This window comes from Macaca nemestrina, unplaced genomic scaffold, assembly GCF_043159975.1.
Source record: "Macaca nemestrina isolate mMacNem1 unplaced genomic scaffold, mMacNem.hap1 Scaffold_106, whole genome shotgun sequence".
NCBI classification, from domain to species: domain Eukaryota; kingdom Metazoa; phylum Chordata; class Mammalia; order Primates; family Cercopithecidae; genus Macaca; species Macaca nemestrina.
The window spans coordinates 1-218,605 of NW_027257589.1; the positions used below are offsets into that span (position 1 = coordinate 1).

The 218,605-nt window shown below is 49.3% G+C and overlaps 1 protein-coding gene and 2 long non-coding RNA genes across 3 annotated transcripts; all 3 read left to right on the forward strand.

Moving 5' to 3' along the window:
• Window positions 1-18,415: 18,415 nt before the first annotated feature.
• On the forward strand, window positions 18,416-184,742 carry LOC139361221 (sterile alpha motif domain-containing protein 1-like; the record flags this gene model as incomplete). The annotated part of the gene is made up of 4 exons (XM_071089746.1): window positions 18,416-18,896; window positions 150,272-150,329; window positions 179,303-179,361; window positions 183,450-184,742. Coding segments are annotated over 4 exons (648 nt in total), but the record flags the coding sequence as incomplete, so codon positions are not given.
• On the forward strand, window positions 72,274-99,136 carry LOC139361220 (uncharacterized). The gene is made up of 3 exons (XR_011618781.1): window positions 72,274-73,174; window positions 95,032-95,980; window positions 98,803-99,136. It is a non-coding gene; the product is annotated as an uncharacterized lncRNA (long non-coding RNA).
• An 833-nt stretch (window positions 184,743-185,575) lies between the features above and the next one.
• On the forward strand, window positions 185,576-191,524 carry LOC139361222 (uncharacterized). The gene is made up of 3 exons (XR_011618782.1): window positions 185,576-186,761; window positions 187,020-187,654; window positions 188,407-191,524. It is a non-coding gene; the product is annotated as an uncharacterized lncRNA (long non-coding RNA).
• Window positions 191,525-218,605: the final 27,081 nt, after the last annotated feature.

Sequence of the window (218,605 nt, forward strand, 5' to 3'; positions counted from 1 at the left end):
TCCCATCGCCGGGGGTGCAGGCACCCCCGGCGATCGGGCTCCCAGCCGCCACCCCCGGCCCGCCCCCCTGGCTTCTGGGAGCCCCATCGCCGGGGGTGCAGGCACCCCCGGCGATCGGGCTCCCAGCCGCCACCCCCGGCCCGCCCCCCTGGCTTCTGGGAGCCCCATCGCCGGGGGTGCAGGCACCCCCGGCGATCGGGCTCCCAGCCGCCACCCCCGGCCCGCCCCCCTGGCTTCTGGGAGCCCCATCGCCGGGGGTGCAGGCACCCCCGGCGATCGGGCTCCCAGCCGCCACCCCCGGCCCGCCCCCCTGGCTTCTGGGAGCCCCATCGCCGGGGGTGCAGGCACCCCCGGCGATCGGGCTCCCAGCCGCCACCCCCGGCCCGCCCCCCTGGCTTCTGGGAGCCCCATCGCCGGGGGTGCAGGCACCCCCGGCGATCGGGCTCCCAGCCGCCACCCCCGGCCCGCCCCCCTGGCTTCTGGGAGCCCCATCGCCGGGGGTGCAGGCACCCCCGGCGATCGGGCTCCCAGCCGCCACCCCCGGCCCGCCCCCCTGGCTTCTGGGAGCCCCATCGCCGGGGGTGCAGGCACCCCCGGCGATCGGGCTCCCAGCCGCCACCCCCGGCCCGCCCCCCTGGCTTCTGGAGCCCCATCGCCGGGGGTGCAGGCACCCCCGGCGATCGGGCTCCCAGCCGCCACCCCCGGCCCGCCCCCCTGGCTTCTGGGAGCCCCATCGCCGGGGGTGCAGGCACCCCCGGCGATCGGGCTCCCAGCCGCCACCCCCGGCCCGCCCCCCTGGCTTCTGGGAGCCCCATCGCCGGGGGTGCAGGCACCCCCGGCGATCGGGCTCCCAGCCGCCACCCCCGGCCCGCCCCCCTGGCTTCTGGGAGCCCCATCGCCGGGGGTGCAGGCACCCCCCGGCGATCGGGCTCCCAGCCGCCACCCCCGGCCCGCCCCCCTGGCTTCTGGGAGCCCCATCGCCGGGGGTGCAGGCACCCCCGGCGATCGGGCTCCCAGCCGCCACCCCCGGCCCGCCCCCCTGGCTTCTGGGAGCCCCATCGCCGGGGGTGCAGGCACCCCCGGCGATCGGGCTCCCAGCCGCCACCCCCGGCCCGCCCCCCTGGCTTCTGGGAGCCCCATCGCCGGGGGTGCAGGCACCCCCGGCGATCGGGCTCCCAGCCGCCACCCCCCGGCCCGCCCCCCTGGCTTCTGGGAGCCCCATCGCCGGGGGTGCAGGCACCCCCGGCGATCGGGCTCCCAGCCGCCACCCCCGGCCCGCCCCCCTGGCTTCTGGGAGCCCCATCGCCGGGGGTGCAGGCACCCCCGGCGATCGGGCTCCCAGCCGCCACCCCCGGCCCGCCCCCCTGGCTTCTGGGAGCCCCATCGCCGGGGGTGCAGGCACCCCCGGCGATCGGGCTCCCAGCCGCCACCCCCGGCCCGCCCCCCTGGCTTCTGGGAGCCCCATCGCCGGGGGTGCAGGCACCCCCGGCGATCGGGCTCCCAGCCGCCACCCCCGGCCCGCCCCCCTGGCTTCTGGGAGCCCCATCGCCGGGGGTGCAGGCACCCCCGGCGATCGGGCTCCCAGCCGCCACCCCCGGCCCGCCCCCCTGGCTTCTGGGAGCCCCATCGCCGGGGGTGCAGGCACCCCCGGCGATCGGGCTCCCAGCCGCCACCCCCGGCCCGCCCCCCTGGCTTCTGGGAGCCCCATCGCCGGGGGTGCAGGCACCCCCGGCGATCGGGCTCCCAGCCGCCACCCCCGGCCCGCCCCCCCTGGCTTCTGGGAGCCCCATCGCCGGGGGTGCAGGCACCCCCGGCGATCGGGCTCCCAGCCGCCACCCCCGGCCCGCCCCCCTGGCTTCTGGGAGCCCCATCGCCGGGGGTGCAGGCACCCCCGGCGATCGGGCTCCCAGCCGCCACCCCCGGCCCGCCCCCCTGGCTTCTGGGAGCCCCATCGCCGGGGGTGCAGGCACCCCCGGCGATCGGGCTCCCAGCCGCCACCCCCGGCCCGCCCCCCTGGCTTCTGGGAGCCCCATCGCCGGGGGTGCAGGCACCCCCGGCGATCGGGCTCCCAGCCGCCACCCCCGGCCCGCCCCCCTGGCTTCTGGGAGCCCCATCGCCGGGGGTGCAGGCACCCCCGGCGATCGGGCTCCCAGCCGCCACCCCCGGCCCGCCCCCCTGGCTTCTGGGAGCCCCATCGCCGGGGGTGCAGGCACCCCCGGCGATCGGGCTCCCAGCCGCCACCCCCGGCCCGCCCCCCTGGCTTCTGGGAGCCCCATCGCCGGGGGTGCAGGCACCCCCCGGCGATCGGGCTCCCAGCCGCCACCCCCCGGCCCGCCCCCCTGGCTTCTGGGAGCCCCATCGCCGGGGGTGCAGGCACCCCCGGCGATCGGGCTCCCAGCCGCCACCCCCGGCCCGCCCCCCTGGCTTCTGGGAGCCCCATCGCCGGGGGTGCAGGCACCCCCGGCGATCGGGCTCCCAGCCGCCACCCCCGGCCCGCCCCCCTGGCTTCTGGGAGCCCCATCGCCGGGGGTGCAGGCACCCCCGGCGATCGGGCTCCCAGCCGCCACCCCCGGCCCGCCCCCCTGGCTTCTGGGAGCCCCATCGCCGGGGGTGCAGGCACCCCCGGCGATCGGGCTCCCAGCCGCCACCCCCGGCCCGCCCCCCTGGCTTCTGGGAGCCCCATCGCCGGGGGTGCAGGCACCCCCGGCGATCGGGCTCCCAGCCGCCACCCCCGGCCCGCCCCCCTGGCTTCTGGGAGCCCCATCGCCGGGGGTGCAGGCACCCCCGGCGATCGGGCTCCCAGCCGCCACCCCCGGCCCGCCCCCCTGGCTTCTGGGAGCCCCATCGCCGGGGGTGCAGGCACCCCCGGCGATCGGGCTCCCAGCCGCCACCCCCGGCCCGCCCCCCCTGGCTTCTGGGAGCCCCATCGCCGGGGGTGCAGGCACCCCCGGCGATCGGGCTCCCAGCCGCCACCCCCGGCCCGCCCCCCTGGCTTCTGGGAGCCCCATCGCCGGGGGTGCAGGCACCCCCGGCGATCGGGCTCCCAGCCGCCACCCCCGGCCCGCCCCCCTGGCTTCTGGGAGCCCCATCGCCGGGGGTGCAGGCACCCCCGGCGATCGGGCTCCCAGCCGCCACCCCCGGCCCGCCCCCCTGGCTTCTGGGAGCCCCATCGCCGGGGGTGCAGGCACCCCCGGCGATCGGGCTCCCAGCCGCCACCCCCCGGCCCGCCCCCCTGGCTTCTGGGAGCCCCATCGCCGGGGGTGCAGGCACCCCCGGCGATCGGGCTCCCAGCCGCCACCCCCGGCCCGCCCCCCTGGCTTCTGGGAGCCCCATCGCCGGGGGTGCAGGCACCCCCGGCGATCGGGCTCCCAGCCGCCACCCCCGGCCCGCCCCCCTGGCTTCTGGGAGCCCCATCGCCGGGGGTGCAGGCACCCCCGGCGATCGGGCTCCCAGCCGCCACCCCCGGCCCGCCCCCCTGGCTTCTGGGAGCCCCATCGCCGGGGGTGCAGGCACCCCCGGCGATCGGGCTCCCAGCCGCCACCCCCGGCCCGCCCCCCTGGCTTCTGGGAGCCCCATCGCCGGGGGTGCAGGCACCCCCGGCGATCGGGCTCCCAGCCGCCACCCCCGGCCCGCCCCCCTGGCTTCTGGGAGCCCCATCGCCGGGGGTGCAGGCACCCCCGGCGATCGGGCTCCCAGCCGCCACCCCCGGCCCGCCCCCCTGGCTTCTGGGAGCCCCATCGCCGGGGGTGCAGGCACCCCCCGCGATCGGGCTCCCAGCCGCCACCCCCGGCCCGCCCCCCTGGCTTCTGGGAGCCCCATCGCCGGGGGTGCAGGCACCCCCCGCGATCGGGCTCCCAGCCGCCACCCCCCGGCCCGCCCCCCTGGCTTCTGGGAGCCAGAATGAGATTTGTAAAAGAGACCCCCTTAAGCTGGCTTGCTCCTTAACCATGGGATGGTGTTGTGAGATGGTTCCTTCGATGAAACAGAAAGCAGCCCTCGCTAGATGCTAAGTCTGCCACTCCATTGACCTTGGACTTGAAGCCTCCAGACTGTGAGAAATCAGTATCCGTTGTTCATAAATCACCCAGTCTAGGCCAGGTGCGGTGGCTCACGCCTGTAATCACAGCACTTTTGAAGGCTAAGCCAAGTGGATCAAGAGGTCAAGAGATCGAGACCACCCTGGCCAACATGATGAAACCAAATGTCTACTAAAAATACAAAAAAAGAGAGAAAATGCCAGGTATGGTTGTGGGCACCTGTAGTCTCAGCTACTCGGGAGGCTGAGGCAGGAAAATCACTGGAACTCGGGAGTTGGAACTTGCAGTGAACTGAGATCACAGCACTGCTCTCCAGCCTGGGCAACAGAGCAAGGCTCCATTTCAAAATAAATAAATAAATTAATAAATAATAAATAAAATAAACCTCCCAGTCTATGGCACTTTGTCATAGCAGCCTGAATGAACTAAGACTGCTCAGTAACGAATCAAACAGAAGGCCAGGTCACAGGAACCAAAAGGAAGTCCTCCTAGAAGCAGAATGACATCAGGGAAGAAGGAACAGTGGCAGGAGGGGCAATGTAGGACCTCAGGGCTGTTCTAGGACACCCAGGTCCCAGGCTGTGAGGCCACCTTTGGAGCTTGGCATCCTGCCAACCCAGATCAATGGCACAGGTGCCTACCGGGAGCTGTGCAGCAGACCCCCTCTTCCTCAAGGAGCCTTCTCGGGACCAGCCTTCTGGACTGGCATTGGACAAGAGCTTCACAAATGTCCTCACAATTGCATCCATGGGCCAGAAATTCCACTTCTAGAATCTTTCTTAAAGAAAAAGCAAAATGTTTAAATAAATAAATAAAACAATAAAATTAGACTCATTCCTGGAATGTTGCCAGGATATAGCTTACAAGATAGGAAAACAAGCTCAAATTATAGGAGTGTATTTAATAAAAGAATAAAAGAAAGAAAAGAATAGAACAGTCAGAAGATGGTCATATTCTAGAAGAGCTGCAGGAATAAGGGAATTAAATACAATATGCTCCAAAACCCTTTAGAGAAGGTACGCTCCGGCTCCAGACATTTGGCCTGGTTTTTTGGACAAAAGTGGTGAATTGGTCCTCTCTCCCTCTCTCTCTCCCTCTCTCTCTTTCTCCCTCTCTATGTCCTTCCCTCCATCCCTCTATCCATCCCTTTCTCTCTCTCTCCCTCTCTCTGTCTCTGCCTCCCTCCCTTTCTCCCTCTCTATCTCCCCCTTTCTCTCTCTCTCTCTCTCCCACTCTCCCCCGCCCCCTGTCTCCCTGCCTGCTTCTCTGTCCCCTCCCTGCATCCCATACACTTCGTGGTAGAAAGGCCCCTTAGGATCATCCCACATCCTCTGTGGCCATCCACACCTGCCAACCTGCCCTCTGATCTGTATACTGTCCTGGTTTATTCTGCCCACCTGAAAAAGCTCGGCCATGCAGGTAGAAGATGCTGCTGTTCTATTTCCATGATGCCAAATGCCTAGAAATTAAGGGGAAAACCCATTCACCAAAAAAATGGGATTTTATGGAGAATCTTAGCATTTACTTCTGTTATCCTCCTTTTTTTTCTTCTGTTTAGGTCTGTGTCCTGGGAAGCTCTGGGATGAACATGACTCCTGAGCACAGACACCGCCCTCACAGAGGTTCGTGTATGCTCGGCTTCATCCTCGGAATGTTACACTCACACTTGACTCGCCCACTTTATGTGTCTTTTTTTTTTTTTTTTTGGCCTGACTTTTAGAAAACCAATCTGAGAATAAAGTTTAAAAAGAGAGTTTCTGAACCCTTAACTGAGGTCAAAATCTTGGAGTGAAAGCCAAAGATGCAGCGTCCAAGGAGTCAGGGGAATGGGGGCATCTTCGAACCCAGAATCAGTCAGCATTGGGGAGAAAACAAGGGCTTCTATGTGCGGCTCCCTGATGAGCACTCGGAAAGCAAATGCGTTTCAGTCCAGAAGAAGGTCAAGTGAGGAAATGACCTAAATGGGGCTTATTCCTTGCCCAGCCCTGAGAATAGGCTGGAGGCCCCAGGCGGGAGAGGGAGGGCCAGGCCCCATAAGCCTCTCACCATGGAAAACGATGATGGGCCAGGAAGCTGCAGAGTGAGTCGACCTTCTTGCCCTCTCTGCAGAGGCCTGGCCCTTGTGAGTGAACCCCCTCACTCCCTCTTATTATTTAGTCTGGCTACTGTTGGCATATTACAGTTGGTGATCATTTGGAACATGAGTGCTAAACTGAATTTTGTTAATTCTAATAATTTATCAGAGCATTTTTATATTTCTAGGAAACAGAATTATACATTATCCTCAGAATTATTTTATCTTTCTCGTTAATAATAACAGCCCTTCAGTCGCCCTGCCTTCCCACTGGGTGTGAGTGCATCTCTGCTAATGTGGGGCATGAGAATGGATGCCAGAGGCAGAGCAAGCAGCTCAGAGGCCATAGCAGCTACTTATTTTTTTGTTTATTTTTTTATTTCTTTTGAGATGGAGTCTCACTCTGTTGCCCAGGCTGAAGTGCAATGGCGTGATCTCAGCTCACTGCAACCTCCACTTCCTGGGTTCAAGCGATTCTCCTGCCTCAGCTTCCAGAGTAGCTGGGATTACAGGCACCCACCACCATGCCAGGCTAATTTTTGGTACTCTTAGTAGAGACGGAGTTTCACCATGTTGGCAAGGTTGGTCTTGAACCCCTGGCCTCGGGTGATTCACCCACCTTGGCCTCCTAAAGTGCTGAGATTACAGGCATGAGCCACCATGCCCGGCCCATTGTGGCATCTTAATCACAGAGTGAAGACGGCCTGGACCCAGCGTGAAGATGATGAAAAGGGGGAAGAGCAGCTCTCTCACCTATAGTGTTGCCAGGCGCTTCCAACTTTCAACATAAGGGACACTAAATAGCTTTCCCAACGAAAACAACTGAGATGTTGGGTAAAACCTACAAAAATGCATCTTTGTAAGTGCATTACTGGGCTGGCATTGAAGGATGGAATCCACAGCAGTCGATAAGGAATTGGCGGGAACCAAAGTGGAATTTATTTTTCTGTTTAGACAGTTGCACAGAGGATGGGGCATCAGAAACAAAACCGGATGTCTCTCCAAAATGAGGTCAGAAATCTGACATCTTAGACTTAAAATAAAAGCCCACCTCAGAGCAGGAGCAGCAAGGAGAGCAGCTGTCCCTGCATTGGTGCTGGGTGGAAGGAAAACCACTGACCCTGAGAACCGATGAGAAACAATCCTCCAGGAGTTCATGCTGGAAGACCTCGAGAGCATGGGTCAAATCGATGTGGCACCAGGCGGCTGCTAACTTCACCTCTACCCCATGTGAGTGAACATCTTTGCTGAAACAATGCAACCCTGTCCTCAAAATATCTCCCCACTTAAAATTCCAAGAAAGATAAGTCCCTGTGCAAAAAGTTACAAAACATAAGTAAACAAAGTACTGTGGATACATCCAATAAATCAAGAAACAAATTGAGCAGAGCCACAAAAATCCAAAATGTGGAAAAGATCAACTGCTGGCAAAGTATCCACTGCTGTTGCTCCCGTTAAGAGACTGTATTTCATAAAAAGCTAGACACGCCCCTCTGTGGCCTCACACTTGCCTTCTCAGGCATGTCTGCCCCAGAAATGCCTTTGCACTGCCTTCTCCAAGAGACACATACGGGGCAAGAATATTTAGGCAGTGATTGTAGACATAGAAAACACTTGAAAGCCACCCAAATACATCTCTATCAAGGAAAAAAGCTGGCATAGTCACATTGTGGAATATGATACAGCTGTGAAAATGAACTGCCGTTAGAAGCATCAGCAATGAAAAATTACAGTGAACAAAGGAAATTACTGAAAAATACACTGCTATTCCATATACAGTTCACAAACTATAACATATGACATGGCTGAATAATATACAGAGAAATGATATAACTTATGAAAAGCAAGGCAAACATTAACACATTAGTCCTATGTCTGGGTGAAGAAGGGAGACCCAGGTGATCAAAGAAGGGCGTATTGTAGCCTTTCAAGACACTCGATGCTCATGCATGATGACATCAGCGCAATTATTAATCTATCAGATTATGCATTCAGTTTTGTTTGTTTGTTTGCTTTTGAGGCGGAGTTTTGCTCATGTAGCCCAGGCTAGAGTGTAATGGCACAATCTCGGCTCGCTGCAACTTCTATCTCCTGGGTTCAAACAACTCTCCCACCTCAGCCTCCCGAGTAGCTGGGATCACAGGTGCCTGCCATGATGCTCAGCTAACTTTTTGTATTTTTTTAGTAGAGACGGGTTTCACCACATTGGCCAGGCTGGTCTTAAACACCTGACCTCAAATGATCCACCCGCCTCAGCCTCCGAAAGTGCTGGGCTTACAGACATGAGCCACCATGCCCAGCCAAATTTTATAGACTCTTAGGTGTCATATATTTCATAATTAAACATAAAAAACTAAATGTTTACTGTAGTTTGTAAATGAAAGAGCAATAAAAAATGTTGCAAACTTTTAAACATCAAACCTGTTGTATAGCTCATAGTGACCCTCCTATTAAGCTGTGGTAAGCTCCAATTGGTATTTCATTGTTATTTTCTAAAAACTAGGTGAACAGATGAAAAACAGAATTCAGTTTTAAAACAAGATATTAAGATAATGTTACTGGTTGAAAGTGTCCAGGTTGTTGGTGCCTTGAACCAAGAATTGGACGCAATGCAAAAATGGAGCAAGGAAAGAATGAAGCAGCAAAGCAGACATTTACAGAAAATGAAAGCACGCTCCACAGGGTGAGAGCGCCTGAGCACAGGGGGCCCGTTACTGAAGTTTCTAGGGCTTAAATCCCCTCTCGAGGTTTCCATTGGTTACTTGGTGTGTACCCTACGTAAATGAAGAGGATGAAGTAAAATTACAAAGTCATGTACTCGGTGTAAGCCCTGTGTAAATGGAGAGGATATTTCTTGTCATACCCCAAGAGTTTCCATTTCATTTCATTCTCGGAAGTCAAGGTGAATCGGCCTTATGTTCCTGCCTCCAGACCCTTTTCTCCTGCCTCCGTGGAATGGATGGCAGGACATGGAAAATGGTTTTGTCCAAATGACATGTCCCAGGGCACTGGCAGCTGAGGACAAGAGGGAACCAGTTGGTGTCACTGAGGAACGCTCACCCGTGTCTCCACACCGCACAGAACAAAGTGAGTGTCCTTGTCCTGAACCCTCTGAAGTGAGTATCTCGCCTCAGGGCTTTCATGAAACCCTTTTTAGGAGAGGCTCCTTCTCTCTCCTTCTGCAGCCACAAGGCAGCAGGGATAGCCCCTCTCTCGCTGAAGTTCTTCTTAAAAAAACAAAGAGAATAAAATACTAGAATTAATGTAATGAATAATAAAATAATGAAAATGAAAGTATGTTTTACAGAAGCAGCTCTGGAATTTCATGTATTGGTGGCATTAAAAGCAGAAAATGGGCCTATAGGCCTGGCGGGATGGCTCATGCCTGTAATCCCAGCACTTTGGGAGGCTGAGGCAGGTGGATCACGAGGTCAGGAGATCGAGACCATCCTGGCTAACACAGTGAAACACCGTCTCTACTAAAAATACAAAAAATTAGCCATGCATGATGACGGGGCCCTGTAGTCCCAGCTACTCGGGAGGCTGAGGCAGGAGAATGGCGTGAACCCGGGAGGCGGAGCTTGTAGTGAGCCAATATCGCTTCACTGCACTCCAGCCTGGGCAACAGAAAAAGACTCTGTCTAAAAAAAAAAAAAGAAAAAAGAAAATGGGCCTATAGAGCTCCATTTAATGGCAAAAAATTAAGGAAAGAATAAAAAGACTCTGCTAATAATGGTGACGTGAGCTGCTCATATTGTCATTTTCTCTGGGACATAATATTGGGGAGGAGGTGGGACCACCTGCCACCAGGTTCCAGGTGATTTTTGGGCTGTTCCCCCAAATCACTGCAGCCTCTTCCCTGCTGGTCCCTTGATCCTGCTGCTGTGCCGGGCGTCCTGAGTGGCAGGAGGCACCTTGGCAGCTTCCAGTGGGATAGGCCTGCGGCATTCTGAGCCTGAATGCCGTGATCACTAGGAAGTAAGGAGACATAAGCAGGAAGGGTTCAGGGATGGAGCAGCCGCTTCTCAGGGATCAGTCTCGGGCCCGAGCTGAGAAGAATCCCCTTTCAGGACGATGGCTCCAGGCTGAGGTCAACGCTGTTTCTGTGCGTTATGATGACTGACCTGCATCCACAGGGAAGCGTATCCGGGCTCCTTGTTCCCAGGCAATGTTGGGAACACCTTGAAATGGGCACTGGTGGATTTCAATTCCAGCCTTCCAGAAGCCACTCCAAATGGAAATGGAGCTAACGGATGCAGGTGGAGTAAGTAAACAACTTTAGGTCCCAAACAACAATTTTCACATACAATATAGTGCACAGGGAAAAATAAAGCCTCGGGACCCCAACTCACAGCCAAAACGGAAAAAAATCATTAAGTTGGAAGCTGAATCATGCAAGAAACTGCATTTCCTTTTGTTCCTAAGCAGATAGCTACAGATAGCTACATCTCCACAGGAAGCTGGTCTATGTTCACCTTATCTTATATAAAGGCTTATGTAGAGGACTGATTTACCGCATGTGAGATGAAGACGTAACTGATCCTTCCCCATCTGCTCTCTTTCTCTTGCAACCTGAGGAAGACCACAGGTTCCCTCTCTCCCCTCCTGCCCACCATTTTCCTCCAGCCCACCCTTCCCCTCCAGCCCACCCTTCCCTCCTGCCCACTCTTGTCCTACAGCCCAGCCTTCCCCTCCAGCCCAGCCTTCTCCTCCAGCCCGCCTGGAAGAGGAAGAGGTCTGCAGCTTACATCAGAATCTCGAAGTTGACACCCAAAAAAGGTAAAAGATCCTGCGGGATGCTGGCTTATACAACTAATGAGATAACGCTCTGGGTGTACATCCTAGCATACAGGAAGAGCATTCTTGTTCATGGCGGTGGTTTCAAATATTTCAGTGAGTTTTCCCTTGAATGCCTCAGTCGGGAGCCACTTCAGTTCAGCGCAGGCAGCAAGGGAGCTTCAAGGACTGGTAGTTATGAATTCAAGCTTATACACAGCGACAGATCACAGGTCTGTGGAAGATACTTGTCAATCAATATTCAGAGGTAGCATTCCATAACTGAAGCATAGGGCGTATCTGACTTCATCTGACAAGGCTAAAATCATGATTGTTTTTCTAACTGGGAAATTTATGTAACTTATTTGCCAATAAACAACCATCTCTCTCTCCCCATTTTCTGACATAACACTAGTCGTTAGAGAAATGTTCCGATGATGTTCATGAAAGAACAAACCAATGTCTTCCGCTTTAATACCACGTATTTCACACATATGACTCTTGCTGCTTCCATGTGACACTAAAAATATCGGGAGTGCCAGGAAGTCTCTTTAATCATCGTTCTCCAATGTGCTCAGGAGATGAAGTCATTCTGTGAAGTGGACTTCAGTTGACACCACTGAGAAAATGTCCTAGAGAAAGTAAAACTTGTAGTGGCCTCATACTTTACAGAAATAATTCAACTTCTTTCTTTCATTTCTTTCCGGTTTTTGGACATTAATTTTAATTGGTTCAGGGCAACCTGTTTCCGCATCAAAGTCTTGGGAAGCTTCCATCTGTTTTTAAACTATACTAATATTATATTATATTATATTATACTATTTATTTATTTAGAAATAGAGTCTCACTGTGTCACTCAGGCCAAAGTGTAGTAGTATGATCACGGCTCACTGCAGTCTCAACCTCCCAGGCTCGAGCCAATCCTCAGGCCTCCACCACCTGAGTAGCTGGGACTACAGGTGTGCCACCATGTCCTGCTAACGTTTTATTTTTATTTTTTGTAGAGACAGGATCTCGTTATGTGGCCAAAGCAGGTCTCAAACTCCTGGTCTCAAGCAATCCTTGTGTCAGCCTCCTAAAGTGCTGAGATTATAGACATGAGCCATGGCACGCAGCTGATTTATTATTTTATTTTCTCAGAACTCTATACAACCTGATTCTTAATACATAAGGAAAGAGAAGCCAGTCAAAAGTGGAAGTAGTTGCACACAATGAAAGTGTCATTTGGCACTTAGACAAGAGAGGCGGATTATAAAAATAAAAGATCTACATATCGCAATTGGCTGTGGCCTTGGACTCCAGCACTTTTTATTTTTATTTTTTTAGGAGATAGTGTCTCACTCTCTTACTCAAGCTGGAGTGCAGTGATATAATCATAGCTCACTGTTATCTCAAACTCCTGAGTTCAAGTGATCCTCCTGCCTCGACCTCCCAAGTACCTGGGACTACAGATGTGCCATCGCTCCAGGCAATTTTTTTTTTTTTGAATTTTTGTAGAGACGAGGTCTCCCTGTGTTGCCCAGGCTAGTCTCAAACATGTGACCTCAAGCAATCGTTCCCCCTTGGCCTCTAAAGCGCTGGGGTTATAGGTGTGAGTCACTGTACCCGGCCAAGAAACCAACCCCACCTGTTTTCTATATAAAGTTTAGCATCTAGATACGAAGCAAAATAAGTTTTCAAGATCAAGGAGTCTGAAGGGAAGCTGCTGGGAGGGGAATGGGCTCAAGGCAGCGTTTTCTGGTCTACAGTTTTGCTTATTCTTGGACTTTCCAAAGTCCTGAAAGAAGCAGAAGGAAAGTGAGAAGAGAGGAAGAGGCAGGAGGAAAGGAGGAGGGCTGCGCCTCTGCGGTTGCAGATTAGCCCAAGCCGGCTCAGTGGCTGGGAAGGAAGGGAGGAAACCCCCAAGGCCGAAGGTGGAGTCAGAGTCCTGGGTCCAGCAGAGACTGGACAGGAGGAGGGTGCCGGGAGCCAAAGACCTTCCTGCTAGCACTGCAACCTCTTAAACTGCTTAGGCTTTTATCTAAATTTGATATGTCTGCATTTTGTAGACCTCCAAACCAAGTCACTCAGGGTAACCTAGACAGGAAGGGGAGGATGATAGGAGAAGGTGCCCCACCTGATGATGCCCTTCTGGCTTTTATCCATTCCTGGGAATGACTCTTTGTCCAACTCGGGGGATGCCCCTATGGGAGAATACAGTGGCGTGGACCAGCAGTGGAGAATTCCAAGTCCAAAAAACGATTGGCATTTTCAAGGAAAGTAAGAAATCATCCTGCATATATGAAATATTGGGAAAAAGGTTGTTACTAATAATTCTCAAGCGACCACTCTGGTGAGACTAGGTTTCTCTGGGAATGTGTGGAGCAGGGTGTATGTACCGAGTGAGCACCTCCCACCCTTCAGACTCCTTCAGCTCCTGTCTACTGTAGCAGTCAGAGGGCAACTCCTGTCCTCATCTCCTGAGCGACCCACTCACTCATTCACTCACTCATTCATTCACTCGTTAACTCATTCACTCACTCACTCATTCACTCACCCTTTTACTCACTTGCTCATTCATTTACTCATTCACTCACTCATTCACTGACCCATTCACTCACTCACTCACTCATTCACTGACCCATTCACTCACTCACTCACTCATTCACTCACCCATTCACTCACTCATTCATTCCCTCATTCACTCACTCAGTCATTCCCTAACTCACCCTTTCACTCACTCACCCATTCACTCATTCACTCACTCATTCACTCACTTATTCACTCACTCATTCATTTCCTCATTCATTCACTCAATCATTCACTCACTCAAATCATTCACTCATTCACTCACTCATTCACCTCTTCACTCACTCATTCACTCATCCTTTACTCACACACTCACTCATTTATTGACTCATTCACTCACTCACTCGTTCATTCACTCACTTCTTCACTCCCTCATTCACTTGTTCGCTCACTGACTCATTCACTCACTCTTTCCCTCACCCATTCACTCACTCACCCACTCATCTGTTCACTCACTCATTCACCCACTCACCCATTCACTAAGTCACTCATTCATTCACTCACTCACTCATTCATTCACTCACTCACTCACTCATCACTCATTTATTCCCTCGGTCACTCACTCATTCACTCACTTATTCACTTGCTTATTCACTCACTCATTCACTAAGACGCTCATTCATTCACTTACTCACTTATTCACTCACCCATTCACTCACTCACTCATTCACTCATTGACTCCCTTGGCAATTCATTCACTCACTCACGGTCACTCATTCAGTCATTTACCCACTCACTCACTCATTTTTCCTTCCCTCATCCACTCACTCACTCATTCACTGACTGACTCACTCACTCACCCATTCACTCATTTACTCACTCATTTACTCCTTCACTCACTCACTCACTCACTCACTCCCTCCTTCATTCATTCATTCAGCAGCACCCATGACAGGTTCACTCTGTCCTGGGCTCTGCTGTTGCCCTGGGACTGCAGCAGGGAATAGTCAAAGATCTCTGAATCCACAGCATTCAGAGTTCAGCCGGGGGAACTTTCGAGAAGCCCAGCAGATAGTTGAAATGCCCCACGTGTGACACTGACGAGGATGTTTTAAGAGCAGCAGGGAGGGAACAGGAGTGTGCATGGAGCCCAAAATTTCTAAGAGGGTGATCTGGGGAGGCCTCACCGTGCAGGAGACCTTGCAGGACAGACCTGTGGAAAGTGGGCAGAGTCGGTAGGGAGAGGAGGGCCTAGGTTGAGGAAAGAGCAGGCTGGGCCTGAGGTTGTCGGGTGCCTGCATGGGCCTCTGGGCAGCACCAGGATCTGAAGGGACCGGAGGACAGGCCAGTGTGGCTTGTGTGGGGTCTGTGACTCCGAGTCAGCAGAGAAGATGCCTGAATTACATCCTGATAGGTGCACCCTGACTTTGAAGCTGAGGACACCCGAGACATGGAGGTGGGGTGGAGGTTGGGGCAGAGCAGGGGATGAGGAGGGAGCCTGTTCCGGTCCAGGTCAAAGGTGGTGGCCTGGCCCCAGTGGCTCCAGATGAAATGAAGAGCCAATAGGGACTTTCCTGAAGGACTTAGATGCCAGGGTGGAAGAGCACTGCAAGGCTTCAGCCTGAGCCCCTGGGAGGATGGAGTCACCAGGAGCTGAGGTGAGGAAGACTGAGCGATGGGGGGTTGTGTGGGGGGTGCAGAGGCCTGAGCTCAGTTTGGCCCCTGCAGATTTGAGATGCCCACTCCATGCACAGGCCGAGACAGCAGAGAAGGGGAAGAAGCTGCAGCTCAGGTAGCCCTGGAATGTGCAGCCCCACATGCTGGGGCACTGGGTCATGGTGTCCTCATGGCTGGGAGCTGCTTCCCTCCTGGGATGCCAGAACTCCTTTAGGGCACATTGGCAACTCCTGTGCTCACCACTGAGGGGAAGTGGGAAGGGCAGCTGTCCCTATGCATGTTCTCCTTCAACTTGTCCTAGGCAGGTCCCAGGCAGCACCACCCTCCCAAGTGGCTCCCCTTGGCCGCTGTCCCTAGTGTTCACAGCCAGACCCTAGAAGAGGGCTGGACTCAGCGGCTCACTTCTGATGAATAGAACCAGGCAAAAGAGATGGCGGTCTCTCCTGAGATTGGATTGGGAGGAGCTGAGGTTCTGTCCACTGGAACTCTCTCCCTGGCTCTTGGTAGGTGCTAGTTCTGGCAAAGCCAGTCACCCGCCCAGGGCAGAGGGCAACCTGAAGCTGATGCCACAGAGAGACTGGGGCCTTCAGTCCAACAGCCTGCAAGCAACAGAATCCTGCTAGCAACACAGAAGTGAGCATGGAAGCAGCTCCTCCCCTGATGAGCCTGAGCCTTCAGAAGACACAGCAGCCCTAGGCAGACACCTACTGCAGCCCTGGAGAGCCCCTGGGGCAGAGGGCCCAGTGAAGCCTGCCTGAACTCCTGGCCCAAGGAGTAATCATTCCTGGGGTATAAGTGTGTGCTGGTGTGGGCCTTTAGAGTAATCTGTCAAGGGACAATAAAGAACAAGCACACGCCTCAGGTCCTACTGGGTGGAAGCTGTACGGTCAGCACGGCATGTAATATCTTCCTCTTGAATTAGAAGATTCATTGCTAAGGCCAAAGTTAAAAAAAAAAAAAAAAAAAAAAAACCTCTAGTTGTAGCAACATTGAAATACATGACTTTCCAAAAAAAAAAAAAAAAAGCCATAGCTATTCTTTTCCATCTTTGCTACAGGTATATATTAATATATGTTAATTCCCTGACTGACTGAGCAATGGGCCAAACTCATAAGAACAGATGTGTGAGGACCGTCAGTGACCACCCTGACCCCAGCCCTTATACACAGACAAACTTTTGAATATAATCCGTAACCTTGGGGGTCTTGACACTCTAAATTTTATTGTTTTTCATTAACTATTTCTATTCCCTAAACAATACCTGTTCATCGCAGAGAAAAATGGCATTGCCTATACTAAGCAAAAGAAAGGAAATAAAATGCTCAGAAACATTTACATATGTATGCAGACTCACACACACACACACACACGCGTACGCACTCACACACAGGCTCGCACTGCTTCTAGGCCTGCCTTTTCACTTATTTGTATGTCCTGAACATATTTCCATGTCAGTAGACACATATCTTTGTAGCGGTAACAGCAACTAAATATTATTGCAGCGCATATTTTTACCATCATTTATTTAACTCATCATGTTTGAACTGTTAGGTTGTATCTATCATTTTCTGTATTACAGACAATTTGATGACAAATGACCAATCCCCTAATGTTCAATATAAAAATATCAATTGTATAAGGAGATAACGGGTATTTGGCTAAAATAAAATTCAGTGTGGCCCACCTTCTCCACATGTAACATGCTCTAAAAAGGCATGAATAATTAAATTAGCCCTTCTATTCTCCAGCACAGATCCTGAGCCCAGCTGTGGGTGCAGGTGCTTAGAGCCTCGGTCTGCTCTTCTGCCCGCCAGAAGGCAAAGGCCACTCAACTGCCACCTTAAGACAGCCAGGATTCTCTTCTCCCTTTTAATTAATAGAATAATGCTCAGGTTCACTGCATGAGAGCAGTGCTCTCTGACTTTGCATTCATCAGGATAACCTAGGTGGTTTGTTTAAAACTACACATTTCCTGGCTGAGCTCCCAGGAACTGGACTTCAGTGGTTTAATGGGGGTGTGCATAGGACAGGTGATTCTGAGGACCACGAGGGGTTAGGAATTTCGCCGTTAATTCTGGCCAAGGGAGAGATTAGACCACCCAGCATTGTCCGCAGCATATATTTTTTTTTCCTCTTTTGCAATGAGTATTTGATGCTCAGCGGGATGAGCCCCAGGATGAGGCACACATCCAAGAAAAATCCATGCCTCTCCATCTTTTCCCCAGGATTGCCCTTTGGTGAGACTCTCCTTTGCGATTGCTTCACTTTCCCGGGTTCATAGAACAAACCTCTTCTTAGTCTCTTTTGTTGTTTCCTATCTGTTCAACAAACACCCACTGCGCAGGACCACCCTCCGGAAAGCCCTCGAGTGGGGCCGTTTGGGAGCCCTTCTTCGTGGGGTGAGCACTGAAGGAACCGGGATCCCATAAGCCCGTGCTTTTGTAGGGGCTGCTCCCTCTCCCATCGCAAGTAACTGGCACCAGGCTGTTAAGCTGTGGATGGGCAACTGGCACAGCGCTTTGGATGTGCGTATTTCAGCACGTGGAGTTGGCCGGTGAAGTCAGCCGAGGTCGGCACAGCGTACAGCAGCGCGCCTGTTCGTAGGGAGGAAGGGTCGTCCCGCCTCCCCGCCAGGTCAGTCCCGTTGCGCCTCCTCCTGTCCCACTCTGACTTTCGCGCGCCCAGGCGTCTCTGAGTGTAGCGCCCCGATACTCTCCCCCACCCCAAGGATTCTTCTCCCAACGGGACGGGCTGGGGGCCCGGGAGCGCCACAGACCCCGTGGACCCGGGAAATCGCAGCTTCGTCATAGCTAAGCTCGCCGCGCTCAGCTTTTCCCACCACCTGGAGGATCCACTCTCCGTGCGTCCTTCCCGACCTCAGGCTGCAGAGAAAACGTGGGGGCGGGGATCGAGGAAGCCGCGCGCAGAGGCTCCTAGCGCAGCCCCAGGAGGAATCCTGCCTCCAACAAGAAGCTGTGCGCGCGGCCGGGCTCGGCGCTGACAACAGCCGGATCTACCGGGCCTGCCGCGAGCCTCCGCGTCCAGGTGGGGTCTCCGCGCCCCAATTCCACCCCGCCCCGCCATCGGCGCTCCCCGCAAGTGCGGGGTTTCCACCGGCCCCGGCGTTCGCGCCCACTCACGGTCTCCCTTGCCCCCCCCCCCCCCGCCCCGGGAGATGCTCCTGGCGTTCTATTCCGCCCTGCCTTGGCCCGCCCAGCGAACGATGTGACCCCGCCCCCCTGCGGTCTCCCCTCCCCCGGTCGCTGCCCCTGCCCCCACCTGTGGCGCTCCGGGCATCTCTAAAGGCCCCAACCAGAGTCCTCCAACCCACCCGCGAGGCTAGCGCACCGGCAACGCGGCCCCACCCCCAGGGACCCCGCCCACTTGTGGTGCTACCCCCGCCTCCGCGACCTCACCCACCGCTAGCGCGGCAGCCACCTACGACGACCCCCGCGTAGGTCCTCCTGCCCACACCCGCCCCCGGCCAGCCCCTGCCCCTTTCTCTGCCCCTTTCCCTGCCCCTGCCCCTGCCCCTGCCCCTAGCCGCGCCCCCACCGCCGCAGCCCCTCCTGTGCGCTTGGGCCCCGCCCGTCAAGGCCCTTTGGCGCTAGGGCCGGGCGGGGGCGCGGGCGGGGCAGCGTTTCGGAGTCGGGCGCGCGCCGGCAGGGTCTCCATTGCCTGCTGCGCACCCGGACTAGCGGCTGCCCTCGGCCTCCTCGCCTTGGACGCGGACGACTCCCGGGCCTCCTTGCGGAAGTTCCTGGAGCACCTCTCCGGGACCGGCAAGGCCATCGGCGTGCTGACCAGCGGGGGACGTGCTCAAGGTGCGTGCCCCCCTCCGGGCGGCGAGGGAGGGACGGACGGAGAAGGGGAGAAGAGGGAGAAGGGGAGAGCACGGCGAAGGGGATGGGGGAACCGGGCAGAAGAGGGGGAAGCGATGGGAGGACCCGGGGAAAGGTGGGGAAGCGATGGGAAGAACTGGGGAGAAGAGCGGGGAAGCGATGGGAAGAACTGGGGAGAAGCCCGTGCCCGGGAGCGGCAGGGGTACCTGCGGGGCGGCGGGAGCCGGCAAGGCAGCCCCGGGGACCTTGCCGGGTGGGGCGGAGGAGGAAGGAACATGGCGGTAGGAACCTCCATTCGGAAAATAGTGAGCTTTCCACCCTCTCCGGTTTATGTTTTAAATTGAGCCTGGTAGAGGGGGTCGCCTGGAGCACCTTCCGGGGTCGTTCTGCCTCTGAGCTGTAGGATGGGGCCGGGCTTCCCCTCCGAATCCTGGGTACAGCGCGATCACTTCTTAAGTTGCCCCCGTACCCCAACTCCGCCCCACGCCACCCCCCAGCATGTCGAGGAAGAAACGGCCGGATCCCGGCGGGCCTCCTGTCGCCTCCGGCCCCCCGCGGCGTGGGCGGGGTCCCGGCTGCTGCAATGCGGGAAACGGCAGGGGTGCTCTGGGTTCCCGCCTAGCGTCTCCGAGGCGGTCCGGCAGCCCCTCGCGTTTCCGCTGGAAGATTTTAAAAAAGGGTTTCCTGCGCTCGCATGTGCTGTCGCCTTCCGGCTCGTGACAAAACCGAAAACTAAAATGGGTCCCAGGCCCTCCCCGCCAGCCTCCGCGGACGGGAAGGACCAGGAAGCGGGGACTCCGGGACGTCAGCGGCGCCGCAGCGCGGGCTCTGGGCTTCCCCTGTCCTGTAATGTGGAAAGGGCTCTCCAGGAGGGGCCCGAGCCTGGGCCCACGACGCAGGCGCGCCGGGAGGACATTTAACATTGAAGAGTGGGAGGTGGTGGAGACTGCGCTCCCCAGGCCCCGGGTGCACGTAGGGGCACTGGTGCCCGGGTTCAGGAGGGTGAGGCCTTCTTGGCCAGGTAGCCTCGTTAAATCTATCTGAAAATCACAGATAACTAAGTATCAAGTCGTCACAGATCATTTTAGTATCCTGAATGAGATGGCTACGGAAAACATGAAAACATCGTTACTGGTTACGTGCATGATGCATCCAAAACATTGTTACCTGCACAGTGGCAGCACTGATATTTGTGGGCTTTTGAACGTGTGGACTGGAGTGTTAAGAGCCCTTCAGAGTTATGACAGTAGTTTGATTTGAATGTTCTTTTCTTGGCGAATAAATGCTGTACATTGAATTTACCCAGGAAACTAGGAAGGTGAACCCACACGAAGGACACAGGCCTGTGGGCTGCTCCAGGCGCCCTTAGGGCGTTGCGGGGCCTGAGCCATGCGGTTCCCGCTCAGCCTCCTGAGAGCCGTGACGGCGTCTCTGTTCTGCCTCACACTGGACCCGCTAGTTTCATATTCTTGTTATGGTTCCGAGGCTACAAGCGGTTGGATTCTGTGAGACACTCTCTGTCTTCCTCCTCCGGCTGCTTTCAAATGGGTCGTCTTTTTTTAGAACTGATTTTTTAAGCAGTGATTGATGGGGTGAGTTGTAGTGCTGTCCTGAACTGCAGAGGGAGCGCATTGAGGAACCTGGGTTTTGATGCTGTGCACATCAGCAGAGTCACCAGCCCAGGGCCCTGTCAGTCCCATTATTAAGCTCATTTCTTGCTCTTGTCATCGTTACTCAGACGCCTTAAAAAAAAAAGCAAACTCCTGCTTGCCATCACTGGCTGAGTTTGGCAAATGGGTGTTTACCCTGGAAAGAGGGGCATTTTGTCCTCTGGAACGTCTAAGGCGCCCTTTGGTGAGGTGGTCTGTTTCTGACCACTCTATCCCGTGGGCGTCCTTCCTGCTTCCACCTTCCCTTTCCGAACGCCTCCGCCTCCAGGGCTTTAACTTTCCTTCTGTGTGTGTGCCACGCAGAGGTTATGACTGTTGTGCCAGTGCCCTGTTTTTTCTCTTTCTTTCTTTCTTTCTTTTTTTTTTTTTTTGCTGAGGGTCCAAAACTTGCTGCATCTCAAAAGAAGCAATTGCATCCATTTGTTCTCGATGAGCATAAACTGCTCTTTAAGGGAGACTAATTGGTAAACCCGGCTGCTGTGGGTAGAAAGACAGAGGTGGCCGCGGAAGGAGTTCTCTGCCTCTTGGAAGCCTGCACAACCGTCCTGCTTTCTTTCTTCAATATCCAGCGGGGGGGGGGGGGTGGTGGTTAATTTTAATAAGCCCTGGAAACCAACAAAGCAGGAAAGTGCTAAGACATTGAGGTGTGAGATTTAAAATGACAACCAGCAGCCTCTCATTCTTCCTTCACTGAGGAAGGAAGGAACCAGTTGCCTCTTCGTTTTGGGGCTGCAGGGTATGTTTGGCAGCGACACTGGCCCTTTGTGCTGTGTGACTCATGAATTGAGATAGTTCTTTACTAAGTGTTTTGTGCAGTAGGTATGAAAATGGGGAAAGAGGGAGCACTGTCCGGGGTGGAGAGGCGTGGAGAGACGCTGTGATACATAGCGAGTCCTTTTCTTCTGGGCTCCTGGTTTTCAATCTTTTTCTTTTTTTTTTCCTAACAGCTTGAAAGATGATTTTTGTGTCTTAATTAAAAGATTGAAGACTGTGGGTCAGACCCAAACTAATTCCATTGGCATCAAAGAGAAGGATTCTTTACATATTTATCTATAGGCATAATTAATTTTTTTATTTTTTGCTGAATTATCTGGTTAGTCAAATCATACATTAGAGAAGTAATATTAAAAATTAAAAAATAAAAAATGTATCTGTAAACATATCCCCCTTCCATTCCAGTCTTTGTCTCTGTGTAATTTTAGAACCTTGGGCCATGATGTACATAGAGTTTATATTCTTTTAATATCTTGCTACTTCATTGTTTTCATGTTTAATCTTTGGGTTGATGTATCACAGGTTACTTGACCGTTTCTTACAGGTGTTTGGTTTAGTTTTTTTTTTTTTCCCTTAACGCTAATGTAAATTTGAGTGTTTGGATGGTAGTTTTAGCAGAATTTAAGGTAGAGTCTCAGTTAGGGTGATGGATCGATTTATAGTCCCTAGTTTGAGGAGGGAGGTGGCAATATGCCCTTTCTTCTAAAATTGATATGTTAAATCACAATGGACATTTACATGATTTTGAGCACTTGGGACTCCCCTGGGGTTCACTGGTATTGCAAGGTCAGGGCTGAGGATCTTCTGCTGGAGAGGCCCCCAGCGTGCCCAGCGCAGGGTCCTGAGTGTGTTGCTGCAGGACAGAAGCTCTGGGCTTTGCTCTGCAGCGGCCGTCGCTCTGGGAAGAGCTGGCTGCTCCAGGAATGAGGCCTATGCTCTGAAGCTCACAGTCAGCAGACCAGCAAAGGTCAGCACAGATGACCTTATATGAATCATTCATTTAACAAGCATTCATGGAATACACATTCCATGCAGTTGGAACTTAGAGTGGAAGACCATCAGTTCACTGTTGTCTCAGCAGAACTTTGTCCCTGGGTCCCTGTTGAACTTAGAGTGGAAGGTCATCTGCTCACTATTGTCTGAGCAGAGCTTGGTCCCTGGGTCCCTGTTGAACTTAGAGTGGAAGGCCATCAACTCACTGTTGTCTGAGCAGAGCTTGGTCCCTGGGTCCCTCTTGAACTTAGAGTGGAAGGCCATCAACTCACTGTTGTCTGAGCAGAGCTTGGTCCCTGGGTCCCTCTTGAACTTAGAGTGGAAGGCCATCAGCTCACTGTTGTCTGAGCAGAGCTTGGTCTCTGGCTCCCTGTTGTAGCCTCCGCTCCTAGGAGGTGCACGGTGAGTGTTGGGGGACCCTCCACAGGCACAATTGCTGAACAAGGACCCCTCCCAAGGGTGTCAGCCCTAGGCCCTGAGCTCTGAAGAGGAGGAAGGCATTCCTGGGGCCATCTTCCCTTCTGGATACTGAGCTCTGCACAGAGAGAAACTCTTCCACATTCACTGCAGTGAAGTTCATACTTTAGAGACTGGGGCCTGCATTCCCCAGAATTTCCATGGCCACAGGTTGTGGCTGCACCATGCGACTGGTGTCTATGTTCCCTGGAATTTCCGTGGCCATAGATGGTGGCTGTACCATGTGACTGGGGTCTGCATTCCCTGGAATTTCTGTGACTGCAGGTGGTGGCTGCACCATGCGACTGGAGTCTGTGTTCCCCAGGATTTCTGTGACCACAGGTGGTAGCTGCACCATGCGACTGGAGTCTGTGTTCCCCAGGATTTCTGTGACCACAGGTGGTAGCTATACCATGTGACTGAGGGTCTGAGTTCCCCTGAATTTCCGTGGCCATAGGTGGTGGCTGTACCATGGGAATGAGGGTCTCTGTTCCCTGGAATTTCCATGGCCATAGGTGGTGGCTGTACCATGCGACTGGGGTCTGCGTTCTCCAGAATTTCTGTGGCTGCAGGCTGTGGCTGCACCATACGACTGGGGTATGCATTCCTCGGAATTTCTGTCGTCATATATGGTGGCTGTACCATGTGACTGAGGGTCTGCATTCCTTGGAATTTCCATGGCCATAGATAGTGGCTGTACCATGTGTCTGAGGGTCTGCATTCTCTGGAATTTCAGTGGCTGCAGATAGTGGCTGTACCATGTGACTGAGGGTCTGCATTCCTGGAGTTTCTGTGGTCGCACATGGTGGCTGTACCATGCAACTGGGGTCTACATTCCCTGGAATTTCCTTGGCCACAGGCGGTGGCTGCACCATGCATCAGGTCCTCTGTCTCAGGAGTTGGTGCCATTGTCTCTGTTACTCCCTCGCCTGACACACAGAGGCAGTTCCTGACTTTATCACTCCCAGGAAACACACAGGCATCTGTTTTGGATCCTTGTTTTATTTCCCCATCACCTTTCTCATCAAAGGGAAATTCACATCCCTCTAAAGCTGAAAATGGTGTGGGGCCCCCTGGTGGTCTTTCCAAGGCATTATCAGCAGGTAAATTAGATCATGTGGGCCAGTGTACCTGAAATGAAAACAGAAAGGTAAGTCGTGTCACTAAGCTTTGGTGGGAGATTCAGGGTCTTTGTTAGTGGCAGAATCATCCAAAGTAAGTTGTTTGTTCACTGCAGATCTAGATGGTTGGCTGTGTCAGGATTAAACTTAGCCAGTGTCGACAGAGTGTCGCTTAATCCTCACGGAAGCGTGTCAAGTACATTGAAGAATAGCTGCCAAGTCTGCTATTGTCGGGAGAGAGGCAGGTACGTCTCTCGCTTAGCCCAGTGCTGCAGGAGGCCAGGCTCACGTCAGGCTGTGCGTGTGAGTGGGTTGGATTTTTAGCACTCTGGGACGGTAAAGCACAAACATCTATTTTTAACTTGTGGGTGACCTTCTTCTGTGCTGCTTGAGTCTCTGTGGGCCTTTCTCTGTTTCCTTCCTGAGGAGTCTGTGCCAGGGTCCCAAGCGTTCTCTGGGCTGCACCTCCGCGCCTGCCCAGTGAGGAGCCTCCTCCTGGTGGCTGTGGGACTGGGCTGGGCCCACACTGTCAGCATCGTCTGGGGTAAGCAAGCCCGTCCTTCCACACCTCAGTGTCCCCAGCTGTTGAACAGGGCTAATCAACTGACCGTCAGGATTAATGGGGATCAGATGCGCTCATCTCATAGCCCTGCTTGGTAAATAACCACTTCCACTCTGTCCTCCAATGTGCTACTCTAGACTTTTTCTTTACCTCCATTTAGCCAGGTGATTCGAGGTGACAGTGTCTATCAAGAGGGATGTACAGAGGAAACCAGTGGAAGAGAGCTCGAGGAGCAGACATGGGCGCAGGGAGCACAGTGCGGGGAGCACGGCTGCAGGGAGCATAGGCATGGGGAGCACAGATAGGTGTAGGGAGCATGGGCGTGGAGAGGATGGGTGCGGGGAGAACGGGTGTGGGGAGCACGGATGCCCGGTGCACAGGTGTGGGGAGCACGGGCGTGTGAAGCATGGGTGCGGGGAGCACGGGTGCTGGGAGCACAGGGCATGGAGAGCATGTGTGTACTTGCTCTGCTCTGACAGATGCTGCCGAGCATGTACTCTGTGCTCAGATGGGTGAGAGCCTCAGTGCCTCTTTTTAAAAAAAAAAAAAAAAATCTTTTTTTAAAGATAGGACTTCTGTCTTCCTGGTGGCGCCTTTTAGTCGATACTCTTTTAAGCCTGCTTTTCCAGAGAAAAGCTAGGAAGGATGGCCTATATAGGTTCCAGTCTGGGCATATCTGGAAGAATGGGTCTTTTTTAGGTTTGAGTCTGGCGTACCTGGGGACATCTTTGAACCTCCACTCAGAGTCCCAGAACCACGTGTAGAGGCTCCCCAAATGTCTGCTGGTACTTTCCCCTCTGCTCGGGGATGATGAAGAGCAGAACCTCACCCTGCCACGACCTCTGGGGTCCTCCTTCCTGGAGGGCAGTGCCTTGGTGACCAGCGTGTGTAGGAGTCTGAGCTGGCACCTTCGGGCTATGCTGTGCAGCGGGGGCTCATGCCATGGGGCATTCTTGTGTTCTGCACCGGGACTGGTGACGTTGGGCATCCTCGTGCACTGTGGACCACATGCGGTGCACATGAGCCAGACAGCTCCTGGAATTCGGATCCTGGCTCTGTCTCAGGCCACCCACCTGTCTGTGGCACTTCTGAGGGATTGTGGGGACCGTATGAGTCTGTGTCCCCACCCTCACTGGCTGGACACCTGTGCCAGGCTGGAGCTTTATGTTTCACCATCCCCTGTTCCGAGTTGTGTGAATATTTATTTTCATTACCTACTCTCATGAGCTTTCCTTTTTAAAAACAAAAAAATCGGAGACAGACTTTGAAGTCCCCTGGCCCCACCGTTCATGGACCTAATGGTATTGCAGAAATTATGACTTCAATTATGTATAATAACTGGGGCTACTTTAAAAGTCATGTAAAGGAACAAGGTGGAGTAGCCATTTTAAGCTGTACATCATGCTGGATTCTTAAGTGAACATTATCAGGCTTTCAACACATTTTCTCTTTTTATTTACTTTGGAGAATATAATGGATGCTCAGAAGCTGTTGGAATTTAGTAAGAGGAAGTTATCCTTAAGAAGCTATTTAAGCAAGGGGACAGCTGGAGTAGACGTAAATTAGGAACACACACCTATTCCAAACCAGAGAAATAAAAGCATCAACTGTACTGGGGTTGAAACTTGGGTGCTAGTGTGTCTTTCCTGCCCACAGTGACTGTGGCAGTGTTGTGGGCAGGAAATTCTGGAAAGACTTGGTGCCAGTGGTAATTTTTGTGACGATTCATTTGCTTTCAGCTCAAGTGACTATAGTCTTACTTGCAAATGGCTAGGTCTCCACCAATGGACCACAACACTGACATAGGACACATGAGAAATGACCCTTGGGTTTTTAACAATTATTATTTTTAATGGACACATTATAGTACATATCCATGGGATACAGTATGATATTTCAATACATGTTTTTCGTGTGTAATTAGCAACTCAGGGTAATTAGCATGTCCATCATCTCAAACATTTGTCATTTCTTAATGCTGGGAATATTTAAAATCCTCTCTTCTAGCTGCTTGAAAATATACAATAAATTGTAAACTATAGTCACCCTACAAGGCTATAGCACACTAACCCTTATTTTTACTATCTAGATGTAATTTTGTATCCATTAGACAACCTCTCCCTTTCTGCCTTCCCGCCGCCCTTTCCTGTCTCTAGAAGCCACTGTTCTACCTTCAGAGGGTAGAATATCGTTTTCCTCATAGAGATCTTTAACCTTCTTGGTTAGATTTCTTCTGAGGTATTTTTATTTTTATTTTATATTTTTGTAATTAAATGGGATTGCTTTCTTGATTTCTTTTTCCACTGGCTCATTGTTGGTCTATAGAAATGCTACTGATTTTTATATGTTGATTTTGTATTCTGTAACTTTACTGAATTTGTTTATCAGTTCAAAGAGATTTTTGCTGGAGTCTTTTTTTTTTTTTTTTTTTTTAATATATAAGAGCACATTGTCTGAAAACAGACAATTAGAGTGCCTCCTTTCCACTTTGGGTGCCCTTGATTTCTTTCTCTTGCCTGACTGCTCTTGACTAGGACATTCAGTGCTGTGTTGAATAGGAGTGGCACAAGTGGGCGTCCTTGTCTTTTACAGATCTCAGAGAAAAAGCTCTTAGTGTTTCCCCATTCCCCATTATGTTAGCTGTGGGTTTGTCACATATGGCCTTTATTGTGTTGAGGTATGTTTCCTTCAGTGCCTCGTTTGTTGAGACTTTCTATCATGAAGCAGCGTTGAATTTTATCAAATGCTTTTTCTGTATCTATCGAAATGATATTATGGTTTTTGTCCTTAATTCTGTTGATGTGATGTAGCATGATTATTGATTTGTGTTTGTTCAGCAATCCTTGCATCCTGGGATAAATCCCACTTGATCATGGCGTATAATCTTTTTGATTTGCTGTTGGATTCAGTTTGTTAGTATTTTGTTGAGGATTTTTGCATCTGTGTTCATCAGGAATATTGACCTATAGTTTTCTCTTTTTATTGTGTCCTTGTCTTATTTTGGTATCAGGGTAATGCTGGTCTTGAAGAATGAACTTGGCAGGATTCCCTCCTCTTCAATACTTTTGGAATAGTTTGAGAAGAATTGAAATAAAAATGTGTAGAATTCAGCTGCGAAGTCACCTAGTTCTGGGGTTTTCTTTGTTGGGAGACTTTTTATTATTACTTAGTCATACATGTTACTCATTATTGGTCTCTTCAGGATTTCCGTTTCTTCTTGGTTCCATCTTGGTAGGTTGTACGTGTCCGGGAATTTATCCATTTCTTCTAGATTTTCCAATCTGTTGACATACAATTGTTCAAAATAGTCTGTAATGATCCCTTGTATTTCTGTAGTATCAACTATCGTTCTCCTTTTCTGTTTCTAATTTTATTTCTTTGGGATTTCTTTTTGTTTGCTTAGTGTAGCTAATGGTTTGTATATTTTATTTATCTTTTCAAAAAACCAACATTTTTTTCTTCATTTTTATATTTGTTAGTTTCAAGTTTATTTAGTTCCTCTTTGATCTTTGTTATTTCTTTTCTTCTACCACTTTTGGATTTGATTTGTTCTTGCTCTTCTAGCTCATTGCAGTTCGTTGTTAGGTTGTTTATTTTAAATCTGTTTTTTAAATGTAGGAGTTCATTGTTATAAACTTTCCTCTTAATACTGCTTTTGCTGTATACCATAAACTTTGATATGTTGTGTTTCTGTTTTCATTTATTTCAAGAAATTTTTAAATTTCCTTCTTCATTTCTTCATTGACCCATTGGCTATTCAAGGGCATATTGTTTAATTTCTATGTATTTATACAGTTTTGAAAGTTCTCCTTGTTGTTGATTTTTTTTTTAAATTAAACTTTGTGTTCTAGGGTACATGTGCACAATGTGCAGGTTTATTACCTGTGTATTCACGTGCCAAGTTGGTATGCTGCACCCATTAACTCATCATTTACATTAGGTATATCTCCTAATGCTATCCCTCCCTCCTCCCGCCTCCCCCCTCCCCACAACAGGCCCCAGTGTGTGATGTTTCCTTTCCTGTGTCCAAGTGATCTCACTGTTCATTTCCCACCTATGAGTGAGAACTTGCGGTGTTTAGTTTTCTGTCCTTGCGATAGTTTGCTGAGAATGATGGTTTCCAGCTGCATCCATGTCCCTACAAAGGACATGAACTCATCCTTTTTTTATGGCTGCATAGTATACCATGGTGTATATGTGCCACATTTTCTTAATCCAGTCTGTCATTGATGGACATTTGGGTTAGTTCCAAGTCTTTGCTGTTGTGAATAGTGCCGCAATAAACGTACATGTGCATGTGTCTTTATAGCAGCATGATTTATAATCCTTTGGGTATATACCCAGTATTGGGATGGCTGAGTCAAATGGTATTTCTAGTACTAGATCCTTGAGGAATGACCTCACTGTTTTCCACGATGGTTGAACTAGTGTACAGTCCCACCAACAGTGTAAAAGTGTTCCTATTTCTCCACATCCTCTCCAGCACTTGTTGTTTCCTGACTTTTTAATGATCGCCATTCTAACTGGTGTGAGATGGTATCTCATTGTGGTTTTGATTTGCATTTCTCTGATGGCGAGTGATTATTGTAGCAGGACTAGCCGCAGACAAAACATGATGGGAGGCTACATGCATCAGCTAACAGAACAAAACGTTTTACAGTGCTTTCTCAAACAATGTCTGGAATTTACATATAACACTAGTAGTTTTGGTCAGGGGTTAATATTATTATTATTATTTTAACTACCAGGGCCAGGTGGTGGTGCCAAGGTCGTCTAGCTATTTATCTTACTTCTGTTTCCTTCCAACTTTTTGTTTTCTTCCCCTTCTCCTGTCTTATAAACTAGGGAAAAGGGGAGACGGGGAAAAGTTGGGAAAGACAACAGGAGAAGTGGTGGTCTCATTCTATATTATGAGCATTTTTTCATGTCTCTATTGGCTGCATAAATGTCTTCTTTTGAGAAGTGTCTGTTCCTTGTTGTTGATTTATAGCTTTATTCTGTTAGAGTCTGAGAATATCCTAGATGTTATTTCAATTTTAGAAAAAATGTATTGAGAATTCTTTTGTAGCCTAGCATGTGGTGGATTCTAGAGAATGTTCCATGTGCTGAGGAGAAGAATGTGCATTTTGTATCTGTTGGATGAAATGTTCTGTAAATGTCTGTTAGGTCCATTTGGTCTACACTGGACTTTAAATTTGATGTTTTGTTGTTATTTTTTGTCTAGATGACCTCCAGTGCTGACAGTGGGATTTTGAAGCTCCTACTATTGTTGTGTTGGTGTCTCCCTGTCTCTCTCTGTCTCTCTCTCTCACTCTCTCTCTCTCTATATATATATATATATACGCACACATATATATATGTGTGTGTGTGTATATATATGTATATATAAATTTATTTGAGACAGAGTTTTGCTGCTGTTGCCTAGGCTGGAGTGCAGAGGTGCAATCTCAACTCATTGCAACCTCCACCTCCTGAGTTCAAGTGATTCTCCTGCCTCAGCCTCCCAATTAGCTGGGATTACAGGCATGTGCCACCATGCTGGGCTAATTTTTTGTATTAGTAGAGACAAGGTTTCACCATGTTGGCCAGGCTGGTCTTAAACTCCTGACCTCAGGTGATCCACCTGCCTCCACATCCCTCCCAAAATGCTGGGATTATAGGTATGAGGCACTGCGCCCGACCTCTCTTTCTATTTAGATCTACTAATATTTGCTTTATATATCTGAGTGCTTTGTTGTTGGGTGCACATATACTCATAATTATTATATCCTTTTGCTATTTTGATCTCTTTATTATATAATTACCTTTTTGTCTCCTTTTTACAGTTTTTGACTTAAATTGTGATTGATCTGAAATAAATATGGCTACTCTTGCTCACTTTTGATTTCCATTAATGTGGAATGTGTTTTTCCATCCCTTCACATTTAGTCTATGTGTGTCTTTGCGGCTGAACTGAGTTTTTTGTAGGCAGCATATAGTCAGTTTTTCTTGTTTTAAATTCATTCAACCCGTCTGTATCTTTTAATTGGGAATCTTGGGATTATTTTGCTATTGATATCACAGTCCAGACATTAAGATTTTCTCACTTAAGTTGCTTTACACAAATTAATATGAAGAGGAAGTAGAGTTTTTCTTTTGTCCTTTTGAAGAGAGTGATGGATTATTATTTTGACTTCATGCAAGTGAGGGACTCACCATGCCTGTTGGGATTTTAGAATTTCTTTCCTGTTATTAGGAAGAGCAATGATCTGTAATGGGTTCCTGGAATCATCCAGTGATGGTCTGAATATCTTAAAAGTTTCCTTTCATGTCTCATTTTCTATTTCTCCCCTAGTAGCCATGCACCCGGGGCAGGACCTGGCCTTACATTTCTTTGGTTTCTTGATGATTTTTTAGGTTTAGTGTTTGACACAGTTAGGAGTCTGGATAAAATCAGCCCTTCTGGGAAGTGTGTAAGTCAAACAAGGACTTTCTGGTGACGTTATACAGGTTTCCCATGCCCCATGAGTACAGGAATAGCTCCCTGGGGAAGGAGAATGGGCACATGATGGCAGGGAGCCATTCTGGGATGGTCCCATCGTTCTGCAGGAATTGTCATGCAGGAAGAAGAAGCACGTGGCGACTGAGCTGGTAGTGATTCTGCTGATAGTTTTGATCGTTATGATTTGCTCCTGAAAGGTGATGTGGGATGAACTGCAATATTTACAATGCTGACATTCCTTGAAACAAAGATATAGAAAAAGGCTTATAATTGCATGATGCCTTGTAGTTTTCAGCTGCTCTCATGTGGATCCTTTTTCGTCCTTCTGAAATGCTTTCCCAGGAGAGAGCGTTATTCTTCGTATATAGATGAGGCGCCTGGGTTTCAAATGGTTAGGAATTCAGCGCATGCATTGGAATGTTTAGTTTCCTGGAACATTTTCTATTCAAGTATAGACCACATGGCCTCTAAAGGCTGGCTCATTCTTAACACCGCGATTGGTTATCCAGCCTCACGTCTGGGGTGGGTGGCAGGAACTCCACAGTCATCCTGGGTGCTCTGGGGTGGGGTGGCTGAGCTGTGGCAGCCCCTCCCAGCTGAGCAGCAAGGCTGGGGAAAGCTCATTCCATTCCCCTTGGTTCTAACCAGGTAGAGGCTTACACTGCACATTTCCTTAGCTGGGAACCTTTAGAACTTTACATTGAAATCTAATCTGTGATCCAGGGGGTAGACACATGGGTATTCACTGTACAATTCCTACATTTTTTGTATATTAAAAAATTTTTTTTATATGTGTCATAGACGACAAAAGAAATGAGACCCCTTTGAGTTAGCTTTTCTGTATAGCATCTTCTAGAATCAGGAGGCTGGACAGGGTTTAGTTTCATCAGAAATCTGAATCTTTCTGGTCAAGAGACGGCACTATTAAGTTCTTGGTTGTGTGGTTTCTGGGAAAGAAATATTCTAAATGAGTTCCAGGAATCACCTCTATGGGATTTCTACAGGAAAAATGACCACTCTTGAAGCTTCGCTGTCACTAACAAGAATAATGGTGACGGTTTCTAAGCTGTCTCCAGCCAATCTTTAGTTCTTTCATGCAGAGTGCTTTTATTCCAAGTGAGGTGCCCTTCTGTTTAATAGTGACCTGCAGTTATTACAGGGATTGCAGCTGCATTTGATGGACGTGAACCTGTTCATCTCTGGCTCCCCAGCTTCGCCTCTGGGGTGCGTGGCAGGCGCTCCACAGCCATCCTGAGTGCTCTGGGGTGGGAAGTCTCTAGGGGGAGTGGACAGTGCATGGCCGGGACGTTCCTGTCCGACGTTCCACACTGGTGTGTGGGCGTCTCTGCCCTGTTTCCTCCGTCCGTGCATCTGTGGCATTTCCTCCGTTCGTGCATCTGTGGCCTGTTTTCTCCGTGTGTGCCTCTGTGGCACGTTTCCTCCATCCATGCGTCTGTGGTGTTTCTTCCGTCCGTGCGTCAGTGGCATTTCTTTCGTCCCTGCGTCTGTGGCACTTTTCCTCCCTCCATGCGTCTGTGGCGCTTTTCTTACCTCCGTGCGTCTGTGGTGTTTCCTCCGTCCGTGCGTCTGTGGTGTTTTCTCCGTCTGTGGATCTGTGGCGTTTCCTCTGTGAGTCTGTGGCCTGTTTTCTCCGTCCACGCTGAAGGCCATCACTTCTCTCTAGTCACCACTTACTGATCGCTCCCTGTGTGCTGAGCCTGTGTCAGGCGTGTGGCGTGTGTCACCTGTGTGGCAGGGGTTTGCGTGGCACACAGGGACACACGCTTGGGGAGCTGCAGTGATGGGGTCATAGCCACGCAGCTCAGCCCTCGGTCTGAGGGTCTTGGTGCCCACCCAGCTCTTCCCGAAGCAGCCTCAGGGCAGATCCCAGCTCTGCTTTCTCTCCTCGAGATACCTCATGAAGTAAACTAAGCAAATCGAAAGTAGGAAACAGTTGTGAAATGAGGCCTGGTTTCAGGTGTGTGTGGTCATTTCTCTTTACATGTTTACTTCACATACCCCAAATGATATACTTTCCAGCTGGTATAACAATTAATTACCAGCCATTACTGGTACAAAATTCCAGGAAGGATATTTGAGGAGGGCATAGTCTAAAAAACATGCTTGATTTTCACAGTTGTGATTTGCATGATAAAGCTGTCAGGACTGTGACCTTCTTTTGTTATCTTATTTTTATTTTTAGACCCTTGGGAGGAAGTTATTTAGTGATTACTTATAATTGTGAAAATAATGTAATGATTACAGAATCTCATTAGAATAAATATTATATTTTCTGTTCCTTATGTCAATGAAATCATCTTAATCCAGGCCGATGTTGGCAGGAATTGTCACGTTTAAAATGGGTAAGATATTTATGTGATGTGACGACCTCCCGTATTGTCTCTGGAACATATCAGAACTTTCATCTCAATTCTCACTTGTTGACACCCTACCCTGTTTTGTAATTATTCTTGTTTGCATCAGAATTTTGAATCCACGTACCTGAGATGATACTTACGTATGCATGTACGCATGCATGTGTGTGCATGTGTGTATGCGTGTGTATGTGCGTGTCCACGTGTCCATGTGCACGTGTATATGCATGTATGTGTGTGCATGTGTACGTGTGTATATGTATGTGTGTATATGAGTGTACGTGTATGTGCATATGCGTGTGTATGCATGTATGTGCGTATGTGTGCATGCATGTGCGCTCATGCACACACGTGTACATGTGCATGCACGTGTGCACGTGCATACACATGTATGTGTGTATGTGTATGCACATATGTACACACGTGTGTACATGTATAGGTACGTGTATGCATGTGTATGCATCTGTGTGCGCACAGATATACCTTTTCCTTTCATACAGGCTGTTTTGAGTATTGCTGTTAGGCAGTGACAATTTTCTGTTTCCTCAGTCAGAAAATGGGTAGCTCATCATTAATAAAGATGAGCATTCAACATCAAGAATAACTAAATACAAATGAAATTGTCATATTAAATAAATAAATTCCAAAACAAAGGCAATGTTCTGTACTATGTGTTCACATTGAACTTTCTTATAAAAATTGGTGTGAATGTTTCCCACTTATTGGAAATCACATGACTAGTTTAAGCCAAAACGTGGAATATTAATTAATTCTGTCTTCAGATCACTTTTGCATATTTATGATTGATCTGTTCTGCTGTTCTGGAAGCTCTGAAAACCACTCTGTCTTACTCTAGCTGGTGCCACGGTTGTGAGAATTCAGGGAAACAAGGTGTTTGCCAGTTTAAGTATTTTAGATCTCAAACTGCCTCTTTTCTGCATCATAAACCAGTCTTAAAGAAAGACATAGTGTGACTTGTAGTGGATTATGTCAGTTTTATTTTCTGTGGCTGAATCATCACTCTACATTGTGAATTAATGTTATTTTTCAGATCGTCTTCATAACACAGGGAGGTTCTCCAGTGTTGAGTGCAGGTTCAGTGAAAGTACTAACACTGTTACTACGGACTTAAACAGACTTGTTTTCTGAGGTGATAACCTTGGAGTCAGGCATTCAGTGTCCGCCCATCTCTTGGTTCCGAGTTCTCGGTCCCCTCCCGCTCTCCTCCCCCTGTACCCTTACTACTGTCTTACCTTCTTTTTGACTCCTAGGCCCTCGGAAGATGGTGTGTTGGGGGCAGGTGCCTGCTGTGAAACTTTGATAACTTTGGGAGAGAACTTTTTCTTTGGAGCAAGACCCCTCTCAGTAAACTTTCAGTAGCCTGAGTATCATCAGTTGTGTGAACTATTTGTGGAAAATGTTTAGCATTTTTCCTTGGATTTTGACTGATCTTTCTCCACCTGCCAGTTTCTTCTCAGTTTGCCATGTCTGTACCCTCACCAACCCGTTCCAGCCCTGGTTACGTGTAAAGTATTTGAAGCAGAGCTCTGCAGATGAGAGAGTGTGTGTCACCCCCCGAGTTCCCTTCCTGGCCTCTGAGTGTCGGTTGTGTTTTGTTCCGAGGGACGACTCTGAGGCTCCTGGCCCCTGTTTTGGAGCACCCCACAGCAAAGTGGGTGTAAAATGAAAAATGGGTTTATGCTGTATTATTATAATTCATAGAGTAGATGATAAAAATGCTTGAATCTGAACAGCAGCTGAAAATGAGGACATGGTACCAGTTTGAATGTTGGACGACTTTCTTGAAAAAAGTTTTCATCAAATTTAGAAACTGTGCGTGTGCTGTTTTCTATTTCATACTTAGAATCTGTATAGTGTGTGTTGTATGAATGTGTTGTATGAGTGTGTTGTGTTGCATGTGAGTTGCATGGGTTGTATGTGTGTTGTATGTGCATATTGTGTTGAGTTGCACTTATTGTATGTTTGAGTGTTGTGTGTTGTATGAGTGTGTTGTGCGTGTATTTGTGAGTTGCATGCTTTGTATGTTGTATGAGTGTTGTGTGTTGTATGTGTGTATGTGTATGTCGTATATGAGGTGCATGTATTGTGTGTGATGTATGAGTGTTGTGTGTTGTATCAGTGTGTTGTACATGTGTTTATGTGTTGCATGTATTGTGTGTTGTATGAGTGTTGTGTGTTGTGAGTGAATTGTACATGTATTTGTGTTGAGTTGTGTGTGTCGTGTGTATGTTGTATGTGTTATATGTTGTATGAGTGTGTTGTACGTGCATGCTGTGTTGTGCGTGAGTTGCATGTGTTGTATGTGTTGTATGAGTGTATTGTATGTGTATGTTGTGTTGTGAGTTGCATGTATTGTGTGTACATTGTATGAGTGTTGTGTTGTACGAGTGTGTTGTACGTGCATGTTGTGTTGAACGTGAGTTGCATGTGTTGTACGTGAGCTGTATGAGTGTGTTGTATGTGTATGTTGTGAGTTGCATGTATTGTATGTATGTTGTATGAGTGTTGTGTGTGCATGTTGTGTTGTGAGTTATGTGTGTTGTGTGTTGTATGAGTGTTGTGTGTTGTATGAGTGTGTTGCATGTGCATGTTGTATGTGAGTTGTGTGTTGTGTGTGCTGTATGAGTGCATTGTTCATGCGTGTTGTGTTGTATGTAACTTACGTGTGCTGTATGTGTGTATGAGTGTGTTGTACGCACATGTTGTGTTGTGAGTTGCATGTATTGGTTATGTGTCGTATGAGTGTGTTATAAATGCACATTGTGTTGTGAGTTGCATGTATTGGGTATGTGTTGTATAGGTTGTGTGTGTTTATGTGCAGTGTGTGTTGTCAGTGTTGTATAAGCACATTGTACATGCGTGTTGTGTTGTGTTGCATGTGAGTTGCATGTTGTCAGTGTGTGCCATGTGAGAGGCGGGGCATCCACATGACTGCTCCTCAGTGAGTCCTGCCTTGCAGCCCCTTTGAGCTTGTATCTTCCCAAGCAGCCTAGAAGAAGCAGCCTGTTTGCCTCTGCCCCTCCCCAGGAGGCCTCAGCCAGGTCCTGTGCTCAGCCCCCCGCTGGGCAGTCTGCCTCTCTTGTCTCTCTCTCTTCTCTCTCGTCGTCCTCCTGTGCCTCCTCCTTCTCGGGACCTGCATCCTTCCTCTGTGCTTCCTGGCAAGCCACACCTGGGACGTTGGAGTTCAGGCTGTCATCGAAACCGTTTGCTCCTCTCTGAAGAGTGCCCCCCTTGACTGGCCGTGAGCAGCTGGAGTGGATTGCAGGGAAGGGAGGTGGGTGTTCCTGTAGAGACGCCAGGGTCTTACCTGGGGAGAAGGGAGCCTGCAGTGGGCAGGCTGCCCTCCTGAGGAAGGGGATGGGGTGGGAGGAGGCTCTCGTGGACAAGGGGCCCACCTCCTGCCCTCCTTCCCTCTATCCCAGTCTGTTGTGAGGGAGGGAGGGACCCTAGGTGATTTCTATGCAGATCTTCAATTATCCACGCTGTGAAACAAATACTTCTGTTTTTAAGATCAGAGGAAATCTCCTTTGTTTGTCTGCCTTTTATTTTATTTTATGTTATTTTTTTTTTGAGAAGGAGTTGCCCAGGCTAGAGTGCGGTGGTATGATCTTGGCTCACTGCAACCTCCACCTCCCAGGTTCAAGCAATTCTCCTGCTTCAGCCTCCTAGGTAGCTGGGATTACAGGTGCCTGCCACCACATCCGGGTAATTTTTGCATTTTTAGTAGAGATGGGGTTTCACCATGTTGACCAGGCTGGTCTCGAACTCGTGACCTCAAGTGATCCACCCGCCTTGGCCTTCCAAGGGGTTGGGATTACAGGCGTGAGCCACCGTGCCCGGTCTGTCTGCCTCTTAGTTAGAACCTGTGTATTTTATGTTTTAAATTTCACTTTTCTGGGTCAGAACAGTAGTGTTTCTTTTTCGTAGTGTTGCTATGAATGTCCTTTACGATTAGGAGACTGGGTTGGCTGCCCACTGGAGAGTGGTATCACTGGGTCAAGGTCACCATCTGCCCCAGCAGCGTCCAGAGTGTTTAGAGTCTTTCCTGGACGTAGACACCCTTTTGTCTGACGTTCAGATAAAACCAATCACCGCATTCAGTTAATCAAAGAGGTCAGAGCTGGGAACCGTTAGTGCACATCCACCTCTCCCGAGGGTGTTCATGCCTCTTCCACGTAGGGCTAGGCTGCTGCTGAGCATGGTTCTGCTGGCTGTGGCTGTGGCCTCTTTCCTCAACCACAGCCATCGCAGGCCTGCCACAGTTTTTATTCTTCTAGAAGAGAATAGGCAACACAAGAGAAGCAAGGTATGTTAGATATGAAACCGTTAAAAATTATTTCCTCAAACATTGTATATATTTTTTGCTCACACCTAATTTGATAGCCATTTTAAAAAGATTAAAATGAAAAAAAAATTCCCCTATATTAAGTCTTTGAAAGGCATCCAACTTAGTTTTCATACAATTATTCACTCTTTGGAGTCATACTTTATTGGTTTCAGTAATGTGTAACAAATGCACCAGCATAAACAGATTTAGGAGCAAACAGCTGCTTCGTAATTATAGTTCAGCTCGTGGGGCCCAGCTGTGGGGGTGCAGCCTGTGCCTGCCTGTGCACCAATAGGGCTGGTCACCTTGAGCATCTGGGAGTGTCTGGGTAAGTGAGGTCTGGGCAAGGCAGCATCCACACACCTGCGTAGTTCTCACTTTGTCCACGTTATCCGACAATGCCACAAAATTATCAAGTAAGTGTTCTCCAAGCGCATATTCAGTTAGTGTTTGGAAAGTGCATAGGTACCTCATACAGCACCTTTAAGAGGAGCTAGGAGCCCAGGAATGAGAGCGGGTGTGAGACCTGTACTCTCTTTGCATAGATAAAATATGCATGTGCATATCTGAGGCCAGAAAGTTAGATTGGGGCCAGAATGTGGAAGTCCTTACCTGTGGGATACTAGGGAACCACTGAGGGTTTCGGAGAGAATCGTGTCTCTGATGTGCGGCATGCCGTGGAGCCGGGGGGTGACAGGGCAGGCTCATGCAGGGCACTCGCCGTGGCCGGAGGAGGAGAGAAGGCAGCCAGTGAGCTGAGCAATTCGGTGTCTGGGTCAGGAGGGAAGAGGGAGTACAGGAAGGCGGATGAAGCTGCGAGTCTGCACCCCGGGGTCGCCGTTGCGCTTTGCCGGAAATCAGGAGAAGCAAGTGTGGACCTGACTCAGAGATACTTAGAGACACCACTGCAAGCTGCAAGTTTGGAAATACAGGAGGAGGCTTGGGGAAAATCTGGAGCAGGGAGCATTTGGGAGCCTCTTAGGTAGAAGTGCAGGTCAAGTAGCCAGAGTGTGAGGCGTGCATGTCTGGAGAGAGGAGGCCAAAGGAAAGCCCACATTTGGAAATGGAGGAAGGGTTGGAAGACCCAGAAAAGGCCCTGCTTAGAGTCCAGAGAAGAGCTGGATGGCGCAGTTCACGAAAGCCCAGAGCCGAGAGTTTCCAGGAGAAAGTCCCAAGTGTTGCTGAAAACCAGGGGGCAGGACTCCAGTTGGAGCCTGTGAGGGGAGCCTGGCGGCCCTGATCCCTGAGAGCAGCCAGAGCCTGGGCGTCATGGTGGAAGTGGGTGGGAAGTGCAGGAAGCAGGTGGAGATGGTCCTTCAAGGCCTGGTGCTTCACACAGGTAGCCAGCTGTGGACCGAGACACAACTGGAGAGGGGCCTGAACCCAGAGCATCTCCAGGTGGAGGAGGGAGCCAGGAAGGGCAAAAGTATCTGGAAGAAAGGGGGCAGGCATGGAACCAGGTCCCCAGGGAGGCTGCAGTCTTCTTTCTCTGTTCATGGACTGGTTGTTGGTTATTTTGAGTCCTCAAAGTCGTCCACTCGGTGTGGTCCAGAGAAAGTTCCCAGGGGTCTCAAGCCAGAGCAGGCCTTGTGCTTTTCCGAACACTGTGCGTGTTGACTCAGGGTTACCGTCAATGGCTAATTCTAGCGTGTCTTTTGTTGAAGTCTGCAGAAGAGCCTCAACCAGCACCGGCTTTTGAAGAACTTAGAAAACTTGTGTTCTTCTGATTCTGGGATTTTTGCCTGAAATGCCTCGTATATTTTTGGCTAGGTGTTGTTAGCACTTGTGTTACAGCATTTGGAGCTCTGTATTTTTGTGATGTGCTAGCTGTGAGGATGTTTAAAATTAGATTCCTAGAAATCAGGTTATAGGAGCTCTCGGCCATGCTTCATGGGTTATGTTTTGACCCCTCATAGTGGACCCCGTTGCAGTGGCTATTCTTAGTATTTGTGGAACACCTGACTGGTGATGCTAGGAGAATGTGATTTGTTTTCTTTGTAAGTCTAAAGTCTAATGACCTTGTAGAGTCTTTATACCCATCTCTTATAAATCAGCTTTAATATACTTGAAAATGTCCTCATTGTGCCCTTGAAAAGCAGGCTCACATTTTAAAAGTCATCCTTTTAAAATCCTTTTCTGCAGCCTGTGCCCTTTGTCTGTTTTGTTACCTTCACTGCAACATCATGAAACAGGGACAAGGGCTAGAATCTGTTTCATACACAGAACTTGAAACAGGGACAAGGACTAGAATCTCTGTTTCATACACAGAGCTGAACTGTGCTGAGCGACCTGCTATGCTGACGTCTGTTTCTGTCATGAGAGGGAACCCAGGCCTCTTGACTTTTCCTTTTGTACATTTTCAAAAAGAATATTTTTTCCTCTCTTGGGTCCATTCCATTGTGGGATTCTCTCCTAAGGCTGTTTCTTTGCGTTCCATTTTGACAAGTATGATTTAGTTTCCGAGATGATGAAAGGGCAGTGAAAAGGCCTGGGAAAGAGAAAGCAGGAAGAGAAGGAATTATCTCATGATTTCAGTCAGAAGGAAATCACTCAGACAGAAACGCTATTCCAAGTGGGTCAGATCCCAGGAAGTGGGATTGAATAAGTGACATGGTATCGCACTACTCTGTTTTACATTCTTGCTGTTGCCAGGGGTAACGAAAAGAACGAGTATATTCATTCCGAGGTCAAATATATATCTTTGCTGACTCTGACTATAATTAGCAGAATTCGTTCAGTTCAAGTTTGAGAATACCTCTACAGAAGAGGGTCTTCGTGCCCATGTGCCTATTTCTATTTATATGTTCACACGTATTGGAGTATAAATGTGTGTGTGCTGTGTGTGAGACCTCATTATTTGAAACAAGAAATGTGCAGTAGAGCTTATTAATTACGGGAAGGTACATTTGGGGGATAAACCACTTTGTTTAGAATTGAATAATGGGGTCTTTGAGGGATGTATATAAGTATGTGTGTTTGCATTTATGTGTATGAAAGTGTATATTGCATGTATATGTGTTGTGCATGTATGTGTGCCTTTGCGTGTAATGTACATGTGCATGCATGTGTATATGTGTGCATGTGTATTTGTGTTGCATGTATGTGTGTGCATGTGTTACATGTTTAGGCACGACTGCACATATGTGCAAGTAGGCATGAATGGATGCTCATGTGTATATAGTTATACATGTATATTTGTGCAAGTTATGTCTACGCATTTACATATGTATGTGTGTCAGAATGTGTACGTATATGCATGTGTGTTTGAGTGTTGTGTGTATGCTTGTTCGTGTGTGTTTGAGTGTTGTATGTTTGTGCGTGTGTGTTTGAGTGTTGTGTGTATGTGTATGCATGTGTTATGTGGTGGTATTATGTGATTATGTGAATGTGTGTGCATGTGTGAATGTATGTATTGCATGTAGGTGTGCGTGTCCATGTGTATGTGTGTGTGTGATATGTGTCTGTGCATGCATGCATGTGCACATTTGATTTGTGAATCCTCTCTGGGAGGGGCATGTTCCTGGAGACAGTGCATGGGATCCTCCGCTGTCCTCTCAGGGAGAGAGACATTGTGAAAGTTCGAGCCATTAGGTAAACATGCCTGATGTTCTATAAAATATATATTTAAATATACCACTGGGGTTAAATATATGTTAAATGGGTGCAAAGCTGTTATATTGCATTAAAAGTCATGTTAGTACTTCCTGGTTAAAGGCTTTGTGAATGATTTCCTGTACATGGGACATAATACACCACACAGAATTACAGCGGGTCAATGGTATTTGCCAGGAGGTCTGGCTTATGATTGGTATTTCTAGTTGCAGACATGCAGGTTGAGCTTTGCTGGACTTAGAGGAGGGTCATTGACTCTGCCCACTGAATGATACCAGCGTCTCTGCTGCTCCCTTTTTCTGCCGGCTTCCCAGAGCTGGGACAGCTGCTCTCAGAAGCATTGTACTTTTCTCTCCATAAAAATCTGCAGCATTTGTTAGCAGTCCAATAGCAGACCGAGTGGCAGGTCCAAGGGCAGGTCCAGCGTCAGGTCCAGCATCAGGTCCAGCGGTAGGTCCAGCATCAGGTCCAGGAAGAGGTCCAGCGGCAGGTCCAGGGGCAGGTCCTGGGGCAGGTCCAGCGGCAGGTCCAGTGTCAGGTCCAGCGGCAGGTTCAGCCAACTTTCCACATGGCCCATGTGAAAAGGTACCCTCTCCCTTCCATTTTTTAAAGCAGTAGTTATTAGTAGAGCCTACTGCCATTTCTCCTTGAGCTCCTCACAGTGGATGGTAAGCATTTGCTTTATTAAAGCAAAGTTCCGTGCTCTTTGTGCTAAGTCTCCTCTGCCTTTCTGTGAGAGGCTAGAATTGGGATCGACCCTCAGCTGTGCCAGAGCCTTGGTACCTGTCTCAGTTCTGGAATCTACTCTGTGCTTGTTGCCTTCCATCCACCGACAGCCGTCTGTCTTCCTGTCCCTCCTTTAACACGGAGTCCAGCAGAGTGCACACAGGTGAGCCTGTGTGAATGCTGGTTTTGTAGGATCTTATCGGGACCTTAGTCATCTTTTCACTAGGAAACCAGACACTGCAAATGACTTAAAGAAAAGCCCAAAGAAGCCGTATCAGTAGAATCATAGAGACAGAATCCTACAACCATAGGAAATGGCATTGATTATCATGAAATGTGCATTTTATGTGAGGCATAGTAAAACATCACATTTCTTACTGGGTAAGAGCTTGGAAAAGAGATTATGAAAGTATAACTGACTGTACTCTTGTATCGTGGAACATGGTAAAATGATGCAAGGTATTGTATAGAATGGAACAAACAGAATAGAATTATATAGAGTAGCGCAGAATAGAACAAATAGCATAATGTTATATAGGGTAGCATAGAATAGAAGAAACAGTGTAACATTATGTAGTATAGTATACAATAGGAAAAATCATATTACATGGTCTAGAATAGAACAAGTGGGATAGTATTGTAGAGTATACAGTTGAACTAATGACGTAGTATTGCATAGCATAATACAATCTAGATTAGAACACACAGCATAGTATTAATATTACGTAGTGTGGTGTGGAATAGTAGAGTCGCATGGCACAGAACAGAGAGGATAGTGTTCTGTAGCACTGATGCAGGAGTTTTGCTCTTTAGCTCAGCTGGGTCCAGGTTCTTGTCTCATGACCAGGAAGAAACAGGCACGGGGACATCGAAGAGTGAGTGCAGTGGAACTCGTTAAGCTAAAAGTTAAGCTCTCAGCAAAAAGAGGGGTCCTGAGAGCAGGTGGCTGGTCGCCCCCTTCCCAGTTGACTACAAGGGCTTTTATATAGAAGCTGATGGGGCTGGGCTCGCTGTCTAAGGAGCAAATATCTGGTGGTTTCACCCCATTCCCTCGTGTGCATGGGGACCCTTAGTCTGCTGTGAGCATGTTTAGGCGAGCCCCCCGTGCAAGTCCCCCTATCTGCACAAAACATGGACTGGAGGCTCTCTGGGACCCTTCCCTTACTGTCTGCCTAAAGCAAGCTGGCTAACTCCTTTCTGTATAGAAGAAAATAGAATAGAATAGAACAGATAGTACAGTATTTTATAGTATGGAATGAAGCTGTAGTATTCTATCATAGAGAATGGAATAGTATAGAATAGAACAAACAGATCGTACTAGTGTAGTATAGAATAGTAGCCTCATGCAGCACGGAGCAGTGTTGTGCTCCCTATGTACAGAGTGTAACCACCAGGAGAGCGTTCTTCAGTGGGGCGTCACTGGCCCTTCATATTTCTTTGGTTCTGCAGAAATGAGGAGAGGGAGTTAAGAGAGGGGGAGGAGGTTGGCTTTCTTACTTTTAAGGCGCTCATTACTTCTTGGGGATCATTTGATGGTCCCCTTTGGTAGTATTCAGTGAAGCAGTCTCTGTACTCTGTGTAGGGTGAAATGTGGGGCAGTCTGTGGACTCTGTGTAGGGTGAAATGTGGAGCAGTCTGTGGACTGTGTAGGGTGAAATGTGGAGCAGTCTGTGGACTCTGTGTAGGGTGAAATGTGGAGCAGTCTGTGGACTCTGTGTAGGGTGAAATGTGGAGCAGTCTGTGGACTGTGTAGGGTGAAATGTGGGGCAGTCTGTGGACTCTGTGTAGGGTGAAATGTGGAGCAGTCTGTGGACTCTGTGTAGGGTGAAACATGAAGCAGTTGAGAAAGGATGAAGTCAGAAGTAGCTCAGCAGAGATGCACCAACTCTTACCTGGGAGACTGTGGAGCAGTCTGTGGACTCTGTGTAGGGTGAAATGAGGTGTTTTATGTAAATTGTTGTCTCATGCCTGGCACATGGCAGAGCCTCCGTGGATCTTGCCGTCATGAACCCTCTGATAACTTCTCTACAGTGCCGTCCACACTATAAATACCACACATTGTGGGAAGTCCAGGCCTTTTCAAAGGCTGGGTTTCATTTTAACAAAATTGGAATGCCCTGCATATTTGGAATGGCCAGATCATCCTGCACTTTTGACTTCACCTGTCCAGCTAGGTACACCTCCCTGCGTGCTGCCAAGGTTTACGGCGGAATTCCCTGACGCCACTACCCTCACTGCCTGCACCTGAATCTGCTGTGGGGTCATTTCCTTATTGGACTTGCCTGGGGACCTCCTGAGGGGTGGATGGGTCAGGACTGGGTTATCTGGGGAAGGTGTTCATGGCATTCCTGTTTGCAGTCTGTGTCTCTGTTGGAAGAGATGCTTTTAGCACATCCGTTAATCCAGACGTGATTAGCAAGGGGTGTCTCTCCCAGGTAAGAGTTGGTGCATCTCTGCTGAGCTACTTCTGACTTCATCCTTTTTCAAGTCTGTTACAAAGAGAACTTTGCTTTCTCAAGGTTTAAGAATTAATGTCAAAGAGCAATTTAGTGTTCTTTTTGAGTCACCAGCCTTGCTGTGGATGATTCATGAGTCCTTGGTGGTTAGGGCCACAGCACAATCGGTGGGCCGTCTGTTCCCCACCCTGGTGGATACTTTCTCACCCAAAGAAATGTATTCTGTTAACATGTCTCAATTAGAATATTTTAGTAGGAGACAGAGTTATGGCTCTTGTTTTAATTTGTAATAGAGGATTACTGTAGCAGGGTCAAGGTTGAGACTTGCAGTGTAGCTCATGGAAAACATTGATTAGAAACACCCAAAATATATCACCAGCTTTGTTGCTGCAGCTCCAAGGGACTAGGAATGCATATATATTTTTTCTTTTGTTATTATTTATTATTTTTATTTTTGAGACAGAGTCTTGCTCTGTCACCCAGGCTGGATTGCAGTGGCATAATCTCAGCTCACTGTAACCTCTGCTTCCAGGGTTCAAGAGAATCTTGTGTCTCAGCCTCCCAAGTAGCTGGGATTACATGTGCTTGCCACCATGCCCAGCTAATTTTTGTATTTTTCGTAGAGACAGGGGTCTCACTGTGTTGGCCAGGCTGGTCTTGAACTCCTGACCTCAAGTGATCTGCCAACCTTGGCCTCCCAAAGTGCTGACATTACACACATGAGCCACTGTGCCTGGCCGCCATGATCATTTTAAATGTGGCACTGAATATCTGCCTTTTTTTTTTTTTTTTTTAAGAAGTGCAAATGTTACCTCTCACACCTCTATTCTTTTGCTGGCCTGGGCTGGCCAGCAGGATTCCCAGGCTCGAGGCCATGTCTGAAGTGTTGTTGGACAGTGTGGATCTGTGACCCCTTGGTCTTTGGGGACGTGGGGCACCCCGAGACACCCACAGTCTTGCGAGGGCTTACAGCTCTGTGTGTGGCTGCTATGAGGCAGCTTTCGGTGGGGAGGAAGGAGAGCAGAGCCCATCTGTCCTGGTGCGGAAAATGCCCAAGAAACTAAAGAAATGGTACAAAAAAACATCATCTGCCCTGGTGCCGTTTCTGTTAAAAAAAAAAAAAAAATTCACTCTGAATGTGGCTCTGTGCTTGAGGAGGATAGAAAATACCTGGAAAGGCGCAGAAAGTGTTCTTATGGGGTCAGCGCCGGGAAGTGGGATGGGAGGCTTGGGAGTGTGTGCAAAGGAGGACGTGGCGTATTTTATTCTAGTTTATTTGGTAGAGCAAGTGATGAAAGTGAAGCTTGAGTGATCAGAGCAGCTCGGGCTGGCCATGCCAGCGTGTCCCGCCTCCCGCCTCCAGCTGCAGCTGTTTCTCAGTCACAGATGAGACAGGTGGCCTGAGGCTGTGGGCCGAGGAGGGGCAGCTCGGTGTCCCGAGCACCTGACTGTGCAGGCTGCTCTTGGGCCAGCCTGAGGGAAGGGGCGGAGGAGAGCTGGGAGGGTGCACAGTGTGTCCTCCTCCCCCGCCCTGGGACTGAGGTAAGCCCAGGCTGCTGTCAGGATGGAGGAAGATGCCCTCAGGATGGAGGAAGAGGCCGGTGGAGTTTGGTCAGCAGCCAGTGTTGTCTTTCCCACAGGGGATACGCAGTGCGCCAACTAGCAGGAAAAAACTCTGCATTAGTTTTTAAATTTTGCTCATTCTGTTTATCGTGCTGGTCATGATAAGATTTGGATATTGTTGGTAGGAATCAGTGTTAATTGCATACAGGTGACTCTTGTCCAACACAAGCTTGAGCTTTGCGGGTCAACTTATAGGTGGATTTTTTCAACCAAACTCAGGGAGAAAATACAGTGTTCTGCCACGTGAAACGCATGTTGGCGGGCTGATTCTTTGTACACGCAGAAAATACAGCGTTCCTGCCATGTGAAACGCGTGTCGGAGGGCCGACTCTTTGTACACGCAGGTTCGGCAGGTCCACCTGTGGGGCTTGAATGTGCCTGGATTTGGTGTCCATGGGGTCCTGGAACCGACTCCCTGAGTCCAGCGAGGCTGGCCCCGGGATCGACTCCTTGAGGACAGCGAGGCTGGCACCGGGACCGGCTCCCTGAGGACAGCGAGGCTGTTTCTAGTAGCAGGTGGTTTATTTTGTGTTTTCCCCCTGGCTCCACACCCCGTTCTCAGAGACACGGCTGTCACAGGGGGACAAGCTGGGGCAGGGGAAGAGTGGAGGGCACCTGGTAGAAGTGGCCGTGGACTCTCTTAGGAACGATAACCGTGACACCTACCGTAGACGAAGATGTTGTTGGTCTGCACTCTTCTCGTGTTGGTCTGGGGCACACAGTGGCCGTGGGCTGGTGTGGTCCACAGCCCCGGGCTCCGTGGTCCCTGACCCTGAAATCCCATCCGGTGCTGTGTCACCTTGGGCCAGCTGTCTCCTGAGGGGAAGGGAACAGGGAACAGCCCTCCCCGCGTGGCCTCCCCAGCACCACCCACCCCCAGGACCTCCAGTGTTGACCCTGCTGGGGGCTCCTCTCTCCTGGGGGGACCTTGTCCCAACAAGAGGACTCCATGGGCTGCAGGAGGTGTCGAGCTATTTTCTCTCCTGGAACTGGGTTGCTGGCAGCTCCCAGATGCAGGAGGAAAGGCTCAGAAGTGCCTTCATAACAAGGAGTTGTTGACGTGAACTTTGGACAGCAAACACTGCTTACATTTCCTTTTCCATTTTGATGCGTTAATGGTGTGCGGCAACACCGTGACACACGGGGATGCAGGTGATGGGTGACCCCCCCGCAAGGGGGCCATGCACCTGTTTGATAAGAAGGCATGCTTCTCTTACTGCAAATAAAAACTTTTAATGGTTTTCTGCCAGAAAGACCCTGTCCTTTATGTAGGATACATAGAGGATCATTTGGCAAGGGATTGGGGATTTGGGGTTAAACTAAAAACAAATTAATTTCATTTTGTAGCACTCTGAACCCATTTGAGTTAATTATTCATTGAGAATTTGAATAGCACACACTGTTCTGACTTCCAATTTCCCCCTAATGAACGGCATTTGCTGTAACATGACAAAACCCTTAGTCTTAGAATTACTGGGTAATGTGGAAAAAGTCAAAGTTGGTTCTCTGTTGTTTTGCTTTAAGGAAATTATATTACTTTGCAGCCACTTAGTTTTCTCCTTTCCAGTAAGAAAAATTGCTTTCTTACTACCTGAAAATTCGTGAAGGTCAAGGGGACACAGGCTGCAGTGCATTAAAAGCCACCATCAAATGTGGACGTGGACCGAGTTTTCCCCTGTTCTCTCCCACCATCAAATGTGGACGTGGACTCAGTTTCCCCCTGGTCTCGCCCATCATCAAATGTGGACGTTGACCCAGTTTCCCCGTGTTCTCGCCCATCATCAAACGTGGACGTGGACCCAGTTTCCCCCGTTCTCTCCCACCATCAAATGTGGACGTGGACCCAGCTTCCCCCTGTTCTTGCTAACCATCAAATGTGGACTTGGACACACTTTCCCTCTGTTCTTGCCCACCATCAAATGTGGGCACGGATTCAGGTTCCCTCTGTTCTTGCCCACCATCAAATATAGATGTGGACCTAGTTACCTTCTGTTCTCACCCACCATCAAATGTGGGTGTGGACCCAATTTCCTTCTGTTCTTGCCCACCATCAAATGTGGACATGGACTCAGTTTCCCTCTGTTCGTGCCTACCTTGCCACCATGGCTCATTTCACAATCACTCAGGAAAGGAAGAAACATTATTTTTAATAGGCATAAAGGCAGTTGTTTTTAACCTAAGGAACAGGACATAATTCCAGCAATGGAAATGACCAGCCGAGTGGGTCTGTGTGAGGTTTGGAAGAAAAAAAGGATTTTAACTTCCCCTCTCTGTGTGTGCCCACCTCCCCCAGTTGAGAGTCACAGATTTGATTACTTTAATTTTGAGCTTAAAATAATTTGACAACCTAACAAAAACTACTACAGTCCTATAAAATTCTACTGTGTGTTTGGTTTTTCAGTTGCTTTTCTGAATATGGTAAATGAATGCATTATGAGTTGTTATTTTAGTAATTGCTGTAAAAATTAATGGATGTTATAACCAAGTGTTATAAAGTTAATTTAGCACCAAAGTAAAGCTAAAGCTGCATTGATTTCCCAGTGTACTTGTGCATAACAACGGCTCCATGAGGCAGGCGCTGTGACCCTGCAGTCTGGTGGGAGCAGGTGCCACCTGGCTGGTGCGTTCGCTGCCCGTCCCCTCTTGCTGCCAGGCAGCTTTGCAGTTTCCAGGCTATGCGGGAGTTGAGGCCGGTGGTCAGTAAGAGACGGTGGGGAGTTGGGTGGTGCAGGTTGACGTGGGGTGGAAGGAGGCGTGGAGAGCCTGGGAAAGGCTGGACAGCAGCTCCGGTACCTGCACAGGGGGGCAGGGTGCAGCGGCACGGGACAGCGAGTAGCTCCTGGAAACAGCCCTTGGGGTTTCTATAGACGAGTCTGTCTTCAGCTCTGCACCCCTTTCCTGCTGAGTCCGGGTGGAGGGTGGAGGCGTCGAGCGCTTGTTTCTCCAGGTGAGGGCCCATCGGACACAGCCAGTGTTTCCTGGAGTCCCCTCACCTGGGAACGTGCCCCTGCTCTTTTCAGAACAAAAGAAATCTTAGTTAAACTTGACACATCACCTTTCCAGAAGGTGTTTAAGTCTGTATGCCTGTTAAGTCACCTAACTTTAAAGAGTAATGATACAATATGCTTCTTTTTAGGGGAGAAAACCTAGCTGATTTAAAAGATAAAATCAGAGGTTGGGGTCGCAGCATTTTGGAGGAGACTTGGTTTATGTCCTAGTGGGCAGCAGTGTTTCCTCAACTATGGTGTTTGCTCTATTATTACATTACAGAGGTGACACTTCAAACATAAGGAAATGGAAGTCAAAACAGCCCCCCCCCCCCATTCAGAGATAAACGTTATCAACATATTCATGCACTTCCTTCTGCTGTTTTTGCTCTTCACTTTTTATTTTAAGGCCACGTTCGTAGGATGGATATATAATTGTTTATAGTGACTTTAAAAGCACCTTTCTTGCTAAAAGGAGTATTTTTTCAGTCTGGAAATTTTAGACAACATGTTTTGTTTAAAAATTAATTATAATGGCCGGGCGCGGTGGCTCAAGCCTGTAATCCCAGCACTTTGGGAGGTCGAGACGGGTGGATCACGAGGTCAGGAGATCGAGACCATCCTGGATAACACGGTGAAACCCCGTCTCTACTAAGAAATACAAAAAACTAGCCGGGCGAGGTGGCGGGCGCCTGTAGTCCCAGCTACTCGGGAGGCTGAGGCCGGAGAATGGCGTGAACCCGGGAGGCGGAGCTTGCAGTGAGCTGAGATCCGGCCACTGCACTCCAGCCTGGGCTACAGAGCGAGACTCCGTCTCAAAAAAAAAAAAAAAAAAAAAATTAATTATAATACCACCGTGAAGTCATCAATGTTTTTATACATTTTCTTGGTCTCTTTATGGACTTAATATATACAATTTAACAAATTGGAAATAACGTAATTTTATGCATAAAATGTTTCTTGGCATTAGAGATGGAGCAGAGAGGAGGCACAGGGCTTCCCGCTGGCTGAGGTCCTCCCAGGGTGTGACCAGCAGCCTCCCAAGTTTAGGGTCTGCACGGAGTAAGATTTCTAAATTGCCTTACACCACAACCCCTGCAGCCATGCATCCCTTTGATAAGGGGGTGTACTCTGATAGATTTTTCAAGACAAGAGTTTGCTGGATCTGAGGCTGTTTCAGCTGCTTCTGGAGACGGCAGCTCTGGGACGTTTGTGCCAGCTCTCCCTCAAGACCCCACGGATGCCACATCCTCATCTTTTGGAACCCAGTGTTGTAGAGGAGAAGTCTGAAGCCAGTTTGATTTTTGCTTCGTGGTAGGAAACTGATGTTTTCAGGCTTTTCCCCTTTATTTCCATAATGAAGATGATGTCCCACCTCATCCAGAGGTGTGTTTGTTACCTTGTCGGGAATGTCCAGCCCTTATGTGCCCCTTCAGGTCCTCGGTCCCTTTCTCAACTTCCTCGCAATCCTCCCCATCTCATCCATCTTCGCTGTATGTAATTCTGTTATTTTTTTCATTTTTGTGCTCACTTTCCCATGCGACTTTTGTTCTTGTTTCACAGATGCCCGTGCCAAACTTTATGTCTGGGGCTCGAGGGCCGTGTTTTATTCTGTCTGCCTCTGCATGTACTTTTGAGAAGTGGGGTTGGAGGTTGCCCCCCAGGTGCTGTTTCAGCTGGACCTGCCCAGACTCTGTGAATTGGGGGCGTTGGGCAAAGCCCATGTGGCTCTATGGTGGGCCGTGTTGCTGAACCGTATATCTGAGGTTTGGGGGCCGTGTTTCATTCTGTCTGCCTCTGCATGTACTTTTGAGAAGTGAGGGTGGGGGTTGCCCCCTGGGTGTTTCAGCTGCACCTGCCCAGACTCCCTGAAGTGGGAACGTCGGGCAGAACCCGTGTGGCTCTACGGTGGGCTCTGGTGCTGACAGAGCAAGAAGCCGCACTCCCAGGACGTGCTTGCAGCTGTGGGCAGGACTGGGATTGTGACAGGATCATTTCCTTCTCTAAAATACATCTCAACTGTTATCCAGAGGGTTGGCTGCAGGCTTTCAACAGCTTCACTCTTCTTAGTGACCAGGAGACAATTCACTAAACAGAGTTGCCGTCAGGGTTTAATTAGGAATTTCTGCGAGTGGCTGGCGGTACAGCTCCCTCTGCAAGCCTCCTGCAGCCTCCCCGTCCCCACTCTTGGGCCCAGCCACCTGCATTGGTCTGTGGAGGCTGCACATTCTCTGTTCTCCTAAGGGGCTCCTGGACTTCGGGACAGCCTTGGTAAGTTGGTGTGTAACTCCCAGTCTCTTCTCTCTTTAAGTAAGTACGTTCATGGAATCCTGATCTTCTAAATTGTTTCATCTTTGTAAAACAGCCACAGTTTCCTAAGCCACCTTGTGTCTGAATGTGAATCACTTGTTATTTTTCACTGCAGAATGAACAGAACTGGAATCATAAGATTTAGAAGGTGATGAAAAGACAGAGGTTAGCATATTCCATTTTCTCACCTTTTCCTTACACTTTTTCCTTAAATGCACCCCTCGTCTGTCTGTGAAGTTCTTCCCAATTCTGTAACGTCACTCCATCCTCAAGTGGAACATTTGTGAACAGTAACAAGTATTGATGTGTACACCTCTGCAACCCAGCTGGAATTAATGCTTTTTATTTATGAATGGATGGTCATCAGATGGCCAGAGGGATTCCCTGTGAATTGCGGGGGTCCTCATGCCTGCTTGTGAGTGACATGCACATGGCGAGGGCTAGGAAATCTCAGTCTCTGTGATTCGAGTATTGACATCATTTACGCAAGGCAGGTGGATGACTCTTTGAGCTTTGCATGCTCCTGGGTGGCACAGCACAGCTGACATGGAGTGGGGCAAGGGCTTGTTCCACGAGTTTCTGTGTTTTTGTTGTTGTTGTTGTTGTTGTTATTTTTTTTGAGATGGAGTCTCTCTCTGTCACCCAGGCTGGAGTGCAGTGGCGCGATCCAGGCTCACTGAAAGCTCCGCCTCCCGTGTTCACACCATTCTCCTGCCTCAGCCTCCCGAGTAGCTGGGACTACAGGTGCCCGCACCACGCCCTGCTAAATTTTTTGTATTTTTAGTAGAGACGGGGTTTCACAGTGTTAAGCAGGATGGTCTCGATCTCCTGACATTGTGATCCACCCGCCTTGGCCTCCTGAAGTGCTGGGATTGCAGGCGTGAGTCACCGTGCCTGGCCTGTTTTTGTTTTTTTGAGACGGAGTCTTGCTCTGTCGTCCAGATTGAAGTGCAGTGTCATGATCTAGGCTCACTGCAACCTCCACTCACTGCAACCTCCGCCTTTCAGTTCGAGCAATTCTCTTGCCTCAGCCCCCCTAGTAGCTGGGATTACAGGCATGTGCCACCATGCCTGGCTGATTTTTGTATTTTTAGTAGAGACAGGATTTTGCCATGTTGGTCGGCTGGTCTTAAACTCTTGGCCCCATGTGATCCGCCCGCCTTGGCCTCCCAAAGTGCTGAGATTACAGGCATGGGCCACTGCACCCGGCCCTGTGTTTGACTCTTAAATCTTCTTTTTCTTTTTAATATTTCTGTTTCTGGATGGCCACTCAGTGGATATGGAGGAAGAGTTCACAGATGTGCGTATTACATTTCTTACTTAAATTAGCCTCCCTTGAACACTGCTATAGGGTACAGATGCATGAAGGGCTGAAAGGGTGGTTGCGTCCCAGTAAGTGTGAGCGTGGAGCTGGTCTGTGAGACCCCGGTGCCAGTGAAGGCACCCGTGTGAGATGGCCTGGGATGGGGGTGTGCAGAGCTCTGACCATAGCACACACCCTTCAGCTTTGATGTTTCAGGCCATTGCTCTGGTCATCAGTGAGCAGAAGGTCTAACAGCAGTGATATTTATCACTAGCTGTGTTGGCCAGTGTGTTAGGAGGGTGAACCTGTTTGACTTAAGCTGTTTGACGGGTTTGCATTTAAATAGACAACCGGTGACCTGGTGCCTGGACGCTTGCTCTGTGACTTGCCCTACGTGGCTTCTCCCTCTGGTATGCATTAGATGAGATGGGCGTGTTTAGGGTGGTGTGGCCCTAGACTAGAAATGCAAACCCTGCCTCACCCCAGATCTGCCCCACCCCAGTGTGACTTTTGGAGGTGGAGGCCCAGCATCCTTCACCTGCCCTCCAGGTGGGCCTGAGGATGCTGAGGTTTCAGAGCGCTGCTTTGCTGGCACTCCAGCAAGTCCTGCTTAAAGAGGCCAGGATCTGAAATGGCAGGTTACCAAATTGTATAGCAGAAAAATAGAAACGTTTCCTTAGAATGGGCGTAGGAAGAAAAATGATTTCCTTCACCATATCTGGAAAAGATTTCAAATTAGCAGGCGCTATTTGGAATTATTAGTGGTCTCCTGTATTTCTTATCTTTTTTTTGTTTTTTGTTTTTTCTTTTTTTTGATACAGGGTCTCACCCTGATGCCCAGGCTGGAGTGCAGTGGTGCAATCTTGGCTCCCTGCAACCTCCGCCTCCTGGACTCAGGTGATCGTCTCACCTCAGCCCCCTGAGTATCTGGGACTACGGGCATGATACCATACCTGGCTAATTTTTTTTTTTTTTTTTTGTAGAGATGGGTCTTGCTATGTTGCCCAGGCTGGTCTCAAATTCAAGCATTTGTCCTGCCTCAGTCTCCCAAAATGCTTCTGTACCCCTGACCCAACAAGGAAGGACAAGAGGTGTGAGCCACACTCCTGGCCTCCTGTCTTTCCTTGTTGGAGCAGGGATGTAGAAGCACTTGCCGCAGCTGACTTGAGTATATCTCGTTTTGCTTTGTTTTCGTCACGGGTAACCTGGCAGTGCTGTGCACCAGTGCTGCTGGCCAGCTGTTTTTTCGATGGACTGGCAGAAAATCAAACTGAGACCCGTGTTCCTTTCTCCCTGGGTACTGACCAGGTGGGAGAGGAAGGACGTTATCTGAGTATCAACTTCATGAGGGCTGGTGGGGAAACGTCAACTTTAAGGTGCCTGGGATCTAAGGCATGGAACCCAGAGTGCAGCGGAACATAGGGGATGTAGCCTTGGGAGCAGAGACGTGCGGGCCAGTGCCCTCGTTCCTGGCGGGTTCTGAGTGCAAGAAAAGGTTAGTGAACCAGCCGAAGTCACGGAGCAACCTGCCAAGACCTGCCTGGATGTACGGCTGGCGTCCGTGCTGGCCCCAAAACTGCCCATTTGGGGATTCCTTGCAGTTTCAGACCCACCTAGGGATCCGGAGAGCGTCCAAACCATGACCTCAAAGAACGAGGTGTTGCCTTGAGATCCTCCAAGGTGAGGGTAGGAATTTTTTTTTTTTTTCAATTAGCAATAATTTGTTGTGAATGATCTTGGACCTATTTTCCACTTCTTTGTATAGGAAGAGAGACAGAATAAAAAGTCTCAATGTGCCAGATGCCATGTAATGAAGTCGTGGGGTTAACATTGTTAATTATTACGTAACATCACGTTAATTGGAACATATTCACACGTGTCCACAGCGTGTGCGTGTGCCCAGTCCGATGAGCACGTTGGGTTGGGGTCGCTGCTGGTTCATGCAGCCCCTCTGGGTGGTGCTTTCTCTGTGACTTGCCCAACACCGTTGCTGCTGCCTCTGTTGGAGTTCAGCCTTGACCGGCCTTGCTGCCACCAGGTTCTCGGGGCCTGTGCACCCTCTTCCCCGCGCGCACCCTCTACCCCGCGTGCACCTTCTTCCTGGGGTACACCCTCGTCTCCGCGAGCACCCTCGTCCTCCGTCCTGCCCACCCGGGGTCTGCTGTGTGTTTCTACTCAGCCCATGCCCGCCTCTTGCTGTGAGCTCAGTTTATTGAAGTGCGGTGAGAAACCAACGGAGGGGAGCAGTGTCCCAGCTTGTCAGGGCAGGAGGGAGCCTTGGGCATCTCTTCCCCAACTCTGGCGACCCACCCTTCGCGATGTAGTGCTGGGGAGAGAGGTGAGTTCTAAAGGTAAGACGGCCGTGATTTCCTGAGTCTTAGTTACCTAACACTGGGTCATCTGCCGTGTCGCCTCATCGAAGGGCACCTCTAGAGACAAAGCAAAGCCTCTGGTGGCCGTGGGCGGGGTGGCCATGCCTGTCTGTGGGTTCTGTAGAACCTACCCAAAGCCCCTCCAGCCATGGGGATGTTCAGGCACTTGCCGCCTGTAGGAAGTGTGCGTTAGCCGCGTGGTAGGTGCGGACGCCTGGAGGGACAGGCACAGGCCCACAGGCGTGGTGAGTGTGGGAGATTTAGCCACGTGGGGACGTGTGGAGGGATAAGCACAGGACCACAGGCGTGGCGGGTGTGGGAGAAAGTGCACAGAGTGCCCAGCAGATGGCGTGTGGTCAGCGGAAGCCGTGAACACAGGCCGGGCTCGGGAGAAACATTTGGAAATACACTTTAAGCAACATCAATCGATAATGCTGCGATTTGTTTTCCTCCCGTGGTCCAAAACACGTTCTAGAGATGCCGCTGCTTTGTGTGTACCTGAGACAAGGGTCTAAATGTATTAGGGCCTTGATGTAATCTGTAAGACAGGTACAAAATGCCTATTTCAACGAGGCACTGAACAAGAAAGCGTGCTCTATTCAGTGCAATGAGAATGCTTCATTGTCATAAGCAAAGTAAAATGCCTCCAAGGCGAGCTTGCCATGTGTTTAGTGACCTTGGACACGAGCCTCCTAAACCTGCCAGAAAGTGCTTCCAGCGTGGCTTCATGCAGTGGTTTCATGCAGTGGCTTCAGTGGAGAATGTGCATATGTGGCTGATACTGAGAGCTGCGCAGCACCCTCCCGACCTGACACATCCCGATGTGTGGGCCATGAGCCAGGCATCCTGACCTGACAGGTCCGCATGTGTGGACCATGAGCCGAGCAGCACCCTCTTGACCTGACGGGTCTCCTTGTGCCCATTGTGGGACCTCCATCAGTCAAACAAGTGACACATGTCAAACTGAATGCCGGGAGGAGGTTCCAGGATTGCACGCAGGCTCCGTGTCTCGTCCTTCTGAGGCCTTCTGGGAAGCCAGGAGGGCAGTGGGGTCTTTTGCGTGTTTCCTCCTGGTGGCTGTGAATTTGTACCAATGGCTTTTTGCAAAAGGGCCCGGAGGCGGAATCAGACCCTGTCTTAGAAAGGATGACGTCTTCACGGGCACCTCTTTCCACCACTCTAGTGCTCCTGTGATTTTTCAATGTGTGCACCCTGCAGACTTCAGCCTGTTGGTGTCTTGGGGGAATAGATACCAGGATTGTTCCAATGTCTGCAAACCTGAAACAGGAATTTTTCTGCGTTAAGTTGGTCACCAAAATGGGAGGTAAAGGGAGAGGGGAAGGAACTTCTTGGCCTCATCAGCCCTTTTCTTGAAACTCACAGTCAAACTTTGTCAAATTCTAGATGATGGTGCTTTAGTCGATGCATTTATGTATGTTATGTCTTGTTTTCTGAGTATGGTGCTTCGAGAATTTAAATATTAAGGTGAAATTGCCATGCACAGTTGAATTGGCACCATAATTTGATTCTCTGTAAAGCCTTTTGGTTTTCCTTTAGAGTGACTTACCATTTTTTGAGTTAACTGAAACAAACTCTGCTGTCAGCACGAAGGAACCACTGTCTAGTTAGGACATCCAATTAAATAGAATTCTCCTAAATAGAGCGTGCTCTTTCCATAAATTTTAAAAATTCATTTATTCATCAAACACATATTGAGTACTTACCCTGGTTGCTAGTCACTGTTCATATATATTTTTAAGGAATTACTTCCACCTAGCTCTGAAATAACATTGCATTTAGAATTTAGCCCAGAGGTGATTAAGCATGAACTTTTCTCAGCAGTCTTGTTTTCATTTTTACTTGAGAGCATGTTCTCAGACTCGGTGCCCAGCTGACATTACCGTGCATTGCCCAAGGCACACACCTGGCGGGGCTGTGTCTCTGGAGTTTTAGAGCAGGAAGGAAGGGCTGCCAGGTGTCTGGCCCTTCCATATTTCCCTGGGGGAAGGATTAGGCCTTGGGCAGGAGTCTTGGCTTGTCTTACTGGATTAGCTGGTGTCATTCAGTCAGCTCTGCCTTGCTGTTAAGCTCTGGACTGACTCTGACCTCTGAGTGGCAGAGGAGAGGATGGTGATTTAGAATCAGTCATGCAGACGGGGGCACCCAGCAGGTCTCGGATAAAAAGTGGTGGCAATTGATCACTTCCCTTTTTGGGAGAACTGTGTGGATTGACCCAGACCTCTTTCTTTTGATTTTATCTTGAGACTTTGCAGAAGCAAAAATGCCTTTAAAAAAAATTAAATGATGGGCTTTTGTAATGTTTGTGTCTCCCCAAGACTCACAAGTTGGAATCCTCACCCGCGAGGAGATAGTGCTAGGAGGGGGAGCTTTGGGCGGTGAGGAGGTCGTGAGGGTCTCATAAATGAGATTTGTGTCCTCAAAAAAGAGACTACAGAGAGCTCCCTCGCTCCTTCCACGGTGTGCGGACCCAGTGAGAAGCGCCGTCTATGAACCAGGAAGCCCTCACCAGGCAAACCTGTCAGGCCTTGACTATGGACTTCCCAGCCTGAGACTGAGACTGAGAGCTGTGAGAAATGAACTTGTGTCATTTGCCAGCCCCTGCCCAGCCTGTGGTGTGTTGTTAGAGCAGCCTGGCTGAACGAAGGCAGGTCGTGAATTTTCTGTCGTACTTTCTGGCTTCAGATACTTGCTAGAGAGATGTCACATCTTACCCAGGTGGGACTGTCTGGAATCAGACGTTCCGTTATGATTTGACCTTGTTCTTGCCCCACGCCTGTGCCGTTCACACCTCCAGGTGTCTCGGCTGCCCGCGGCCCCTCCAGACGTTTCTGATTCGGGGTGTGGTGCTGGTCGCGGCCGTGCCGTCAGTGACCAGGAGTAGGAGCTCGCGCCCCTCGTGAACCAGCCGCCTCACCCGGAAGCTGCCGAGAAGCATTTGACAGAAGGTGATCGCGCCTCGAGACTGAAATTTCCTGTTTACAGGGAATGGAGGTGCATAGTAGGGAATTTCATGATGGCCCTAGAAACAGATGCCTCTGGGGTAGGGGATATTCTGCAGGACAATGGCCCCGGACTCTCGAAAAGTGAAGATCACAGATAAAAGGGGTGCGAGGCTGTCCCTGACTAAGACGGGGAAGGAGAGTCACTCAGCACAGTGTGTGGCCCGGATAGAAAAGACGTTTTCGGAACGATTGTGCTACCTGAACATAACCTGGACAACGATGCTCTGAAATCGTTCTTGTCTGCCGATGATGGTACTGCGGCTGCAGAGGGGCCCTTATTCCTAGGGAATGTGTGCCTGAGGACTCGGTGAGGCAGCAGGAGCCTCTCACCTTCAAGTGGCTCCAGAGGAGAAACAAATCTGTCTCTCTGTCTGATCTACAGAGAGAGTGAGAAAGCAAATCTAACGAAATGTTAGCAGTTGTTGGAGCTCCACGTGGAGAAAACTTGAGCACTCGTTGTACTGTTCTTCCACTTTTTAAATATGTTTGAACATTTTCATAATGAAAATGTGGGAAAGTAAAAATAAATCTGGAAATTAGAACGGAAGTGAGCCCAGCCAAGCGCTCTTGGGTTCAGCCGGGAAGAGCCAACAGTCCTTTGGTGTTCTCTCGACTCGTCGTGGGGATTTCCTCCTCCTGGGTTCACCACCTAGTTTTCCTTGTGATAGTTATTTTATACATAGCTATGAACATAGGTGATACTGAAAACACACGTTTAGTGTGGTTTGTCATTAAGAATTTGGAGAACTGGCTAAATAAACCACTTGTACAGAGTTGAGATGAGCACTACCTGCCTCAGCGTCTGTGGTAACAGCTTCATTTGGGTGCAGAGCTTGGCAGAGGTTTGAGTGACTCTGTCTCGATGGTCCTCTGTCAGAGGACAAGGTTAAGCATCACCACCGAGGGCCCTGTTGAGCCTCCGGGCTGGAAGTAACCTCCCCCTGGCTGGTGAGGCAGCCTCTGAGGGCCTTTCCTGACAAAGCCCTTCACTGAGCTGCAGTTTGGCCATCTCTGCCCTCGCCTCCCCGAATGCAGGGCCTCGAGGTCTCACCACCTCCAGCCTGAGCACCCAGTGCCCAGGGGCAATTTCCCACCTTCCCTGGGGCTCAGGATGCTGGCTCCCGGGGCAGTGCCCGCAACTGGGCCCCTCCTCCTGGGCTGGGGGTAAGGCTGGCCACGGCCTCCTGCTATGTCCCACTGGCCACTTCACCGCAGCTGCAGCCCTCACTGGGTGGCCCCTCCTGCTTCTGTTGGATGAGGAGATGCAGGCCTTCACCGAGGCTTCCTGGCCTCGCCCCTGCTGGCCCCAAGGCTGTGCCGCTTCCCCCTGCCCAGCCCCTGGTCTCTGTACAGTGTCTGTCCAGGATGTCTGTCCATCTGTCCTTGACATTCTGTCCAGAATCAGCCACTGTCATCCTAGTTTGTGAGGGGCGAGCAGAGCCCAGGTGCGGTCGATGTGGAGATGCTGATGCACTTCAGTGTGCAGGGAAGTGAGTTCCTTCATATCTACAGCCTCTGCACAGCCAGCTGGGAGCTCACCCTATTCACAGGTGGATGTGCCTTGTTTTTTGGCCCAATCACCTGCATTAACTCAGAAGAATCACAGTTCCCTGCTTTACTGTCTTTCGTGACCGTCCACCTCCCTCCTCTGCCTGGGGCTGAATGGTGGGGTCTGTCGTGGGTTCGTGGGACCCTCTGTTCTTGTGCGGCCACCAGGAACTGTTATCCGGGCTGATTCCACAGGAGGAGTTTGGGGTGAGCTCCTGAGCGAGAGTTGGGAAGACTGACGTCTGTGTAAACCTTGCTTGTTCATGGTTATTCCTCTCAGTCTTCTTAAATTGTGAAAAATTGGGTGCCAGTTTGAAATAAGGATTTAGGTATGGATTGGTGAGGAGAGAACGTTGATCTAATTGGGTTTATGTTGTGTGCGATAATTTTACGCTATCCTTGGAAAGAACTGAAGATGTTGACAGTGTCGTGAGAATCCTTTCTTTCTTTCTTTCTTTCTTTCTTTCTTTTTTTTTTTTTTTTTTTTTTTTTTTTTTGAGATGGAGTCTCACTCTTGTTGCCCAGGCTGGAGTGCAATGGTGCAATCTCGGCTCACTGCAAACTCTGCCTTCTGGGTTCAAACAATTCTCCTGCCTCAGTCCCCCAGTAGCTGAGATTATAGGCGCTCACCACCACGTCCAGCTAATTTTTTGTATTTTTGGCAGAGATGGGGTTTTGCTCTTAAGGGCATTGTTCATTAAGTATTAATTGGTGGCCTGCCGTTGAACTAATGTTAGTGTAGTGCTGACATCATCAGCCATGGCAGAAACTTACTTGGCATCCCTGGAAAAGAGGGCAGGGAAGCATAGTGCCCTGATACCACCTCATTCTCCAGTGCTACTTCCAACTCTGAGCTGATGGTCATTATGAGTGGATCTGCCCTGGACAATTAGTTTAGTGCAGCTGCCTTGGACAGGCAGGTTAAAAGTAACAAACCGCCACAAAACTGAGCTAATAAAATGTGAGGAGAGACATGGGGCACCAGGAAGGGGTGAGGCCCGTCTCCCTGTGTGCCATCTGTGTGGAGCCTCAGTATCTAGGGGACAGCGTTTACACAGAGCCCCAGGTTTTTATGAGCATTTCCCTGAATAAAATGTCACCGGTGAGCTGCGGACTGGGAGGCTCTTTCTGATGATTAGGTTTCGTAATGTGGGATCATCAGTAGGCAAGGTGGGCCTGAGGGCCATAGGATCTGGAGACTGTCCAGGGCTGCTTTCTGGGGATGACAGGCTTGTCCCTTCAGCAGTCAAGACACCAAAGAGAGTCTTTCTGAGAATAAAAGAGAGAAGCTTTTAAGGAAAAAAGCAGTTTCTCTCTCTGTTTGGGAGTTGAGTGCATTTTCCTACATTTACTCGGAGATGTTCCTTGGTTCCCACCATGTGCCATTGCCCCGCTATGGGGTAGGGTCACCCCACCGCGTACCTAACCCAGGAAAACTCCTCTGCAGTTATTTCAGAGGCTGTGTGCATTTCTCTTGCCTCAACGGGTAGAGTGAGTTTTTCTTCCTACTGTTTTTAGTCAGTTTTCTTAATCTAGCCTGTTACTGGGATAAGTTCCAGAGACGAGCAGTTTTAAAAACAATCTTTGTACGTTGCGTAGAGAGCAGTCCACCTGTAACCAGTTTGTTCCTGGAGGTACCGCAGCGGCCTTGGTTACGCGAGGGCCCCGTGGCTCAGGATGGGCCGAGGAAGGAGTGCGTGAGCAGTGGGCACTGGCCGGAGGCAGGGGAGGCGTGGCCACCTGTGGCTCGAACTCCCCCCATCCACTCTACCGCACCGCTGGGACGTGAACATTCTCGCCCTGGACGTTTTGTCTGAATGTTCAGTGCCCAGGCTCTTGGGTACACAGGCGGCCCCGGGTTTTATTTCAAAAGGGTGTCGCGAACAGTGAAGTAACCCACGTGCCTAAGCTTTGACTGACATGAAGGAATGTAGAGGCTGCTGAAATCCTGGTCATTTTAGAACAAAGTATTTTATTAACAGTTTTCTAAAAGAAAGAAATCATTAAAAAATTGATCCCTGTTGAGGTAGAAGGATCTCGTCCTCATGCTCCTCGGTTCCTTCCAGAATCAGCTTCCAGTTCAGCTGCAGAACAGGTTCTGGTGGTGGCTGGAGCAGCCCAGGCACGTGCCGTCGGGTCTAAGTTCACACTGGTGTCCGTGTGGTCTCCAGTTATGGTGCGGGCCGTGGGGTCTGAGTTCACACCATTGCCCATGTGGTCTCCAGTTACGGTGCTGGCCATGGAGTCTGAGTTCACACTGGTGCCTGCGTGGTCTTCAGTTACAGTGCTGGCCATTTGTGCCTTTCTGGGAAGTTAGAAGGAGGATCATTTCATCACGTCTCTGTCCTCCCACACCTGATCTATGCTGGGCCACCGTGAATTCTTCCTTTTAACTGTTTCTCTCATCACGGGCAACACTGGTGTTCTGTGGTCAATGTTTGCCATTTCTGAAAACGGATTCTGTGTTTCTTTATATAATCACCTGGTCTCTTTTACGAATTTCGCTTTTCTTTAAGAAAATCATCGTGCTTTTATCTCTTCAATGTCAACTCTGTTCCCTGACACAGGCTCTTACCAGCTCGAAAATTAAAAGTAATCTTTGATTATACTTAATACTTTCTAAAGTTTTCAAAAGTTTATCAGCATGTGGGTTACTGAACATTGACTGTTTATTTAATGGAAAATTAGATTCTAAGTAGAGTATTAGAGTGAAAATGATCTTTTGATTTTATTAAAATATTCAGGTAAAAATATTAAAATGCCTTCGCCAAACTTCATGCCTGTGTAGCGTGAAAACATTAAGCTGCTCTCTGCTCCCGGGAATGCATGAGTAGAGTATGTGTTTGAAAGCGTCATTCCAGTCTTAAGTTTTAGGTATTCTTAAAGGGGTTGGCTGGAGAAGTGACATTTAGCATTGAGTGAACGTTTGACAAAGATTTGTCTCGATATAAAAATAGTTAAAAACAATCTTTAGTGTTTCCTGTCAGGGTTCACCCATTAAAGAATGGTCTTGTAAAAAACTCATCGAGAGTGTCGGCGCCCAGAGGTGCTACCTTGCCCACAGTTGTGTCATCTGCTGTCACCAGGCGACACGCCCAGCGTTTAGCTGCACGTCAGATGTGGCCACGGGGCCACAGGACATCCCTGCGGACGGATGTTCTTATGCAGATTAATGAGGATGGAGACCGCTGCAGAACTGTAAGCCCCCCAGGGGCTGACGGAAGCCTGGGAATACCCGAGACACCAGAGTCGCTGCTGCCCTGGGTGGAAGGAAACCTGCCCTGGAAGATGGGAAATGCAATAAGGAGAAAGTACCAAGGTACATGATGCTGTGAAAACGGAGATGTTTTAATTAAATTAACAATTAAAATCATTTTAATTATGTGAATTATTTGAATTCATGTTAGTTCTTTTTAGGAAATTAATACTTAAAGCAAGTTTGTTTTCTGAATTGTTTGATTTAATTGAGTCAGCACAAGGGTTAGCATTGATATCTGACCCTCTTCCAGGGTTGGGGCAGAGGAGATGGGGGCAGAGGAGACAGGCCTCCCACCCGCTTTCCCCTGGAGCTCAGCCAGAATTTCCCATTGAGGAGCCCTCAGCTCCCTGAGAGCCAGGAGCTCTTGCGGAGAAGCCGCTGTCGGCATGCCACCCGCTTTGATGGCCCTGCTCTGCCATCCCTGCGCTCCAAGGGCCGGACCCTGCCGCTGCCTGTGCCAGACGGGTCTCAGGGAGGTGCCAGCCAGGGGTTATGCATGGCGGGGCCTGGGCATCGCTGTCCAGATTCCGTGGCTGCCGGTTTCATTCTCTCGCTGTTTGTCCCCCTAGCAAGACTCATGAGGTTCCTTGAGGACAAGACCCCCTCCTGCCACCTGGTCTGTTTCCTGAACGTTCTCTGCACGAGTACAGCCCCGGGATGCAGCCCTCGGGAATCAGGGTGTCGGCCATAGTAGGGCGGGTCGCTCTGCTGGGCACCATGATGGATGTTAACCGCTGTGCTTCACTTTGGGGACGTGTTTAAGTACAAAAGTAATTTTAAAATTTCACCGTTATTTCAAGACAGCTAAGAGCCTGTTAGCACAGAATCCCTGGTCTGAATGAAATCAAACGGTTCTTATTAATTATTCATGATGCCACGAATATGTAGCCTTATTTTTTATAATTGCCAGTCTGTATAATTAACCTTTCATTTGGTTAAAGTACTTAACACTAAGTAGAGCTGTAATTTCAACTGTTTATAAAGCATATGGAAGAATGTTTAAATGTTTAATTAGAACCACTTTTTTAAGTTTCATAGAGAATTTTTTTTCTTGTCAACAAGGGTCTTTAATTATTTAAACCAAAAGAGAAAAACAGACCAGAAAAGAAAAACAACTAGTAAAGCTCGGAACTGCGAAGGTGGCATCATTCCGTTAGTCTCGGATTTTGCTTCCTGGGTTTGTGACGTGGTCAGAGTCCTTGTCTTTGATTTCCTAACACAAGTTGTTAAAGTTGGAAGTGAGTGTGAAATTGAGTTAGTCTAGCTTTATTCTTTCACGGATGAGAAGTGAATTATCTTCAGCAAGGTGGGTGCAGGCGTGGTCCCCGGGGGTCACTGTGGTGAACAGGCCGCCCTTGTGGGGAGCCAAGTTCGTCATCACTGGGGCAGAGCCCAGGACACTTCCCCAGCTGGCCAGCCTCTTCCTAGAACCTCACACATTGCAAAGGATGGAGTCCAGATCTATACCGTGAAGAAACGAGGGTGGTTACAGAAAGCACCACGATCTCAGCTGAGTGGCTCTGAGCACCCCAACGTTGGGGCACCTCAGCATCCTGTGTGGCTCAGGCTGTGCCCAGCAGGGAGGCCGGCCCGATCGAGCTGCGGTCTCCACCCTGAGAGTGAGGGCTCCTTCCCCCAGCGCGAGTTAAAGCATCATGTGTCCACCTGTGCAGTGGCTGGTCCCAGTGGCCCTGGAGGACTGAAACCCTGGGTCCCGCCACTGGTCCGGGGCATCCGTTTCCCCTTCCTGCAGTTCCTGTGTCTGTGTGTCCAGGGGGCTCCGATCCCTGTCTTAGGACCATGGCTGAGGGGTCAAGTTCACCCGCTTTGGAGCTGGCCCGGATCTTGGTTCTGTGGATCCTCGCTGTGTGGCTCTGGAGCAGTTCTGTCCTCAGGAGATGGATCCTCACAGCCGCCTCTTGGGGCCATGAGGAGAATTAATAGGACGACCCCCGGGTAGCTGCTCAAAGCCCTGTGCGGGGCCAGCCCTGTGTCTCCACCAGTTCCTTTGCTCTGTGCTCCCCCCCACTGTCACATCGCCAGCCTTTATTTCCTTTTCCTTGGACCCAGACAGCGAATGCTCCGCTGGTCTTGGCAGCCCCTTCTCTAGTCTATCCTCAAATCACTTCCTGACGGACAGCCATGACTAGCCATCGGCGTGACCAAAACCCCACAAAATAGAACCCAACTTTCCTATTAAGCTGTACAGAGCTGTCCCAGCCCCACTTCCCACAGGCTGGCCTCATTCACCATGGGATCCGTGGTTCTCACCTGGGGCTGGGGGTGCCCCTGGCATCTGGTGGGGAGTGTCAGGGATGTCCCTCCAGGCCCAGTACAGTCCCCCAGCCAGTGGCCGGCAGACAGCAGCACCCAACCTGATGTCCCTGTGGCTTCTGGTTCCCCGAGGCTGGCTGTGCTTTGCTGCCTCTACATGCTCTCAGACGTGTGCCCTCTCTCCACCTTCACTGGTTAGCAGTGTTCCATCCATTAGAGCTCAAAGCACTGCCTCCCGGCAATGCAGCCCCTTCTCCTGGCCTACCGTCTGCCTGTGCCCCACGGTCTGTACCGTGTCCTCACGGACCGATCAGAGCGAGGCTCCCAGGGATGGAAAGGTTCCTGCTTGTGTCTGCTTGTGTCTCTGTCCCGCCTTCTCTGGACCCGGCACCGTGGCCTTTGCCGACAGAGGTCTTGGGTTGATTGTCAGCGAAGCAGACAATCTATATGGCTCTAAATGGCTGTGAACATGCTTGATTGGGTTATTTTAAAAATAGTTGTATATGTAAACATTTGAGTGTGACACAGGTGGATTTTTGGGCTAATGGTCTTGTTCTTCAGGGAGTAACCACAGGCCCAGGCACAAGGACCATTTCCAGCTGATTTATGGAACGCTGTTCTACCTGGTTAATTTTCAACGTTATCTCAGCCTGAGAGGTAGGTCAGCATGTGACGAAGTTCACTGGTTTGAATCCTAATCTGCTCCTTAGGAGCTGCACCTTCCATGCCTTCGTTTCTTCCTTGGTTAGGTAGGGAAGGTATGAGCTACCTCAGAGTTGTGAGTGAGGCCTGCATCGAGTGACCGCATTAAAGTGACAAGGACTGCACCCGGAGTGTTGATATTTAAAGACCTTTAAACATCGCGATGCTGCATTTTCGTACCCAGGTAAAACAGCAAAGTTCTTTCAGATGCAGACACAGACCCTCGGTGAGGTGGGGGGCTGATGGCAGGAGGTGGACCACCGACCCTGTAACGAGGGCGTGGTCTGTTCGAGGCTGAACGAAGTGCACATCATTGCATGTACCACGGAGGTCCCTCTCGTGAAGTCCTGGAAGGGTACATGTGGCTAAGCCATGTGGTCTGTCCATGACGTCTGGCAGGAGCAGAGCTTTCGGGTGCAGCCTTGCTCTTGTGCGCACAGCCCTCAACGGTCTCAAAAGTCTGAGGCTTAAAGCAGGCTTGGGGTTTCCTTACACCTCCTGGACATCTAATTTGCCTGGCAAACATGTTTTTCTTGGGTGTAAAGGTGAAGGAGTGGGTGATTCTGGTGAAAGTGTACTAATTACTGCACTTCTGGGTCAGTGGCGCTTGGTTGAAGACACTATCTGCCCTGGATGGACATCTCTGGGATGGTGAGAACCGGTGGCTGGATGTCGCGGGGTTGCCAAGAAGATGCCAATTTTTTCCTTTTTCCTGAGTAACAACACCCTACTTTGTTTAGGGAAGCAGCACACCCAGCTGAAAATCCAATTCTCTTGTACGGCGGAGCGGCTGGTGACACAGGTCCAGATGCTGGGATGCTGATGGGGGGTCCTGGAGTGGGAGGTGTCAGGAGGCTTTCCTGACCCACAGCAGCCCTGGGCCCTTGTCCGGCCTTCTTGCCCGGGGCATGACACCTGGAGGGAAAGCAGCTTCGGGGGCCCGAGGGCCAGAAGGCAGAGTCCTGGCGTGTGAGGCAGGCCTGGGCCAGGCTCCTCGGAGGATGTCACAGACCTGCTGCCCATGCAGGGACCACCCACCTCTGAGCCCCACGCAGATTTTCCTCCATAGCCGAGTGAAATCCTGGTACAGCGAGTGAGGCAGTCAGAGGCACCTTTTGTGGAAGGAGGACAAAGCTGGAGAGAAAGAGGTTTTCCTAAAGGCACAAGGCGCTGATTCTGCGTTAGGGATAATTCCTAGGAGTGTGGTTGCTGGTGGGTGGAAAACTGTAGCCAGAGAATAAGTGGGAATGGCACTTGCTGGTATTTAACTGATTCGTTCACGAATGGTCCGAACCGTTCCAGTGAAAAGAACATTTCGGACACAGAAGTTTTCATCCTGCCTGACAATGAGCATGACCGTGGGCTGTTCCATCCTTCCTGGGCGACAGTGAGAGGGTCTCAGGCCCTTCCGGCCCTGTGCTGGCATTTCCCCAGGGTGTGTGCCCCATCCTGAATAGGCTGGAATGCCTCTGGGTGCAGCTGAGCCTCTTGAAAAGGGAAGAGACATGTGATGTGCTCTGGCTGAACAGGAAAACGAGGGAGGATAGGGAGAGGGGCCTGGAGGTGAGGAGGATGGTGAGCAACACTGGGGACAGAGGAAGTAGGGTAACACCAGGGACAGGGGGACGGAGGGTAACGCCGGGGACAGGGGATGGAGGGTAACACCACTTCTCCAGGTGCCTTTGGGGGATGCTGCCGCCTCTCGCACCCCAGAGTGAAGTCAACAGGATTCTGTCCCGAGGAGCCCCAGAGCCTGGCAGCTGGGATTGTCGCAGTATGAACCACTGTTCACTAGCTCTGCACCCTGGGACAGGCTCCCTGGTGTTTCCACCCTGGTTTCCCATCTGGACAGTGGGACCCTGAGTGTCCCCGTCCCAGCTGCGCCCAGAGCCCTGGACTCCAGCGTGTCGTCGGCACTCATTAGCGTTTCTTTTGTTGTGGTCCGTGGACGAAGTGGCTCTCTCTTTGTGTGTTCACAGCCCTCCTGCTCACTTTACCTTCTGGGAACACTTTTTACATAGCTTCGTGTGTGGGGAGGACTCGAGTGATTAATGGAATGTTTCATCAGGTGCAGTTCTTCTGTTTCTCAGTTTTGACACAACATTTGGTGAAATTTCCAGGGACTCCTGTGGTCAGCCTCACGGTTTCACTCTGTCGCTTTCTAATGCAGTATTCTTTGGGAGTCTTTTCAATTAAGCGCCATCATTTAAAAATAAGTTTTATAATATGCAGTTTCAGGTTAATTCTTTACCTTTGTGTCTCAGGCAGTAGCTACCTACCTGTGAGTAGTCACAAAGGTTCATGCAGTTTTCTCTAGCTGTCCCTAGCTCGTAGCTCAGCAGGTCCCTTCAGATGAGTCAGCCAGCTGTGTACCTGCATGTTCAGGATACTTGTCAGGGGCCTTCCTCAGAGCAAGACCGACGCTCACCTCATCCTTGGGACTTTGGAGCCCGCCCTGGAGAGACTCCAGCCACGTCCAAAGGGGCCGTCCGGGTCCCACAGGCTGGTGGGAGTGACTTCTGAGCCACTCCAGACCACACTTTGTGTTCCTACACCCCACAAAGCCACTTAAAGTGCCATGTTCTGGTGCTGTGTGCCTCACCAGTGTGCCATACAAGCCTGCACGGGGATCTGAGAGGGCGCTGCCTTCCTCAGGCTATGCTGGAGTTTTGGGGCAACTGGAGCACTCCTGGCTGTGATTCTCGCCACTCTCTGGGCTTCCCTAGAGGGTCTCACCTGCAGCGTGAGGACCACATCGGCAGCCACTGAGGAGTCGTCAGGTGCAGCGTTGGTCCCACTCAGTCCTTCTTGACTTTGGTGAGAGAGTAGACAGCAAAACTTCAGCTGGGAGCCCCAGGCCTTCTCTGCTTGGGGCCCTGGGACTGACATAGCACAGATCCTGCCATCCACGTGCTGGGGGCCCCGCCGTGCGGCTCCCTCCTCTGGTCAGGGGCTGCACCCTTGGGCTGTGCAGCTCCTGGTTCTCACACTCAGGGGCCCAGGGAGGGTGGTGGATGAAGAGAGAAGGAGAAGGGTGGCAGTTTGAGCCCAATTGTGTTGGCTTCATCTTCCGCCTCTTGTCCCTAAGTACATTGGCAAAGTTTTCCAGGTGAAAACTCAGAAGGGATTTTTAATGACTGGAATCTGTGAATTCCATGGAAGCCAAGTCTGTCCACCTCTTTCACCCACCTCATTTCTCCCCGTTGGGGCTGATTTTGGCAGCGTTCATAGGGGCAGGGACGGAAGGGGTGGGGGCCAGCCGTCGGCCCTGTGTCCCTCCCTTCCTCCCCTCAGCGCCACAGCATTTCGGTGTCATCCCCTTCCGTGCACGCGTCCTCATGAAAACCAAGTGCGGCTGGAGGGAGATGCCTGCGCCCACTCCCGTGACCTTCCCGGCCAGCCTGGCTGCAGCGGCCCCTCGGCAGGCATCTTTCTGGTGCTGCCTCCGTGCCCCTCCCATCACCTGATGCTCGTGTTCCTGAATCTTCACGCGTGTGCTCTGTGCAGCCACCTCACGGGCTCCCTGGGAAGGAAGACAGTGTCTCACGCCGGTCAGAATGCTCTTCTCTGTCCACTGAATAGTCCAACACAGAATCATTCCTCTGTGATTATTTGTGCTTTGTTATGTAGAACTGGAATAAAGAAAAAGTGAATTTAGATATTACAGCCATCAGGTTGAAGCTTAGTAATTGCATTAGGGAATTAAATGGAAACATTTGAGCTTCTCGAGTTCTAATTCCACATCTTCGTATCCCCATCACCCCATACCCAGGGTCTAACAGAGCTCTTCGTCTAGGAGTTTCTTGATAAATGCTTACTGAATTGAACTGGACTGAGCTTAACATTCCCACCCAGAGTTAGAAGCCAGTCCCTGAATAAATTGCATTTAGAATATGAGTTTGATGTTACTGTGGTAAGGGGTATCCTACACGTCATAATTCCTAGTCAATATCGGGTATTTAGTCAAATAGACTCAAGTATAGAGAAGCATAGGCCCATCTGGCAAAAGGGCAAGGCACGCTGCTTTAGGTCCAGGTCCCCAATATCAACTATGAAAATAAAACGTCAACTCCAATGACAGCCCTGTCCTCAGCTGGTCACTGTTTATGCTAACAATTATAAACAGCTTGAACTTGCTGTCCTGAGAGGCAACACACCCTCCATTCTCTCTGCAGTGTAGCTGCCTTGGTGGATGGAACATGCCCCTCCTCCCTCCCTCTCCCCTCCTCTCTCCCTCCTTCCCCCCTCCTTCTTCCTATCTTCTCTCACCTTTCTCCCCCCACCTTCTCTCCTGGACAAGGGGCAGAAGAAAGGAGACCTCCGGAATCTTCTGCTTCATCCAAGCAGCTTGGGGGCAGCATCAACAGCTGCAATTTGGCTGCCCCAGCAGGTGCCTCAGGGCAGCCTTTCTAATGGGAATCCTGGAATCATGTCTTTCCTTAATGTGTCCTAAAGGCTGGAGGACATGAAGTGAAACAATGCTCCATGCTCAGTCCTGTGATTTTGTGTAATTATTGGACTTACTTTGAAATTTAACTAAATGATACCCAAGGTAGAGCATGAAAAAAAAGAAAAAACAGGCTATGGTGTTTGAAAAACAAACAAAACCGTTTGGTTTGTTGGTTTGTTCTTAGACCTTCACAGGCTCCTAGGTCACACGTTTCAGTTTCTTAGCAAGTGGCATTCTCTGCAGAAGCTGTGTCAGTCTGTTTGATGATGTCAGCCACAGCAGAAAGAAGCACTCCGTAGGCCCCGTGCTCAGCACCTTGGCGTGAGCTCCTGCCATCTTCTGTTCATGCTCATCACAGCTCTGTGCAGTGGGCATCCTCCTGATCCCTGTGGGAGGATGGAGGATGGAGGCGGAAGGGTGAGTGACGCCAGGATCACATGAGGGGTCTCTCCCGAGGTAGGGAGGGGAACTGGCCCAGGACCTTAGTGCCCATCGCATCCTTCTTCCTCCTCCTCTGCCTCTCTGTGACTGTTTGACTCAGGCTGCAGGGACAGACATGAGTATGTGCAGAGCCTGTGTGCACCCCTGGGAATGTGTGCTCATATTGGCAGGGAGGGATGTGAGTGTGTACAGAGCGTGTGTGCACACCTTGGCGGTGTATGCCGGCGTTGGCAGGGACAGATGTGAGCGCGTATGGAATGTGTGTGCACACCTTGGGGATGTGTGCTGGCATTGGCAGGGACAGATGTGTACAGAGCGTGTGTGCACACCTCGGGGTGTATGCTGTTGTTGGCATGGACAGACGTGAGCGTGTACAGACCGTGTGTGCACACCTGGGGGTGTGTGCTGGTGTTGATAGGGACAGATGTGTACAGAGCGTGTGTGCACACCTGGGGGTGTGTGCTTATGATGTTTTGTAACCGGCAAATACGTGGCCTGTTGCATCGGGCGGCCCTGCGCCCATGCTGAGCCCGTCAGTGGCCCTCGGGTTGGGGTCTCCATCTGCCCAGACAGCACTCGAGTGGCTTGAGGTTTCAGATTCTTCCTCTACGGATACTTGGGCCTCCTCAGGACCAAACATCAGAACCAGCCAACTGCAAACTACAAGAACGTTCAAATGCATCTTCAGTAGGAAAAACAAAAGCAATTGGAAAAATTTTCCAACGTGACCCCGTGGTTAAGCCGTTAGATACTCCAGCCAACAGATTGAGTCACTTTAAAATTCACACCAATTAAAATGGTTGTGAGAGTTGCAGAGCTTTACCGCTAAACCTTGAAATAATTGAAGCATTCTGCTCCACTTGCTTACAAACTAGAGTTGGGGATACCTTTCAGTCCAAAGTAGTAACCTTCTAAATCCAGCTTAGATGCGAGGCTCCCACTGACACAGGAAGAGACAGTGGCCCTTGATTATTCTCCTGTGTTCAGATACTGTGTCATTTCTTTTTTTCTTTTTCTTTTTTTTTTTTTTTTTGTATCCTGATCATCACTTCTGCTTTTCCAATTCAAACTAAAGGGAGTTTAGTTCTGTTTTGGAGAAGCTGTGGTTAGTGGTTTCTTTTCATGGTTTGCTTAATCTCTTAAGTCTGGTGCTTACATTACCCAAATAGACTTTTCTTTAGTACGACAGTGCCATAACCCAGGGCTTCTCCCTCCATATCTTCTCCCCAGGAGGCTCCCTAGGAATGGGTGCTGGAGATCCAGCCCCTCTCCATGTGCCGTTTTCTTTGAGTCCAAGGTAGCTTTGGCTCAGAGAAGAAAAGAGGCCTCCGGGTTAGGTGCCTCTGACTGCTTGCTTGTGAAATGTTTAATGATAAGGCGACTTCCAAACTAATTTACACATTGATAGTTGTAGCTTGAAGTATCACCGCAGTCAGAAGAACAAGAAACACTCCCATAAAGTAGATAAGCAGAAAAAACCCATAGAAGTTTAATAAAGCGCAAATAAAATGGTGTTGTAAGAATGTCCAGTGGGAAATGCTCTCAGTCCAGCCAGATCCAGCTGTGGCGTCAGTCCAGCTGTGGCGTCCTCCTGTAAAAACATTCAGCCACGTGTGGCCCTGATCGCAATCACTACTCTGAATTGTGATCCAGAATGTTGTTGGGGGCCGATGCCGGGACTGTTCCAGCAGTTGAGTCTGATTGGGCGTCACGGTGGTGATGTGCTTAGCGCGGCCAGCTGGGCTGAGTGGTGGCCACCCGTGCACTCGCCACGTGCAGCCGTTATTCTGGTGATGGGGTTGCATGCAGCGCGGCTTGTCCACCTGGGCAATTAAAGTACTGGGAACCCAACCGCGGGCGGGTGCCTCCCGACATGGGAGCTGTCTTTTTTATCCAGGGCCCTGTGGCGCTGCAGACCCCTGCCGCCAGTCTGAGCTCACAAGGAGGTACCGGAGGGCTCTGCTGGGGCATGGAGGTCCCTGAGCAGGTGGTCACTTATTGCTTGTGGAGTGGTCCATGGCCTGTGAGTTTATTCTCGGGGTTTGTGTGGGCGAGGTTAACCAGTTCACAGCTGGGCACTTACCCCTTACACAGGTGACACTAGTTAAAGTGGAATCTATATTAGCTCACACGGGAGTGTGTGAGGAGCTGGGAGGGTGGGGAGGCTTGGCCCTAGCACTAGATCCCGGTCTCCTGACGTTTCTGCGTCTTCCAGTTGAGGGGCCGTCAGAGCCGCTGTGGGTCCTGAAGACAGGGGGTGCCATATGGACCAGGGGATGCAGAAGCCTCTAGAGGCTGCGGGAGGCAAGGAGACGGTCGCTTCCCCAGAGCCAGCCCTGCCGCCACTTCGACGTTAGATGGTGGGACCTGTTTTGGACTCCAGCTTCCAGAAATGTGAGAAAATAAGTCAGTGTTTAGGGCGCTAAATTTGGGGTGATTTAGTGGAGAAATAGAAAACTAGCCCACAAAGGTGCACGCATTGAAATGTGCTCTGTCCAGGTGTTCACAGTGGTGTGAGGGGGATGGCATCGGGGTTCTGGGAACTCTGCAGTTTTACTGAAGGAAGGGGGCTCGCCACGCCTTTCCTCATATAACTGAAGGTATGTATGCCTGCCACACTGCCCAGGAGACAGGGACTAGAATTCTGACTTTATTTCTTACGGGAACCAAGCCACAGTCAGAACACGGTGAGGGCCGAGACGAGCTTCCTACAGCCTGAACTGGGAAGAGGAATCGCAAGTAGTTTGTGTTTTTCTACACAGACCTGTCCTTTTCAGGTTTTGTTAAGTTTTGGAAAAAGGGAGAAGCCAGGCACATCTCGGCGAGGGACAGTGTTTCTGGAGGTGGTGCGGCTTCAGCCTGAACGTGGCCGTGTGGTTGGGAGGCTCAGAAACTGCCCTCCAAGGGCACTCATCTATTCCTTATTGCAGTAATACCTTGTTTACAGAAATCCACAGAAATTACAGTGCGGGAGGCTTCTGGTCTGGATGGGTTTGGACCGAGGTCACGGGGTGTTGTCCCAAGTGCTAATCCTGATCTGGCAGAGGCTCTGTTCCCAAACAATTATTCCACAGTTTCAGAGCCTATATCTGAGTGATAGTCTTTTAACTTTGTTGCATAAAAGGAAACAAAGTATGTCTTGAGGGTCTAAAAATCCATGTGGTAATCATGGCTGTAAACTCATACCTGGGGCTTTGGGATGGAGTGAAAACCACCGTCACCTGGCGTGGACGCTGCGTGGTATTTTTAGCGTGGCGGCCTGCTCGTGCCTTGAACTCTATCTGCAGTGTGAGCAACAGCTGTGCATTTGAGAAATGTGGACAGGTCAGCTTGCTCCTCCAGGGGCCTGCAGGCATCCGGGTGAGGGGCCTGGGATGAGGCCACATCAGTGGGAAGGAGCTTGGTTGTGTCAGCAGATCTGTCTGTCTCTACAGGCCCGCAAGCCAGCCAGAACCCAGTTTTCCTTTGGTCATCTAATGCCAGAAAAAACCTGTTTCTTAGAGATTCTCATAATTTATATTAATGAACCATTTCACCGTACATAAAATGTTATAAATGCATGAGGCTTTACAACTTGGCAGATGTGTAACTCACATGTCGCTGTATCAAACTGTTGAAGATATTTGTTTCACTTGAAGGTTTTTAACATTTTATGTGCAAAGCAAATGCCAGTAGCATTTTGCAGGAGTATTTTGGAATTTTAAACACAGTGGGATAGTGCTGGGTCTCTGGGATACTGGTGAGGTTGACGTGACCTCAAGCTCTTGTAGCTTGCAAGCAGGATTGCTAAATTGTCACAAGTGCAGTGCTGGAAAGTCAAAGTGGATTTCTGTAAATGAGGTATTAGTGCAATAAGGAACAGATGAGTGCCCGTGGAGGGCGGTTTCTGAGCCTCCCAGACACCCCAGGAGGAAGCGGGGGACGGGGGCAGTTACCCACCAGAACCTGGACGGTGAAGCTGGGTTTGCTGGTGGCCCTGCTTGGCAGGTCATTACGTGCAATAAGAAACAGGTGAGTGCCCTTGAGAGCGGTTTCTCGGCCCCCTTCAGAACCGCAAGTGGAAGACGCTCCAAGGTGGGGGGTGGGGGTTTGGTTAATCCACAGGAGCCTGGATGGTGGAGCTGGGTTTGCTGGTGGTCCTGTGTGGCATGTCATTACATGCACTAAGGAACAGGTGACTGCCCTTGAGGGCGGTTTCTCGGCCTGCTTCGGAACTGCAAGTGGAAGACGCCCCAAAGTGAGGGGGGGCTGGTGGTCGGTTATCTAGTGGGGCCGGATTTGCTGGTGGCCGCTGCGTGGCAGGTCACTGCGTGGAGCGATGGGAGGTGAGTGGAGTGGGAATAGAGGAGGCACCCTCCACAGCTACTGCTGGGAGTTGGCTGTGGTAGCAGAAGGGGCATAGATAGAGGGATTCCCATCAGGGGCAACACGACTGGGGTCCCACGTGTGGTGGATGCCGAGGTGTGGCTATATGTAATCTCAGTCTGCACAGCCGTCCTGGTGAGTGGGTTCAGTTACCTTCCCATCTCACATTTGAGAAATCTCGGGGGCTCACATCACAGCTAGGTGGGTTGGAACTAATGTCTCAGGCAGGACGTTGGCCCCAGAGCCCAGATCTTACCCGCCCCCGCTCTTTTCAGTCCACCAAGCTTGTAGAGAGGGTTGTGTGGTGGTGGGTGGCGGCTGAGAAACCAACACAGTAGAAGGCGGGGAGGAACTAAACCAGGCAGGAGACACAGGCAGTGCTTGGGAGGTCTGCACGGGGTGTGGGTGTGGGAGACACCTCTGGGCCAGTGAACCCCGTTCTGTGCTCCTGGCTTGCCCAACCTTGGCCCTCAGCCACATGCTGCGTGCTTTAGGTGAAATCTCAGTCGCTCGTGTGGTGCGGGCATCTTTTCTCCCTGGCTTTGCCTCTCTTTAAATCACGGAGTCTCAGTGGGGATGACGGGGCGGATGGTTGTCCGTGGAATTTGCCCTCCACCTCCTCATCCTTGTCCTGTCCTGTCTGGCCTGTTACCTGAATCTGTGTCTCTTCAGAGCCTGCAAATGAGTGGAGGCCACGACAGCCTCTCGCTGACCGACCTCTCAAACTTTTATTCATCAGAATAATGTTAAATGCCGATTCCTAGGCACCCCCCTTGGACTCTACGCCTGCCTAGCATGGGTACTTTGGGGAAGGTACAGAGGGCTGCTGAGCTGTTCCAGGGGGGAATTTGCATTGTTGAATGTCTATTGTGTTCCTTCCAGCACTCTACTTTCCACGCACACCTGGCATTAAACCTGGAAGACCTCTGGGTGCTGTGCTGGTGAGGAAGCCCCGGCTGGACGAGGGGCTGCTGGGGCTCGGACTTGATTCCTGGGCTGGGGGCTGGGGGCTGCGGGCTTATTCTCTTCAGTGGGGCTGCTGATGGGATGCCCTGAGAAGTCCTGCTGTGCACTCAGGGGAAGGTGCAGAAACAGGCTCAGAAAAGACAGACCATGGATTTAAAAATTCCTACTGGAAAATCTTTTATGAGCAAAGTAATTTGCATCTAACTGAAGACAATCATTGCTTGAATAATTGGTTTGTTTACAAAGTTGGTCCTATGAACAGATTAAAGTTTTCATTCATGCCTTATCTATAATGTGAATAGGAGCTATTACCGCAACTTAAATTAGCTTTAAATTTCGTATCAGATTGCAGTCCAGATTACAAACGGCTGCTTGATAATCTAATTGATAAAACGGAGGAATTTAGTGCTTGGAACCCAGAGTGAAGGGAACAGAATTGCTTTGGTTTCTCAAAAGGGTGTTGACTGAGTGGTGACCTGGGGTGAAGAGAAGTGGCTAGAGTCATTACACTCGAGGAGATGATCTGCCCCCGCCTTTCTCAGCTGTCTTCTGGACAAAACAAAGGGTGATAAATGGAAAAAATTCAGCACTGAGTTCGTCTATGCCCTGAGCTTCTCATACAGTCATTAATGGGCTGTATCTGTGAAGCCTCCATACAGGCACAAAGGAATTAGGCTAGAGTAAGGCGGCCGGTGACCTCTGGCGTCTGGACCGCGTGTCACTTCCTAAAGCCCTTTTGGGTGAAATGACAGTGGCAATGTCGTTGTTCGGAGGAGTGTAATCTCACGTATGAGATGCAGATTTTAAATGATGCAGATTTTAAACACCAAAGTCAGGAAGCTTGGTGGGAGTGGCTGTCTTCCAAGTGGTTTTCTGTGCTGCCATGGATGAGGCGTGGATGTGTCATCTGTTGGTGAGATCCACTGGTGAAGGGGCTAAGCAAACCATGGAGGTCGGGGGTGTGAAGCTGCATCTCTTCTGGCATCCCAAGTAAATACCTGGGATCCCATCTCCAGCCTTTCAAAGGACACAGACGAATATAAAATGCAGATGGGAGAGTTCATAATTTGGGCATCTCTGTTCTTTTGAAATCAAAGTGCAAAGAAAAAGTTTTGCCTTGAGGTCTTAACCCATACTTGTTTTTCTCCTGAGGTTTTAAGATTTTCTTAACTGCTTTTCTCTCCCCCAATCCTTGAGGAAGTTCTATCTTCATATCTTCTTAAAAGGTATGGTTAAAAGATATGGTTAAATTCACCACTGAAATATAAAAACATGCTTTCATATTTTTCTTGAAACTGATGTATCTGACATTGGTGAAGAACTAACTGGGAGTATTGGTTTATTTTTATTTTTTTGAGACAGTCTTGCTGTGTTGCCCAGGCTGCAATGCAGTGGCACGATCTTGGCTCACTGCAGCCTCACCTCTTGGTTCACGCCATTCTCCTGCCTCAGCCTCCTGAGTAGCTGGGATTATAAGTGCCTGCCACCATGGCTGGTTCATTTTTGTATTAGTAGAGACGGGGTTTCAACATGTTGGCCAGGCTGGTCTTGAACTCCTGACCTCAGGTGATTCGCTCACCTTGGCCTCCCAAAGTGCTGGGATTACAGGCAAGAGCCACCACACTCGGCCTGGGATATTCTTGATTATAATTGTAACATATCCCTTTAATAAAAACAAAACAGAACAACAACAACAAAACAGCTGTCTGAAAAGTCTCGAAATTAAAGAGCTCACTTGGACAGGGATTTGGACACCAGTTGAATGGCCCAGCACACCATAGTTACATGGGCCACTCGGCCTGTTAGGTCCTTAGGGTATTTGAAGTCATATGGATATTTGCATTTCTGCCTCTGGATATCGTGTTAGTATTCGGCTAGTGTTTGAGGGCCAGGCTCAGATCCGGGAAAACAAGAGCCCCTGCCCTCACGGCACTTCTCTTCCATGTGTGTGTGTTAGGAAAATAGAAAGCATAAGATATTTTTTTCAATGAGCTGGGAAGATGGAAAAACAAGCTTAAGATGTTTACTTGTTCAGAAGAAGGGAAGTGCAAGGAACACTCAGCTTTGTTGCTGCTGAAGGAGGCCCCTGGTGGAGGCTGTTTCAGAGGTGGGGTTTCTCTGAGAAAGGTGGTAAGAGCCAAATAGGATGCCCCATCTGGTTTGCCAGAGATGGGGAAAGTTAGTATCCCCAAAACAGCTTCAGCATTCTGGCAAAGCTTTGGAAAACCAGCTACGGTGTAGGACCTTGTTGGCCGCTGGGTAGAAGGAAAACATTGCTGGTCCTGAGGACTGTACTGTTGTTCCACTGCTATAAAGAACTATCTGAGGCTGGGTAATAAGGAAAAAAAATGTTTAATCGGCATACAGTTCTGTGGGTTGTACAGGCTTCTACATCTGGGGAAACTTACAATCAGAGTGGAAGGTGAAGGGGAGGCCGGCATGTCTTCACATGGCTGGAAGGGGAGAGAGAGTGAATGGGAAGGTGCCATGCACCTCCAAACAACCAGATCTCAGGAGAACTATCATGAGGACAGCGCTTGGGGGATTGTGCTAAACCATTAGAAACCACCCCCATGAGTCAATCACCTCCCACCAGGGCTCACCTCCAACATAGGGTTAGAGTTCAGCATGAGATTTGGGTGGGGACACACAGCCACACCATGTCAGGCTTCCCATTCTTCTCCTGCACGTGCTTCGCAAATGGTTCTGTCATTGGTTTTTGTTTCTGTTGATACATAATATACGTACATATTTTCAGAGTGCATGTGATACCTTGATTCACCCCTATATTGATGAAATCTGTGTACTTGGGATGTCTTTCACTTTAAATAGTTTCTTTTCCTTGTGCTGGTTATGTTAAGTTATTCTCTCCTAGCTGTTTTGAAATACACAGTAGATGACCCACTGCCATCCCCCTGCTGATTTATCAATAGTAGGTCTCGTGTTCCCATTAGGCTGTGTGTTTGTGCACATTACCAGCCTCTGCCCATCCTGCTTATGAGTGGGCTCTGCTGGGCCCTGTTGACCACCTACTTTTGGCCTCCATGAGATCTGCTCTCAGCTCCTGCTTATGCGCCGTTTCCTTGCTTGACTCGTTTGCTTAACGTAATGTCCTCCAACTCCATCCATGCTGCCGCGGATGACAGGGCTCTCCGCTGTGTGGTGGAGTATTGCTCCTGTGTGTGTTCGGGCCACGTTCCCTTCATCCCCTGTTGACGGGCACTCAGGTGATTCCAGACTTTGGCTACTGTGGATGGAAGCTGAGAGCAGTCACTGGCTTTATACTCGGGGGACGTGAGCCACTTTGATGTTCTCAAGCAGCCTATCCCCAAAGCCCTCCGTAGAATGCCGCATTCGTTTGTACTCATGGCTTCTTCCACTAGGATGAACAGCTGGGAAGGGGCTTTGAGTGAATGCTTGGGTTTCTGTCTTTAATTGGTACCCAGCTACACTGGCCAAGTAGGGGTCCCAGTGACCCTGGACACTACCTCACATAAGGTCCAAAGATGCAGTTAGGTTCTTTTTTTAACACGCGGTGGCTCACGCCTGTAATCCCAGCACTTTGGGAGGCCGAGGCGGGCGGATCACAAGGTCAGGAGATCGAGACCACGGTGAAACCCTGTCTCTACTAAAAATACAAAAAATTAACCGGGCGCGGTTGTGGGCACCTGTAGTCCCAGCTACTCGGGAGGCTGAGGCAGGAGAATGGCGTGAACCCGGGAGGCGGAGCTTGCAGTGAGCCGAGATCGCGCCACTGCACTCCAGCCTGAGCTGGGCGACAGAGCGAGACTCCGTCTCAAAAAAAAAAAAAAAAAAAAAAAAAAAAAAAAAAAAATGCTTTTGACCTGGGTAAGCTATGGCATTATCAGTTAGAGTTTTTTCATATTGGAAAGGTGTATATTTTATTTTCTAAGAAGGAAAGAAATCCTCTTAAATACTCTAACCACAGATTAAATCATGTCAAGGAAAGAGGTACTACTTTGGGGGAAAATGACCCCTTCATGTCAAAGATCAAGGAGATGACTTACATTGTTTAATTGAGTTAATTATGAAATCTTAAGTGGTTTTAAGAAGATGAGCTGTGGATCCTACAAGACATGAGACTGATACTGATTTAATGTTAGTCAGCCCTGACAGAATGTGGCTAATATTTAAAGCTTGCTCCAGTATTGCTTGATAGATTGTAAGTTAATGTAAAGATCTGTTTGACGCTTTTATTTTACAAAATATTATTGAGAAAAAGTTTGACAGCCAAGGAACGGCCTTCAACCAATTTCTTCCTAATTTCTATCACCAGAAAATTTTGTCCTGTTAATTCCAGAATTTACTTTTGGAAAGTTCCCGTAAGGAGAGCAGAGGTATTGGTGGTTGAATGGTGACTTGAATTTAGGTGAAGATCGTTAAATATTTCATAGTCATGTTTGTCTTGGTGGTTTTAGCAATTTTATATTAAACTTAGAACTGTGAGTCAAACCAAATGTGTTCTTTTGCTTTTGTGATACTCCTTTGTATGACTATACTGGTAAAGAATGATAAAATGTGTATTGGGTATTTTTTCTGTGTAGATATTAGGATTTTTAGGGGAACAAATTAATCATTCTTCTAATATACACTGTGCTGTGTGTTGGGTCCTTTGTATATTAGTTGAATCACTCTAATGAGGACCACTTGAAAGTCTGTTTCTATAGCAGATGTTTTATATGTTGACTTGTGTTATGCAAAATCCTTCATCCTCTAAGAAGACTAAGCAATGGGTTGGAGGAGAGATTTAATCACCCATTAGGTCTATTCCGAATGCTCAGAATTGAATGCAAGTACTAATTATGTTTTTGAAGTGAGGTGTGTGTGTGGTGGACTCCTTTTTAGGTCATGGGAGGGAGGTAAAGCGAAGATGAGATTTGCTGATGAACATTTGTGCATATGCTAGTGGAGAAGTCATATGACTTGACTGCACCTGCGTACTCTGATTTTGGTTTCGTTAGTGTCCGTAGCCACAAGCCTCAACTGCCTCTGGGACCCACCCTGAGGGGCTGTGGTGAGGGTTATTACAGAGTCGTGCGTCTTAGTGAAGGGCACAAACGGCCTTGTGGGCCTACTTTGGCTTTGTTTGAACGTCTAGATTGTTAAACTAAGTTTAACATTTTGAGGATTATAAATTGTGATTCTTGTCTAAGAAGAGGTTTCTGTTGTCTCTGAAGACAGGAGCCCCAATACAGATGGTCCCTGGCTCCCAATTGTTACATATCTGATTTTTTTTTTCAACCTTGTGATGGTGTGAACTAGTCACACTCAGTGCATTGTTTGGCCCAAGATGGGCTGCCTCTGGATGAACCCGTTGTAAGTTGAAACTATGATGTCAAATGCACTTTCTATTTAGGATATTTTCAGCTTACGCTGGGTTTATTGGAACAGTTTCATCCCATGGTAAGTCAGGGAGCATATGTGCTCATAAAAGTGGAGACGATCTCATAGATACCGTGAGATATAATGTCTCTGATGTTATAGAGATACGATGAAAACAATCAAGTGGGACTTGGAAGCCTTGGAGGGACTCACATGGGCGGCTCCTGGAATGCAATCTTGAGCGCCACTGGCTTCTGGATGTGACATCTGTACCTTCTGCTTAGCCCAGTGTGTTATCGGCTGCTCTCGAGGGCAGAGAGGTCCAGCGTTCCTGTGTTTAGGTATTTGAGCTGCCTTAAGAGGCTAGGTCAATTCTCACTGGTGTCTTCAGGGCTTTAGGCCTTCTGAACAAGCAGGAGGAAGCACGACTTTGTAGAGCTTTGGAAATCTCAATGGACTTCAGGGCCATCCCCTTTGGCAGGAGAGAGCCCCACTGGAGGCGAGCAGGGTGCCGTGCGGGCCTCTGCTGGGCCCAGGCATGTACGGACGTTGTGAGGGCCACAGGACACAGATCGGTCTTGGTTCACAACTGGTGTCGATGGCCACGCAGCATTTCTGCCAGGTACATGAGTGCGGGGACTTGGGTTTTGGGGTGTGCGTCCTGGTTGCCTAGTTGCTTGGAAGACCCCCATTCAGACCCCAGCCTGAGTCACCGTGACAGGCCTCCTGCTTCACACGCCACACGGAAGCCGTGGCGTCGGTCACTGACGTCCACCAGCTGTCAGATGTGCGTGTGTATCTTCCTTGGTCTCGGGATGTGTCTTGTTTTGAGGTTATAGTAAACGTTCTTTACAAGGGGTTTTGGATTTTTTATGTTGTTTGCAAGGAGGCAGCAGGGAGTGCTTGAGCAATGAGATCCCCTTTCCAACCAATACAATTTCAGATCCCAGCAGGTAATTAAGGCAGCGGAGCTGTGGGATCACCTTTCCAACCAATGAGAATTCAGATCCCAGGAGGTAATGACGGCAGCGGGGCGGGTGGCAGAACCCTGAACTGTGGCTGTTTCTGGTGTCTTGCCCCGCGGACAGAGCGTGCTGGGGCCTCTGTGGGGTGAGTGGAGCGCATGAGCTGGGTGCTGCTGGGCCCTGGCTGGCTCCCCAGCCCGTGGTTTATGCAGGACTCGTTAGACAACTTGGAACCCAGAAAGCAGCACGAGGAGAACGGGATTGTGCCTTTCTGGATCCTTGGTGCTTCCCAGTCTCAGACACTGAGTAGGCTCTGAGGGGTCTCGCCGGGAAGACTTGCACAGTCGGCCCCCAGGATGGAGTGGGGCTGCAGCGGGTCTTGCAGGAGCTGGAAGTGGGGGTGAGTGTCTCGCAAGCGGGACCTTTCAAGTGGGCCCAGCAGGATGCATCTGTGGAAATGGTGCCACCTAACGCAGGGCTGCGGCCAGCAGGACCTGAAAGGCTACAGCGGGCTGTGTTTCTGCTCTCTCTCTCTCGAGTCTCTGCACGGTTTTCCTTGGTTTTTGTCTGTCTGGAGGACGCTTCCCCCTTTCTTGCGCTTACCTAGCCTTCTGAGCTTCTTTGTTGAGTATGACAAAGCCCTGAGAAGGCATTTTTATCGCATAATTGTGTTATCCTGGTGGCTGGATAAATGACCTGCAAATGTGGGTGACTCAGTAGCTCTGAGGGTGTTCAATATCCAAGACAGAGGTGGGAAGGAAATGTTCAGGCAGGCATCAGAGGATCTGTTCTCTGCTTCACACTGGGGCCCTGGTTTGCTGACAGTCTTCACACTCGATCCAAAATGGGGGATAATGAAGTCTCACGGATTCGGCTTCAGCTGAGAGTTGCCTCCAGCACAGTCTTGTGTGAGTAACAGTTTCTGTGTTTGGTGCGAAGGGCGGGCGTCAGTCAGTTGATCTTATTTGTGGTGGTGCTTATGGTGGGTTTTCCATAAGGAATGTAGACTTTATTAGCTTTGGCAAGGGAATCCTGAGTGATAAACTGGAAGAATGTCTCAGGAAATTCTGGAACCTGCAGTGAATCTGGAATCTGTATGAAATTGAGATTTGGATTCTCACGATTTCCTAATGCTACCGCGAAACCCAGTAGTTGAGACAGTCGTAGAGCTTCAGTTGTGCTGCCCCGGTTCCCCATTTTCAAAGGAACACGTTGCTTTCCTCTAGAATGTTCTGAGCTCTGAGTGCTGCCGGCAGAGTGACCAGCTCTCTGCATCAGAGGGGAAGCCAGGGCTGCGTTCACGGCGTCGCGGCAGCCGGGAGCTGACCCTGGACCTCAGGCACGTGTGATGCTGACCATTTTCTGTAAACTCCAAGGGTGTAGTGGTCCCCTTGGCCGCTTACAGTCTTCTGAAGCTTTTGATGTGTCTGCACTTTGTAGATTTTTCAGAAGTAGACAGCCTTTTCCCACACCCTTGGGCTGAGTTTCCTCAGAGGCTGGTGTGTGGGAAGCACCACACCCACATTCTGACAGGGAAGACTCTGGTGCCCAACTGAGGTCAGAGTGGAAATTTGTTCTTCCTTCCCTCCAGTCTGGTCCAGCTGCTCCCTGCTTGGCCAGAAGAAAATCATGCTTATTCAAGTCGTAGGCAAACCCCCGAAGTCAAACATTTGTCTTTTTTCTTTAATATGCCCATTTAGTTTATATGGAATGATAGCTAGAGAAATGCCTTTTAGGGGAAAATTAATTTCCTTAATTACAGAGAACTTTTTGGATAAAAATCAGGAGGCTATTTTGTCATAAGATCTAGTTAAATACTACAGTGGAAAGCTCCTTATATTTGATCTTACACTTGGGCCCTGTGTGCGTGTCCGCATGCTCGTGCTCATGACGCCAGGCGCAGATGTGAACTACAGGCACAGTACATACTTTCTGGTTGCTTCTTTGAACGTCTTATTGCTTGACCTCTCCGACTCAAATGTTGAGTTATGTTGATTCTCTTCAGAATGTTTATCCCTCTGTCTAGGGTCGAGTCGTCTTTCAGGGAGGAACCGTCTTCCTCATCTCTGTCTCCTACAGTATTGTATATTTAATAGTCAAATATTTATAGGTTACAAGGGTGACTGATCTGTTCATTAGGAGGAAAACAATGCCAATTTTCACATCATTAGAATGGACTTGTTAAATGATTGTTAGTATAATGAAGTTTCCATGGCAAAAGAGGCTTTGCAGATGTGAGTGTAACGGACAGTGAGATGGGGGAGGACCCTGGGTTGTCCAGGTGGGTCCAGTGTCTTCACATGTGCCTTTTGAGAAGGCAGTACGAGGGTCTGCCTCAGAGGAGGAGACCTGAGGACGAGATAGAGGCCAGAGGGCTGTGGGGGTGAGGGCGAGTGTGGGGCAGGGGCAGGGTCCGGAGGGGTGCAGGGCTGAGGCCGGGGCAGTGGTAGGAGGGGTGTGGGGCTGTGAGCCAAGCTGCATGGTGGCTTCTATGAATTGGGAGACTCCAGGCAGGAATACAAGCTACTGACCCCTTGACTTCAGCCCTGGGACTCCTGACTTCCAGGGCTGAGAGGAGGTTTGCATTTGTGGTAGTTTGTTGCAGCAGCAATAGGAAGCTAATGCATTGTATCTGTTCTTCACCTCCAAACCTTTGAAAAGTAACCCTGTTGTATTGGCCTTTTGTGTGCCCTAAATTCTAATGAGATGGTTTGTAGGAAATAATGGACACAAACGATGGCAGAACACAAAGTTGGACAGAAGCAGCGTCTTCTGTGGTTCTGTAGTTTGGGTCTGGGAAGTTAGATTTCGGTCAGAGTGTGTGGTCTTGTTCAGCGTATACCTGGAGTACTTGTTCAGAGCTCCTGGGGGAGTGGTCTTTAACACTGTTAGGATTAAAACTCCAAGCACATCAGGGCCAGAGTTCCTGAGTCAGTGTTAGGCGACCTTTGAATAAGAGTTGGCATGTAGAGTCTGCCCACTTTACTAGTATGAAGCAGCAAAATCTTTTTTTTTTTTTATTTTTTGAGATGGAGTCTCGTTCTGTCACCTAGACTGGAGTACAGTGGCGAGGCCTCGGCTCACTGCAACCTCCGCCGCCTGTGCTCAAGTGAGTCTCCTGCTTCAGCCTCCAAATTGCATGATTTATTTTCCTGTTTTATATACTTAGTATGTGAAAACTCTGCAAACTTTATTAATACAAATGACATGCCAGAACTTAGGAGAATCTGGCATTTTCCCATGCAAATTAGTAGTGATGTGGAATTCCTGGGCTGATTTGGTTTTATAAGACATGGGGCAGATTCTTTGCCTTATTTCTGTGGAACTAACAATTGTTAACCACCCAGCACTCTTACCTCCCCCAACAGCTCAGGTGAGGGGGTGTTACCCCCACTGTCGTGATGAGAGGCAGGAGACTGAGGCTTAGATGAGCAGGTGACACATTACTGTCCAGCCCCACCCACCCTGTAGTTTCCTGCCATGGCTCAGCTGTCTTCCTGCAAGAAAGGACAGACACCCTGGTGCTGGGTAGAATTCCTTGTGACCCCCTTTCCATCCTCCAGGGAGTTCTTGCTTTACAGTGGTGGCTCATGGGGAGTCCTCTGGCCCACTGAGAAAGTGACTCATGTTGTGACATTACTGTCTCTGTCCGGCTGCTGTCGATTGGGTGATTTGTAAAGAGACATTTATTGCTCACAGCTCTGGAAGCTGGAAAGTCCAAGGTCAAGGCAGTCCAAGGTCAAGGCACCTGCACATCTGGTGCCCCAGGGCCTGTGGCTCACAGACGGCAGCATCTCAACAGGTGTTGCGTGGCAGCGGTCGTCTCGTCAGAACTCACGTGGTGGAGGAGCAGGAGGGCTCCTCTAGGCCTCCCAACAAGGACACCAACCCCAGTCCTGAGAGCAGGACTTCCCAAAGGCCCCACCTCTTAATGTATCCCGTCGGAGATGGTTTCAGCATGAGGTTTTGGGGACATTCAGGCCAGAGCCATTGCTCTGCTGTGGTGTTAGGGCTGCATGGCATCATTACTGCAGCAGAGCCACAGCTTCTTATCTGCATTTGCTGCAGGAGGAAGACGCAGGTGCCTGTGCAAGTTGGGGTTCGGTGCAAGAAGTGGAGACTCTGGGAATCTTTGCAGGAGGAACTTAAGGGCTTTGAGAACTGACACCTTAGGACTGTAGTTTTCTTCAGACTGTAAAAACCTTGGTGTGTGACAATACTGAACATTGCCTGAGCCCTGTGATCCTGTAAAACAGTGATTGTTAAGACATTCCCCCTCCCCACAACTGCGCCCCCACTTTTACTGCAAGAAGCCCCTTCCCATGTGGCTTAGGCTGACTGGCGGATGACCATTTACCGAGGACAAGACCAGATACAGGCCTTCAAACCCCACTTCTCAGCCTTATAAGTGATTAGCTAAACTGCCTGTTCCCACTGATCAATCACTTCCCACCTTGAAATGGTTCTTCGTGGTGCAGTTGCGACTAGGGGGGTGGACTTGTCTTTGACTGTCGCCTTCCACGGAGGACAGTTAGGGTGGGCAGGAAAGAATTCTCTGCTACAGGTCTGCATTCCTGGCTGTTTCCAGAAGTGGGATTTCTGGTGCCCTGGAGTGTGGGAATGGATTTCTAGTGTCCCAGCTTCAGGTGGAGTTGAAATTGAGTGAGGCAACCCACCACACCCATCTGGAGCCAGGAACTAGAGCCATTTTTAAAGTGGCAGTTTCTCCATAAGATTACCCAAAAAATGCGCTCAGCACGTTTCTTTCTTTCTCATATGCATTTGGCCATCTAAAATGGGAATGGTGGTTTTTTGAAGCATGGATGTAGTTTTAAATTTTGAGTATTGTAAACCTTAATGTAGCTTCTTAAAATGTTTGCCTGATTATCTGGAGATTTACTAAACCTTTGGAGTGGTAATAATGAGTTGATCTATATGACTTTGCTTTCTATGATGCAATGAAAGTACTCTAATTAAAACCTCTGCAGTTGGGTCAGCAGGCGATTGGCCAAAACAAATTCTGCTTTTTGGGTTTCTTTAACCAAGCAAGGGAGTAGAGTGTAGGCTGAAGTGGCAAATTCATTTCAGAGCACGCCAGAGCCCTCAATGATTCAGCAGCCTTCTCAGGTGAACGTGTAACATGCCGTGAGTCTTGGCAAGCCTGGCTACTGATGTGTGCACGTGACACCACAGAGCCACACCTAGGAAGATGTGGTTTCTGTGACAAGCTTTGGAAAACCAAAGTTCAACTAAATTATCCAACTTTGTTACAGAAAAAGCTTAGACCAGATGGCCAAAGACCTGATTGTTTCATGGTTGAGACATGGTTATAAAATCGCCCTTACTTGGTGCCAATCAGTGTTGGTCCACAGTGATACTCCTCCAACCTCACTGAATAGTTTGGAGACTGATATGAGACTGTGAAAATCTCCTTAAGGTGAAAAGGGCTCTGGGGCACCTGGGAATATCTGCACACCCGTGGCCATTCCCCTGTAAGATGGAAAGGACGGCTGGGTCACGCGGGAGCATCCGCACACCCGTGGCCGTCCTCTTTAAGACAGAAAGGGCTGCTGGGGTGCCCCGCAATATCTGCACACCCGCGGCCATTGTGGCTGTCCCCCTTTCTGCTCAGTCACCTCTGTGTTCCTGCATTCAGGCTTTGGGACACTCATGAACAGCTCGTACCCTGGGCTGGTGAGGAAAGAGTGGGAGGTTGTTCTGAGGCTCTGTCACTGTCTGCCCTGTCATGAGCTGGGCAAGGCAGTGGCAGTGACCCTGGAGGAGTCTGGTCAGTGAGGGCTCCGGCAGGAAATGCTGAGGCTTGAGGTGGCTCTGCCAGTCGTAACCAAATGTCTTCCCTCTTATTTCCATGATTCCTTCTAGTTCTGCACCTTGCACTGCAGCGTCTCTGTGTATCTATAAATACACATGAGTTACGATACAGGTGTCTCTTTCCCCTCTTTCAGGGGCTGGGCCCAGGGAGTGAAGTGCAAGACCCCCTTACTGCTGGATGCCCACCAGCACGAGGCACTGCCTGCCCTGCTGACGAATGCCTACAGTGAGTCCTGGAAGCCTCCTTCTGAGCACCTGGCCTGTTGACGGTGTATACGGGAGACAACGGAGCTCCCCTTGCCCCACCCTGAGCAGAGACTGGGGAGGCGGCGGCAGCACTGCCCCCGTGGTGCATCCTTGGTGCATAGAGGAAAGTCTGTTTAGCCGGGCGAGGTGGCGGGCGCCTGTAGTCCCAGCTACTCGGGAGGCTGAGGCAGGAGAATGGCGTAAGCCCGGGAGGCGGAGCTTGCAGTGACCTGAGATCCGGCCACTGCACTCCAGCCTGGGCGACAGAGTGCGACTCTGTCTCAAGAAAAAAAAAGAAAAAAAAAAACACAGCCCATCCTCTCAAAAGCAGGGTGACAACCACATTTATTTCTGGAATCTTAAAAAAGGGCCCGTCTCTTTGAGAGAAGAACATGGCATATATGTGTGTACCTCCTTTGTTTTTTTTTTTTTTTGAGACAGTTTCCCTCTGTCACCCAGGCTGGAGTGCGGTGGTGAGATCTCAGCTCACTGCAAGCTCTGCCTCCCGGGTTCATGCAATTCTCCAGCCTCAGCCTCCCAAGTAGCTGGGACTACAGGTACCCACCACCACGCCTGGCTAATTGTTTGTATTTTTAGTAGAGAGGGGGTTTCACCGTGTTAGCCAGGATGGTCTCGGTTTCCTGACCTCGTGATCTGTCCACTTCGGCCTCCCAAAGTGCTGGGATCATAGGTGTGAGCCACCGCGCTGGGCCGTATGTGTGTACCTCTTTACAAGTCTTGCCCGATCTTTGCATTGAAAAATTATTGAAAACCTTAAGGATGTAACTGACAAGAACTTTACAGGTTTCTCCAAGTAAAAATTTGGAAAAGTTAAGTGAACCCATAATGTGTTTTATTTCTGAGTCCCACACTTGGATTTTTAAATGTGGGCAAAACATCTGTATGTTCTTCAGCCTGATTTCCGTGGAATCGTGAATGAAACGTGCTGAAGTTGCCGTGCGGATTTTGTTATGTGGCGGTGACAAGTGGGGCTGGTCATTAAACAACTGGAGGGATCCCTGTCCTTTCTGTGCTCCTGTTGGACACTAGGCACGTGCTTGGGTGTTTTCTGTGTGTGTGGACAAGATGAGGACAGAATTTCCAGATTCACACGGTGGTATCTTCTCCCTTTTCTGTTAAAACGTGTCTTCTGCTGCTTCTACATAGACCAAGTGTTTCTTTCTCTTGCCTGTCTACAGAAACGCTGTTTAACAAAAACTGCATTGTAAGCATGTGAAGCTGAATTCCACATGATAAAGCAGATAGAGATGACTGAGTATACTGTTTTGTGGAAGGAAGGTTTAAAATGATTTTTAGCTTTTTCCCTGAAATAGGGAATACTTTTAACTTTTTCCCTGAGATAGGGAATAATGAAATGGGAAAATAATTAAATTTTCCCATATAATTTAGATTATATTTAATTATTAGATTATTCATGTATTGCAAGGGAAAAAGGAACTAGATCACCCCATGTACCCAAATGAAAATTTAAAGGGTATGGGCGAGTTCATTTGAACTCCTTTAATTTGTTTTTGTTTGTTTGTTTTTGACAGTCTCACTCTGTTTCTCAGGCTGGGTGCAGTAGTACAATGACAGCTCACTGTAACCCCAACCTTCTAGGCTCAAGTGATTCTCCTGCCTCAGCCTCCCCAACTGCTGGGATTTACAGGCGTTAACCACCACACACAGCTTATCACCTCTTGGAGACTAGCTATGAGTTTGGGCATTCACTGAACTATATTTTGGTTAATTCTCAAAGTTTGTCACTGTTTATCTTTAATTTGCTAAAAATCTACATGTATTGTAAAATGAGTTACATTTCCTTAGCATTCACGGATTCCCTGTTAGTGGGGCAGAGACGCAGAAGGGCAGAAGGCATTCGGACATCATCAGGTTTGCAGTTGAGTGCTTTCCCTGAACACACTGGAGCTCTGGGCTCTGTGGCCCCACGGGGGTCCTCTGTCCACTGAGGGGGCCAGGTTACCTGGAAGGTCCCTCCAGCCTCTGCAATTTTGCCCTTTTCAGGTTAACATCTCATCGTTGTCCTGGACAGCACTGCCTTTCGTTCACTGACCCACGAGTGAACAGCTGGTCAGTGGCCAGTGCTGCTTCCTTCAGCTGGGAGGTGGTGATGTGATAACACTTCCGTGGAAATTGGTTCTTGGTGTATTAAGGGTTCAGTTGTATGTTTATTTTTAATTTGCACCTCTGAATTGGTCTTTTGATTGCAAAGAGATTGCTTACTGGATTTGTTTCTGAATATTTGGTGGATAACAGGAGAACCCTGCTTATCTGTGTGTTCATTTAATGTGTTTTTGCCAGGCATTTATATGGGTGTGTTAGCCCTTAGCCCACTTTCTCTGTGTGGTGGAGTCATTGAAATCATTTATGTGAAGTCTCTCTTCTATTAAGGCCAGAGGACGTGCGGTGGTGTCTCCCTAAACTAGAGGGAAATGGCATTGTTCTGCCCTCCTCCCTGGGAACGCTGGTGTTTCCAGGTCTCTGAACTTGGCTCCCACACTGGGAGAGTGGCTGTGGCTTCTGGAGCCCGTTTTGGGCGGGACTGACTCCTTCATTTGCTTTATTCCCCACCGTCTTTGCTGCTTTGTGACGCAGGGATGAGGGAGTTGGGCCCGGGGGCCTTGCCTGTGCCTGAAGGGCCCGATGCAGAAAACTCCTGGTGGGAAGGATGTTCCTTGAGGGCAGCTTTTGGAGTCTTTTCCTACTTTTAACTAAGAAGCAGCTATTCACATGGTTCTATTCTGCTGGTGTGTTTCAAAATAATTGGTGTAGAGTTGCGAAGATGTCCGAGACACCAATGATCCACTCCGGGCCAGTGCCGGGCATTGTGCTCAGATGCCTTCAGACCACATTCACATGCCAAAGATTCTTGCTTGGTTATTCTAAAACTTACGAGAATCTAAAACGCGAGCCACGGTATGGATTTTCTCTTGAGCCCCCATGACTTTGCCTTGTATTTTGGGCATGAATGACTTCATCAAGGGGAAAGAATTTGAGGAAGGAGCCTCTGAGGCTAGGAGGGGGTGGGAAGGGGCGGGGGGAAGAGGAGGGAAAAGGAGCTGTAGAGGGAGGAACCAGGCTGGGGCTGGGGCGTCTCCCCATGATGCTCCCCCACCCCTGGCGCGAGGCCCCAGGGACTGACTGATTTTCCCACAGGAAATGTGTATAATTGCGTGTCTGTTTTGTGGGCTGGCCATTTGGATTGAGGGAATGTCTGTGTTGTGATTCCTTATTGATTCGAAGGTTGGAAAGGTTTGTGCTCAATACAGGGTCTCTTGGTGCTATGGGAAATGTGATCGCAGCTGCCTTCTGGGTGGGGAGAGCCCTCGAGGCCATCAGTGGTGGCCGGTGTCGGCCTTCGCTTCCCTGGGTGAGCTGCCCTCAGGGTGGGAAGGGAGGTCCTCGGTGGTGGCCGCTGTTGGCCTTCGCCTCCCTGGGTGAGTGCTGCTCCATCCCCGGCTCTCCGACTCCTTGCCTGCACCTTCCTCATTGGAAGACGTGATCCATCAACTTTGTCCACGCGTGTCCTGCAGACTAGTGCTGACTGCAGGTTCAGGAGTGGTCAGAGGAGGCCAGAGGAGGCCCTCGTGATGCGAAGCTAAACGTTTAATGATGGCGCTGCTGAGTGCATGGGCCACGTCAGCCCAAGAGTCTGAGTAAGAGGAAACCGCGGGGTGGAGGGAAGACTGGACAGATGGGTGCTTTCCTCGGCCCCTGGGAGCACGGCCATGTCCACGCTCAGACCTCCTGGTTTCTCCCATATTTCCATAAACAGCAAGGGAAGGATATGGGGCACCCAGGGACCTCAGGGGTATAAGCTGTGTCCTCGCGTGGCCCCAGCTGTGGCCAGTGACGTTATTCTCTTTAACCTCAGGCTTATTTTCTATAAAAACACAAGGGGACAGAAGTAGTTCAAGGGCCTGTAAAGACTTATGTAATTGTTAATAGGCCTACTTTTATGCTTTCTTATGTATTAAGAGCAAATCATGAAACAAACTCATTTCTGTTTGAAGAAATCTTTACTGCTCTCATTTTTGTGGCAAGCAGCATTGATTCTTTGCTTAGTGAGCGTTAGTGCCCTCCTGCCCAGTGCTGCTGCCTGGCGTGTCCTCGCACACACCTCTGTCCATTGGTCTCCGTTCACCTTTCCGCCTAGAATTGTAGGAGGGGCGCTGGGATCTCAGGGCTAGAAAGAAACCCTGAAGACCACTTTTAGGGGCGACTTTTAGTCAGGGCTTCCAGAGAGACAGCCAGCCAGGTGTGCGTGTGTCTCCAGGGCGAGGCCTGCTGCAGGGGCTACAGAGTCCAAGAAGCCCCAGGACCCACAGCCTGCAAGCTATAGTCCTGAGAGGGTGTGGCTTGAAGACTTGAGAAGCGGAGGGTGCAGATCCCACCGGGGTCTGAGGAGCTGAGACCCAGGAGCACGGGCTGCAGAAGACAGATGTCACTGGCCCATCAGCCAGAGAGGTGGAGTGAACCCAGTTTTCCCCGCCTTGCTGTTTTACTCGGGCCCTTGGTGGATAGGGTGGTGCCCCCCACACCGGCGAGAATGGGTCTCCACTCAGTCCGGAGACAAACATGCATCTCACACAGAAATAATGCAGAACCAGCCATCTGGGCACCCCGGGCACGCTCAGGTTGATGCACAAAACCAATGCCGCGCGTGGCCCTGACATCTGCGTGTTCGCATCACCCCACACACATTGCTCGGTCATCGCCTCGGTGAGTTTGTAAGCTCGTTGTGTGGTTCTGGGGCTCTTTGTCCCTGGTGATGACAGGCTCCCCACTGTCCCAGCTCAGGTATGGAAGGTGATGGCACCAGCGGCTCCTTGTTTCTCAGACACCTGAGTGGGTGCTCTGTGCAGCCAGTTCCACCTGCAGCAGCATCTGTTTCCTATGCCGATTCCATTCGGAGTATGTGCCTCCCTTCTGTTGAGGGTGCAGCCTTCTTGAAGGGAAGAACTGTGTCCTGTTCGCCTATATCTTTTGTGGTGTATCTCATGGCTGAATAAGTAGCTATAGGATACCTCGGTGGCTGAATTATAGGTTCATTGGAAGGAAAATTTTATACTTAGTTTTTCTTTTTGGGATGGAGTTTCACACTCAACGCCCAGGCTGAAGTGCAATGGCACGATCTTGCCTCATTGCAAACTCTCCCTCCCAGGTTCAAGTGATTCTCTTCCCTCAGCCTCCCAAGTAACTGGGGCTACAGGCGTCTGCCACGATGCCTGGCTAATTTTCGTATTTTCGTTAGAGAAGGGATTTCACCATGTTGGCCAGGCTGGTCTTAAACTCTTGACCTCAGGTGATGCACCCACCTCGGCCACCCAAAGTGCTGGGATTACGGCCATGAGCCACCAAACCCAAGAACTTAATACCATTTTTTTTTAAATCATAATGGGCTTGTTAAATGCTTACATTAATGTTTATTTTTAAAAATGTTATCTGTGACCTTTCAGCTTTTCATAGCACTTCTCGTGTGAGTATTTAAAAAAGGCCCTTTAGTCGTGGGGGAGAAGCGGTTATCCCTTTCAGCAGAGGGAGATGGAGGAACAGGCCCTGATGGGTCTGAGCACAGGCAGTCACCCTAACCTTGGTGCTTGCTTAGGTCTATTCTCCGTTCACCGTAGCCGCATCCACTCTCATTGTCAGCTTAAAAATAAGCTTTTTCCTCTTTCTAATCAGAACAGTTAGTTTGTTAACCATCACGTTAAGGTACCGAGAATGATGGCTTTCAGGCCTCAGATATGACACAAGTAATAAATGCAGCTGACCCTGAACAACATAGGTTTTGAGCTTCGAAGGATCACTTATGTTAATTATTTTCCAACCAAACCCTTACTGAAAAATCCTGGCTTTGTGGAGGGCCGACGTTTCCTACATGCGGTTCCATAGGGTGGCCGCGGAGTCCTGTGGATACGTAGATTTGGGTAAACTCGGGGGGTGTTCTGGAATCCATGTCCCTGTGTATACAGAGGGACAACTGCAGCTTTTTAAAAGTTTGTGTCCTGCCTTGTCCTAAAAAGGTTCCAAGGTGGATGCAAAATTATTTCATGTTTTTGGTTTTCTTGGTGGGATATTGATGTTTATTCTTCAGTGTCTAAAACCCTGAGTGAACAGAGTTACCGCTTCAGGAACAAAGCCAGTCTGGAAACACATATTGAGATATCCACCTTTTCTTCATGGTTTCACAAAAGGCCATGATCATATTTTATTCAGTTGAACTGTAGGAAACTGCCGATATTTGCTGTTTTTGGCCTACAAAATGGCAAGTTCGTACGATATTAAAAACAAAGGCTTCCTGGATGGGGAAAATAGGAATCGGTAAGAACCTGAAGTTGTCTGTCATGGCTTCTGAGTCACAGGTAAATAAACCTGCGTGAGGGGAAGTTGGCTGTACAGTATTTTCCTTCTGTTTTGAGACTGTCAGAAAAAGGTCAGTTCCATTGCGTTGGGTCCCTTTGCCTCAGCTTTGCTGCAGAAGGGACTTGCCATTATACCTCTTGTTCCCAGTGCCCAGGAGGCTGATGCCGCATAGAAGACCTGCAGGTCGGTGGATGTGAAACAGGCATCGGACACGCTGTGCACCTTGGGACGCATCTGAGAAGTGCGTGCTTGCGGCAGGTCTGAGGTGAGGGCGTGTTCCATCTCCTCTCCCTTCTCTGGCTTTGCAGGCCTTTGAAGTTGGTCCTGGAAAGTGAAATTAGTTAATGCTGATTTAAGCTCCAGGTCAAAGCCGGGGGGCCGAAGAGACCCGCCCTTCACTAGGGGTGTGAAGCATTGGGTCTTCCCATCAGGAGGCAGCAGGGACTCGAGAAAGTCCCACATGCCCTCCAGTTCCCTTATGTTGAAATTTTTTGTACTCGGCCATACCGGGTCAATTTGGGAGGTAAATGGGGGGTTCACATGGGGGTGTGCAGTATTCTTAGGTGTCAGGTGCGAGAGTTGAATTTGTAGAAGCTGTGCAGATAGGAAAGGGCCTGTCAGGGAGTGCTGTTTACATGGAGCAGATTTAACGCGAGGTCTGTGCTCTGCCTGGGTCCGTGTCTGACCGGTGTCTCCCAGTCTGCAACAGGACGTTCACGTGACTTGGCGCCATCGTCCCACTCTGTAGACGTCTGAGGATCTGTGCGCGGCTGCTCTGTGAGAATGAGTTGTGATAATGAACTGAGAAACAGTGAACAAACCCTGAATTGGTTAGCACTGGTTCCACGGCCACTTCTGCCGTGGTTGGAGTCATTCATAATGAAGTGTGCTGGACTCCTATGCAGAGCTCTGAATTTCAGAGGCCCTTTAACTTGGCAGCTAACCAGTCGCTTCCTTCAGAAGACATTTGAGTCCCCTTTACCTACCAGGGTGACCCTGGGAGTTTGAAGATGAGTGAGACAAGCCCTCCGTGTCTTGTGGATTTTACTGTCCAGAGGGGAGACAGATGTGGATGGTGAAGGAGGCCCTATCAGAGGTCAGTGCACGTCAGTTTTATTTCTTCAGTACTTGCTGTGTTCAGGCGGTGCCCCGGGCCATGTGCAGAGCATCTGGGGACCCTGCCCATGGCATCCCAGGCACAGCTAGCGTCTGCGCCATCTTCATACTTGGCCTGAGTTTTGGGGAAGTACCGAGGATGGCTTCTGCCTTTGCTGGAGAGAGTTGGAAGTCAGGGCAGCCCTCCACAAGGAGATGATCGCCAGCTGATTCCTCAAGAAAGGGAGGTGGTCTCCACATGGGCAGAGCAGGGCAGCATGCACAGACCTGGGTGTGGGGTCTGGGGCATGTGCATCTGAGTGGGGTCTGCTGGGAGACAGCAAGGGTGAGGTGTGAAGGCAGTTGGAATTTACAGGATAAATTATCACTAAGACGATGCTGGGAAAACATAAAATTGGGACTCTCTTGGGTAAACGTGGACTTAAGGTGACCCTGGGCGTGGGTGTTTCAGACTCTGAAGGCAGAGATTTAGGAAATTGGGGCAGAGCTGAGCCCCAGACGAGGATGAAGACCACCCTTGGGATGTTAAATGAGACAGGGGTGGAAACCCAGTGAATGTCCTGGGGTCAGTCCAGCAGGCAGGCAGCAGAGGAGACCGGTGTCCTCAAAGGCCCCTTGGGCCTGCCTCTCAAAGTGCTGGGATGACAGGCATGAGCCACTGCTCCCTGCTGATACTTTTAAAATTTCTAAGCTACTCTCTCTCATACCCACTCCCGTATTTTTTTTTTTTTAGACCAGGTTTATGGGTATATTTTTTCCAAGGGAATCAAAAAGTTACCTGTTTGAAGTACAAATAACACCGTGTTTAACAACCGAAAATGCCAATTTGCATAGAAGTTTCCAAATGCCCAGTTGGTTTGAGCCTTGCGTTGCAGTGTCACTACCTGCTCTTAAATTTCTACACGATGTATAGATAGCGAGGCAGGGACGGCTCGTACATCTTCAGGTTTCGATTCTACTAACTTGGGCTATATTTTCATTTATTTTGGCACACCTGTGGATGTGGCAAGCAATGCCAGGGTATTTATTTTGAAGCTTGTCCAACAACAGTTGGGAAGATTTTCACATTTTTAGAATTTTCATAGTAATAGTTATAATTTACAAAGAATTTAAAATTGTGTAGTCATTATTGTGTTTTTTTTCTAGATGTGCCCCGAAACAGGGTTGCTAACTATCATTCTACATCACAGGATTCAGAACAGCACCCTTTTGGAGCAGATGCCTGTAATCGAGGAATTCCGCCTAGTCAGTTCACTTTAAACGTGTTTAAAAGGTTTTCTTTATCCTAGTTGGCACCTGTGGCTATAGTTTGTTTTCACTGCTGAGGAATATTCCGTGATGGAAAGCGTAATTCATCTGTTTTTCATATCGGTGGACATTTGGATTATTTTGGGAGGGTGTGTATGTCTATTCAGCTTTCATTTTTTTAAGGATTTTTTGTAGAAGATAATGTAACAGTATAACATCCTCTGGTACGGAGCCAACACGAACTCTGATTACAGCCACACAGACTCACACACAGACTCTCAGGCCTTGTTGCCAACGCACAGAACCATTTACTTAAGTTGAAACACAGTAGCAGAACCTGAAATCATGTGAACGGTTCCTCCGATCTTACACTTGGAATTCACCTTTTTATTACTATGTCTGCTAATTAGGAAGCCTATCAGTTATACAGAAAACTGAGAACGTAAAATTATATGTTTATAACAGAAAAAAACCTTATTTAATACCTCAGAACACATGGCTATGTTTTTCCCTCATGCCCCACCACTGTTTTCTTTGCTTGAAATGGGAAATGATACTTGAAAGCGGTTTTCTAGCGACTGTTAGAGTGGCATAGTTCTTCAGAGACAGAGGATGTAAAGCACACGGAGAATTTGTGTCTGTGGAATGTGATTTCCTGGTCACCTCATTCAGGCTGCTGCCGCCTTCCCCTCTGGCTGCCTGCACCGTGGGACGTCTGAGGAGGTCCCTGTTTCATCCTCTGGAAATTCTGAAGAGGAAGGAGAGGAGGGTGTGCAGGGTGTGGTGCATTTGTGTTGGTCCTTCGAGCTTTTATTTGGAGTCTCGGCTGCCTTGGTGTGGTTCCTGCCTTTATGTCCCTAGCTCGTGGCTTCGTCCTTGTGTCTAACTCACAGGCAGACAGATGGAAAGGGAAGTTGTATTCAGCCAACAGCTTGATGTTATTCTCAAGGCTCAAATCGACTGGGTATTTGGAGACTTCTGTGCAAATTGGCATTTTTGGTTTTTAAACACCGTGTCTTATTTGTACTTGAAATGGGTAACTGGTTCTCTGGGGAAAAATTTAGCCATAAAGCTGGTTCTTTAAAAAAAAAAAAAAAATGGGAGTGGGTGTGAGAGAGTGGCTTAGAAATTACACCAGTAATGGTTGGGCGTGGTGGCTTAAGCCTGTAATTCCAGCACTTTGAGAGGAGGAGGCAGGTGGATCCCCTGAGGGTAGGAGTTCCAGACCAGCCTGGTCAACATGGTGAAACCCCGTCTGTACTGAAAATATGAAAATTAGCCGGGTATGGTGACAGGCACCTGTAATCCCAGCTACTTGGGAGGCTGAGGCAGGAGAATCACTTGTACCCGGGAGGCAGAGGTTGCAGTGAGCCAAGATCGCACCACTGCACTCCACCCTGGGCGACAGAGCAGAAACTCCATCTCAAAATAGAAAAAAACCAAAAAACTAAACAAAACAAAAACCCGGTAATGAAAACCTGATTGCATCATCTGTAATGGAGATGGCGGATTATTTCATTTTTAGTGACAGGGATGAATCGGATATGTTTGCAGTATTGATTTGACAAGGGAAATGGTGAGAACCAAATGTGCCGCCCAGCTTGGGCCTCGCCGTTGGCAGAAGACCGTGGCGGGCAACAGACTGGAGACTCGGAGACCGAGGGGAGAATTCTCACGCTGTGACGCTGGTGCAGTGTGTGCTTCTGCACTCCTGCTGGAGGGAGCTGCCCCTTTGCCTTGCAGGCTTTGGTGCAGTGGAGACCTTAGGACCTGCCCCTCCTGGCACACCTGTGGGTGTGGCGAGCAGTGCCAGGGATGAGGCACAGGTGCTGAGCCCAGAATGTGGGACGGCAGAGGCTGCACACGCCGGCAGGCGTCTGCTCCAGCAGCCGGGGGTTTCCGCAAGGGGGCGGGGCGTTGGTTTTCCTCCTTGAATTTGGGTGGGGAGGGTGTCCTGGGGTGCTGTGTCTGCACTTGTGTTGCTCTGAGGTCAAGTTGTGGCCCCGAGTCCCTGTCCCTCTGCCAAAGTGAGGATTTGCCCATTTTCAGGTCAGATTTCACTTGGGTCCGGGTCTCTAGGTGGGGGGGCATTCCAAGGGGGCGTGAGCACGGTGGACGTGCGTGGGCCTCTTCCTCTCCCCTCAGCTCCTGGGTTGTGTGTGAAGAGCTGCCCAGCAGAATCACCCTCCTGCCTGCTGTTTCATTCACCAGGAATCGTTCTCACTGTGGACTCTTGAGTCAAATGTAATCCAGGAATGGAACATGCTGTTGCTAGATGACACACACAGCATCAGGAGCTTAGTTGGGAATTATATGATCTTACCCCACACCTTAAAAGTAAAGACTATGGTTGTCAGGCCTCTGAGCCCAAGCCAACCCATTGCGTCACCTGTGACTTGCACGTATATACTCCCAGATGGCCTGAAGTAACTGAAGAATCACAAAAGTGCAAATGCCCTGCCTGGACTTAACTGATAACATTCTACCAGAAATAAGTGAAAATGGCCGGTCCTTGCTTTAAGCGATTATTATTATTATTTTTTGAAATTCCTTTTCCTGGCTCATCCTGGCTCAAAAAGCTCCCCCACTGAGCACCTTGTGACCCCCACTCCTGTCCGCCAGAGAACAAGCCCTCTTTGACTGTAATTTTCCTTTACCTATCCAAATCCTATAAAACGGCCACACACTTACCTCCCTTCGCTGACTCTTCAGACTCAGCCCGCCTGCACCCAGGTGAAATAAACAGCCATGTTGCGCTCACAAAGTCTGTTTGGTGGTCTCTTCACACGTGCGTGCATGACAATAGTTAAGGGGATACTGAAGTCTTTGGCAGCTCCAAGAGCTTTTTCAGTTTGTGTCAGGACATTTTAGGCAGAAGGAAAAGCTTGCTAAGATAATCTTACAGAAATGTTTGGTGCAGTGCCATTAACTCGTGGAATAAATGTGTAACTTTGCGTGGTGGCCCTCTGGAAAGAGATGCACTTTGAGTGCACCCTGGTCTGCTCGCTACAAGAATCGGCCGTGTCACCCCGCTTTCCGTGGGTCTGCAGGTGTGCGTGGTCCATTGCCCTGCACTGTGGCCATGGAAGGGAAGATGATCTGGAATACTGGCGACAGTTATCGGTGCGTGTTGGTGTGTGCTGCTTTCTACAGGGGAGAACATTTCTGTTTAATAAACATCTCATCTCGATGATGACTGCAAGATATTTGAGTCTCATTCAATAGTGTTTCTTGGTTCCTTCTGTTTTTATCTGCTTTCTAGCACTAGGCAAGTGAAGACATGGAAAGTAAAAACCCATCGAACTTGTAGAGACATGGTGTTGTGTAGGAGCAGACTGTAGCCTCTGGCTCTGTTTAAAGATTGTAGTAAACCTCTTACCTGGCATAGTCAGGGTGTAAATTATCTTGTTTAATCGAAATGTGTATGAGTCAAAGCTGGCGCCTGCATTGTTGATGAAATACCAGATTTTAAGGGAATATGTCAATGTGCTGTAAGATACCAACAAAGTTCCTCACTGAGGTTTGGCGCGGGTTCGGAGGAGCTGGGCCTTAGGTCACCAGGGTCGTCTCTGGGAGCAGATGCTCAGTGTGGGCATTAGTCACTTAGCCTTTCCAGAGCCGAGGAACAGCTCTCTGTGATGGTTTTTGGAACCTGTATTTTGAGTCAGTTTGTCCCACTTGACTCGAAGTTGCCGCGCAATTTCAGACCTTTGCCTCCACCGTGCGCTCGTTTTCTTGTCCCCTGATTACTGCCTCGGCCTGACATTTGAGCCTCGTCGTTCATGGACACAGGCTCCGTGGTGGGCCAAAGGCCGCGACTCCGGCTTGCACAGTTCCGTGCCTCTCACTATGGCTTATCACATCACTCTCGGGATCTCCCGTTTAGAGGAAGAGTGTCCCTTTCCTGCAGGCCTGTGTGGTGTGGAAACCACCCCTACCTACCTTTCTCCTGTTTGAACTGTACCCTGAAGCTATTTCTGTTCTAGTCAACCGTCAGAATTTAAGGAACAGTGATTTATGTAACTTATCACACTCAGAATTTAAGGAACAGTGATTTATGTAACATCACACACTTCTCAGCAGTTCTTTATGAATTTCATTCTGTTGTGAAATTGCAGTTTTCATGGCTATGCTGGTCTCACGTTGTGGCCCTTGAAATGAATTCCCTTCCCCATTGTGTGTTAAGGTTGTGCCTGGGAGCTGTTGAGGCCTCACCTCTGCTTTAGGGCAGTGGCTTTGCTCTCCTGACAACAGGAAGAATCTTATTTAGAGCATTTCTAATGTGGTTTTTGCTTCCAGACAGAATTACTTTTTTCACAGAGACAGCCACTAAAGTCATAAATTATGCTCAGGATGCACACAAGGGTCAGCTGACAGAGTGGAATCCAGAACAGATCCAAAGACGCAAAAGTAGTTCAGTGGAATTTGAGTCTTTTCAACAAATGGTGCTGGAATTATGGGACAGCCGTATGCAAAAGAGTGAAAACAGGGAGAAATTCCTGTATGAAAATTAAGGTGGACCATAGCCCTGAATGTAAAATACCAAACTACAAAATCTGCAGAAGAAAGGGAAATTGTGGAGACCTAGGGTGAGAGCTCTTAGCCATACCATGATCCATAATCAAGGAAGAAAACAAGTAGGTAAGACTCATCAAAGTTAAACTTCTAATATAAAAGACACCCCTAGGGAATTGAAGAGACACATTTTCGATAGATGGGGAGAAGATGTCTACGAACCATGCAGCCGGCAAAGGACTCGTATCCAGAATACACAGGACTCCCACGGCTCATGACAGAGAAGAAACCACCTGACTTAAAAGCGGAAGAGACCTGAACAGATGCTTCGCTGAGAAGGACGGGAGGATGGCCCGAAAGCATCTGAAATGACCTTCAGCATGACTGGTTGCACCGAGATGTGCACCGAAGCCGCAGTGAATTTGTTCACACCCCTGCTGGAGCGCCTGACTAAGGTCTTTCGACAGCCCCAGGTGCTGGTGAGGACAGGCAGTCGGGACTCCTGTGCGATGCTGGGGTTCAGCACAGTGCAGACAGCTTGGCGGTTTCTTACAAAACTGAACTCACACAAACGTGGGTCCCAGTGACCCCAATCCTGGGTATTTACCCTAGAGAAACAGAATCTGATGTTTAAGAAAAACTGTGCCCAGATGTTAATAGCGCTGTCTATGGTTGTCCAAAACAGGTTACAATGTGCCACAGCCATACGTGGAATAATAAATACCCAGCAGCCCCGAGGCCTGGCTGTTGATCACAGGACACCCTGGGTGCACCTCCAAGCACGATGCCCAGGAAATCGTGATTTTGCGAGTGTTTTGCGACAACACTCGCAAAAGACAGACCCGGGGGATGGGAGGACACGGAGAAGGGTGGTTGCTGAGAATGGGAGGGTATGCTTATGAGGCCCCGTGAGTGGGTTTGGGGCTGTTGGACTGTTCTGCTTGTGTGATGACGATTATGGGAATATTTGTGCCGAAATTCACAGAACTGAACACTGTCCACTTTACAGTAATTTTTAAAAAGTGGTAATATGCTCATTTTCGGTACTGTTTTTAATGGAAGATGGAGTTTGCAGATGGTTTGTCAGGGCAAGCCTGTCTCAAGAGTTTGTAGACGATTCGTTAGGGGCCTGTCTCAGGGCCGTTGGGTTGGGTTGGGTTGGGTTGGGTTGGGTTGGGTTGGGTTGGAAAAGCCTTCTCTGTTGTGGGCAGTAGTACGGGGCATGGAAAGGATATTGCCAAGGAAACATGTAGAATCCTTTGAGGAAACGTGTATTTCTAACTTGCTATAAGATAGAATTGGAAATTGTAATGGTTTTGTTTTCTAGAATCTTGGTAGAATAGGGAAGACAGTGTAATAAAAGCTAATTTTGAAATGAAGAATTTTAAAGATTTTCAACAGCAATTGCTCTAGGAAGTCACCCTGGAAATGTTTTTAAAGATGTTCAATAGCAATAGCTCTAGGAAGAGTCACCCTGGAGTTGCTTCTTGAGCATTGGTTTCCTGGCTGTATCTTCCGACTTTCATTTTTAAGTTTTGCTGTGAGTTGGGGATGTGTGGGAATAGCCATCCCGGCCCTGCAGGGGGGTGCATGTGCCCCGAGGCCTGAGGCACTGTTTCAACCTAGCTTGCAACATGGGGACTCTTGTCAGTGGCTGGAGTAAGAGTACCAGCCTGGCAGGCTGGGGGGAGCCCCAGGGTGGTCTGGGCACTGTCCTCCCTGCCTGCAGGATGGCAGCTGGAGGAGCTCGAAGGCTGCCTGCCTCGTGGCTGTCAGCGCAGCAGCCCCTCCTGGCCCTGGAGCAATCTTTGGGTCCATGAGTCTCTGCACCGGGACTTGCCTCCTGGGACCTCCGCCACTGTCCTGAGGGCCCTGGTGCCACTTTCCCGGTGGGACCCAAGCCTCAGGCAGCTGCGACCCCAGATTCGGTTGCTTTCCCTGCCGTCTCATTCCAGCACGAGTGCTCACCTCACTCAATGTAGAGCCTCAGGTTCCTTCAAGATCCCCAGAGATGGAATCTCCCAATTTAACAAGATAGTTGGTGACAAGATTTGAGCGGCACTGATTTAACTCAGCTTCCAGAGTTTACGTTCCCAAGACACAGTCCTGCTCCTTCCCTGGCCTCATCCTGTGTGGCTGGTGTGGATCCGGGGTTTCCAGAGGGTGGGGCTGAGGCAGGTCAGCAGCAGGGGGATGGCTCATTATTGATCGCTTGATGCCTTGAGGATAACTAGGATTAATGACCTTTATAGGGCTATAGTTTTGGAGTATATATATGTGCGTGTGTGTGTATGTGTATATATATATATGTGTGTGTGTGTGTGTGTATATATATTTAAACGAGGTAGACATGGTTATCACTGCATTTTTCTGACATGAAACTTGGAGAGCAGAGGGTCTAGGAAACTCCTGAAGCCACACTGTCAGCGGGACCCAGGCGGTCTGGCCTTAGACCCTGCACTGCTTGCCCCTCACCACGCTGTCAGCAGACCCCGGTGGTCTGGCTTTAGAACTCACGCTGGTCGCCCCTCCCTGCCACATTGTGGGGTTTTTCCTGCTTCTGGGCAGCATTTGATAGCTTGTGAAACAAGACCAAGACTTACTATGAGTGGATATGCCATTATCTGAGATCCAGAACGTTTCCTGGACCTGGCGTTGCCGATGTCATGTAAGGGAAGGTAAAAACATTTTCATTGTGGTCACTGGGGTTCCTGAAATGGTATTTTTCCCAGTGAAAGTTTACTCATAAAAATCTTTTAACTCAATACTATGTGAACAGGAAGAAATGTGTTGGGCTCTAGTTAAATGTCTCAGAGCCGCAGAAGTAAATGAGGGCACCTTCCGAGCACAGCCTCCCGGAGGAGGCCAAGGACGTTTGTCTGGAGGGTTTGCCATGAAGCAGGACTTGGGCAGGGCTGGTCTGCCTAGGGAGGCCTCTGCCATGATGTAGGTTAGTTGAAGTAGTTGACGGGTGGTGGCTTGAGATCGGTGGTCCCCGAGGAAGCCCCTAGCAAGGCCGGTTTCCGTGGGATGGAAAACTGCCGTTCAGTGGCTGTAATCCTGGCTTCACAGGTCTGAGATACAATCCTGCCCTTGGATACTTGGATCCCAGCCAGGTCAGATGGCCCTGAAAGGACATTCGGACTGTGATGGCTGCACCCATTCTCAGCCTCTGTAGGGTCTCCTATGTATGTGTGTGTTTCCATTTTCTTTCAGCACAATTTCTCCCAGTGAAGTCGTGAGAAATAGAAGGAAAGGTGGAATGAAGATGTGATTGAGGAAAGTGTGGTGTGGTCTTCGACCTTATTTTGCCTTGGTTGGTGCTCAAGAACTCCACCTGACCTCAGAGCTGAGCGTTTCTGCCAGGAAGGTCCTGCCTTTTATCCTACCTCGAGGCCTGTTGAGACACTCCAAGAAGCTTCGTTAACAAATTGCCTTTTCCTTTTACAGCAGTTGGATATATTTGCAGCAAAACAAAGGAATAACCCCCCAATATGGTGATGAAATGCATTTAAGTATAGATAGCATTCAGTCTTGAAGGGCCTGGGATTTTAATCATCTTTGGGTCATGTAACAAGTGGTGTTGGTGATTAAAATCTCCTGACAGCTTTGTTCTGCCACGTTCCTCAGTTTTGAATGATGATCTTCCTGGTGTTGTACCTTGGAGGGGCGTTTGTGTCAGTAGAGAGCAGAGTGGTGGTTCCCAGAGGCTGGGAAGGGACAGAGGTGAGGCCCCTGAAGGACAGTGGTCTTCCTGGTTTAGGGGTTTGGGGCTCAGCCACCTTCCTGTGTCCGTGTAAATTATACCCAGGATCATTTTCACTCGCCCCACTGTAGTTGAGTATTGGAGCTTCAGGATATGTGTGTGCCCACGTCACCTGGGCCGTGATCCTGGAGTTGGGTGAGGCTGATTCCCGGGTTTATAGAATTACTCTGGGATTATTGAAAACAGAAGCACTTGAGGCATTCATAATGCTATTTCCTGAACGTAATTTATGTTCAGTTCTTCAGAAACATTTATCTGAGGAAGCATCTATAATTTTTGTTTTCTGCCCCTCAGTGCTAGAAAGAATTGTGCAACACTCAAGTGAGTGGCATTATTCCTCTCCCTCCACCATGCAAGCAAGATTAAAGGTACCTCTGGCTCCCCTCAATCTTCTCATCTGCAGGGTGCCTGGCATGGCAGTGTGCTGCCTTCCGTCTTCTTTTTGGGGAGAATTAGTTGTGTTTGTGTGTACTGCTCAGCTCAGCCTCGTGCAGTTGTGTGGGTGAGGAGCTTGGATGCTAGGTGACCCTCCCAGGCCTGCCTCCCACCTCCCTAGGCCTTGTTCTAAACTGACAGATAAACAGTGTGTTTTGGAAGAGGACAGCAGCAGGGCAGGAGAGAGTTTGTTCAGACTTTCTCCTCGCACTGACGTTTGAGCCTTCATCCAGCCTGGGCACTTCTACAGAGCTGCGTTTGTGTGTTGCAAACCATTCCCTCCCAGTAACCGTGCTTTCAGAGGTTTGGAAATGTGACTTAACTCATCTTCAATTTAAAGCGTACTATTACATTTTAGTGTTGAAACTGATGTATTTTATGGCCTTTATTTGATTTCTCTTGATTTTTTTTTCCCCATATGAGACATGGCATCTTAAGGGAGACAGCCTGGTGTTGGGCCCCCTTTCCTAAGGATGGAAGTGAATTCTGAAAGCCCTTTATGTAGGCAGCGAAATAATCAGGGAACCGTTATTATAGCTATGTCTGTCCATGTAAAGCGAGCACGACTCATAAGCAGAAAAAAGTGCAGCCCGGGGGCAAGGTGAGCCCTAATGCTGCCTGTGCCTCACCTCCCTGCCATGAGGAACGGAAGTGCAAGCGCAGGTGGTTGAGTTAGCCTCCAAGCACAGCCTGCACCCCCCTCACATCCCTCTGCATCTGCAGGGGCACAGGCCGTGCTGCCACCCCTCGCTCAGTGCCAGGGCTGATGCATCAGCAACAGGGGGTACTGTCCGCCCCTTGCTCGGTGCCAGGGATGATCTGTCAGGATCCCTCGTGCTCATCTGGTCCTCATGTCTTCATCACCGGCCTCCTGCTGGTAACGGGCTTGTTATTACCTTGGTATGGGTAATAACATACCCATACCAACGTATATAATAACATACCCATACCAAGGTGTTGTGGGGCGGTGCTCAGTCCTCCGAGGGAATTGGCCCTTAGCCGATTCATATTCAACAGGGCCGGGAAATGGGTTCTTGTTCCATGTCCTGGATCCCAGGAAGCCCTTGCCCTGGACCCTGTAATGCCCGGGGTCTTCCTGAGAAACGCTGGTGCCAATGGAGCACAGCCCAGCCCAGCCCCCTCCAGTTTCTCCGCTTTGTAACTGCACTTGTGTTTAGCAAGTCTTCCAGGACTTAGACGCTGCTTGGTGTGAGCCAGGTTTTGTGTGGAAAGAGGACAGATCCGAGCCGGCAACCAACCAGCCCAGAACCATCTTTTATGCTTCCAGATTCTGTGTCCAAAAACTTACCCGTGGACATTGAGGGTGATGCATTTCTGCTCCAAGACATCTGTGGACTCAGCTGGAGGGATGGAAAGGATGTGGAGCCTCTTCAGTCCTGGCCTGGGCTTGGACCTGCTGTTCAGCCTCTCAGTGGCACCAGGGCCCCCTTGTGTCACAGTGGCCTCGGGTTGGTGGCACTGCCCCAGGATGTCCCAGGCTTCCTGATAGTAGGGCCTGCTTCTGCCATGGCGGCCTCGGGATGGTGGCACTGCCCCAGGGTGTCCCAGGATCCAAGGCCAGTGTTCCTTCCAGCGAAGGGAAGTTGTACTGTAAGGTCTAGTCTCGGAATGAGCCTGGGGTCCTATCCTTCAGAGCGGTCCTGCACTCACCACAAATCAAGCCAGGGGAGGCCCTGCCAGAATTTGCAGCTGTGTTTCAGGTTGTTCCACAAGACCTCTTTTATTTTGGGCTACTCAGGTATATAATTCTTATACTCTGGTTTTTTTGAGACAGGCAAAAAACAAAAACAAAACAAAAAAAAACACCTTTTTGTTGCCCAGGCAGTGGTGTGAGCACAGCTTACTACAGCCTTAACCTCCCAGGCTCACGTGATCCTCCTGCCTCAGTCTCCTGAGTAGCCAGGACCCACAGGCACATGTTCCACGTGTCCCCATGCCTGACTTATTTTTGTATTTTTTGTAGAGATGAAGTTTTGCAATATTGCCCAGGTTGGACTCAAACTCCTGGACTTAAGCGGTCCAGCTGCCTCAGCCTCCCAAAGTACTGAGATCACAGGCATGAGCCACCGTGCCTGGCCAAGTGTGTTTCTAATTTCAAAATTAAGAGGACCCAGAGTCAGTTAATGACGTCTCTGCTGGAACGTGCTGCTTATAGTACATTAGGAAAAAATCATCCAGAACTTGGAAAAGGGGCTGGACAGACACAGCCCTTGGAGGTTGTCCGATGAACCCCTGGGGTCTTTAACCATCTGGAGGGATGTACCATGTCAGACTCACTGTTGTCGACCGGCTGAAGCCCAGGTTTCATGAGGTTATGTGTCAGCTTGTAGTACTTTCTCTGGCAGAGATGCGAGTGACTTCGCTCAATGTGAGGCTCATCTCAGGGACTTCATGGCCTGAGGGACGGCAGCCTGTTTGAGCTGATGGAGCAATCTCGCGCTACCCTTATTTTCTGAAACGCCTATGAGTGACTTCTCACACGGTCTTTGAAGCGGCTTCGTGCCCGCGCTCCTTGGTAATGATCGAATGCTTTTTTTGACCCCTCATCCCTTTCTTTGGGGGTGATCCAGTCTCAGTTCTCATGATGTGTTCTGCTTCTGCAGGAATTTCTGAAGCTGCTGAGTGTAGAAAGCACTGAGGAGGCTGTGCTCCCACCCCTGTGAGCCTTCCAGGCATCACCCTCTCCCCTTGGCGAGGCGGCGTCCATGGCACACCGAGGAGGCTGTGCTCCTGTCCCCCGTGAGCTTTCCAAGTGTCCTCGTCTCCCCTCCAGGGGGACAGGAGGAACCTTTCAAACCCTTCTTAAACTTGTTTTCATGTCTTTGTTTTAACAGTTTTCTTTGCATTGTCTCCCTTATCCAGAAGTGAGGGTGAACGCTGAGTTATTCACGGGAGTCAAGAAACCACACGCAGCCCAAAGTGACGTTTGTTTCCCTGAAATGATTTGTGTGTGTTCACCTTAAAATGCAATCAGTAAAACAGGTGTGTTTTGAGGAATGACTTTAAATTACTCAGGTGAAAATGTGACAGTTAAATTTCATCATCTGTGTGGGTGTCCACAACCCCCTTCTGTGATTGCGTGTGAGTTTGTGACTTGTGGTTATTTTTGAAGAAAGAAAATCTGTTGCTGGGGACTTCAGATGGTGTGCTGGGATTGTGTAGGGTGGACATCGGGGGCTTCAGTGTGTGGCTTCCTTGAAGAGGTTCAAATTAAGGCTGAGAGTCCCTACTCCAAAATGCTACGAAACCTGAAACATTCTGAGCTTCCTCATGACATTCGAAGGAAATGCTCTTCGCAGCACTTTGGATTTCAGGCTGGGGATGGTCAACTGGAAAGTGAAATATTGCAAGACCCTTCTGGCCCCAGGAGCTTGGATAAGGTCATGGAGGGGGCCTGTGCCGGGTGTCCCTGGAGTGTGAGGCAGCCTGGGCTCGCTGAACTGGTTTTTGTAGGAGCCACAGAAGGGAAAGAGGGTCAAAGTGGCCACGTCTGGCTCCTGAGAAGGCTGGACCAGAAGGAGGTGGGCGCAGAGGGCAGCAGTTGAGTCCCCAGCGTCCGGGGCTCTTGTCCCTGGTGGAGTTGAGAGCCTCCTCTAGTTGTGGCCTCTCCCCTGTCAGCAGCCACTGAGGCCTGAAGGGAGAGGGGGCTGAGGAGTAGAGGAAGGATAGGCCTGCTTCTGGAGAGGGCCAGCATCAGCCTGTGCTAGCCTCGTGTGTTACTCCTGCATCCAGGGTGCATGGCCGTGCCTCGTGGTGTAGTGGTTCCCGGGATGCACAGCGCTTGTCTGCAGTAATAGCTTTGTCTCCGACCCTTGGAGGCAAGTTACCTTTTTCCCCAGTGAAAAGAGGTAGAAAATCTTACAGAAATGCATTTGCTCTAATGTCTATTTTCCTATAAGACATGGTCGCTTAGGCTAAATATTTGGGAGGTCAAGGCAGGAGGATCACTTGAGGCCAAGGGGTTGAAGACCAGCCTGGACAACATAGCAAGACCCCATCTGTGTAACAGAAAAGTTAGCTGAGTGTGGTGGTGCGTGCCTGTGGTCCCTGGTACTCTGGAGGCTGAGGTGGGAAGATCACTTAAGGCTACAGTGAGCTGTGATTGCTCCACTGTACTCCAATCTTGGCAGCAGAGCCGAGACCCAGTCTCAGAAAGAAAACTAAAAAAAAAAAAAAAATCCAGAAATGTCATTCTTTTTAAATCATCCCAAAAGAAAAATCGTTTTTTTCTAAGAATGTAAAGGGAAACTGATAAGATTCTTTCCTTGCATTGTTTCTCCTTTTCAAATATGTACAGTAGTCCATCCACATCGTCTCTCATCTCATTACAAAGCAGCAGGTGTCTTTGAGGTTAGTGGTGGTTCTCTGTGTCGCACCTTGGAGAACAGCCAGCATGAAACCTCTTACCACGATTGTGCACATCGTTTGTAGTCCCAATTAAAATCCTCTCCAGAGATGCTTGTGCTGCTTATTATAGCAGAACTTTGGTTGTGCTGAAATGTGCATTCAGCTAATGGTTTTAAGTTCATATCTGAGATGATGCTGTATAATTCCTGAAGCGTATGGGATCAGTAATGATTGAAGATAATTCTGGCTGATGTCATTTGGAGGATATTTTTCACTTCAAGTTAAAGCTTCCTTCGCGATAGTCATTTTGGGATTCATTTAACTATGTGCTTTATTTCATAGCTCAAATTTTCATTAGTCATTTCATACCATAGGATTTTGAAAGCAGATTTGGCAAAATCTTTCTAACAAAATGTTTGCTTATGACGTCCCAAGGAACAGCACTCAGAATTGCTGGTAACTGTGGTACATTTTAAGGCTGATGATAGAAGTCACTTGAACGGTGAGGGCTGCTTTGTGAGGCAGATGGGGTTTGAACCCCGACCCTCCTGATACACCAGTCCTGACCCTGGCCTTCTCTCCTCTCCACTGGGAGATGAGAAGGATGCCAGCATCCACCTCACAGGCTGTCCTGAGAGCCCTGGACTAAGGGCTTGTGTTCCTCTTGCAGGTGGCGCAGATGTGGGGGCTTGACGATATACACACTGCAGGCTGCCAGTGTCGGGGTAATCCAGTGTTATTCATAAAGGGGGGATTTGCTTTGCTCCCCTGTAGACCAGGTGCGGTGCTGCTGTTGTAGCAGGTGTGTGGATCCTCTTGGGTGGTCCTCAGGTGGACAAGGAGTCACCGATTCGGATCCCCAGTGTTAGATGTGAGGGGACCATGGACCCCATGTGTTCAGAGGGGAGGAGTAAAAAGTTTTGCTTGTAATTCCAGGACTGTCTATTCCAGGAATGCCAAACCACTGGCTTTCACCTGACGCTATCGTAGGTGACATTGTCTGGAAATGAGGACTCATGTTCCGCATACCTGAGCCCAGTACCCATCTCCCTCCAGGGCCGTGGCCGAGCCCTCCTCATTTCGCTGGGTTGCCAGCCTGAGGATCTGTAAGCCCAGTGATGTCTCCAGTCTCGGCCTCCCTCCCCGTGGGGACAGGAGGTGGCTTCAGGAGACTGGTGATGAATGCCTGAATGAAGCCGACTTGTGACTGCAGTTCTGTCTAAGGGCCTCCCCGGGTGTTAGATGTCAGTAAACGACACCTGTGTGTGGATCTCATGTGATGAGAGAAACATTGGGGAAACCAAAGCTTGTGGAGTCTGCAGGTTCTCGACTTGGGGGTGTGTGTACCTGTGTACTTGGTGAGGGGTGTGATGTCTGGAATGATTGTGCAGGTGTGTTACGTTTGTGCGTGTGTGGTGAGTGTATTTAGCAGGTGTGCTGCAGTGAGCATATTCATGTGTGTTGCATGTATTTGAGGGTGTGTGTGGAGTGTGTACACACATCATATTTGGTGAGTGTATTTGAGGGTGTGTATGGAGTGCATACATGCGTTTGCGTGTATAGTATTGGGTGAAGGGGTGGCATGTGTGGAGTGAGCATGCACACGTGTATGCTGTGTGGGGGGTTTCTACCTGGTCCTCCCCTGAGCCTGCTCCTGGGCCCTGCTGTCCTGGCAGCTTTACAGTTTGGTGCGTCTTTGATTCCGGAAGATTCTGGAACCAAATTCTGAAGCTGTGATCACAAACTTGCAGTCCTGGAGGACGCTGGCCCGTGGAGCCGGCACGAGGGTCTCTGTGCTGGCCTCTCCCTGGGCTCTGTCCACAGAAGAGCATGTCCGATGATTGAGCTGTGCGGGTCTGTGGCTCCCCAGCCTCGAATCAGCCCTCGGTTCTGTCCCACCTCTGTTTTTCTTGCTGAGGTGCTCCGGGAAGTGGTGCCTGGGATGGCGTTTTCACCCTGGGGTTGCTTCGCCAGCTGCCCAGGTGCTGGCTGCCTGAGCCCTGCTGCCGTCCTGGGTGGACGGGGCTGTCGCGGGGACATCCCTGAGCACCCGCGGGAAGGCAGGTTTAGGAAGTGCCAGAGGTGAGTGGCTTCCTCTCACACTTGATTTTCTGGAAAGTTCTGGGTCTCCTATTTTTCCCTAAGGGAAGTTAGAAACTGAGTTTCTCTTTAGGGGAACGTCTTTGCAGCGTCTGTTGTTTGAATGTTCTCCAGGTGTGGAATACTCGGGGCCATATGTGTTTGGGAGCATCCGTGTCCTGAGCGAATTCAGTAAGGAATGGAGAGAGGCCTCCTGTCAGCTTGGCCTCTGTTTCCAGCTTGTTGATGGTTGAACGCTGCTGGTATCCCAGGGAGAGTTAAACACTGGGTGGTGTAGGAAGGGAACGTTTGCTCTGACAAGGTCAGTGGGAAAGCATCTAAGCAAACGTTGCTGTTCTCTGGGCTCCTCGGGGTTGAGCTAGTTTTGTGGGGTTGAGGGAAAGCTACCCTTGTTCCTGTTCCTCACCATTTGAAAGGTGTCCAGGACACGTTCCTCTGGAGAGGTGATGCGCGTGAGTGGGGGTCAGGTCGTAAGCTCTGAGGTTATTTGGGACCTGTCACCTGATTTCCTGAATACACAGGTGCTTGGTAAAGGTGTTCCTGATTAGCTAAAACATTTCAACAGGATGTGATAGCTGGTGGTTGTTTAAAGGCTATCACAATTTTCCTGTTACTTTTTAAATGCCTGTTGAATAAGGCAGGATTCACATATTTTTCTTTTCCTGTCTGCATACTTGATATTTTGTTTTTTGTTTTTTATGTGGGTGTGCAGCTAATAGGAATTAGACTCAGTCTCAGCCCTGGGGAGACTTCAGGACCGCCTCAGTCAGTGCTGAAGGGAGGCAGGGATTTGGGGGCTACCACCTGCATAGGACGGACACCAAGGGCCAGAGGTCAGCAATCTCAGTGAGGTCACAAAGACGGGCACACCCAGCACCCTGGCCCATGTGCCTCTCCTTCACCTTTGTCTCTGCTCAAAGCTGCTCTCCTGGGTCATCACGGGTGATCTTTAGGCACGTGATTGGTTCTTGCAGAAGTGGTGTCAGGCTGTGGTCAGTGTGGGCCCTCAGGACTTCCATGTTTTTGGCTCACATCAATATTGGGCAGTGGTGTATGTTTGTTTTGGAGTGGTAGATCCGGTGGATTTTGGCTTTGCCAACTCATTTAATACCTGTTCTCCTAGGCGCGGGGACCCTCTCGTAAGCCGCATGTTCTCCTGGGTTCTGGGGCCCTATCATAAGCCGCGTGTTCTCCTAGGCGCTGGGACCCTCTTGTAAGCCGCATGTTCTCCTAGGCACTGGGACCCTATCATAAGCTGTGTGTTCTCCTAGGCGCTGGGACCCTATCGTAAACTGCATGTGAGGGATCTCAGAGGTGCTCCTTATGAGGATCCGCTGCCTGACCTGAGGTGGAACAGTTGCAATCCAAAACCACCCCCCAGAAAAATTGTCTTCCATGAAACCCATCCCTGGTGCCAAAAAGGCTAGGTGACAGCTGGCCTAACAGGTGCTAAGATGTCAGTAGATTTTTGGACTTGGGCCTCAGTTGAAGAGGATTAGATTTTGAAAGGTGGGGTTTGAAGGCTTCTAAAGGGCAGATTTTTATCTCCAGTGGGGCCTGGGCAGAACTGGGTAGAACTGACCCAGAAGCTGACAACTAGTCAGGCTGGCTCACTGCCTGTGTCCTGTGTGTGCAGCCTTGCTGTTCATTCAATTGGTGTTGTGGATTCCATCCACAGCCTCAGAGTAGTGGAACCCATTATTTCAACGCTGACCTTATTTAACTTTATCAAAAAGACATGAAAATCATTTAGTATAAATCTTCCAGATACCTGTATCCTTTCTTTTCCCAGAGGCTTTTAAGTATTGCAACTTAAAAATCTTCAAAAATATCTTTAAAGGAAAACCTCTAAGTACATTTTTGATGAGCACCCTTGACAGCTTTAATATGTGAAGTAAATTCCCTTGACTTTTGTATTCCTAGAAACTCGTTCATGTTTGCGGAAGACTTTGTATTTTCTCACCAGTGGCCACTGTTCAGTGACCATCATACCTGCCGTGTCTCATTTAGAAAGTTGGATGTGGATGTATTAACTTTTCAGACACACTAACACATGGGCTGTTTGTTTTTGGTTTTGATTTTTTCGTTTTTTCCCCCCAGCTGAATTCAAGAAAGGGAAACAAGGAGACAGTAAGTACCCAAAAGCATCTAAGTGGCTGAGTGGGGGATCCTACTATGGTGTTGGATTGTGTTCTGCCAGACATCGCTCCTCGAAAAGCTGACCCTGAAAGGGCTGGCATTGCCCTCACCCTGGGACATTCGTCTGTCTCACCAGAAAATGAAGAATCTGCCAGAGTACTGTGAGTCAAATTCAGTCAGAACTCGCTTAACTAAGAGGGTTTGTCTCAAAGGGCAAAACATGAGGACACATTTTTAATTTTTAAGGAGTGCTTCATTGTGAGTCAGTTCTGATGTGTACTGCATTAGGAAACCTCTGAACTTCCACGGTCAGGCCCAGAACTCTGAGGGAAAGTGGTTGTGCCCTTCCCACTGATTTTTGTCACTAGCTTTATTCATTTCCTTAAAACCCTTTTTGTATGAGTTCTATTATAGTTTGAAAAAAAATTCACTTAGGTAGAACTGGAAGCGTTTCCGCAGTATTAATACTCATGACCTGTTCTCGGTCTCGGCATATGTGTACTCTATAAATGTACACGTGTGTATGTGGTATACGCATACTACGTGTATTTACACTGTGCATGTATTTACAATGTATAGGTATGTACACTACATTTGTGTCCTACACACGTGCATGCTGTAGGCATGCATGTACATGTGTATATGTGTGTATCTATGGTCACTATGATTATATGCACACTACATGGACACCTATCTGTTCTGCATGTGTACGTACATGCATGTATTTAATGCCGTATACATACCTGTGTACGTACACCATGTGGGTATGTGCACATTATTTCTGCAGATGTATATATACATATGTGCACACAAGCATGCATGTACACTATGCACACTGAATAAACTTCTGGATATGTACACAATAATACGTATACATGCTGCATATGTATGTACACTATTGCATATGTGTATACGCTTTATATGTTAGTGTACTGATGTACATTGTATACATGTGCATATGTGTACACTGCACGTATGTATGCATGCTGTAGTGCACCTACGTACATTGGATAAGAGTGTATGCTATACGCATGTGTATACATATAGCAAATAGCATACCTATATACATATGGATGTGCATGTGTATGCCATATGCATGTACATACAGGTTATAGTATACCTGTGTACACTGTATGCATATAGATGGGTGTACATGCTATGCATGCACATACATGTTAGCTTATGTACATTTGCTATATGGATGTGTGTATGCTCTATGCTTTTACACACGTAGTGAACTTGTTTGCACACTATATTTGGATGTGTGTACACTCTATGCATGTACACCACATGGATCTGGATGTGTGTGCACTCTGTACGCATGTAGTGCACTTATGTATACTCTACGTATTCGGATGTGTGTATGCTCTATGCAGGTACACGTGTTACAGTGTACCATATACGTACACTATGTGAATGTAAATGTGTGTGTGCTCTATGGCACCAGGAATAGGGCTCCTGTAGGGATCCGAGAACACACTATCTCGCTGGCACCGGAGAGTGTAGGATGAAAACAGTTGTTTGTTGCAACCTAGTTGAAATTTGGCAGGTTACTATATCCTTTGCAGTGATTTAGGAATAGTCACTTAATTGATGTGTGTGTTCCTGAAATCATAAACAGCTCTGTGAGGTGTGTCTCATCCCAAGACGAGAAAGGGAACCGAAACAACAATGACTCGGTCACTTAAGTGAGGTAGAACTAACACAGCAGCTGTCTAGCTTTCTGTATTATAACTTTGTCAGCAGCTCAATGAGAAATCGGCACTCATCAGGAAATGTGTCCACTTTCTACTGTTCTTTATTCGTGGCGTATTAACTGCCTCGTGTTATTCCTCACGATGTAGCAAAATCCCTCCTAGAGTTGTGAATATAAACAGTTCATGACAAATGTAGTATCTTCTTTGTTAACATTGAAAGCGATATGTAAGTTCATCTTCAGATACTGTTTGGAAGGATGAGAAAGAAGATGTTTAGGATAAAAGAATAGAGAGCTTTCAAGTAAACAGGGAAAATAAGGACTTTGTGCAAAATATTTCCAAATTTGGAATTTGAGAATACTAAATCTCACATCTAAGATCATAGGTAGTTTTTTGGGGGGGTTTTAAAATTAGTACTTGGTTTTCCATGTCTTTGGGAATTTCAGTCCTGATGGAGGATTGCAAGAATAATCTGATTTGTCAGAACAGAAGGACAGTCTATCTCAAAGGTAAATTCCAGGTTCTACCATAGAGAAACAGAAATTGCTGTCAACTTTCTGTAAGGTTCTTCAGTTCTTTCCTCTTCTGTGGTTAAAAAACCATCTCTGGGTTTAGTCTCAGCCAAGTTCCTCTTATGAGGTTGCCTTACATTTCACACAGCTGTTGAGAGTCTTCATCATTCGTAGTTAACTTGTCAAAAGCAAAACCTTGTACTAGTTAGATCTGAGCACCTTGAAGGCAGGGCTTTGTTTTATATTTTTAATAAGCAGCAGGGTGATGGCAGGACTGGGGCCCTTCATCCCATCATGCGTTCCTCAGAGCTTTCAGAGTTCTTACTGCGTGCCGAGTGTGGTGTTGGCTGTGTAGCATTTAAATAGGAATATGAGGCTCTGCGACTTGGGACGCTCTTACTACCTTCATAGAGAGCTTGGTGACAGTTTAGCATGACAGCTTGCACACCTGTTGTGTATACTTTATTACGGCCCCACAGAAAGGGTATTGATTTAAACGTGACTAATTTCTCTTGTTTATTTTTGCCTTTATTCCTAGTTACAGTCCCGATACTTTTTCTTCCTTTAAAATCTTGCTAATCGCTGGGGAATTAGTGATAAACTATATTTATGTGTTCTCTAAATCTAGCGATTTAATTGGAGGTCATTCTTCTTGTACCATGTGTCAGTGCTGTGTCAGGATGGTTCAGTTTTACATTGTCAAAGGATTAACTAGAGCAGGATGCAGTCTTACTGGAACTTGCTCATTTATGGAATATAGGCACTTTATTTTTTGTTATACTCGAGGTGTGCTCAAATGTAAACATTTTGAGCCGTGTTAGAAGGATATACAAGATTGTAATGAAGAAATCAACAACTTGATCAAGTACCAGCTAATGAACTTTATGTTTGAAGTATATGGAACATGGACCTTGGCAATCAGTTTTCATCTTGACCTTTTATTTTTTTACTAGAATCTTGGTCTGTCACCCAGGCTGGAAGTGTGGAGCACAGTAGTACGATGTCCGTTCGCTGCAACCTCTACTTCCCAGGTTCAAGGGATTCTTATGCCTCAGTCTCCCTAGTAGCTGGGGTTACAGGGTGTGTGCCACCATGTCTGGATAATTTATTTTTAGTAGAGATGCGGTTTTGTCATGTTGACCAAGCTGGTCTGCAACTCCTGACCTCAAGTGATCCACCCACCTCAGCTTCCCAAAGTGATGGGATTACAGGTCTGAACCACCATCCCTGGCCTGATCTTCTGTTCTAATATTGGTTATTCAGTCTCAATGATAGCGCCTGGTTGTATTAACTTGTTGTAGAAAGCACAATTGCAATGAATTTGGTTGTGTATGTACGTGCTGACTTAGCGTTCATGGCAGCACTGTGAAGTGGTCATTGTTCCTGAAGGAAGGATGGATGGGCAAGTCGGGGCTTAGATACGGGACTTGTGGGCAGTCACTGTTGTCCCATGGCTGAGATCAGGCCTGTCTGTCGCCTGTACACTGAACTCTTTTTTTTTTTTTTTTTTTTTTTTTTTTTTGAGACGGAGTCTCGCTGTGTCGCCCAGGCTGGAGTGCAGTGGCCGGATCTCAGCTCACTGCAAGCTCCGCCTCCCGGGTTTACGCCATTCTCCTGCCTCAGCCTCCCGAGTAGCTGGGACTACAGGCGCCCGCCAACTCACCCGGCTAGTTTTTTGTATTTTTTAGTAGAGACGGGGTTTCACCTGTGTTAGCCAGGATGGTCTCGATCTCCTGACCTCGTGATCCACCCGTCTCGGCCTCCCAAAGTGCTGAGATTACAGGCTTGAGCCACCGCGCCCGGCTCCCTGAACTCTTAACACACGAACGAGCAACGGTCAAGAGTCGGTGCTCGAGTGTGATGTGGCCTGTGGTGTGTGCCTCTCAGCCTTGCTTTGGCTCGGGGTAGCAGGGCAACAGCTCCGTCCCTCATGCGGCCGCCTGGGAGTCCCAGGAGAACCCACTGATACCGTTTATAAATGCCGGGCATCGAACGTTCTCCTTGGTACCAGCACATCTGGAATCGGACAGTGCAGTTAGATTCTCGGCCAGCAAACCTGTACAGGAGTGTGTGAACTCTGCGTTTGCTTCTCCCGGACAAAGGTGAATTCCCGATCACTAGTGGATGACAACAGGTGTGGCCTCAGGAGCAGCACGGAGACAGGCACCCGGGTGCAGGAAGAGCACCTGCAAGAGGGGTTGGGGAACGTGACAGGCGCACGTGCGAGTTTAGCTGTTACCGTGGCAGGTGGGGGGTGGGTGAGACCAGATTTTCTCATTGTTGCCCCTTTCTGAAAAGGGCCTTGAATTGACTTCTCTGTGGCTCTTCGCGCCTCCTTGTCAGGTTGGAGGAGACTGCTCCCCTGGCTCAGGCCCTGCTTGCGGCGAGACGGAAGCTGCTGTTGCTTGCCCTGCCCTCCCTGTGACGTCCTCTGTGCTGTTGTCCGGGAACAGTTCTGCCGAGCAAGCTTGCACTCTGCTCCCTTCTGCTCTTGGATTTCATGTCTGGAAGGCTTGTGTTCTTTCCTAATTTTTGATAATGCTGAGCTATGTTTTTGCAAGGATCACACGTGCCCATACAGGGAGAAGCTCCTTTGCAACTTTAGCATCTTAACGCTCTCAAGCAGAGCTTGCTATCGAAGTTGACAGCCTCCTGTGTTTTTGTTTTGGCAGAAACTGAACTTCAGTCCTAGGACAGCTTCAGCACACTTGATCCTAGCTCTTCTCTCTCACTGCTCCACTTGTGTGTGACAGAAATCATATGCCCTGAAGTTTACCAGTCCCTTCATTTGAAAATCAGTTAATGTATGCGATCCTCATGAGAATTTTACTTTTTATTAAAGCAATCGCAAAGACTGGGTTTTGTGAAACCAGTGTTTTATGTGTATATTACTTGCACTCACAATAAGCTTTGTCTTCTAAATATTTCATGTTTCAGATTAGCACTGGAATCATGCCCTGGAGTAGTTTTACTTTTCCACTTTTATTTTTGGCTAAGGTAAATTTGAGAACATTGTGATATTAGGTGTAGTGAGCCCTTTTAGCTTCTTCTATGTCTGTTTTCCTTTAAGCCAGAACCAGCAGACGGATACCAGTTTGTGAGCACCTGGCATCTCCCAGGCCTTTCCTGGGTCTTCCCTCAGCTGTCTCGTGGACAGAGCAGTCACTCGTGGAACGTGAACCTGAGAATTTGTGCGTGGAATTAAGTAAATGTCATAGCTCTCTTCTGTGACGAACGGAATCACATTAAGCCCAGTAAATTGTAACAGCAGGTCTTGCACATGCAAAGCATTGAACACCAGGACAGGTAACCAGGCTACGACGCTTCTGGTCCTGCACAAGACCTCCGGTATCACAGCACATTTAACAAATTGGCTGCATTGAGTGTTTGAAAACGTTGGGTATGTACCATGTCCGTGATTTTCGAGGGCCTGGAAAAACACCTCTGTGGTTATAGCAATCTTGATCGTTGGGAGCTTAAGGTTAGTACTGGGGCAGACTGTGTTTTAAAGAATCAAGGTCTCTCGAGTATGTTTCGATTTTCCCATGAAGAAGAAAGATGTTAGCTGTTCTTTCCTGGACTGTGGCTATCAGAGTGCCCCACCATGGTCACTCACACGTTTACTTCATTTTCATTTAACCGGGCTGGGCTTGGGCCAGAGTACTTCGGTTGTCAAATGTCATATGAGGCTGAGGAACTGTCTTCTGCTTCATCGTTGGCATATGGAAATACTGTTTTTCAAAGCATACTCTACTCTCTCATTTGTGTTTATATAAAATAATGGAATGGTTATTTTAACTGTGCAGTTTCCTATGCTTGCTTATTTAATTGAGGAAAGATAATGGTTTTATTTTGCTAAAATCTGTGCTAGGAATTGTGCAAAATCTTTGCGAAATGCCCATTTTACTAGCTTAAGTTATAGATCTTTGTATAGAAAAGAAAAAGCCTATTGCTACAAGGAGCATTGTCTTTACCGATGCAAAAAGCTTTAGGCTTATTGGCCGTGTAGTCAGTAAAATGCATTAGAATGTGGCGAACATTGAGAAAAGCATTGAAGTTTTAAAATCTGCTATGCAGTTTTTTTCAACTCCCTTGCAAGATACTTACTTTGAATAAAAGACAGAATAAAGTGTTCCCATTGAGGAAAGGGGCAAGAGGACTGTTGAGAATGTGTTCTGAACCTGAGCAGTCCTGCCACGCTCATCTGTGATGTGGTGGTGTCCATGGTATCACTTTTACAGAACTTTAAGAATGCTGCTTCTGTGAATAAAATACATTTATTCTTAGCATTTCAGTTTTGAGTTTTGAGAAGTGTAAAAAGTGTTAATGGTTTCTTTCCCTTACAGAATTTGCTTGTTCTTTTTTTTTTTTTTTTTTTTTAATGCCTACAAGACTGTGAAGCACATTAGTCACTTAAAAAGAAAAGAAAAAAAAAAAAAAGGGCCGGGCGTGATGGCTCACGCCTGTAATCCGAGCCCTTTGGGAGGCCGAGGCGGGTGGATTGCTTGAGCCTGGGAGCTTGAGACCCAGGGAACCGGCCTGGGCAACCTGGTGAAATCCCATCTCTACTTAAAACACACAAATTAGTTGGGCGTGATGACTGCACACCTGTAGTCCTGGCTACTCCAGAGGCTGAAGAGAATCGCTTGAGCCTGGGAGGTGGACCTTGCAGTGAGTGGAGATCACGCCCTTGCTGTCAAGCCTTGTTGACAGAATTTGGACCCTGCCTGATAAACAGCAATGTTCATAACGTATGGGTGAACTGCCCGGCTGCTCTGTCTAGAGTAGAATAAATCCAATTACGTTTTTGTCTTTTATTAGTATTGAAATTTTCTTAATCATCCCTTTGTTTTCATTACATTGTAGCAATATATTGCTGCTTAGAGTCTGGAACAAGTAGGCTTCTCTGGATCAGGTTCTTACTGGATTGCTAAAACTTAGAATGATTTTTCCCCTCCTTGGATGTGACTTATAGAACTTTGCCTTTTGAGGTGATGTGTTGCATTTGATAGCGGACACAGGAACGCCCAAAGAATTCACTTACGGGGCTAAAATGTACGTACTTTGTAGTGTTTCCCTCCTAGAATGAAAACGGTACCTCTCATTTGTGGGTCGATGATGCTATTTGCTGAAAACATTTTAAATTTTATTTATTTTAATTTTTTGAGACAGAGTCTTGCTCTGTCACCCAGGCTGGAGTGCAGTGGCACGATTTCGGCTCACTGCAAACTCCACCTCCCAGCTTCACGGCATTCTCCTGCCTCAGCCTCCCGAGTAGCTGGGACTACAGGTGCCCGCTACCATGCCTGGCTAATTTTTTTATTTTTGATAGAGAAGGGGGTTTCACCGTGTTAGCCAGAATGGTCTCGATCTCCTGACCTTGTGATCCACCTGCCTCGTCCTCCCAAAGTGCTGGGATTGCAAGCGTGAGCCGCCGCACCCGGCCGAAAACATGTTTCTTTACTGCCTCAGTCCTCAGTTGGGTAGTCTGTTCTTTGTAAGACATTCAGGGACCGGGGACATCTTGAGTCTTGAAAGGCGCTCTCTGTGAGATGGGAATCTTCCGGCTGCTTATTTAAGGAATCCTGCCGGTTGTCATTTACTGGAGAGCACAGTTTCCTGGCTGCCCTGGTCTTTGAGGGGAGGGAGACTGAGGGGTCATTTTCCCACCTGGACCAATGTGTTTATTAAACCTGGCTTGTGTATCATTTGGATCTTTTTATGAAGGAAAAGCCACATCTGTGACTTTCAGATGAGTGGAAGTCATGTTAAAATATATATATACATATATATATATATATATGGCTACTATGGAGAAGTTTTGTCCTTGTGACCTGTGAATACAGTCACAGGAGAGCAGAATGTTCACGGTGTGGGTGCTTACAGTGTACATCCAGAGTCACATTCTTCACTAGTATTACGTTAAAAAGTGACAAATAAGAGAAAAATATTTTGCTCATTACAACGTCGGTAAGAAGCTGGCAGCACTCTTGTTTTTGGAGGGGTGTGAAGGGAATATTGAGAAAGTGTCATCAACATTAGACTCGCCCACTCTGCAAATCCTGTGCCAGCTGGAGTGAGGACCCCGTGATGGAAAGATGCACCCCTCTTCCCGGAAGGAGTTGAATCTTTGTAGCGCTCAGGACGCATGGTTCATCTCTATATAAAGGCAGAGTGCGAAACGCCGTGGAGGCTGAGAGAAGCGATGTGGTTAGCAAGTATGAGTGAGACGTTTGGGGCTTGTTAGCACCTGGCGTGTGTGCAGCAAGCTTTGCTATCTGCACATGTGTGATCCTTAGAACACTGGCGTCTGGAGCCATGGGGGCTGTCGAGGGCCCCAGCTCCTGGCGGGCTGAGGAGTTCCCTGTTACCACCAGGATAACCGTGATTTTGAAGGCTGTCACTCAATCCCAAGTCCTGGAAGGGGCTCCTTTCAGAGAGGAAAACACCCCTAGAGCCTCAGGCAGAATTCAGTGATTTTTCTTATAATGTTGCTTAGATTTCGCAAACATGAAACCAAGAACATATTTCAGAATGCTTATGGTTCTTCTGTAACCATGGAAACAAAGTAAGTTGCAGTCGATGGACAGTTTGCGGAAGCTGAACTGCCTACATCGTGAGCACGGCGCTCTCCCTACCGCCCTGGGCCTTGCTCCGGTTTGCTGGGGAGGCTTTGCAGGGCCTCTTGTCTGGGATACCTCTCTCATGTCCCATGTTGCTACCCCTGGTCACAGCCATACTGCTGGGCACCTGCGCCGTGAGGACACTGAGTGGACACGGAGCCGCGGGGCAGCAGTTGGTCAGGAGGTGGCATCCACATGGTCCGAAACAGGTTTCTGTTCATTAAGAATGATCATTGCAATAAAAACAGAGTGAAAGAAAACTCTACTGACCTGAGAATGCGTCCGCTGAGTTGCATAGGGAAGTGCAGTGAGGAAGGTGAGGGCTGAAAGGAAATGAGGGAGGGAGAGGAAAGGAGAGAAGGGAAGCGAAAGGGGGGAGGGCGGATGGGAGTGAAGAGGGAGATGGAGGAGGAAGAAGAGAGAGGGCGGTGGGCAGGAGCCTGGGAAATGTGTCCCAGAGCCGGTACCTGACCGTCGTGGGTGCGTCAGAGCTGATATTCCAGGAGAGGTGGCCTGGGAGGGTTGACCCTTAGGAAGTGAGGGCCAGGGGGAGCTGATTTTTTGGCCCTCAGCGGGGCTGTTGTTGACCTGAGATACAGTCGATAGTTTTCCTGAAGAGATCGTCTGCACAGCCACCGTTTGCTGCCAGGTTGGAGACAGAAGTGCTCCTCCCCATGGATTCTTTCTAGTTTGTGGATTTTTCCCAGTTTACCTGAGCAGCCTGTCAGTGGAAATGTCGGGGATTACTAACATGTCTCCATCCTACAGAGCAGTCGACCAGCTTCCGATCCTGTAGTTGTTGGGGGCACCATTCCGGTCCTGTCAGTGCCGGCCCAGCTTGGAAGCCACAGCCCGAGGCGCTGGGAAACCTGCGGGGCTCTCACTGCCAGGGTTCTGATGGGAATCGAGCGCTGGAAGAAAGATGTCCTTAGGGCAGAGCCTGGCGAGGAGGGGGTGCTGCTGTTGCAGCAGTACATGGAATTTCAAATGACAAATGAAACAAGCTTTTAATTATGACCAGAGCCCCATGCTCTGCGTTTCTTCAAATGGAAATGTTGTGCTGAAATGAAATTGCTGTTAATCGGTTGCCTCATGCAAGACGCAAGACGGAGGGCTGGGAGCAAAGTAGAACGTGGACTTATCTACAAAGCTTCCTCCTCTCAGACTATCATCAGTTGGATGGTGCTACACAGGAATATGTGAGAATTCGTGTGAGAAAGGTGATGGGTGCAGACCTGTGTGACCGGCAGGTGTGGGGGAGGTTTGAGAGAAGCTTTTGGCTGAAGTGATGTCAGATGCAGGTGCTGAAGTGTGATGTCTGTCTGGATGGAAGAGCACACACGCCTCTGGGCTGTGGGAAACAGAAAAAGGAGGAGGTGGACAGACGTGAGTCGTGTCTTAGGAATGGTAGCAATTCAGGCAGACCCAGGATCAGGCTCCCACGGGGGAGGAGTGGATATCAGGACCCAGGGAGCGTGGGGCGGGGGTCATGCCCAGGCCTCTGCGGGTCTTGCTCTTGTGTCAGCAGGGCCCTGTGCTTGCCCTCCTTAAAACTTTCCTGATCCATAAAACGGGCACGACAAAATCCACCTTGTGACACTGAAGCTTAAATGAGATGATGTACATGGTGTCTTCCTTCCCTTCCTGACACATCCTAGACTCACAGCTATGGTAGCAGCGACAGACTGGATGGAATGCTGGAGCCGCTTTGCGCCTGGTGAAGCCACATGGATTTGTGCAGTGCTGGCGACTGTCTCTGAAAGCCTTTGGTCATGGCAGTGGCAGCCTGGAGTGGCTCTTGGCATACTTGAGTCTGTGGAGTGCAAGGTTGACTGGAGCTCCGAGGCCGTTGATACTATCCAGGGGTGAGCTGATGAGGCCCTAAAACATGGGGGAAGGCCGAGAGGACTTGGCTGCCAGAAGCATTGTAGATTTCTGGCTTCGAGAACTGGCTGACTTATGGACATAGGAAGGTAAACCCAGATGGCTCCAAAATTGTAAGTCCAGAAGAAAGGTGGGAGGGTACAATTGCTGACTAGGTCATGGTTGCCCTGTCCCTTTGTTTCTGGCCATCGTTTCTCCTCCCTCCCCCTGCCTTTGTGGGCTGGAGGGCCTGAGCCTGCACAGCGGTCTATTTCATGATGACAATGGCCGATTATTACCCTGCAGTAAGAAGTCTCTCCATTTTATTTGGCAGCAGTAGTTAAATAAATTTAAGGAGTGATGGTGTAGTAGTATTTGTTTTATTTGTGCTTTTTTTTTTTTTAAGTGTCATTTAACTGAATGTTATTTCCAATTTCACTGATCACTTTGAGAGGCCAAAACATGCTTTGATTTGTTATTTTGTGTTTGAGCTAGTTTATTGCCTCACAGGAATGCCAAGTATTCTGTTGTCACACATCATTAAGTATCTCAAATTGTGTTACTATAATACTTAGCTGAATTACCTCCCTTATTTTGGCTTTTAAAAATCTAAAATCTGTGTGAAACACAGGATGGTGCATCTCCATTGAGGGTTGTTGAGAAGTGTGACTTTTGCTGGCATGCTTGAGAATCAGTGACATTATTTTATAGAAACACTTTGTAACTGACACCAAAGCTAGAAGCTCCTGTAAAGGGCAGAGTAGGCAACGTGTTATGCTTTGAGGGCCACAGAAGTCTCTGCATATATTTCTTTTGTGAAAACGTCAAAGTGTAAAAATCACTTCTGGTTCCCTGGCCAAGGCTCGGTCGGGGATCGTGGTTTGCAGACCCTTAACAGCAGCTTAGCTGAAAGCTGGTCTCCCATGCGGTGAGCAGGAGCCTACCTCATTGCTTCAGCCAGGAAGATGCTGCCCTGATGCTGGAATTTACTTCAAACAAACTTGAAAGCTCTGGCACCGCTGCTCATTTCCATACTGTTGCAGGCTATCTAAAATACGGAGGATGCCGTGGCGTTTTGATTTTGTTACTCCTCTTGAACCGCTCTGAGATGGCTCATCGCGAGTTAGACATTTGCAGAAATGATCAAGCAGAGCTGCAGTCATCTTGCAGATCAAGTGAAGTTTTTTCTGAAAGCTTGTTACAGGCTTAAATTTCTGATCCCGTTCCATCCACTGATCTTGTATGATTGGTTTTGTTTTGCACCCATTTGGGTCTGTGAAGCGTCTCCCCACCGTGGTAGAACTTTAGCTCTGATTTCATGCATGATTCGATATCCTTCCTCCTCTTCTGTGAGGAGAAAGCGCTGTAGCTCCTGCGTGGTTTCCGGCCGCTCCCTGCACACGGATGGATTGGGAGGTATTTGTGGTGTGTGAACTTGCTACCCCCAAAGGCTCCTTGTTGACTCCCCTGGACCAGACTCTTCCCTACTCCCATGGACTGCACTCCTCCCTCCTGGTTCATTCCCCGGACCACATTCCTCCCTCCTCCTCCCTGGCTCATTCCCCTGGACCACACACGTCCCTCCTGGTTCACTCCCTGGATCACACTCCTCCCTCCTGGTTCACTCCCTGAGCCGAACTCCTGCCTCCTGTTTCACTCGCTGAGCCAAACTCCACCCTCCTCCCTCCTGGTTCACTCTCCTGTGTCCCCACGCCTCTCTCCTGGTTCACTGCCCTGGGCCCCCACGCCTCCCTGCTGGTTCACTGCCCTGGGCCCTCATGCCTCCCTCCTTGTTCACTCCCCTGAGCCCCCACTCCTCCCTCATAGTTCACTCCCCAGGACCCCCACTCCTCCCTACTCCCCTGGGCTACATTCCTCCCTCCTGGTTCACTCCCCTGGGTCCCCACTCCTCCCTCTTGGGGACGTGGTAGTTTCTGCTGTGCTTGTGCCAGCACGATAAGGCTGAGTGGCAGCTCCAGGGCTATGGCTGCTCAAGCAGCTGTGGTGTTAGTGCAGAGAACTGCCGGGATGCAGCTGCCCTTGCTGTGATGCTTCGAGTGTCACAGTCGGTATGGGAAACTAGGTGGGATGTGGATGTCCCAGGAAGGGACAGGAGCCTCCCCTCAGCCTCTGTCAAACAGTTCTCAGCCAGTCATGGTGGCTCATGCCTGTAATCCCAGCCCTTTGGGAGGCCGGGGTGGGTGGATCACCTGAGGTCAGGAGTTGGAGACCAGCTTGACCAATGTGGTAATTTTTGACACGTTAAGGATTAAGGAAAATGACTCTCACTCGTTTGCCTTGCTTTTTAATTGATGATTGGTGTAGCCTAGTAGTCTGAACTTGTTAAGCAACCATTCTTACTGAAAGACTAATGTTTAAAAGTCTCTTCCTCTGGACACGTCTTTGGCTGCTGTAATCAAATGCAATGTAATGAAATGCAATGTAATCAGCACTGGTTAATGGCTTTCCTTGTTTGGCTAACAAATGCTCCTCAGAAACTTTGGTTTCTTGTTATTTTCATTTATAATCATGTTTTAAGCCTTCTAATTTTTCTAGCTTTCCTGCGAGTTGGGAATAATTGTGATGGGTGCTTAGTTTGGGATGTTGACGTATACTCTATGCCCAGCTACTATGCCGTTGTGTGAACACTGATTTCTCACTTTCTCATGAAGACTGATTTCACCTAGTTTGGTAAATTCTATTAATTTTAAGGAAGGGAGTGGAATGCAACTGCTGTTAGGAGGCTTTTTTAAGGATCGGGGAAATGTTGCCATGATTATTACCGTTACAGAAGGAACATAAAAATGCGTGCTGCCTTCAGTCATGATGAATATGTAAGTCCGCGTCTGGGACTGCAGAAAACGGCAGCCCCAAATCTTAAAATCGTGTGGATGCACCAAGCCCATCTGCAGGGCACTGTGGAGCAGCCTGCATTAGCCGAAGTTGGCCCACAAGCCCTGAGGGATTGTGTCTGAGTTTTGATAAGGCTCTGACTTGGGATTTAACAGATCTCCTAATACTGTGATATTCTAAACAAAGACACGATACTGCCCAGGGAGCCCAGTGGGCACCTGTAGGCAGTGTAGGCGAGAAAAGGTTCCAAAGAAGATTCCTGCAGCTCAGCTAGGAGGATTCTGTAAGGCAGTAGACACATCAATGTTCACATGGGAGTGTTGAGCTATATTCATTCCTTTTAGGCAGCCAGGCTTGTGTGTGTGTTTTAGGGGCACTCACATAGTGCCCCTTCCACCCTCACTGCCGGTTGTGCCTGTTTGATGTTGCGGATTTCTGTGTTAAGTGTGTCCACTCTCCAAATGTATCTCTGTCTCTAGAATATTTTAGAGTAGACCATCTATTGTTTAAACGCTTGCTTTTAGTGAGGAAGAAATCTTTAAAACGGGCCATACCGACCCTGCTATAAATGTTGAACAATGGAATGTGTAATGTTTAACACGTAGTGTTTAAAGTAGAAGACAGTTTAATTTAGAAATCCTGTTGGAATGCCAACTTAAATTACCACCATCCGTATGCATATGGAAAAGAATGAGAGAGAATGTACAGAATTGGAATTTTGTCTATTTTGTAGAGAGTCTGTAATGTATCAGGTACAAGCCTCACTTCATGATTTAAATGCATGAAGCTGAAATTACAAAACTTGACAAAAACATGCCTTTGAATAGTGAGCCTTTATCCTCCTTGAAATAGTGATTCATTCACTAAAATGTCCACCTGCAACTTTGTCAAACACATTTGTTGCATTAGTTCTCAAGTGAGCTCAGTTTTCCAGACAGGGAGATTATTATTGCTTAAAGTTTGTCCTGATGATGTTGGTGAACAGGGAAAATCCTATGATGTGGATCCTCTGTATGTGTTAAATATCAGATGCGGCCTGCCCAACCCTCTGCCTGTAACTGGGAAGCTTGACTGTCAGGATCATTGTAGAGAACCTTGAGGAAAGCAAAACAAAAAGCCTCTGGAGTAGCAAAAGATGTAGCTGATTTCATGCAGTAAAACTTACACGTTTTTCTTTAAAATGTATCCTTCGGAACCTCAGTTTGCTGATTATTTTAGAATCACTGTAGTCTGCTGACAGCAGTCGTGGGAACAGGTGCATGGCCCGGCTGGTGCAGGAGGGTCTCAGAGCGGAGCCACACTGCTGACACCGAAGGAGGGGCTGGAGCCATCACGCTCGTGACTAATGCAGATGGCCTTGGCTGACCTCCAGAAGAGAAAACGTCAGTATCCAAGGAGGAAAAAGTCTATTAGTTTCATGAGTGTTTGCCTTTGCAATGGCTACAACCCTGAGTTTGTGGCACCTGCTGTCTCTGGAATGAGGAGTCTTCCCTTCCTGGCAGACAAGCTCTAGATGGGAACAGGAGCTGTGGTTGCTAGATTGAAGAGGTTTCCTTCTTGGGGAGGTGGCCTTCGAGCCTGACATGAAGGAAGCTGTGACTGGCGGGAAAGGGCCTTGGAGACAGTGTATTTACCAGGAGGGTCAGTGACTGAGAACCATCCTGTTCCGAGTGTTGCCATTCTGGTTCTAGAGTAAACTTGGGGAGAAACAACAGCCAAAAGCCTCGAGGAATATTCTGTGATGTTGATCACGTTTGGTAGATTTGTTGCTGAGACTCTGAAATGAGAAGCCCTGGAGGTGCAGGTCTATCAGGCCGTGGGACGTGGGAGAGCTGCTGCTTCAGGGGTTGGAGTCCCCGTGCCAGAGGCTCAGTCCTGCAGAGACTTCTGCACAGTGGGCAACTGATGCCTCCGGTTGATTGTGAGTCCCCCAGATGAATACCCATGAAAGGTACCGTGTCAGCAAAGAGTCAAACCTGTGAAGCATTTGGAGATTTATTCTGAGCCAAATGAGTTACCATGGCCCTTGATACTACCCTCAGGAGATTCTAAGAACGTATTCCCGAGGAGGTCAGAGCCCAGCCTGGTTTTATAGCTTTTAGGGAGACATGAGACAATCGATCAAATAAATGTAAGATGTACATGGGTTTGGTCTGGAACGGTGGGACAACTGGAAGCAGGGGTGTCCAGGTCATAGGTAGATTCGAAAATTTCCTGATTGACAGTTGGTTAAGAAAGTTGTCGGATAAGGGGTTGTGGAGACCAAGGCTGTGTCATGTGGAGGAAATCCTCCAGGTAGCTTCGGAGAGAATAGATTGTAAATGTTTCCCATCAGACTAAATGTCTAAGTTCTGTCTAATTCCAGAAGGGAGGTAGGGTGATGAGGCAAGTCCGACCCCCCAGCGATCATGGCCTGGACTAGTTTTTCAGATTAGCTTTGGAATGCCCTTGTCAAAAGCAGGGGCTGTTCAGATGGCCAAAGTGGCTTCGAATTCTAATGTTTTTACAACCAGAAGGTGATTGTGTTTTTTTCTGTGGATGACAGCCAGTGTGGTAATTAATATTTTGTTAGCAGATTAATTTGGAAGTCAATGTGTTTTCAAGTATGTTAATTATTAAATCATCAACAAACAGAGAAGGGCTTACTTTGAAAGCAGCCTGAGACTCAAGAGGCTCGGCAAAGAAAACGATGGACTTGGGAGAACTGATTCACGTGTTTACTGCACCAAGTTTCAGGCATTATGAGAAGTCTGTGCTGGTACATTGTGACTTGAGAACTTAAATCTTGATGGACTCTTAAGAGTGAGGCTTTTTTCTTTTTCTTTTTCTTTTAAACGGTCAGCGTTTCTGTCTCCTGTGTTTTGTCTTCCAGCTGTGGAGCACTTTAGGTTTGTGTTCACGTGGCGTTGTTCCCTGAACCACCAGGTTTGTGGCTCCGCGGTCCTGCCCGCCTTGATCGTGTCTTCCCCGCCCCGTGGGTTTTATCCTGAGGACTGTTCTCCGCTGTGTGGAGTGGAGGATCAGTGGACACTGGCTTTACCGACTCATTTTCTATGTAGCTCCCAGTTTCTCAAAATCATAATTGTCTTGGATTCCCTGTGAAACTGGGAATCGGGCCTTGGGCACAGTGCTGGGTGGCCTTGGGTGCAGTACTGGGGCAGGAGGGAGAGATGAGAATAGGAAGGACGGGTTTGTCAGGGGGAAGGAACCCTTTGCCGCATTCCTGTGTCTGTTTTAGGTTAAAGATGAATGGCCGGGTGGTGGATGTCTCCCCTGCTGTGGCTGGACCTCGCTGTGCTGAACCCTGAGCAGGGGCCCCAGCAGCTGCCTCCTGCCAGGCCGGGGCCACAGGGCTGGGCTGCTGCCTCTAGGGTGGGTTGCGAGGGCTCGTGCCAAGTTGCAAGGGTCTGCACCGCTCCTGTGTGACCTGAGGGGCATGGGGGAAGCTGGTCTGTGCTCCTTACCTGGGAGAAGTTGAGCTCACCTGGGCCCAGAGCCTCGGGGGAGGTATTAAGGCAGAGGCCTGGAATTCCTGCTTTCCCCAGACAACAAGAAAGCTCAGTGTTGCACCTGCTCTGAGATGCCCTCAGCAGCCATATATAGTTGACTTGAACATGAGGGAAGGTGCCAATTAACCCGGCTCTGTAGAGAGCTTTGAGGAGTCCAGGCCCTGGGCCCCGGGCTTTTTAATATGTTCCTTCCTGAACAAAAAAGAACAAAAGATCCCTGTGGCTGATGCCGACTGCATGGGGTAGGACATGCTGAGCTTGCGTGGGGCTTGCCCCTGAGTTTCCTTGGTGCTCCTCCCAGCCCCCACAGACACCAGCCTTTCCAGGCCGAGGCTTGTCCTGTTTAGACCCTTGTTGGTGGGGTCTGTGGTCCTGGATCGAGGGCCCAAGCACTTCTTTCATGATTATAAATGATTCACCAGAGACGCACGGCTGCCCCCAAACATCTCACGAGCATGAGAGCCAGTGTCGCCACCGCAAGCTCATAATTCTAATGGAAAGAGGAAATTTTACTTTTAATGTGCTCGTGTGACTCAGATGCAAATATTTAATTCCCGTTAAACTTTCAAGAGCTTGAGAACCTCTGAGATTCCTTGAAAGTTGTTCCTTTGCCCCACGACTAACTCTCCTATGGAAGGAGGCTGGGGTGGTCCGCGGGGTCTGGGGTCCTGCTGCGTTCTCCAGGATTCCTTAGGTTTCATCGTTAGTCCCAGCTCTTCAGCAGGTGGAGCTGATTGACTCTGACATTTCCATTATATTGTTCTTGTGTTGCCTCAGTTAGAATAATCAGTATTTACCAGAAATAATTGATGGCGAGATGGGAATTATTGGTGATTCCCTGACATAGGCAGCCTGTATAGATAAGCGTGTTACACGGTGTCTGATTTCTGAGATGTTGGTCCAAATCTCAGCAACACACTTTGAAGGGTAGATTCCTGTGCAGGAGAAGCTGCTTTTCCCCGAGACGCGGTGGCGGCCCCTGCACTGGCATGGCAGGGTGGGCGTGTGACTGGGCAGGGCTGGACCTGCTCCTGTCCGCCCCTGTGCTGGGCGCGTACCTCCGCACCACATGTGTGTGGAGGGTGCCTGCCTTTGTTCCCCCAGCTCGAACTCATAGAATTGTATACCTTCCTGACACATTCCTGCATAGAGATGATTAGATCTGGGGGCTGAATCTCAATCTGACATGCATGTAGGTAAATTATTGACGTGAATGACTTGGGTCCTCCACGTTCAGGGTCAGGAGGCGCGGAGTGGGTTTGGAGACAGCTGCCTGGCCTCAGGAAGTTTCTCTCAGAGCCTGTTTCTTTCTCTAGCAAAGTAAATGATGCCTTCCTCACGGGGCTTGACACACGCTCAGTACTCAGATGCTGTCTGGTCTTTATTATAGTTAGTATTTGGGGAACAGCATGGCTGGTAAGAAAATGCGTTATCTTTACAATTTATAGAATGTCACACAAGGCAAGCGTGAAACTGGGACTCTACCCTAATCTGAAGATGCTGGTGCTTAGTCTTCTGAAGCATTTTGTTGTAATTCTGGCGTGTGTCAGCCAAGTCATATGATGGCACCGCATGTGTGATGCCAGCTCAGTTACCTTGGAACGGGGAGCCTGAGGCTGCCAGGGAGCAACCCTCTTACCTCCAGCCTTCGGCGGTTTCTCTCTCTCCTTCCCTCTGTCCCTCTCTATCCCCCACTCCTCCTTTCCACTCCTGCTCCCCTCCCTACCCCCCTCACTTACTCTACAACAGACACCCAGACTTTGACAAATCCCAGCTGGGCCTATTTATCACTGGGCTGGGAAACCAGAGGGAAAGGGGCCCAGTTACTACAAAAATAGAGAATTGAAATAGAATGTGAACTACTTTTGCGTATTTTTTATTTTAATCTGAATATGAAAGGCAAGTATCAGCATAAAATGGGTGCTAACTGCGCCACACAGCTCCAAGTCTGCCTTGTCGGGGCTCCGTGGGTTCCCACGCCCTGGCCTTCTCTATGAGTGTCTGGACACGCCGTGGCTGCGAAAGGAGCATTCAGTTATGGTCCTTTGAATGTTCCAGAGTCATGTTTAATAAAAATCTTCACGTTTACCCACAGCCAAGTCTTGATTTAATAACAGGTACTGCAGGTCTCTGGGTGGGCCTGAGCCTCTGTTTTAGAAGCAGCCGCACCATCCGAGGGGCAGGTCCGTGTGGGCTGGCAGGCGGCCTGGTCCTTGGAGCACAGGGTGGACCTGACCCAGTCCTGGCACTGGGGGGCCTTGCAATTCTAGAATGTAGTAATGCAACCTGTGGCATAAATAAAAAGCCTCATGTGCCCCCATGAGAAGCTGGGGCTTCCCCTCAGTACTGTGGTGTGCTGTGTTTGTGATCGTGCAGTTGTAAAAGGGTGAGGGAGATGTCTAAAAACCAGGCTCCCAAAGACAGCCCTTCATGTCGGGTGCTTTCATGTGTGTATGTACACCTGTTTGACGAGTGTACACCTTCACGCGTGCACCTGTTTCACGCATGTACACCTGTTTGTGCATGCGCCTGTTTCACACTTGTGCCTGTTTCGCGTGTGTGTGTGCCTGGGCATTCACCTTGTATTGCGTCATACGTTGTATTTTACAGATTTTTTTTTTCAGTTTGTATCGTGAGCTTGTAACGACGTCGTGAAGAAAAGAGGGGATCCTGGCAGCCTTTGGCTCTGAGAAACGTGATGTCACGGGAACAGATGAGACAGCCCGGGTGAGGCCGGCAGAGGCCATCGTGGCCTGGGAGTCCGTGCACATCCACTGTCTGTCGCTGTGTGACAAGTGACCCCAAAACCTAGGGGCTTAAGGCAAAGTACACGTACGACTGTACAGCTTCTTCAGGTTGCAAATTCAGGGCAGCCCTGCTGAGCGGCTCTGGCCCAGTCCCCCGGGTCACCGTGAAGATGCTGTCCAGGGCTGCAGCCATCTGTAGGCTCAGCTGGGCTGGAGGTTCTGCTCCAGGATGCTGTGCTGACGTGTCTGCGGGCAGAGGCCTGGTCCTCCACACCTGGCCCCTCCCTGGGGCTGCCAAGTGCATTCCTGCCCAGGGCCGCTCCTTTCCCCAGAGACGTAGCAGTGCTGGTCTTATGCCCAGCGTCAAGGTGGCCGGGTCAGGAGCAAAGACTTGTTTCCCCTACTCGGCGACTACTCCTGCAGGGCTGGGAGACAGTGGAGGTCGCGCAGGAAGGTGTTCGCTGAAGACCGTGCTCTGTGACTTGACGGGTGTTCCTCCCAGGAGGGTGAAATGGAGACTGGACGCTGGGAGCGGCATCCTGCGTGACGCCACGTGTAGTGGGCTCACAGCAGAGCTAAGTCCTTCCTTTACAGATACTTTTCAGAGTTTGCCCGTCTTTAGATTCTCTGATTAACATGTCTGAGGAGGGTCCCAGGAGTCTGCCACCTGCCAGGCCAAGGAGGTTCCCTACATGTAGCTGGTACCCTGACACCCTGAGAAACGTGACTCGAGAGGATCACCTGAGTTTCCTAAATGAGTCACCTGCCTTCTCTTCCCTTTGCTTTTATGCCTCCCCCAGGGTGGGTCAGTCCTGTCAGCCGCAGCGACACCTGCTTGCTGGGGTTCCAAGGAGATTGGGGGTGTGTCGGGTCCCCCAGGGAGATTCGGTGACTGAGGATGCTGTCATAGCAGCCAACATGTCCCTATCGTTTTCACTTTTAATGAAGTTCAGTTACTAGGTTTTCTGAGGCACAATGATGTCCTTGTGAAAAATTGGTGATCAGGGAAGCAAGCAAGTGTGGGAAAATGATCCTGCCCTTAAATCTAAAAAATGATGAAACAGCAAAGAGCCCTGAAGAGCCCATGAACCTCCTCATGGGGCAGTGAGGAGACACCTCAGTAATGGCTTAAAAAAAAATGAGATCATACTGAAGAAAAAGTACACTAAATTTTGGGTCTCCTATGGGTAAAGAGATTGTGGTTTACATTTTGGAGGCATGCATTTATATACTTATTTTTCTTTGCTGGATTTAGAATTAGTTGAAATAATTGTGTTTTTTAAATTTAAAAAAATGGGGTATACGAAGTCTAATCTCTGTGTGACATTTCTGTACTGTGAGACTCCACATACAAAAGTGAAGCCCAGACTGTCTGTCTCTAATGAACCAGAGAGAGGTGGTCATCTCCTGCAGGCCGGTCTGGTCTCCAGGCATCTGGCCATCCTCCCAGTCTTGGGCACACCTGCATCACTGGTGCTTCCTGCCAGACTGTGACTCTGCCCAGGTTTCAGGAGCACCCGGAACTGTTTTCCTAGGGCCTCCTGCTTTGTCCTGGCTCGTGGAAGCACAGGCTTTTGATGAAGGACTCTCCCCACTGCTAGGTAAATTGGTGATTGCCCCACAGTCTGTGTTTCTTGCATGGGGCGCAGAGAGTCTGGGCGTGGTGTCGTGGCCCTGGAGCCAGCTCTAGGACTGCCCGGCGGCCTTGCCTCCGCCCCTCATCTGGGAACAGGGCGGTGGGGAGGAGAAGGGAAGCAGGGTCTTGCCCCTTCTGCGTCTCGAGAACACGGGAACACATCGTCCCATTGCCTCGCACCATTCACAGCCCAGGCTTGTGTGAAGTATTATTTTATAACCTCCCCTGACAATGATGTATTTTATATAAGCAGCACATAAAGTGGTAATTTAATACCCTATCGAGGAGGATTAAACAATAAGGAGCAGATATCGCTGTAGAAAAGTTACTTTATCCGGGAAACATTTATCTACTGCAGGTGGATGTGAACCATGGCTTCCTCCTCGGTGGCTCCTGACGAGCCTATGAGATTCTGTCCTGTTCGCCACTGTTAGTTATAAGCTACACCTTTCCTTCTATGATGTTAGTTACAAGCTCTACCTTTCCTTCTATGATGTTAGTTATAAGCTCTACTTTTCCTTCTATGATGTTTATTTCTTGTCTGTTCACCACTGTTACAGTTATAAGCTATACTTTTCCTTCTGCGATGTGTATTTCTTGCCTATTCACCACTGTTAGTTACAAGCTATACTTTTTCTTCTGTGCTGTATATTTCTTGAAGGCATGGACTAAATCCTAATTCCACAGTATTTGATGAACACGCTCAAGAGATACTTGTTTGAATGAATGGATTAATGGAAAATAGAAGTGGTGACTTCACTTTTAATTCATTATGTCAAACTTTGTTTACATGGAAAATTTTATGGTCCTTTGGATAAACAGGGCCTCTGTGCAGGGTTGTTAGAGATTGTGAGAGTGCCTCAAATGGCTCTGTGGCTCTAGGCCCACAAAGGTCTTCAGGGACTTGGCGGCACCTGTGTTGAAAACTGAGTTCTGCAAATCCATTCGAGTGACCTGCCAGCACACACAATCCTACTTCCCAATTGATTTCTGCACAGAGGCTTCTCCTGAATGCCCCAGGTGAACGTGGGTTTAGCCAGCACTGCTGGGCTTCCACAGCAAGCCAGGGTGCTGCAGGGATGAGAGAGAAGAGGGGTAGGACCAGGATCTTCCTGGGACCCAGTCCCCGTGTGGGGACGCTGCCTGGCCTGGCTCTTCTGTGGGAGGTCAGGGAAATGATGGCATGGAGGGACTGTTGGCATGAGCTGCTTGCTCAAACATAGATCCCAGTTCTGTGTGAGGCAAAATAGAAATTTATGTGGATATCATCAGTAACATAGCAAATATGGGCTTCTTCCCTAGGGTGGCTGACCCTCTTGCTCATCTGCTGAGCAAAGGCCAGGCCCTGCCTTCTGGGCCTCCACAGTGAGCTTTTCCCAAGCTCTGTCCACTCCGTGGAGATGGCCGCAGCCAGGGCAGACAATGGGGTGTTTGCCACTTTTTGTTTTCTTTTTCGAGACGGAGTCTTGCTCTGTTGCCCAGGCTGGAGTACAGTGGTGTGATCTCGGCTCAGTGCAAGCTCTGCCTCCCGGGTCACGCCATTCTCCTGCCTCACCCTCTCGAGTAGCTGGGACCACAGGTGTCTGCCACCACACCAGGCTAGGTTTTTGCGTTTTTAGTAGAGACGAGGCTTCACCGTTTTAGCCAGGATGGTCTCAATCTCCTGACCTTGTGATCCACCCGCCTCAGCCTGCCAAAGTGCTGGGATTATAGGCATGAGGCACCACACCCGGCCAGGTATTTGTCGGTTTTTGAAAGCTTCATTTAAAGAATGAAATAGACTGAACAGAATTACTTCCTTTTGAATGTTTAATACTTAATCTACCAGAACACTTAAATACAGTTAATGTATTCAAATAATAAGAAAGAACTTTCCCTCCGTTTCCAAAGCAAAAGTATAAACAATCTTTTACTTGGCAGGGATTTCACTATGTTTCTTAAAAGCCAGCAAGCACTTTTCCTGAAATAGACCCGTCTCTTCCTCTGCATAGATCCTATGAACATTTTAGCTACATTTCTGCTATATCTTGATGTGTGATAGATTATAGAAAATTCCTTGCTACTGGAACTTCACGATGCTTTCCTTTTAAACATCAAATAGAAAGTATGGATAGTAAATCTCAGATTAGTTGCCATTCTTGGTCTTGGTAGAGCTGCCACCAACAGCCTCTGTCAATTACAACAGAGTGTGTCTCCCCAGCAACTAGGTTTAGATTGCAGACCAAGCCAGGATCACCCAGGATTCAGTGCAACGTCTTCCAAAGCTGTAGCCACTGCTCCTGGAAAAGATTTGAGAAGCCCTCCCTTTGATGCCTGTGCATGGCTGTTCTCAGATCACAGCAGCTGCAGCAGCATCTCGGGGGATGCCGGCAGGGGTGTCCTGGGTACTGACTCCACGGCAGGGGCCTGCAGTATCTGAATGAAATGGCCGTGACACTGTGCACCCTAGAGGAGTCCACAGCCACGTTTCAAAGGTGCAGTGGCCCGAGGTGAACCCCAGAGCACTGAGGAGCCTGGAGTTGACCTGTCACAACTCCACTGAGAGAACTGACTGAATTCCGTACCTGTGTGGGCAAAAGATGGCTATTTGCGCTTGGCTCCTTCCCAGGACAGGGCAAGGGAGGTTGTCTGTACAGCTAGTGGGAGCTTGACTCTGTTCACACTCGGGGCTGAGTCACTCTCCTTTCTGTGAGCCCAGGGAAGATAGACATGCCTAGCTTTCATGGAAGAGAGCCCTGATGAGTCGAAGCTGAGCTTCAAGATGGTCGGTGTTGTGGTGTGCGTGGCGGGTTCCGAGTCGGTGTGTGCTGAGTGGGGACCCGGCTGCTGCTGTCGCTATTGGGCTCAGCAGACGCTGCGGGGGACGTGGCTCCTGTGGTACTTGGTTTTCTCCTCACAGAGGTGGGTTTCCCTGCAGTGAAGGTGTTGGTGCTGTAACAGGCAGCCTGGCAGGAGGAAAGGTGCTCGTGGGGTTGTGCCCGGAGGCCCCCTTCCTCTTGAGGAGCAGGAAGTGGGTTTGGGACCCAGCTTCCCGCTGCGCTCCCTTGCTAGGTTCTTGGCCTCGGGGGCCAGGAGAAGCTGAGTGCAGGGCTGAAACCTGGACCCCTTCCACAGCCTCCGCGGCACTTGTGGTGGTATGCGGGACATGGCCCTTGGAACTCCAAGCCCTACCCTGGCATGCCCGCCCGTTGGGGCGTCTCGGGCACCTGCTGTGTGCTAGGCTCCGTAGTGGGGTGGGCGGTAGCAAGGGCTGTGGGGTAGAGGGGACACGGTACGCAGATGATGATGAGAAGCATCAGGGAGGCAGTCAAAGCACAGCTGAGACTTGCAAGGAGGGGACTGGCTGTGGGTGTTGGGGCTCAGGGAGCTGCCTCTACCCAGAGCCACAGTGGCCAGTGAGGGCAGAGCAGGGGACCGAGGCCCAGGGAAGCCGTGTGTATGGTTCGCATCAGGTGTGCGGGTCTGCCGGGCTGTGCGGCCCTTCTCAGTCCTGGCTGGGCCTGGGGTCCCAGAGGGAACCGGAGGGTCTTTGCATTTCCCTCCTCTTGCTTCCCTGCTGCTTCCTGGTCAAGGGATGCTTCTTTATTGCAACTCTGGCAGTTATTCTGCATATTAAGAGGAGTTTCACAAAATCATAGGGGGAGAGGCGGACTAGGGATTCATTTTTTTTTTCTCCCCCTGATTTTATACGGAGGCTTCTACTATCCCTTAGTGTGGAGGCAGAGTGCAGATGCTCTACAGTTCTCTGTCCAGGAAGAGAAGAGCTGCTGGGAAGCCACAGAGCTGATCATTGCAATAGCTCTGACATTTTTAAGTGGGAGAATGCTGATGTCTATAATAATCAGAGTAAAACTTCAGTAGCTTCAACATAAAGATGTCGAGATGATCTTAGAGCCATTTCGTCCCTAGATCCTTCTACAGTGTGGAGTGTGACATCTCTACCAGCCGCTGGTCAGTGGCCGCCTGGGGGTAACTGAATGCTTGAAGTGTAAATGAGAACTTCTAATTTTATTTAATTTTAGTCAAATTTAAATAGCTCTATGGGCCGGGCACCGTGGCTCATGCGTGTGTTCCCAGCAGTTTGGGAGGTCGAGGAGGGTGGATCATGTGAGGTCAGGTGTTCAAGACCAGCCTGACCAACAAGGTGAAATCCCATCTGTACTTAAATATATAAAAAATTAGTTGGGCGTGGTAACAGGCGCCTGTAATCCCAGCTACTCGGGAGGCCGAGGCAGAAGAATCACTTGAACTCGAGAGGCAGAGGTTACAGCAAGCCGAGATCGAGCCACTGCACTCCAGCCTGGGTGACAGAGGGAGACTCTGTCTTAAGAAAAAAAAAAGATTTTAAAAAACCCTACATGCCCCTAGTTGCTTCTGTAGGAGACGGCATGGTTCCAGAAGGTAGACTTTGTGTTGAGGACTCTGCAGCGTCAGGCTGGAGACAGTCTCCCTTCCTAGCAGCGTGGGCCGCTGGGCTGCTCTTCTACCAGAAGGGATGGCGGCGTCTCTGGGAGGTATTTGTGGACTCAGATCTGTGTGGATTAGTGACTTGCGTTACTCACAGATACTTAATTTTATGGGTAAATGAATACCTGGACTGGCTGCAACTTCAGGGCGAGATTCGGGAGTAGGGAGTGAAAAGTGACGACGGAACCCTGGGCTTGTCCTGCCATACCCAGGAACCGGTCGGGGCGCCTTCTCGTCTGAAGTCCCAGCACGTGGTCAGGGTACCCCTCCCCTCTGAACCCCCCCGGAAGTGATCGGGGCACCAATCCCCTCTGAAGCCCCAGTACCTGGTCGGGGCACCCCTCCCTTCTGAATCCCCCAGTACCTGGTCGGGGCGCCCCTCCCTTCTAAAGCCCCCAGACCTTCCTGGACTGCGGTGCTGCTTCTCCAAATTCTGCCCTTGGCTGTTTTCTAGGAATCACCTGTACCCGAACAGGCTGCGTGTTTCACTTCTTGTCGGATCTGGGGTGACGGTGAAGCTCATTTATCTTGTCTTCCTCCTCACGTGCCATATCTCACCTGTTGTCTGAGTTTGTGTCAGTGCGTGTTGTGCGTTCTCAGGCTGTGCTTGGTGCTTAGGTGACAAGAACGTCTTAGAGCAAGGGACTGCCTGCTGCAAAGGACGCTGTGAATGAATCGAGACACGGTTTACTTGTGGGGTTTAAATTTCCTGGGTGTTGGAGGCAATTATGGGGAAACAAGGTCTAAAAAAGCCCCTGGGGATGAGGAAGGTAATAATGAAAGAAATTACTCTATACACATTTAGCAGTTGGTTTAATTTGTAGGTGAATTTTGCATTTTGGGAACTACTAAAGCTATTGTTTGTAGGGATTCCTTGATGAGCTTCTTGTTTTCTGTCAAGTAGAAAGTAAAGTGGATCGGTTTTGCCTTTAATTCTGACTGACTAGAATCTACTTCCTTTTTCTCCCCATTCACGTTAGGGTGGGGATTGGATTAGAAGAGCTGTAGGATCTCTTTATTTCTGATCTTAAATGAATTTTTTCTTTAATTAGTTTTTTTGTTTGTTTTGTTTTGTTTTGTTTTTGGTGAGCTATTACTTTTTCCTTCAATGCACTGTTCTTTGGTTTAGAAAATGGGCTCTATTTGTACCGTGCTTTAAATGTACACAATGGTTCTAAATTGCTACTTTTCGTTAAAGTTAGATACAACATCTTAATTGAAATGTCATCCATAATTGAGGCACAGTCTGAGGCCTGGAGACCCCTCTTGTCACTTCCTTCCAGCCGTGTCTCCTTCTCTGGCCACGTTGCCCCTGGCCACATCTCCTCCCCCCACCACGCCGTGTCATCCCCCCACCTCGTCACCTCTGGTCACATCAACTCCCTCCCGGCCACATCCCCTCTGGCCTCACTGCCTGCCTCCCTCTCTCCCTGGTAGCCTCTGTGACTCCTGCTGTCTACCCTCCCGTGGGTCTGTTCAAGGCTCCTTCCCCGTTTTCCACTCCTGAGTGGGTCTCAGGGCCTGGATGTTTCACAGGATGCAAGTTTCTTCCCTTCCAGCCGCGGGTCTCTGAGCGACAAGTCCAGAGAGGGCACTAAGCTCTCCTTACCCACCTCGAGGTCCCGAGCCCTGACCGCCGACCACCAGGGCTTTTCTGCAGGGTGTGGGGCAGACTCATGCGTGAATTGGACAAAAAAGGTGCTTCCAGGAATCCTTGTTTTAAGTGCACTGGAGCAGAGATGGGGAGAGGGGACCACCGGGTTTGCTTAGAATTTGGCCCTGCTCACAGCCAATGAGGCAACATAAGCACCTCCTAAATGAAGCATTCCACACACTGATTTTACACATGACGGTTGAGATGGCTGGAAAAGGCTTCACACAACGAGTGAGTTTGAGCTGCATTTGAAGGAAGAACAGGTCCCTGTAGGTGGAAATGAAAGATAAGGGTGACCCAAGCCATCAGCAGCAGCGGGGGTGGGGTGGTGCAGACTCCCCATGGATGGTGGGCATGGCTGAAATGCAGGAGAGGGCAGGGGTGCGAAGGAACAGCAGGGCGGCAGTAAAATTCCCCTGCAGAGAGGGGACGTGACTGAGATATTACCACATGTATACAACTGAGAGATGATCTGAGGATGATTTCTGGGAGCCTATGGGAAGAGCACGTGGTCATCATCAGTTCTCGGGATCTCTCTTTATGAAGTGAAAACAGTCATGCCTCGGCCTATCTTGTGAGCTGTTAAGATCAAATCAGATAATCTTCAGCGAGCCTTGTAAATGCTAAAGGTTATGACAGACTGTTCCAGCCCGCTTGTCTCCACCCTCCTTTCCTATTCGGTAACGTGAACCCTGCTGGGTACCTCACTATCTGCCTGGCTTTCTCCTCCATAACGTGAGCCTTGAGTACTTGCTGGGTACCTCGCTGTCCACCTTCCTTCCTCAGTAACGTGAGCCCTGAGTATTTGCTGGGTACCTCGCTGCCTGCCATACAGCTGGCTGTAGAATTGTCAAACGCACTTGGCTGGCACATAAACAGAAGTGCTCGCCAGGCCTTGGGAGGGCTTTCTGACATGTGGGTGCCTTCTGTTCCCTGTTAGGCTGGAGCTGCAGGAGCCCTCCTAGACCAGACAGAGGACCAAGGCTGGGGCCTCGGGGTGGGGGCTGGGGGATCTCCCTGGGTGTATTGTGTGGGTGAGAGCAAACTTCAGTCCCGCTGTGGCATTGGGATTCAGGGTTCCTTCTGGAATGTTTTGAGTGAGAAACAGGAAGTGTGCACAGGTGCGTCTTCTGCGGATTTTATGGTTATCTCTTGGGAGAGCACTGGTGCCTCTGAGCTATGAACCTGCAGAACCACTTCTTCCACTAACGGCCGCCTTTATATAAAGAATGACTTACAAAAGATGCCACTTCAGATGGAGGTATTTGCAGGTGTGGCCTGAAAAATGAACAGAATGACTTTCATCTCAAGGAAAGTACCTTACATTTTTCCCAATGATAGACATTTGAGCTTTCCAGCGAGTATTAAAATATAAAAATCTTGTGTCTACCACTTTCTCATGTGATTAATGATATTGATGCTGTTTGGTTTGGTTTGGTTTGGTTTGGTTTTTTACATATAAAGAAATGTGGAAGCTGCTCATAACTCTGAATCAGTGTTATCTACCCAATGTGTGATTACAAAATCGTGTGCCCAATGTGTGATTACAAAAGCCATTCAAGTGCAAGACGGACCAGTCGACTTAGAAGGAATTGGGGCAGAAAGGTCCAACGAGCAGAGCACAGACTGTGTTGCAGACAGCCTGTACGGAAGTGCCACTTGTTACATTTGGCAGCAGAGAATAACTAAAGTGATCTGAAAACACAGTGAAAATACCGCTTCCTAATTGTATATCAGTATGGGGTTGGACTTTCTTCATAAACTTCAGTCACGGTTCTGCAGCCCACTGAACGCAGATGCAGGCATGAGAATCCTGCTGTCTGAGGTGCAGAGATGTTAGGTGTTTCCACAGTAGTACAAACTGTTGCCACGCTGCTGCTTATTTTGGAAAATGGTTTCTTCTTTAAGACTGTGTTAAGATGTAATGACTTTATCCTTGTAAAAGAAACTAAATTATGTTCTTTTTTTTTTTCTTTTTTTTTTTTTTTTTTTGAGACGGAGTCTTGCTCTGCCACGCAGGCCGGAGTGCGGTGGTGTGACCTCAGCTCACTTCAACCTCTGCCTCCTGAGTTCAAGCGATTCTCCTGCCTCAGCCTCCCTAGTAGCTGGTACTACAGGTGTTCGGCACCATGCCAGGCTAATTTTTGTATTTTAGTAGAGACGGGGTTTCACCATGTTGGCCAGGCCGGTCTCGAACTCCTGACCTCAAGTGATCCACCTGCCTCTGCCTCCCAAAGTGCTGAGATTACAGGCATGAGCAGCCACCACTCCCGGCTTGATGAGAAAGCTTTTTTGTGCTCTTTAATAAAGTGCAAAGGGTTCCTGAGACCCAAAAGTTTGAAAACCACTGGCTTAAACCGACAAAATTGTCCACGATTCTTCAGTGTATCTTCTAATCTGTTGATGGAGAAAGGACGGTAAGGGTTGCTGTACTTTTTGCCTTTCACAACCCAGTGGTGCCGGGACAACTTGGGTATCCACATGGAAAAGGATGGACTGGACCCTTCCTCACCGTACAAGCAAAGCTCAACATGAATCCAACGTAAGGAGCTGACTGAGACCCATTCTGTCAGTCTGCTGGGTACCATAACGGACACCACAGACCGTGTGACTTAGACAATAGCATCTTATTTCCTTTTTCCTGGAGACTGGAAGCCTGGGATCAAGGTGCGGGCAGGGTTGGATTCTCTGGGGCCTCACCCCATGCTGTGTAGATGGCGTCTTCTCTGTGTCTTCACAGGTTTCTCTTATGTGCATGGAGCACTAAGGACTGTGTCTAAATTATCTTAAAAGAACACCAGTCATACTGGATCAGGCCCTACTTTTAAGATCTTATGGGACCTAAATTACCAAGCTAAGGCCCTGTATCTAAATACAGTGACATTTTAAGTTTCTGGGGTTGTGACTTTAACATGGGAATCTTGGGGGGCGGGGAATGGGACAGTTCAGCCCATGACACCTTCAGGGGAGAATCCTCGAGAAACTGTTAGGTTGGATTAGGCAATGTTTCCTTGGCTGAGACGTCTAAAGCTGTAACAAGCAACTGAAGGGAAAAAGACGGTATCAAAATTAAAAATGTTCATTTCAGAGGATACTATTAAAGTAAAAAGACAACCCACAGAACAGGATACATTATCACGATAAGGACCTGATATCAAGAATATATTTTAAAGCTCTTAATAAAAATCCAATTTAAAAATGGAAAAAGGATTTGAATAGACATTCTCCAGAGAAAGACATATAAATGCCTTAAAAAGCACATGAGGGCCGGGCGCGGTGGCTCAAGCCTGTAATCCCAGCACTTTGGGATGCCGAGACGGGCGGATCACGAGGTCAGGAGATCGAGACCATCCTGGCTAACCCGGTGAAACCCCGTCTCTAGTAAAAAAAAAAATACAAAAAAATAGCCGGGCGAGGTGGCGAGCGTCTGTAGTCCCAGCTACTCGGGAGGCTGAGGCAGGAGAATGGCGTACACCCGGGAGGCGGAGCTTGCAGTGAGCCGAGATCCGGCCACTGCACTCCAGGCTGGGCGACAGCGCGAGACTCCGTCTCAAAAAAAAAAAAAAAAAAAAAAAAAAAGTTTAGCAGAATTCGTCATCTTAGAAATGGAAATCAAAACCACTGAGATACCACTTCACAACCACTGGATGGGTAAAATCCCAGTATTGGACAGTGACTTGGTGGTGAATTTGGGAAAACTGAAATCTTGATATATTGCTAGTGGGAAGGGAAGTAAAATGGTACAGTTGATTTGGAAAAGTCTGGCAGTTCCTCAGAAAAGTTATGCATGAAATCACCATACGACCCAGGAATTTCACTCCTAGGCATATGCCCAAGAAAATTGAAAACATTTTTACAAAAAAAAAATCTTATGCAAGAATCTTCATAGCAGCATTATTTGTAGTAGTAGAAACAGTCCAGGTGTCTGTCAACAGGTCACTCATTGTGAGATTCCACTCACCTTGGACGTGAAAGATGTCAGCACCGAAGGTCACGCCAAAGGTCATGCACTGTACGATTCTTCTCACAACAGATGTCCAGAATGGGCAAATCCAGAGAAACGGAAGTCGGCTGGCGATTGCCAGGTGCTGGCGGAAGGAAGGAGCAGGTGCTGACTCTTAATGGGTTCAAGGTTTCTTTGGCCCATGGTGAAAAAGTCCCAGAATTACATACTAGTGGTTGATGTGCAGCTTTGAGAATGTGCTAAAAAGACTGAATTGTATCCTTTAATATTGGGGCTTTTATGGTTTGTAAATTCCTTTCAATTTAAAAAGGAACTCAAGAACTTCTTTGGTGTTGATATTTAGATGGTGAAAGAGACAGTATCCAAAACAAGTTACTATGTAACTCACGTCGACAGAGTTAAACTTCATTTTCTGAGGATCTTAAAGGAAGTGTGTGAGCCTAGGAGACACAACGATCCTACACTAGATGTTACACCCCATCTTACTGATTTCTATCTCACAGAACCATATTCAGGGAAAACCGACATGTAAACGTGAGCTGAATGCTATGCAGAGGCACACTCCTCTTACCCGGATGATCTTTAGTGGCACAGTAAGAGATGAGGTCATAGCAACGTTAGTTTAGTTAAATTTCTATGGCAACAGAAATTTGGCACATCTGATGAGTTAGATCTCTCTGCACAGCTCCTAATGGGGTTGCCCATTTCTGTATGGTGTCTGTGTATATTCTCGCTGTGGAAATAAGTGATAGCACCTGCACAAACACTTGTCCGGAAACGTGCACGAAGCTGGTGAAGGCAGAGGACAGGCAACAGGGAAGCATGGCTCAGCCCTGGCAAAGAAGACCGTTATTCCGAACGCAGAAGATTCAGGAACACAGTCGTTGGGAAGATTGGTGATGTCCGTGGATCTCACTGCTGTTGTGTTGTATCTGTGCAGCGAGTTACCGGAGCTGTCAGAACCGCACGTGTTGGTATTGGTATCATCACTCAATGCTTCTGACTTTTCCTGGTGCTGAGGATGACTGCATGTGGCGGAAGCAAAGTACTGACCTAGCACAGATCATCAGATCCCAGTTCTTTTTTATGAAGGGGGGCAGGATTAGAACCACCCCCCCACACTCCCCAATCCTATAAGAACTGGGATCTGATGATCTGTGCTGTTGAGAGAGACAGGGTTAGAACGCCCCACTCCCCAATCCCATTGTTGAAAATAATAATTGGCTTGAGAGGGTTTTTTCTCCTAAGGTTGAAGCTGTGCTCTTCTGGAGCCTGGGCTGTCAGCCATGGTGGCTGGGGAATGCTGGGGCTGCGGTCGTCCGGCCGCTGGTGGGTCCTGCCTCTTTGACACCGTTCATTTCTGAAGCTTGCTTTCCCCGGTGTTGGAAGTAGCAGCACTGGAAGAATGGCCGCCTTCCTACAGTGAAGCTCTGGCAGAAGAGGAGAAGACACGGAGCGTCTGTTCAAGGACGTGATGTTCTGGGCACCGCACCATGCGTTCTGCTTCTCAGCGGTGCCTCTTGGTTGATGTTACCATCACCTGGCATTTCCCAGGAGGTAACTCGCAGATGTCACACTGATGGAAAGCCGCAGCAGCGCGGTTCACGTCCAGGGCCAGCTGGAGCACATCAGCAAGGTCAGGCTGGATACATGTGCTTGCTGACAGGAAAATGACAGGAAATATGTCATTTCAGGGAAATGACAGGAAATGTGCTTGCTGACAGGAAAATGACAGGAAGACGACAGGAAAGAGGCCCATGAGGAGAGGAACCAGTGGATTCAAGGCGGGGAACTGAAGGAGCGAGTCATCACAGGGTGGGAGGCTCAGGAGACAGCAGGCAAGTGGGATGTGGCCTCAGGGTGCTGCTGGGTTGGTGAGGGGCCTTCTGTGACTTTTCTAAGAGTGCAGTCAATTGTAGGGGTGGGTGCCGGCTCCCGGCTCCCGCACATAAGGGCCAAGCGTCTTGCAGGAGACCAACGTGTGCACTGGGAGTTCCTAGTTGCGTGTCCCAGCATGCGGCCCAGAGGCCCCTGACAAAGCTCAGTGCACCAGGGACACAGTGGACTTTTGGTTCCTGACCCAACGAGGAAGTGAGGGAGTGAGTGAGGGCCGAGACACAGATGCAAGGATGCACAGGATGGGGTGCAGTCAGGTGGAGAGTCATGCTGTGGGGTCCGGGAGAGATGGGTTCGAGAATAAGTGGGACAGGGTTGCAGTCAAGTGGAGAGTCATGCTGCTGGGGTCTGGGAAATGTGTTGTGTTTGCTTCTATGTGAACAGCGGGACCTGAGCATGTCTGTGCTTTGACGTTTAATCTGTACACTATCCTTGGCAGGGTGTGTATCTCTGTGGCAGAGGACACCCCGGCCACAGTGGATGTCAGTGGCGGTGGCTGGACTCACGGTCCGTGAATGTTGCATGATCGAACGCGTTTGGTACATTCTCAGCTCCTGCCCAGGTGCCTCCCGAGTATCCGGTGCTGTGGCTCCCCACACCCTTCCCATCTGTGTGTAGCATGACCACCATCTTCCTACCATGTGTTTGTGCTACCACGGCTGCCATGTCTAACGGGCGCTTTGCTTTCCAGCTACTTTCCTATAACCAAACCCTTGAACGACTTTGCCTGCGTTTCAGAGATGATTAGGGTATTAGTCTTTCAATTGCTCTGAGGATTTCCAAAAGCAAATGCAACTTACAGGGTGCAAGATATTGGAAATGACAGTAATTATAGATGAGTTTTCTCAGTGTGTTGATTGCGGTAAAATTACATAGCACTCTATTTTTAAGTGTATGGTTTGGAGGCATTAAGTGTGTTCACACTGTGGTGCCACGATCACCGCCATCCATCTCCAGAACTTCCTGGTCTCCCCACGCTTGAAACTCGGTCTACCCAACACCAGCTCTCCTCCCGCCCCAGCTCTGGGAAGCACTACAGGTTGCTTACAAAATAGGCTTTTTCAGTAAGAGAAGGGGCAAGGAAAAGAGCTCTAAAGACTGTCTTGAGATTTGAGGAAGTGTTTTAGGTTTTGTTGTCTGGTTCCCGGTGTAAAGGAACTATTGAAGACGTGGGAAGGTGAAGGTCTGTGATCTCAGGAAGTGCTGGGCTGGGCAGCTTTCCCACTGTGACGGGGGCACTTGCCCTCAAACCCGCCTGAGATAATCGCGTGAGGATGGTGCTGCATTGTGACAGCTCTGAACTTGATCTCCTTGAACGTTGCCAAGTACATAAGCTTTGGCGGTTACCGTCTAGTGTCTGCGGGAGACCTAGAATTTGAACATTGTTGACTTTAGAACACTCTCATTTTTATAACACTCTACCTGTTCTCAACAATAGGAAATATGCTGTGTCCTTTTTTTTAATGCCTTAATATTCTGTGTTGTGGTGGCAGTAGTTGCAGGGGACGCTACTTCTGGTTCATGGTCATCGCCAAACACAAGCTTCAGGAAACCGTGTGAAAAATAAAGGGGAAAGTGCTTTTCTGCAAAGGGCTTTTTTGAACATCCTGTTTTTTTCTGGAATATCTGTTGTGGTGTAAAACGTTTTCATATTTAGGGGTTTGTAACGTGTTTTATACTGGTTAGCTTTGAAACCCCATGTTTTTGCATGTCATGGGGCTGCTTTATCCTGTTATTCTATGATATAGCAGGTTGGCAAAACTATTGGTTAATTCACTTTAAAAACCAAAGCAGCTTACAGATTGAGTGTGATTCTTGTAAGAATTTAATTGTAAAATTGATTTGTGTTCAACAAGCTTACTGGAATGGCTAGATCCGTGGACAAAAAGATAAGAACATGTCAAGTCTCTGGGCCAGGAAGGACTTCCAAATAATACAAGTGATACACATTAATTTCTTAACAAAAGATTAGATTTAGTACATAACTGTTTAAAACCTCCATATTTTCTATTATAGCCATTCCACAGTGCCCATGGGGGTGGGCTGCAGGACTGCCTATGGAATCCAAGGTCTTTGGGTGTTGAGGTCCCTGCAATAAAATGGCATCGTGTTTGCATATGACATATGCACATCCTCCTGCAGACAGTCATGTCAGGGTTGCTCGTAACAGCTATACCATGGACATACCATGCGAGTAGTTGTTTAATGAATAATAAAGTCTGAATGCTTAGTACAAACACATTAAAAATATGTTGATCTATGGTTGGTTGAATCCACAGGCCTGGAACCCCGGGAGAGAGTACAAACTCTAGAAGCAAAACGAACAAAGCACTTGAGGTCAGCAGTGACGGGTGTGGGATCACACTGAATCTCATGTGTTTTGCTGTCTGTGTCACTGTGTCCCGTGTAAACGGGAATCATTTGTAGCTTAAGGTAAAATAGGTAACAGGAAACACTACAGAGTGGGCACGAAGGCGCGCCCCTCATTACCCCGCGTTACAGCCAAGCGTCTGCCTCCTAGGGAAGGATTTGTTCTGTGGGGAGACTAGATGTTGATGATTTCCGGATGTGTGAAGGGAAACTCCCTCCGAGAAGCGTGGCTTTGGCCGGAGCACATCAGACGAGAGTTAGCGTGGCATGGAGTTTCCACAGTGGCCCTCAGGCCTGCTGCTTCTCTCCTCTCCCCACCCCTGGCCCTGACTCTTACCAAGGGAGGCAAGTTCAGCTCCAGCTGAGCCCCGCACAGGGCTGTGGGTCTCTAGGGCAGGTGCCCACCTTCGCCTGAACAGGCTGTGTCAGAGGAGGGTCTGGCTGTACTTGAGCTGTGAGAGATGCTCTCAGAGATCCAGCATCCTGAAAACCCAGGTGCTGAAGGTTCCTCCTCTTCCACCATCCTGCGGGGAAGGGGGTCTTATCCTGCTTCCCCTCAACCCGAGCTGACTTCTTGTCTGTTCTGTACACCTAGGTTTTCAGAACAGTTATTGTTAATCATCTAGCAGACAAACAACCATAAGGTGACAGCCTGGGAGGGTAGACGGCGCTGGAAGGTAGTTTCCTGAATAACAGCGTTCAGTTTCCTGTTTTGCCATCATTTGACCCAAGGCCCCAAGATAATTGAAATATTGTCAGCCAAACACCGATTTTTTAATCTGAGTTTTTTTTTTCTTTTTAAGTTATGGGTGCAAACTTATAACCAGGGACCTGACAAAAGAGAAGGATTTATTTGCAAAGTGAATGTCGGGGATGGTTGGCATTTGCCAACTCTGACTAGCAGGGACCCAGGCTGCTTCCGTTCTGCCGCCCGACTCCTGATCCTCCAGCTCCTGCCCCTGTTCCCACCAGCAGGAAGAGGAGCGGGAAGGTGCCTTTTCCCCTTTAAGGGGGTGAGGTGAGAGTTGCACCTGCCACTTAGCTAGTCCCTGGGGTGATTCTCCAGCATGGGTGGGAGTTGGGTTTGGAGGCCTGAGCCTCGTGAAGCTGGGGTTGCTGTTCCCTGAGCAGCAGGAAACTGGACTCTGGGAAGTGGGGTCAGAGGGTAGCATCCTCAGGAGGGGCCTCTCGTCCCATTTGACATCTTCACTGCAAAAGGGGGTGTGGGCTTCATGGTCCATTGACAAATAGAACGTTACTTTTTTTTTTTAAGCACATAGAACCCTAATTCCTTGGCTTTTACTAAAGTGGCATTTTGTAATTCCACGTGATTTCATTGATATACTCGCAGGAGAGAATGCTTCCTGTAAACCAGAAGGATCTCTGCGACACTCCTCGGTCCATAGGGTTCATTTTCCCAAGGTTATAGACACAGCCTTAGGAGGGCTTGAGGACACACTGCGGCAGCCTCAGGAGGTCCTGGACATGTGTCCAAGGTGTTTGGGGCACAACTTGGTCTTACACATTTTAGGGAGACGTGAGACATCAATACATGTGAGACGTACGTTGGTTCAGTCTAGGAAGGATGGACGGCTCGAAGCGGGGAGGGATTTCCAGGTCACAGGTAGATCAGACAAATGCATTTCTGGTGCATCTTTCCAGAGGAAGCAGTCAGATCCGCATTTATCTCCGTGTGCAGATGGGGACTTTGAGTTCTGTCCTCTGTCCATGAGGAATTTCCTTGTGGATCGGTTGTGAGGGAGGTACGTGGCTTTTCCCCCCACCCCCAGTAGCTGTCTCTGTTAGGAAGAGCATGGGAGGCAGGTTTGGTCTAAGCTCTTCCTCACCTTGACGTCCCTTTACCTTAGTGATTTTGGGGTCCTGAGATGTATTTTCAACTTCATGTTTCTGAATACACTGGCACTCTAAACAGTGTTGTAGGAGGCATCTAACTTACTTAGAAGAAGAATCTATTTGGAAACACTTGAGCACCTTCGTCCTTGAGAGAACCAAGCCTTTGTTTAGTTTGCTTTGCCCCGAGGCTGTTACGCTGTCCCGGGCTGTGCGGCCTTAGAAAGCTGTGCCCCTGTGAGCTACTGCCTGTGGAATCTGGTGACTTTGAAGTTAATCCAGCAGCTACATATTTTGGAAAGCAGATTCCCTCTTAAAGTGTTGGTGATTATGATTCTAGCACTAGGATTTCAGTGTGTATTTTCCACCTTCTTACTTTGTCTCCTTATACACTGAGATGCTGCTGCATTTGCTCTTAGGCTTCACTGAGGGAGGGTCAGTTCTGAACCTTTCTTAGATATTGACCTTGAACGGACAGAATCGAGATTCAGGAAAACTCGAGCTGTGAGAGTGTGCTGATATCTATGTAAGTGGGGTTCATGTGTCAAACTCAGGTTTAAGAAAAACCAATTCTAGGCTGGGCATAGTGGCTCACACCTGTCATCCCAGCACCTTGGGAGGCTGAGTTGGGCAGTTCACTTTTGAGCCCAGGAATTCAAGACCAGCCTGGGGAACATAGCAAGACCCTGACTCTACAAAAAATTAAATAGGACAGGTGATGTACACCTGTGGTCCCAGCTACTCGGGAAGCTAAGGCTGGAGGATGACCCAAGCCTGGCAGGTTGAGGCTGCAGTGAACCATGATAGCACCACTGTACTTATGGTGCACTGTGTCTGAGTGACAGAAGAACAACCACCCCCCCACACACAAAGTATCAATTCATGCAGTGGCCAGTTCTGCTGGGACCACCTGTTAAGGCTACTCTGGGCCTCACGGTGTGAGAAGGGTCTGTCCAGCGGTGAGAAGGAGTGGCTTGAAGGCCTAAAAGCCAGTTGCTGTGGTTCAGCATGACTGCGGGTGTGGAGTTGGGGGAACGGCTCTCCATGGCATGAGTGGGTAAACGGATGGGCTTCCAGAACGAGCCCCTGTGACTTTGCCTGGTTTGCATCCGTCCAATACAAATCCACAGGCTCTTACTCTAGCAGCTTCTGCCGGGGCTGATGGACTGGCCTGGGGACAGAGGGTGCCCTCAGAGCCTCATGGTGCCGTCTGGTTTAGGAAGAGCACTTAGTCACCTAGATCTAGGATTTATGACACTACAAGGGGACTCCTCACACTCGGAGCAGCATCCATCTGCATTCTAGACTTGGTTCTAGGCAAAGTATTTTGGAGCCTGTTGGTACCCTGTGTTCTGTTTATGTGTAAAACAAGTTAGAGTTATAACTAGTTAAAACCTATTTTTAAAATTTTGCCACAGAATATGGCAATTGTGGTGGAGCCTGGCCAGAGACCCCCACACTTAGACGCTGCCGTGTGCTGGGGCTGCAGGCGTTGACTGCATCGGCTGTCCCTCCCGGCGTGTCTGTGTTCTTGACACGGGCGCCCATCGAGGCTCGGCCTGTGAGAATCGTGCCACCGTTTGTCTCCGTGTTCCTCTGAGGTTCCGCAGACTTCACGGTCCCATGGCAGAGCGTACGGTATCTGCTTGCATCCTGATTTCCCCAAACCCCAGGACAGGCCAATAGTTCGTTACACACAACTGCAGTGGGCCCCGTGGTGTGGATTTGCGGTGACACAGCCTTTCACCAGCTTGGCCTTCGTCTCCAGAGTTGGCTTTAGGGCGATAGAAGCTTCCTTCAGACTGGGGGGCCCTGAAGCTTTGGTGCTAGGAATTCGGTGACCAGCACGGATGATACCCCATTTCTCTGCATTTGTAGCAATAGTTGTTAACATGACCACGAGATGTACAGAGGAAGGAAAAAGGAGGTTTTATTTTCAGAGTAACACTCTGTGCTTTGGGAAATGTGGTCTTGGGGGAGCTGTAAGCACACGCCCCTCAGGAGGAGAGGAGGCCGCGGCGTTACACGTTCCGGGGTTTGTTGGCTGTGTGTGTTCATCGGGCTCAAGGAATGTCTGAACGTTTACAGGGAAAGTGGGGTTTGTTCATCCGGTTCGTGCAATGTCTGAACACTTATAGGGAAAGTCTAGCACACATGCAGTGAGTTAACCTGTAACATCCCTGTTCGCCTTGGGGCGAGCGTAACATTTGAAATGAGGTGGACTGGGCGTGTCATGTACAAAGGTGAGCTGTTGGGCGCAGACGTTTATGCGCAGCCTCAGTCACAGCCAGGACTGGCTCAGGGTCTGCAGCTTGTGGCGGGAAAGGACATTCACGAGGTCATTCTGTCCAGTTGGGGCTGCCGGCAGGGTCCCGGGGGGGGTTGTCTGGTCAGCCAGCGTCTGGAGTCCACCCAGGTCCCGTGGACAGCGTTCCTCTAAACCAGGCTTCTGATTGTGGAGGAGACTTCATGCTGGTTAACACACTGTACAGGAGTAGTGCCGTGGGGCTTTGGGGTTGACCTTCCCTATGATGCCAGTTACATTTCTCTCCAGATCTCATCATAGCCACAGAGATTGTACCTCGTCTGACAGCTGGGGGTGCCATGTTGATATAGTAATTTATTGCATTAAACTTTTTATTACTATTTTAATAACCTTTTTTTTCCTTTTTCAAGAGATATAGGGTATTGCTGTGTTACTCAAGCCAGTCTTGAACTCCTGGCCTCAAGCAATCCTCCCACCTCGGCCTCCCAAAGTGCTGGGCTTATAGACGTGAGCCAGTGCGCCCAGCCTACAGCCATGTTTTTAAAACTCAGCAGTTTAAAAATCCTACTCCTTTCACCCCCTCAAGCAGGCTGGTTGGCCTTGTGCAAACTGGGGTGTCACGATCTTAGCCTCCCCCTTTTATTTTTCGCTTTGGCCTCAAGTTCTGATGAGAACAGCAGTTACAAAATGGGCATTAGGTGATTCTTCTGTTACTAAAGCCAGAATTCTCACCAGTTGGAGATGTTTGTCCCCAGGATCCCAGAAAGCTGCTTTGAATCAAGCCCGTAGTAAATAAGTAAGGAACTAAACTCTTGGTCCTCTGCTTAGTACCAGGGGAATGGGTTAGTTGCTGATACCCTTTGATCTGTGCTCACGTGCTGCATCTCATCACGGGAAGCAGAGTCGCCCTGTGGAATAAAGCCCGGCTCAAGGTGGCGCGTCGAGACGCTTGGGGCTGTCAGTCCCTTATACAGCGGCAGACTTGGAGACTCAGTATCGCGTGCAGAGCCCAGGCAACCGGAGTGCATCCACCTTAGAGACCACATGGACGGTCGGCAAGGTGGATGTCCGGGCATAGGGCCTTGACAGGCCCACTGCGAGGTGAATTAGGAATTCGTTAGCAAAGAAATCAAACTCGCCTTTGGGTCCCAGCTGCTTGGAAGGCTGAGGCGGGAGGATTGCTTGAGCCAGAAGGTCAAGGCCGCGATGAGCCATGATTGTAATACTGCACTCCGGCCTGGGTGACATAGCGAGACTCCAAGTCAAAAAAAAAAAAAACACAAAAAAACCCCTCAAACCTTACTCTTCATAGCAGGAGGGAGAATTTGTCAAAGTAACTGCAACAAAATCTTAGATGATATAATTTCAGTGGCTAAGTGAGCTGTCCAGCCCACGTGGCTGGCTCACAACGCAACAGAGCCAGGTGCTGCTGCAACTGCGCCCCTCCCCACCCGATCGCTTGTGGACCTTTTCTGTTTTCCCATATCTCCCTTTTGGATACGTAGCTCGCAACTTTATAGCTAAGCATCAGTAAAACAGGTTGTCTATTTTGAAAAGTAACTATTTTGTCTTTTAAGGACAGAAAATGAAGCAGGTGACAATAGCATGGCAACCTGGTGAATAGATTTAGAGGAATATTTAATACTTGGCACCACTCTGATCCCTTCTTCTCTCATGCTTAGTTACAGCTACCGCCTTCTATGACAAAACACTTTCAGCTCTGTGAGTAAGAATTAAACATATTCTAAATCAGAAGTTTTAGTTAAGCAGTATTTTACGTGAATGCCCAGATCCTAAGTGTTCACTGTACTGGTGTGTGGTGTTGAAGAAGGAACGAGGGCTTGGGGCTGCGTTTATGGTGCAGCGTCCGGGTTCCCATATGTGAGATGAGGGCCATGAGACACGGCCTGGAAGGTTCAGACTGTGGGATTGAATGGATCTACCCAGTCCTGGAAAGCCTCAAGTCTAACTTGACTTGGGCTGGTTTTAGGGAGATGCTGGCAGTGCTGTCCTCACAGGTTACCGGGAGGGGCTCTGGCACCGTCCCCGTCAGGTGTCTCATGATCAGCCCAGCTTGCTCATCTCAGAAGCTGCTGGTCGTGTTCTCGTTCCTGTTGTTTGTTGCGTGTTATTTAGGGTTCTGTTCATGTGGGGACCTAGGAAGTTCCACAGTGAGAGGAGAGCCGCTGAGCCGCCTTCCTGCCTGGACGCCAGCCCCACGGAGGACCGTAACTGCTTGAGGTTGGCTTCTGCCCCCGGCCCCACCTGTGGAGGCATTGATGCAGTGGTACTTTCTAAGCTCCTGGGGCACACAGTGCTGTTGTGTGGATCCACAGGCCACTGTGGCGTCCAAGCACGTGCTCCCGGAGGAGAGGAGTCTGCGGGCACTGATAGTGGGAGCTGGCTGAGAGTCCAGCAAGTGAGACTCCCTGTGACGTGCACAGCTGCCATCTGCACAGCCCCTCCTGAGGCCAAGATGGTCGTGCGATAAATGCACAAAGCGCGTCTCCAGCAAAAAGCCGCCAAGTGTCCACATCCAGGATATCCACCACGGTGGCTTTTTGGTGTTAATACGATGAATGTGAGCAGCAGGTGGTCTGCGTCGAGTGTGACTGTGCCACTGCAGTTTTGTTCTCATGTCTTGATGAGCATGAACGGTTCCTGACGAGGGTAGGTAAGGATGCTGTGACCTGAGACTCTGCAGTATTGTAGCTTGAGGAACCAAGGAGTTCTTCTCTGTTGCAAAGCCGTCAGGGAGGATGTTCCAGGCTGGTGACTGCTCCATGAGGTATTCAGAGATCTAGGTTTCTTCCCGACCCCTGCTCTGCATTCCCAGGGACATGGCTGTCCTTGCTGTGGTTGGGACTGGGCGATTTCCATGCTGGCAGGGGAGGCTTAAGGTGAGAGTGGCCCTGATTTACCTAATCTACATAATGACAGGGAGCCTGGGAGTAAAGTGTAGCCATGGCCTTGGAGGATGGATGATGGATGTTGGTGAACGACTGGCTGCACTCACTGCAGCTGGCCCAGGAATGGGGAAGGATGGCTGAGTATGCCATTCAGTGGTACCTGGTTCTTTCAGATTTGACTTCCTTATGGATTTTCTGCTGTAAAGAGGAGAGAGCCTGTGGTTCTAGGCCAAGCATCTCACTCATCTCATAACATCTTGTATCCCTCAGCCAACATTTATGTCAAGTTTTAGAAGTCCTATCAAACTGGCAAGCATTTCTCAATTTGGTTTAACCATTGGATTTTATATCTGTGTCTGCATGTCTATTTTACATCTATGTGGTTATTTGACACTCTGTAGTACCTTTGTAATAGGTTCTATTTGGTGGAAGTTACTTTCAACAAACCCTTGCTGCTACTTGAATTTTCAAGGTTGCAAGTAGAAAGGAGAGAATAAAAACCACATCTTCTCTAATTTTAAAATGTGTTGTTTCTCAAATCACACCAGAAGTACAGATATTACAAATTACAAAAGCAGCCAGAATCAAGGTTAAGAGATTTCTGGGCGATTCTGGCTAATCAGCAGTATTTGCTGAGGTGTGTGCAGCAGAGCAACATGCCAAAAAGCCCGGGACGGGGGAGAGATGGGAGGCCAGGCTGTGACTTCGGAGGTGCTGTTGCCTCAGGGAGAGGAGCTAGATGTAGAGAGGATAAATGGACACAGGTGTGACCACCGCCATCCTTGCCGTGGCACGGAGGTCTTTGTACAGGGGCCTTTGTGAGCTGAGTTAAAAATTGAAACAGAGAGTGCAATGCATTCTTAGTTTTTAAAATAAAATGCTAATAGAGAACGTTTTGTTTGTAAGAATGTAAAATGTTACGTCTTTGCTAAAGAATAATAATTTGCTTCTGAGATCTTTGTGACTGAGATTTGAAATCTTAAGTATGGTTTTTTCTTCCATGTTTTATACATATGCACGTATACACATATATGTAAGGTATATAAAAGGAAAATAAGCATATCTGTATTCACATTTATATACACTTCCATAATGTGTATACTTCCAGTCACACATAGTTCTAAGAGACTATGACTTGACTTGATAACCATGAGAGGGTAATTAAATAATTTATCTGCTCTTAGCCTTGCTTTTGTATGTGAGCAGGGACCCTGTGAAACGCGCCTCCCGCGTTCCAGACCTCACACAGCCCGTGCCAGGTTTTGGAAGCAGGAGTTTGTCTGCGGCCACTTCGGGAAACATGTGGTTGCCAGGATTGCCTAGAGCTCCAGGCTGTCTCCAGTCCCAGCCTCCCCGGGGTACAAGCTGCCCTACCAGGGGCCTGGACATGGACGTTAGGGCCTGGAGCCAGGGACCGCTCCTTGAAGCGGGGGGCTCCCCTCACGGTTGGGCATGAGAACCGAGGATAGGAGGCGGAACCAGCCTCGGGCCAGTGCACGGCCTCGCTGAAGTGCTTGCGGGAAGCCCCAGCTGTACTTTGCTGACCCCATAGACAGCACCACACTCTGTGAGATCCCCCTGGCCCACCCCTCAGGTTCCTAAAATGATGAAGGTTTCCTGAGCTGTGAATTTTTAGGTCTAGGCTAAAAAGTCCTGGGACAGGCTCACAGGGTTCTTTATGTAGAAATGATGAGTGTGCTGGTGACTCAGAGCAGGCACTGCACCCTCACTCCAGGGTCCTTCGTGCCAGGTGGAAACGAGCGTGTGGGTCACCCAGAGTCCCTGCATCCTCACTCCAGTCACTGCTCTTTGGTTTCTTAATTAAAAGCCTAAAAGCCTTGATAATGAAAATGCATTCTCCCCAGAGAGTCGAGTTTCCGGTTATGGAGGCTCACCTGTAAATGCCGTGCCAGGTCAAATATGCTGAGATCTGGGCCAGGTCCCGCTTCCTGCTCACGGCCAAAGCAGGTACTTCATTTGGGAGGTGACCCAGGGGGATATGTGAGAGGCCTGCCGGTCCCCGAGGGATGAATCCGCTGGCCTTCACATTCTGCTCCGGCCTCCATCAGCTCCTTCCTACCTGCAAACTGCCGGCTTTGACGTTGCAATCATTGGAGATATGTTAGGGACTTGGTATGGGTTGATGCCCATAGGACCAGCAGATCGTGAAAAGGTGGGAACCATGGCTGGGAGGGTGGTGACCACGGCCAAACTGAGAACCGTGGTGGGCTGGGAGGTCCATCTTCTGTCTAAAGTGTTTTTTGAAATAAAAAACAGTGTCTCAGGAGCATGAGAGGGGAGGCCACAGACGGGGAGAACGCATCTGTAAAAGACTCATCTGAGAAAGGCTGTTATCCAAACCGTGCAAGGAACTCTCAAAACTCAACAAGAAAATGAACAACCTGATTAAAAATGGACCAAAGACCTGGACAGATACCCCAACAAAGAAGATACACAGATGGCAAATCTACACGTGGAAACATGGCCCGCGTCTTATGTCATAGGGCGAGGCGTCACTGTGCACCCATCGGCCTGGCCAAAACCTGAACTCCGACACCACCACGTGCTGGTGGGTGTGTGGGCATCAGGACCCTCACTCATCGCTGGGGGAAGTGGGGCAGCTCCTGTGGGAGGCAGCGTGGCGGTTTTCCGTGGAACTAAGCTCTCCGACCACAGGAGCAATCACAGTCCTGGCCGTTTACTCGGAGGAGCTGAAAGTTACTTCCATGCGGAAATGTGCACACAGACGTTGACAGCAGCTTTATAATTGCCAAAACTAGAAAGCAACCAAGATGCCCTTCAGCAGGTGAATGGATAAACTGTGGTATGTCAGATACTGGGATATTATTCAGCACTAAAAAGAACTGGACCCCTAAGCCATGAAAAGACACAGAAGGATCATAAACGCATGTTGCTAAGTGAGACTCCAATCTGGAAAGGCTGCCTGCTGTCTGAGTCCAACCACAGCACAGTCTGGAAAAGGCAAAGCTGTGGAAACCAAAACAATCAGCGGCTGTCAGGGGTTGGGGAGGGGAGAGATGAATGGGAGGAGCATAGGGGGTGTGTAGGGTGGGGCAGCAACTCCAGGTGGGGCTTTCATGGGGGATCCATGCCGTTCCACGTCTGTGAAACCCACAGTGAGCAGCAGCAGGCCGAGTCCTCGTGTGAGCTGTGAACTGTGGGTGGTGGTGCCGTGTTGATGCGGGTCTGTCGGTCGTAGAGACATGCTGGTCTGGTGAGGGCAGGAGAATGATGGAGGCTGTGCCTGTGCTGGGAAAGGATATGTGAGGACTCTCTGTACTTTCCTCTTGATTTTGCTATGAACCGAAAACTGCTTTTAAAAACGTCTATTGAAAAGGCAAACAAAAAAGTGCTGGCCAGACAACATCAGTGTGAGGGTGTGGCCTGTGTTCTACGTTCAGAATTTCCCTTTTAGAATACACGTAACTAAATTTTTCAAAGTTAAACCTTTGCATTAAGTAACTCACTACCAAGTTACAGTATCAGCTTGAGCGCTGCCAGGATGGCCAGGATCCTGTATCCTGCCCAGCTTCTCCCCTTACAGGTGCAGTTGATGTCCATGGCCACATCCCAGTAAGCGGCAGGGCTGGAATCAGGAGTCAGGCTTTGAGGGACAGAGAGGAAGTGAGATCTTGTAAGCACGTGGCTGAGGGCGGGCAGGGAGGAGCCCGTGGTACAGGGAGCCGGCAGGGATGACTTTTTGACCAGTTTTCCTTATCGCTGAGGCCTTCTTAGACTTGGGGAGTTGGGAGTCCCCACTCGGGTGCCTCAGAAACCAAAGGCTGCTTGTAATGCTCAAGTTCCAGATGCCTCAGGGGAGGTACCTGGGTTGTTGGGTACAGTTCCGTTATTTGCTGCTCGGTGGGATTTGCCCGCAACATTTCTGATTGTTTTTAAGAGCTGATGTTTGAGCTGCTTAAAATCACATATGGATGTCGATTTATCTATAAAAGCTAAGAATGGAATTTGAGTGCAAAGAGTTGTGAAAATGCTCAAGGTTATGTACTAATGTATCCATTACATTTGTGGAAATATTTGAAAGTGCAGGATTTACATTAAACACTTCTCTTGATTTTTGTAATATCTACCTGTCATTTTCCCATTTGATTAATAGATGTCAGAGGGCTTAAATTTTGAGTGCCTGAATTCACTGAAATTAAAACTTCTTACATCAAATGTAATTGAACTGAATGTAGCAACAGTGCATGCTTTTATAAGTACTGATTAAAAAATATATAAAAACACATATCCATGAACATGCAGATGGGGGCAACATATTAAACCATGGAAGTAGAATTAGTATTGTTTTCTGAGAAGACAAATTTTTAAAAAGCTAAGGGGTCTTATAACTTTCTAGTTTCCAACTTATTTACCCTAAAGTGGAAGATTGACAGCAGCAGAAGAGGAGATCCTGGGCCAGTGCAGGCTCTGGGAGCAGCGGGGTGAGTGCTGGAAGGAGCTGGCTGGAGGCAGAACCAGGGAGGTGCTCAGACAGGCCAGGACGGCCTCAGGGCACGCGGCTCAGTGAGTGAGAAAAGGTTCACATTTCTTGGAGAGCCCTTGACTCTGCCCACGGAAAACCCAAACTCCTTCCAACGGGGATGTGCATCTCATGTAAAAGTTGTTACTCCCAGAAAGAAAACCAGTGGATGTAGAAATTTTACGTATGCAGAAATTACTTCAAATTTGTTTCTAACCTTATCCTTTTTTTCTCCCATCTTAATGTGTGGTGCCTTTCTGCAGGTGACGCACACATCTTAGGAGAGCGCTGTATTTCAGTTGCTGTTGGCTCTGATGTGACTTTGTGGTGTCCGATGTTCTTGTTCTGAGGTTCTGCCCAGAACGTGGCTCCTCCCTGCTGAGCGTTGCTTGTTGAAGGCCCGTGTGGAAACTTTCCCTGTAAGCTCGTTGACCGCAGCAGTCTTGGATAAGAAACCTTTGGACCTCCTGAGACTTCACACAGCCTTCTAACCTTTCTAGTGTGTCCTTTTCATTTTACTGTTCCCCATTAACCCAGATGTTTTCCAGAATGTAAGTAATCTGCTGCATGCAGGGTGGGGGGTGCCCTCCGTTGGCTCTGGGGAGAAGCATCGCTGTTTCTCCGGGTGGAGCTTCCCGCCCACCATGGTGTGCTCCAAGACGCAGCAGGGTTCTTTGGCAGAAATAATCGTCGAAGGCCTGCGTCTCCGTGGCAGGGTGGCTGTGGGTATGCGGCCTCGCGGCCATACCGGCCCCTCCCCATCAATGGCACCACGGAGAGGAGCAGGGGGAGGCCTGGGATCTGTCTCCAGAGTCACAGCTGTGCTTCCGAGACTGCGTCGTCCGTTTGTAACTAGACATGCAGAGAAAGTGTTGGAGATCAGCAGGAGATGGTGTCTGTCCCTAATGAGCTCAGGCGTGCCCTTGAGAGGGTCAGGTTTCTGTGCGGCTGATCTGGACTCAGCCTGGCTGTGGCAGTGCAGGTGACTGCTGGGCTTTGGCAAGGCTGCACCCACTATCTGTCTGAAATGGCCCCCTTCCCTGGCTCGCGATGCCAACTGGGCCCCCAGGCCTGAATTCCCGCCAGGACGGAGGCCCTGTGTATGTGTCGGGGAAGGGGGAGGTGGGGGTCCTACTTTATTGCCTATCCAATGCCACGCGGGGTCAGCACTCAGGAAACATGTGCTGTGTGGGTCAGCGATTGAGTTCAGAAACCTGGAAAATTCAGCAGTGTAGGCTTTGGGCATGACCCATCCAGCCTTGGGGCTCTTTCTTTCTCTGAATTTCCTTCCATGGCATCCTCCTCATCCCAGGGGCCCCTGTTCCCATATGGCTGTTGGCAACTTCACAGGTTCCTCTGCCTCCCCTCCCGGGCCCTGGTGTGGCTGGGGCAGCTAGTAGCTGTGTAGACCCCACAGCCAGTAGATCATTGGTGCCAACGCTTGGGCCTGGTTTACTTGAGTCAAGGACTGCAGTACATGGCTGAGCCCACCCCGAATGCCTGGATCGGAAGGCCTTGGGTTGCAGAGGGGTGGGGGTTGGATATTGAAGGACAACCTGCAAAGCAGAAGGGGAAATGGCTGTGCTGATGGGCAGCTAGAAGAGTCTGTGCACAGCCTGGGACCCAGTGCAGACACAGAGCTGACATGGGCAATGCAGTGACACGGCCACCGTGGAATTGGGCAAAGTTACAGGCTTCAGACTGATATGGAGGGGCTGGTCTAAAACGATCCTCATTTTCCTTTAATCCTAACAATTGCTGGCTTACAGGGTGGGGGAGTGAGATCTGTGGTGGCCGCGAGGAGAGACAGGGATTTTAATTAAACCCCTCTTTCTGGGAGAGGGGAGTAGCCGTTTCTGTAGGGCGGTGAGCATCGTCATCTCAGGCAGCTCAGGCTGCTGTAACGAAACACCATTGACTGAGCGGCTTATGAACAACAGGAATTTGTTTCTCACAGTTCTAGAGGCTGGAAGGCAGGATCAGGGTGCCGCACGGGTGAATTCTGGTGTGGGCTCCTTCCTGGTTGGCACACACCTTCTCTCTGGCCCTGACACAATGGGAGGGTGAGGGATTTGCTGGACCCCTTTCTGAGGCACAAATCCCATTCAAGGGTCTCCAGCCTCGGGAACTCATTACCTCCCAAAGGCCACCTGACAGCATCACATTGAGGCTGAGGATTTCAACCTGTGTTTTGAGGGGCAGGCAGGCAGTTTGTAACCTTCACCCTCTTTGTGTATTTCTGACTCAACATTGAGTCTGCCTTTGGCTCTCCAGTGGACAGAGCCTGTGTGGACACTGAGCAAGGTCAGAGCTGCAAGCATGTACACATCGGGGGCAAGGGAGCTGCCAGGGGTGTGAGAAGGGGGTGTCAGCGTCAATCGGAGCTGCTTTCCTGGCAAATGTACTCATAAGCTATCCTGGCAACATTTGCTTTTCACGAAGAGTCGATGAGGCAGTGGGGGCAGCAGGCGGTGTTGCCAGAAGCTTGGAACTGATGAGCAGCAGAGAAGGGGCAGAGGCCACGACCTTGGGGTAGTCAGCAGTGCCAGGTGTCTGCCCTCCAGGCCTCACGTCTGTGACTGTGTAGAGACCGAGCCGATCGGGGCTTGCCGGCCAGTGTGGCTCTCATGCAGGTGATTATCGCGTTGTGCTTTCTATGTAATGTTCCCTCAACCCCATGCCCACCCCACCAATTTCTGTGCCTAGCAGAAATGATGCTGCGTTTCCTTGATGAAGCCTTGAGTTTCCTGTGGAGATGTAGGAATAGCATGATTTGGCTCACGTCAAAATACTTTGCAGTGAAGCTGCAAGGAAGAGGATTCTAGGCTTCCATTTGACGTTTTCAACAATGCCTGAGTGTTACAGGACCGTCTTGCTTGTTAAAAAGCACCAGATGAAAAAGGCTACTGGTTAATAAAGGAGACTTTTTACATTAGCACAGAGAGGGTGGCTTGAGATAAATTCAGCGTAACGTAGGTGTGTTTGTAAGCCGCCAAAAGGACCATCTCTCTGCTGGCGACACATGTTTTCCGGTATTGGTTTTGTTCTGTAAAAGGATGACTGGCATTCGGCAGAGTCATTCCAGAATTCACCTGGAAGGCGTCCACATGGTGCCTTGTTTTCTCCTGACATTCTGGGCACCACGAGGGATCATTCCTGTCTTCAGCACTAGCAGGAGACTTTTCCTGAACACCTGCTCCTCTTTGGCGTTGTGGGTGTGAAGGGGTCAGAGTGACCCTGTCTTCATGGAGTTTTCAGACACCATGGGGATAGTGTGGCTCGAGTGTCGGGCTCGGGTGGGAGGGAGACTTTCCCCAGAAAACAGCTGCCGATTCCAGGACGGCCCTCGACCCCTCCTCCCTCTGTTCCTCTGCGTCATGTTTGAATTAAGGCTGTTCTATCGTAGCGGGGGTGTCATGTTAACTGGAAGTGTGCTTTTTTACTGGGCAGTAAGTAAATTAATGGTACATTTTCCAAGGACAGCGAGGTTTGATTTGATGAATCCAGTGGGGGAAAGGAGAAGGGGCTTGGCTGTGTGGGGATGTGTGTGATGGGAGCAGAATGGAGTAGCCATGCAGGCTTTTGGGATGGAGGGGCCACGCCCACATTTCCATGGGATCCGTCGCTGTTTGTGCCACTAGACCTGAACCTCTGTCTCTACTTCTAACACCCGTATAGTGAGGAAGCCCCTGATGGGCCTGAGTTGTTACTTCCCATGGCCATCGCTGGGAAATGCCCCAGACGCCTCTCCAGGCTGGTGACGGCCCTGGGGCTGGACACTGGCTTTGTCCTGAGTTGTTTCTTCTTGTGGCCATCGCTGGGAAGTGCCCCGGACACCTCTCCTCGCTGGTGACGGCCCCAGGCCTGGACACTGGGTTCGTCCTGAGCTCTGCGAGGGGCTTGGGCTCCACGTGCAGCAGGCATCTGTGCATCCCTTTGGATGTGAGATGTTGGCGCTCGGCTTGGAAGCCAGCGCAATCTGGGTGTGGTCAGGATCCAGTTCATCCTTTGGAGAGAGAGCACCTGCCCGGGGACCCCTCTGAGGTACATAGTCATGCAGTGCCCTCACAGGATGCCCGGTCCCCCGAGAACTTCCCACCATTCCCCTGGACCCTCAGGTATGGGAGTCAAGTGTGGTGTGTGTGTCACAGGCGGGGGTACTGAGGACACCACGTGCCTGCTCGTGCGAAGACCTGAAGTGCTGCGTGAGCTCGTTCCCAAGGGGCCGTTGGCATCTGGGGGCCTGTGGGTGTCTTTCCACTGGCAGGAAATAATGGGTGGCCCATGTTACCTTTTGTGTCTTTTTTTTTTTTTTTTTTTTTCTTTGCCGAAAAGCCCTAATGCCAACGTCGCTGTCCTGCTATTGGAACCGCCCACCTCAGGCTCAGTGGCCCTCCTGTTTCTGGGCTGCTGCAGTGTTGTGTTGGGGTAACTGTATTAACTTCGTTTGAATTTTCTTCCTGTTCTTTTGGAATAAGTGTTGATAGTTTGTGCTGCTTGTTCACCCCAGAGGCGAGGATGTCCTTTAGGCCTGGAAGAGCACAGCCCCTGGAGGGAGGTGCCGGGCCTCTACCTCTCATGTCATCAGCAGCCCTCTCCACACGTCTCCTCTTCGCTCCTCGTGCCCACAGCTGGGGTCACGGGCCGCTCGCTCTGCTGTTTGAGATCCTCGGAAAAGATGTTTGCCCTGAAGAGAGATTAGGGGTGTGTGGTTGATTTTAAATAGGAGGAAATGATTGTAACAGAATGAGCAATGCCTAGCACTTAGTCTCAGGCTTGAGAAATTGTGTTTTAGAAGCAAGGTATCCCCAACTCCGGTTTCCTTCAAATTAAATCTTTTAAAGAGTCCACAAATATAAATAGTTAAAGCCTAAAACTATGCAACAGAGGGCCTAGAGCCCAAGCCCCTGCCACCTCTGACTCCAAGACACCTCAAAAACTTGGCCCTCCTCCTCAGAGAACCCCCCTTCTGCTCCTCCTTCCACACTGCTCCCTCCACAGTGCTCCCTCCACAGTGCTCCCTCCACACTCCTCCCTCCACACTCCTCTTCCGCCCCCTCCCCTTCTTCCTTCCCCTTCCCTTCTTCCTTCCTTCTCCTCCCCTTCTTCCTTCCTTCCTCCCCTTCTTCCTTCCTTCCTCCCCTTCTTCCTTCCTTCCTCCCCTTCTTCCTTCCTTCCTCCCTTTCCTCCTCCCTCCCTTTCCTCCTCCCTCCTCTTCCTCCTCCCTCCTCTTCCTCCTCCCTCCTCTTCCTCCTCTTCCCCCTCTTCCTCCTCTTCCCCCTCTTCCTCCTCTTCCCCCTCTTCCCCCTCCCTGTCCTTGGGCAACCTCCATGGAACTCTGGTTCAAAGTCACTGGTCTGTGGGGCCGCCCATTTGATAGACGAGCACGCTGGGGACCAGACACAAGTGACTGACTCAGACCAGCTCGCATGTCGTCTCCTGCCTCCCGTAACACCGGGTTGTCCCTAATGGAAGAGAATCAATGATGCTGCTTCACTGATCTCCGGGGAAAACAGGTTGATAACAGGTTATAAACATGGGAATGTTTTGGAAAAAGCGTCGTCCACTTGTCAGCTCCATCTCTCCTGCCCGGAAGATGTAGGGGAAACCTGCCTTCAGCCCACCCTCATCCCATAACAGGACAGAGGACAAAGGGGCAGAGACCCAGGTCCTGTCAGTGCCCTCAGGAAACCCCCCATTTCCTCCTCATGGTGGAAGTGGAAACCATCCCACTGGACTAGATGTTCCCGGGAAGCCCCTTCACCCCGAAAGCAAGGAATCTGGTTTGAGCACACACCATTCTCGGTGCCATGACTTTCTGCTGCTGAACCCTGCATACGTGGCCCATTGATCTTGCTAGTCCAGTGTTACTGGGTCCTGGGAGTTTCTGTGGGCTGATGGCAGGTGTTTACCATTGTGTTCAGGGGGGAGAACAGAACTTTATTTGTCGAAATCAGATGATAACCATTGCCATGTGATTCCTTGGGTTGGTTTGGGTGGGGGGTGCTCAATGCTTTTCCTGAGGGCTAAGTTCTAGTTTGAGACCGTCTCTCTTTGTCGCCCAAGCTGGAGTGCAGTGGTGCGATCTTGGCTCACTGCAACCTCCGCCTCCTGGTTTCAAGCAGTTCTCCCTGCCTCAGCCTCCCAAGTAGCTGGGATTATAGGTGTGTGCCACCACGCTTGGCTAATTACAAAAATATTTAATATAGGCTGGGTTTTGCCATATTGGTCAGGCTGGTCTCGAACTCCTTGCCTCAAATGATCGGCCCACCTTGCCCTCCTAAAATACTGGGATTACAGGCTTGAGCCACTGTGCCCGGCCTGATCCTGACATCTTTTAAAGCTGCCTTCATGTACCAAAAGCCAGTCTATGTTTGAAAATCAGTCTTGAAGAGCCTAGGAGGAGAGGGATAAGCTTCAACTAGGTGAATAACTATGCATATGTTAAAAATATGGGCCAAAATCTACCCCAAATGTTAACTCTTCTGCTTTGCGTATTATATCCATTTATAGTTATTTCAGCACTAAGATTTTTAAAGACTCTTTTGATAATTATGGAGAAATTACTATTAAAACTCAGCTGCATTTGTAACACTTCAAAGAACTAATTGGATGACATCATTTTTCCCAGAGGCATTTTGGATTGTTACATAATTAATGTTTATCTCTTTGCCAGAAATCTTTTTTTTTTCTTTTCCAGAACAGATACCTGAAAAGAAAATTTCCTTTGCATTAAGTGTTATTTCACTGTGTGACAATCAATTTTTGAACGTGAGAACAAGATCATCATGTATTTTTGGGATACTTCTTGCTTAATAGTGATAATGCTAAGTGTTAAAATTATGCAACAATTTGTTTCTTTGAAAATTACTATTTGCCTGCTCACCAGGTGGGAGCTGATGAGAACGTGGATGTAAAAATTAAATTGTATTTAGCTTGTATAAAAGAAGTTTAAAAAAAAAAAGCTTGCGTTTTTTGTTTGTTTTGTGGTACTACTGAAGTTGCTTCGTTGTGGAAATGAGGTTATTGCAGGCACCTAGAATTTTATCTCCTTCACTTGTACAATGGGAAGAAATTCTCCAACAAGCACAGGAATCTGACTTTCTGATATTGAGACTCCTAGGCATCAAGCCCCGTGGAAAGGTTGGTGATTACGTGAGCGTTGGCGTTGATGTGGGTACCCTCCAAGCCGGACGCAGGGAGCAGGGAAGGGCAGAACAGGCCCCTCAGGAGCCATGAGAAAATCAAGTGTTGGCAGCAGTGGTGAGGGTTGATGTCAGGGGCCAGGAGGAGGTGGTGAAGGGAGCATGTGCCTCAAGGCAGCCCTGGAACCCGTGGTCCCTGCAGTGAGGTCTGATCTGCAGGGGACGTGGACGGCCACGTGGCAAGGCCCACGGACAGCCTGGACTTGGCTGCCTCAGAACTCTGGTGGACGTTGCAAACGGCCCCACAGGGTTGCAGTGCACATTCCTCGGACAGAGAGAAGACGCTTGTAACTGTTCTGGGCACGAAGCCAGCGCCCTGTGAACAGTGGCCACTGCTGTTGTGACTGAGTGCCGTCCAACTGGAGGCATTTGCTCTGCTCAGTTCACTTAAATGGGCCAGGAATGGGGTTGCCCTGCCTTCAACAAGCTTGACGCATTGAACGAGGACTCAGTAAAGTACTCTGTAAATATGCTCTCCTGGCTAGAGTGAGCAAAGCCCAGGGAGAGAGTGGTTCCTCAGTATTAGACAGGTGTTTGGCGGGGCCAGCTGTGTGGCTGCCAGAGCGAATGTGACCAGGAAGCCTCTGTCCCCCCGGAGGTGGCCAGCGTAACTGTTACACGTGCCGTAGGTAGAAAGTGGGCACTGCTGGGAAACTTGCTCATGTTGCGGTTTCCTGATTGGAAATTCAAGGTTTCTGAGCATCCTACATCGAATTTGTACATTGCTGAGACTGTACACCTTTCAACACTTGTTTTTTCCTGTTTTTCGGATCTATACAACCTGGCATTTGGCCGTGGCTTCCAGAACAGGCTGGATGCAGAGTGAAGTCCTCTCCTCACTGTCAATCTTTGCAGATGTCTTTCTTGAGAGTCTCAATTAGGTTTTTACTTAACTAGACTTTTTAAATTGCCATGCACATAACTCTACCAGTTACAATCGTGAGCTAACGTGGGATTTTGGTTTTACTTTGATGAATGTTTAACATTTGCATGCTGGATGTAGGGGTGGAGGTCATTTATCTGCTTTTCATTTCCTTCTTGGTTATACTTAGTGACTTTCAGGTACGGTGTGGAAAGCCTGGTACAGGGTGAATTGCAGGCTGCAGTGTGGCGCGGTGGACGAGAGGCGTGGGCTGCAGTGTGCACAGTGGATGAGAGTGAAGCTATTTCCATCCTGGAGGGAAACACACAGGAAACAATTTAAAAAACTGATCATCTAGCTTGAATGAGGTCCAACAAATTCAGTTTGCAAAGTTTAACTTCCAAGTTAACTTAGTAACTTTTCCCCTAAGTCATTAATTTAGTAGCTTATGTTTATTGCCTAAAGCATAATAGTCATAAATTCTAAAATGAAGGACTAAACATGTAATAATTTAGGCATACAGCACCTGAAGGGAAAACTGCCAGTATGCTAAAATATTGGATACAGATGCTCAAAAAATATAATGTAGCATTCTTACAATGCATGTGCTTTTAGCATGTAACTTGGTGAGTAGTTTTGAGCTATATTTGTAGGAATGTGTATCTTGAATACTTTAGGACACCACTGGAGATGTGTGCTTGAGAGGTATAAATACTGAATGTTCTTCTCCTTTCCTTTAAATGAAAAACATTAGCTCCCTTGATTTTTATTTTTATTTTTTGAAGTGGACTCTCACTCTTGTTGCCCAGGCTGGAGTGCAGTGACGCAGTCTCGGCCCACTGCAACTTCCGCCTCCAGGGTTGAAGTGCTTCTCCTGCCTCAGCCTCCCCAGTAGTTGGGATTACAGGTACCCACCACCATGCCCCGCTAATTTTTGTATTTTTATTAGAGATGGGGTTTTGCCATAGTGTCCAGGCTGGTCTCAAACTCCTGACCTCAGGTGATCTGCCCACCTCGACCTCCCAAATTGCTGGGATTACAGGCGTGAGCCACTGCGCCTGGCCAGCTCCCTTCTATAATGATTTATACAGTTGTTTTTGCTTTTTGTTTTTTCGAGACGGTGTCTCACTCTGTCGCCCAAGCTGGAGTGCAGTGATGCAAATCTGGGCTGACTGCAGCCTTCACCTCCTGGGCTCAGGTGATCTTCCCACCTCAGCTTCCTGAGTTGCTGTGACTGGACACACATCACCATGCCCAGCTTTATTATTATTATTATTATTGGTATTTTTAGTAGAGACAGGGTTTTGCCATGTTTTCCAGGCTGGTCTCGAGCTCCTGGGCTCAAGCAATCTCCTGGCCTCAACCTCCGAAACTGCTGGGATTACAGGCGTGAGCACCACATTTGGCCCATTTTTTTTTTCTTCCAGCATTAGGAGTCGACTTTCAGAAAATCCTTCAACCTTGCAAGCTTAATTTTCCATAAAAGTATTCCTCTAGGATAAAAACAAGACACAAAGAAGTACGTGTGGACTGCAGTTAAAAATTTTCAACAAAACTTAGCTTAGGAAAGTTGACATTTACAAAGAGCAGGGGGCCCGTTCAGTGCCTTCTAGGCAGTGGGAATGGCGGTCTGTGGGCGACCCTAACATGTGCGGCGTCCTGAGACGTGATCGTGGTGTTCACGCTTTTACCGAGAGCTTCCCGGGAGTACCAGAGGCTGTTCTTCTGCAGTCGGCCAGCCAGGCAGCAGCTGCTGGAGAAGGAACAAATAGCAAAAGACGGATGTACACGGTGTTATTGTGGCAGAGAGGTTAAAACCAGGGTCACTTTGTTCTTGCAGTTTTAAAAAACTAATAATGAAGTCCTTAAATATGTTTAGGATTTCAAAGTAGTTGTGGGTGTGTCTGTGTCTCTAGCTCCCGTTCGGGTGCTTCCTGCGAAGAGAGCTCAGAGACGCCACCTTTCCTTGATGAGGTGACAGGGCCTGGAGAGGTGTGAACCCCGTGGTGGGGGGATGACTGACCTGGGGTGAGGCTGGGTCAGTGTGGGGATCCAACCCCACTCCACATTCCTGTAGGGAATCCACAGTTCTAAGTCTTTATGATAGGGGTAAAAATAACCTGGAAGAGGTGTTATTTTTTAAGAAGTAAGTGCCATGCTCTTTTTTCCTCATACTTTTCCGTGTTTAAGCAGCATTGAAGGATAAGGCACTAGTAGCATGTTGTTTTGGAAACAATGTTGTTGGTTATTTTACGTTGAATATGGTACTAAGGTTGCCTGGTAACAGAAGTTTTCCTTAAACAACATGGGACTCTGTTGAATCTGTTGCCCCATTGGCTGAGCCGTCTGAAATCAGTGCAGTAGCAGCTGAAGAGGCCTCTTCCCCTTGGAGGAAGCCGCTGGATTGGCAGGAGGCACCGGTCTTGATTTGAGGGAGTGAGGCGCCTTTGCAGGGACCCCACGTGGCCCCTGCAGCTCTCTCCTGCCCCCTGCTGGTTGGCCAAGCAGCCTTGCGACAGTGTGCTCAGTGTGAATGTTCACTGGGGCAGGCCGAGGCTTTTGTTCCAGAAACACTGACTTCAGAAACGGCCGGCTGTGTGTGTTGAGCATGGCAAGAAAGACTTACGTGTGTCTTAAACCTCTTGAACAAAGCAAGTTGATGTTTCAAATGCATCTCAAAGGCTAATGACTTTGCTATGATCAATATTCAGGAGAAAAGAGGGTTTGATGAAACAGAAAGACAGGAGTGGCAAGTGACGTGCTTGTGCCCCGTATGACTAAGCGATGTCCTGGCCGTTCCACACCACGGCCTCTGAGCAGCCAGCCTGCAGATACTGGGTCAATTTAGATATCCCTGATCTCTGCAGAGGTTTGATCAGGTAGCCCAAGAGCAGATAAACACAAACGCTGACTGGAAACCCTGGCACACGGAGACACTGGAAACAGCAAGCTGCTATTAACATCATAGTAAGAGACAGTCGCCTGCTCTCAGGGGTGTCAGTTTCTTTTGCTTCTAGACGTTCATCTGCGTTACAATACAGTTTTGCTCAGTTTATCCCCATTACTCCACTGTCTTCGCCGTTAAAGTTCAGCCAGCACTTAGCTCTGACACTGCAGGAGTTTCACTGTGCGGCTGACCAGGCCTACCTGGCTTGGCTGTAAAGCAGGTGAGATTTTCCGGAAGGCAGTGACGAGAACCCGAGGCAGGAAAGAGCATTGCTGGTCTACATACGGCAGTGCACCTGCAGCAGAGCATGTACGTGCACGTTCAGGCTAAACAGGTGTAGGAGAGAAGAAAACCACCTACAATTAGTCACTTAAAATGCCACACACCCAACCCTTGAGACCCTAGCACATAGAGTAGTAGTGGTCTTGGAGATGGCAGGTGTGCTGAAGTCTGATTTTCTCACTTAGCTTTTCCAGCAGCGTTTTCCTCATCTCTAAGCTGGGGCTAACAACTGCCACGCGTAGATTTGTGCATGGAACCGTGCGTGTAAAGTGGGGTAGCCCCCAGGACCTAGGAAGGACTCGTGGTCAGTGTCGGTGGTCATGAGTGCTGTACGGGTCCCCCAGGAAGATGATTGCTACAGATAACTCCCTCCGTTCAATGTCACTGAATGTAGAAGGTGGGACATTGGCTTCTGATGTGTCTGGTTTGCTGCAGGCCACGCTGCACCCCGTGGTTCCTGAGCCCCGAGCTGAAGTACATCCTGCGGCATCGCCTGTGTTGCTTTTGCTGTGTCACTTAGAGCTCCTGCCCTGGGAAACTTCCTCGCACCTGACGAGCACCACAGTTTGCAGCAAGACCTGTCCAAAGCGTGGACTGCGAGAGCCCCGCTGTGGTCCTGTCCTCTCCATGTTGGGAGCGACTTTGTGGGGTTTGTCGGCCCTTCTCTCAGGTGTCCTGTGTCTCATGGATCAGCCGACGAGCCCCGTCTGGAGGAGCACTCTGCAAAACGTTGCCGGCCACCCAGATCTCCTAGCGCAGAGTGAGGCCACATCTGCAGACTTGACCGCACAGAGTCCCGAGGCATTCGGCAAGAAGGGGAGTGGGATGTGTGTGAGATCCCACTGCGGAAGCCGGCTCTGCTCCGTACTCTGCGTGCGGGGTGCCTGATGTTCAGACCTGCTATGTCTATCGGGGGCCATGGCGGGGTGGTGGGAGTGGGGGCAGGGAGCAGCGCGGATGGATCCAGGAAAGGACTTAGTTGAATCCCAGCTGCCCACATACCTGTTGCTGGTCTTGGACAAGGTCCCTAGTTTCTCTGGGCTTTCGGTTTGATTGTAAGACTAGGACGCCGCCCCAGTCTGAAGATGTCGGTGTGTGCGGGAATGTCTGGCGCAGTCACCATGGGTTTTCCTTCAGCCTCCTCCGTGCCCCTCCCTGGGTCAATCAGTATCCATGCGTGCCACAAGTAAATTACAGTCCCTCCGAAAATCCAGTTGACCCGAGTTTTATGGTCGAGCATGGTGAGTGTCCTTGCCAGGAAATGCCACTCGATGTCTTGGGCCTGCTCCTCTACCTCCACAGCAATCCCCGGAACAGGCTGGTTCAGGACGTGGGAGGTGGGAGTCGGTGTTGTACCTAGGACAGGCTGAAGTCAAAGGCTCATTTGCTCTGTGAGGGGTGATCAGGATGACACATCAAGTGGAGCCCCATGGCTGACCCTGGAGGTGGACGGTCGGGTCGGATTGGCTGCCCTCCAGCACGTGTTTCGAGTGATGCCTTCCCTGGGTTACGCAGCCCTGATCTGTAGCGCACAACTTCCCAGCTCCAGCCAGTCTGGTCTTGCCGTCTCCTTCCAAGAAGGTAGGTGCGGCGCAGTTGCCTTTAAGCGGCTCCTTCTGGACACCGCAGGGCAGCAGCAAGCAAGCATGGGCGACTTTTTTCTTACGTTGACCACAATACGCGGGGCCAGCTTTGCACGATCCCATTCAGCATCACACGTGTGCATCGGCCACTCAGCTGTCCATCTGCCACAGACAGGCTTGCACAGGACCATTGAGTGGCCTTTACGGCAAAGAGCCTAAAGGGCTCACAGGAAACCTGGACCCAGCGCAATGGTAACAGCGCAGCAATACCTGTCATTGATCAAGGGGTATTCTGGGCCCGACATGGTGTTAAGTGATCCAGTTCGGTTAGCACTCTTAGAATTAACCCCCTTTTGCCTATCAGGAAATCGAAGACGGAGGGCATTAACGCCAGGGAGCAGGGAGTAAGGGGACACACAGAGGGGCTGAGGGGCTGGGCATTCTGAGCCCACGGATCTGCCCACAGGCCCCGGCTGCACGGGCACCAGGGCTGCTGCTCTGGAGGGGATGAGGAGCTCTGGGGAAAAGATGGAGCCTGACGTGGGTAAGATTTGGATATTTTCAGAAGAGATTTTCAGCCTGGAATGAGGGTGTAAGTGACTGAATCGGAGTGATGAGCCAGATAGCCCGGCTGCGGGAGCTCCCCTGTGGGGTGAGGGAGGAAGGCCTTGGGGGCGCGTGGCTGAGCAGAGGCGCTGGGTCGCCAGGAGCCGCCGCGGGTTTGGAAAGGGGGAGAAACGCAGCGCCCTGCACTGCAAGGGCACCGAGACGTGGTTGTGGTTCTTCCTGACCGTGACAGGCACAAATGGTGCTGATGGTGGAATGCACGGAGTTTGCCTTCAGAGAACTCCTGCTGTATTTTAAAACCTGGGCCTCTCATTTAAACTTGGTGGCCTCAGGTGAATGGTCAGAAACAGTTTCTGATGAGGTTGCAGAGACTGTGCATGGCCTCTGATTGTGCACATCCTGTGATTGTGTATAGTCTCTGATTGTGGCCTCTGGCCTCTTTGTGGCCTCTGATTGTGTGGGTCTCTGTGTGTGGTCTCTGTGCAGCCTCTGATTGTGCTCAGTCTCGGATTGTGCTCAGTCTCGGATTGTGCGCGGCCTCTGATTGTGTGCGGCCTCTGATTGTGGGTGGTGTGAGTTTCCCGGGATTAAGTAGATGAGCCTCGTGCTGGGGCAGGTGTGCCTTGTGTTGGGCATGTGGATAAAGAAGTTTAACCCATCTCCTCTTTGAGAATGGCAGGGCAGTAACAAAGGCGGTTGATTTATACATGGCCATCCTCGTGAGGTGAGGACCTGAAAGGTTTACTGCTTTCCCGGAAAGCTGCTCTGGGCGTCACCATCACTGATCATGGACAGCAGCTCAGAAGCCCCCTTAAGGTGCAGGGAGGGACCGGCGCTGGTCCTGTCTGTGCCCAGGCTGCTGGTCACCCTGACGGCCAGGCGATGGCTGCCTGTGCACGAAGCTGGGGTTAGAGTGAATTTGGGCAGTGTCGGCTTTGATTTAGGTCAAGACTGATCAGTCTTCCTAAAATACTAGCCATGAAAGCTTTCATAGATTGTAGTTCTTTGGGAGATTTATATGTGGTTTTTAAAGCACAGGGCCCATGGCCAGTGTTGAATTACATTTTGTTCAGTGTAACTGACAGGACACTGGACCTGAGTCTCAGGCCTGCCACAGGGTTCAGGGAGCTTCAGAGAGGGCGATGTTTGTGCTCAAGTTTTCGCAGATGGGATGGGACATGGGCATGTGGCTGGAATGCTCTCAACTTCAATCTTCAGTCATCGGTATCACCTGTGCACACGCATATCGTTTTCAAAGATGGACAAGCTTTTGGGAAATATCTGAAGACTTTTCCAGTTTTGAAAGAAGCCGGGATGACACTGGAAACGTCAGGTGTCTTGGCTGCTGATCAGGTCCATCACCACGCACATGGTCCCTAACCTGGCCCACCTCTGATCATGCACAGCGGGTGACGAGGTCCATAACCTCACACTTCTGTGCACAGCAGGTGACCAGGTCCCTAACCTCAAAAGCTTCTGATTGGGTGCAGCTGGTGACCAGGTCTGCAACTTCGCATGGCTCTGATTGTGCAGAGCTGGTGACCAGGTCACTAACCACCCACACCTCTATTCATACCCAGCGGGTGACCGGGTCCATCACCTCACACCACTGATTGTGCATAGCAGGTGACCAGGTCTGGAACCTTGCACACCTCTGATCGTGCACAACGGGCGACTAGGTCCATGACCTCACGCCTCTCTGCACAGTGGGTGACCAGGTCCATAACCTCACACCTCTGATCGTGCACAGCTGGTGGGCGCAGGACCCACTTCAGTGAGGGGCTGACTTCCCAGCTGTGAAGGGGGAATGCTGTGTGGCTCGCTAAGCCCCTCCATGCTTTGGGGGCTCCAGGGTGTGGCCGGCAAGTAGGAAGTTGTCCCAGGAGGCTGCTGTGTGTTGGGGATGGGAGGCAGCTGCAGGGTGGAAGTACGATGTTGTCGTAGGGGGCCACTGTGGGGGGGGTGGGACGGGAGGCAACTGCAAGTTGGAAGTAGGATGTTGTCCCAGGAGGCTGCTGTGTGTGGGGGAGGGAGGAGGCAACTGCAGGGTGGTGTGGTGGTCCCCGTGCCACTGATTTCAGGTTAAAATAGAATGTGGACCTCTTTTTACCATAGTTTTTAATTACTCCGCTAGTTTGTGTTGCTGTCTCTTGCTATGAAGTCCACAGTCTGATGTCTCTGTGGTCCCCATGTTTCCCTTCTGCTTGTGTTACCCGATCCTGTGGGTCAGCTGTGAGGAAACCACTCTCCACTCCTCATCTGGAGTGGTCTCGAGCTGGGTGTGCGGGTCTCCTTGTGGGCTAAAGTGTTCCTCTGTTACTGTTTTCTCTGTTTTTTGACCAAATTTAGCAGACTTGTGTATGATGCAAACACTTCAAAAAATGTCTTTTGCCTTTATGAAAAAAACACTTGCATTGCTTTAAAATGAACCTTTCCTGTGTCTCCATCCTTCCTCACAGATTGCTCTGTGTTAGAAACTCGGTGGTGTGTGTGCTTCATGGCCTCATTCCATCCAGCACTGTAACCTCTGATTGCAAAAGTGACTACACTCAAGGCAAAAAACTCAAGGCAAATGTTGAAAAGAATGAACAAAAACATATTGTTCTCTTGTCATCCTGAAATGGCTACTCTTAATATTTTGATGTAGTTCAAACTACATCAAACTCTCACCTCCTCCTGTGCCAATATTCATCCTTCAGCTCTGCCTCCGTTCTTCCTTTCTTTTTTCATGCTATGGGGTCTGCTTTGGAGATGTTATCTACTTTCATTCTTCCAAAGTCAAGCTTCTAGCTTTGGTTGGAACTGCAGACCCATTTACTCATTCAGCAAATACTTTCTAAGCACATGGATAGTCACTGAGAATACCGTGGTTCACCAACATGACTGTGGCCCCTGCTCACACGAACTTGCGGCCTGATGGGGAGAATGGGCACTAATATGACAATCAGTCTAATGGGTTTCTGATGAAGAATTGAGGAAAGCGCACCAAAGAAAGGGAAGCGGGGTTCTCTAAATTTATGCTGTAAAAGAATCTGGCGTATCTTGGGATGAGAGGTAGAAAACCGATGCATTCTGGAAGGTATGATCCCCTTGCAGTCTGGAGAGAAGTAGAGGTTGCTTGTTGAGGGGGGTGGAGTGTAGGGACACCACTGTCTAAACAGAGATGGGGGTGCGTGCAGAATGCCTCTTGCAGCAGGAAACAGGCACGTGCAAGGAAGTAAACACGGGAGAAAGTGGCACAAGACAAGAATGAAGGCAGGCAGGCAGGGGCTGGGAGATGATGGTAGATGCTTTATTCTCTTAATAACAGCAACAGGATGCTGTTAAAAGCACTTGAGGGAGGTGGGGAAGTGCGTATGACATGTTTTGTGTTTGTAAAATTATCACATTGTCTTACCAAACTATACTCCCTATTTATTTTTAAATTTTACTTTAAGTTCTTAGATACATATGCAGGTGTGTTACATAGGTATACATGTGCCATGGGGGTTTGCTACACCTGTCAACCCATGATCTAGGTTTTAAGCCCTGCATGCATGAAGTATTTGTCCTAATGCTCTCCCTCCTCTTGCCCCCACCCCCCAACAGGCCCCCGTGTGTGTCGTTCCCCTCCCCGTGTCCATGTGATCTCATTGTTCAACTGCCACTTATGAGTGAGAGCATGTGGTGTTTGGTTTTCTGTTCCTCTTTTAGTTTGCTGAGAATGATGGCTTCCAGCTTCATCCATGTCCCTGTAAAGGACAGGAACCCATTCTTTTTTATGGTTGTGTAGTATTCCGTGGTATATACGTGCCACATTTTGTGTATCCAGTGTATCATTGATGGGCACGAGATATCCTCTTAACATGTGCTCCAGCAATTGCACTCTTAGGTATTTATCCAAAGGAGTTGAAAACTTGTGTTCACAGAAAAACCTGCACATGGACATTTATAGAAGCTTTAATCGTAATTGCTAATTTTATTCCAGCTTTATTCATAATTGCTCAAACTTGGAGGCAACGAAGAAACCAAAATGTTCTTCACTAGGTGAGTGGATAAATAACCTGTGATATATCCAAACAATGGAATATTCTTTAGCACTGAAGGGAAGTGAGCTGTCAAGCTATGAAAAGACACGTAGGAACTTTAAACATGCACGGCTACACAAAAGAGGCCCCTCGGAAGAGACTAAATACTAAAGGACATCCCGAAAAAGGCCAGACTGTGGAGTGAAAATGTCCGTGCTTCCCAGGTGTTGGGAAGAGGGAGAGATGATGAGGTGAAACACGGAGATTTTTAGGATTTTAGTGCAACTGCTCTGTACGATGCTATCATGGTGGATACATGTCATGACATATTTGTTCAAACCCATAGAACAAGCACCAAGACGGAGCCCTCATGTAAACTGTGGACTCTGGGTGACAATATGTCAACGTAGGTTCTTCAATTATTACAAATGCTCCTTCTGGGCAGGAGTGTTGTTAGTTGGGGAGGCTGTGCACGTGGGGGAAGGGAAGGCATATAGAAGGTCTCTCTGCACCTTTCCCTCAATTTTTCTGTGAACGTGAAACTGCCTAAAAGATAAAGTGTATTTTTAAAAAATAAAGGAAAAAAAGGAAACAAAAAGTCCTCACAAAAATCAAATGAGAAAATGATCACACTGGGTGCTTCAGGTCAAAATGGAAGAACAAGGCCTGTATTTACCATCCCACCTGATGACTTTTTTCTCACTGCTTTTCAGCATTTTTTTTGGAGTCTAGTCAGTGCAATAAGGCAAGTTAAAACATATAAAATGCACCCTTATTAGAAAATAAGATTTAAAACTATCTGTATCTGCAGGTGACGTGAATCACCCGTGTGGAAAATCTCCTGAAATCACAAAAAGCCACTAAAACTAATAATAATAAATTACTTACTAATAAGTGAGTTTGTGTTTAGCTTGTATCTTGCAAACTTTCCATAAGCAGTATTTATCTCTTTATACACTGGCAAAGAAATAATTGGAAATGGAAATTTACAAAGTAATATTAAGACTAAATCTGACAAAAGATGTGTAAGATCTATGCACTGTAAAGCAGGCAGTGATGCTGAGATAAATTAAAGAACTAAATAAATGAAGTGATATACTGTGTTCATGGATCAGCAGGCTCAATATTGTTAAGATGTCAGTTCTGCCCTTGTGGATCAGAGGTTTAATGCAATTCCAATCAAAATCCCAGCATGATTTTATTTTATTTTTTTTCAGTAGAAATGAACTAGCAGATTCCAAAATGTGTCTGGAAATTTAAAGAACCCAAAAGAGCTAAGACAACTTGGAAAAAAAATGGTGGAGGACTTACCTGAACTATCAAAACTGGGTTAATGAAACCTCCTAGAGGGTCTAGTAATAATCTCACAAACATGTTACCTATACATAGTGGATTTTTGAATCAAGGTTCAAAGACATTAAATTAGAGAAAGGACGATAATGATGATAGAAGGATTAAATACTACAGGCCAAAAAGGGAAAAAAGAGCTCCTGTTAAATATCTTCACATTGTTGGTGTCACTCATGCAATTCAATTCACATTTTGTGTGTCTAAAAGTTGAACAGACCTCTTCATTCTCTTTCCCCAATTCACTCCACAGAGATGCTGATGTCTTTCAGTGGAACTTGGAAGTTTGCTCTTCTTTTTAAAATGACTCTCTTAGATACTGTTTATGCAAGAAGTTGTGGGACTGTAACTTACAAATACTGTTCTAAACCTTGGAATCACACGTTTCCCTTTTTCTCTACTTATCGTTTCTAGTCAGTTTCCCATTTCCTCTTCTTCATATTTACACTGCATTCCTTCTAGTTCAGGCTCTTGTTACCCCACTTGATCTCTTGATGTGGTCACCTGAATGTCCTTCATGTTCCAGCCTCCTGGAATCCTTCCTTCATGACCCTGAAGAACTGCCCTCCAGACCCGCAGGTGTGACCCGGAATCAAGGATCTCAAAGCCGAGTGGGATCTGAGAGGCTATCTAGACCAATCCTCCATTACAGACGTAAACCTTTTGATGACTTCACTTCAGAGCCCAAAATATTTGCACTGCAGGCAGAATCACCTAAATCACTTAATGTGATGTTCAGTCTTCCCGTGGTATTTTCCTTTCTGCATCTCCCTACTTTCGGTCAGCCATTTCTCACTCATGACACCGAACCCTTCATTCACATCACATTATTGTTCTTCTCCACACACACTTGTTTGTTTTCTGCCTGGGTTTTTTCTTACATTCTTCCCTCTACTGGCAATATCATTTTCCAAGATCTGACTACAGAATTTTAACGTATTCCTCAGAATGACTCACATATCACATATTCGACCAAATGGCTGCAGATTCTGTCACTTCCTCTCTTGTCCTATGGCAACCTGGAGAATCTTCTTCTCTTAGCCAATAGGATTTATCATGGTCCTTCTTTATCTTAACAATAGTTTAGCAGGACTGAGAACTGGGAAGTAGATTTTTCTCCCAGGGGTGAGAACTGTCTTAGTTTAGCAGATCTCCCTGGGTCTCCATTCTGGTTGTAGAAAAGCAGCCCATAGGGCATGGTGGGGAGGAGAAGAAGGGGAACTAAGCTGTGTTGCATGAAGATGGACAGTTGTGACCCTTACTCCAGGGTTGGGAGTTGAGGCCCCTAGGAAGGAGAAGCTGTAAGGATGAAGACGAGGCATAAAAAGTGATGCAGGCCGGGTGCGGTGACTCACGCCTGTAATCCTAGCACTTTGGGAAGCCAACGTGGATGGATCACGAAGTCAAGAGTTCAAGACCAGTCTGACCAATATTGTGAACCCCTGTCTCTACCAAAAATACAAAAATTAGCTGGGTGTGGTGGCACATACCTGTAGTCCAGCTACTCGGAAGGCTGAGGCAGGAGAATCACTTGAACCCAGGAGATGGAGGTTGCAGTGAGACAAGATCATGACACTGCACTCCAGCCTGAGTGACAGAGACTTCATCTCAGGAAAAAAAAAAGTGATGCATAGTAACAAGACTGCCCGAGGAGAAGAGGCAATCAGCAACCTTCTCCAGGGTGGGATGGCTGAAGACCCTTTAAGAACAAAGGTGTCTACTTTCCTTCTTTAGGATGCTCTATCGTGATTTAATGAACCCTCCCAATCTACTGTATTCAGTATTTGGCATGAGTCAATTTAGGGGAATTCTAGAAAACATAGCTGGCTGTTATCAGGTTAATGGAGATTGGGAGGTCGGGAAAAACCCCAGGAGACACGTAGGAAGGACAATACGTGAAAACAGAAGAAACTTGGAGTCAGTTCACCCTTCAAACAAAATCTCCAGTTTCCAGAAGACATTGTGAGGGCTGCTGGGTCTTCCTCACCTGCAGATGGGGGATTCCAGATAATTATTATACTTGAATCTCACAAGATGGGGTGATCACCACCTGCTCTCAAATGGGATGAGTTACAATATCTTCTATCGGGAGGCGGTAAATAAGAGGTTAGGTACACGTCTGTAGTCATCACAATTTTGTCAAGATTGCTATTTTTACTTCCATGTCATAGATGGGGAGCCTGATGCTTGTGGAAATGATTTGCTCAGGGTCTCACCATTAAAAGTGGCAGAGGAAAGATTCCATGTTTTAAAAGCTGCAAACTGAGCTTACTCCCATCCATGCTGTCATACCGACTTTGAGATTTCAATCCTCCTGAAGGCAGGAAACTTATTCCATTTGCTTTTATACCCTCCATAACACTAGTGAGCAAGTTTTGCTCAAAGTCACATGGAATATTTTGCTGACTCAAGGGGAAAAAGTAAGAGACTTAAATGACACCATCACAAGTCAACCTTCAAGGAACAGAGACATTTAGCATTAGCTGTCTCAGTCAAATCAACATAGACATGCACGTTTATCCTTTACATGGCAGTAAGACAGCAAACACAATTGAAAAAATGAGCCAAGTGTAAAAAATGTGTCACAAAGGGATGGATTTAGACAGGAGAGCAGTGAAGTAGGTTATAAAATGGTCAGCATAATCCATTTTAATGAATTATTAGCTGAAACATGCAAAGCATTTAGGATTTCTGGGAGAAGTGTACAAACACACCAAATGTTTGTCTGACATTTTCTTCACTGCTGCCGTCTTTCCACAGGGCTGGAGATGATGTTAACCAACGGCCTTGGGAGGAGAGATTGCAGCTGAGCCCACACCCTCTCCAACTCCTTCAGACTGTTTCTGTTTTTGTAGACTTTACCATTAACAACAAATCCTAAGATTTACTCAATCAGTACAGCAGTCATTGGCCCGAGTTCAAATTTCTGATTCGAAGGAATCTGCACTCTGCCTGCCAGGATCGACTATTAATGGCTTCGTCCATAGAGGAGCTGTGTCTTTGCTCACTATGGAACAGTATTGAGGCTTCGAAAGGGGTATTTTGCTGGTCACCTCCTTGGTCATCCTTCTGCTCACCAAGAGCAGATACTGTTCTCAGCCCCTTACATTTACAAGGTCGTTTAATTCTCACATAGCCCTTTCAGATAGATGCGACTATTACCCCCCTTTTACAGAGGAGGAAACCGAGAGGCAGAGGACATAGGTGAATTGTCCCAGATCACAGAGCTGGCTATGGAGCTGGGACTTGCACCCGGCCAGCCTGGCTCCAGAGTTCACTGCCCTCCTCCTGTACAGCACGTGTGACCTGCAGTAATCACCGCCCAAACAGGCAGGCACTGCGGATAGCCAAGCACACCTCTTCCGCCTTCAGCACGGAGGACGGTTCGTTTTCATTCTGGTGTTCAGCTCAGGACTGTTTTTATCACAAGGACGTACCACCCAGAAAGCTCAGTCATGTGCCGTTACCTTCTACGGTCATGGTTTTCTACTTTTTGGCCCCATTTTCCTGAGGACTTGGCCTGCTGGGACGTGAATGATGCGTTACTACTGTATAGGAGGTTCAGGTCTAGTGGCACAAACAGCGACGGACCCCATGGAAATGCGGGCGTGGCCCCTCCATCCCAACAGCCTGCATGGCTGCTCCATTCTGCTCCCATCACACACATCCCCACACAGCCAAGCCCCTTCTCCTTTCCCCCACTGGATTCATCAAATCAAACCTCGCTGTCCTTGGAAAATGTACCATTAATTTACTTACTGCCCAGTAAAAAAGCACACTTCCAGTTAACATGACACCCCCGCTACGATAGAACAGCCTTAATTCAAACATGACGCAGAGGAACAGAGGGAGGAGGGGTCGAGGACCATCCTGGAATCGGCAGCTGTTTTCTGGGGGAAAGCCTCCGTCCCCCCTGAGCCCGACACTTGTGCCACACTATCCCCATGGTGTCTGAAAACTCCATGAAGACAGGCTCACTCTGACCCCTTCACACCCACAACGCCAAAGAGGAGCAGGTGTTCAGGAAAAGTCTCCTGCTAGTGCTGAAGACAGGAATGATTCCCTCGTGCTGCCCAGAATGTCAGGAGAAAAGGCACCATGTGGACGCCTTCCAGGTGAATTCTGGAATGACTCTGCCGAATGCCAGTCATCCTTTTTCAGAACAAAACCAATACCGGAAAACATGTGTCGCCAGCAGACAGATGGTCCTTTTGACGGCTTACAAACACACCTACGTTACGCTGAATTTATCTCAAGCCACCCTCTCTGTGCTAATGTAAAAAGTCTCCTTTATTAACCAGTAGCCTTTTTCATCTGGTGCTTTATTAACAAGCAAGACGGTCCTGTAACACTCAGGCATTGTTGAAAACGTCAAATGGAAGCCTAGAATCCTCTTCCGTGCAGCTTCACTGCAAAGTATTTGGACGTGAGCCAAATCGTGCTATTCCTACATCTCCATGGGAAACTCAAGGCTTCATCAAGGAAACACAGCATCATTTCTGCTAGTTACAGAAATTGGTGGGGGGGGGGATGGGGTTGAGGGAACATTACGTAGAAAGCAACCCCGATAATCACCTGCATGAGAGCCACACTGGCCGGCAAGCCCCGGTCTGCTCAGTCTCTGCACAATCACAGACTTGAGACCTGGAGGGCAGACACCTGGCACTGCTGACCACCCCAAGGTCATGGCCTCTGCCCCTTCTCTGCTGCCCATCAGGTCCAAGCTTCTGGCAACACCGCCTGCTGCCCCCACTGCCTCATCGACTCTTCGTGAAAAGCAAATGTTGCCAGGATAGCTTATGAGTACATTTGCCAGGAAAGCAGCTCCGATTGACGCTGAAACCCCCTTCTCACACCCCTGGCAGCTCCCTTGCCCCCGGTGTGCACATGCTTGCAGCTCTGACCTTGCTCAGTGTCTCCACAGGCTCTGTCCCCTGGAGAGCCAAAGGCAGACTCAATGTTGAGTCAGAAATACACAAAGAGGGTGAAGATTACGAACTGCCTGCCCCTCAAAACACAGGTTGAAATCCTCACCCTCAATGTGATGCTGTCAGGAGGTCTTTGGGAGGTAATGAGTTCCCGAGGCTGGAGACCCTTGAATGGGATTTGTGCCTCAGAAAGGGGCCCAGCAAATCCCTCACCCTCCCATTGTGTCAGGGCCAGAGAGAAGGTGTGTGCCAACCAGGAAGGAGCCCACACCAGAATCCACCCGTGCAGCACCCTGATCCTGCCTTCCAGCCGCTAGAACTGTGAGAAACAAATTCCTGTTTTTCATAAGCCACTCAGTCAATGATGTTTCGTTACAGCAGCCTGAGCTGCCTGAGATGACGATGCTCACTGCCCTACAGAAACGGCTACTCCCCTCTCCCAGAAAGAGGGGTTTAATTAAAATCCCTGTCTCTCCTCGCGGCCACCACAGATCTCACTCCCCCACCCCAAAAGCCAGCAGTTGCTAGGATTAAAGGAAACAGAGGATTGTTTTAGACCAGCCCCTCCGTATCGATCTGAAGCCTATAACTTTGCCCACTTCCACGGTGGCCGTGTCACTGCATTGCCCATGTCAGCTCTGTGTCTGCACTGGGTCCCAGGCTGTGCACAGACTCTTCTAGCTGCCCATCCAGCACAGCCATTTCCCCTTCTGCTTTGGAGGCTGTCCTTCGATATCGAACTCCCACCTTTCTGCAACCCAAGGCCTTCTGATCCAGACATTCGGGGTGAGCTCAGCCATGTACTGGAGTCCTTGACTCAGGTAACCCAGGCCCAAGGCCTTGGCACCAACGATCTACTGGCTGTGGGGTCTGCACAGCCACTAGCTGTCCCAGCCACACCAGGGCCTGGGAGGGGAGGCAGAGGAACCTGTGAAGCTGCCAACAGCCATACGGGGACAGGGGCCCCTGGGATGAGGGGAATGCCATGGAAGGAAATTCAGAGAAAGAAAGAGCCCCAAGGCTGGACGGGTCATGCCCAAAGCCTACGCTGCTGAATTTTCCAGGTTTCTGAACTCAATCGCTGACCCACACAGCACATGTTTCCTGAGTGCTGACCCCGCGTGCCATTGGATACGGCAATAAGGTAGGACCCCCACCCACCCCTTCCCCGACACATACACAGGCCTGGGGACCCAGTTGGCACCGTGAGCCAGGGAAGGGGGCCATTTCAGACGGACAGTGGGTGCAGCCTTGCCAAAGCCCAGCAGTCACCTGCACTGCCACAGCCAGGCTGAGTCCAGATCAGCCGCACAGAAACCTGACCCTCTCAAGGGCACGCCTGAGCTCATTAGGGACAGACACCGTCTCCTGCTGATCTCCAACACTTTCTCTGCATGTCTAGTTACAAACGGACGACGCAGTCTCGGAAGCACAGCTGTGACTCTGGAGACAGATCCCAGGCCTCCCCCTGCTCCTCTCCGTGGTGCCATTGATGGGGAGGGGCCGGTATGGCCGCGAGGCCGCATACCCACAGCCACCATGCCACGGAGACACGGGCCTTCGATGGTTACTTCTGCCAAAGAACCCTGCTGCGTCTTGGAGCACACCATGGTGGGCGGGAAGCTCCACCCGGAGAAACAGCGATGCTTCTCCCCAGAGCCAACGGAGGGCACCCCCCACCCTGCATGCAGCAGATTACTTACATTCTGGAAAACATCTGAGTTAGTGGAGAACAGTAAAATGAAAAGGTCACGCTAGAAAGTTTAGAAGGTTGTGTGGAGTCTCAGGAGGTCTAAAGATTTCTGAACCAAGACTGCTGTGGGCAACAAGCTTACAGGGAAAGTTTCCACACGGGCCTTCAACAAGCAACGCTCAGCAGGGAGGAGCCACGTTCTGGGCAGAACCTCAGAACAAGAACATCGGACACCACAAAGTCACAACAGAGCCAACAGCAACTGAAATACAGCGCTCTCCTAAGATGTGTGCGTCACCTGCAGAAAGTCACCACACATTAAGATGGGGGAAGAAAAGGATAAGGTTAGAAACAAATTTGAAATTATTTCTGCATACATAAAATTTCTACATCCACTGGCTTTCTTTCTGGGAGTAACAACTTTTACATGAGATGCACATCCCCGTTGGAAGGAGTTTGGGTTTTCCGTGGGCAGAGTCAAGGGCTCTCCAAGAAATGTGAACCTTTTCTCACTCACTGAGCCGCGTGCCCTGAGGCCGTCCTGGCCTGTCTGAGCACCTCCCTGGTTCTGCCTCCAGCCAGCTCCTTCCAGCACTCACCCCGCTGCTCCCAGAGCCTGCACTGGCCCAGGATCTCCTCTTCTGCTGCTGTCAATCTTCCACTTTAGGGCAAATAAGTTGGAAACTAGAAAGTTATAAGACCCCTTAGCTTTGTCTTCTCAGAAAACAAAGAATACTAATTCTACTTCCATGGTTTAATATGTTGCCCCCATCTGCATGTTCATGGATATGTGTTTTTATATATTTTTTAATCAGTACTTATAAAAGCATGCACTGTTGGCTACGTTCAGTTCAATTACATTTGATGTAAGAAGTTTTAATTTCAGTGAATTCAGGCACTCAAAATTTAAGCCCTCTGACATCTATTAATCAAATGGAAAAATGACAGGTAGATATCACAAAAATCAAGAGAAGTGTTTAATATAAATCCTGGACTTTTAGATATTTCCACAAATGTAATGTATACATTAGTACACGACCTTGAGCATTTTCACAACTCTTTGAACTAAAATTCTGTTCTTAACTTTTATTGGTAGATCGACATCCACATGTGATTATAAGCAGCTCAAACATCAGCTCTTAAAAACAACCAGAAATGCTGTGGGCAAATCCCACCGAGCAGCAAATAACGGAACTGCACCCAACAACCCAGGCACCTCCCCTGAGGCATCTGGAACTTGAGGATTACGAGCAGCCTTTGGTTTCTGAGGCACCCGAGAGTGGGGACTCCAACTCCCCAAGTCTAGGAAGGCCTCAGCGATAAGGAAAACTGATCAAAAAGTCATCCCTGCCGGCCCCCTGCCATGGGTTCCCCCCTGCCGGCCCTCAGCCACATGCTTACAGATCTCACTTCCTCTCTGTCCCGCAAAGCCTGACTCCTGATTCCAGCCCTGCTGCTTACTGGGATGTGGCCATGGACGTCAACTGCACCTGCAAGGGGAGAAGCCTGTCAGGATACAGGATTCTGGCCATCCTGGCAGCGCTCAAGCTGATACTGTAACTTGGTAGTGAGTTACTTAATGCAAAGGTTTAACTTTGAAAAATTTAGATGTGTGTATTCTAACGGAAATTCTGAATGTAGAACACAGGCCACACCCTCACACAGATGTTGTCTGGCCAGCACTCTTTTGTCTGTCTTTTCAATAGACGTTTTTAAAAGCAGTTTTTGGTTCATAGCAAAATCAAGAGGAAAGTACAGAGAGTCCTCACCTATCTCCTTTCCCAGCACAGGCACAGCCTCCATCATTCTCCTGCCCTCACCAGACCAGCATGTCTCTACGACCGACAGACCCGCATCAACACGGCACCACCACCCACAGTCCACAGCTCACACGAGGACTCGGCCTGCTGCTGCTCACTCTGTGGGTTTCACAGACGTGGAACGGCATGGATCCCCCATGAAAGCCCCACCTGGAGTTGTTTCCCACCTTCCATATCCCCTATGCTCCTCCCATTCATCTCTCCCTTCCCCAGCCCCTGGCAGCCACTGACTGTTTGACTCTCTCCACAGCTTTGCCTTTTCCAGACTGTGCTGTGGTTGGACTCGGACAGCAGGCAGCCTTTCCAGATTGGAGTCTCACTTAGCAACATGCATTTAAGATCCTTCCTTGTCTTCATGGCTTAGGGGTCCAGTTCTTTTTAGTGCTGAATAATATCCCAGTATCTGACATACCACAGTTTATCCATTCACCTGCTGAAGGGCATCTTGGTTGCTTTCTAGTTTTGGCAATTATAAAGCTGCTGTCAACGTCTGTGTGCACATTTCCGCATGGAAGTAAACTTTCAGCTCCTCCGAGTAAACGGCCAGGACTGTGATTGCTCCTGTGGTTGGAGAGCTTAGTTCCACAGAAAACCACCACGCTGCCTCCTACAGCAGCTGCCCCACTTCCCCCAGTGATGAGTGAGGGTCCTGATGCCCACACACCCACCAGCACGCGGCAGTGTCGGAGTTCGGGTTTTGGCCAGGCCGATGGGTGCACAGTGACGCCTCGCCCTATGACATAAGACGCGGGCCATGTTTCCACGTGTAGATTTGCCATCTGTGTATCTTCTTTGTTGGGGTATCTGTCCAGGTCTTTGGTCCATTTTTAATCAGGTTGTTCATTTTCTTGTTGAGTTTTGAGAGTTCCTTGCACGGTTTGGATAACAGCCTTTCTCAGATGAGTCTTTTACAGATGCGTTCTCCCCGTCTGTGGCCTGCCCTCTCATGCTCCTGAGACACTATGTTTTATATTTTGAAAAACACTTTAGACAGAAGATGGACCTCCCAGCCCACCACGGTTCTCAGTTTGGCCGTGGTCACCACCCTCCCAGCCCTGGTTCCCACCTTTCCACGATCTGCTGGTCCTATGGGTGTCAACCCATACTAAGTCCCTAACATATCTCCAATGATGGCAACGTCAAAGCAGGCAGTTGGCAGGTAGAAAGGAGCTGATGGAGGCCGGAGCAGAGTGTGAAGGCCAGCGGATTCATCCCTCGGGGACCGGCAGGCCTCTCAGATATCCCCCTGGGTCACCTCCCAAATGAAGTACCTGCTTTGGCCGTGGGCAGGAAGCAGGACCTGGCCCAGATCTCAGCATATTTGACCTGGCACGGCATTTACAGGTGAGCCTCCATAACCGGAAACTCGACTCTCTGGGGAGAATGCATTTTCATTATCAAGGCTTTTAGGCTTTTAATTAAGAAACCAAAGAGCAGTGACTGGAGTGAGGATGCAGGGACTCTGGGTGACCCACACGCTCGTTTCCACCTGGCACGAAGGACCCTGGAGTGAGGGTGCAGTGCCTGCTCTGAGTCACCAGCACACTCATCATTTCTACATGAAGAACCCTGTGAGCCTGTCCCAGGACTTTTTAGCCTAGACCTAAAAATTCGCAGCTCAGGAAACCTTCATCATTTTAGGAACCTGAGGAGTGGGCCAGGGGGATCTCACAGAGTGAGGTGCTGTCTATGGGGTCAGCAAAGTGCAGCTGGGGCTTCCCGCAAGCACTTCAGCGAGGCCGTGCACTGGCCCGAGGCTGGTTCCGCCTCCTATCCTCGGTTCTCATGCCCAACCGTGAGGGGAGCCCCCCGCTTCAGGAGCGGTCCCTGGCTCCAGGCCCTAACATCCATGTCCAGGCCCCTGGTAGGGCAGCTTCTACCCCAGGGAGGCTGGGACTGGAGACAGCCTGGAGCTCTAGGCAATCCTGGCAACCACATGCTTCCCGAAGTGGCTGCAGACAAACTCCTGCTTCCAAAACCTGGCACGGGCTGTGTGAGGCCTGGAACGCGGGAGGCGCGATTACCCTCTCATGGTTATCAAGTCAAGTCATAGTCTCTTAGACCTATGTGTGACTGGAAGTATACACATTATGGAAGTGTATATAAATGTGAATACAGACACGCTTATTTTCCTTTTATATACCTTACATATATGTGTATACGTGCATATGTATAAAACATGGAAGAGAAAACCATACTTAAGATTTCAAATCTCAGTCACAAAGATCTCAGAAGCAAATTATTATTCTTAAATTCTAAACAAAGATGTAACATTTTACATTCTTACAAACAAAACATTCTCTATTAGCATTTTATTTTAAAAACTAAGAATGCATTGCACTTTCTCAATTTCGATTTTTAACTCAGCTCACAAAGGCCCCTGTAGAAAGGACTCCGTACCGTGGCAAGGATGGCGGTGGTCACACCTGTGTCCATTTATCCTCTCTACATCTAGCTCCTCTCCCTGAGGCAACAGCACCTCCGAAGTCACAGCCTGGCCTCCCATCTCTCCCCCGTCCCGGGCTTTTTGGCATGTTGCTCTGCTGCACACACCTCAGCAAATACTGCTGATTAGCCAGAATCGCCCAGAAATCTCTTAACCTTGATTCTGGCTGCTTTTGTAATTTGTAATATCTGTACTTCTGGTGTGATTTGAGAAACAACACATTTTAAAATTAGAGAAGATGTGGTTTTTATTCTCTCCTTTCTACTTGCAACCTTGAAAATTCAAGTAGCAGCAAGGGTTTGTTGAAAGTAACTTCCACCAAAGAGAACCTATTACAAAGGTACTACAGAGTGTCAAATAACCACATAGATGTAAAATAGACATGCAGACACAGATATAAAATCCAATGGTTAAACCAAATTGAGAAATGCTTGCCAGTTTGATAGGACTTCTAAAACTTGACATAAATGTTGGCTGAGGGATACAAGATGTTATGAGATGAGTGAGATGCTTGGCCTAGAACCACAGGCTCTCTCCTCTTTACAGCAGAAAATCCATAAGGAAGTCAAATCTGAAAGAACCAGGTACCACTGAATGGCATACTCAGCCATCCTTCCCCATTCCTGGGCCAGCTGCAGTGAGTGCAGCCAGTCGTTCACCAACATCCATCATCCATCCTCCAAGGCCATGGCTACACTTTACTCCCAGGCTCCCTGTCATTATGTAGATTAGGTAAATCAGGGCCACTCTCACCTTAAGCCTCCCCTGCCAGCATGGAAATCGCCCAGTCCCAACCACAGCAAGGACAGCCATGTCCCTGGGAATGCAGAGCAGGGGTCGGGAAGAAACCTAGATCTCTGAATACCTCATGGAGCAGTCACCAGCCTGGAACATCCTCCCTGACGGCTTTGCAACAGAGAAGAACTCCTTGGTTCCTCAAGCTACAATACTGCAGAGTCTCAGGTCACAGCATCCTTACCTACCCTCGTCAGGAACCGTTCATGCTCATCAAGACATGAGAACAAAACTGCAGTGGCACAGTCACACTCGACGCAGACCACCTGCTGCTCACATTCATCGTATTAACACCAAAAAGCCACCGTGGTGGATATCCTGGATGTGGACACTTGGCGGCTTTTTGCTGGAGACGCGCTTTGTGCATTTATCGCACGACCATCTTGGCCTCAGGAGGGGCTGTGCAGATGGCAGCTGTGCACGTCACAGGGAGTCTCACTTGCTGGACTCTCAGCCAGCTCCCACTATCAGTGCCCGCAGACTCCTCTCCTCCGGGAGCACGTGCTTGGACGCCACAGTGGCCTGTGGATCCACACAACAGCACTGTGTGCCCCAGGAGCTTAGAAAGTACCACTGCATCAATGCCTCCACAGGTGGGGCCGGGGGCAGAAGCCAACCTCAAGCAGTTACGGTCCTCCGTGGGGCTGGCGTCCAGGCAGGAAGGCGGCTCAGCGGCTCTCCTCTCACTGTGGAACTTCCTAGGTCCCCACATGAACAGAACCCTAAATAACACGCAACAAACAACAGGAACGAGAACACGACCAGCAGCTTCTGAGATGAGCAAGCTGGGCTGATCATGAGACACCTGACGGGGACGGTGCCAGAGCCCCTCCCGGTAACCTGTGAGGACAGCACTGCCAGCATCTCCCTAAAACCAGCCCAAGTCAAGTTAGACTTGAGGCTTTCCAGGACTGGGTAGATCCATTCAATCCCACAGTCTGAACCTTCCAGGCCGTGTCTCATGGCCCTCATCTCACATATGGGAACCCGGACGCTGCACCATAAACGCAGCCCCAAGCCCTCGTTCCTTCTTCAACACCACACACCAGTACAGTGAACACTTAGGATCTGGGCATTCACGTAAAATACTGCTTAACTAAAACTTCTGATTTAGAATATGTTTAATTCTTACTCACAGAGCTGAAAGTGTTTTGTCATAGAAGGCGGTAGCTGTAACTAAGCATGAGAGAAGAAGGGATCAGAGTGGTGCCAAGTATTAAATATTCCTCTAAATCTATTCACCAGGTTGCCATGCTATTGTCACCTGCTTCATTTTCTGTCCTTAAAAGACAAAATAGTTACTTTTCAAAATAGACAACCTGTTTTACTGATGCTTAGCTATAAAGTTGCGAGCTACGTATCCAAAAGGGAGATATGGGAAAACAGAAAAGGTCCACAAGCGATCGGGTGGGGAGGGGCGCAGTTGCAGCAGCACCTGGCTCTGTTGCGTTGTGAGCCAGCCACGTGGGCTGGACAGCTCACTTAGCCACTGAAATTATATCATCTAAGATTTTGTTGCAGTTACTTTGACAAATTCTCCCTCCTGCTATGAAGAGTAAGGTTTGAGGGGTTTTTTTGTGTTTTTTTTTTTTTTGACTTGGAGTCTCGCTATGTCACCCAGGCCGGAGTGCAGTATTACAATCATGGCTCATCGCGGCCTTGACCTTCTGGCTCAAGCAATCCTCCCGCCTCAGCCTTCCAAGCAGCTGGGACCCAAAGGCGAGTTTGATTTCTTTGCTAACGAATTCCTAATTCACCTCGCAGTGGGCCTGTCAAGGCCCTATGCCCGGACATCCACCTTGCCGACCGTCCATGTGGTCTCTAAGGTGGATGCACTCCGGTTGCCTGGGCTCTGCACGCGATACTGAGTCTCCAAGTCTGCCGCTGTATAAGGGACTGACAGCCCCAAGCGTCTCGACGCGCCACCTTGAGCCGGGCTTTATTCCACAGGGCGACTCTGCTTCCCGTGATGAGATGCAGCACGTGAGCACAGATCAAAGGGTATCAGCAACTAACCCATTCCCCTGGTACTAAGCAGAGGACCAAGAGTTTAGTTCCTTACTTATTTACTACGGGCTTGATTCAAAGCAGCTTTCTGGGATCCTGGGGACAAACATCTCCAACTGGTGAGAATTCTGGCTTTAGTAACAGAAGAATCACCTAATGCCCATTTTGTAACTGCTGTTCTCATCAGAACTTGAGGCCAAAGCGAAAAATAAAAGGGGGAGGCTAAGATCGTGACACCCCAGTTTGCACAAGGCCAACCAGCCTGCTTGAGGGGGTGAAAGGAGTAGGATTTTTAAACTGCTGAGTTTTAAAAACATGGCTGTAGGCTGGGCGCACTGGCTCACGTCTATAAGCCCAGCACTTTGGGAGGCCGAGGTGGGAGGATTGCTTGAGGCCAGGAGTTCAAGACTGGCTTGAGTAACACAGCAATACCCTATATCTCTTGAAAAAGGAAAAAAAAGGTTATTAAAATAGTAATAAAAAGTTTAATGCAATAAATTACTATATCAACATGGCACCCCCAGCTGTCAGACGAGGTACAATCTCTGTGGCTATGATGAGATCTGGAGAGAAATGTAACTGGCATCATAGGGAAGGTCAACCCCAAAGCCCCACGGCACTACTCCTGTACAGTGTGTTAACCAGCATGAAGTCTCCTCCACAATCAGAAGCCTGGTTTAGAGGAACGCTGTCCACGGGACCTGGGTGGACTCCAGACGCTGGCTGACCAGACAACCCCCCCCGGGACCCTGCCGGCAGCCCCAACTGGACAGAATGACCTCGTGAATGTCCTTTCCCGCCACAAGCTGCAGACCCTGAGCCAGTCCTGGCTGTGACTGAGGCTGCGCATAAACGTCTGCGCCCAACAGCTCACCTTTGTACATGACACGCCCAGTCCACCTCATTTCAAATGTTACGCTCGCCCCAAGGCGAACAGGGATGTTACAGGTTAACTCACTGCATGTGTGCTAGACTTTCCCTATAAGTGTTCAGACATTGCACGAACCGGATGAACAAACCCCACTTTCCCTGTAAACGTTCAGACATTCCTTGAGCCCGATGAACACACACAGCCAACAAACCCCGGAACGTGTAACGCCGCGGCCTCCTCTCCTCCTGAGGGGCGTGTGCTTACAGCTCCCCCAAGACCACATTTCCCAAAGCACAGAGTGTTACTCTGAAAATAAAACCTCCTTTTTCCTTCCTCTGTACATCTCGTGGTCATGTTAACAACTATTGCTACAAATGCAGAGAAATGGGGTATCATCCGTGCTGGTCACCGAATTCCTAGCACCAAAGCTTCAGGGCCCCCCAGTCTGAAGGAAGCTTCTATCGCCCTAAAGCCAACTCTGGAGACGAAGGCCAAGCTGGTGAAAGGCTGTGTCACCGCAAATCCACACCACGGGGCCCACTGCAGTTGTGTGTAACGAACTATTGGCCTGTCCTGGGGTTTGGGGAAATCAGGATGCAAGCAGATACCGTACGCTCTGCCATGGGACCGTGAAGTCTGCGGAACCTCAGAGGAACACGGAGACAAACGGTGGCACGATTCTCACAGGCCGAGCCTCGATGGGCGCCCGTGTCAAGAACACAGACACGCCGGGAGGGACAGCCGATGCAGTCAACGCCTGCAGCCCCAGCACACGGCAGCGTCTAAGTGTGGGGGTCTCTGGCCAGGCTCCACCACAATTGCCATATTCTGTGGCAAAATTTTAAAAATAGGTTTTAACTAGTTATAACTCTAACTTGTTTTACACATAAACAGAACACAGGGTACCAACAGGCTCCAAAATACTTCACCTAGAACCAAGTCTAGAATGCAGATGGATGCTGCTCCGAGTGTGACGAGTCCCCTTGTAGTGTCATAAATCCTAGATCTAGGTGACTAAGTGCTCTTCCTAAACCAGACGGCACCATGAGGCTCTGAGGGCACCCTCTGTCCCCAGGCCAGTCCATCAGCCCCGGCAGAAGCTGCTAGAGTAAGAGCCTGTGGATTTGTATTGGACGGATGCAAACCAGGCAAAGTCACAGGGGCTCGTTCTGGAAGCCCATCCGTTTACCCACTCATGCCATGGAGAGCCGTTCCCCCAACTCCACACCCGCAGTCATGCTGAACCACAGCAACTGGCTTTTAGGCCTTCAAGCCACTCCTTCTCACCGCTGGACAGACCCTTCTCACACCGTGAGGCCCAGAGTAGCCTTAACAGGTGGTCCCAGCAGAACTGGCCACTGCATGAATTGATACTTTGTGTGTGGGGGGGTGGTTGTTCTTCTGTCACTCAGACACAGTGCACCATAAGTACAGTGGTGCTATCATGGTTCACTGCAGCCTCAACCTGCCAGGCTTGGGTCATCCTCCAGCCTTAGCTTCCCGAGTAGCTGGGACCACAGGTGTACATCACCTGTCCTATTTAATTTTTTGTAGAGTCAGGGTCTTGCTATGTTCCCCAGGCTGGTCTTGAATTCCTGGGCTCAAAAGTGAACTGCCCAACTCAGCCTCCCAAGGTGCTGGGATGACAGGTGTGAGCCACTATGCCCAGCCTAGAATTGGTTTTTCTTAAACCTGAGTTTGACACATGAACCCCACTTACATAGATATCAGCACACTCTCACAGCTCGAGTTTTCCTGAATCTCGATTCTGTCCGTTCAAGGTCAATATCTAAGAAAGGTTCAGAACTGACCCTCCCTCAGTGAAGCCTAAGAGCAAATGCAGCAGCATCTCAGTGTATAAGGAGACAAAGTAAGAAGGTGGAAAATACACACTGAAATCCTAGTGCTAGAATCATAATCACCAACACTTTAAGAGGGAATCTGCTTTCCAAAATATGTAGCTGCTGGATTAACTTCAAAGTCACCAGATTCCACAGGCAGTAGCTCACAGGGGCACAGCTTTCTAAGGCCGCACAGCCCGGGACAGCGTAACAGCCTCGGGGCAAAGCAAACTAAACAAAGGCTTGGTTCTCTCAAGGACGAAGGTGCTCAAGTGTTTCCAAATAGATTCTTCTTCTAAGTAAGTTAGATGCCTCCTACAACACTGTTTAGAGTGCCAGTGTATTCAGAAACATGAAGTTGAAAATACATCTCAGGACCCCAAAATCACTAAGGTAAAGGGACGTCAAGGTGAGGAAGAGCTTAGACCAAACCTGCCTCCCATGCTCTTCCTAACAGAGACAGCTACTGGGGGTGGGGGGAAAAGCCACGTACCTCCCTCACAACCGATCCACAAGGAAATTCCTCATGGACAGAGGACAGAACTCAAAGTCCCCATCTGCACACGGAGATAAATGCGGATCTGACTGCTTCCTCTGGAAAGATGCACCAGAAATGCATTTGTCTGATCTACCTGTGACCTGGAAATCCCTCCCCGCTTCGAGCCGTCCATCCTTCCTAGACTGAACCAACGTACGTCTCACATGTATTGATGTCTCACGTCTCCCTAAAATGTGTAAGACCAAGTTGTGCCCCAAACACCTTGGACACATGTCCAGGACCTCCTGAGGCTGCCGCAGTGTGTCCTCAAGCCCTCCTAAGGCTGTGTCTATAACCTTGGGAAAATGAACCCTATGGACCGAGGAGTGTCGCAGAGATCCTTCTGGTTTACAGGAAGCATTCTCTCCTGCGAGTATATCAATGAAATCACGTGGAATTACAAAATGCCACTTTAGTAAAAGCCAAGGAATTAGGGTTCTATGTGCTTAAAAAAAAAAAGTAACGTTCTATTTGTCAATGGACCATGAAGCCCACACCCCCTTTTGCAGTGAAGATGTCAAATGGGACGAGAGGCCCCTCCTGAGGATGCTACCCTCTGACCCCACTTCCCAGAGTCCAGTTTCCTGCTGCTCAGGGAACAGCAACCCCAGCTTCACGAGGCTCAGGCCTCCAAACCCAACTCCCACCCATGCTGGAGAATCACCCCAGGGACTAGCTAAGTGGCAGGTGCAACTCTCACCTCACCCCCTTAAAGGGGAAAAGGCACCTTCCCGCTCCTCTTCCTGCTGGTGGGAACAGGGGCAGGAGCTGGAGGATCAGGAGTCGGGCGGCAGAACGGAAGCAGCCTGGGTCCCTGCTAGTCAGAGTTGGCAAATGCCAACCATCCCCGACATTCACTTTGCAAATAAATCCTTCTCTTTTGTCAGGTCCCTGGTTATAAGTTTGCACCCATAACTTAAAAAGAAAAAAAAAACTCAGATTAAAAAATCGGTGTTTGGCTGACAATATTTCAATTATCTTGGGGCCTTGGGTCAAATGATGGCAAAACAGGAAACTGAACGCTGTTATTCAGGAAACTACCTTCCAGCGCCGTCTACCCTCCCAGGCTGTCACCTTATGGTTGTTTGTCTGCTAGATGATTAACAATAACTGTTCTGAAAACCTAGGTGTACAGAACAGACAAGAAGTCAGCTCGGGTTGAGGGGAAGCAGGATAAGACCCCCTTCCCCGCAGGATGGTGGAAGAGGAGGAACCTTCAGCACCTGGGTTTTCAGGATGCTGGATCTCTGAGAGCATCTCTCACAGCTCAAGTACAGCCAGACCCTCCTCTGACACAGCCTGTTCAGGCGAAGGTGGGCACCTGCCCTAGAGACCCACAGCCCTGTGCGGGGCTCAGCTGGAGCTGAACTTGCCTCCCTTGGTAAGAGTCAGGGCCAGGGGTGGGGAGAGGAGAGAAGCAGCAGGCCTGAGGGCCACTGTGGAAACTCCATGCCACGCTAACTCTCGTCTGATGTGCTCCGGCCAAAGCCACGCTTCTCGGAGGGAGTTTCCCTTCACACATCCGGAAATCATCAACATCTAGTCTCCCCACAGAACAAATCCTTCCCTAGGAGGCAGACGCTTGGCTGTAACGCGGGGTAATGAGGGGCGCGCCTTCGTGCCCACTCTGTAGTGTTTCCTGTTACCTATTTTACCTTAAGCTACAAATGATTCCCGTTTACACGGGACACAGTGACACAGACAGCAAAACACATGAGATTCAGTGTGATCCCACACCCGTCACTGCTGACCTCAAGTGCTTTGTTCGTTTTGCTTCTAGAGTTTGTACTCTCTCCCGGGGTTCCAGGCCTGTGGATTCAACCAACCATAGATCAACATATTTTTAATGTGTTTGTACTAAGCATTCAGACTTTATTATTCATTAAACAACTACTCGCATGGTATGTCCATGGTATAGCTGTTACGAGCAACCCTGACATGACTGTCTGCAGGAGGATGTGCATATGTCATATGCAAACACGATGCCATTTTATTGCAGGGACCTCAACACCCAAAGACCTTGGATTCCATAGGCAGTCCTGCAGCCCACCCCCATGGGCACTGTGGAATGGCTATAATAGAAAATATGGAGGTTTTAAACAGTTATGTACTAAATCTAATCTTTTGTTAAGAAATTAATGTGTATCACTTGTATTATTTGGAAGTCCTTCCTGGCCCAGAGACTTGACATGTTCTTATCTTTTTGTCCACGGATCTAGCCATTCCAGTAAGCTTGTTGAACACAAATCAATTTTACAATTAAATTCTTACAAGAATCACACTCAATCTGTAAGCTGCTTTGGTTTTTAAAGTGAATTAACCAATAGTTTTGCCAACCTGCTATATCATAGAATAACAGGATAAAGCAGCCCCATGACATGCAAAAACATGGGGTTTCAAAGCTAACCAGTATAAAACACGTTACAAACCCCTAAATATGAAAACGTTTTACACCACAACAGATATTCCAGAAAAAAACAGGATGTTCAAAAAAGCCCTTTGCAGAAAAGCACTTTCCCCTTTATTTTTCACACGGTTTCCTGAAGCTTGTGTTTGGCGATGACCATGAACCAGAAGTAGCGTCCCCTGCAACTACTGCCACCACAACACAGAATATTAAGGCATTAAAAAAAAGGACACAGCATATTTCCTATTGTTGAGAACAGGTAGAGTGTTATAAAAATGAGAGTGTTCTAAAGTCAACAATGTTCAAATTCTAGGTCTCCCGCAGACACTAGACGGTAACCGCCAAAGCTTATGTACTTGGCAACGTTCAAGGAGATCAAGTTCAGAGCTGTCACAATGCAGCACCATCCTCACGCGATTATCTCAGGCGGGTTTGAGGGCAAGTGCCCCCGTCACAGTGGGAAAGCTGCCCAGCCCAGCACTTCCTGAGATCACAGACCTTCACCTTCCCACGTCTTCAATAGTTCCTTTACACCGGGAACCAGACAACAAAACCTAAAACACTTCCTCAAATCTCAAGACAGTCTTTAGAGCTCTTTTCCTTGCCCCTTCTCTTACTGAAAAAGCCTATTTTGTAAGCAACCTGTAGTGCTTCCCAGAGCTGGGGCGGGAGGAGAGCTGGTGTTGGGTAGACCGAGTTTCAAGCGTGGGGAGACCAGGAAGTTCTGGAGATGGATGGCGGTGATCGTGGCACCACAGTGTGAACACACTTAATGCCTCCAAACCATACACTTAAAAATAGAGTGCTATGTAATTTTACCGCAATCAACACACTGAGAAAACTCATCTATAATTACTGTCATTTCCAATATCTTGCACCCTGTAAGTTGCATTTGCTTTTGGAAATCCTCAGAGCAATTGAAAGACTAATACCCTAATCATCTCTGAAACGCAGGCAAAGTCGTTCAAGGGTTTGGTTATAGGAAAGTAGCTGGAAAGCAAAGCGCCCGTTAGACATGGCAGCCGTGGTAGCACAAACACATGGTAGGAAGATGGTGGTCATGCTACACACAGATGGGAAGGGTGTGGGGAGCCACAGCACCGGATACTCGGGAGGCACCTGGGCAGGAGCTGAGAATGTACCAAACGCGTTCGATCATGCAACATTCACGGACCGTGAGTCCAGCCACCGCCACTGACATCCACTGTGGCCGGGGTGTCCTCTGCCACAGAGATACACACCCTGCCAAGGATAGTGTACAGATTAAACGTCAAAGCACAGACATGCTCAGGTCCCGCTGTTCACATAGAAGCAAACACAACACATTTCCCAGACCCCAGCAGCATGACTCTCCACTTGACTGCAACCCTGTCCCACTTATTCTCGAACCCATCTCTCCCGGACCCCACAGCATGACTCTCCACCTGACTGCACCCCATCCTGTGCATCCTTGCATCTGTGTCTCGGCCCTCACTCACTCCCTCACTTCCTCGTTGGGTCAGGAACCAAAAGTCCACTGTGTCCCTGGTGCACTGAGCTTTGTCAGGGGCCTCTGGGCCGCATGCTGGGACACGCAACTAGGAACTCCCAGTGCACACGTTGGTCTCCTGCAAGACGCTTGGCCCTTATGTGCGGGAGCCGGGAGCCGGCACCCACCCCTACAATTGACTGCACTCTTAGAAAAGTCACAGAAGGCCCCTCACCAACCCAGCAGCACCCTGAGGCCACATCCCACTTGCCTGCTGTCTCCTGAGCCTCCCACCCTGTGATGACTCGCTCCTTCAGTTCCCCGCCTTGAATCCACTGGTTCCTCTCCTCATGGGCCTCTTTCCTGTCGTCTTCCTGTCATTTTCCTGTCAGCAAGCACATTTCCTGTCATTTCCCTGAAATGACATATTTCCTGTCATTTTCCTGTCAGCAAGCACATGTATCCAGCCTGACCTTGCTGATGTGCTCCAGCTGGCCCTGGACGTGAACCGCGCTGCTGCGGCTTTCCATCAGTGTGACATCTGCGAGTTACCTCCTGGGAAATGCCAGGTGATGGTAACATCAACCAAGAGGCACCGCTGAGAAGCAGAACGCATGGTGCGGTGCCCAGAACATCACGTCCTTGAACAGACGCTCCGTGTCTTCTCCTCTTCTGCCAGAGCTTCACTGTAGGAAGGCGGCCATTCTTCCAGTGCTGCTACTTCCAACACCGGGGAAAGCAAGCTTCAGAAATGAACGGTGTCAAAGAGGCAGGACCCACCAGCGGCCGGACGACCGCAGCCCCAGCATTCCCCAGCCACCATGGCTGACAGCCCAGGCTCCAGAAGAGCACAGCTTCAACCTTAGGAGAAAAAACCCTCTCAAGCCAATTATTATTTTCAACAATGGGATTGGGGAGTGGGGCGTTCTAACCCTGTCTCTCTCAACAGCACAGATCATCAGATCCCAGTTCTTATAGGATTGGGGAGTGTGGGGGGGTGGTTCTAATCCTGCCCCCCTTCATAAAAAAGAACTGGGATCTGATGATCTGTGCTAGGTCAGTACTTTGCTTCCGCCACATGCAGTCATCCTCAGCACCAGGAAAAGTCAGAAGCATTGAGTGATGATACCAATACCAACACGTGCGGTTCTGACAGCTCCGGTAACTCGCTGCACAGATACAACACAACAGCAGTGAGATCCACGGACATCACCAATCTTCCCAACGACTGTGTTCCTGAATCTTCTGCGTTCGGAATAACGGTCTTCTTTGCCAGGGCTGAGCCATGCTTCCCTGTTGCCTGTCCTCTGCCTTCACCAGCTTCGTGCACGTTTCCGGACAAGTGTTTGTGCAGGTGCTATCACTTATTTCCACAGCGAGAATATACACAGACACCATACAGAAATGGGCAACCCCATTAGGAGCTGTGCAGAGAGATCTAACTCATCAGATGTGCCAAATTTCTGTTGCCATAGAAATTTAACTAAACTAACGTTGCTATGACCTCATCTCTTACTGTGCCACTAAAGATCATCCGGGTAAGAGGAGTGTGCCTCTGCATAGCATTCAGCTCACGTTTACATGTCGGTTTTCCCTGAATATGGTTCTGTGAGATAGAAATCAGTAAGATGGGGTGTAACATCTAGTGTAGGATCGTTGTGTCTCCTAGGCTCACACACTTCCTTTAAGATCCTCAGAAAATGAAGTTTAACTCTGTCGACGTGAGTTACATAGTAACTTGTTTTGGATACTGTCTCTTTCACCATCTAAATATCAACACCAAAGAAGTTCTTGAGTTCCTTTTTAAATTGAAAGGAATTTACAAACCATAAAAGCCCCAATATTAAAGGATACAATTCAGTCTTTTTAGCACATTCTCAAAGCTGCACATCAACCACTAGTATGTAATTCTGGGACTTTTTCACCATGGGCCAAAGAAACCTTGAACCCATTAAGAGTCAGCACCTGCTCCTTCCTTCCGCCAGCACCTGGCAATCGCCAGCCGACTTCCGTTTCTCTGGATTTGCCCATTCTGGACATCTGTTGTGAGAAGAATCGTACAGTGCATGACCTTTGGCGTGACCTTCGGTGCTGACATCTTTCACGTCCAAGGTGAGTGGAATCTCACAATGAGTGACCTGTTGACAGACACCTGGACTGTTTCTACTACTACAAATAATGCTGCTATGAAGATTCTTGCATAAGATTTTTTTTTTGTAAAAATGTTTTCAATTTTCTTGGGCATATGCCTAGGAGTGAAATTCCTGGGTCGTATGGTGATTTCATGCATAACTTTTCTGAGGAACTGCCAGACTTTTCCAAATCAACTGTACCATTTTACTTCCCTTCCCACTAGCAATATATCAAGATTTCAGTTTTCCCAAATTCACCACCAAGTCACTGTCCAATACTGGGATTTTACCCATCCAGTGGTTGTGAAGTGGTATCTCAGTGGTTTTGATTTCCATTTCTAAGATGACGAATTCTGCTAAACTTTTTTTTTTTTTTTTTTTTTTTTTTTGAGACGGAGTCTCGCGCTGTCGCCCAGCCTGGAGTGCAGTGGCCGGATCTCGGCTCACTGCAAGCTCCGCCTCCCGGGTGTACGCCATTCTCCTGCCTCAGCCTCCCGAGTAGCTGGGACTACAGACGCTCGCCACCTCGCCCGGCTATTTTTTTGTATTTTTTTTTTTACTAGAGACGGGGTTTCACCGGGTTAGCCAGGATGGTCTCGATCTCCTGACCTCGTGATCCGCCCGTCTCGGCATCCCAAAGTGCTGGGATTACAGGCTTGAGCCACCGCGCCCGGCCCTCATGTGCTTTTTAAGGCATTTATATGTCTTTCTCTGGAGAATGTCTATTCAAATCCTTTTTCCATTTTTAAATTGGATTTTTATTAAGAGCTTTAAAATATATTCTTGATATCAGGTCCTTATCGTGATAATGTATCCTGTTCTGTGGGTTGTCTTTTTACTTTAATAGTATCCTCTGAAATGAACATTTTTAATTTTGATACCGTCTTTTTCCCTTCAGTTGCTTGTTACAGCTTTAGACGTCTCAGCCAAGGAAACATTGCCTAATCCAACCTAACAGTTTCTCGAGGATTCTCCCCTGAAGGTGTCATGGGCTGAACTGTCCCATTCCCCGCCCCCCAAGATTCCCATGTTAAAGTCACAACCCCAGAAACTTAAAATGTCACTGTATTTAGATACAGGGCCTTAGCTTGGTAATTTAGGTCCCATAAGATCTTAAAAGTAGGGCCTGATCCAGTATGACTGGTGTTCTTTTAAGATAATTTAGACACAGTCCTTAGTGCTCCATGCACATAAGAGAAACCTGTGAAGACACAGAGAAGACGCCATCTACACAGCATGGGGTGAGGCCCCAGAGAATCCAACCCTGCCCGCACCTTGATCCCAGGCTTCCAGTCTCCAGGAAAAAGGAAATAAGATGCTATTGTCTAAGTCACACGGTCTGTGGTGTCCGTTATGGTACCCAGCAGACTGACAGAATGGGTCTCAGTCAGCTCCTTACGTTGGATTCATGTTGAGCTTTGCTTGTACGGTGAGGAAGGGTCCAGTCCATCCTTTTCCATGTGGATACCCAAGTTGTCCCGGCACCACTGGGTTGTGAAAGGCAAAAAGTACAGCAACCCTTACCGTCCTTTCTCCATCAACAGATTAGAAGATACACTGAAGAATCGTGGACAATTTTGTCGGTTTAAGCCAGTGGTTTTCAAACTTTTGGGTCTCAGGAACCCTTTGCACTTTATTAAAGAGCACAAAAAAGCTTTCTCATCAAGCCGGGAGTGGTGGCTGCTCATGCCTGTAATCCCAGCACTTTGGGAGGCAGAGGCAGGTGGATCACTTGAGGTCAGGAGTTCGAGACCGGCCTGGCCAACATGGTGAAACCCCGTCTCTACTAAAATACAAAAATTAGCCTGGCATGGTGCCGAACACCTGTAGTACCAGCTACTAGGGAGGCTGAGGCAGGAGAATCGCTTGAACTCAGGAGGCAGAGGTTGAAGTGAGCTGAGGTCACACCACCGCACTCCGGCCTGCGTGGCAGAGCAAGACTCCGTCTCAAAAAAAAAAAAAAAAAAAGAAAAAAAAAAAGAACATAATTTAGTTTCTTTTACAAGGATAAAGTCATTACATCTTAACACAGTCTTAAAGAAGAAACCATTTTCCAAAATAAGCAGCAGCGTGGCAACAGTTTGTACTACTGTGGAAACACCTAACATCTCTGCACCTCAGACAGCAGGATTCTCATGCCTGCATCTGCGTTCAGTGGGCTGCAGAACCGTGACTGAAGTTTATGAAGAAAGTCCAACCCCATACTGATATACAATTAGGAAGCGGTATTTTCACTGTGTTTTCAGATCACTTTAGTTATTCTCTGCTGCCAAATGTAACAAGTGGCACTTCCGTACAGGCTGTCTGCAACACAGTCTGTGCTCTGCTCGTTGGACCTTTCTGCCCCAATTCCTTCTAAGTCGACTGGTCCGTCTTGCACTTGAATGGCTTTTGTAATCACACATTGGGCACACGATTTTGTAATCACACATTGGGTAGATAACACTGATTCAGAGTTATGAGCAGCTTCCACATTTCTTTATATGTAAAAAACCAAACCAAACCAAACCAAACCAAACAGCATCAATATCATTAATCACATGAGAAAGTGGTAGACACAAGATTTTTATATTTTAATACTCGCTGGAAAGCTCAAATGTCTATCATTGGGAAAAATGTAAGGTACTTTCCTTGAGATGAAAGTCATTCTGTTCATTTTTCAGGCCACACCTGCAAATACCTCCATCTGAAGTGGCATCTTTTGTAAGTCATTCTTTATATAAAGGCGGCCGTTAGTGGAAGAAGTGGTTCTGCAGGTTCATAGCTCAGAGGCACCAGTGCTCTCCCAAGAGATAACCATAAAATCCGCAGAAGACGCACCTGTGCACACTTCCTGTTTCTCACTCAAAACATTCCAGAAGGAACCCTGAATCCCAATGCCACAGCGGGACTGAAGTTTGCTCTCACCCACACAATACACCCAGGGAGATCCCCCAGCCCCCACCCCGAGGCCCCAGCCTTGGTCCTCTGTCTGGTCTAGGAGGGCTCCTGCAGCTCCAGCCTAACAGGGAACAGAAGGCACCCACATGTCAGAAAGCCCTCCCAAGGCCTGGCGAGCACTTCTGTTTATGTGCCAGCCAAGTGCGTTTGACAATTCTACAGCCAGCTGTATGGCAGGCAGCGAGGTACCCAGCAAATACTCAGGGCTCACGTTACTGAGGAAGGAAGGTGGACAGCGAGGTACCCAGCAAGTACTCAAGGCTCACGTTATGGAGGAGAAAGCCAGGCAGATAGTGAGGTACCCAGCAGGGTTCACGTTACCGAATAGGAAAGGAGGGTGGAGACAAGCGGGCTGGAACAGTCTGTCATAACCTTTAGCATTTACAAGGCTCGCTGAAGATTATCTGATTTGATCTTAACAGCTCACAAGATAGGCCGAGGCATGACTGTTTTCACTTCATAAAGAGAGATCCCGAGAACTGATGATGACCACGTGCTCTTCCCATAGGCTCCCAGAAATCATCCTCAGATCATCTCTCAGTTGTATACATGTGGTAATATCTCAGTCACGTCCCCTCTCTGCAGGGGAATTTTACTGCCGCCCTGCTGTTCCTTCGCACCCCTGCCCTCTCCTGCATTTCAGCCATGCCCACCATCCATGGGGAGTCTGCACCACCCCACCCCCGCTGCTGCTGATGGCTTGGGTCACCCTTATCTTTCATTTCCACCTACAGGGACCTGTTCTTCCTTCAAATGCAGCTCAAACTCACTCGTTGTGTGAAGCCTTTTCCAGCCATCTCAACCGTCATGTGTAAAATCAGTGTGTGGAATGCTTCATTTAGGAGGTGCTTATGTTGCCTCATTGGCTGTGAGCAGGGCCAAATTCTAAGCAAACCCGGTGGTCCCCTCTCCCCATCTCTGCTCCAGTGCACTTAAAACAAGGATTCCTGGAAGCACCTTTTTTGTCCAATTCACGCATGAGTCTGCCCCACACCCTGCAGAAAAGCCCTGGTGGTCGGCGGTCAGGGCTCGGGACCTCGAGGTGGGTAAGGAGAGCTTAGTGCCCTCTCTGGACTTGTCGCTCAGAGACCCGCGGCTGGAAGGGAAGAAACTTGCATCCTGTGAAACATCCAGGCCCTGAGACCCACTCAGGAGTGGAAAACGGGGAAGGAGCCTTGAACAGACCCACGGGAGGGTAGACAGCAGGAGTCACAGAGGCTACCAGGGAGAGAGGGAGGCAGGCAGTGAGGCCAGAGGGGATGTGGCCGGGAGGGAGTTGATGTGACCAGAGGTGACGAGGTGGGGGGATGACACGGCGTGGTGGGGGGAGGAGATGTGGCCAGGGGCAACGTGGCCAGAGAAGGAGACACGGCTGGAAGGAAGTGACAAGAGGGGTCTCCAGGCCTCAGACTGTGCCTCAATTATGGATGACATTTCAATTAAGATGTTGTATCTAACTTTAACGAAAAGTAGCAATTTAGAACCATTGTGTACATTTAAAGCACGGTACAAATAGAGCCCATTTTCTAAACCAAAGAACAGTGCATTGAAGGAAAAAGTAATAGCTCACCAAAAACAAAACAAAACAAAACAAACAAAAAAACTAATTAAAGAAAAAATTCATTTAAGATCAGAAATAAAGAGATCCTACAGCTCTTCTAATCCAATCCCCACCCTAACGTGAATGGGGAGAAAAAGGAAGTAGATTCTAGTCAGTCAGAATTAAAGGCAAAACCGATCCACTTTACTTTCTACTTGACAGAAAACAAGAAGCTCATCAAGGAATCCCTACAAACAATAGCTTTAGTAGTTCCCAAAATGCAAAATTCACCTACAAATTAAACCAACTGCTAAATGTGTATAGAGTAATTTCTTTCATTATTACCTTCCTCATCCCCAGGGGCTTTTTTAGACCTTGTTTCCCCATAATTGCCTCCAACACCCAGGAAATTTAAACCCCACAAGTAAACCGTGTCTCGATTCATTCACAGCGTCCTTTGCAGCAGGCAGTCCCTTGCTCTAAGACGTTCTTGTCACCTAAGCACCAAGCACAGCCTGAGAACGCACAACACGCACTGACACAAACTCAGACAACAGGTGAGATATGGCACGTGAGGAGGAAGACAAGATAAATGAGCTTCACCGTCACCCCAGATCCGACAAGAAGTGAAACACGCAGCCTGTTCGGGTACAGGTGATTCCTAGAAAACAGCCAAGGGCAGAATTTGGAGAAGCAGCACCGCAGTCCAGGAAGGTCTGGGGGCTTTAGAAGGGAGGGGCGCCCCGACCAGGTACTGGGGGATTCAGAAGGGAGGGGTGCCCCGACCAGGTACTGGGGCTTCAGAGGGGATTGGTGCCCCGATCACTTCCGGGGGGGTTCAGAGGGGAGGGGTACCCTGACCACGTGCTGGGACTTCAGACGAGAAGGCGCCCCGACCGGTTCCTGGGTATGGCAGGACAAGCCCAGGGTTCCGTCGTCACTTTTCACTCCCTACTCCCGAATCTCGCCCTGAAGTTGCAGCCAGTCCAGGTATTCATTTACCCATAAAATTAAGTATCTGTGAGTAACGCAAGTCACTAATCCACACAGATCTGAGTCCACAAATACCTCCCAGAGACGCCGCCATCCCTTCTGGTAGAAGAGCAGCCCAGCGGCCCACGCTGCTAGGAAGGGAGACTGTCTCCAGCCTGACGCTGCAGAGTCCTCAACACAAAGTCTACCTTCTGGAACCATGCCGTCTCCTACAGAAGCAACTAGGGGCATGTAGGGTTTTTTAAAATCTTTTTTTTTTCTTAAGACAGAGTCTCCCTCTGTCACCCAGGCTGGAGTGCAGTGGCTCGATCTCGGCTTGCTGTAACCTCTGCCTCTCGAGTTCAAGTGATTCTTCTGCCTCGGCCTCCCGAGTAGCTGGGATTACAGGCGCCTGTTACCACGCCCAACTAATTTTTTATATATTTAAGTACAGATGGGATTTCACCTTGTTGGTCAGGCTGGTCTTGAACACCTGACCTCACATGATCCACCCTCCTCGACCTCCCAAACTGCTGGGAACACACGCATGAGCCACGGTGCCCGGCCCATAGAGCTATTTAAATTTGACTAAAATTAAATAAAATTAGAAGTTCTCATTTACACTTCAAGCATTCAGTTACCCCCAGGCGGCCACTGACCAGCGGCTGGTAGAGATGTCACACTCCACACTGTAGAAGGATCTAGGGACGAAATGGCTCTAAGATCATCTCGACATCTTTATGTTGAAGCTACTGAAGTTTTACTCTGATTATTATAGACATCAGCATTCTCCCACTTAAAAATGTCAGAGCTATTGCAATGATCAGCTCTGTGGCTTCCCAGCAGCTCTTCTCTTCCTGGACAGAGAACTGTAGAGCATCTGCACTCTGCCTCCACACTAAGGGATAGTAGAAGCCTCCGTATAAAATCAGGGGGAGAAAAAAAAAATGAATCCCTAGTCCGCCTCTCCCCCTATGATTTTGTGAAACTCCTCTTAATATGCAGAATAACTGCCAGAGTTGCAATAAAGAAGCATCCCTTGACCAGGAAGCAGCAGGGAAGCAAGAGGAGGGAAATGCAAAGACCCTCCGGTTCCCTCTGGGACCCCAGGCCCAGCCAGGACTGAGAAGGGCCGCACAGCCCGGCAGACCCGCACACCTGATGCGAACCATACACACGGCTTCCCTGGGCCTCGGTCCCCTGCTCTGCCCTCACTGGCCACTGTGGCTCTGGGTAGAGGCAGCTCCCTGAGCCCCAACACCCACAGCCAGTCCCCTCCTTGCAAGTCTCAGCTGTGCTTTGACTGCCTCCCTGATGCTTCTCATCATCATCTGCGTACCGTGTCCCCTCTACCCCACAGCCCTTGCTACCGCCCACCCCACTACGGAGCCTAGCACACAGCAGGTGCCCGAGACGCCCCAACGGGCGGGCATGCCAGGGTAGGGCTTGGAGTTCCAAGGGCCATGTCCCGCATACCACCACAAGTGCCGCGGAGGCTGTGGAAGGGGTCCAGGTTTCAGCCCTGCACTCAGCTTCTCCTGGCCCCCGAGGCCAAGAACCTAGCAAGGGAGCGCAGCGGGAAGCTGGGTCCCAAACCCACTTCCTGCTCCTCAAGAGGAAGGGGGCCTCCGGGCACAACCCCACGAGCACCTTTCCTCCTGCCAGGCTGCCTGTTACAGCACCAACACCTTCACTGCAGGGAAACCCACCTCTGTGAGGAGAAAACCAAGTACCACAGGAGCCACGTCCCCCGCAGCGTCTGCTGAGCCCAATAGCGACAGCAGCAGCCGGGTCCCCACTCAGCACACACCGACTCGGAACCCGCCACGCACACCACAACACCGACCATCTTGAAGCTCAGCTTCGACTCATCAGGGCTCTCTTCCATGAAAGCTAGGCATGTCTATCTTCCCTGGGCTCACAGAAAGGAGAGTGACTCAGCCCCGAGTGTGAACAGAGTCAAGCTCCCACTAGCTGTACAGACAACCTCCCTTGCCCTGTCCTGGGAAGGAGCCAAGCGCAAATAGCCATCTTTTGCCCACACAGGTACGGAATTCAGTCAGTTCTCTCAGTGGAGTTGTGACAGGTCAACTCCAGGCTCCTCAGTGCTCTGGGGTTCACCTCGGGCCACTGCACCTTTGAAACGTGGCTGTGGACTCCTCTAGGGTGCACAGTGTCACGGCCATTTCATTCAGATACTGCAGGCCCCTGCCGTGGAGTCAGTACCCAGGACACCCCTGCCGGCATCCCCCGAGATGCTGCTGCAGCTGCTGTGATCTGAGAACAGCCATGCACAGGCATCAAAGGGAGGGCTTCTCAAATCTTTTCCAGGAGCAGTGGCTACAGCTTTGGAAGACGTTGCACTGAATCCTGGGTGATCCTGGCTTGGTCTGCAATCTAAACCTAGTTGCTGGGGAGACACACTCTGTTGTAATTGACAGAGGCTGTTGGTGGCAGCTCTACCAAGACCAAGAATGGCAACTAATCTGAGATTTACTATCCATACTTTCTATTTGATGTTTAAAAGGAAAGCATCGTGAAGTTCCAGTAGCAAGGAATTTTCTATAATCTATCACACATCAAGATATAGCAGAAATGTAGCTAAAATGTTCATAGGATCTATGCAGAGGAAGAGACGGGTCTATTTCAGGAAAAGTGCTTGCTGGCTTTTAAGAAACATAGTGAAATCCCTGCCAAGTAAAAGATTGTTTATACTTTTGCTTTGGAAACGGAGGGAAAGTTCTTTCTTATTATTTGAATACATTAACTGTATTTAAGTGTTCTGGTAGATTAAGTATTAAACATTCAAAAGGAAGTAATTCTGTTCAGTCTATTTCATTCTTTAAATGAAGCTTTCAAAAACCGACAAATACCTGGCCGGGTGTGGTGCCTCATGCCTATAATCCCAGCACTTTGGCAGGCTGAGGCGGGTGGATCACAAGGTCAGGAGATTGAGACCATCCTGGCTAAAACGGTGAAGCCTCGTCTCTACTAAAAACGCAAAAACCTAGCCTGGTGTGGTGGCAGACACCTGTGGTCCCAGCTACTCGAGAGGGTGAGGCAGGAGAATGGCGTGACCCGGGAGGCAGAGCTTGCACTGAGCCGAGATCACACCACTGTACTCCAGCCTGGGCAACAGAGCAAGACTCCGTCTCGAAAAAGAAAACAAAAAGTGGCAAACACCCCATTGTCTGCCCTGGCTGCGGCCATCTCCACGGAGTGGACAGAGCTTGGGAAAAGCTCACTGTGGAGGCCCAGAAGGCAGGGCCTGGCCTTTGCTCAGCAGATGAGCAAGAGGGTCAGCCACCCTAGGGAAGAAGCCCATATTTGCTATGTTACTGATGATATCCACATAAATTTCTATTTTGCCTCACACAGAACTGGGATCTATGTTTGAGCAAGCAGCTCATGCCAACAGTCCCTCCATGCCATCATTTCCCTGACCTCCCACAGAAGAGCCAGGCCAGGCAGCGTCCCCACACGGGGACTGGGTCCCAGGAAGATCCTGGTCCTACCCCTCTTCTCTCTCATCCCTGCAGCACCCTGGCTTGCTGTGGAAGCCCAGCAGTGCTGGCTAAACCCACGTTCACCTGGGGCATTCAGGAGAAGCCTCTGTGCAGAAATCAATTGGGAAGTAGGATTGTGTGTGCTGGCAGGTCACTCGAATGGATTTGCAGAACTCAGTTTTCAACACAGGTGCCGCCAAGTCCCTGAAGACCTTTGTGGGCCTAGAGCCACAGAGCCATTTGAGGCACTCTCACAATCTCTAACAACCCTGCACAGAGGCCCTGTTTATCCAAAGGACCATAAAATTTTCCATGTAAACAAAGTTTGACATAATGAATTAAAAGTGAAGTCACCACTTCTATTTTCCATTAATCCATTCATTCAAACAAGTATCTCTTGAGCGTGTTCATCAAATACTGTGGAATTAGGATTTAGTCCATGCCTTCAAGAAATATACAGCACAGAAGAAAAAGTATAGCTTGTAACTAACAGTGGTGAATAGGCAAGAAATACACATCGCAGAAGGAAAAGTATAGCTTATAACTGTAACAGTGGTGAACAGACAAGAAATAAACATCATAGAAGGAAAAGTAGAGCTTATAACTAACATCATAGAAGGAAAGGTAGAGCTTGTAACTAACATCATAGAAGGAAAGGTGTAGCTTATAACTAACAGTGGCGAACAGGACAGAATCTCATAGGCTCGTCAGGAGCCACCGAGGAGGAAGCCATGGTTCACATCCACCTGCAGTAGATAAATGTTTCCCGGATAAAGTAACTTTTCTACAGCGATATCTGCTCCTTATTGTTTAATCCTCCTCGATAGGGTATTAAATTACCACTTTATGTGCTGCTTATATAAAATACATCATTGTCAGGGGAGGTTATAAAATAATACTTCACACAAGCCTGGGCTGTGAATGGTGCGAGGCAATGGGACGATGTGTTCCCGTGTTCTCGAGACGCAGAAGGGGCAAGACCCTGCTTCCCTTCTCCTCCCCACCGCCCTGTTCCCAGATGAGGGGCGGAGGCAAGGCCGCCGGGCAGTCCTAGAGCTGGCTCCAGGGCCACGACACCACGCCCAGACTCTCTGCGCCCCATGCAAGAAACACAGACTGTGGGGCAATCACCAATTTACCTAGCAGTGGGGAGAGTCCTTCATCAAAAGCCTGTGCTTCCACGAGCCAGGACAAAGCAGGAGGCCCTAGGAAAACAGTTCCGGGTGCTCCTGAAACCTGGGCAGAGTCACAGTCTGGCAGGAAGCACCAGTGATGCAGGTGTGCCCAAGACTGGGAGGATGGCCAGATGCCTGGAGACCAGACCGGCCTGCAGGAGATGACCACCTCTCTCTGGTTCATTAGAGACAGACAGTCTGGGCTTCACTTTTGTATGTGGAGTCTCACAGTACAGAAATGTCACACAGAGATTAGACTTCGTATACCCCATTTTTTTAAATTTAAAAAACACAATTATTTCAACTAATTCTAAATCCAGCAAAGAAAAATAAGTATATAAATGCATGCCTCCAAAATGTAAACCACAATCTCTTTACCCATAGGAGACCCAAAATTTAGTGTACTTTTTCTTCAGTATGATCTCATTTTTTTTTAAGCCATTACTGAGGTGTCTCCTCACTGCCCCATGAGGAGGTTCATGGGCTCTTCAGGGCTCTTTGCTGTTTCATCATTTTTTAGATTTAAGGGCAGGATCATTTTCCCACACTTGCTTGCTTCCCTGATCACCAATTTTTCACAAGGACATCATTGTGCCTCAGAAAACCTAGTAACTGAACTTCATTAAAAGTGAAAACGATAGGGACATGTTGGCTGCTATGACAGCATCCTCAGTCACCGAATCTCCCTGGGGGACCCGACACACCCCCAATCTCCTTGGAACCCCAGCAAGCAGGTGTCGCTGCGGCTGACAGGACTGACCCACCCTGGGGGAGGCATAAAAGCAAAGGGAAGAGAAGGCAGGTGACTCATTTAGGAAACTCAGGTGATCCTCTCGAGTCACGTTTCTCAGGGTGTCAGGGTACCAGCTACATGTAGGGAACCTCCTTGGCCTGGCAGGTGGCAGACTCCTGGGACCCTCCTCAGACATGTTAATCAGAGAATCTAAAGACGGGCAAACTCTGAAAAGTATCTGTAAAGGAAGGACTTAGCTCTGCTGTGAGCCCACTACACGTGGCGTCACGCAGGATGCCGCTCCCAGCGTCCAGTCTCCATTTCACCCTCCTGGGAGGAACACCCGTCAAGTCACAGAGCACGGTCTTCAGCGAACACCTTCCTGCGCGACCTCCACTGTCTCCCAGCCCTGCAGGAGTAGTCGCCGAGTAGGGGAAACAAGTCTTTGCTCCTGACCCGGCCACCTTGACGCTGGGCATAAGACCAGCACTGCTACGTCTCTGGGGAAAGGAGCGGCCCTGGGCAGGAATGCACTTGGCAGCCCCAGGGAGGGGCCAGGTGTGGAGGACCAGGCCTCTGCCCGCAGACACGTCAGCACAGCATCCTGGAGCAGAACCTCCAGCCCAGCTGAGCCTACAGATGGCTGCAGCCCTGGACAGCATCTTCACGGTGACCCGGGGGACTGGGCCAGAGCCGCTCAGCAGGGCTGCCCTGAATTTGCAACCTGAAGAAGCTGTACAGTCGTACGTGTACTTTGCCTTAAGCCCCTAGGTTTTGGGGTCACTTGTCACACAGCGACAGACAGTGGATGTGCACGGACTCCCAGGCCACGATGGCCTCTGCCGGCCTCACCCGGGCTGTCTCATCTGTTCCCGTGACATCACGTTTCTCAGAGCCAAAGGCTGCCAGGATCCCCTCTTTTCTTCACGACGTCGTTACAAGCTCACGATACAAACTGAAAAAAAAAATCTGTAAAATACAACGTATGACGCAATACAAGGTGAATGCCCAGGCACACACACACGCGAAACAGGCACAAGTGTGAAACAGGCGCATGCACAAACAGGTGTACATGCGTGAAACAGGTGCACGCGTGAAGGTGTACACTCGTCAAACAGGTGTACATACACACATGAAAGCACCCGACATGAAGGGCTGTCTTTGGGAGCCTGGTTTTTAGACATCTCCCTCACCCTTTTACAACTGCACGATCACAAACACAGCACACCACAGTACTGAGGGGAAGCCCCAGCTTCTCATGGGGGCACATGAGGCTTTTTATTTATGCCACAGGTTGCATTACTACATTCTAGAATTGCAAGGCCCCCCAGTGCCAGGACTGGGTCAGGTCCACCCTGTGCTCCAAGGACCAGGCCGCCTGCCAGCCCACACGGACCTGCCCCTCGGATGGTGCGGCTGCTTCTAAAACAGAGGCTCAGGCCCACCCAGAGACCTGCAGTACCTGTTATTAAATCAAGACTTGGCTGTGGGTAAACGTGAAGATTTTTATTAAACATGACTCTGGAACATTCAAAGGACCATAACTGAATGCTCCTTTCGCAGCCACGGCGTGTCCAGACACTCATAGAGAAGGCCAGGGCGTGGGAACCCACGGAGCCCCGACAAGGCAGACTTGGAGCTGTGTGGCGCAGTTAGCACCCATTTTATGCTGATACTTGCCTTTCATATTCAGATTAAAATAAAAAATACGCAAAAGTAGTTCACATTCTATTTCAATTCTCTATTTTTGTAGTAACTGGGCCCCTTTCCCTCTGGTTTCCCAGCCCAGTGATAAATAGGCCCAGCTGGGATTTGTCAAAGTCTGGGTGTCTGTTGTAGAGTAAGTGAGGGGGGTAGGGAGGGGAGCAGGAGTGGAAAGGAGGAGTGGGGGATAGAGAGGGACAGAGGGAAGGAGAGAGAGAAACCGCCGAAGGCTGGAGGTAAGAGGGTTGCTCCCTGGCAGCCTCAGGCTCCCCGTTCCAAGGTAACTGAGCTGGCATCACACATGCGGTGCCATCATATGACTTGGCTGACACACGCCAGAATTACAACAAAATGCTTCAGAAGACTAAGCACCAGCATCTTCAGATTAGGGTAGAGTCCCAGTTTCACGCTTGCCTTGTGTGACATTCTATAAATTGTAAAGATAACGCATTTTCTTACCAGCCATGCTGTTCCCCAAATACTAACTATAATAAAGACCAGACAGCATCTGAGTACTGAGCGTGTGTCAAGCCCCGTGAGGAAGGCATCATTTACTTTGCTAGAGAAAGAAACAGGCTCTGAGAGAAACTTCCTGAGGCCAGGCAGCTGTCTCCAAACCCACTCCGCGCCTCCTGACCCTGAACGTGGAGGACCCAAGTCATTCACGTCAATAATTTACCTACATGCATGTCAGATTGAGATTCAGCCCCCAGATCTAATCATCTCTATGCAGGAATGTGTCAGGAAGGTATACAATTCTATGAGTTCGAGCTGGGGGAACAAAGGCAGGCACCCTCCACACACATGTGGTGCGGAGGTACGCGCCCAGCACAGGGGCGGACAGGAGCAGGTCCAGCCCTGCCCAGTCACACGCCCACCCTGCCATGCCAGTGCAGGGGCCGCCACCGCGTCTCGGGGAAAAGCAGCTTCTCCTGCACAGGAATCTACCCTTCAAAGTGTGTTGCTGAGATTTGGACCAACATCTCAGAAATCAGACACCGTGTAACACGCTTATCTATACAGGCTGCCTATGTCAGGGAATCACCAATAATTCCCATCTCGCCATCAATTATTTCTGGTAAATACTGATTATTCTAACTGAGGCAACACAAGAACAATATAATGGAAATGTCAGAGTCAATCAGCTCCACCTGCTGAAGAGCTGGGACTAACGATGAAACCTAAGGAATCCTGGAGAACGCAGCAGGACCCCAGACCCCGCGGACCACCCCAGCCTCCTTCCATAGGAGAGTTAGTCGTGGGGCAAAGGAACAACTTTCAAGGAATCTCAGAGGTTCTCAAGCTCTTGAAAGTTTAACGGGAATTAAATATTTGCATCTGAGTCACACGAGCACATTAAAAGTAAAATTTCCTCTTTCCATTAGAATTATGAGCTTGCGGTGGCGACACTGGCTCTCATGCTCGTGAGATGTTTGGGGGCAGCCGTGCGTCTCTGGTGAATCATTTATAATCATGAAAGAAGTGCTTGGGCCCTCGATCCAGGACCACAGACCCCACCAACAAGGGTCTAAACAGGACAAGCCTCGGCCTGGAAAGGCTGGTGTCTGTGGGGGCTGGGAGGAGCACCAAGGAAACTCAGGGGCAAGCCCCACGCAAGCTCAGCATGTCCTACCCCATGCAGTCGGCATCAGCCACAGGGATCTTTTGTTCTTTTTTGTTCAGGAAGGAACATATTAAAAAGCCCGGGGCCCAGGGCCTGGACTCCTCAAAGCTCTCTACAGAGCCGGGTTAATTGGCACCTTCCCTCATGTTCAAGTCAACTATATATGGCTGCTGAGGGCATCTCAGAGCAGGTGCAACACTGAGCTTTCTTGTTGTCTGGGGAAAGCAGGAATTCCAGGCCTCTGCCTTAATACCTCCCCCGAGGCTCTGGGCCCAGGTGAGCTCAACTTCTCCCAGGTAAGGAGCACAGACCAGCTTCCCCCATGCCCCTCAGGTCACACAGGAGCGGTGCAGACCCTTGCAACTTGGCACGAGCCCTCGCAACCCACCCTAGAGGCAGCAGCCCAGCCCTGTGGCCCCGGCCTGGCAGGAGGCAGCTGCTGGGGCCCCTGCTCAGGGTTCAGCACAGCGAGGTCCAGCCACAGCAGGGGAGACATCCACCACCCGGCCATTCATCTTTAACCTAAAACAGACACAGGAATGCGGCAAAGGGTTCCTTCCCCCTGACAAACCCGTCCTTCCTATTCTCATCTCTCCCTCCTGCCCCAGTACTGCACCCAAGGCCACCCAGCACTGTGCCCAAGGCCCGATTCCCAGTTTCACAGGGAATCCAAGACAATTATGATTTTGAGAAACTGGGAGCTACATAGAAAATGAGTCGGTAAAGCCAGTGTCCACTGATCCTCCACTCCACACAGCGGAGAACAGTCCTCAGGA